Here is a 287,097-nt window from a genome sequence, read left to right as displayed (position 1 = left end):
AAAACAAGTCTCAGGAAATTCAAAGCATTGCATGCAGAGCATAATCTCTGACCATGATGGAAATAAATGAAAAATTATTAACAAAAGACATCTAGAATATTCTCCAAAGTCTGGAATTATGCCACATACTTGGAAATAATTTATGGGTCAAAGAAGAAGTCACAGCAAGAAATTAGAAAATGTTTCTAACAGAATAATAATAAAAACAATACATATTAAATTGTGTGGGATGCGGCTAAAGTAGTTGTTAGAAGGAAATTTACAGGTTTAAATGCTTATACAAAAAAGAAGTTTAACATCTATAATTTAAGCTTCTACCTTAAGAAGTTGAGAAAAGAAGAGCAAATTAAACCCAAAATAAGTGGAAGAAATAGTGAAGATAACAGCAGAAGTCAATGAAATGGAAAAAAACAATAGATAAAATTAACAAAACCAAATCTAGTTCTTTGAAAAGATTAATAAAACTGATAAACCCTAGCAAGATTGATCAAGGGAAAACAGAAAGAAGACTCAAATTATAGGGGAAATATCACTACAGAGCCTACAAACATTAAATGCACATTAACAGGGTATTGTGAATAAGTTTATGCCAATACAATTTCACAACTCAGATCAAATTCCTTAAAAAAAAAACTTAGTGAAGTCAACATAAGAAGAAATAGAAAATCTCAAAGATTCTACTCTAGTCTATGAATGTAAAGTTTTATAGAAGAGAAACTTATTAAATCGGGGATCAAATTCACTAACACTTGCTAAAGTGAGATGTGATCACATAAAAAGACTTTAGGGAATTGTTGACTCTACCTAATTTTTAATTGACTCTACCTAATTTTTACTTGCAATCTACTGCAAGGAGTGAAGTTAGTGGACAGCTTTCAATCCAAGTCCTTGCTCTTCCTGGGTAGCCCAGGCCAATGACAGAGCACAGCAAGGGTCCTAGGGCCTGATAGTTTCTGCCTGATGTGGGTCTATTCCAAAGAGCAATCTTTGCTCAAGGACCCCCTGTTAGGTTGCCTGAGACTTTGTCAGATCTGCAAACTCTACCTGCTGAATCCTGCTTCCTCTCCCTTTTATCTTTCACAGGCATTACCTCCAATAAACCTCTTTCACTTACGTCTCAGAATCTACTTCTAAGGAGAACCAGCTGACACACATGCTGAGTTTAGAACTCAACCCTGTTTAAGATGTGGCTCCTCCAATGTATATAAAATGACTGACCCAATCATTTGCCTTTCTTTTTGCATCACTTAGGAAATGTATTTGACTGCTAGTTAAGAGAGAGAAAATAACACTGACATGGGACTTCCCAGGCGGTCCAGTGGTTAAGACTCTGCTTCCACTTCAGGGGGCATGGGTTCAACCCCTGCTGGGAACTAAGATGCCTCATGCTGTGCGGCGTATATATATATATATATATATATATATATATATATATATATATATATATAAAACACTGACACAAGTAAGATAGTTGACAGTCCAATTGGTAAGGTGGCTTCACAGTGTCATAAAAGTCCCAGCCTTCTATCCTGCCAGACATGTGAATGAAGCCATCTTGGACCTGCTAGACCAGGCAAGTGGCCACCCAATGATCCCAGATGATGCTGCATGAAATAGAATTACTTAGTCATGCCTTGCTCTAAATATTATGAAATATAACAAAATGGTAATTGTTCTAAATTATTGAATTTTAGGGACTTCCCTGGTAGCGCAGTAATTGAGAGTCCACCTTCCAATGCAGGGGACGCAGGTTCGATCCCTTGTCAGGGAACTAGATCCCACATGCACACCACAACTAAGAGTTCACATGCCACAACTAAGGAGCACACATGCTGCAACTAAAGGAGCCAGCAAGCCGCAACTAAGGAGTCCGCCTGCTGCAACTAAGACCCGGCACAACCAAAATAAATAAATAAAATAAATAAATAAAGATATTAATAATAAATAAATAAATAATTGAATTTTAGGGTGGTTTGTTATACAGCAATAGATAACCAGACCACGTCTCCTAACTAATACAGAAAGAAAAAATTAACATAAAATCTTATATCTAATACCTTGATACAATAGCATTTTGAAGTTATTACTTTCCTGCTTTATTTTCATATGCTGCCTGTTTTTTCCTTTAAAAAAGTCTTTATACTCATACAATTTTGTATTTAGCTTTTTAACTTAAATATTCTCTTATGTATAACTGATTCACTTTACTGTACACCTAAAACTAACACAATATTGTAAATCAACTATACTGCAATAAAAAAAAATTATTCTCTTTTAAGCATGTGTCCGTTCGGCTATGTAACCTTAGTGTAATAGAATGATAATATGAGGAGACTTTTTTTTTTTTTTTTTGCGGTATGTGGGCCTCTTACTGTTGTGGCCTCTCCCCTTGCAGAGCACAGGCTCCGGACGCACAGGCTCAACGGCCATGGCTCACGGGCCTAGCCACTCCGCGGCATGTGGGATCTTCCCAGACCGGGGCACGAACCTGTGTCCCCTGCATTGTTAGGCGGGCTCTCAACCACTGCGCCACCAGGGAAGCCCTTGTTTTTCTTTTTCAATCAATTTGTTTATTTATTTATTTTGGCTGCGTTGGGTCTTTGTTTCTGCGCAAGGGCTTTCTCTGGTTGCGCAAGCGGGGGCTACTCTTTGTTGCGGTGCGCAGGCTTCCCTTATCGCAGAGCACAGGCTCTAGGCGTGCAGGCTTCAGTAGTTGTGGCGCACGGGCTTAGTTGCTCCGCGGCATGTGGTATCTTGCCAGACCAGGGCTCGAACCCGTGTCTCCTGCATTGGCAGGCAGATTCTTAACCACTGCGCCACTAGGGAAGCCCAATTTACTGGTTTTTAGAGTCTTTGTAATGTAGTGTAACAATCACCACTATCTAATTCCAGACATTTTCATCACCTGAAAGAGAAATCCTGCACCCATTAGCAGTCACTCCCCATTCCTACTCCCAGCCATACCCCTCAGCCCCTGGTAACCACTAATCTACTAATCTATTCTGAACATTTCATATCAATGGAATCATACAATATGTGTCTTTCCTGGTGATTTCTTTCACTTAGCATAACATTTTTAAGGTTCATCCATGTTGTAGCATGTACCAGTACTTCATTTCTTTTTATGGCTAAATAATATCCCATTCCATAGATATACTATATTTTGTTTATCCATTCATCAGTTAATGGATATTTGGGTTGTTTCCACTCTATTATAAATAATGCTGCTATAAACATCTATGCACAAGTTTTTTGTGGGGACATTATTTTCAATTATTGTGGGTATATACCTAGGAATGGAACAGTTGTGTAACATGGTAACTCTATGTTTGACTTTTTGAGGAACTGTCAAACTATTTTCCAGCCTGCACTATTTTACATTCCCATCAGCAATGTATGAGGGTTCCAATTTTTCCACATCCTTACTAACACGTGTTCTTGACCATCTTTTTCATTACTAGCCATCCTAGTAGGTATGAAGTGGCATCTCATTGTGGTTTTGATTTGCATTTCCCTAATGATTAATGATGTTCAGCATCTTTTTTGGTGCTTCTTTGGCCATTTGTATATCTTCTTTGGAGAAAAGTCTATACAAATCCCTCACACATTTTTAAATTTTTTTTAATTGAAGTATAGCAGATTTACAATGTTGTGTTGATTTCTGCTGTACAGCAAAGTGGTTCAGCTATACATAATATATACATTCTTTTCTATATTCTTTTCCATTATGGTTTACACATTTTTTAATTGGGCAACTTAATTTGTGTTTTTTAATTTAATGTTTTAATTTCTGTTAGTTTTAAGAATTCTTTATATCAATATATTCTTTATATATTCTGAATCTCTTATCAGATCTATGATTTGCAAATAGTCTCTCCCATTCTGTGAGTTGTCTCTTCACTTTCTTGATAATGTCCTTTGAAGCACAGAAGTTTTTAATTTTTATGAAATCTAAGTTAACTATTTTTTCTTTGGTTGTTTGAGCTTTTTGTGGCATAGCCAAGAAACTACTGCCTAATCCAGGTCGAGAAGATTTACCCCAATGTTTTTCTCTAAGAGCTTTATAATTTTAGCTCTTACATTTAGATCTTTGATCTATTCTGAGCTAATTTTTATCTATACTGTGAGGGTGACTTTGAATCTTGCCTGTCAAGAGGAGATGGAATAGAGAGTCTTTCATATCAAACAGGAGATGAAAGAATGGTTAGAAGTGGGAGAGTGATACATATGTTCTGATAAGCAGTGAATTCAGTGTGGCCAGAGCCTAAGGCATGCAGAGAGTATGTTGGGAGTTACAGTGAATAACTGTGGCCACACCAAAAGACGGTGAGTGGCAGGAGTCTATTTCCCCCATATTCTCCATCAGCCACTCCCCAGCCTCACCAAGCAAACACAAATGTAAAAAAAAAAAACAGTGTACCAGCTAGAAACATAGCTTTGGACAAGCCTCCCATCCTTTTCATTTCCTCTTTCAACTTGATTGCCTCTCCTTTAAGCCCTCCAATGTAGAAATTCTAGAGTTTCTATTGCTGAAAACATTCAATGGAGAAGTAGTTTTGTTTGTTTGTTTGTTTCTGTAGGCTACCAGAAATCACTGATGGTCTTAAGCAGGGGAGCAACACGAGATTTCGGTTTTCAGAAGCAATGGTAGCGAAAGTTGTCACCTTCTCAACCTTTTTCTAGCACCTAAGTTAGAGATTCACATGCATAATACACTATGGACTACCACACTGATCAGCTGCATTTATGCACAGTTCCTGGTGCCCTAGGGTGCAGGAAACTATGAATTGAAAAACATAAACTGGAATCACCAAGATTGGTGATTGATTACATGTAGCCAGATAAGGACTCTGGTTTCAAGACTGGACACCTGAGTGAGTCCTGGGGCCAGTGATAGGGCCAGGGAGCATGGATAAAGGGCAGGTTTATTTTGGGGATGGAGGGGAGTAGATGCAGATAATTTTGAACATGTTGAACTGGAAGTGCCTGAGGGACACCCAAGCAACTGCATCTAGTAAGTACGTAGTTAGTGCGACCCTGGAAATCAGGAGATCTGGCATGAAGATGTAAATTTGGGAATCAGCTTATATATGGAACAGCATGAGCTCACTGAAGAAGCATGAGAAGATAAGCTGGGTTCCAGGCCTGGAAGGGGGAGGAAAGAACAGAAATAAGAGTTCAACTCCCTGGCAGGGACTTTGTACTGAAGCAGGTATTTCACAGCCTTCCTTTGAAGCTATTGTGCGCCAGACCCAACACAGCCTCTAGTCTTCTCTCCTGCTTCCCTCTCTTTATTGCCAGGCTTCTCACCATTTGTTCACTCAGCTCACCAGACATCCTGCCTGTGCTCTGCCTTTATCCAACTTCATCCAATTTACTGAAAAGCTCCTCTGTTCCAGGCTTTGTACTAGGTTCTGATCATATAGCAGTGACCAAAGTCACATCCCTGTCTCAAAACGTTTACATTCTAGTGAAGGAGAAAGACACAAATAATTAGAGATATTGGAGGGAGATATGAAGAAAAAGCAAGCAGAGTAAGGGTATGTAAAGTGATGACGGTGGTATTATTTTAGCTTTTTTTTTTTTTTGGCCACACCATGCGGCATATGGGATCATGCAGGATCTTAGTTCCACAGCCAGGGATCAAACCCGTGCCCCCTGCAGTGGAAGTGCAGAGTCTTAACCACTGGACCGCCACGGAAGTCCTAGGTGGTATTATTTTAAACAAAACAGTAAGGAAAGTCATCTCTAGAGGTTACACTTGAGTAGAGATCTGAATAAAGTGGGAAAGTTCTGGGTGAAAAAGGAGTGGCTAGAACAGAATGGTAAAGTGAGGTAACAAGGGACTAAATCATGTACGTCCTTATAGGCCAAAGTAAGGAGTCTGGCTTTCATTTTGTGTGATATGAGATCACTGGGGAGAGGAGTATTGAATAGAGGAGGGATATGATCTGACTTAGATTTTTCAACAAGATCCCTCTGGCTGCTGTGTTGAGAATAAACTATTGGGGACACGGGCAAAGGTAGAAGGACCTTTTAGGAGGCTACTGCAATAATTCTGACCAGAGTAAGGGTGGCTTATTGTAGGGTAGGGGTGAAGATGGTGAGAAGTGCTCAGATTCAGGATATATTCTATATGTGAAATGAACATGATTTTGCAGTCAGAACAGATGTGGGCGTGAACAGTTGAGTGGAAAGGTTGGGTTTACAGGGGAAATCGGGATTATGGCTTCGGACACACAAAGTTGCCAATCAGACATTCAACTGGAGATGCTGATGCTGAAGAGGCTGTGGACGTCCCCTGCCGTATAAGTAAACATAAGGATTTTACAGCTATCAAGCCGTCAGTCACAGTAGCCACCCCCAACTGTGCACCCTGAGGGGGTTCAGGACGGAGAAAAACAGTTTACTAACCTTAGATAGTTAAGGTGCATATCAAAAGAATGATTTCAATGAGCCCAGACTCTTACATCTTCCCGCACATAGAAAAGTGGTAAATTCATTAACTTGAGATGTCTGGTTTTTCTTCAGTTAAGAGTAATCTTTTGATGTTAGGCTACCTGGGTTGTTATTTTGTTTTCGTTTTTTCAAAAACTCCTATATATCCTGGCTCCTCCCTTACCTCTTCCCAGTAGGCCCTCAGAGCTATCTCAGAGGCTGTCTCCAAGCTTAAATCCTCAGCAAAATCCCGAAATAAAACACAATTCTCAACCTTTAGGTTGTGCTTTTTTTTTTTTTTTTTAGTTAACAAGGCTATGGCTTATATGAATCCAGAGTTCACAGGACTGAACAAAATTGCAGACAAACACTTGGGATTGGTCTGTGTGCAACGGCATTGAAAGCAATGAGCCTGGATGAGGCAATCTGAAAGTGCTGGACAGAATCCCACCTCCAGGAGCAGCGAAGGGGAGAAGAGGGGAGACTCGCTGGGTAACATGCTGTAATGGGGCCATGAGGGTTCCACGAGGGGCGCAGCTGCCTCAAAGACGAAGTGCCTGGGTCTTAAAGGGGCTCACCAGGAACTTGGAGGCGGGTTGGAAACTTTCCAGGTAGAGGGATCCTCTTTTGCAATGACACCGGACTCAGGACAAGATACAATGGGTCTGGAAATGGCGGAGGCCGCAGCTGAGGTCAAGAGGATCGCGCGCGCCGCCACTCCAGCCCACAGTGTCCTCGCGTCTCGAGGAACTTGGCCTCTCCGTGAATCTCCTCTCAGGCCGCGCGGGCACGGTGCCCACAGACCAGATCAAGCGGCGAAGCTAGAATTACTGAGGCTGCCGAGGCGTCCGAAGCCGCCCACAGCCGGCCGAGTCTCGCGAGAGCGCGGCCTCCCCGGCCCAGCATGCCTCGCGCCGCCGCCGCTGGTGCTGCCGCCGCAGCCGCCGCCGCCGCAGCCGCCGCTGCAGCCGCCGCGCCGCGGCTTGAGGGCGGGAGGCTGGGGGAGGGTAGCGGAGCCGGCGCTGCCGCCATGTTGGGTCTGAGGCGGCTGCTGTAGGCGCCTACGGAGCAAGCGGGCGTGCTGAGCGGCCACAGCGGCGCGGGATCTGCCTCTCTGCGAGCGGCCGGGAGCGGCGGCGGCGGCGGCGCCATGAGCGGGGGCACCCCTTACATCGGCAGCAAGATCAGCCTTATCTCCAAGGCGGAGATCCGCTACGAGGGCATCCTCTACACTATCGACACCGAGAACTCTACCGTAGCTCTCGCCAAAGGTACGCCGGGGCGGGCCTCTGGGTGTGGAGCCGGGCCGGGCGCTCGGGGTTGCGCCCGGCTCTCGGCCCGCGACCTCCTCGCTCCCTCCCTACTCCCTCCGCCGTCCTCCCGAGCGGGGCCGCCCCCTTCCCTCCTTCCGGGCCCAGGCGTCGCGGGCTGGGCCGGGCCGCGGCCTTCCCCGGGCTCCCAGGCTTCTGCCCCAAGGTCCGCGCCTTCAATCCGGGGACTAAGGACCGGGAGCTGGGCGGGCACGGCGGCCCTGAAGTCCGAGGACGGGCCGAAGAACACGGAGGTACGCGTCTTCCAACTCCGAAATTCGGTCTTAGCATCAAACAAAGCCTGAGTAGTCAAAGAATTTTTCCGCCTAGTCTTAAAGTGCTGATTTGTTGATTCTCCGGCACCCATTTTCTCGCGTTCTTAATTTCAATTCGCTGCATATCCCTCAGGTGAACTGTGTAAGTGATGTGCCCAAACTTTGGATTTCCTCTGCGACGCAGACGGTCTCGAAATGCCATTGGTACCATGGAGCAGATCACATCCCACTTGTCTTCTGTGTGGTATTTACCTGTTAGACCGGAATCCTTCTCCAAACCTGTTGTGCAACCATCTCTTTAAAAGTGTTTGCTGCTCTCGTTTCGGCCTTGTTTCTGGAAGCCCGGAGGGAAGAAGTGTTTAAGCTTTTTCCGGGACCCTTGTTCACAAGGCAGATCTGAGTGGTCAGTGGGCGCTGACCGACCCCCATGCAGGCTCCCTGGGACAGAGTTCTGGGGTCGGGGAGGAAGTTGTTCTCCCCCAAATATTTAGCATCGCCACAGTCTTGTGGGTTTTGTTTCCGTTTACACGTCTGGGCTTTAGCTCCGCCGGGAAACCAGGAAGAAAATAAACTTTAGCTCCTGATCTTGAAAGAAACCTCACAAGTTTTTGGAACACTTAGGAGAGGGAAGCAAGATAACTAAGGTATTGATAATTTTCGCAGCACATGGTAGAGTTATAGAATGAATAGCATGGTAAGGAGAGAGGTACGGCGATAGGAAAAAAATTTTCTAAATCTATTTTTTTAAAAAAGATTAATCTTTGACCCAGGAGAGTCATTTCGCGGTATCACGCAAGTATTTAGTGACATTTTTTTTGGATTCTCTGGTACATCCTTTTTAATAGCACTCGTGTTGGGACAAATCTTATATCTGGGTAGGGAGCCTTAAATTATTTTATCTTAATTTTCTTTCCTCTCCCCTCCCACCGACCCCCCCGCGTGCATATTTAGCTGTATAATGTTTTAATTTTTATGATTTTGTGAAATTGTGAAAAAGGTCCTCTAAAGTTCTTGGTGAGAGCCACATACAAGCTGAAAACAGTATTTCTCTTTAAAGTGGTTTAATAGCTTTTTAAAAAGGCATTGTTTTACCTAATCTGAATTTTAAGGTGTCTTGCCAGTTCCTTCACTCCTCACAAAGAAAAAAATCTGTACATTGTAAAGATTTCTAATGTATTCATTTCAGTCTTTAAAAAAAATCTGTATACTCTTTTATGCAAGAACCTAAAAAGTCTGTATTTTAGTAACGATCCACATTTTTACAAATTATCCTTTCAACAGCTTCTAGGGTCAGTGAACATTTTGTTAGTCTGTAATAGTTAAAATCATATGCAAAACATAATTTGTCTTTTTTATCATGACTTGATAAATATGTTATATAAGTACAGCAATGAAAAGATTTTTTTTAAACATTGAATTTATGTCTCTACTTATGGCTTTGATATTTAACCCCACATACATAATATATTCTTTTTTCTTAAGAAATATGAGTTATTTAATGTGTAACAGAGGTTTGGGAATTTGTGTTTGCAAAAAATTGGAGTTATCAAATCTTGATATTATTCTACCTAGCGGTATCTAATCTAAAACTACTTTATAACTGTCCAGTCAACAACCGGACACTTATTTCAAATTTCAAAATTAGAAGTGGGGTGTTTGGTCTTAAAATTTTAGAATTTACATGACTTGTTGAGTAATTTGATATCTGAAATTCCACCTTTTTCAAAATTTGGATGAAGAGTGGCAGTATAACAGATTGAAGCCAGAAGTTTATTCATGGATTTTAGAATACTGTATGTTTAGAATACAGTGTGTATTTGGATTTAGAGATCCTTGTTAACTCTTTTTAAACTATGGAGTGAGTTAATCTCTTTAACATTCTTAGAATTCTTTTTAGGATGTTAATTTTTTTCCCCTCTAGGGAGCTGTTTTTTTTTTTTTTCTTATTGTGAAATATAACCACACATGTTGAAAAGATAAGTAGATAAACAAAGATCTTTAAACAAAGATCCTTGTAACTACCATCCAGGGTAAGACAGGCATTGCCAACATCCCACAAGCCTTCCACCCCCTGCATCTTCCCATCAACTACTACCCTCTTAAGCTAGATATAAATGTTATTCTGACATTCATAGTTTTATCACTTAAGTTTACATCTCTGAATGATAGAGTTTTGTCCGTGTTTGAACTTTATATAAATGGAATCATCTTGTATATATTTATTTTGGCTTTTGTTGGGAGATAGTATTCCTTCATGCATATGATATGTTTATTAATGCAGTTGTTTTGGATATTCTGCAGTTGTTTAAATTGTTTACAGTTTTTGGCAATTATGAACAATGCCTTTGTGAACATTTGTGTTTGAGTTTGCTGATGCATGTTTACATAATTTTCTTTATGGTGTATACTTTGAATTGCAGGATCATGGGGATTGTGTGTCTTTATTAGATAATGACAAACAGTTTTCCAAAGTAGTTGTTTACTAGTTTTTATTTCAGTTATTAGTACAGTATATGAAAGTTATAGTTGTTCCACATCCTTCAACAATAATGTTTAGTATAAGGTATTTTATGTTTTAGTTCTGTCCAATCTGGTGGGTATGTATTTGTACCTGGTTTTAATCTCCCTGATTACTAATGAGGTGAACACCTTTTCATATCTTGGTCATTTGGATTTCATCTTTTCGTGAAGTGCCTTTGAAATCTTTTGCCCATTTTCCTATTGAATTGCATGTTTTTTTCTAGAGTTCAATATTTAGAATATGAATCCTTTGCTGGATGTATCTGTTACAAGTATCTTTTCCCATTTAATGGTTTCTTTTGGTGAATAGAAGTTCTTTTAATGTAGACTTGTTTATCACTCTTTTCCATTATGGCTAGTGTTTCTTTTCCTTTTTTTTTTAAGGAGTTTTTCCCTATCCCAAGTCATGGAGTTACTTTGATTATCTTTTCAAAACTTTTTTATTTTGCCTTTTTGCATTTAGGTCTATAATACGCCTGTAATTAATTTTGTATATGTTGTGAGGTATTTAAATCTTTAAATTTAGTAAGGGCATCACTTGGCTTATGTGATCCAGATTATAATTTAGATTCTTTACTTGGATGTTACTTACAATTTAAATCCACCTGGAACTATAAAATAGTCCTGAAATTTTGGACTATTTCTGTTTGATGTAGTATGTAATTAGGGTGACCATATGGCCTGGTTTGCCCTCGTGGAAAGTCCTTGTTTGTGCCTGTTATTCTGGCATAATCGTTAAAACATCCCTTTTCTCTCTTGAAAATGTTGCAGTTTGGATAATAAGTTGTATGGTCACACAGTATATAATCAAAAGCCCAATCCCAGAGGTACTGCTGAATGGGTGATGTCTTTTATTTTCTGCTAGAGATTTCACTGACTAGCTCTAGTTCTATAAAGTGAAATTGAGGTAAGTTTGATGAACTTTAATACTCAGTCTTCTGAATCAATGTCAGGAAGTTTTAAAGGCAACTAGGAAGACTTTAATGTAGGTCTAAGTATGTTAGTAGATAACCTGGGCTGTAGTTTGTTTCTTATAGTCTTTGTCATAGCTCTGCATTTTTTTCTTCCTAATACTGATCATGACCTACACATAATCATCTTTGTTTATTTGCATGTGTTTATTGTCTCCACCTTCGCTCCACACGTAGAGTCTGAGCTCCTGGGATGAACGAATATTTATTAAATGAATGAATAAATGGAAGTTAATTAGCATTTTAGTTTATTAATCTTATAGAAGTCTCTTGGGGATATCTCCAAATTCCATGTTCACAATTGTATCTCTCTTTAAAATTAAAATACATAGGTATGTTCCCTCCCCCAACAGTAAGAAATTTTGGAGAATAGGGATATAAGAGGAAAAAATCTTATGACATGATTTAAATGACATTGTTGGGGAGACAGAGTTTCACCTTATGACTCAAGCTCAATTATAGTTTTCATTTAAAATTTAAGAGAAGCATCAGTTCAGGACGTTTGAGGGAATTGCAAAGTGATGACATGCATCAGTAGTTTGTGGGATACTTCCAATTGTATTTGCACCTGTGTTTGTGAATATGACGCCCAGACACATACTAGATCCTGGATACTAAGAGATTTCGCACAGAATGGAAGCTTCGTGAAGGCAGAGAGTTTTGTCTCATTCATTGCTCTATCCTCAGTACCTGGAATAGTGCCTGGCACATAGCAGACCCTTGGTAAATATTTGAATAAATGAAAAGGATACTTGTAGTTATTGAAGGTTTCTAATTATGGGAATCTCAAAGTTGGAGGAAGTTTACATTTCCTATAAGCGTTATATATGTAGATTTTAAAAGTATTTAAATAAAATTAAATGAAATTCTTATGTAACATATATTTAGTTAGCTGTACCTGGATAATATACCCTCAAGTGAAAACCAGGTTGCCACTGAATTAGGAAAAGAGACTTTGTGAAGAAGAATGATTATATAAGCCAGCTGCTTTTAAAATGATTTGTTGTTAAAATCAGGTGACTGGTGGAGGAATATAAAAGTGGGTAAATTGGTAATGGGTTATTTCCTTACTCATCTGCTAAGTCTTGCCCATTGGCATAGCTTACCTACTTCTTGACTGTTGATTAGCCACATAGTCATAAACTTCAGAGAGTGGGAGAGTTTTGTATGATGGATGAAATGCCTGTGAAGTGCTTTATTGATTTCTTGCATTCTCGCATGAGTTGGGGATCCAAATCTAGCAATTCACAAAATCGCTACCTAGAACAGCAAAGATCCAGTGAAACTTAATGCTGCAATTTCTTTTGGTCGCCCTATTTAGTGGGGTTGCCAGAACTTGGAGCCTTGGAAACAGTTTGTTGTTGTTGCATACATAGTCCGCAGAAATTCTTGGTAATTCTGGGAGTCTCGGGTCAAGTGCCAAAAACTAACTGTACATTTTCCAGTGGAGTAAAATAAGCCATGACTTTCTGAATCAGAAGTAAAGAAAACAATGTAAAGCCTGAAGAAAATAATAGTAGAAGGAAGGAAATATTAAGAGTAAAGAGATCTTACCTGTGCATGACACATAGCAAGAATTTTATATTTAACTCAGTGCCAAAGTAATAATAGCAGTAACTGTAGATAGTTTAACTTAAATTTATTACTCCATGATAGAAGGCGTTTTCTATAGAAACAATTTACTGTTTATTTTCTCTGTGATGCTTTAAAGTAATACTTCAGTTAGCCATTTTAAAAACTGGATATCCTTGAAGTAAGTTTTTTTAATGGATAAAGTGTGAGTTAGTCTGTAAAATATTTTATTCACAAGGATTTTATTCTAGTTTTGTGAGGTGTTTGTTTCTGAAAGAAAATGTGACCCAAAAAGCCAGTTGGAATATTTAGTAGCTCTTTGACCTTGGACAAGTAATTTAACGTTAGCTTTAACTTCATCTTTTAAATAAGGATAATAACGCCCATCTTTCAGAGTCATTCTCAGAATTAAATGGGATAATATCAAAAGTTAACTGTTGGGCTTCCCTGCTGGCGCAGTGGTTGAGAGTCCACCTGCTGATGCAGGGGACACGGGTTCGTGTCCCGGTCCAGGAAGATCCCACATGCTGCGGAGCGGCTGGGCCCATGAGCCATGGCCGCTGAGCCTGCACGTCCGGAGCCTCTGCTCCGCAACGGGAGAGGCCACAGCAGTGAGAGGCCCGCGTACCGCAAAAAAAAAAAAAAGTTAACTGTTTTATTGTAGGTGCTTAACAGAGAGTAGCTATCTTAGTGTTATTTCCAACCACTGTCTCCATCTTTGTCTAGGCACCCCAACTCCATCAGTCATTCAGATCTATTGTAGTCTATAGTCTGTTGATCTTACTACCTTTCACTGCCCCACACTCCCCTCATAACTTTACTTCCTGCTTTAATTCCACAAGGAGTTGTTACAGTCAGTACAGAGCATATACTGTCAATCCCCCTTTCCCTCTCCCACTTTCTTGTACAAGTGTCAACACAGACATGCTGGCCAATTTCACTGTACATTTATGTTCACTAAGCCCAGCGGTCATGGCTACTTCCCATATATATATACTGTATTTCCATAGTCCATTCGTTCCATTTTTCTGCATGACTATTCCATTCCTTGTTTTCCTTAGACTTCCACCACCTCTTGCCCCATCTTCACTTTCAGCCTGTGAACGTTGCTTCCTATTTAATTGAGAAGAGAACAGCAAACAGAAGAGAATTTTTATCAACTCATCCCACATGTACCTAGTTACCTGCATCTGCCCCAAACCTGTCCTTTTCTCTGGTCAATATAGATAAACTGTTCTCTCTAAGGCCACCCTTCCACTTGTGCAAGATTTCATCCCTTCTTGATGATTCAAGGACATTGCTCTAGCAGTTCTCTACTCTCTCTCTCCTATGTATTCAGTTTTTCTTTCTCTACCAGATCCTTCCTGTCTACTCACAGATATGCTGTTATTTCACCCATCTTAAAAACAGCAACAACAAAAAAGCACTACTACTCTTAATGCAGTTCTTCTTTGTTATCTACTGCCCCATTTCTCCCCTTCCCTTTGCACCAGAACTCCTTGAAGGAGTTGTCTACATTAAGGTTACCGAAGACTTCCATGTTGCTAAATTCAGTGGTTGGTTCCTATTCTCAGTCTACTTGACTGATCAGCAATATATGGCACAATTGATCTCTTCTTGTAACAGTTTTTTCACTTGATATCATCCTAGTTTTCTCTAATACCTCACTGGTTGCATCTCAGTCTCCTTTGCTGATTCTTCAACTCCTAAACCTCCAAATGTTGGAGCATGCCAGGGCTTAGTTCGTAACTTCACTCTCTTGTTCTCTCTCTCCTCTCTCTTTTTTCTTTTCTGTTGTTTACAAATTATTTCCTTATTTTATCATCTGCACTCTTCTCTTGATGACTCTTCTCTTCATGACTTCAAATACTATCTATAGATTACTGTTATTTCCAACCTGTACCCCTCCTCTGAACTCCTGACTTGTATATCCATCTGCCTCCTTAACATCTCCACCTGGAAGGATGTCTACTAGGCATCTCCCATTCAGCATGTCCCAAACCTGTTTCTCCATCTAATCGAATGACAACTTATTCTTTTAGTTGGTAAGATCAAAAACCTTTGAGTCATCCTTAATTTCTCTGCCTCTCACAGCTCATACGTGTTTCTGATCCTGTCAGCTCTAATTTCAAAATATATGCAGAATTTTACTTCTTACGACCTCTACTGCTTTACTCTGTTCCATTATCTCTCACCAGTCTATTCAGAGACATTCAGGGATTCCTGTTTCTTGTTTACAAGTTGACCTCTTAGTTGACTCTCTTTTTCCCCTAGTATTGCAGGGCAGGGGTGGGGGGATGTGTGGGTGGAAAATTTTCTTAGTGAACCTATCTTTTTGTTGATTACTTGGTTGGCTGGCTATATTGTTACAAATTCAGAATTTTTTTTCTATGAAACTTTGAAGTTATTGGAATGTTGTTCTCACATGCTGGTGTTGCTGATACCAGTCTGATTCTCAGTCACTTTTCTCTCTGGAAGCTTTATTCTTGAGTTAAGAAATGTTGCCACACTGGCATGTTTTTCTCCTGAGTGATTCTCTGTGGATCTTGTAAATCTTGAAAAAAAAATCTTTTTTTTTTTTTAATTGGGGTATAGTTGTTTTACAATGCTGTGTTAGTTTCTACTGTACAGCGAAGTGGAGTTCAGCAGGTTCTTATTAGTATATCTAATAAGAATAAGTATACAGCAGGTTCTTATTAGTTATCTATTTTATACATATTAGTGTATGTATGTCAATCCCAATCTCCCAATTTATCCCACCCCTCCAACTGCCGCTTTTCCCCCTTGGTGTCCATACATTTGTTCTCTACATCTGTGTCTCTATTTCTGCCTTGCAAACCGGTTCATCTGTACCATAATAAATTTACTGTAACCTAATAAATTTACTCTCTCTGTCTGACTCTCAGATTAGTTTCTCTTCCACCCCAGTGTTTTTTGTTTTGTTTTTTAATTCCTATTGGATACATTTATTTTTAATTAATTTGCTCTTAGAAATATTTTTATATCTCTGTCTGTGGCTTATATGTTTGGAAGATTAAAATAGAAAAACCAACCACAAGGAAGAATGCCCAACAGAGCAAGCTTAGAGAGTCAAGATTAAATTTAGACTGCAGATTGGACATGCTTCTACTTTTTCTTCCTGTTTATAAGTCCTACTAAAACTACATGAGAAGGCCTTTTTTTAAAGACATAAACCCATAAAGGACAAAGTAGATTTGGAAAGGAGACAACAGCCACAAAATTTTGGAGGCTGAAAACAAATGGATGAGTTTAAATGTCTTCTTAGCAGTATTTAGAAAGCTGCAGACTAAGTAGGCAGTGGGTAAAGCCACGAAGTAAACCTGATTTGCACCCAAACTCCTAAAAGTCTCAGGAATTGGCATCATTATGTGCAATGGAAACAAGGACTATAGTAATTAGGTAAGATAGCGGTAAAAACTGGAAGATTAACTTGAAATTTGTTTCAACAGTGGTCAGATTTCCAAAGCCCCTTTTGCATTTTACACAACTGGATAGCCATTCCTTTCCAACCCTGGTGCTCTCTGGTGAGGGTAAACTAGAGTTTCTGGAGAAACCTTAGCACATATGGGAGCAGAGTTAGCTACCACACTAAAGACAGCATGGAGCACATGGGGCATAAGGGAAGCTTGTATCTGCCTGGTGCTTATTATATCCATTCAAGAGAATTACTGAGCGCCTACTATGACTATATGTTAAACACTATGCTAGGTGCTAGTAAACAAAAGAGAGCAACAGAGACAAGGTTCTTGAGGACCCAACAGCTAAGTTAGGGCCTGACAGATAGTCACAATTAGCCACATGAAGAGGATATCTAGGAAGAAGTGTCCAATCCTTGGTCACAGGGAGTTTGCAGTCTGTCAGAGAAGTGAACAGAGACAACTACAACACAAAGTCCAAGACTTATCCTTACCCACAACACCTTGCAACTCACCTAAGGTAGGACCACACTAGTTGTCAATTAGGTCTTCAGATCAGTCAAGTTCCTTCAGATTTGTGGCCTTTTCACAAGGTTCTCTTGACTGGAATGTTCTTCCTTCTTACATGACTGTTGAAGAAATGGAACAAAGCAACAGATTGATAATGAAATCACAAACGAAAGAGAAGGCCTGACTGCTCTGGGAGGCTCAAGTCCCAAGGAAAATGTGTCAGATGACAGATTCAAGCACTCCCTTCCCTTTTATTTTGCTTCCACTGCTACATTTATCTTTGTTTATTCCGTTTGTCATTTGAATGACATGCGAACGAGTCTGAGTTTTCTTGGTGGATTGTAAGGAGCCACGGAAAGTTTCTGGCCAATAAAGTGATGTGTCAGAGTCCAGGTTTAGGAAGTTTATGCTGACAGCATTGTGCAAAAATTGAGGATGAGGGACAATATGAGCGGAAAATATTGAGTTCAGTTGGAATATTTTAAGAGTTTGGGAAAGAAGAAATACAGACCTAAACTAGTTAAAATAGAGAAGAAAGAGCAGATGCATGAGAAATTAGGAGAATGGGTTGGCCTTTAAAGAATTGAACAAGGAACAGGGAGGAATCGAATGATGGTACCTATAATGGTTCCTATTGACCAAAATTGGGAATGGATCAGGAGGGAATCAGGTTTATACTCCTAGATTCTGCTGCAGTATCACCACCCCTGCAAAGCCTTCCTTGATTACCCTAGTCAGGAAGTGTTCATTGCATCTTCTGTGTTCGTGTTTTACCTTCTATTTTCTTTTTGTGCTTATCAAGCTTTTCTTATTTTTCATTACTAGACCTCAGCATCTTTCCCCCCGCTTGTGTCCCTTGTGCATAGCAAATTAACTGTTGATCACATAAAGAATTATTATTTCTGAAAATTCTCCTCGGTCAGAAAATGTGTGGTTGAACTTGACATTTAATAGGAAAAGACAGTATGATAAATTAAGACAGTATTGAGAATATTTTATTCTCTCAGATTAGTAATAATAAGTATAAACAAATTTTCTTTTGCCATCCTGTGCTTTATAGAAATGTTTCAGGATCTACAATTTCAAAGAGGTCCTTATTTATGTGTTTTGCATTATTACTGTTGTTTTGCATCACCATCTAAATTTTCAAATTGCTTTCTGGTTTTACAATTCTCTCTTCATGGCACTCTTTCTAAATTCTTATTCTCACTAGTCGTTATTCCCTTAAGCTCAGTCTGAAATTCTCATGGTTGAGCAAAGATATGTCTGAGTAAATCTGCATGTATTAGTAATCCAACAGGAGGAAGCAAGTGAAGTTGCAAGTAAGACTGAGCAAGGTCTCAAACCTATAATCGTGGAAGATGACATTGGGTTAAAAGAAATGTATGGGTCTTACTTCCCCCAAGACTGCAAGGAAGAGGGGAGAAGATGAGTGAAGATAATGAAATGTATTAATGAAAAAGACAAGACCATTTGGAGTCTTTTTAGTCAAACAGGAGTTTACTTTTAGAATTGAGTGATAAGGAGTTGGTTTTAAGAATATGTTTGAATAGGTGAGAGGAAAGTCATCTGGGCTGTGAACTCTGTTATCTTAGAGTCGCCAGTGACTGGCATGCGACAGCGCTGAGGAGATTGAGAATATTGCGGAGAGGTCAGTAGTAATGTCTCTATTAGGGATGACAAGTATATAGTGGGTACAGGAAGAGATTACAGAGGCTGGGGACAGATGTTTTTATTCAGCGCAGTAATATTCCCTAATAGAAGGAAAGTAGTGTGAAGAATGGACCAAAGGAGAAAGTGCAGGTGTGCAGAAAGCGGAGGTTTGTGGTGACAGGCTGTGGTGTGATTCAAAGTCCAGGCCTGTGGAATCTTATTTTTTAAAGCTCCCCGCCCAAGTAAAAAAAATCTCCAGAGCCTGCTTACTACTGTCCTGCTGTCAGGGTCTGTGCAGGGTAGTACGTTGTAGAAGAGATAGCTTGATGGGTGAAGATCTTTTAATATTTAAATAATTAAACCTTGTATTAAACCCTTAAATAACAGCTATTCCAAATATATAGTATCTCAAATAGTTTCAGCAAAAGTTTATATATGATATTGGATTTGCACCAAGCACTGTACTTAAGGATAAATATCAGAAGGAGAATAAAAATACCAAGTGCAGCTTTTAAATCCATGTGCTGTTTTTTCTGTTTGCCCATCCTCTTGATGTCCAGCTATTTCTTTTTGCTGTAAATAGTCATTTTCCCATTTTATTCTAAGTAGATTTATTGTGTAACTTAATTCAATTCCTTTGGTATTAAACAATGCTCAGCAATTTTGGAAATAGCTTATTTAGTAGCTTTTTCCACTCTGGAATTTATTCAAGAAGTATTCAAAATCAAAACTACCATGAGGTATCACCTCACACCAGTCAGAACGGCCATCATCAAAAAATCTACAAACAATAAATGCTGGAGAGGGTGTGGAGAACAGGGAACCCTCCTGCACTGTTGGTGGGAATGTAAATTGATACAGCCACTATGGAGAACAGTATGGAGGTTCCTTAAACTAATAATAGAACTACCATACAAACCAGCAATCCCAGTACTGAGCATATACCCTGAGAAAACCATAATTCAAAAAGAGTCATGTACAACAATGTTCATTGCAGCTCTATTTACAATAGCCAGGACATGGAAGCAACCTAAGTGTCCATCGACAGATGAATGGCTAAAGAAGATGTGGCACATATATACAATGGAATATTACTCAGCCACAAAAAGAAACAAAATTGAGTTATTTGTAGTGAGGTGGATGGACCTAGAGTCTGTCCTACAGAGTGAAGTAAGTCAGAAAGAGAAAAACAAATACCGTATGCTAACACATATATATGGAATCTAAAAAAAAAAAAGTTATGAAGAACCTAGGGGCAGGAAATAAAGACGCAGACATAGAGAATGGACTTGAGGACACAGGGAGGGGGAAGGGTAAGCTGGGAGGAAGTGAGAGAGTGTCATTGACATATATACACTACCAAATGTAAAATAGATAGCTAGTGGGAAGCAGCCGCATAGCACAGGGAGATCAGCTAGGTGCTTTGTGTCCACCTAGAGGGGTGGGATAGGGAGGGTGGGAGGGAGACGCAAGAGGGAGATTTGGGAATATATGTACACATATAGCCGATTCACTTTGTTATACAGCAGAAACTAACACACCGTTGTAAAGCAATTATACTCCAATAAAGATGTTTAAAAAAAAAAGAAATATTCAAATGTCAGCAATATGTAGGGCACTGTGTTAGTTACTGTGGTAGTTACAAAGATACAGATCTTTGTCCTGAAGATCTTTCACTTTTAGAAGAGGTAGGTATATCCAATGGTAGAATACTGTGTGATTTTTAGAGGAAGAATGTGTTACTTCCATCTGGGAATATCACTGGTGGAGTTGTGTGATGGCTAGTGTTGTGTCAATTTGGCTGGGCCACAGTGCCCAGATATTTGGTCGGATATTCTGGACCTTTCTGAAGGTGTTTTTTAAACCAGATTAATATTTAAATTACTGGACTTTAAAGTAAAGCATATTTACTCTCCATGATGTGGGACGTGGGTGGGCCTCATCCAGTCAAGTTGAAAGCCTTAATAGAACAAAGACTGACCTCCTCTGAGCAAGAAGGAATTCTGCCAGCAGACCACCTTTGGACTCAAACACAACTCTTCTCCATGTCTCCAGCCTGCTGGCCTACTCTGCACATTTGGGATTTTCACATGAGCCCAATTTCTTAAAATAAATCTCTCTGTGTCTGTGTGTGTATACGTGCATCCTGTTGGTTCTGTTTCTCTGGAGAACCATGATGAATACAAGTAGTATCCAAGCTGAAATTTAGGATAGGTCAGATGTGGGGAGGAGTTTTGGTAGAGGATGGAAAACCTGCTCCGTGTATGGAGAATAATGAGCTTGGTTGGAACTTAAGTTTGGGTAAGTGTCTGGGACCAGGTCTTACAACTGATACTTGACAGGAGTTTTAACTTTAAGACTACATCATGGGGATTCCCTGGTGGTGCAGTGGTTAAGAATCCACGTGCCAGTGCAGGGAACACGGGTTCGAGCCCTGATCTGGGGAGATCGCACATGCCGCGGAGCAACTAAGCCCATGTGCCACAGCTGCTGAGCGTGCACTCTAGAGCCTGTGAGCCACAACTACTGAAGCCCATGTGCCTAGAGCCCGTGCTCTGCAACAAGAGAAGCCACCGCAGTGAGAAGCCCATGCACTGCAACAAAGAGTAGCCCCTGCTCACCGCAACTAGAGAAAGCCTGCGCGCAGCAATGAAGACCTAACGCAGCCAAAAATAAATTAATTAATTAAAAAATAATATATATTTTTTAAAACTACACTATAAATGTTATTCTAGATTTCCATTTGAACTTAGCCTTAGTTTCACAACTAACTTTTGGACATTTCTTGAATAATTCAAACTTTTGTTTATTGCTCTCCCATTTTAGTATTCAACAGACTTATTTTTCTTCTTCATCAGTCAGTATTAGAGCCTAATTTATAATTTTTAGTTTGTGTCCAAAAGTTAAGCCTTGGGACTTCCCTGGTGGTCCAGTGGTTAAGACTGCGCCTTCCATTGCAGGGGGTGCAGGTTCAATCCCTGGTCAGGGAGCTAAGATCCCACATGCCTCAGGGGGGCTGAAAACCCAAAACATAAAGCAGAAGCAATATTGTAACAAATTCAGTAAAGACTTAAAAAAAAAAAAAAGTTAAGGCTTTTGGAAAATATTAATGTTATTTTGAGGATGGTAACCATACTTAACTATGGACATATTTATCATTTAAACTTAGAAAGCTTTGGTATTTTATAATGGACGTATTGTATTGGGAATTTGGTCACTATAGCTCTTCCCTGTAGTCATGTACTATGACTATGGGTATGGGTGTTAATATACTGTTAACCAGGTTTGACAATGTGATATTTGAGCTTGCCTTGATTTAGAGATAGAGATATTTTAGATAAATGATTTTGCCAGAACTTTGACCCTATCTCTTTTTTTAAAAAAGAGTATCATGGTATACATTTTTATTAATAAATCTTTGCTATTTGTAGCCAGAGTGGGGAATTGATTATATTCTTTTAAGACTAATAGAAAAAAAAAAAGTATTTTCCCTACTTCCCCCTCTTTTGAACACTGGCCTAAAATTTGGGCTTTTCTAGTTTGGGGAGTAAGAAAAACTAGAATACTTACTAAAGCAATGTAACAACATGATGAAGTTGAGAATATAGAGGACAACCACACCTAGTTTTAACATTCTCATCCAACTATTATTATCATTTTGTGTATTCTCTTACCAGCTATATTTGTAGGGATGTGTGTGTGTGTGTTTTTTTGTTTTTGTTTTGTCTCACCATGTGGCATGTGGGATCTTAGTTTCTGTACCAGGAAGACCAGGGCTTGAACCTGTGCCCCCTGCAGTGGAAGTGCAGAGTCTTAACCACTGGACTGCCAGTGAAGTCCCTGTGTATGTTATTGATGTGAAATTCATATAACATACAATTAACCATTATAAAGTGTATGATTCAGTGGCATTTAGTTTAGTCACAGTGTTGTGTAACCGCTACCTCTCCTTAATTTCAAAACTTTTTCATCACCTTGGGAAAATACCCCTTATCCATTAAGTAATTCCCTCCCCATTTCCCCGCCTTTCCTCAATAACCACTAATCTGCTTTCTGTCTCTCTGGCTTTTCCTATTCTGGATATATTATATAAAAGGGATTGTATAATAGGTGACTTTTGTGTCTGTCTTCTTTCACTTAGCATAATGCTTTGGAGCTTCTTTCTAGCTGTAACATGTATCAGCATTTTGTTTTTTGGGTTTTTTTTTTTTTTGCGGTACACAGGCCTCTCACTGCCGTGGCCTCTCCTGCTGCGGAGCACAGGCTCTGGACGCGCAGGCTCAGCGGCCATGGCTCACGGGCCCAGCCGCCCCGCGGCATGTGGGATCCTCCCGGACCGGGGCACGAACCCGTGTCCCTGTGTCCCCTGCATCAGCAGGCGTACTCCCAACCACTGCGCCACCATCCCTGTATCAGAATTTTGTTCCTTTTTATGGCTGGATAATACTCATTTGTGTGTGTGTGTGTGTGTGTGTGTGTGTGTGTGTTTAAAAAACACAATTTGTTCATCTGTTGATGGGCATTTGGGTTGTTTCCAACTTTTGACTATTATGAATAATACTACTTGAAACATTCATTTCTGTGTGGACATAGGCTTTTTATATATGAGTGAAATTGCTGAGTCATTTGGTCATTATATGTTTAGTTTTTTGAGGAACCACCAAGCTATTTTCCACAGCAGCTGCACCATTTCACATTTCTACCAGCAGTGTGCAAGGATTCCTATTTCTCCACATCCTCGTCAATATTTGTTATTTTCTGATTTTATTACTAAGGCCATCCTGGTAGTTGTGAAGTGGTATTTCATGTTGGTTTTGATTTGCATTTCCATAATGACTTATGATATTAAACATCTCTTCATGATCTTGTTGGCTATTTGTATATCTTCTTTTGAGAAGTGTCTCCAAGTTTTTGCTCATTTTTAATTGGATTGTTTGTCTTTAACAATTTGTTGAGTTCTTTATATATTCTACATATTAAACGCTTATATATGACTTACAAACATTTCTCTTATTTCATAGCTTGTCTTTTAATATTCTTAATACTGTTTAAGAAGGGGTTTAATTTTTATGAAGGGTTTAATTTTTATGAAGTCCAATTCATCTGTTTTTTTCTTCTGTTGCTGTTGCTTTTAGTGTCAAATCTAAGAATCCGTTGTCAAATTCAGGGTCATAAAGATTACTCCTATGTTCTCTTAATATTTTTATAGTTTTGGCTCTTATATTTAGGTCATTGACCCACTAAAAGAAAAATTCTGTGTTTCTCTTCCATTCTAGCTTCCAAATTGTGGGTGGGTGGGGGGGTTTCCCACATCAATCAATTCTCCAACTCCTTGGGCACCAACTGGGTGTCCTACAATTTAACTCAATTCTGACACTGTCTATCTGAAGTTAGTGTCAGATACCACAGGTTAAGGGCTCAGTTCCATAAGACTTCCCCCCACTCACTTCCCACACCAGTCTCAAGGCCTAGCTTGTGACCTGTAGTTTTAACCAACTGGTTATAAATTGGGGGTTGCCACAACCCCTTCCTTGGTTTGATCATTTGCTAGAATAGCACACAGAACTCAGGAAAACAGTTTACTTGTTAGATTACTGGTTTATTATAAAAGGATACAACTCAGGAACAGTCGGATGAAAGAGATGTAGAGGGCAAAATGTGGGAAGTGGTGCCGAGCTTCCGTGCCTTCTGTAGGCACATCACCCTCCCAGCACCTCCACATCTTTACCAACCAGGGAGCTCTCCAAACCCCATAGTTTACAGATTTTTATGGAGGCTTCATCACATAGGCGTGATCAATTATTAACTCAATCTCAAGTCCCTCTCCCTCCTTAGAGGGTGGGAGGTGAGGCTGAAAGTTTCAAGCTCCTTATCATAGCCTCGTCTTTCTGATGTCCAGCCCCCTTCCTGAAGCTATCCAGGAGTTCACCAAGAGTCTCCTCATTAGAGCAAAAGATGCTCTGATATCACCCGGGAAATTCCAAGAGATTTAGGAGCTCTATGTCAGAAGCCAGGGTCAAAGACCAAACATTAGAGCAAAAGATGCTCTTAGTACCTTTATCTATTAGGAAATTACAGAAGTTTTAGGCACTCTGGCCAGGAGCTAGAGATAAAGACATATATATATATATGTATGTATTTCTTATGATATCTTAATATCACACCCATTTAGGGATAATTTTTGTATATGGAGTAAGGTACGATTTCACCCTCATTCTTTCACATTTATCCAGTTGTCCCAGAACTTTTTTATTATTTTATTATTATTATTATTATTTTAATTTTTTTTTTTGCTGTACACGGGCCTCTCACTGTTGTGGCCTCTCCTGTTGTGGAGCACAGGCTCCAGACGTGCAGGCTCAACAGCCATGGCTCAGGCTCCGGACACGCAGGCTCAACAGCCATGGCTCACGGGCCCAGCCACTCCGTGGCATGTGGGATCTTCCCGGACCGGGGCACGAACCCGTGTCCTCTGCATCAGCAGGCGGACTCTCAACCACTGTGCCACCAGGGAAGCCCAGAACATTTTTTGAAGAGACTGTTCTATTATCCCTGTTGAACAGTCTTGGACCCTTGTCTAAAATTAATTGGTCATAGATGTTTGGGTTTATTTCTGGACTCTGTATTCCATCCCATAAATCTATATGTCTGTCATTATGCCAATACCACACTATTTTGACTACTGTAGCTTTGTAGTAGATTTTGAAATCAGGAAGTATGAGTCCTCCAATGTTTTCAAAATTCTTTTGTCTATTCAGGCTCCCTTGAAGTTCCATATAAATTTGAGAGTTAGCTTTTCCATTTCTGGGGGAAGGGGGAAGGCCATTGTAATTTTGATAGAGACTGCACTGAATCTGTAGATCACTTTGGGGAGCATTGTAATCTTAAGTCTTCCAATCCATGAACCTGCGATGACTTTCCATTTATTTAGGTCTTCAGTTTCTTTCAGCAACATTTTGTAATTGTTAGTGTACAAGTTTTTTACCTCCTTGGTTAAATTTATTCTTAGATATTTTATTCCTTTGGATGCTGTTGTAAGTGAGATTGTTTTCTTAGTTTCTTTTTTGGATTGGTCATTGTTGGTAGGTAGAAACACGGCTGATTTTTGTGCTGATGTTGTACCTGTAACTTTGCTGACTTCAATTATTAGCTCTAGTAGTTTTTTAAAAAATAGATTTTATGGACTTTTCTATATATGGAATCGTGTCATCTGCAAAAAGAGTTTTACTTCTTTCTTATTTTGATGCCTTTTATTTCTTTTTCTTGCCTAATTGTGCTGGCTAAGACTTCTAGTACGTTGTTGAATAGCAGTGGTGAAAGTGGACATCCTTGTCTTGTTTCTGTTCTTAGGGGAATGTTTTCTGTCTTTCACCATTGAATGTGATGTTAACTGTGGGTTTTTCATATATGCCCTTTATCATGTAAAGTAAGTTTTCTTCCTTTCCTAGTTTGCTAAGTATTTTTACCATGAAAGGGTGTTAAATTTAACAACCACTTTTCCTGCATCTATTGCAGTAAACCTTTGGGGTTCCCCCCTACCTTGGTTTATTAATGTGGCATATTACATTGAATTTTTTTGTGTGTTAAACCACCCTTGCATTCTTAGAATAAAATCCCAGTTGGTCATGGTTTATAGTCCTTTTAATGTACTGTTGGGTTCAGTCTGCCAGTATTTTGTTGAGGGTTTTTGTGTCTGTATTCATAAGAGATATTTGTCTGTAGTTTTCTTACAGTATCTTTGTCTGACCTTGGTGTCAGGGGTAATGCTGGCCTAATAGAATGTGTTAGGAAGTGTTCCCTTTTCTTCTTTTTTTTGGAGAGGTTTGAGTAGGATTGATGTTAAAATGTTTAGTAAAATTCACCAGTGAAACTGGACCTGGTTCTTTGGAGGTTTTTGATTACTGGTCCAGTCTCTTGTTGGACCTGTTAAAGATCTGTTGAGATTTTCTATTTCTTCTTGAGTCAGTTTTGGTAATTTGTATGTTTCTGGGAATTTTTCTTTTTTGTCTAGTTTATCTATTTTGTTGGCATACGTTGTCTGTAGTATTCTCCTGAGTCTTTTAATCTCTATAAGGTTGGTAGTAATGTCCTTGCTTTCATCTGATTTTAGTTATTTACATCTGCTCATCTTTTTCTTTAGTCAGTCTGGTCTAGCTAAAGGTTTGTCTATTTTGTTGATCTTTTCAAAGAACCAATTTTTGGCTTTGATGACTCTGTTTTTCTGTTCTCTGTGTTGTTCATCTCAGCCCTAATCCAGTATAATTTCCTTCGTTCCTTCTGCTGGATTTGGGCTTAGTTTGTTCTTTTTCTAGTTTCTTAATAAAGATCATTTGAGATTCTTTTAGTATAGCATTTATAAATTTCCTGCTTGAGTATGGCATTCTCTACATCCCCTGATTTTGGCAGGTGGTATTTTCTTTTCCAATTGTCTTCAGATTTTTCTTAATTTCCCTAGTGATTTCTTCTTTGACTTATTGGTTCTTTAAGAGTCAGTTTAATTTACACGTACTTGTGAATTTTCCAGTTACCCTTCTATTATTAATTTCTAGCTTCATTCCACTGTGGTCAGAGAATACTTCTTAAAATTCAATCCTTTTCAATTTATTGAGAGTTGGTTTTGGCCTAAAATTTGGTCTGTCCTGAAAAATGTTCCATGTGCAATTCAGAATAATGTACATTCTGCTGTTGCTGAGGGGGGAAAGGATATGCCAACTCTTCTAAATGCCTTCACCAGCACTACTAGGGAAGCCGCTTGTGCCCTGCCCTTGAGGGTTGAAACAATGGCCAGCCTCTGTGCTGGCCCCTCAGTGAATTTTCAGGCAGATCATGTCATACAACCCTAATTTTTTGGAGGACAGGATCCCTGTTGCCCACCTGGCATCAGCAAGCTGCACCAGAAACATGGGCCACTGTCCCCATAGCTGCCCTTGACAGAGATGGGAGATGATGAATGGTAATAGCCAGCCACTCTGCAAAATGCCAAAATTCACCAAAGGTTACTGGCGTCTTTCTTCATTAGGTGCTCCCTTGGATGCTACAGGCATTTGACTAGATTCCATAGTTCCACAAAGGTTAATTCAGACTGTTTGCCAGCCCAATAGTTGCTTGGGTGGAGGGACCAATTCCTGGATCTTCCTACTCTACCATCTTCCATGATGTCACTCACATATATGTTTTTATTTTAGATAGTTGTAATCTTTTGAAAATAATAGTTTTATAATCTGCCTCATACATAGCATGTTTAATGTTATTGTATATTTACCTAATATACAATATATTATTGTATATCAAATATATTATTTGATGTAACAAATAATATAGCAGTCTATTTTGAAAAAAAGTGGACACAGTTGTAGAACTCTAAGTAAGAAATTACATTTGATAAATAATGTTATATTTTGACCTCCTTCTTTAGGTACCTTTTCACCAGCACTTGCCCAGTAATTTCCAAACTGGCCCTCTGCTTCCTTTTTGATTTTATTTTCCAAGTCACAGAAGAAAATATACTGGAGGATAGTGGTTTCCAGGGGCTACGGGTAGGGGGAAATGATACACTGTGGTTCAATGGGTATAAAGTTTCAGTTAAGCAAGGTGGTAAAGTTGTAGAGCTCTGTTTATAATTAACAATACTGTGATGTACACTAAAAATTTTGTTAAGAGGGTAGATCTCATGTTATGTATTCTTACCACAATTAAGAAAAATAGGGAATTCCCTGGCAGTCCAGTGGTTAGTTAGGACTTGGCGCTTTCACTGCTGGGGCCCAGGTTCAATCCCTGGTCCGGGAACTAAGATCCTGCAAGCCAAGTGGTGTGGCCAAAAAAAAGAAAAGAAGAAAAAGAAAATGAATGGAAATGATAGCATTAACAAAAATGCCGGTGAAGTATACCTAACAATGAAGTCGTCTGCCAGCTTGAAAGAAAAAAATGTAAGGTAGCCTGATGGAAGAAAGTATAAAAAAGAGTTGAATCTGCTGTTGGAGACAATGAAAGAGTGCATCAGGATCAGGGAGAACCATGCAATAAGCACTTATAAGACTGATTACATAGCCAAATTGAGCTAAGAGGAAACTTGGGGTGATTGGGCATCATATACTGTTACTCTGTGGCTTTCTGTGTTTAGCTGCTGCTCCCTAAAGTGCAATAAATAAATAAAAATTACAGGTTAAAAAACTTAGGGAGGAAACAATGTGATTTTTGACTGTACTGACATAATTCCCTTACTAACCAGTTGCACATGAGCTAATTCATGTATTGAAATGTTTTGTAGCAGAATAGTACTAGTAATTTTCTACCTTTTCTGTGTTTGTCCGGCCTCCTCTCTTTTTACTCTCAATGTCCAGGTTTCAACCTTCACCACCTCTCATTTGTTCTGTTATCTTCCAGACATGTGTTCCCTTCTGGTTGCTCTTCTAATTAACTTATTCTTTATAATGCTACAAGAACTGTCTGTTGAAAACATTAAATCTGATCAAATCGGTTTCCATCATTAGAGCCTGTTTCTCAAACTCTTAGTGTGTGCAAATCATTCTTCATGGTCTCTGTTTTCATACTTTTTCATTTTCCCTCTTTTGCTGTATGGTAGCTTTTTTTTTTTAAGGGAACTTTTATTTTTATTTATTTATTTTTGGCTGCATTGATCTTTGTTGCTGCGCTGGCTTTCTCTAGTTGCGTTGAGCGGGGGCTACTCTTCATTGTGGTGTGTGGGCTTCTCATAGCAGTGGATTCTCTTGTTGAGGAGCACGGACTCTAGGCACGCTGGCTGCAGTTGTTGTGGCACGAGGGCTCAGTAGTTGTGGCTTGCGGGCTCTAGAGCTCAGGCTCAGTAGTTGTGGCTCATGGGTTTAGTTGCTCCGCGGCATGTGGGATCTTCCTGGACCAGGGCTCGAACCCGTGTCCCCTGCATTGGCAGGCAGATTCTTAACCACTGCACCACCAGGGAAGCCCGGTAACGGTTTTCTTCATACCATATTTTGGAAAGTATGCCTTTAGTTTTCAACTCTATTTTTGGTTACCTTTAGGACTGCGAATAACAAATTTTTAAGCCTACATATGTTAATTTATCAACTTCCCCCCAAATTTTATGAGGTGACTCCTACTATAAAAGATGAGTATTAATTTATGAATTTCCTTTTGTGTTTCCTCTGCTTCTTGTCATTTTCATCTCCCAATTTTTGTTAGAATACTGTGGAAATAGGTACCATCCTAATTTTTGCAACACTTTGTAACTTTGTAGTCTTTTTCAGAACTATTAAATTTACATTCTATTCTAGCACCTTAGTAAATTGTCACATATATTTATGTGCTTAAATGGATTTGTTGTCCATCTCTTATTTTTTGATGGCACTGTTCCTGTGAGTTCTTTATTTTGATGTAGCAAAGGATAAGTCTGTATGGCTTATAGTGCACTAATTTTTTTTTTCCTGGAAGTACAATGAAACCTGATCAAATTTAGGTCTTTATGTCAGGATACTTGTTATATCTTTAGCTATATTTTCTCTTATTTGTTCTGTTGTCTTTCTCAGAGACTGTTCTGCTTATTGTTGATATGTTTTATTAGTTCTGCTGTTGTAGTTGCCTTGTCTATTTTTTCTTTCCTTAACTATGCTACCTTTTCTTTTCAGTATCATTTTGATCATAAGAGTTTTATTTTTCTTGAGAATGTAAAGCAGTTCTTTCTGAAATTTTCTTCTGTTTCCTGTGATAAATATTAATCCTGAATGGATTTTTCATCTTTCTTTTGACTACATGGGTATAGTTTGAATGGTTTTGTTATGCCTTAGAAAGCCTAGTAGAGCTTCTCTTTGGTTTTGTAAATAGATGGAAGACCTTTAACCCCACCCCACCTGCCTGCAGCTTCAGGATGAGCTAATCTGTTACTTTGGAGGTCTGGGACTTTATAAAGCCTTGTATGGTGGCGATAGTGGTGGTGCTAAGTTTAGGAGTGAGATTGACCTACTTGTAATTTTATTAGTCTTGCTTTTTCTAATTCTTTTTGGCCTTCCTTTTGGTTAAAGGACAAGATGTAGGACCTTGTCCCTTGCTCCCGCCCTGATAAAGTATTGGTCGGCCACCAGAGGAAGGGATGCTTCAGCTAGGACGTCCTACATCTTTTCCTTTATCACATCTGTGTCCCCGTCCACCAGGTTGGAGGGTGCCTGGGAAAATTGCTCAGCATGCTACATGTGGATTCTGGAGTTGGTCTTCTGGTTTGTACTAACTTATTCAGTGTCTGAATGATAGTTTTTAATAAAGCTTTATGGTATAGGTTTGAGGTATTTTCCTGGTTTAAGGATATTTTAACTTTTTAATTTTCTTTAGTTTTTGGGGAGGCATATTCTGCAAACCTACAACCATGCCATCATCTTTCCTGGAAGTCTCATAAGTACTAGAAAGAATTTTTAGGATTTAAAAAAAGGCATTATTTAAACTGAAATCTTTATTTTCTATCTAGCTGTGGATCAATTCTGCAGAAAAATGCATACATTCAAAACTTTGCACAATGTTAAGGTGTTTACTTCCTCTAGGACACTCTTTAAATGAATAATATCTGATATTGAAAACTTTCTTATTTGGAGTTTCTATAGGAATGTCAACATCAGAAGTCTCCTAAGATAGTGAACCTGAAACTTTAGTATTCATAAGAAACTCTTGAGGAATTGGTTTAAAATGCAGATTTCTATACCCTCTTCCCAGAAGATTTGAGTCAGTGGATTTGAGAATCTTTCTAGCTTACCCTCATGCAGGTGGTCCACAGTTCACCTTTGAGTAATGTTAAAATAATCAGATTTAATTATGAGATAGATATTTCAGGTAACTAGGGCATTTCAGGCTATCCCATGGAGCTGAATAGTTTGACAGCTGCTTTCCTTGGCTTCTAGAGGACGTACTATTCACCAAGATGGATATTCTTTCCATTTTCTTCTCTTAAACCCGAAGCTCAGTTTCCAAAACTTTGGGATTTTTGTAGATTGGGAAAATCTTCACATCTTCACTTACTACACACACACACACACACACACACACACACACACACACACACACACACGAAATGCTGCCAGTTTTTTATTTTGCTGAATGAGGGCATTAAAAATAAATAACAATGAAGGACATCTTTAACACCTCCTCTTACCACAACCACCAAAGATATAAGTAAATAAAAATGTAGGAAGAACACAACCTCATAATACCGATAGTCTTGTTTGTTTTTTTAAAGATAACTTTTTTTTTTTTTTGCTGTGTTGGGTCTTTGTCGCTGCGCGCGGTCTCCCTCTAGTTGCAGTGAGCGGGGGCTACTCTTCGTTGCCGTGCGTGGGCTTCTCATTGCGGTGGCTTCTCTTGTGGAGCACGGGCTCTAGGCATGCGGGCTTCAGTAGTTGTGGCTCACGGGCTGTAGAGCACAGGCTCGGTAGTTGTGGTGCACGGGCTTAGTTGCTGTGCAGCATGTGGGATCTTCCTGGACCAGGGCTCGAACCCGTGTCCCCTGCATTGGCAGGCAGATTCTTTTTTTTTTTAATATATAAATTTATTTATTTGCTTTTGGCCGCATTAGGTCTTCATTGCTCTGCACAGACTTTCTAGTAGCGGCGAGCGGGGGCTACTCTTTGTTGCGGTGCACAGGCTTCTCATTGCAGTGGCTTCTCTTGTGGAGCATGGGCTCTAGATGTGCAGGCTTCAGTAGTTGTGGCATGTGGGCTCAGTAGTTGTGACTCGCAGGCTCTAGAGCGCAGGCTCAGTAGTTATGGCGCGCAGACTTAGTTGCTCTGCAGCGTGTGGGATCTTCCCGGACCAGGGCTCAAACCCGTGTCCCTTGTATTGGCAGGCGGATTCTTGACCACTGCGCCACCAGGGAAGCCCCGCCGCCCCGCCAATAGTCTTTTAAATTGAACACATTTAGCTCTATGCAAAACCCACTCTGTTTTCCACTTAAGAAAAGAAATTTACTTAGCTACAAATTAATGAATACTATCTTATGGATGGCATTTAAGAACTGCTCTTTAGTACTTGAAACAGTGCATTGTAAGAGGCACTACCTGAATACAGTGAGTAGACATGTATCTCATATCCTCTGTTTTCTCACCAGTTCGGTCCTTTGGTACAGAAGACAGACCAACAGATCGTCCAATACCACCTCGAGATGAAGTCTTTGAATACATTATATTCCGTGGGAGTGATATTAAAGACCTCACTGTTTGTGAGCCACCAAAACCACAATGTTCTTTGCCTCAGGACCCAGCTATCGTTCAGGTAACATAGTAAATTTGTCTTGCAGTTCAAGTAAATTTCATGCACATAACTAGCCCTGGATTTTGCCTCTCCTTGTTTTTTAAATTTTCTCGATTAAATGTTCATATAAGCTTATTACTGTTTTCTAGTTACCTGGATACCCAAAATAACTGGATAATGTTCTCACCCAGGTTTTTCTCTTCAGATAATAAGTTGGAACTAAATAGATTAAGAAATAGCTGAGGAATTAATTTTTATCATAAGATACTTTCTGATTTCAACAGTGGTTAAAATAGCTAACATTTATTGAGATCTGACTTTATGAGAAGTACTATTCAAAGCACTGCACATATAATAGGGCAATCCTCACAGCACCCTCTCAGCTTGGTGCTAGAGTTATTCTCATTTTTATAATCCTCATTTTCATAAGTGAGGAAATTGAAGTAGACCCATAATTTGAACAGACCCAGGAATTCTGGCTCTAGAATCCAGGATCCATGCCACTATACTATTCACACGTGGATCATATTACAAACCAGGGTGGTGATGGCTACTCTTAGGTAAGATGACTAAGTTTAACGAAAAAAATGCTAAATCACATTATATATTATATGTTTGTAACATAGTATACATGCAATGCAAAAACATAAAAGGATTTTAACATGTACAGATACGTTGTTCAATTCCCAAATAAAGTATTAAAGACGACGATCCTAAGTATTCTCATTAAGAGAAGTTTTTTTTAAATCAGTTAATTTATTTATTTGTTTTTATTTTTGTCTGTCTTGGGTCTCCGTTGCTGTGCACGGGCTTTCTCTAGTTGTGGCGAGCGGGAGCTACTCTTCGTTACGGTGCACGGGCTTCTCATTGTTGTGGCTTCTCTTATTGCAGAGCACGGGCTGTAGGTGCACGGGCTTCAGTAGTTGTGGCGCATGAGCTTAGTTGCTCCATGGCATGTGGGATCTTCCCGGACCAGGGATTGAACCCATGTGCCCTGCATTGGCAGGCAGATTCTTAACGACTGTGCCACCAGGGAAGCCCGAGGAATTATAAAATTTGTGTATTTTATTTAAAACAGAAACACATGATGTCTAAAAGGTTGTAAATTATGAATTAAAGAAGATGTTCATTATAGTACCTGTTTATATGTTAATTGGAAGCACATAGAAGCTCTGAATTTCTACTAGAGCAGCAGAGGAAGCAGGTTAACATGAGTGTTTTTAGTTACTGGCATAGATTAAAAACTTTGTGGCCCCCATATGGTTTTCCTGCTGAATCCATTTTCTTCTCAAGTTTTTTTCTTGTCAAAAGTCTTTGGTCATTTGCAGTAAAATATGCTTGTTGGGTTTTTTTTAACTTCCTCTTTTTTATGCTGTGAGTGATAAAAATCTTAGGTTTTCACAAAACTGACTATTAAAATATATATTATCTTGCATAGAATGTGCCTTCCAGCTATTAAAAGGAAATACCTAATGAACTCTTCTAAAGAAAATATTAAGTACTATATAAAATTAAAATGGGGGAAAAAAAGAGAAAGTACCTTTTAACATTTACTTACTATTTTTCTGAGTATAAGATAAGCTTTTTAAGAAATAATAAATTTGGTTCTTGCAACATAAACTGGAGAAATTCTCTACTCTTACCTATCCCCTGCTTTTTAAGTCTTACTTTTGAGGAATTAAGTCTGAAAGAATCCTGAGAAAGTGCGAACTTCTTAAATGGAGGGAGAGGAGACACATTCTCATAGAAATAGCTGCCTACACCGAAGAGCGATGTTATCGGACTCTCATATCTTTTGATAACTCTCCAGAGAACAACTTATTTAATCTGTCAGTTTTATGGAATGACAGTAACCTAGAGAGCACAATTCAAAATGATTTTTAAAAACTTCTTCCAACCACTGTAAATTTTGGCTTTTGATCTTTTGATTCATTCGTTCAGTAGTATTTATTGAATACCTGCCTTGTGTCTGATACTAGCAGCAAACATACAGACAGGGTTCTGCCATCAGTGAACTTGTATCCTGGTGGCTGTTAGTACACTTCATATTTATATTATCAAACATTTTATGTTAAGATAAATTAATGTATATATATACATATTAATATATATGTATTTTAGGTTTAGTAAGAAGCTTTTTATAAAGTGCTCTTTAACGTAATAATAACTGTATTTAAAAGTGTAAGTAGCAAGTGGTTTCGTACAGGATAGTTTGTTTCTGCATTTCTTTCCCATAAATTTAATAGTATACCTCAAGTGATTGAAAATAAGAGTAAAATCAAAAGTGAGATGTCTTACTTATGTCACCACCAGACTGAAACTTAGTACTGTAACGAAATTTGATTGTTCTCATATTTTTTCTTTAAGCAAAGTTAGTTTACTTATTCGGGTAACTTTTCTTCGGTTCTTTCCTAAATCTGTTGTAAAACTGAACTCAGAGGAGGAGTTCATTGTAGAAAAAAGCATTTATAAATCACATTGCGTACAATTGACACATGTATATAAATACTGCAATCAGGTTATTCAGCTGTTTTAACATTAAATGCATGTTGCAAGTTGTTATAATTGCTTTTGTGTCTAGTAGTTGTAATTTAATAGTTTTCTTTAAAAAGTAAATATCCAAATTTCTTTCCATTATGTACATATTGTTTAGAGCCTGGAAAATTAACCCATGATCTTTTCTCAGTCTTCACTAGGCTCATCTACTTCTTCATTCCAGTCAGTGGGCTCCTATGGACCTTTCGGCAGGATGCCAACATACAGTCAATTCAGTCCAAGTTCATTAGTCGGGCAGCAGTTTGGGGCTGTTGGTGTTGGTATGTTGTGCTTTTTTCCTTTTTTTCTTTCTTTTTTGTATATTTCCCTGTCTTTACCACAAAGATACATAAAACCACAAATTTTCAGACATATTGTTTGGTGTTCCTTTTGTAGCCTATTATTTTAAAGACTTTATTTTAATGTCCTTAATGATTAGTGGTTCTATAAAGGCCATCTCTTAGAATGCTAACATTTTTTAAAAATCTAGATATATCCAATTACCAAATGTTATTGAATGTTATTTTAAATTTTCATAAGATATATCCATTTAAAATAAGCATTTTTTCCAACATTGTGGGTTTTCAAAAAGGGAAGTAGAGATAATGCCATTATTAGGGAACAATATCAATATATAACACTATAAGGAGAAAATATAGGAGGGCTAGGCTAATAACAGTCCTGTTTATGATTGGAGGACAAAGGTTATCATGTACAAAAGCTAGGTATAATCAGATCAGATTTTTTTGTGTTTATTTTTATAGTTGTGCATTTTAACTCTTAAGTACACCTTTATTGAAATTTCCACAATAAAGAAGAGTTTTAAATCTCAAACTCTAACCCTTAATCTTTTTTAATTCCATTGAAATAATCACTTATCAGTTTATCTCACTGATCACAAATCCAGTTTCAGGTTTATCTTGAAACTCATTAGTATGTTAACAGGTTTTGTTAAAATTAATTCCTTTCTATGAATATTTTTTATATAGTTGTGACTTTCCAAGTATGTAAATGTTTTACTTATTCACAAAATAAAAAACAATGGGAAAAAAAAAATCCAAAAATTGAATGAATACAAACAGAAACAACTATATCAGATAACATAACCACACAGAAATAAGAATTCAAGTAAATTTTTACACTCTTAGTAAGATATATTGTAGGAATAAATACAACTATTAAAAAAAAACTTGACTTAGGGTTTATTATTGGTAGTGGTATTGGTGGCGTTAATTTTGAAACTATTTTGTATGTATTATAGGATAGGGCAAATGAGTAATATATTGATGTTGTTGAGAAATGGTATTCTTACCTTGGAGAAGGGAGATATAAATATGGAATGGGGAAAGGTAAAGAAGAATGCTATGGTGGTGAATGTGAATTGGAGGTATGGGTGTGAACTCATTTTTTAAAAACTGGTTGTTTCCTGACTCTGTTCATAGAAAGGGCCTGGAAGCAATGATACCCAGCAGCAAAGAACATGTATAAACCCAGTTCTTGCTTTCTAAATACCTCTCCCCGCTAAAAGGGATCTAGGCCCCTTTTAAAAAGAAGAGGAAAAAGAGGAAACGATGCTTTTAGAATAACACTAGCTAATAAATAGAAAGAGTGGTGGACATAGAAAATCATCATTTTGTAATCTCTAGTGAAATAATTAACAAGGATTATCAGTGGATGCTAAAATCATTGGGTGAATGGTGTTGGAACAGGATATTTAAACGATCTTAAAAGTATCATCCCCCAGTTTACTTATTAATTCCAAAGGGAGAAAATGTGCCTTTATAATGGAGAGATCTGATGGTCACCATCTTAATTAAGTCGTCAAGTTTGGCATTGCCATAATTAATGATTATATGTCTGCTGATGTGATGATATGGGGGAAGGAGGGTAAACAACTTCACTTCTGTGGTATTCTTGCTGAAAATGCAGGCTCTAATCATGAAGAAATTGAGATATATATTCAGAATGCCAGGCTCTTCAAAGGATTCAATGTTGTAAAGAACAGAGGCAGCGGGACTGTTTATTTTTTAATTGCATTCGATCTTTATTTTAATTAATTAATTTATTATTTATTTTTGGCTGTGTTGGGTCTTTGTTGCTGTGCGTGGGCTTTCTTTAGTTGCGGCGAGCGGGGGCTGCTCTTCCGTTGTGGTGCGCAGGCTTCTCATTGCGGTAGCTTCTCTTGTTGAGGAGCACAGGCTCTAGGCGAGTGGGCTTTAGAGCGCAGGCTCAGTAGTTGTGGCGCACGGGCTTAGTTGCTCCACGGTATGTGGGATCTTCCCGGACCAGGGCTCGAACCCATATTCCCTGTGTTGGCAGGCGGATTCTTAACCTCTGCGCCACCAGGGAAGTCCTGGGACTGTTTTAGACTTGGGAAGACTGGAGAGACATAGCATCCAAATATAACATGTGATTGGATCGCAAGTTTTAGGAGAAGTTGATACAAAGAATGTTTTAGGACTACTGAGGAACTTTGAGTAAGGACTAAATGTTGGATGGTGTTATTGTTTATTTTCTTAGATGTGGTAATGGTATTGTGGTTAACCATATAAGAGAATGTCTGTTTTGGGGAGATGATTTTGAAGTATTTAAGGGTGAAGAGGCAAACTGATTGTAGTCTATATAGGAAAAAGAGAATTGTGTATATCACAACATGAAGAAATGGAATAGGCGTGGCAAGATGTTAGTAGTTGGTGAGCTAGATGGAGGAATATATTGATATTCAGTGTACTCCTCTTTCAATTTTGACACAGGTTTGACATTTTTCAAATTTATTTTTGTTGGGGGGTGGGTTGTAACCCAGACATTCATCCCTAATCAAAATTTAAATATTTAATTACTTTCAGATTTGTTGTTGGATTGGTGAAATAGGGTAGCTTTGGTCCACGTACCTTCTAATCCTGGTCAAGTGAAGATCAATGTTGCTTATACACGTTAATCAAGATATACTCTACGTTAGTTATAACTGTTAGAATCCTATTCTGAGGATTCAGATAAGGGACAATCGCAAATTATATTATCCTTTTGAGACTCCTTTCACTAAGTTGAATAGTTAGCTAACATTTGGATTATTGTACTTACCTTCTACATTACTGTGAAGTTTGCATAACTTAATATGTATAAAGCATTTGAACAGGGTCTAGCACAAAGTATCTACATAATAAATACTGCGTCTGCTATTCTTCACATCCTGCTCCTCTAATCAAAGTATTTTGTGGTGGTGAAATATATATTCCTTATAAATGCTGCTATCTAATTTTGACATTGGAGGTTGCTGGTTTAGTGTTCTTTGGGTGTCAAAAAGGTAGAAGGTTTTGCTTGTGCTTTCCATGTGGGTAGACTTAATTTTTGCAGTGACAGATTATTTTTTTTTGTTTTTTTGTTTTTTTGCGGTACGCGGGCCTCTCACTGTTGTGGCCTCTCCCGTTGCGGAGCACAGGCTCCGGACGCGCGGGCTCAGCGGCCATGGCTCACGGGCCCAGGCGCTCCGCAGCATGTGGGATCTTCCCAGACCGGGGCACGAACCCGTGTCCCCTGCATCGGCAAGCAGACTCTCAACCACTGCGCCACCAGGGAAGCCCTGACAGATTATTTTTGATTGTTTGATTTTCATACTGGCAGAACAATTTTTGGAGTCGCTAATTAGAGAACTATATATAGTATTTAGAAGTAGTTAAACGAGGAGGAGGAAAACTGTAGCATTGATTAAGGTGGCAGATGTATTTTAGAAACGGAATTAACTTAGATATAATTTGTGTTGGTAAAATTAAGCCAGATTTTAATTTAAGCCTCTTGTTTTCATTTTCTGTGCCTAATATTCTGATGTAAAGAGAAAGTTTAAATAAATCAAGATTACACTATTGCTGTTTGGGGGGAATTTCTTCTATTTTAATTTTCATAGTTTTATTTGCAATTTATATTATGAAGGGTTAATATCCTGAATATCTAAAGAGCTTCTAAAAATAAAGCTCCACAATCCAACAGAAAAATTTGTAAAGATTAGACACTGACTTTGCCTTTTTCAGAAAAAAATAAATACAAATGGCGCTTAAACATGGAAAGATGCTTAAATCTTGCTCATGATAAGAGATATACAACTTAAGTCATCACCAAGACGCCATTTCTCACTATCAATTTGACAAAAACACAGAAGTTTGAATATATTCTGTTTTGGCAAGATTGTGAAGAAAGAGATACTCTCATACTTTGTTTTTTTAAGCTGATGCACAAATAATTTTTATGTGCAAAGATTAGGTCATTACTGATGTTAATTAGGAAAAATTAATTATCTCACAATAAACTGAAGCATCAAAATAGCCATGACATGCTAAGTCTCATACTACTCTTGTGGGCAAGATGGAGGCATATTGGCTGAACATGGGTTCAGCCAGTGGGTACATTTTAGCTGCTTAAATAGCAGAACCATATTGGACAGTGATTCTCTTAGGTCTCTAGTGTTTTGTACACATTAATTTTTAATCACTGAGTTTAATGAATACTTAACATGCTTATGAACTTTAAAGTTAGCATAGGGACTTCCCTGGTTGTCTAGTGGTTAAGAATCTGCCTTCCAATGCAGGGGATACGGGTTCGATCCCTGGTTGGGGACCTAAGATCTCACATGCCGCAGGACAACTAAGCCCACACACTGCAACTACTGAGCACACGGGCCACAGCTAGAGAGCCCGCATGCCACAACTACAGAGCCCACATGCTCTGGAGCCCATGTGCTGCAACAAGGAGCCCACGCTGCAGCGGAGGATCCCTTGTGTTGCACCTGAGACCTGACACAGCCAAAAATAAAATAAAGTTAGCATAAACCAGGAGGGTGTTTCATGCATTAAGGATGACAGACAAAGGATTGTTAAAGATATACTTGGGGGCAATTCCCTGGCAGTCCATTGGTCAGGACTCCCTGCCTCCACTGCAGAGGGCACAGGTTTGATCCCTGGTCAGGGAACTAAAATCCCTCATGCCACGTGGTACAGCCTAAATAAATAAATAAATAAATCTACTTTGGTAATGTATAAAGGAATTAAACATTCCAGTTAAAAAGCAGAGATCATCAAACTGAATTTTTTTTAAAAAGACCCTGCTATGTGATGTTTATAAGAGATGAATTAAAAGAAAGTTAAAGAACAGAAAAAGGCATGACATACCATACAAACACTGATAAGAAAACTATGTTAGGAAAATTAACATCAGACAAAGCAGCTTAAAGATCAGGAGTACTGCCAAAGATAAAGAAGGATTCTTCATAACAGTACATCAGGAAGCTGTAACAATCCTAGATGTGTATGTAACTTTTATAAAATAGTACACCAACACCAACAATTGCAGAAAGTAGATTCTTTTAAGTAAATATTGATCAATCAATGGGATAGATCAAATCCTGGTCCATAAAATGAGTTACATTAAATTCAGAAGGATTGAAATCATACGTGGTATCTTCTCAAACCACAAAGAAATTAAATTTGGAATTAATAAAGATAAATTGGGGCTTCCCTGGTGGCGCAGTGGTTGAGAAGTCCACCTGCCGACGCAGGGGACACGGGTTCGTGCCCCGGTCCGGGAAGGTCCCACATGCCGCGGAGCGGCTGGGCCCGTGAGCCATGGCCGCTGAGCCTGCGTGTCCGGAGCCTGTACTCCGCGACGGGAGAGGCCCCAATAGTGAGAGGCCCGTGTACCGCAAAAAAAAAAAAAAAAAAGATAAATTGAAAAATATACAAATAGTATCTTTCTGTTTGCTCAATACAGAAATTGAGCAAACTTACAAGAATCACTAATGAATTGAAGAAATCATAGGGGAAATAAGATATTTTTAAATATAATGATCATAAAGTACAACATATCAAAATTTGTGAGTGGAGCTTAAGCATTGCTTAGGGGAAATTTCATACCTTTAAATACATATATAAGAAAACAAGAATTTTTTTTTTTTTTGCGGTACGCGGGCCTCTCACTGTTGTGGCCTCTCCCGTTGCGGAGCACAGGCTCAGCGGCCATGGCTCACGGGCCCAGCCGCTCCACGGCATGTGGGATCTTCCCGGACCGGGGCACGAACCCGTGTCCCCTGCATCGGCAGGCGGGCTCTCAACCACTGTACCACCAGGGAAGCCCCCAAAACAAGAATATTTTAAAATCAGTGCTCTAAGCTGCCAGCTTATTAAGAAGCTAAGAAAAAGGAAAGAAAATTAGCCCAAAAGTACTAGAAGGAAGAAAAAATTTAAAGCAGAAATCAAGGAAATAGAAACAAGTCAAAAATATGTATATAATATCATCAAGCCAGGAGCTGGTTCTTGGAAAAATTTCATAAAATTAATGAGCCCCTAGCAAGACTAAACAAGGAAAAAAAGAAGACTCAAATAGGGCTTCCCTGGTGGTGCAGTGGTTGAGAATCTGCCTGCCAACGTAGGGGACACGGGTTCGAGCCCTGGTCTGGGAAGATCCCACATGCTGCGGAGCAACTAGGCCCGTGAGCCACAACTGCTGAGCCTGCACGTTTGGAGCCTGTGTTCCGCAACAAGAGAGGCCCGCGCACCGTGATGAAAAGTGGCCCCCGCTCGCCGCAACTAGAGAAAGCCCTGGCACGGAAACGAAGACCCAATACAGCCAAAAATAAATTAATTAATTTTTTAAAAAATAAAAAAAAAAAAAGAAAGTGTAGGCATCACTATAGATCCTAAAAGGATAATATGAAGATATTGTGAACAACTTTATGTCAACAGATTTGACATCTCAGATGAAACAGACAAGTTCCTTGAAAATACAACTTTCCTAAACCAACACAGGAGGAAGTACAGTCTCAGTATCACCCTTTTAAAGAAGTTGAAAAAAAAAAAATAAAAAAATAAAGAAGTTGAAACTAATTTAAAATCTTCTGTAAAGAAAATTCTAGACTATTTGCTTTACTGATAAATTCTACCATTTAGGGAAGAAATAATTTTACCCATCTTACACAAACTCTTTGAGAGAATAAAAGAAGAACACTTCCTAACCAGATAACCAAGGCAAGCTGAGATACTAAATGGTATCTAAATGAAATCAATACAAGAAAATAAAATTACAGCTAATTTCCCTGAACATATATGTAAAAATCCTTAACATAGTATTAGCAGTGGAAGCCAGCGGTTCATAAAAAGGATATTACATAATGACATCTCAGGAATGCAAAGATGTTTTAACATTTGAAAATCATTAGTAATTTACCACATTAACAGAATAAAGGAGAAAAACTGCAATCCCAAGAGATACAGAACAGGCATTTGGTAAAATTCAAACCCCTTTATCAACAACTAAGGAATAGGAGGGAATTTCCTAACCTGATCAGTGAAGTGAAAAGCTTACACACAGGGTTTCCCTGGTGGCGCAGTGGTTAAGAATCCGCCTGCCAATGCAGGGGACACGGGTTCAAACCCTGGCCCGGGAAGATCCCACATGCTGCGGAGCAACTAAGCCGGTGCACCACTAGTGAGCCTGAGCTCTAGAGCCCGCAAGCCACAACTACTGAGCCCACGTGCCACAACTACTGAAGCCCGTGCGCCTAGAGCCCATGCTCTGCAACAAGATAAGCCACGACGATGAGAAGTCTGCGCACCACAACGAACAGTAGCCCCCCCGCTCACTGCAACTAGAGAAAGCCTGCGCACAGCAACGACGACCCAACAGAGCCAAAAATAAATAAATAAATAAATTTATTTATTAAAAAAAAAAAAACTTACACACATAATGGTGGGATAATGAATGCTTTTCCCTTGAGGTAAGGAATAAAGCGAAAGAATTGTCTTATTTCATGTAGTGTTGTTCTAGAGGTCCTAGTCAGTCCAGTGAGGCAAGAAAAAAATAAATAAAAGATTTAGAGATTGGAAAGGCAAAGCTAAAAATGTTATTATTTGAAGGTGACATGATTGTGTATGTAGAAAATGCAAAGGAATATTCAGCCTACTGGAATGAATAAGTGAATTTAGCATAGTAAAGGAATACATGGTAAATATACAAAAATCAACTGTATTTTTGTATTCAGAACAGACAGTTTGGCAAACTGTGTGGCCTGTGGACCAAATCCCACCAGCCTCCTGTTTTACTGGAATACAGCCATACCCATTTATTTACATGTGGTCTGTGGCTACTTTTACACTACAAGGGCAGAGTTGTATAGTTATAACAGAGAGCATATGGCCTGAAAAACCTAGAATATTTTATTTACCATCTGGCTACTTGTAGATAAAGTTTGCTGATCTAGAACAAATTATTGGTAAATGAAATATAAAGTGCAACAAAGCTTACAATAGCACCAATAACATCAGATACCCGGGAATGAATGTAACAAAAGATAGTATTTGAAAATCTCTATGTGGTTCTCAGTGGAGGGGAGTTCATTTTACCCCCCTCCCTCAGGGGACATTTGGTAATGCCTGGAGACATTTTTGTTTGTCACAACTGGGTGATACTACTAGCATCTAATGGGTAGAGGCCAGGGATGCTACTTAACATCCTACAATGCATGGGACAACCCCTCTCAACAAAAAATTATCTGGCCCAACACGTCAGTAGTGCTGAAGTTGAGAAAACTCTGCTCTACAATAAAAATCACAAAACACTGCTGAGAGAATTTAGAGATCTAAATAAATGGAGAGTTAATCCATGCTTATGGGTTAGAATATTCAATATTATTTTTATGATGACACTTTCCCCAGAATTGGTTTACAGGTTGAACACAATCCTGATCAAAATCCCATCACACTTTAAAACTAGAAATTGACATGCTGATTCTAATATTTGTATGGAAATACAAAATCTATAATAGCCAAACTACTCTTGAAGAAAGAGGAAGTTTGAGGTATACACCCAATTTCAAGATTCAGAACAGGGAATTATTGATATAAGAATACACAGATATACCAGGGTAAAGAATAGAGAGTACAGAAATAGACCTACTTAAATGCTGATTTAAGACAGAGATGCCAGTGCAGTTCAGTGGAGAAGGGGAAATCTTTTTTGTTTTGTTTTGGTTTTTTTTGTGAATGATGATTATAAATTTCACTTTTATTTTCCTGTGGATAGAAGGGGAAATCCTTTTAACAAATGATCTTGCAGCAGCTAGATATCTATTTGGAAAAAATTAACAGTGACCCCTGCCTCACACTCTACATGAAAAATAACTTGAGATAAATCAATAGCAGCAATGGCACGAGGGAGGTGGGTGTAGTATGACTGGGAAGTCAGAAAAGAGACGGAGGATGTAGAAGAGTTTGCTCATGGGGCTAGGTGGTGGTGGGGAGGCAGGCGCAAGCAGTGAGTGGGAGGTTGAGTCAGAGCAGGATGGAGGTTGAATACACATCATCAGAGTGGTTTATGTCTTGGTCATTACCCAGAAATACTAGGGATAATGGGATAGATTCAGCATCCCACAGAATTATTGAGAGCAGTAGCCTCAACATTTCTGGGGATGTTGTGGGAGGTTATGTTAGGCCTCTCCTTAGCTGGCTGGGACTGCAGCCTGAATGGATTACACCTCTAAAGGAGTCCCATTCATTCTTATTGTCTGAGGTACTTTGCTGAGTTCTGATGCCCCGTTTTAAGAGAGATATGAACAACTAGAATTCATTAAATTAGGAGAAGTCAAAAGAGGCAAGGCTTAAAGAGCATGTGAAGGTGAGTCATTGTTGAAGGAACTAGAGTTGCTTAGCTTGGAAATTAGAAGATGTGAGGAACATGATCATAATCTTCAAGTAATTTTAAAGCAGGTAGTTAAACTTCTGTTGTGGAACAAAGAGGTATAAATGAGTAATGAGAAAAGAGGTAGGCAGATAAGGGGGAGGACCCTATAAACTAAGGTAAATAGTTTGAACTTTTTTCGTGAGGGCAGTGGAAAGCCATCAGAGAGTCCTAAGCACTGTAGTGATGTGATTATTTTTCTGTTTCATAAAAGATTATTCTCAGTACCACTTTTATATTGGATTTAGAGGTGGGGGAAGAGGGGCTATTGAAACAGTTCCTGCTAGAGAAAGCCTATGTAGATTAAATATTAAGAAGAGAGCACAGTATATGGAAAGTGATTGATCCATAAGTTCTGAAGAAATGTAGAAAAGAAGATTGACATAACCTAGTATAGCAAAGGTCCTTTCCTCATATTTTGTTCCTCATATTACCAGAACTTTTTGTGGTTGCTTTAGGCAGAATGCAGCCCACAATACTGTACTGAGGGGAGGCATTAGAATGGACTGGAGTCCATTGTCCACTGCCTTGGAAATGCTGGAAAAGCTCTTCATAGACCTGTCTGCTGATTTGACTATTTGTGCAGATACTTGGTGTTAAGATAATTGAACCTTAATGATGGTATTGAATGTACCATTTCTGCTACTTCTCTATCTGATGTACATCCTTGCTGTCCCATCTGTATAACTGTCCAGGAGAGTATTGCATATGTTAAAAAAATTGTTTGCATCCAAAGATGCTGGAGTATATATGGGCTTGCTTTTTATATATTGTCAAAAATTTCTCAAAGTATTTTTTGATTCAGTTTCATTAATTTCCAGTATTATTAATTTACACAAGTGCTATAGGGAGAGACAATTATCATTAAAATGCTGTGCTACTTTATATAATTGAAAGGTTTAAAATTTTTTGTCATTCAAAAAAATTTTCTTAAAGCTGGAAGCTCCTTGACATCCTTTGGAACAGAAGCATCAAACAGCGGTGCCCTATCCCAAAGTAGTGCAGTTGGTTCTGCCTTTACACAGGATACAAGATCTCTGAAAACACAGTTATCTCAAGGTAAGCTGTTTTTTCCTTCAAAATTTTCCATTCTAAATTTCTATAGATAGTAGTCTTTCTCTGAATGTAAGAGCTTTTGCAGGTTGTAACTCACATGTATAATTTCTACTTAGTTCTTTAAAAAAAAATTTTAATTGTTGTTCAATAAGTACATTATTGAATGACTTCTACTGTTCAGACTTTTTATAACTCTTAGATCATAAAACTGAAATGGTGAACATTGTCTAAGTTTGACCTTTTTTTTTTTACAAAACAATTATATTACTTGTATATAATACTTACTGGTCAATCTCAGACACCACTGAGGATGAACTATCCTTGATGAATTTGAAATAGTAGCTGAGGAAACAAACTATTCATTATGCTGTTGCATCTTTCCTAGCATCCTCATAGAATCTAGAGCAGTGGCTCTCAGTGTGGGCCACTCACAATCAAATCATCTGATCTGGAATGCTTCTTAAAAATGTAGGTCCTGAGAACTGCTACATCAGAATCCCTGGAGCTTGGAGATCTGCATTTTAATAAGCTTAAAGGATCCTGTTTCATTTCTTTTTAATTCTGTCTTTCCACCAACCAGTCTCATAACCTTCAGTGGTCCCAGGATTCTTTATCTGCTGCTAAAGTGGGTGAAACTGGCCCATTGCTTTATATGGATGTTTACTTTTAAATAAAACAATGTAAATCATTTCAGAAAGATGCTATTATGATCAGGACAGTATTTTTTAAAGCACTTGAGGGTAAAATCAAGCCAATGCTAAACATAATCCTGTGTATCTCACTTTAGATATTTTGAAATAGTTGTAGTTACTTTTATTCATATTGATTTTTTTAAAACTTAATTTTTAATTTTTTAACATTCTAAAGATTTTTTGTAGGTAAATTAGAAATACACTAAGCGCACTGTATAGCACGGGAAGCTATATTCAATATCCTGTGATAAACCATAATGGAAAAGAATGTATATATATATAAAATATATGTGTGTATATATATATGTATAACTGAATCACTTTGCTGTACAGTAGAAATTAACACAACTTTGTAAATGAACTATACTTCAATAAATTTTTTAAAAAAGAAATACACTAAGCATAGGAAGAAAATAAAAATACCTATAATCTCACCACCCAGAAATAACAAATATTTACATCCAGACTTTCATCTAGGTTAACATAAGTGTATATTTGTGTGTGTTTGTTATTGGTTTGTTAATTTTTTTAAGATTTCCTTCTTAGAGAAGATATTTAATCTTTTTAAGCTTTAGTGTTCCATACTATAAAACAGGACTTTACTGATAAAACAACAGACTTATTGTAAGGGTTAAATTTTTTTGAAATGTATCAGTGTCCTTAACATAATGCCTGACACATAGAACGTGCTCAGTAGATGTTAGCTATCTTAATTAATAACCAACATTAACCTTAATATTGAAGCACCAGAAGGATTCTTATTAAAATCATAAGTGAGGATTCCCTTTCTCATTGCTAGTCAGCATTGTTCTGGAATTTTTAGCTATGTCAGGAATACATGAAAAAGAAATAAGAAGTATTAATATTAGAATAGCATTATTTGCCAATGCTGACTTCCTACTTGGAGTTGAGAATTCACTGAAAAACTAGAACTAATATGAGACTTAAATTAGATAGAGGTAAAATGTAGAGAATAAGTATAAAAATCAGTAGATGTCCTAGGGCTTCCCCCATGGCTCAGTGGTTTAAGGATCCGCCTGCCAGTGCAGGGGACACGGGTTCGAGCCCTGGTCGAGGAAGATCCCACATGGCCGCAGAGCAGCGAAGCCCGTGAGCTACAACTACTGAGCCTGTGCTGTAGAGCCCGTGAGCCACAACTGCTGAGCCCGCATGCTACAACTATTGAAGCCCACATGCCTAGAGCCCATGCTCAGCAGTAAGAGAAGCCACAACAATGAGAAGCCTGTGCGCCACAGCGAAGAGTAGCTCCTGCTCACTGCAACTAGAGAAAGCCTTTGCACAGCAGTGAAGACCCAATGCAGCCAAAAATTAAATAAATTAAAAAAAAAAAATAGATGTCCTAAAACCTAACCCACTGATTATTAATGGGGATGAAAGAAGATGTTCACAATGATGAGAAATAGAAATTATATATAAAATACATAATAAGAAATATGGCCAGTCTCTATGATGAAAGATGCAAAATATAATAGAGGGACATAAAAGAAGTTACATGTAATCAAAGAAAGATATCTTATTCCTAGATAAAAAGATTTAGTATTAGGAAGACTTTATTTCTCATAATAATTAAATTTACTGTACTTTCAATAAATCTACATGGAATAGTAAGAGAACCTAATAAAATAGATACACAGACTATCTTAAAAATAAGCATGCAAGTATACCTAGATATGTTTTAAAAATACAAGTAATGAGGACTTCCCTGGTGGCACAGTAGTTGAGAGTCCGCCTGCCGATGCAGGGGACACGGGTTCATGCCCCGGTCTGGGAAGATGCCACATGCCGTGGAGCGGCTAGGCCCGTGAGCCATGGCCACTGAGCCTGCACGTCTGGAGCCTGTGCTCCGCAACCGGAGAGGCCACAACAGTGAGAGGCCCGCGTACTGCAAAAAAAAAAAAAAAAAAAAAAAAAAAGTAATGAGATAGGGCTTACCTCCTTAATAAAGTATACATAAAATAAAGCAGTACAGGAATAAATTTAGAGATGAATAGAGCAAAAGTCAGAAATAGATCCAAGTATAAATAAATAATTAGTATATGATAAAGATATTATTTTTAAATTAGTAGAGAAAGACTACTAAATGATCCATCCAGTAAATGATTTTGTGAACAGACAACTGCCTGATCACTTGGAAAAGTAACTCTAGAATCCTTCCCTCATACTTAAGGCTAAAATAAGTTTTGAATAGATTAAAATGTTTTTCTAAATTTAATTACATATTTATTAGAAGAAAGAGGTATGTTTAAATAAAACAATGGGAGAGGTGGCCTGAGAATCTGCATTTTGATTTCACCAACTAAAATTTTTGAAATTTATAAAATTTTAACACCTAGAATTTTCTTGTAACTGTAAGAATAAGAATGTGAAGATAACTCGGGGGTGTGTTTATTATAAAAGAGCTTTTGAGTTTATCCCTAATATGTCCAGTATCACCTGTATTTCCCTATTTATAACAAAATTGCCATCATGATGTAGTACCAGACTTTAATTACGAAGGTTTTCAAAATACAGGCACTTACCTGTGGCTAAGACTCCGTGCTCCCAATTCAGAGGGCCCAGGTTTGATCCCTGGTCAGGGAACTAGATCCCACATATTGCAACTAAAAGATCCCGCATACCATAACTAAGACCCAGTGCAGCCAAATAAATAAATATTAAAAAGAAAAACACACAGCAGTGAGTTATTACTTACTGTGATTGCCCTATCACTTGCAGTTCTGTAATATTGTGAGTCACAGGATCTTAAAGAAAAGCCTTAATGAAGTAAAGTTTTGTAAGTTTATAAGACCATTTAATGTACTACTATAAAATTACCTAAACAATAGGCTTTTCCAAAAACTTAACACTTGTTTGACAAATAAATCTGTTTATAAGGTGATAAGTGATTACAAAATGTTTTCTCTTAGACCAAAACTTGTATAAACCACTATGATTTCCCATTATAATCAGTAGGAAAATTACAGTGTTTCTATTAATGACAGAGTAAACTTTGTCATTAATGCTGGAAATGGTGACACACATTTGTAATTGCATACTTTAGTTAACCGTATATTTGGGGAGTATTACTAATAAGCAGTCCCTGAAGCACCTGGTGCACAACCAATGTGCTGTCAGTACTCACCAGTTCCCCAGTTTGGAGCCTGTGCAGATAGCACAGGTGGGTAGTAACATTTGCAGCATATTTGGGAATATTTTTTTTTACATAAAATGAGGACAATTTTATAAAGCAAAACCTATTTTGGTGCAATATCATGGGATGTGAGAGCATCTTGAGCGGAGATTTATGGCAAACATTAGAGACAAAAAGCATGATGGGAGTGCCCAGTGTTACATTCTTCTGTTCATACTGTGACCAGGCTCTGACCTCATGGAAGAAAAAATGGAATTTGTAAGTACAAAACCCATATTAAGCAAAAATTTGCCAAGTGATCATTCAAACAGCAAAGGGTGAGTATGGCTACTGTGTAATTATCTGAAGGGTTTATTTGTTGCTGGCCTTTTAGTATTGATGTTTAATTACCCAAGACTCCAAGGAATCGAAGAATTTCACCTGACTTTCTAGTTCTTTACTTCCTTTATAATAGAAATTTAATTCAGATAATACTTTATAGATATAAGGGTATCACTTTAGACATATCTTCAGAAAGTACTAAAAAAGTTAGGACTTCCCTGGTGGCACAGTGGTTAAGAACCCGCCTGCCAAAGCAGGGGACACGGGTTCAATCCCTGGTCTGAGAAGATCCCACATGCCGCGGAGCAACTAAGCCCGTGCGCCACAACTACAGAGCCTGCGCTCTAGATCCCGGAGCCACAGTTACTGAAGCCCGCGCGCCTAGAGCCTGTGCTCCGCAGCAAGAGAAGCCACTGCAATGAGAAGACCGTGCACCACAAGGAAGAGTAGCCCCCGCTGTCCGCAACTAGAGAAAGCCCGCACACAGCAAGGAAGACCCAAAGCACCCAAAAATAAATTTTAAAAGAAGTTAAAGCCTCTAGAAATAATGGCTAAAGTCTCAGTGTAATCTGGTGGTTGTGGTTATTGGGGAAAGCCTACATCTGACCTGCCTAAATTATCTTTGATAATACTCCTGGGGGATTTTGTACCAGATTTTGTTTGTTTGTTTTGGGGTTTATTTTATTTTATTTTATTTTTTTTACTGATCAAGTGACCAGCCCAGTAAAGATAAACAGTTTTAAACTCTGGTCTAATGAGTAGATGGATTCAGATTGTGCTGAGGATTTGAATTGGTAGAAGTAAAACTCTAGACCTAGTTTTAGGATCTAGGTGATTTTGAAACCCCCAGAGGATAGGGATAGTTTCATATCTTTTGGTTACGTTTCAGGTCGTTCAAGCCCTCAGTTAGACCCTTTGAGAAAAAGCCCAACCATGGAACAAGCAGTGCAGACAGCCTCGGCCCACTTACCTGCTCCGGCACCTGTTGGGAGAAGGAGCCCTGTATCATCAACCAGGCCTTTACAATCAACCAGCCAAAAAGCAATAGAGAATCAAGAGCACAGGCGAGGTAGAACTTTAGCTATTTACTATTTTTTAATTGACTGGTCAACATCTTCCATTCAACTTACTTTCATTAAAAACATTTACTCTATGTAAATGATCCTAGAAAGTTTAAACTGAACTTGATAGAATGTTCAGTCTTTCAAATTTGACTCAAAGTAGTGATGGTGGTGGGGATATATAGATTTTTGGTTTTGTTCTGGGTTTGTTTGTTTTTCCATTTCTAACTTTCCAGAAGTTTTTGATTATGTGTCCTAAGTTAACTGTCACTTTCTGTGTGTTCTATAGCTGAAGTACACAAGGTTTCAAGACCAGAAAATGAGCAACTCAGAAATGATAGCAAGAGACAAATTGGTAAGTTGTTACTTGGATCTGAAAGCCTTATCCTATGCTTTTCAATAGAGGGAACATTTGAAATGTATGATGCATAATTACTATAAAGAAAGAATAGCAAGGGTTGGTGACTATAAAGGAGTAGCACAGGGGAGTTTCATTGTGGTAACAGACAGTTTTTTATCTTATGGTGGGGGTACTGTGGATCTGTATACGTAGCAAAATGTCATAGAACTGTACATAAAGACATACAAAAAAATGAGAACATCCAAAACTGTTGAAATCTGAATATGAGATCTATAGTATAGTTAATTATATTGTGCCAGTGTCCTGGTTTTTCCCAGTTTTTGATAATGTACAATAGATAATCAAGATGTAACTATTGGAGGGGAAGCTGGGTGATAGGCATATAGAACCACTCTACTTTTATTTCAATTTTTTTTAACCTAATTATTTCAAAAGATTTTTTTTTTTTTTAATCACGTGTCTGGAATAAACCCTACTTGATGGTAGGCAGTTGTCTATTGATATATTCTTGAATGTTATCTGCAAGTAGGACTTGTATATTTATATTTACATTGTTTTATGGCTTTCTCTTTTGTACTGTCTTTTGTATTTTTTTATGTTTTTGTGTCAGTTTCATGTTAGCATTATAAAATTGTTTTCTATGCTTTTAAGAATGGAATTGGGAGTTCCCTGGTGGCCTAATGGTTAGGACTCAGTGCTTTCACTGCCATGGCCTGCGTTCAATCCCTGATCAGGGAACTAAAATCCTGCAAGCCGCGTGGCATGGCCAAAAGAAAAAAAAGAATGGAATTATCGGGAACTATATTCAATATCCTGTAATATACTGTAATGGAAAAGAATATGAAAAAGAATATATATAACTGACTCACTTTGCTGTACAACAGAAGTTAACACAGCATTGTAAATCAACTATGCTTCAATAAAATAAATGTTTTAAAAAAGAATTGAATTATCTGTACCTTTAAAATTGAGAAGTTTTCTCATTAAAATTAAGCTCTGGGCTCCTTTTTTTTTTGAAGTAGTTATTCAAGGACTTTAACTTTCTTTCATTATTATTGATTTAATATGATTGTATACTTTCTTTACCTGTTTTGTAATCTATGACATTTACCCCAAATCCATCCATTTTATTCTTCTCAAATTTATTAGCAGAGAATAAATTATAATTATAAACTCTTCCAAATTAAAAAATAAAAGCAGTGTGTGATCTCTTTAATTACATAATAATTGGAAGATGCTCTTTCACTTAATTTTAGAAAGCTAGATACAATTTTAAATGTATAAACACTATTTCTTCTGTACATTTTTATATGTTTATGTTTTTATTTGTTGTTTTTTGATGTGGACCATTTTTTTTTTAAGCCTTTATTGAATTTGTTACAGTATTGCTTCTGAGTTATGTCTTGGTTTTTTTGGCTATGAGGCATGTGGGATCTTAGCTCCCCAACCAGGGATTGAACCCGAACCCCCTGCACTGGAAGGCAAAGTCTTAACCACTGGACCGCCAGGGAAGTCCCTATATGTATTTTATTTGTGCTGTGTGCCATAGAATTACAGAGGTTTTGGTTTGGTTTACTATGTTTCACTTTTTTTAATTTGGAAAAAGAATCCCTCTCTTCTCAAGGTAAAATAATTGCCATGCTTCCATCATTCAAAAATCGTGTAAAGTAGTGCACACTTTGGCAGCACATATACTAAAATTGGAACGATACGGAGAAGGTTAGCATGGCTCCTGCACAAGGATAACATGCAAATTCATGAAGCACTGCATATTTTAATATAAAAAGAATATGTGTATATGTGTGTGGTGTGTGTGTGTGTGTGTGTGTGTCTATCTGATTCACTTTGCTGTATACCAGAAACTAATACAACATTGTAAATCAACTATACTTCAATTTAAAAAATAAAATATAAATCATGTAAAGCAATAAATAAAAGTATCTCTCACTGCCCTTCAAAATTTAAGACAGAAATACTGTGCTGTAATTTCTGGCTTTTGGCCAAGACATTTTCAGTAGTAGAGCTGAATATTTAAACATCCTGCTTGTCTAGATTTAAGTGTCTGGATATACTGCTGTGGGTTTTTGAGGTTTGTTTTCTCAAACTTAGACAATTTGCCAAATTTTAGTGAACAGTGAGCACAAACCTGTCTATTACTCTGTAGTCGCTTCTGATCTTTATCAGTATGTGTTAAACATTTCACATAATTATAATCATTGAATTCATAGTGCTTTGTGCTCTATATTTTTCTGTTAACCAACATCAAATACTATTCCATGTTTCTCTTTTAATTTTTTTCTTCTTAACTGTTCTTCTTGTGTTGGATATTTGGGTTCTCAAGTTTTCACTATAATTTATGCTACTTTGGTATTGCTTTATCATACCTCATAAATCTTGTTATTGTATTAAATTGTAGAGAAAAATAGATACAGGAAGACTTGAAAAATATGGAGCCATTTAGAGGGAGACAGTAAAGGTGAAGCAGGAAGTGGTTGGAGTGGTTGAGACCATGTACGTCTTTTCTTTTTTTAAAAAAATATAAATTTATTTATTTATTTTTGGCTGCGTTGGGTCTTCATTGCTGCACGCGGGCTTTCTCTAGTTGCAGTGAGTGGGGGCTGCTCTTCATTGCTGTTCACGGGTTTCTTATTGCAGTGGCTTCTCTTGTTGTGGAGCACGGGCTCGAGGCGCGTGGGCTTCAGTAGTTGTGGCACACGGGCTCAGTAATTGTGGCTCGTTGGCTCTAGAGCACAGGCTCAGTAGTTGTGGCTCACAGGCTTGGTTCTCTGCGGCATGTGGGATCTTCCCGGACCAGGGATAGAACCCGCGTCCCCTGCATTGGCAGGCAGATTCTTAACCACTGCGCCACCAGGGAAATCCGAGACCATGTACTTCTTGTCTTTTGTGTTATCTTGCAATTTGTGCTGCTAAATGTTCATCTATTTTTCTCACTATAAATCTTGATTTCTATGATCCTTTCCATAAAAGTCTTCCTGAATTTTGAGAACCCAATATATATTTGACATTTTGTAGGTATTAGGGATATAAGAAGAACAAAGTAATTTAGTACAGAAGTCTCCCAAATTGTTTGGTTGTATACTGTATCAGTAGCATGTATGAGTGTAAACCCCATAGATATAAATTTCACGTGTGCCATTTATAAATTTCATGTTTATAAATTTTATATGTGCTCTTCTCAGTCTATTATGTATTAAATGTTTGTGAAACTTCATCTTTTTTATATTAAAAAATACAAATATCGTCATGTGTATAGAGACTTGTAAGCATTTCTCTTGTTGACCATAAAGACCACAATAATAGCTTCTGCTCTAAACCAGCTTGTTCTTTCTTTATTAATATAGTTCCAGGTGCTCCTTCAGCTCCAAGGAGAGGGCGTGGGGGTCATCGAGGTGGCAGGGGAAGATTTGGTATTCGACGAGATGGTCCAATGAAATTTGAGAAAGACTTTGACTTTGAAAGTGCAAATGCACAATTTAACAAGGAGGAAATCGACAGAGAGTTTCATAATAAACTTAAATTGAAAGGTGAGTTTTTATTTTTCTATTCAAAAAATACTCTTATTTGACTTGTGAATTATGGATGTTTAGTACAAGTCTTGACTTTTATGGTATGTGCTTGTTTTTCATTAGAAGATAAACTTGAGAAACAGGAGAAGCCTGTAAATGGTGAAGATAAAGGAGACTCAGGAGTTGATACCCAAAACAGTGAAGGAAATGCAGATGAAGAAGATCCACTTGGACCTAACTGCTATTATGACAAAACTAAATCTTTCTTTGATAATATTTCTTGTGATGATAACAGGTAGTCTTTTAAGCTGCTCTTATGCTCTTAGGAGGTTGAAGTGTGAAATGAATTCTTATAAATTCACAAAGTTTAATGAATACTTAAAAATATCTAGGGACTGCCCTGGCAGTCCAGTGGTTAAAAATCCGCACTTCCAATGCACGGGTTCAATCCCTGGGTGGGGGGGCCACGGGTTCAATCCCTGGTCGGGGAACCAAGATCCCGTATGCTGCAATGTGTGGCAAAAAAAAAAAAAAAATCTAATGACTACAATTGTTTAATGTTTATTTTGCTAAAAGAAGATAATCTATACTAAAATTTTAAATGATATTGCTCTTTGAGAAAAATAAATAATCATATACTTTTGTTTGGGGATGCATTCACATTTGAAAATTAGTAAATAAAAATAGAGGCATTCATCTAACACCTAAACACCTTTTACTTTACCCCTCTACAATGTAGTTCAGATGAAGTTTGCTGATACAGTAAAGCTCTGCTATATTGCAGTAAATGTGGATCCAGAAAACTGGTTAATTAAAGGATCCAACATAACAAACTAAGAGTTCCAGGGTTTCTGCTGCCTGATCCTAATTGTCCTCCAGGCTGCAGTTTGGTGCCACCTGGTGGCAGTTTTCTACTTCACTTTAAACGTGGATGGGGATGATTCTGAATCCTCTGATTATCTGGGCTGTGGGCCAGCAGCAGCAATTCAGACGCTTCAGGCGTCAGGTTCAGAGGTTGGGCCAGGAGCGTACTAGGAACTCAGGGATCTATCCTCCATCTCTTCACATCCTGAGACAAGGTTTCCTTTCCTGGCTTTGCCCTTTCTTCCTTTGGGGCTGATTGGAGGGTAGAGTGAATTGCCAATCCCATTTATTGGGGCTGTTGTCAGTTTCTTTGTATTATCAACTGCATTTGCAAGAAGCTTAATACCAGTCATATTTTCACATGAATTATAGGAACATATTGCCATGGACAGCTTGTGATGACTTAGATAAGGTGCTTATTTTTGATTCTTAGGAATTACTTAGCCTTAATTTGGGAATCAGTGCTGCATAGTTTTGCTGGAAAATGTTCTTTAAAACTTGATACACTAAAGATTATTTGTTCTCATAATAGAGAACGGAGACCAACCTGGGCTGAAGAAAGAAGATTAAATGCAGAAACATTTGGAATCCCACTTCGTCCAAACCGTGGCCGTGGAGGGTACAGAGGCAGGGGAGGTCTTGGTTTCCGTGGTGGCCGAGGACGTGGTAGCGGCCGAGGTGGTAACTTTGCCACTCCTCGAGGATTTCGTGGTGGATTCAGAGGAGGTCGTGGGGGCAGGGAGTTTGCAGATTTCGAATATAGGGTAAGTATTATTATGTGCTTTGGGGTTGGCTTGCAGTTGTATGAAATTCAAAATGTTTTAAACTCTTATCTATTAGAGGTGAATATTTTTAGGGCATTTGTATAACTTCCATTTGACTTTTCAGTGGAGGATGTACCTGATTAGGATATTTATATAATTTTAAGGAGCAGTAACTTCTTGGTTAATGAATCTAATTCTTTTTTAACTATTTTCTTTTCAGTTGGAGGAAGTAAAGAGATAGAAATGTGATATTCTTTTTTATCTTTCTGTTATAAAGCCATGGTTTCAGATTTAATGGACTGGTAAAATTTCTTCCAAAAACCTGTTAAGAGACTGACTTAGGATTAATTTCTTTTCCTTAAAAAAATTTTGTTGTTGTTGTTGGAGGCACAGGGGCTCACTAAAAGATATTATATGGTACAGAAAAGAGCCATATTGTATCACCTTTATTTCATATTACAAAGTATGCTTCAATACCAAGAGAATCTAGGAAGAACATATTTAAAGGGGTCTTTAAGTCAGTGTTACTATCCTAGTCATCGATTTTAGGGATAGTGGAGAGGAAAGTATATAATCAAAGAAACGATCAAAATCCTATCATAAAGAAGTCTACTAGGAATTACATAGGGCAGCTAGAGACAAAAAGACCGGGACTTCCCTGGTGGTGCAGTGGTTAAGAATCCGCCTGCCAGCACAGGGGACATGGGTTCGAGCCCTGGTCTGGGAAGATCCCACATGCTGCGGAGCAACTAAGCCCGTGCCCCACAACTACTGAGCCTGCATACCACAACTACTGAAGCCCGCACACCCTAGAGCCCTGCTCTGCAGCAAGAGAAGCCACCGCAGTGAGAAACCCATGCACTGCAATAAAGAGTAGACCCCGCTCACTGCAACTAGAGAAAGCCTGCGCACAGCAACGGAGACCCAAAGCAGCCAAAAATAAATTTTAAAAAAAAAATTTAAAAAAAAAAAGAAAAGGAAAAGAAACAAAAAGACCTACTAGCAGGAATTTCATTATTCAATATTTAAAACTGGTCATTGTTGAGATCCCTTTTGAAGGGTCATTGTTAGTGGCTTTTGGATCTGTTCTGTTAATTTTGATGCCTTTAGTATTGTGTCATCACAGCCAAGGCTGCTGAAAATTAGCCTCAAGTCGTTAGCTCAGGATACCCAGCCATGGTAGATGCAGCCTGATGTAGCTTCAGCACTTCTAACTTGCAAAATGGCCATTTCAGCTAGGGGACTGTGTCTTAGGAACTACAGAACTCCTCTTCCTTGCCACTATTACTCCTCTTGAGGTTGCCAGTGACCTTTGCTTATAGAATTCAGTAGCCTTTTCACAAATATTTGCCCTTAACTACTCTGCAATATTTGACACTGATAACTGCCCACCCAACGTGGAGTCTTTCTTCCTGCTTTTTGTTTTTTTTAACACTTTTTGATATTTCTCTCTTTATAAAAATAACGTATGTTCCTTAACACAGCCTGTAAGGTGCTTCATGATCTGCCTGTTTCTCCAGATGAGAGGTCTAGTACTTGCTCTAGATCTTGTTGCCAGTGGGACTGCCCTTTTCTTCATTCATTCTGCTACACATATGTGGGTCTTCTTGCTCTTGTTTAGTGCCAAGCTTATTCCTATCTCATGACATTTTTACCCATTCCTTCTGCCTGCAATGTTCAGTTTGCTCCATTGTGTTCATGTTTGCACTTTAGCATAGGCTCGAGCTTTCCCTCTCTCCTCTCCTGCAGCAATTTCCCCCTCCCCTTTCTGAGCTTGTCTATTCATAGCTTCTAATCAGTTTTTCAACTTGGACCTTGTATGCTTTCACTTACATTTTTCTATATTTACTTGCATTGTGTCCTGTGATTAACTTAAACTTAACCTTCCTCAGAATGTCCTCATCATCTTCTCACTTTCCCATCATCTCAGTTTGGTATTCTTTTGTCTACCAGGCTGTGGAGGTATCCATGATCATGGGCCATTTCCACATCACCACATTCATTCCTTTGAGGCGTTTCTGCCAACTACCATAATAACCCACTGATTGGTGTTTAGACCTTCAGTTTCTCTTTACCTCACTTCAGGCATATCAGCTACCTGTTGAAGAACCTATGGCAACTCCTGTTGAAGACCACATTGAGTCAGCTTGGTTTGAGAAAAAGTACGTTTAAATTAGACCTTGATCCTGATGAGAATTTTAGTAATTTTTGCTAGTATGACCTCAGTTGAGTTGTTAAACCTTTCTGGCTCTCAGTTTTGCACAGTTTTATTTCAGACACACCATTAAAGTCTCAGAGTTGGAAAGCATCTGAGAGTTGTGACCTCCTGGCCAAACCAAAAACCTCTTCTGTTGGTATCCTTTATGAGGGCTGGGAACTTATTACACTTTCTAAGAGCATCCATCCCACCCCAGGTGTGCTCTAATTATTAGGATTTCACAGACACACACATAATTTGAACAAAATCTTTTTCCCTCTACCTTCTAAACTTATTAGTTTAACTCTACCCTTGTCTATACACAGAATATATACTCTTCTTCATAATGATTTTTCATATATTTGAAAAAGTTAGCTGTCATGTTGTGTAAGACTGGATCATTAATTCCCTTTATCTGAGCAGTCATCAGTAAACCTTTGAATAACCACTGTGTGCATAGAATATGCACTTATTAACGCAAACCTTCGTTTTCAGGCCGTGTCTCACTGTTCAGCCATTTTGAGCCTTTAGTTAAAACTCCTATCATATATATTGTAGAATTAGAATGCATTGTAGAGGTTGTCTGCATGAGTCTTTATCCGCACTAATGTATCCCTGACAGATAGTTCAACCTCTGCTTGGGTGTTTCAAGGAGTGGTAGATTCACTAGACCTCAGGCTGATGGCTAGAAGGTTCTAATGTGACATTGCACTGCCTGCTCGTTTTACTCTGTAAGGGTCCCACTGGATATATCCAGCCCCATTTATTATTACCCTTTAACCTGTCCGATTCAAGCAGTTGACTCATGGTCATCTCTTATACACACTGCTTGATTCCAACTCTGACTTCATTCATTGACCAAATATATTGAATTCTTCGTATATGCCAAGCTCTATGCTGGACATTGGTGGTAACAAAACACATGCAGTCCCAGCCTTCTTGATGTTTATGGTCCAGTGGGAAGACAGACCCAGCTGAAAGACAGGGGCTTCCTTTCAGTCTTGCCTAAGGTTTGCTCTATCCTTAGAAACTTCTCTTCCTTCCTCCACTGATTTCTTCCTTTTCTGACCTCCTGTGGTATCTGCTCTCATCACCACACATTTTACATATACTTATATTCCCTATTTCATGTGTTTTGTTTTGTTCTGCATTGCTAACTAGGTGGGAGCCTCTTGGCATTAGTGAATATGTATTTTACTTTTCTTTCCACCAGAACACCTATCTCAGCATGGAGCCATAGTGGGCTTGAAGTAAGTACTTAGCATGTTGATTAGGAATAAGTTACTTCAGTGAGGCTGAAGGTCCATCAGTATGGCTAGCCATTGCTTGTCCATTCCAAAGTTGCATGATCCTTCTGTCTGCCACTAGATCCCAGACCTTCTCAGCAGCCTGTTCCTTCTAAATCATAGCATCTGGCACCTTTAAAGGTGGAAGTAGTGATTGACCACTATTACATAAAGGAAATTTACCTTCTAAGATTATACTTGTTTCTGAAGCATCTAATACTTCTCAGAGATGAAGTACAGTGGCATTTGCAGCAGCCTTCATGTAATGGGTTAGCTTTGTTCTTTATGCTCCACTGACATGAACATTATAAGCAGATCTGGTTGTTTAATGAAAACATGGGTAAAGATAGGATCATATATTTTTTTTTAGAACTCCTTAGAAGTATCAGTCAAACTAGAACTTCTCTCCCACCCTACTTCAATAGATAGTTAGGAAACCAAGGACCCAGAGGAGTTAACTCTCTTGATCTAGGTATAAGCTTAGCCAAAATTTAGTCTTCGGCTTCTGAGTTTTCCTTAGGATAATGTTAGAAACATAAACTTGTGGTGAGTTTGGTCCTATGGTGCTTTTTCTTTTCTTTCTTTTTTGGGGGCTGGGAGATCAGGCTGGGGCTAATGAGAGAGTGGCCCACTCCTATTTTATACGCTGCTGCTAAGGAGGTTAAGCTGCCATGGTGGGTGAGACAGGTTGCCTTTCATTTGAGTCTGTGTTTATTCAGAGAGGGTCCAGAGACAACAAGGTATCTGAAATGACTCAGCATGGTACTCTCTCCCTTTCCCCTTTTATTTTCTCCTTTCCTTCCTGCTACTTCTCTGTTTCCTTCTCCCCTTTCCCTCCCTCTTTCCCTTTCTATCTCGCTTTCTTTTTTTACCTTTCAGAAAATCACAGCTTTTGAACCCTAAAAGGTCTGGATTGATCATACAGCTTTCTGAAAGGTAAAAAAAAAACACAGGGCATGTGAAGGTTGGCACTGGTGGGGGACAGACATCAGGATCATCTTCAGCTTATTTCTTTCTGTATCAACTTACACCATGCCGTTTGTATTCTAATTTAATAACATTGTACAAATGGTTTGGTGTTGTATACACAGATAAAATTAAGTTTTTAACGTAGGCAGTGTGTATTTCTAACAGTCAGGGTGAGAATCAGCAGTAAAAATCAGGTAGCAACTAGTAGCAGCTAGCTGGTAGCAACTAGTCCTGAGGAAAAGAGAAGCCCTTGGCTCTGTGTACAGGCATTTGGTTTAGGATTAATCTCACTGGAAAGCTAGAGGCTCCTTGAGATTTTTATTGCTTTCTCCCTGGTTGCTTTTAAAAACATTTCCCAGGCAGCGCTCTGATTTTCAGAACTTATTTCAGATTTAAAAGTTGTCCTTTTAAAATGAATTTCCAAATCCTTGCTTTCTCCTGACATGAAACTGTGGAGAAGAGAAATGTTATTTTACCACCTGGATATTTTATTGCTTAGTAAAGATATCAAAGACTCGGGAATTTTATTTATCTTCTTCCACAAAATGTTGTCAGTTGTATTTGATGAGTTTGACTACTATGATGAAGGCTTAATTTTTTTTTTAATTATTAGGACGGCACCAAAGGTAGTAGGGTGTGCCTATATCTTCGTAGGGGGCCTTCTTGCTAGGACAAGCCCACAGCACCACTGCTTTAACCTCTACTAACTGGAAAATACACTTAACAGATAATGAGCTACTGCTGGGTGTGTAAGTTATAAAAAGTGTTTCCTGGAAATCAGTGAAACGAGTTTATATGTGAAAGTAAGAGGAGGATATATTTAAAGGTTATGAAAAATATACTTAAAATAAAGCAGATTTAAAAGAAATACTTATTAATAAACCCCAATAGTTTGAAACATGAGCTAATTTTTTTTTTCCTTTTTAGAAAGACAACAAAGTTGCTGCATAGTCTGCAAACAAGTCTTTGAAAATAGATGGATTTTTAGCTCTTCGTGGTCCTGAGAATTGGTTTCAGTCTTTGAGAAGAATGAAAAAGTGAATTTGCTGTATATTTGTCACCAGCACTGGGTTTTTGTTTGTTTGTTTGTTTGTTTTTCTGCTTAATTTCAAAGATACAATACAGTTCATTTTGGGGGTGGGAGGGAAGGCTCATCTTAATAAATGAGCATTAAATATATTTGGAATAGCAGAAGGTTAAGTAATTTCTTATGTATAGTTAAACTAAAGCAGTACTCCAGTGGAACTTATAAGTATTTTTTCATCACTGAAAGGATTTTTCTTATCACTAAATTGTATTTGGCAGTTATTGTGAGTTGCCTGCAGATAGGGCCGTGATACTGTTTTGAGCCACAGAAGGAAGGGTCTGTGTGTCTATGTGTCTGTGTGTCTGTCTATATCTTTCTTTTTCTTTCTTTCTTTCTTTCTTTTTTTGGAAATCCTGTAATAACCCTTCTGAGGTAGCTTATTTCGTCAATTAATTAGGGTGCTGGATGGTAGAGAATTTTGTCAGTCAACTATGTACACACAGTAAATACTGTTTCTTAGGCAAAGGTAACTTTTTTATATAGTTGTAAAATTCCATTATATTCCATTGCCAAAGAAACATTAAGAACTTTGTATAGCTGTATAAAAAGCAACTAATTTTTTAAAGAATAAACATTTTAAAGTCAGCAAACATACTGTGTCCTTGCAGAAGTTGATGTGCTGAGGAGCAGAAGTATGGGTGGGTCTTTTTTTCATAGCTTTTCAGGCTTAAGATTGTTTATTTTGATTTTTTTTTTAAATGTTTGGAACGTAAATGAAGATTTGATACATTCTTTCATTATCTAAAAAGGGTAAATTACTTATGCTCATTGTAAGAACTTTATTTTGTAGCAAATGGCATATCACAGGATTTATCCACATAATAGATATTTTCAGTATACAAATGTAAATAATCATAGATAAGAATGTACTTAGCTGTATTTTCAAATAAGTAACCCCCCCCCTTTTTTAAGACAATAAAACTAGGTGTCAATTAACCTGTTCTTCCTGATATGCCTGGAGTTTTGTTGTGATACCTTGACTCTTTCCATTATATTTCAAGATGATTCAGAGTGTTAGAAATTATTTTGGCAACCTATAAGATATCAAAACACTGGTCCTTAGACCTGTGACCCACAAATGACTCAGTATAGAGTTAATTGCTAAAATTATTAGTAAATCTTTTTGACATTTTAAGCTATAGTGGGAAAAAAAATCTGGCCACTTTGTGTTTTTATGAAGGCCATGGAATAAAGGGATCCAAAGATTAAATATTTTTATCTATTTTGATTTTTGTTAACTTTCTCCTTAAAATATTCAGTAGTGATAAAGATATGGAAAATTGCACTGTAGGAGAATTGGAGTATATAAAAGTGGTTGATAGTTTAAATTTTAATTTTATATCTTTTGTGTAGCTCCAGAAGAAAATGTTTTGTAATTTGGTTTCATTATTAAGGTCCAGTACTTGGCAGCCATAGTTTAGATAATATTGTTTAATACTGTTTGCTCGCATGTTAACAACAAAATCTTTTGGAGGACCCATAAATCATGGCATTGAACACATTTCTGAGGCATTCTGAACATCAAAGCAAGTGCTATGGCAGTACCTGTGTAGACTATTAGAGATGTCCTGGGGCTGATTTGAAAAAAACAAAAACAAAAAAAAACTGTAAATAACAGTTCTACACGCTCTGAAAATATGAATTCATGCATTTTCCAAGCCCTCTGCATCATTGACTAGGGCATTTGGTACCCCAGTAATAACCGGCAGCGTGACATACCTGCAGTGCACCTTACAATATTAAAAAGGTTTTTATTCTAAGACAGAATAAAACTGTTCAATAAAAAATGTTCGTCAAAGTTCTTTCTCTTTAAACGCTAATATTTTCTTACAGTAGAAAGAAGTATAGTGAAGGGCATCTTTAACATGTAAGAATGGAATTATGGTCATGTTTATATTCCCTAAAATAGCTAAATTAATTTCTGTTTTCCTAGGATTTATACAGTGTTGTGTTTAAAGCTGGAAGCCCTTTCTCCCCCTCCTAGACTACAGACAGCTCCTGAGTTACAATCCATGACATGAGGAGACTAAGCCAACCAGGCACAGGCCAAGCTGGAAACCTTAGGCTAGAATGCACCCTCTGTGGGCAAGCACATGCAAAAGGCAAAAAAGGGAAGGGCTGATTCCGCTGAAACTTGTCTTTGGATAGACCATTTCTCCTTCCAAAAGCACGACTTAATGTGAGGGGTAGGGAGAGTGGTCAGGAATGTTAATTCAGCTCAGTGGATCTTAATCAGGGGTGAACTGCCGTCCAGGGAGCATTTAGGAGTGAGAAAGCAGGTGTTTTGGTTATCACAGTGACTCGGGGACCACCACTGGCCTTTAATAGTAAGGGCCAGGATGGTAAATGTTCTGTACTATGCTAGACAGTGCCATAATTGATTATCCAGCCCAAGTGCAGCAGTGACCCTTCCACTTTGAGAAATACTGACTAAAGTCCCTCTACATGGAAAGACAATGAGTGGGGAATTAATTTTTCCCCAAAAATTTTTAATAAAACTTTACTAAAGTATCTTTACATGGTAAAGGAAAAGGACCTTACTTGCAGGAGTACTGTCAACATTTTGGAAACTCATTTATCATCACATAGGAATTACCATTTCATCCTGTTCTCTGTCAGTAGTTCATAACTCTCATACCAGAAGCACCTGAGGAGCATTTTTTAAAGTACAAATTCCCATGCCCTACACTTGGAGAGTCTGATTCTGAAGTTCTGCAGTGAAACCTGGGAATCTGCCTAAGTCCCACCTGTAGTTCTGATCAGCCAGGTTTAGAAAGCCAGTTTTAAAACATCACAGCTGACTCATCTAATCTAGCCCCCCCTCCTTGTAAGGGTCTTGGATGTTTCCATGTAGAACTATTTTATCATTTCTCTGTCCTTCCAAATTCAGTATATCTAAGTTGTGACTCTAGCACGAAGAGTGGGAAAGAACTAAATGGAGCAGGGGTGCATTTCTGCAGGATAGAATCTAAGGGGAAACAGGAAAATTGAGACTTGTTTCCTCTAGGGTTTGGCTGCTTTGAGTACCGAGGCTCCGTTCCTAGCATGTAGGAAATGAGTGTGTGTTGTTTCTGTGTCTCAGTTTTACGTAGTTTTTGTCCCTGTCTCCATGGGTTGTCAGTCTGAAAGAAAAGGTGCTCTTTCTGCACAGCCCTGTGGTAATAGCTCACATCTGATCGTGTCTGGATTCATTGTTACAGGATCCCCCTGCCCTATTAGTTCAGAGACTAAAAGCTGGTTTAAGTAGTGACAGTGGGGAGAGTGTCACTGAATAAAGTAATGAAGGCAAGTAAGCTCTTAGAGGAGCTCAGATGTCAACCAGTTTGCTTAGTTTACCTCCTTTGACTGTGATTTTCTTTTTTTTTTTTTTTTTTTTTTTGTGGTACGTGGGCCTCTCACTGTTGTGGCCTCTCCCGTTGCGGAGCACAGGCTCCGGACGCACAGGCTCAGTGGCCATGGCTCATGGGCCTAGCCGCTCCGCGGCATGTGGGATCTTCCCGGACCGGGGCATGAACCCATATCCCCTGCATCGGCAGGCGGACTCTCAACCACTGCACCACCAGGGAAGCCCTGACTGTGATTTTAAAAGATGACAAGTATGAGTACAATCGGAATCAAACTTAAGGAAGTAAAGTAGCACCGTTAATCTCTGAATCTGGGTGTGCTTAATGGGGATTTGCTCAGAGCAGGCTGCCTTTGCTTCTCCCAGTATAGAGACACTGGGACAACTTCTTGGCATAGGAGCTAGTCAGGTGAGGGAAGTAGGGAGAGTATAGCTTTGAGCAGCAGAGCCCTGGAGGCCAGCAGCAGTCTTTCGGCCAGCTAGCGTGTACACTGGGAAGCTGAAGACGCAGGCCCCCGGCCCTGCTGTTGTGGGGGTCAAACCAACCTCCTGAGGAGGAGTGACGCAGAAGTTTTTATCCTGTTTTTCAAAGCCACAGTTAGTAAAAGCGAGCTTGTGGTTTTTGAGACAGTTTGAAATCTGGCTCCAAGAGCACATGATGAGACTATGAATCTAATGTGGTTTCTGTTCTCAGTGATGGTGCCAAGCTGTGCCCGTTATATGGGTGTTCTTTAAATTCCAGTTCGGTTCGTGTTTTAACAGACTTGGCTGACTGATAAAAGTGTTTTCACGTTTAGCTCCTAAACATATCAAAATCAACCTGAATCTGACTCTAGTTCATAATGAATGTTGATTTTTAGGGAAATGCTTTAAAATGCACTGGTGTCTGTATTGTGGTTTATAAAGAAACAAAGCAGCTCTGTGAGGCCAAAGCATATTTCAGTTTAATAATAAGGCTTTCATAGAGTGACTCATAGTTTAGGTGCACAGAAACAACTGAGAGCGGCCAGCAAGGAGCTCATGGCCCAGAAAGTCTTGCCTTTGCCTCTAAACTTGAAGAGCAGCCTGGGAGTGGAAGAGCAGAGAGCCAAGAATGCCAGTTTGAGGAAGTGTGAGAAGCCCGGGCCAAGACGAGATTGTAATGAATTCCAGTGAATGGTTTACAGTCATCCCAGCACAGAGAACAGGAACATGTTTACTAGATGTCTGGAGTGTGCTTCTGTTATCCTGGTACTCACTTAATCCTTATAATCCTCGGGTGCTGGCCTCACACAGGATTGTTGATGAGAATGCAAATCCCAACATTGCAGTTCAGGATTTTGCTTGTGCTGAAATTGTTTTGTAAATTTCTTTTACTGGGTTAGTTGGGTGACAGTTATCCCTTACTCCATTCCCCAGTGTTTAATAGCATTTCTTTTGTACCAGAATGGGTTTTGGAGCTTTGCAGATTTCAGTTTACAGAGGAATGAGGTATAGTTTCATTTTTGTATAAGTAATACACTGTAAAAAGGATATGGGCAGTATGGAAGATGGTTTTTAAAAATAGATAAATAAAAGAAGAAAGAAAATCTACCATCCCACCATTCAGGGCTAACCATTGGTAACACTATTTGGCTATATATTCAACCTGGCATTGTTCTGTACCGGCATGTGCTTTTCAGCAAAAATAGATTCATAGTATACGTACTATTGTGAAGCTTGCTTTTTTCACTTCGTGTATTGAGTAGCACTGTTTTGTTTTAAAGTATGATTATGCACACAGAAAAGCACACATGTCATGATTACTTATGTAAACAGTACCCAGAAGCCCCCTTAAAACTCCCTTCCAGGGGCTTCCCTGGTGGCGCAGTGGTTGAGAGTCCGCCTGCCGATGCAGGGGACACGGGTTCGTGCCCCGGTCCGGGAGGATCCCACATGCCGCAGAGTGGCTGGGCCCGTGAGCCATGGCCGCCGAGCCTGTGCGCCATGGCCGCCGAGCCTGTGCATCCGGAGCCTGTGCTCCGCAACGGGAGAGGCCACAACAGTTGAGAGACCCGCGTACCGCAAAAAAAAAAAAAAACTCCCGGTAGCCCCCACCCCCTCAAGGGTAACCACTATCCTGACTTCTAACAGCTTAGATTGCTTTTGCTTGTGTGTGTTCTTTACATAAATGGAATTAAACAGCATATATGCTTTTGTACTTAGCTTCTCTGCTCAACCTTGTGTTTGTGAGATTCATCCATATTGTTGCATTTGGCTGCAGACCGTTCGTTTTCGTTGCAGTATAGTATTCCACTGTGTTAACAGACCATGATTTATCCATTCTGCTGTTGATAACCGCATTTGCATCATTTCTAGCTTTTGGCTGTTAAAAAAATGCTGGCACAGTTTTTTCCTCCACAAGAGAAGCTGAAGTTAGAGTGGGTAAGAGGAACGCGGACTTTGAATATTGTGAAAGATAGTAGTGCCCGGCTATGGAGCTGTTCCACACTGGCGTGCTGCTGCAAGGAATTTGTAACGAAGCAAAAAGTACCAGCAAACCATGGTGTGCTGTAGATGTAGACATAGGTGTGTGTATTAGAGCAGATGCAGGGTTAATCCTCCTCTGTGGGCCTAGCCTTTTCCCGAAGGACGCTGCTCCACCCACCACCCTTCCCAGGGGCAGCACTGGAGTATTTCTTGCCCTGCAAACTATGTTCAGGATGTAGACTTGGTGTCCTTGCTCCCTCCCTTTCTGGTAAAACCCCCACTTAACTCCATTCAGGCTTATGTGATCCTCTCACTCTCCTGGTTACCTGATTACTCCCATCTTAAAACAATTATTCCTGCCTTTCTCTTCCTCTGTACCTCCATCCTTCCATATGACTTCATCTGTGTGGCTTACCCATCTGTGTTGGGAGTCCCGAAGATAATCACACTGATGGCGATGATTCTTACAGCACAAAGATGCAAAGCAAAATTGAGCAAAGGAAAGGGTGTATGGGCGAAGTCTAGAGTGAACCAGGCTCAGACTTTCAGAGGGGACTTTGAAAGTGGTGTCACAGAGTATGTCCTTCGTTCCCCCAGCAAAGAATTGTTCCAACATGTGTGGAATGTTGTCTCCCAGGGAAGCTCACCAGCAGCTGAGGGCCCAGGGTTTTGATCGGGGTCTGGTTATTCAGGCATCTTCTGCGTGGCACATACTAAAATCCCAGACTCCCAGAAGTAAAGCACAAATACACATCATTGACTGTACAGTTTAGGCACAGTGAGCCACTCTTATCAGTTCTGGGAATGATGGAAACCCTCCTCAAATCCTAGTTCCCAGATGTCAGCCAAGGGCCAAACTTGTAAGCAGTCTTTATAAAGGATAGGAGTCAGGCCTGCTGTGTTAACTTTCCTGGACCCATCCTACACCCTGGCCCCTGTTCCTTTCCCTGTGACCTTTTCTTCTCACCTCCTCCCACCCAAACCTGTAGACACACCTGGACCTTGTCTATCAACCTCAACTGCATCATCTCTGAATCATGGATTTAGACACCCTACGCTTTGATCTTCCAACTGGCTTGCTCAAGAAATAATAAGTACCTACACACATAGAGTGACCTAACCACTCCTTTGCTCAGTAACTGCTTTTAGCTTGGTGCTGACCCCCAGGTCAGGAATCTTTCTACTTTGGATTCGTTAGCTTCCATCTTCTACTTTCCCTACCACCATCTCCAACCAGCCTAGACTCCTTGAACTATCATTATCTTACAAATAACCTTAAACTCCCTTGCAACTCTTTTGAGCTTTTTGTGCTCTTGTTTAGAGAAACTTCAACCCTGAAAGCATCCAGCCACCCACATGGTCAGTATTCACTCAGAGGGTTGTGTCCTGCAGAAGAGAATCACAATTGAATACATTAGTACCACTGTAAATCTGATCACTGCTCTCTCCTGGCCCTCAACATTGCCAGCAAAACTTAGTACTTTTCTGTAATCACCTCTCTCTAGTCAGCAAATGGCCCTGCTATCCATTTCAAAGAGAACTAGAAGACATTGGATGGAAACTGCCTCAGGCACTTAGCACACTCTAACATATTCATCCAGCCTTTTCCTGGCTGTCCTTTAAAAACAGAAAATACCGCGTATCAAAAAACTGCTTGTGCTCTGGCTCCCTAGTTCCCACCGTTCCCGTTACTGGATTACCTCTTTCTCTGTGTCTTCAACTTCTTCCTTGATAAAGGATCCTTTCCATTCGCATTTAATTATAATGCTAGCATATTATATCGCATATTAATGTGTTAGTATTCATATATTTATATATACAGGCGTAACTTGGAGATACTGCGGGTTTAGATCGAGACCCCAGTAAAGCAAATATCACAAAGTGAGTCACACGAATTTTTTTCTTTCCTAGTATATGTAAAGTTAGATTTACACTGTACTTTTGTCTATTAAATGTGCAATAATAGCATTATGCCTACAAAACAGTGTACGTACCTTTATTTTAAAATAATGCTGTTGGGAAAATGGTGCCGATAGACTTGCTTGATGCAGGGTTGCCACAGAACTTCCCATTTGTAAAAAATGCAATATTTGCAAAGCACAATAAAACGAAGTATGCCTATAATTGTAACTATGTAGCATTTATTATGTTAGACTTCTTTTTTAAGAAAATTATCCTAGAATCCTACATCCTACCGGTTCCTCCTTAGCTCTTGAACTATCTAGATGCCTGATCTCCCTTTCACTTCTTAACCCACTTGTTCTACTTCATACACCGCTAAAACAGTTCTTGGTAAGGTCACTAATGATCTCCAGTGAGCCTTTCAAAGTTTTCCTCTCTTACTTGTTTCACAGAAGCATTCCATGCAGTCTGCCTCTCCCTTCTCAAAATACTCTTGTCTTCCTGGCTGCCAGATCCTCGGTCTGCCCAATTCTAATTCGTCAGTCACCCCATTTTGAAATAATAATGTTCCTCAGGGTTCAACTTTAGCTTTTTTTCCTTCTCCCCGCTGCTCCCCACACACAACACTACCACAAATTATGCAGTGGAGTTTCCCACATTCTTGTTATCTCTCCTGCCAGATAAGTTTGCTTTTTTTCCCCCCTCTTTTTAAGCTGCATACTCTCTCTGGCCTTAACTACATGGAGTTATTCTCACATTCACTTATCTAGCACAGATCTTTTCTGAGTCTGGATCTGACTTTTCCTTTGGCTGAGCCGCAAGGCTTGCGGAATCTTAGTTCCCCGACCAGGGATTGAACCTGGGGCCACAGCAGTGAAAGCGCTGAGTCCTAACCACTGGACCGCCAGGGAAGTCCCTGGATCTGACTTCTCGATACCTGTGCTTGAAGGTCTTATAGTAGCCTCTCAAATGTAATGTTCCCCAAACTGAAGTGATGATCTTCCCTCTGCTTTTCTTCCAGTGTGCTTGATCCAGTTACGTAGCAACACCATCTACTAACCCGACTGTGCTGGAAATGTGGAAGTCACCTTTGACACTCCATTTATCTTCAGTTCTGCACCAGCTTCATGCCTGTTACCAACTTCTATCAATTCTTTCTCTTTTTTTTTAACTTTTATTTTTGCCTGCGTCAGGTCTTAATTGTGGCACGTGGGATCTTTCGTTGTGGCACGCAGGCTTCTTCCTAGTTGTAGCACACAGGCTCCAGAGCGCGCGGGCTCAGTAGTTGCGGCGTGCGGGCTTAGTTGCCCGACCAGGGATCAAACCTGCGTCCCTTGCATTGGAAGCCCCTGGGAAGTCCCAAGTTCTACTTTCTCAGTATATCTAATACCTCTTTTATTTTTAAAACGTTTATTTTGGTAAGAGATGTGTATGCATGTATTCTAATCTAAATGCTTCACAAAGGCTTATAATGAAAGCCCTCAATCATGCTAGCAATCAATCATCTCTTGCTACCCCTAGTCTTTTGTTTTTAGTTTTACTGATTTTCTGTGGAAAAGGGGAAACTATTTATTCAACAAATCTTTATTGAGCCCTTATGTAGAAGAGATATAGTTCATTTGCAGGGTAAGCAACAGTGAACAAAATAAACCTTGGAGCTTGTATTCTGGGAGGAGAGAAATGAGTAAAATGTATATAAAGTATGTTAAGAAGATGCTTTAAGGGAATTCCCTGAAGGTCTAGTGGTTAGGACTCTGCGCTTTCACTGCAGGGGCCCTGGTTCAGTCCCTGGTCGGGGAACTAGGATCCTGCAAACTGTGTAGTGTGGCCAAAAAAAAGATGCTTAAGTTCTATGGAGAAAAAGCCAAGAAGCGGGGGACAAGAAAGGGTGTGTGGGCTGGAGGGTGAATTGCTGCGTGAATTTAAAATAGGTTAGGAAGCTGACATTTGAGAAATGACTCAAGAAGCTGATTGGATGTTCAAGCAGAAGAAATTTTAGCTGCAAAGACCCTGAAGCAGGAGTGAACCTAGTATTGCTGGAGTGGAGTGAGGGAGGAGAGGCTTGTAGAATGTGAGGTTAGAGTGTCAGTGGAGACTGGACAGGGAAGGAATAGTGGAGTCCACTGTAATGACTGTCATTTGTTCCGAGATGGGAAGCAATTGTAGGGTTTTGAATGGAAGAGTGACAATCGGACTTACATTTTAAAAGATTCCCTGGGACTTCCCTGGTGGTCCGGTGGGTAAGACTCCGCACTCCCAATGCAGGGGGCCCAGGTTTGATCTCTGGTTGAGGAACTAGATCCCGCATGCATGCCGCAACTAAGAAGCCCGCATGCCGCAACTAAGAAGCCTGCGTGCCGCAACTAAGAGTCTGCATGCTGCAACGAAGATCCTGTGTGCTGCAACTAAGACCTGGTGCAGCCAAAATAAATAAATAAATATTTTTAAAAATCATCATCATCTCTGGGGAATTCCCTGGTGGTCCAATGGTTAGGTCTCAGCACTTTCACTGCTGTAGGTCTGGGTTCAGTCCCTGGGTGAGGAACTAAGATCCCGCAATCCTCGAGGTGCAGCCCCCACAAAAAATTGGCACTTCTGCTACAACTGTCAGTGAATCTCTTCCAAATGCACATCTTTGGATTTAAAATAAATAAATTTAAAAAAATAAAAAGAATCTCTGGCTGCTGTGTTGAGAATAAATTAGTAGGAAGGCCAGTTAGGAAGCCAGTGCAGTAACCCGGAGTGGTTCTCCCTGCTCCCTGATAGTTAGAGCATAATAGCCTAGCCTTCCAGTACTGAATCTGCTGCAGAGGCCTTTGTGGTTTGGTCTCCTCAGTGGATTGTTCCTCTGGCTGAGGCTTTAATGTATGCATTCAAACAGTTAAAAAATAATAGGATTTCCAATGAAAAGCTGCTTCCCTTTTCTCACTGTCCCTCAGACCTACAGTTACCCTCTTCACGTGGAGCCAGGTTGTTTCCAAATTTTGCTAGTCCAAGCAGTGCTGGAATGACCCTTCATGAGTCATTTCACAAATAGATGAACGTATCTGTAAGATAAACTAATAACTGGAGATTCTGGATAACTGGAGACATAACTTCATAATTCTAATAAATATTCCTCTGTCCCTTTTGATAGAGATTATAGCAATTTACACTTCACCTGGTTTTTCAGGGTGCTTATTACCCTATATGGTCACCAGTACAGCATTAGCAAACTTTTGAGTACGTTTGCCAGTCTGATGAACGAAAAGTATTATTTCAGTACCCCGCGCATTTCACTTTGAGGGAAGTTGAACATTGTTAAATGAGTTTGGTATTAATATTTCCTTTTCTGTGAACTTTGTATAAATATTCTTTATTTGTCTCCTCTGATGTTAGTGTTCTTGGTTATTTACAGGAGCTCTTTTTTTTATTAAGGTAAAAAGGTTTTTCTTTAATTCAATAATACCTGTGCATAGTTACTACAAATGAAACAAAATAGTATAGAGTTTGTCTACTTCTCTTCCTTAAAGACAAATACTATTAACAGTTTATCTGTATTCTTCCAGAAAGTGTTCCTCTCCAGATCGTGTGTGTATATATGTGTGTGCACCATACCCACGTCCCCCCTTTTGTTAATGTGTCAGTAAGAAGAGCCTGTGTAAACTGTTCTTTACTTTGTTATTTTCATGTGTTTATCAACTACGGACCTCCTGATATATAGATTTACTCTCTTAATTCCCCCCATACACACACACAGAAATTCACACATCCTTGCTCTGTATCCTCTTAATATACTTACTATAACAATTGCGGCTAGGAATACTCATTACAACTAAGTAAATATTTTTTATGGATGAGCCAAGTAGCACAAACCCTGTCTGTGTTTCCTTTTTACAGAATGTTTTATTCTTCCTGCCACCAAAAATTGCCTTTTTTTTCACATGTTGATTGACTTTAAAAGCTGAAAACCAATAATATTCTGATATGATTTTATAAGAATTCTTCTGCACAGAGCCAAGTGATGTGCCTTCTCTACAGTTCTAGAACCATAAATACTGTACCTTTCAAAAATATATATTACTATGATCAAGATTAAATAGATTGTCTTTTTCTGGATTCCATCAGTTTCTTAAGATCATCTACATTTTAATTTGCTTCGTGACTGGACCTTGCCTTTTTTCAATTTTTAGATTGTTTTTCCTTTATCTTTTTCCTTTTTCACATTTAATACATGCAAAAGGATGTGTGACCCATAATATGAGTAACTGAACCTGTCACTTAACCCAAAAACTAGAGCATTACCAACAACCTGTATCTATGTATTACCACTCCCCTATTCCATTTCTGCTTCACCCAAAAGGAAACCACTATCCTGAAGTTTGTATTTTATCTTGGTTTTGTTTTTGTTTACAATATTTTTCCATAGAATTTTCTTTTTCTTTTGACTGCACCTAGCGGCATGCGGGATCTTAATTCCCCGACCGGGGATTAAACCCATGCCCCTTCACTGGGAGCGTGGAGCCTTAACCACTGGACCACCAGGGAAGCCCATCTGTAGAATTTCTGATTGGCTCTTGCACGTGTGTATTTGTTCTCTTGTGCTCTCTCTCATATCCTCTATTAATTGGAATCTACTCCATTCTTCTTGAGCTCACCAATTTTCAAATCTCATTTAGACCACTTTTTCCCTGGACCATTATTTTCCCTACAGCTTTTCGATTTTCCTGGAGTTTCTGAATGTTCTTTTTTGCTTGTATTTGTTGCCTTCATCATATAATAAAGTTTTTCCAAACTGTTAACATTTGATTCTGTCTATGAAGTCTCCTTTTTTCCTAGAGACTATTGTACTATAAACTTTCGCCATTCTGCGAAAGGTTATACAAACATGTTGCTTTCGAGATCTTCAGGAAACTTAGGATCCTGGGATTTCTCTTCATTGCTCTCCTGGGTTAGAGTCACAGTTTCCTGGATGCCATGTTTTCCGTTTTCTTGTTAGAATTCTTACTTAGGGAGCTTTCTTAAAAAGTATACAGGGCCAGATAGTAAGTTCTCTGTCACATCTTCCTCTTTTTTTTTTTTTTTTATTTAACAACCTTCTAAAAATATAAAAATCATTCTTAGCTCAATTGCTGACTGTTCATCTTACATGCAGTGGTGCCAAGTCTGATGCCAATTAGATTTTTTCCCCATGACAGATGATGTGTTTTTTCCTCTTTTTTGTGGGGGGGGGGGGTGCGGCATGGATTGTGGGAGTTCCCTGACCAGGAATTGAACCTGGGCCACAGCAGTGAAATCGCTAAATCCTAACCACTGGACCACCAGGGAACTCCCATGTAGACCCTTTTGACTTAAAGATTCGTATCTTTCCTTTAGCTCTTTCTCTTACTACTTAGATAACTTCTTTGATGTTACTCACCCTGTTCTTTCACTAGATCTCCCTCTTACTCAAATGTTAAAGCTGTCCAATTAAGAAGGACTTCTCTGGTGGTCCAGTGGTTAAGACTCTGCGCTTCCACTGCAGGGGGCACGGGTTCGATCCCTCGTCAGGGAACTAAGATCCTGCATGCCGCACAGTGCAGCCAGAAAAAATTTTTTTAATAAATAAGGTTAAAAAAAAGAAAAGCTGTTGAATCGAAGCTTTGTGTTTCTTAGTTTTTTTTACCAAGGTTGTTAATCTTGGTAGTAGACTTCCTGTAGTAGACTTTATTCAAATATCTGACAATTCTTGGTTATCTCTTATTGGAAGGAAGCAGAAGAGTTGCCCTGGAGCTCTGGGTGTGGCCAGGATTTGTCATCTGACAAATGCTGTAAGTTGTGATCTTTATCTTTGAGGTCTCTGAGGACTTGTTCAGAGGTGCCAATGTTTCCAGATCCACAGAAACACTGTACCTGCAGGAAAGAGTCTTCCTTGTGCTTGTTTGTTTTTCCCAGGAGTGTGTTGTCTAATTATAGGTCATTCTAACTGCAGTGAGAAACAAGATTGTTCACTGCTTGTTGTGCAGACAGACCTGAGATTAGTTTTCCTGTTTTCAAGCCCCCTTCTCACGCTTGCCCTCTGTCGGGTGTGGTCCAGGTGGCAGCACCCTCTGTTCTGCCCCGGGTCACCGTACTTCTTTCATCTGCTCTAATCAGTCTAGAAATTGGTTGAAAAAATACCTCACAGATTCCTCCCTGCCCAATTCTATTTATATTATAAATATCATCTTAGTCATTTACTGACAATTTAATGTAGTCTTAAAGGAAAAGGTGAACATTTGTAGTTGGTTTACTGTCTTTTTTTTTTTTTTTTTTTTGCGGTGTGCGGGCCTCTCACTGTTGTGGCCTCTCCCGTTGCGCAGGCTCAGCTGCCATGGCTCACGGGCCCAGCCGCTCCGCGGCATGTGGGATCTTCCCGGACCGGGGCACAAACCCGTGTCCCCTGCATCGGCAGGCGGACTCTCAACCACTGCACCACCAGGGAAGTCCAGCACCATCAACTCTTGCCTGTACTACTGTAATAACGTCTTCGTTGGTCACCCTCCACCCATACTACACTCTTCCAATTCATTTTCTATGCAGTAGCCAGAATGAATTTTTGGGAATACAAATCTGACTGCCAGGTTATATCACGTGTCTTAGAGGAGGCATGTAATATGGAGGCCTCAAGAGATTGTGTCCTCCTGGAAATGGTATCACTGCAACTACGGTCTGAAATGGATGTGATCATGGTGTCAAACAGCCAGACCCATGCTGCTCGCAAGAGCCAACCCCTAAGCAGGGCCTCTCTCTCCCCAAGGCCTTAGTCCTGGTCTAGACCTCTGAGTCACAGATGTAAAAATAAGTCGCAGGGCTGTGAGCTAGCAGGGCAGCAGCGCACCTCTGGTTCTGTGGCTAGCTGGTGTTTAGCAGCAGTGAATTTGTGTCCAGCACTGCTACTGCTCCAGACAGGCTGGAGATCCAGCTCAGCTCCCACAGAGACTAGGCCTTGGAGCTGCTTGTAACCTGGCACTGGGTTTATCTGTAGTTGTGAATGATCAGAACCTCAGGCCTATTCTCTGCAAGTATCTAAAGGGCTTCTTGACAAAGCAAGAAAGGCCAAGCCTGTCCATACTTCTTATCTCCTCTCCCTGGATGTGTTCCTGGTCAGATGCCTCTCTATGTCTGGTTTCCAGACTGTCAATGGATTTTCTCTGCGGCTTTCATCATCCCAGGTCATGACTTATGCTCAAAACATACCTAGTGTCTAAGCCAGCTTACTTTTTTCTTTCAGCTGCTACTTGGTTTAAATCTGGAAATCCTGCAGTCTTCAGACTTCCATTGAACGGAGATAGGCCACTGTCCTGGTGTCTATTCCTAGCACAGTCAGAAGATAGCTGCTTTTTCTTTTCCCAGGAATAGAAAGGAACTGTCAGACATGCTCATTTTTGCATTATCCCAACTTAAACTTCCCTTGTTCTCACTTAAGGAGGCAGGGAAGTATAGAACCAATACTAGTGGGTGCAAGTAATGTCTGTAACAGCCAGCTACAGATGACCTGGCAATGATGAGCCACAGAGACTGTTGGTGGAAAGGCTGGCAGTATCCCAAAAATTGCTGGCATGAGTCCCAGGGCACCTAATGGAGCAGGCTGACATCTTTTCACATTGGATCCTCTCTACACACCCCATCAACAAACTGGGTGTGCACACAGTCTTCAGCCTTTCAAAAAGAGATTTTAAAAACTCAGGAAATTGGGAATAGATGAGAACTTCCTAATCTAATAAAAGACATTTACAAAAAATGTAATGTACATTACACGTAATGGTGAAATGTTGAACACTCCTCTTGTGACTGGTTTCAATTAGCATCACTTATATTCAGCATTGTATTGGCTGTCCTAGCTAGTGCAATAAGGAATGAAAAAGAAATAAAGGTATAAAGATTGGGAAAAAGAAAACTATCATTTTTAACGTGACACAGTGGGGTATGTATAAAATCCAAACCTATCTACAAACTGCTGCAATTAATAGGTGAATTATCAACAGCTACAAAAGTTGCTTGCTTCTATGCACAAGCAACAAGTAATTAGAAAATGAAAAGTTAAAATATTACCATTTATAATAGAACCCCGCCAAAAACTCAAATATCTAGCAATCTAATGAAAGATGTGCAAGACGTCTACACTGGAAACTACAAAGCTACAAAACATTTCTGAGAAAAAATAAGGACATGTATGCAAAGCCTTGGAGTAGGCAAAGAAGACACAAAAAGTGATAACAATGAAAAAAGTGATAACCATGAAAGAGAAATTGGACTTCATTAAGACTAAAAATTTGTTTTATCAGAAGATATCAAGAGAGTGAAAATGGGAGCCACAGCCTGGGAGAAGATACTTGCATTATGGAATATTAGCCATCAAAGGGCTCATAATCCAGAATATATAAAGAATTACAAGTCAGTATTTTTAAAGGACCAACAATTCAATTTTAAAAATCTTGAACAGACAATAAGTTCTGTCTAATAAATATCTAATAAACGTAGGAAAAGGTGTTTAATACTTTTTGTCATCAAAAAATGCAAATTAAAACCACAAGGAGGGAATTCCCTGGCAGTCCAGTGGTTAGGACTCTGCACTTTTACTGCTGGGGCCCAGGTTCCATCCCTAGTTGGGGAACTAATATTCCCAAGCTGAGGGGTGCCACCAAAAAAAAAAAAACCACAATGAGATGCCATAAAAGACCCATGATGTTGGGACTTCCCTGGCGGTCCAGTGGTTAAGACACCATGCTTCCACTGCAGGGGGCACGGGTTCGATCCCTGGTTAAGGAACTAAGAGCCCACAAGCGGCACAGCCAAAAAAAAGACCATAATGTGAAGTGTTGGTGAGGACATGGATGAACTGAGCGTTCCACACTTTAATGGTAGGAGTGTAAATCGGTATAACCATTTTGGAAAACTAATGGGCAGGATCTACTAAAGCTAAATATGTATATTTATGACCCAGCAGTTTCATTGTTGGGTACATACTCAGTAGAAGTGATTGGCTTATGTCCACCAAAAGACATGTAAGAATGCTCACAGTGTAAGTCATAATAGCCAAAACCTGGAAATAAATGTCCAACAACAGTAGAATGAATAAATAGTGGTATATTTATCAATGGAATACAGTAAAAAAAAAAAAAAACTTGCTCTACACGACATTAATAAATCTCACAGACATCATATAAGTGAAAGAAACCAGACACAGAAGAGTATATACTGTATGATTACATTTACATGAAACTCAAAAACAGGCAAAACTAACCTTGGTGATGGAGATTAGTAGTTATATTTGGAGGAGGCAGGGCCTGCTGAAGTATTTATATCTTGACTGGGGGGGTGGGCACAGTACGTAAGTGAAAATTTGAACTGTGCACTTAAGACCTGTGTATTTTATGTAAATTAAACATCAAGATAAAAGATATATGGAAGGGGACCTTAGATTCTCTCCATTGCTCTGCCCTCTGAGACCACACAGAGACCCCTGAGTGTCTTGATAACTCCCTCTGCCTCTGCCCTCCCCACCCCAGCGCTATGGAAACACAAATTTTTGCCTCAAACTCTCCAGTGATTTCCTGTTTCTCTTAAGAAAGAGTTTCATCCTTCCCAGCCTGCCTTATATGATCTAGTCCCTGGGGAACTACCCTTAGCTTTCCCTTAGTTCCAAATTCCAAAATGAGTCAAATTCCAAAGGCCTTTGCAATTCCTTTCACCTGGAGGTCTCTTCCCCAACTAATTGCTTCTCATTCTTCAAATGTCAGTTTAAACATTACATTTTCAGGACCTTCCAGAATGTGTTAAGTTCTCCTTGACTATTTTTCTTCAATGCAACATGTCCTCACTATGCTTGCATGTCTATGTTTTACCTTTGTCATTTTTGTTTGGGGAAGGATCACTTTTGTCTTATTCACCACTCCATTCCCAGTACCTGGCACCATGCCTGGCCCCTGGTGGGTGCTTAGAAACTTGTTGAATAAGTGAGCAAGTTACTTTATGAATGCCTGCTGTTTGCTATATGCAGTGCCAAGTGCTGGAGATACAGTTGGGTATGAGATGAATATCATAGAAGTTCACAGTCCAGGAGGGGCAAAACTTAACTGTTTTGTGAGATAAATACGATGACTGGGAAAATATAGCGTTGGGGATTTCAGAGAAGACTTCCTGGAAGAGGAGGTCCATGACCCATGCTTTCAAACAACTTAAAGAGCCCCACAACCAGAGACCTGTCCTGAGAGGGGACCAAGCTTGTGACAGCTTCTGGACTCATGGTTCTCTTGGATTTGCCTGTGACTATGCCTGTGCAGATGTGGAAACTGCTAATTTGATGAGATCACAGGATTTTTGAGAAGTAATCTCATTTCTTCTTACTGATCTGACAGGCTTTATGTGAGATAGAGTTTCACTTTCAGGGTTCTCCATATATGTTTAAGGCAACCTAGCTCCCTTTCAATAAGCCCAATCTCCTTTTTTTTTTTTTTTTTTTCTGGCCCCAGCAGTGAAAGCGCCAAGTCCTAACCACTGGAATCACCAGGGAATTCCCTCCTTGGTGATTCTTATAAGTGTTGGCTTATAAGTCAAAGGTGGCTTTTAGTGTCATCAGCTCCTTCTGAGAGCCTCATTGTCGTCTCAGAACCGGATAGAGCTGCCCAGACTCATTTGTCGCAGTGCAGAGTGAGCATCGTTCATTATTTCGCACTTTAACAGCAATGTTTCATGGCAATGAAATCATTGTAGGTTAAGAGCCAAATTTTAGTTTATAAACTCAGCCTTTTCTCAAATATTTCTAGTAACTTGGCTTTAAAATGTTATTTGGTTCTGCCCAGTTTTGCCCCTAAATGGAAAGCATGAATATTTGGCAGCTGTGTGGTTTAGGGTTAAGGTTAGGCACAGCATTGCTGAGCAGTGAGAAAACTAGAGGTCTGGGCCCCGAGCCCATTTCTCCCTGTGGAGTGAGTGGGGAGAAACCCCTTTCACTGTTCACCACTCACACACATGGCTCTCCTACCTGGCTGGAACACCAGGTGCCCCAAATTCCACATGGGAGGCAGCCAGCTGTCTGAGAACAGGAGTCTGATCTGTGTGGTCCTACCATCCAGCACCTACATCAAACATGAGCTGAGGGGACTTCCCTGGTGGTGCAATGGTTGAGACTCTGTGCTCCCAACGCAGGGGGCCCGGGTTCAATCCCTGGTCCGGGAACTAGATCCCACATGTATGCCACAACTAAGCGTTTGCATGCCACAACTAAGGAGCCGGAGAGCCTCAACTAAGTAGCCCGCCTGCTGCAACTAAGACCCGACGTAACCAAATAAATAAATAAATAACGTGAGCTGAGTATCCCAGATCTCTTGGGAGGGAGTCCAGGCTCTGTGACCAGTGCCCAAGGTTGTCAAGTCAACATTGACACCGGAAAGTCAACCAGTGGCAGCTTTACTGTCCCTGCTTGCTACAAATTGAAGACCCAATTGAGATGCCCTAAATGAACCGCAACTAGGGACAACCACGTGTAAAAGTCTCTGGAGGCCTAAACAAGTTCAAAGTCGTAGGGTCGGAGGACTCTGACATGGTGTGTTGAAGAAATGGAAGAAACAACACAGCCCCTGAGGAGCTTCTTCCCACTGAGCCTGGTGGGAGCAGACAAGCTACAGGGTGGCAGTCTGTAAGTTACTCCCAGGCATCAGGACTGCTGCCAAGGACAGCCATTCTAGTGGCTACAGTGCTCTTTTTGTTTGGGCTAATAAATCTGCTCTTGTTTCAGTGACAATGAGTTGGGGTTATTACATTTTGATAACCAAAAGGAGAGTCCACCCACATTCAGGAAAGGGGACAGAGTTCTGGTTTCTTCAGCGAGATGGACCCATCTGGGGGACTCATGCCCCTCAGTCTTGGCCCCCTTGTAGATTTATAAATCTGAGGGAATGCTGGTAAATTTAATTGTTCAGAACTCCAAGTGTTGAAGTTTGAACTCTTTACAAGGCCACAGAATCAACTCTGCAAACTACCCTCCCGCAGTTCTTGGGAGACACCTCTTTCTGGACCAAGACCACAGCATAGACCTTCTGAGCTAGGGTGGTACCCATCACCAGGTCGACATACTGGAACCTGAGGAGAGCCGGACCTTGGCTCTCTGTCAGCTATAGAATGGACTGGAGCTCCCTCTGGTTTTCAGGATAACTTGACCTCAAGCTGTGCAGCCCTTCTGGCTCCACCAGCACCAGAACCTTGCCTGGTTCCCTCCCCAGTACACCTTTCTTTCCTTTCCTGGTCATAAGTCCTTGGATCCCTGACAGTGTGTGAATCCTGGAAAATATCCATCTCCATTGTGTAGAACTTCACAGCTGATAACTGGTATGCACAGCCTCTAGGGTGGTCCCTACTGCATCCAGCAGCTCCCCCTCCCCCACCCCACACACATCCAGCCCCTTCTGCTTCACCTCACCCTGGAGAGCCCTCAGGGAGTCCCCCAGCAGCTCCCCCTGCCTGCACATATCTTACATGTTCCCTAAGGTGGTACCAGGCAACCTGTCCTCGTTGCAGGGGAAGGGGCCTGGAATCCTGGGGTCCAGCCCACCCATCAGGGATCTCCCAGGCCCCTGGCCAACCCCAGACCCTCAGAAGTGTCAAAGGCAACCTGGGATCTGAGAGGTGGGGGTGAGACAGAAGCAGACGGCTCAGCCTGGCAAGGGCTTCTTGGCCACAGCACAGCCATTTCCAGCCAGTGGAGGGTGGAAATGGAGAAAGAACAACAGGATACTCAGATGGTTACGGGGAAAGGGAGGGGTGAGGAGCGACTTCCTCAGGGAGATGACCTGGACACCGGGGCAGAAGTTTCCCCTTTGGCACATGACCCATGCTGCCCTCACCCCCTTTCCTGCCTGGGGCACACCACCCAATAGACTAGACTGGCCTTGCCCCAGGTCTCTCCGTACTCAGCAGCCAGCCAGTTGCTCTGTGCCCAGAATGTCTGGCCAGCCCTCTCCAGACTGGCTCCCAAATCCTGTGGATTCTGGAATGCAGCTACCCTTTCTGGGGCTCACAGCCCATCTTGCAGCTTTCACATTCTGCCCAAGCGAGACCAGTGAGGTAAAGGAGAAAAGTTACTCTCCAAACTCAACCCCATTGCCCCTGCCCACCCGCTCCCCACAACCATCACCACCAAGAACACTCGGCTGGCTGTGAAAACCTCTTCCCTGAACACTCTTCTTTCAGACATGCCCACTAAAAGCCCAGGTAAAAGCCCAGCCTGGAAGCCCTGGCTTTGACTGCATAGAGAGCACACAAGCCAACAGTAATAACTTCGGCTGTTTAAGAAAATCATTTCTCTAATCCCTTATGAGCCCCTCTCTGTGGGATGCTCCTATTCTGCTGCTCTGCTGATGTTAGGAATGTGGAGCCCTCATAAAAGCTAGCCGTATAAAACCAGCTTTGTTTTCCTCGACAAGGGGAGGCACCTCAGTTCAAGGCCAAGGTGCACCTCTGGCCCATCTCACTAACGCAGTGCTCTTGGGTCACTGAGGAGCTCCTGAAACCCTGTTCTCACTCCTGCCAGAGAACAACCTCCGAGGCTCCCATCGCTTCCATGGGGTCTGGCTCCAACTTTGCCTTTAACCAATACACAGGAGGGCAGGTGGATTCAGGGAGAGGCCTTTGTTTCCTGGCCTGGGCCTTCTTGGCTTCCTGAGGGGCAAGTTGAGGTGTCTGTCTGGTGGTCTCTGAGGCACCATCCCAATCCCCCTGTGCATGCCGAGTCTCCAACCGTAGACCTCCCTGCAGAGCTGAATCAAAGCTTCTGTACCTGAGGACATGGGGGCTCCAGGAAGGTCCAGCCTCCACCTCTAGACCTGTGGGCTCCATCCTCTTTTTGGGCACTTTGGTGTCAGGGAGCTTGGAATAAAGAGGTGATATGAAGTGACAAATGTCTCAAACCTGCGTGGTGGGTACATGGATGTTTTTTCCCTTCCTCTCCATATGTATGTGCGTTTGATGAATGAAAATAGTTCCAAGCCTTAGGAGGTGGGTATGATAGTTATAGATGTGCTCACAAACCGGACTTGATATATCCACAATACAAGATGTCCTCGGGTAAGTCTGAGAGGTCCAAGACAGCCTGGTGCTCAGAGCACCACAGACGCCACCAAAGGGGCCCCAAGGTTGGCAATGTCCATACTGAGTTCCAATAGGAAGCGCACACGGGACTTCCCTGGCGGTGCAGGGGTTAAGAATCCGTGCTGTCAGTGCAGGGGGTGCGGGTTCAATCCCTGGTCAGGGAACTAAGATCCCTCATGCCATGCAGCACGGTCAAAAAAATTTAAAAAAAACAAACTGCACGCATGGCTGAATAGGTCTCTGGAACCTCCTGGTCCTGGACTGAAGTCTAGAGAAGGGCCCAGATGGTGCCAGGCACGAGGTTTCCTGCACATTACTCTGGGACCATGAAGCTTGGAGTGAAGTGAGCAACGGTGGTTGGGTGTGCAGGTCAGAGCCTGCCAGGGGGCCCTTTTAAAGCCCCCATCCAGTGTTTATCAGGTACCTCTAGGCATGGCCACCAGAGGCTTGGAGGGGCCTGTATTAGGAGCTAGGAGAACCTCCGAACAAGAGATAGGCTTGTCCTGGGACTTCCCTGGTGGTCCAGTGGCTAAGACTCGGTGCTTCCACTTCAGGGGCGGCGGGTTCGATCCCTGGTCAGGGAACCAAGATCCCGCATGCCAAAAAGAAAAAAAGAGATGGGCTTGTCCTGAGACTGCAGGAGCCACACTTGGCCCACTCAGAAGCCGGGCACCATCATCTCTGATCCCTTTTCCAGCCTACATAGGTACGATGACACCAGTACCCGGGGACACTTCCTCCAACCCAGCTGTCCTCTTCCACGTCACATCCCTTCTCCTGTAGCTTGGGTTCCACAGCTTGTTATGTCAGTAACACTCACCCCTCTCTCTGTTATTCAACCCCCAGGTGAAGCCTTTCTCCATCTTCTTACTTTTACCTGAAAGCTGCTGGGGCAAGGCAGTTAATATGAGAGAAGGCTCTATCAACCTGAAATAGATCCTCAGGTACAATTTGGAAATTCTACCACATTTTTCCTTTCCGCATTCAGACCTTTCTCACTCTCCTCACACCTCTGTCTGCAAGTTCCCCTCACTCTTTACTGCAGCGTCAGGTAAACCCATGGCCAAGCATTTTAGACCCCTCCAGCCTTTTCAGAACCTCACAAGATGAATCACATCATCTTTCTTCTGTATATTCAGTCTCTTTTTGTCAACTGGATCTTCCTCTCTGACATTGAAACATGTTTAAGTTTCTTCCACCTTAAAAAACCAACCACAAAAAAGCCTTCCCTCAATCTACACCCACCTTCAGCTCCTACCCACAGCTTCAACAGCCCCCTAAGCCCCAGTGACATCTCCCAGTGACAGCTTCAACAGCCCCCTAAGCCCAAGCTCCAGACCTCCAGCCCCAACTGCCTACTTGGTGCCTCTTCTTTGATGTCATGTTCACCACGGCACTCATGGCCTCCTTCCTGTCTTCCTCCCTTCCAAATGTGGTCCTCAGGAGCTTCCCAGCACTGAGTGTCACCACTCCAGTGGCTCATCCCAGAGACCCAGGAGAGATTTAGGATTCCCTCCTCTTTCCAACGCTCCATGTCTAGTTCAACCACTGACTTTATTCCCCACTGCCACTACCATAGTCTGTGAATGGCTTTCAAAATGAGATTCACACAGCTACTAATGTAAGAAGGCAATCTATTGGGGTAGAGGAAGAAAATATTAGAATTTAAGACTTATCTTTTAAAATTCTTTTAATGTATGTTCCATTATGTAAATAGTATATTAGTAGTGTAGTGCATATAATTTATAAGTAAAATAAATCTGGACGATATTCAAACATTTTTCCTGATAGATGTTCAAGAACAAAAAAATGTGGAGGTCCTGGTTTACATCGGGATCATTTTTTGCTTGGACAACTGAAATAGACTACTAACCGATCTCTACATCCATCTATCTATCTATCATGGTAAAATATACATATAATTTACCATTTTAACCAATTTCTTTTTTTGGCGGCATTAGGTCCTCATTGCTGCTCGGGGGCTTTCTCTAGTTGCGGCAAGCAGGGGCTACTCTTCGTTGCGGTGCGCGGGCTTCTCATCGCGGTGGCTTCTCTTGTTGCAGAGCACAGGCTCTAGGCGCACGGGCTTCAGTAGTTGTGGCGCACGGGCTCAATAGTTGTGACGCACGGGCTGTAGAGCGCAGGCTCAGTAGTCGTGGTCCACGGGCTTAGTTGCTCCACGGCATGTGGGATCTTCCCGGACCAATGTCCCCTGCATTGGCAGGCGGATTCTTAACCACTGCGCCACCGGGGAAGTCCCCCATTTTAACCATTTTTAAGTGTACAGTTTTGTGGCATTAAGTACATTCACATTGTTGTGCAATCATCACCACATCCATCTCCAGAACTTTTTCATCATTCCAACCCACTACCTTACAAACTCCCCATGCGCCCCTCCTTCCAGTCCCTGGAAACTACCATTCTACTTTGTCTCTGTGAACTTGACTACTCTAGGTACTTCATATAAGTGGAATTATAGAATATATCTTTCTGTGACTGGCTTCTTTCACTTAGTGTAATGTCTTCACGGTTCATCCATTTGTAGCATGTGTCAGAATTCCCTTCCTTTTTAAGGCTGAATATGTTCCTTTGTATGGATATACCACATTTTGTTTATCCATTCATACATCGATGGACACTTGGGTTGCTTCCATCTTTTTGACTTTTATGCATAATGCTGCTATGAACATGGGCATACAAGTCTACATCCACTCTTGCCTCTCCTCTGTAGTCCTTCTCCACAATGTAGCCCAAGTAATCTCTTTAAACCCACAAGTATGGTAAAATCACCCCTTGCTCTCAGGTAAGACTTTCTCACTACCTTCGTTTCTTAAACACAAAGCCACCAAAGACACCTGCTGTTACTTCTGCCATAATGTCCTTTCCTCCCTGCTTCTTCAACTTTTTCTTTTCCCCACTCCCCTCCCTCTTAGGACCTCAACTCCCGCTCTTTTCCTGAGAGAAGAATTCCCTGATAACCCTCCTTCACTAGGTCAAGGGACGCTCTCCCTCCCTCTTCCACTTTCCCCTCCTACCGCTTGTCGCAATTGGCACTATATCATCAAGCGCATTTATAACAATGATTGTTTCCACCACTAGAGAATAAACGTATGAGGGAGAGGGCATTATCCAGTTCCTACAGCTCCTGCGAGGACCTGGCATCTAGTAAGTGCTCAATTCTTCAGTAATTAATTTTCATAAGTCTGTGAGGACACAGCTGACCCCTCCCGCCCGGAGGCTAAGTCACAGTGGAGAACCAGGGTGGCCCTGCGGACTCTGGCCACCGGTCCTCAACCCCCCACCCTGGCAGTCCCATTTGGAGGTCCTCCGTCCCTAGGCAAGGGGGTGCAGGGCCCTCCCCGCCCCCCTCGCGCAGGGAATGGTCGGGGACCGCTCCTAGCCGCTTGGTCTGCAGCCACCCGGCGTCCGCCTGGGGCGGGGGCGGGGCCTGCCCCGGAGACGTCACTTCCGGTGTACACAGCCGGTTCGGGCGGTGAGCTGGGGGCCGGGGCGCGTTGCAGGTGAGGAGCGGGCGCGAGCGGGTGCCGCCTGGCGCAGGCGGGCGGGCTCAGGGGGTGGTGGGTGGGTGGTGGGGTGCGGCCGGGGCTGGCGACTGGACGAGCTCGCGGGGCGCCGCTCCGCTTGGGGCCGCAGGGCTCAGGGCCGTCGGCTCCCGCCCCTTGCCCGTCCGCTGTGGAGGACGCCGGGCTCTGGGAGCGCTGGCTGGCTGACCGGACGGAAGCCTGGAGGGGCCTCCTGGCTCGTGCCTGAGACCGGGGGCGCGGCGGGGACCCCGCGGACGCGGGGCAGGAAGGGCGGGGGGCGCTCCTTGGGCCGCCGGAGCCGGGGAGGTCGGGCTGGCGCCGGGACCCGCTCCCGGAAGCCCGCCGAGCAGTTAGCGGAGGGACGGCGGCCTGTGGGTCCCGGGGTCTACCGGGACTGCCTAGGGACGCGGCCCTCACGCCGCCCCGCGGCTGCCGGTCGGCTGCGCGCACCTTTCCCGCCGGGCCGGGCCCCGAGGAACACGATTTTCCGGCCCCGCTGAGCCCCCTGGCGCAGTCGGGCCAGGGGAGGTTCCGCGGGGACCGACGGAGGGCCGGGGCTGAGGATGAAGGACCCACGGCTGAGGGGCGAGCGTAGGGTCAGGGGTGTGTCTTCCTGCTCCGCGCGGTGCGAGGAAAGAAGCATGCCTGGTTGGCATGATAAGAATTTTGTTTATTCTCCTCACAAATTTTGCCAGATAAATACTCAGCTTGGAGGGGGGGGGTTAATTTGAAAATAGCTTGTTTCCGCTCCTCGCCCCCATTATAAAAGCAACTCATTCTCCTTTCTTCACATTCAAGACAGCACAAAAAGTGTTGTGACAATACTTTTTAAAGTGACAGTCATCCACCAACCTACCGCTCAGTGACAGCCATTGCTAACATTTTGGTGATATCAATAAATACAGATATTATCACTTCTATGGACTTCATAATGTATATCATATATACATAATATATACATATATACATATATCATATATACATAATATATACATATATCATAAGTTAACCAAGCCAACATATACCAAGTTAACATGTAGATTGTTTCTAATTCGTCACAAGATAGACAGTTCTGCCAAAAGGATTTGTCTGATTGTTGTTTTGGGTTAAATTTACAAATGAGGTCAAAGGTAACATTCATTTAAAAAATATAGTATTATTTTTCCTTTGTTGACACTTCAAAAATTATTCTCCATCCCAATATTCATAACATCCATCCATATTTGTTTCTCATTTCATGGTTTTATTTTTACTTTTAGTTGTTTTAAATTTACTTAAAATTTGGTTTTGGTTGAAAATATGTATTTTCCAAATAGGTTAATTTTCCCAACTTTACTGAAAAAACTATAATTGCTGTTTTATCATATTTTAGACCTAAAGTTCTAAGTTTGTGTTTGTAAAGGACTACTTACAGATTTGATATTTAGATTTTGTGTATACTGTTTTATAATTCCATTCACAATATCTTTTTTTTAAATTATTTTCCTTTGCAAGTCCAGGATGTATTTCATGTTTGAGACTTTTTTCTTTTGAAGTAAAAAAAAAAGTTTAGTTATTGCTGTTTCACTTGCTATCTTGCTGACAAGATAACAAACTCCATATGAAGAGTTCAGGTTTGTTGTGGCAACTTTTCAGTCTGGCATTTGAGATTCTAATCTTCCTCTATTTTTGCACACGAATACGTAGGTTAGCATTGGAGACCAAGATAGAAGAGTTCTCAGATTCCCTTGGCAAGCCTAGATTTTTCAATCTAAAATTATCTCTGGATTTTTGGAAGACAACATGTTTTAAGCATCCTCTTTAAAAATTTTTAAACAAGTTGCACATGATTCTGCTGAAAATTTTACTAAGTGTTTATTCTGTTGAAAACCCAAAGCCTAATACACCAGCAGCTTTTTGTCAAGCGGGTCTAACAAGTCTATAGGAAAATGTTTCTGAGAGCTAGTGGACTGGGGCATCACATGAGTTGAGTGTCCACTCTCTCCTTTTCCCTCCTGTGACTTTATGCTTAGTGGAAAATGATGACCTTCCAAGGTGGAGAGAGAATGTTGGTTTGAATAAGGAATTGCTTTTTTGGAGTTACAGAAAAAGCAGGATGCCATTTTCTCTTAGTTCTAAGTTCACCAAGAACCTGAATGTTTCAGGGGTTGTGCTTCAAATGTCTTTATCCATAATGGAACTGTCCTCCTGAGGGTCCTCTGATTGATAGATGCAGTGGCTGCTGCTTTCTCATTTCCCTTGACCTTGACCATAAGTATTTGGCATGGTGAGCCACACTTTCTTGCTGTTGTGCATCTCCTCTTGGTTGGCCTTCTTGACTTAAGCTATTGTGATCATTAGCTTAACTTTGTGACTGTGCTTTTTCACTTGTCTTTGCTGCTTCTCTTCTTCCCACATCTGCCTGGAAGCATTTTCTAAGGCCCAGCTTAATATCTCTACCTCTTTCCCCCAATGCATGCTCCTTCCCACTTGTCCAGCATGTGACTTCTAGGTAGAGACCCATTTCACGCCCTCATCCTCTTTCCAGTCGGTGACCCCAGCTCAGACTTTGATGCAAGTGATTTCTTCCTTCTTGATTTGGGTTCTATTGCCATTTGCTTTCTATTCCTACAATTTGATTTAAACTTGTACCTTTGCTCTGAGGGACTTCAGACATAATTTGATCCCACCCTGGATTAGAAAAATGAGACCCAATGAATTTAGTCATGAATTTAGTTATCTCACATTTATGCAGTATTTACCGTATAGGCCAGTTACTGTACTGGAGGATTGGAATACAGAGCTGGAAGGCACAGCCTAGGAAAGAAAACCAAATAAGCAGTTGCCATCAAGTATCATAAGTGCCTAGAAGCAGGAGACAGGTTTTAGAGATCTTGCCTGTCTTGTTCACTGCTGCTATCTCCAGGGCCTAGAACACAGTGTTTGGGGAACAATTAAGTATTTGTTGAATGAATCAATGATCATCTGAGAATGAAATCAGAATAAATGTCAAATCAGCTATCTGTAGAAAAGATACAAGCCAAGAGACATTTTGTAAATGTAGTTTTGAGAATTTCAGGGAAAACTTTTAAGTTCAACCAAAATGACCCAGCTATAACCCTAGGAAGGCATGATTGGAATGTGTTTGTGGCCAGATGCTTAATTTTATATCCTCAGAAGAAAGATTTTGATTCTAGAAGGAGAGGGTTGGGATGATGTCTATGGAAATTGGGGTGGTGGGTCCAAGAGAAGAATTGGGTGATGTGTCTGTAGTACCTTCTGGGGACCTCGGCCAGAGGAGCTCTGTGCAGTCCTCCACTGGGCCTTTGCTCTTCCAGACAGATGGGTGCATCTCTGTTGATGCCTCTAGTGGAGAGAATCTTTCCTTTGCTTTGCTTCCATGATCCTAATGCCCTTTGATTAGAACATGGCTTCACATGGAGATTTCCTGTTGAGTCCTGCATCCTGCATCCAGACTCCTGGGTCAGATCCTGGACTTGAGTTGCTGGCTAACCTCTCTGGTTCCCCATCCGAGGAATGGGGATAATAGTAGCACCTTCCTCTTTGCTGCCTGGCCCCCGGTAAGAGCTCAGTAGGTGTTAGCTCTCATCATTATTTATAAACTTTGTGACTGGCCTTCTGGTTAATACATCATTCACCTTTTGAGCTTAGATAGCCTGAATCAGTCCCCCTGAACCGACTTGCCCCTGGGTGCACTGGGAGCCAGAGCTGAGAACCAGAAGGTGGGAAGTCATGACAGATAGGCTCTTCCCAAACTGCTTGTTCAGAGAATCCAGCTGCAGTTGTTAGGGAAGACTGTCAGGTGAAGGCTGTGCTTGAGCTGAGTACTGTGGGAAATAGTGAGTCCAGCACCACAGGAAGGGGAGAGGACTTAGGCAGGGCCACGACGGCTGTAAAGGTATAGAGCTGAGCAAGTTTGAGGTATGTGAGTTGCAGGAGATTTAGGCTGAAGTGTGGATAGATATGAATAGGGGAGTAGAGGGAAATGAGATTGGAAAGTGGAGCCAGCTTTTGAAGATATAATTAATAACAGTCTCTAACTTATTGGGCATAACAGTGTGTCAGGTGCTATGTTCATCCCTTGGACTCACTGTGCTAGCCAGGTTTGGTGTGAAGTGCTTTGTGTATAATACCTTGTTTGGTCCTCATAACAACCCTCTGATGTAGCTATTTACTATTATAAGAGAAATGACATGTTGGATGTCTCCTCGATTCAGCCTGCACATTGCTACAGGGCTAACCCTTGACATCTGCTGTACGTTTAAAAGCCTTTTGTGACTTCTGTTTCCTGATGAAGTCCAAGCCCACCAAGATTCTGACTTCATGAAATCATCTTTAAAGTGTGAAAATATGTGTCTTACAACTGAATAAAAGCAGCCTAGGTGCAGATATGCATCAAACTCAGAGAAATATTTCAATGAAAAAGGCAAGATGCAAGACAATGTGTATATGTGCCCATTTGTGTAAAAAAAAAAGAGAGGGGGGATACACATGAAGTAGGTTTCTAAGTGCAGAAAAACAATTCTCGAATCATAGAAAAGAAAGAGTGATTGCCTTTGGGATTAGGCCCCAGAAATCTAGGCTGTTAGACTGACCTGGCTTTTTCTTGCATACTCTTTTGTACAATACGAATTTTTTCCACTGTGTATGTGTATTTTCAATGAAAAAGTAATAGGAATTAAAATCTAAATGTCTGCTATATACATAGCAGTCACTTAGAGAGGGAATGTAGCATAGAGTTTAAGGGCAAGGACTATATCCAGACTGCTTGGGCTCAAGTCCTGCCTCTACCACTTAACTAGTCACTAACCTCTAAATCATATAGCCTCTCTTTACCTCAATTTACCCTGTCTGAAAATGGGTGAAGTAATAGTACCTACCTCCTGGGGTTATAGTGAGGCTTAAAGGAGTTAATATTTGTGAAGTCCTTAGAACAGTTCCTGACAGGTGTGGGTTTTTGTTGGTGGTGGTAGTGTTATGACCCTGTGTTTTACACCAAAGTGAATGTGAAGATGTGTCCAGTCTCTCTCTCTGTGTGCTTACAATTCATCTGGAAAGGGAAGACACCCAGAGCTAATGATGAGTAATGGCAGTGGAGGCTGCAGGAGCTCAGGAAAGGCGCCATAGGAACTAAAGGAGCCTAAGATCGTGTCATTGAAACAGTGGATCTTAAATATGGGTAACTTCTAGAAAAAGTGAAAGGAGAGAAAAGGATGCAAAGAGGCTTGTTCCAGGTGTGATGTGTGTTCCAGATGGACTGAGGCAGAGAAATGAGACGGGAAAGCGCCCTGAGGGAGCCTGAAAGTGGGATATGTCGTGCCATGGCAGGTCATCGTTAGCTGGCAGAGTTTTTCTTAGCATATATAAAATGATGGGATTTATAGCGATGAGAGTTTAGGCTTGATGAAATGTGCTAGCTCTACCTTGAACTTTCAAGTGATTGTGAGATGTTCCTTGTAATTCTTTTTTCTTTTTTTGTGTGTGTGTGTGTGTGTTTGTTTTTTTTTGTGGTACGCAGGCCTCTCACTGTTGTGGCCTCTCCTATTACAGAGCATAGGCTCCGGACGCGCAGGCTCAGTGGCCATGGCTCATGGGCCCAGCCACTCCACGGCATGTGGGATCTTCCCGGACCATGGCACGAACGCGTGTCCCCTGCGTCGGCAGGCAGACTCTCAACCACTGCGCCACCAGGGAAGCCCCCTGTGTAATTTTTTTAATGAACCCCTTCATACAGGACATGTGGGTTACTTACAGGTTGGTGCTTATAGTCAGTGCTGCCAGTGGGCATCCTGGATGCAGGCCTCTACATTTACTGAATCTGTTTCTAGGGTTCATTCCTAGATGGTATTGCTTTTTTTTTTTTTAAGCCATTTTGACTATATTCCTTGTGTCTAGGCCACTGTCAGATATGTGCTTTTCCAAACTGGTAGTTGGAAAGAATCATAATGTGAAAGTTTTTGAGTGTGGAATTAGAGCTAGATATTACCTGAAAAAAAAATCAAATTTTCTTATTGAAAATGATTTTGGGATTAGGTGCTAGTGAGATGGTCGTGTGACTGGGGAACCTGGGAATACCTGAGTCTTCCCCTACCCCACTCCCAGGTCCCAGAGGGGGATGTATGTGCCTGAGAACAGGTAAAGGAAGGCTGGCTTGGCTCCCAGACTTGAGTGCTGTAGGCTGGTAACCTAGGCAGGGAGAGGTGAAAGTGGTTCCTCTCACCAGCTCACAAGGACCTATCTTGTCTGTGGGTCTCCAGGTAGGAAAGGATGTACCGTGCCTGTCCTTGTCCTTAAGTCACTTTGTAATGTGCTTTGTAAAGCAAGGTGATTCATTCCTTAGCACTGTCCGTGTTCTTTTTCTAGTTTGGGGCTGCAAGAGGGAGTGGTAGGCAGGGAAATAGGAGGAGCCATGACCTCCTTCCCGTCTTGAGAACACAGGGCAGCACTCCTTTTAGTTTGTTGCCAGGACTTTGGGAGTTGGGGCCAGGGCTGCAAGAAGGTAAGAAGTATTTTTGAAAGTTGTTGTAACTGTGTGGTATTTGGGGTGGGGGTGGGGAGAGGGAGTTAGTATTTTTACTGCTAGTAGGCCAGAATGAAGAATTTTAAAAAAAGATAAAATGCCGCCTTCTGACTGTTTCCTGGCCTGTTTCAGAGCAGTAGTTCCATTTATTGAGTGCTATCCTTTATGGATTTAATCCTCACTACAGTACTGAAGAAACTGAGGCACAAGAGTTCAGGTAACTTGCCTGAGGTCATAGAGTGATTAAGTGCTGTTCATTCAACTGATGGTTACTGAGAGCAGGATTTCACATCTAGGGTCAATCTGTCTCCCAAACCCATACCCATAACTTCTGCATAATCTCTCAGCATTGAGAGATTTCATCTTACCCACTAGGTAGGAACATGAGCCACTGCAGGCCTGCTCTCTAGGGCTGTCTTCCCTGCCTCAGGAAGCGGTGGGAGGTGGGGGTGAGATGGGCAGGAGGCTCCTTGAATGTCCTCATTGCTAAATATTTGACCTGCTGAAATGTTTGTGGAGAAGAATGAGCTCCCTAGCTGTAACTCGGATTTGCTGTTCTTTTTGAGAGATGGAAAGGCTTGCTGGGTGTGCAAAATTGGAGTCAGTGTTCCCAGCCTGGAGGAAGGAGCTTCTATAATATCCATTGATGAAATTTTTCATGGGTACCTTAAATTTTCAGAAATGGTCCTGAATCTGAAGTGTATTTATCTAAAGTTTATATAGTTCCTCTCTGTAGTAAGAGAAATAATTTCCATATTATGGTTTGATTTACCTGTTTGTATATAAGCTTCTTGATAAATACTTGTTTTTCCCCATTTGAGGTTAGTTTTGGATAGGTTCCACAGTGCAAGTTGTTAAGAATGAGTAACACTATACAACTTTGAGTTCTTAAATAACTTTCTAATGGATACATTAGTCTTCACTAGTTCAACATGCTTTTTTTTACAAGTTTGGAAACTTTTTGGATAATTGAGCTAAAACTAGGCTTAAACAGAGCTGAGTAGATCAAGGCCTTATGCTGTAATAAACTGCAAAAACAAAAAAATAAATAAAAAATAAACTGCAGGTTTTTAATAGGTGTAGATTAAAAAAATTTTTTTTAACGAATTGGATTTGAAAAATTAATCAATGTTTTGTGATTTTTACTTTAAAGTAATGATTTACTTTAAAGTAAGTTATTCTAACTCCTTGATTTATACTCGAATTTCCTTCAGCAGCACAGTTTATCACAAACATTTTCGTAGTGCTTGGGTGCATTTTGATATGCAAATTTTTCTGTTATCATTGTTATTACTTTTGGCTGTGCCACTCGCGTGTGGGGTCTTAGTTCCCTGATCAGAGATCCAGCCCACGTCCCCTGCATTGGAAGCAAGGAGTCTTAACCACCAGGGAAGGCCCTGATATGCAAATTTTTATTGGTCTGAGACCATTTTAATTTACAGATGAAAACTTTGTTTCACCTGAGTAAACTTTTTCAGATGTTTAGGAGCCAACTTTGTTCACCTTTTGGTGGTGTATGGTAGTTGCTTGTAAATAAACCTTTTCTTGGCAAGGCTCTGACCACCACCACCCCACTTTTTCCTTTTCTTTTGAAGATTTCTGTTTAACAAATATTTTTTTGGCTTAGAGTGTTTCTCAAATAAAATTCAAAAGTTCTTATATTTAATTTGTTGTTATTTTTTGTTTTGTTTTTGTTGTTTTTTTTTGGCCACACTGCTCAGCTTGCAGGATCTTAGTTCCCTGACCAGGAATCGAACTGGCACCCTTGGCAATGAAAGCGCAGAGTCCTAACCACTGGACCGCCAAGGAATTCCCTGGCCTATTTTGTTTTTAAGTGTTATTTTGAAACTAAATTTCAACTCTGTTGACTTTGTGGTTAGAAAATTTATTTCTTCTGCTTAACTGAACTTATCAGTTATTTGTAGATTACCAGATATAAAAGCTCTTCAGATCTGGTGATGACAACTTGCTTTGTTTTTATAGAGGAGTGTCATATTTTGTGATGATAAATTGTTTTAGAGCAAGTGTCAGTACAAGGGGCAGTCAGGTGTCACCACGTGGGAGCACTTGGTTCCTCCATTAGACCAGAAGCTCCTTGACGTCAGCACTGTTAATCTCTGCATCCTGGGTGCCTGGAGCATTCAGGCACGACTTACAGGGTTGAGCCATGCCTGTGGGCACAGGTGTAGAAGCATCTTTATTTTAACTATGATAGATTCCAGCTATGATTAGAATTTTTTAGAATTCTATGAATAGAATTTTTATTTAGTAGGGTTTTTTCTATCTACTTGAGTTTTCATACCTCAGTATAGGAAAGCATGGGCTTCAGATTTTGTCAACCAGTCAGTTATTTAGTAATTTTCCTTTTGTTTTGTTTTAATAGCAGTTTTAGTAGCCACTTCTTGACTAGGAAAAATGTAGTTTAATCTTGACTTCCTTAAAACTTTTTCATTGACATTTTTTTACTCTGATAGAACTTTAATGTTTCAGGAATTGTTGCATGATTCTTTAAATTAAAATGTGTTAGTGTTCCTTGAAAACTTTCTATATAAACTAGTGTCCAGTTTTGAACATAGTTTTCTTTGGGAGCAGTCTCCTGGGCACAGAAGTAGTCTGGGCTCGGTGGACCCAGAAGTGTCACTTCCTTTCCTCTGGCCTTGGCTCTCCATGCCTCCCTTTCCGTTTTGATGTTTTAATGATACCCTCCCTGCTCAGTGATTTGTGTTCAGGAAGCTAGGCAGTGATTACTTTTGTTTCTGCTTTGTGAATTTCTCCCCCCACTTCCTATTTTTACTGAGCAACTACAGGAAGTGAGGCGGCTCCTGGCTGGCTGCTGCTAAGCTCTGATGTTAGGCGGCAGAGGACAAGGCCTTAGGGCCTAAGCCATTCAAAGCATTTTACACCTTTGTCTTTGCACTGCCTCCTTCTTCAGGAATCGTAGGAACACGCTCTTATGATTGGGTGATTGGGTTGAGATGACCACATGTCCTTGTCAGCCTGGGGTTGGGGGGAATTGGGTGCCGCTCAGCTGGAGGGCAGAGCTTTTGTGAGGTAGATGAGAGGTTGTTCCAGCAGTAACAATAGAACATAGTGGCGCTGTGGAGAAGTAGCTGTTGTGGGTGGACAGTGTGGCAGGAACAAAAGGTGGGTTGAAGAGACCTGTTGCAAGTAAGGCTGGAGAGGTGATTCTGGATTTGGGCGGGCCTGGACTGGCAGGCTTGGCGTGTGAAGTGAGCAGCCCATCTGCTCTGAGGTCTTTGACGAGGCCTCGGCCTCTATGGTGCTCTCCTTCCTCCCAACTCACGGCATTTGTTTTTTCAACCAGGTATTTAGCATTTACCTGCCTCTTTTCCAGTGATACCTCAAATGGACCTGTTGTAGCTTAACTTACAGGGAAAGTTTGTATCATCTTCCCAGAAAGAAGTCACTTTTTTATGTATTAGGTACTTGAATATAGAAGGAACTTGTTTAGCAGAGTTGCTCGGTAGCATTACTATCGGCATTTTGGGTGGATAATTGTCTTTAGGTGGACAGGGGGGTTGTCCTGTGCATTGCAGGATATTTAGCAGCATTCCTGGCCTTACCCACTAGCACTCTCCCAGTTGTGACAACCAAAAAATGTTTCCAGGCATTGCTAAATGTCCCCTGGGCAGATGTGTGTGTGTGTGTGTGTGTGTGTGTGTGTGTGTGTGTGTAATCATCTTCACTTGTTGAGAGCCACTGTGTTAAAAGATTGAATGCTGACTTACTAATTTTGTGAAATGGAATAAAATAGAATGGTTTCTTGGGATTGGAGCTATTTATAAGTTTCTATTCCAGTATCTGACATTCTCATACATTTTTAGCATGCTACTTAGATTTTGCTATTGTCTATCTATTATGCTTTCATTGAAAGATCTGGGACCTGAGCATCTGGAAGCTTGGCTTTTGGTCCTCATAGAAGATATTCTCTCTTGGCCTTACATGCTTGCTCCTGAAGGCTAGTTCTTTGGAAGCTGAACAGTGCTGGCATAAAGGAGAGAGCAAGAGGCATTTAGGATGTAACAGTAACAATAGCCAACATTTATGCAGCAGTTGCAATAGCCCAGGTGAGACCAGGTGAACAGGATTGAACCATGAATTGTGGTCAACAGGATTAGCAGGACTGAATGTAAGGGATTGTAAGGAAAGGGAACAGGATAGGGACCATCTGGGATAATACCTTACGTTGTTTAGGTGCAGGGTTGGTAGTGCCTTTAACCAAGGCAGTAAATGCAGGAGGAAGACCGGGGAATGGAAGGATGACTAACATTTGAAGTCCCAGGAGAGAGGGGTCTTGACTGGAGAGGTGAATTTGGGTCATTAGCAATGCATATGGCTATGATCTCCTAAAGAGAGACCACTTTCCTTTCTTTTCATTGCTTCAGCTCAACTTCTGCCAATTCCTGCCAAGAATCCTACAGCTTGAAACCATCTCCTAAGGGTAATAAACAGAATGTCCTGGTCTAGATCATTGACGGAGGTGGAATAATGCAGTGATGGAGACCTCCGCTGCTAGTGGCAGACTCCCAGGCCCCAAACCCAGCTCTGTTGGGGACTGCTACCTTACCCATGTGGCAGGAACTTGAAGAACTCACTCAAGCTCTTTAACTGCCTCACAGGATCCTTGTGAGCATTAAATTAGGTAACAGATGCAAGGTGCATAGCACAGTGCCTGGCACTCAGTACCCGCTCAGTTAATGTCAGTTGTTTTTATTTTACAGTTCTAGTGAGCATTAAATGAGATTATGTATCCAAAGCTCCAGGTATAATGCTTGACACATTGTAGTCACTTAATGAATGGTAGTTTTGTTGAGGAGTACTTGCGTGAACATGTCATGTCATCAGCTTTTTTTTTTTTTTTTTTTCAAAGCAGAACCTTTTATCTAGCACTTAGCTACTGCCTCTGTGGATAGCAAGACTGACCGTGTGAATGCTGTATAGAAATAACCATTAAATAAATACTGAGGATGAACTAATCATTCAACAGACATCTGTGCTTGGCACTCTCTGATATCTTGAATGAGCTCGGTGATCTTGGTGGTTGGAGGTGGCTTAGAAGCACAGGGGAAACTGGCAGTTGTGATGCAGTACGTTACAATACAACAAAGACAGTGCTAAGATAGGGCTAAAGACAGGCTGTTATGGTTGCACACAGAGGCGCTTCTACCTCAGTCTTTGTCAAGGTGGCTTCCCAGAGGAGCTGACATCTCAGTTAGACATCCAGGAGGAGTGAGAGTAAGCCAGGAGAGCTTTCCATGCAGAGGGAGCTGAATGTGTAGATGGTGAGAAGAAAGATGGCACAAGCAAGAACTAGGCAGAAATGGGGTGAGGGAGGTGGGGGGAAGTTGGGAGAAAGTTGGGAAGGTAATGGAGAGCCATAATCGATTTTAAGCAGGAGAGTGGCGTGATTAATCACACAGCAACCAGAGAGGAGCAGTCCAGGCATTTAGAAGATAACTCAGGAGGCTCCTCTGTAATTCAGACAGGAGGTAAAGAAGGTTTGAACTTCGGATTGCCAGTGAAAATAGAAGGAAAAAGACTTGCAAGATGTTAAGGAGGCAGAAAGGATATGACTGAATGATTAATTGGATATAAAGAAGAGTAAGGAGTAGAGGATAACTCCAGGTGTCTGGCTTGTTCAGGTAGGTTAATGGTGATGCCATTCACCAAGACAGGGAAGGAATATGGAAAGACTGGGGAGAGTTGGTTTTGGACATTTGATTTGGGGACCTGTCCATTAGGTAGTTGAATATTTGGGATCTGGAGTACAAGAGAAAGATCTGGGCTAGAGAGATGGATTTGGGGATCATCCCAGTGAGAATATGTTGATCTTAGAAACAGGGCACAGCATAGAGCTCTGAGGAACCACAGCACTTCAGGTCTGTCAGATGGGGAGTGGCTCAAAGAGGCAACTAAGAATGGCCAGAGGGACAGGAAGAAAGGAAGGAGAACTAGCATCTTTTCATATCACTCTTTTTAATGTGGTAACACAAGGGGAGCCAAAAAAGTAGAGCCCTAATGAGAGAGAGAACTAAGAACTGAATCAGGCATTTTCTCTTGTCTGGATAGATACTTTAAACTCGTGAATGTTGAGAATAAAAATCTTCAAAGCATTTTTTTGGAGTGCATTTCTAAATATGGCTTGTGTCATTCTGAACTGACCGAAAAAGCACCATGGAAGTGGTTGGGCTTTGAACTTCATGGGCAATAACTTTACTAACCTCCCTAATTTCCTGTAGTGTCTCCAGATTATTAAGGGTGGGTATTTAAATTTACATTGTTGTTGTCTAGAGAGGACAGAGAATTTTCTGTATTTTTTTCCTCTGAAGAAGGAGTTGTTTATGGAGTGGTTCACCTTTATTTTTTAAATAACAGCTTTATTAAAATGTAAGTCACACACCGTACAGTTCACCCATTTAAAGTGTATAATTCAGTGATTTTTAATGTATTCGTAGAGTTACGTAACTACCACCAGAATTTCAGAACATTTTCATCACTCCAAAAAGAAACCCTGTACCCATTAGCAGTCATTCCTCATTCTTCCCATTTGCCCCAGCCATAGGCAACCATTAATTTTTCTGTTTCAGTGGATTTGCCTATTCTGGACATCGCATGTTAATGGGATCATACAATATGTGAACTTTGTGTCTGGCTTCTTTTTTTTTTTTTTGCGGTACGCAGGCCTCTCACTGTTGTGGCCTCTCCCGTTGCGGAGCACAGGGCTCCAGACGCACAGGCTCAGCGGCCATGGCTCACGGGCCTAGCCGCTCCGCGGCACATGGGATGTTCCGGGACCGGGACACGAACCCATGTCCCCTGCATCGGCAGGCGGACTCGCAGCCACTGCGCCACCGGGGAAGCCCTCCACTTTTTTACTATTATGAATAGTATTGCTCTGGACTTTCATGTACAGGTTTTTGTGTAGACATGTCTTTTATTTTTCTTGGATATATACATAATTGTGGAATCGTTTGGTCATATGGTAATTGTACATTTAACCTTTTTAAAATTTTATTTTATTTTTTTATTTTTGACTGCGTTGGGTCTTTGTTGCTGCGCGCGGACTTTCTCTAGTTGTGGAGAGTGGTAGCTACTCTTGCTGTGGAGCATGGGCTCTAGGCGTGCGGGCTTCAGTAGTTGTGGCTCGTGGGCTCTAGAGCACATGCTCAGTAGTTGTGGTGCAGGGGCTTAGTTGCTCTGCGGCATGTGGGATCCTCCCGGACCAGGGCTCGAACCCGTGTCCCCTGCGTGGGCAGGCACATTTTTAACCACTGTGCCACCAGGGAAGCCCTACATTTAACCTTTTGAGGTACTGCCAGACTGTTTTCCAAAGTATTTGCACCCTTTTACATTCCCACAGATTCTAATTTCTCCACATTCTTGCCAACACTTGTTATTGTCTGTCTTTTTTTTTTTTTTTTTTCCCCCCCCGGTACGCGGGCCTCTCACTGCTGTGGCCTCTCCCGTTGCGGAGCACAGGCTCCGGACGCGCATGCTCAGCGGCCATGTCTCACGGGCCCAGCAGCTCTGCGGCATGTGGGATCTTCCCGGACCGGGGCACGAACCCGCGTCCCCTACATCGGCAGGCGGACTCCCAACCACTGTGCCACCAGGGAAGCCCTATTGTCTGTCTTTTTATTATAGTCATCCTAGTAGTTGTGAAGTGGTATCTCATGGCTTTGATTTGCATTTCCCTGATAGCTAATGATGTTGAGCATCTTTTCATGTGCTTATTGGCCATTTGTATATCTTCTTCAAAGGGTTCAACTACATTTGATCATCAGTTTGGGCAAGGTAGATTAACTTGTAAAACTTGACACTGTGAAAGAACAGATGAACATATTTGACTAGAGAAATGAGAGAAAAACGTGTGTGTGTGTGTGTGTGTGTGTGTGTGTGTGTGTTGAAAGATGCTGTAAACAGAAGGTAAAAGATAAAGGACAGGCTCCCCAGAAAAATAACCAGACTCTTCCCCCATATCAGGCCTGTGCTTAAGAGACAGGGTGCTTGATGATCCTGTTATTTAGCTGTGACTTTGGAAGTAGAGACCATGGTCTCCACCTTCTTCCCCACAGCACCTGTCTTAAGGCCACAGATATTGCAACTACTGCCAGGTTTCTGCAGATCTATGGCCTGACAAGTAGAGAGGTCACTTGCCACATGGATAAATATAGTTTCATCTATATTGAAGCATATATCAGAATTTCCATCCTTTTAAGGCTGGATAATATTCCATTATGTGGTTATACCACATTTTGTTTATCCATTGATGGATATTTAGCTTGTTTCGGCTTTCTTGGTATTATGAATAATGCTGCTGTGAACATAGGTGTACAAATATCTGTTTGAGTCCCTGCTTTCAGTTCTTTTGTGTATATACCCAGGAGTAGAATTGCTGGATCATATGGTAATTAGCTATATGTTTAATTTTTTGAGGAACTGCCATGCTGTTTTCCATAGTGACCATACCATTTTACATTTCCACCAGCAATGAACAGGGTTTCAGTTTCTCCACATCCTTGCCAACATGTTGTTTTTGTGTGTTGGTTTTTTCTTTTTGTAATAGTCATATATGCATATGAAGTGGTATCTCATTGTGGTTTTGCTTTGCATTTCCCTAATGGTTGGTGATGTTGAGCATTCTTTCATGTTTGTTGGCCATTAGTCTATTTCTTTGGACAAATGTCTATTCAAGTCCTTTGCCCATTTGATAATTGGATTGTTTGGTTATATATTTTTGAGTTATATGAGTTCTTTATATATTCTGGATATTAATTCCTTTTCAGATATATGGCTTACAGATATTTTCTCCCATTCTTTGGTTGTCCTTTCACTCTATCAGTTGTGTCCTTTGATGTACAGAAGTTTTAATTTTGATGAAGTAAAATTTGTCTGTTTTTTCTTTTATTGCCTTTGCTTTTGGTATCATATGCAAGAAATCATTGCCAAGTCCAAACTCATTAATTTTTATATACTTAATGAATTTTGCTCCAGAAGAGTTATTGTTTGGATTCTGAAATTCTACCATTATTGGCCATTAATATAAGAACTTATTCTTGGGCTTCCCTGGTGGCGCAGTGGTTGAGAGCCTGCCTGCTAATGCAGGGACACGGGTTTGAGCCCTGGTCTGGGAAGATCCCACATACCGTGGAGCAACTAGGCCCGTGAGCCACAACTACTGAGCCTGTGCGTCTGGAGCCTGTGCCCCGCAAAAAGAGAGGCCGCGATAGTGAGAGGCCCGCGCAATGCGATGAAGAGTAGCCCCCACTTGCCACAACTAGAGAAAGCCCTCGCACAGAAACGAAGACCCAATACAGCAAAATAAATAAATAAATTAATAAAAAAAAAAAAAAAAAAAAAGAACTTATTCTTCAGGTTTACCCTGGGTCCTATGACATGGGCTGGGTAGTATTAGATGGGTTCCCTTATTTCTGGCCTGATAAGAATTCCTGGGCTTATCTTTTTGTTTTTGACCCCATATCTAGAATCAGCCATTTCTATAAGGAATTCTCATCCTATTTGGTGGGAGGAAGTAGTATTAAGGGCATTAATTGCAACTGGGATGTGAATTTAGATCTTTTCAGTAAAGTAAATGTGTACTTTTTAGAAAGAAAAAGATAACTCATGATTCAAATTCAATAGAAGGATTACAGGATTTTTATTTCTTTGATTTTATATTTGTGTCTCTTCTCCTTTATTGACAATAACACCAGAGAGGTACAGTCAAGACACTGTTTTAACTTGAAAAATCCTTCTCTGTGTGGTTATGCCACCAATTCGATAAATAGTTTAGGTTCACTTGTCTGTTTTTTATTTTTAGGATTGTTTTATTTTTTATTTACTTTTTTTTTATAATTATATAATATAGTTACATGGTTCTAAAGATAAAACTATATAAAGCCAGTTATACTGAGAGAAGTATGGCTTCCTTCTTTGCCTTTGTTCTTCTCTGTACCTCATAGATAAACATTTTTATTGGTTTTTGGTTTATTCTTCCATTGCTTATTTTAAAAAATATAAGCAAGTGTGGGGGGTGTGTGTGTGTGTATCCCCTACATGCTACTCCACTCCTATTTTATTTATTCCCTTGTTTTTCATTTTGGCAATCATCTTTCTTATTTCCAAGAGTTCTTCCTTGATTTCTGCTTCATTTATGTTTTGCTTGCTTTTGTTTTAAGGTTGCATTATCTTCTCATATCTCTCTGAGGATACCAGTTAGAATTTCTTTAGATACCAGTTTTTCTGGGACCTAAAATATATGTTTCTCCTGGAGTCTGATCTGCTTTTCATCTTAGTTTTCCTTTATGTCCTCTTGGTTTTCTTTCACTATCTGGTGATGCTTATCGATGAAGAACCAGGTTGATTATATAGGTTATTGACAAGAGGTTCCTGTTTTTCCAACAGTCCTCTTGGCTTAATAGGAGTTGGCTGATTCAGTGACCAGGGGTGAGAAGTATGGAGGAGATCAGGTAGATGAACCTATTTCCCACTCCTGACTGTACCTGCTGACTCAAAGCTGGGCATTTATCCAGCTCCTCCAGGAAAAGGGCTCTGCTTCTCTGCCCGCCTTTGGCTTTACATGTTCTGAGAAGTGTCTAGCTCTGCTCTGGTCTATCTTGTCATACAATTTCCTCCACTTCCTTTCTGTCTTCTAGAAAGTGGCCAGCATTCAAATAGACTATATCTCTTGGCCATTTTAATTACCGTTATGTTGTGATTCCCTTGTGAATATCTTTTTGTTGTCTTTGGGATTTGAGGAAGGTGGGGAGGTAAGTATATGTGCCTGTTTATTTAGCCTGTCATCTTGAAATGAAGCTACTTTGTGCCATACCATTTCTGACAACAGGAGTGCTTTTCACTCCTTTTTCTCTATTGGCTTAATGACTGAAATGGATTTAAAATTGTTCTCTGTGTTCACAAATAATAACTATCACATTACTGAAACACGTGATGCCACCCACCCTAGAATACGTAGATATCTACTCAGTTTAGGGATTGGGTGACTTTACAAGACCTTTCTTGTTTGTCAGTAACTTTTTTCCAGACAAGCAAGATAATAAGGCCTGGTTACTTTCACTTACTGGAATGATAATAATAATAAGATCATCAGACAAGTAGTGCTTAATATGTGCCAGACATTATTCTACATGCTTTGTATGTATAAACTCATTTAACTCAATAACAGTAGTTACTGTTATTATCCCTATTTTACAGACGATGAAACTGAGGCACACAGAGGTTAAAGAACTTGCCCAAGTCACATAGCTGGTAAGTGGCAGAGCCAGGATCTCAACCAGTTAGTTAGCCACCAGGGCCACTTTCTTTTCCACTGCATCTCTGAAGGGAAGCTCTTCAAATTTTCTCAGGATGACCACTTTTTAAAAATTTTATCAGTTATGGGTATAAGAAAACCCTTTTATACTTAACTTTTGTCTAGTTTCAAGCATGTTCTTTGTTATTGTTTGAAATACAAATTCCTGTTGACTTTGATGCAGAAAGGAATGCTTTAAATGATGTAATCAGGTCTGAGTTCAATTTTAATCTATTGAGAATTTTTGCAAATTATTGTAATGTTGAAAAGATGTGATATCTACTAAAATGTCCTTTTCTGCCATGTGTTTGAGAATCTTAGGCAGCATTAAAACTTATGAATACCGTACTTAAATCTTACAAGCCTTGGCTACAACTGACTTCTGAGATCTTTCACAATGCATATTTATTTCCATGTAGCATGAATAGTGGATTCATAAATGGTGAATATTTTCCCAGTGAAAATTCTTTTTAAGAAAATACACAGCAGAAATGTCCTTAAATGGATTGAACATATTTTAGCCCTTCAGGGAGATAAATATGGAGGAAAAGCTTTCAAAAAACAATAAGACAAGTATTGAGAATAATTTTATTTAAAAAAGTAAAAGAGATATATCCACGTGCTTATATACATGTTTGTGAGCATTTTAAACTTTTCATTACAGAACTGTTTGATCATATACAACAGTAGAGCAGATAATGTGATCAATCTCATGTGTACCCATCACCGAGCTTCCATCAGTATTTTGTCAGGGGATATTATGATCACTGCCATGAAGATGACTCCTTAGATGGATGTCACCACCTTCTTTGCGTATTGTTTCTTGGCAAAAGCCTATTTGAAAATGATAGAACTTGAATGGTATTTCAATTCCATGATATTTCCTTGAATTCAACACTATCTAGTTTTGATTACAGCAAAGGTCAGCACAGGAACACCGGATCCATTAAGAATAAGTAAAAACCAATTTTTGTTTTCTTCAGGGGCTTGTTTGTTCTTTCTGCCTGGAGAAGAACCCCAGGCTTGACTGTTGGACCGGAGTGGTCTTGTTAGAAGCAATTATGATACAAACAGAAGTTTTCATTGAATTTTCCAACCAGCCCCTTGGTTCTAAGAAGTAGAGTCATTTATCACATGGAGGTGGAAGTCCCTTTCTGGATTCTTGATGAATAGGAATATTGGTGAAATACCTGAGTTGCCTTAAGTGGTGTTTATATAGTCAGCAACTTCAGATGTCCATGCTCAGGTGTCGTCATCCTTGTGGCTTTCAGCAGGTTTTTAGCTGACCAGTTTGACTCTCAAATTATAGCATGCATCTAGAATTACCTGAGGATCTTGTAAAAAATGCATATTCTCTGCTCCTGCCTCCAAAGATTGATTCGTTAGATTTGGATTGTATTCCAGGAATCAGCATTTTAATAGTCATTCCATTAAAGGGATGTTCTGATTCTAATGTCAGGGAAGGAAGTCCTTAAGCTTTGGTTGGCTTCTTTCTTTTCATCCTAGTCTTAACAAGGTTAATGTTAATATGGCATCTCATAAAAAATTGCTTAAAAATTTTCCATTCTTAATAACATGTTCAGTGGGCATTATAACCACGCCCTGTACACTGATATGGCCTATAGACAGACTTATCCTAATACAGGTGCACCTTTGGTGTTTAGCAATTCAATTCTGATGCTCACAGCCTGAGGACCACACCTTGAGGATACAGGTGCACAGGTAATAAGTGATATGGATACAAAGGGTTCAATATGGGAATTCCCTGGGAGTCCAGTGGTTAGGACTGTGTGCTGCCACTTCAGGGGGCATGGGTTCAATCCCTGGTCGGGGAACTAAGATCCCACAAGTAACATGGCGCAGCCAAAAAACAAACAAACAAAACACAAATAAACAAAAAATTAAGCTAAAAAATAAAGCAAAAAACCCCCACAGAGGATCCAGTATATATTTCTCTTTGGTGCCCCCTGACTGCGTTAGCTTGAGCCTTTGGCCTCCCCTATTTGGTTATTGCTGGACCAACACTAAGTGCAGGAAGAGAGGCTCAGTTTGGATGAAGTCACCTGCTGCCTCCAGCTCAGTGCAGCGTTCCTCTGTAGGGAAGGGAAACATGGTGAATGTGGATGGCAGGTGGTTCTTCACCTGGGGCTCTAAATCCAAAACTGAATGAAAACTTTGGTGTTTTGGATAGTGTTAAGACTATGGAGTGTTTTGTCATCAGTCTCTCAAAGGACTCTGTGACCTTTCCTTCTCTACCTCCTTCCACTCCCCCACCCTGCATACATAAACACAGCAAAGAACCATGTCCTGGAGCAGCCTATGTGAGCATCACCTGGCCTCTGGAAAGCAACTGTAGGGACTCCACATTGCAAAGCAGCCTCTCCTGGGTGGAATCAGAATTGCTCTCGCCATCTTGTAAAAACTGTACAACCCACAGCTGGGCTGGATGGGCAGCTGTGGCCGACTGTATTGCTTACCCAGTATTCCATGTGTTCCCCTACATTTCCCAGTTTACCTTGTGGTTACATTAGCACAAGTGACTAATTCTGGCCAAAGGGCTGTGATGGGAAGTGATGTGTGTCACTTACAGTGGGAAGCAGTAAAGAGTTGATATGAGTTTGTTGTGCTAAGGTGACTGTGGAAAACAAAAGTTCCAATGATGTCCCTACAAGTTGAAGGGCTGCCTTGAACTTTATGTGAGCAAAAAATAAATCTTAGGTTAGGCCACTCCTTTCAGGATTTATTCCTGTAGTGTAGCTTAATGTGTCAGTCTGGATAGTGCTGAACAGAATATTTATGTACACATTTAGAGTTCTGAGGGTCAAGATACAGGCGCTATGTGGTCTAGTGCAAGACATTTAGTATCCTGAGATTTTTTTTCCCTCATCTGTAAATTGAAGGGCTTAAATTAGATGATCTTTAAGGGCCTTTTCAGTACTCACATTCCCAGATTTGGGATAGCAGCATTTAAATCCAGATTTCTAATTGAAGTATGAAGAGGAAACTAAGTCTGCATTAAAGGTATCTCTGGAAAACTTATTATTTTTTAAATTAATTATTTTATTTATTTATTTATTTTTGGCTGCGTTGGGTCTGCACTGCTGCGCACGGGCTTTCTCTAGTTGCGGCGAGTGGGGACTACTCTTCGTTGCTATGAGCAGGCTTCTCCTTGCGGTGGCTTCTCTTGTTGTGGAGCATGGGCTCCAGGCGCACGGGCTTCAGTAGTTGTGGCACGTGGATTCAGTAGTTGTGGCTCATGGGCTCTAGAGTGCAGGCTCAGTAGTTGTGGCACACGGACTTAGTTGCTCCACGGCATGTGGGATCTTCCTACACCAGAGCTCAAACCCGTGTCCCCTGCATTGGCAGGCGGATTCTTAACCACTGCACCACCAGGGAAGTCCCGAAAACTTATTTTTTATTATGTACCTTTTGCTATTAAATGAGAAGTTACATAAGGAAAATGGCAATGAAGTTACATAGGGAAAATAACAGCTTTATTGAGATGTAATTCACATACCATATGTGTTTTAGTATATTTAGAGTTGTGCAACAGTCACCATTATCTAACTTCAGAACCTTGTCATTGCCGCAAAAAGAAACCCTGTACCCATTAGCAGTGATTCTCCATTCCACAAATCTACCTTCTGTTTCTGTGGATCTGCCTATTCTGGGTATTACATATCAGTGGGAGCATATAATATGTGGCTTCTTGTGTCTGGCTTCTTTCACACTTAGCACAATGTTTTCAAAGTTCATCCATGTTTTAGCATGTATCAGTACTTCATTCCTTTATATGTACATAATATATATATTTAATGTTCCATTGTATAGCTGTACCACATTTTGTTTATTCATTCGTCAGTTGAGAGACATTTGGGTTGTTTCTATTTTTTGACTATTTTGAGTAATGCTGCTGTGAATGTTGATGTATAGATTTTTGTGTGGATTTATATTTTTCATTTCTCTTGAATATATTCATTAGAGTGGAATTGCTGGGTCATGTGCTAACACTATACTTATTTTAAGGAGCTGCCAAACTGTTTTCCAAAGTGCTGTACTATTTTAACATCCTACTAGCAATGTATGAGGGTTCCAATTTTTCCACATTCTCACCAATACTTGTTATTGTTTGTCTTTTTGATTGAAGTAATCATCTTTGATGAAGCAGCTATATGCAAGCTAGTCAGTGAAGAGATATTAATATATATTTTACCTTGTTAAGTTTTTCTTTAAGCATTTGTAATATCCATTGGCATTTTTATAAAAAATTTCACCATGAGCTTAGCACTAAAATAGTTTAATGAATAATAATATAACTCCTCAACTTGTTTAGCTTTTACAAATGTTATTTTTTATTTTTAAAATAATGCATTCTAGAAGGGGAAAAAAAGGAGTGAATGTGATTCACCAAATGTAATTGTTCTCTTAAAGCATAAATTTGTCTTTATAAATTATATACTTCTAAATTGGCAGATAGATTGTACCTTAAATATATAGGCTTGAGCCTTTAAAAATCACAGTGAAATCCTGAAAGGTTGTACATAATAGAATTGCTGAATTGTTACATTAAATATACCATGGGTTCAGTACTTAAAGAAACCTCTGTATCTTGTAAGATGGTCAGTAACCCTCTGGTTACTTGTTTCATAGATTGATGTTTTTGTATATTATATTTTTAAAAAGAGGAGTACCCCATTATGTTGGGAGCACAAGTGTTTCAAGTAGTGTTATATATAGTTGATCCTCACGATTCTCAGATCCTGTATTTGCAGATAAGCTTACTGGCTAAAATTTATTTGCAACACAGAATCAATACTTGTAGAACTCTTGTGGTCAGTTGTAGACATGTGCAGAGTGGCAAAAAATTTGAATTGCACAACGGATGAACAGGGTGACGCTCTGCCTTCTCATTTCAGCTCTCAGACTATAAACAAGTATTCTTTTCATAGTCTGTTTAGTGCCACATTTTTTGCATTTTTATACTTTTTGTTGGCAGTTTCACTGTTTAAAATGGCCCCTAAGTGTATTGCTGAAGTGCTGTTCAGTGTTCATAAGCCCAAGAAGGCTGTGATGTACCTAACAGAGAAAAGACCTGTTAGATGAGTGTCATTCAGGCATGAGTTATAGTGCCATTACCTGTGAGTTCAGTGTTAATGAATCAACAGTGAATATTAACTAAGGTGTCTTTAAACAGAAACACACGTAAAACAAGGTTATATATTGATTGGTTGGTGAAAATGTTTTGACTAGAGGCTCACAGGATCTAGGAGTACTGGTTCAGTATTTGCTAATTCAGTGTACATGGCAACTTTTTATAACTGCCTGTAAATAATGAGAATCAACTATACATGATGAATTGCTTTTCTCTTGTTGCTTTCAAGATTCTTGCTTTGGCTTTAGGCAATTTGATTATAATATGCCTAGGTTGATTTTTTTGAGTTTATCCTACTTGGAGTTTATTGAGCTTCATAGATGTGTAGATTCATGTGCTTTTTATCAAATTTGAGAAATTTGGGGCCTTTATTTCTTCAAATATTTTTTTTCTGTGCCTTTCTCCGTCTCCTCTTCTGAGAATCCTATTATATGATGCTGGTATGCTTGATGGTGTCCCACAGGTCTCTGAGACTCTTTTCTTTTTTCTTCCTGTTCCCCAGACTGGATAATCTCAGTTGGTTAATCTTCAGTTTCACTGATTCCTGTTCAAATCTGCTGTTGAGCCTTTAGTTAATTTTTTTATGTTAGTTGTATTTTTCAACTCCAGAATTTCTATTTGGTTCTGTTTTAAAAATATTTCTCTCTTTTAGTAGTATTCTGGATTTGCTGAGACATCATTCTCATATGTTCCTTTAGTTCTTTTTTTTTTCTTTTTAATGATTTTACTTAAAAAAAAATAGAAGTATAGTTGACTTCCTTTAGTTCTTTAGATATGGTTTCCTTTAGTTCTTTGAACATATTGAAAATAGCCGATTTTAGTCTCTGTCTAGTAAGTCCAACATCTGGGCTTCTTCATCAGTTGTTTCTCTTGTTTGTTTATTTGTTTGCTTTCCTGTATAAGGGCCATACTTTCTTGTTTCTTTGCATGTCTTGTTAAGTTTTAATTGAAAACTGAACATTTTTTATGATATAATGTGGCAACTGGAAATCAGATTCTCTTCCCTCTCCAAGTGAGTTCCAAGTCAGATCAAATAGAGATCCTTGCAAGTGGGATCTTCCAGGGAACCTGCAGATAAGTCAGATAATGATAATTTTCTAGGAATGAAACTCTGAAGGAGCTCTAGCCTAGTTCTGCTCCCTCCAGTTCTGCTGCCTGCCTTCTGGTTTTCACTGCAAATGCAGCTGTTATTTTTCAAGGTTACCATAGAGTTCGAGAGCAGGGAATGGAACTAGATCAAGTTAAAATGCTACAAAGCTGACTATAGTAGTCCCCCCACCCTTATCCACAGTTTCACTTTCAGCCATTTCAGTTACCTGCAGTTAAGTGCAGCCTGAAAACATTAAGTGGAAAATTCCAGAAATAAGTTTTAAATTGCACGCCATTCCGAGTTGCATGATAAAATATCATGCTGTCCCGTTCCATCCCGCCTGGAACATGTATCATCTCTTTGTCCAGTGTATTCATGCTGTATATGCTGCCTGAGGTTTCAGGCATCCACTGGGGGTCTTGGAACATATCCCCCCATGGATGGGGGTACTACTGTATTCTTACTGAGATTCAGCCATTTTTCTTGAATAAATGCTCCCCAGTTTGCTTCAATCCTGTTAATTTCTAGTCTTTAAAAAGTTGACTCTGAGTCATGTACCATGATGTTCATTGCAGCACTATTTACAATAGCCATGACATGGAAGCAACCTAAGTGTCCATCAACAGATGAATGGATAAAGAAGATATGGCACATATATACAACGGAATATTACTCAGCCATAAAAAGAAACGAAATTGAGTTGTTTGTAGTGAGGTGGGTGGACCTAGAGTCTGTCATACAGAGTGAAGTAAGTCAGAAAGAGAAAAACAAATACCGTATGCTAACACATATATATGGAATCTAAAAAAAAAAGGTCATGAAGAATCTAGGGGCAGGATGGGAATAAAGACGCAGACCTACTAGAGAATGGACTTGACACGGGGAGGGGGAAGGGTAAGCTGGGACAAAGTGAGAGTGGCATAGACATATATACACTACCAAATGTAAAATAGACAGCTAGTGGGAAGCAGCCGCATAGCACAGGGAGATCAGCTCGCTGCTTTGTGACCACCTAGAGGGGTGGGATAGGGAGGGTGGGAGGGAGGGAGACGCAAGAGGGAAGAGATATGGGGATATATGTATATGTATAGCTGATTCACTTTGTTATAAAGCAGAAACTAACACACCGTTGTAAAGCAATTATACTCCAATAAAGATGTTTTTTAAAAAAGTTGATTCTGACCAATTAGGCCAGTTTTATCACTGTTTTTATGGAGGAGAGAATTTTTGGAGGTTCTTACTCTGCCATTTTTTATGACATTACTTCCCTCCCCTTTTTTTTAGGTTTTTATTTTCATGAACCTGCTGCTTTCTTCTTAGTACTGAAATTATAGTTTGGATTAGATCTGAATCTTAAAGTTTGCCAAGGCTTTTCATCTAGAACTTTTTATTATACCCCAGTTAGTCATGTAAGCATGTACATTTCAGAGTAGTGCGGTGCACATATTCTTGGCCTCGCTGGCTTATTGTAAAGGAGGAAGGAGATTTGATTGAAACCAGCCATTTGGTAGTCTCTGCGGTACTGCCTTCTGGGTTTCCCCTCCCTCATGCTGTTCCACTTGGAATGAAACTTTCCTTACCGAAGCTTCCCTCCTTTTTGTTCTAGTTAATCCTTTGTTTCTTCCTTAAACTTTCACTGAAGAATAACACATAGGAAAGTACAGAAATTATAGTAACTATGCTTGATTTTATTATCTCCGAGTAAATACCTAGATAATCACCACCCTGGTTAGTGGGTAGCCACCCACAAAGCTGACCATCTACCCAGTAAATCATTTTTCAGATGGAGCAGATGCTCATCTATTCTAAATAGACATTTCTGGAGGCCAGTAGTATATATTTTTCCCTATTTCTCTCCTTTTTAATTGATATATAATTCTCATACCATAAAATTCACCATTTTAAAGTGTGAAATTCAGTGAGTCTTAGTACATTAACAAAATTGTGCAACCATCATCACCATCTAACTGTAGAATGGCTTCATCACCTCAGAAAGAAACTCTGTATTAATTGATAGTCACTCCCTATTCCCTTCCTCTCCTCAACTCCTGGCAACCACTGATCTACTTTTATCTGTCTCTACGGATTTGCTTTATCTGGATGTTTCATATCAATGGAATCTCACAGTATATGACCTTCTGTTTCTGGCTTCTTTCTCTTACCATAATGTCTTCAAGGTTCAGCCACACTGTAGCATTTATCAATACTTCATTCTTTTTTTCTTTTTTTTTTTAAAATAAATTTATTTATTTTTGGCTGCGTTGGGTATTTGTCACTGCGCTCGGGCTTTCTCTAGTTGTGGCGAGCAGGGGCCACTCTTTGTTGCAGTGCATGGGCCTCTCATTGCGGTGGCCTCTCCCATTGCAGAGCGCAGGCTCTAGGTGCGCGGGCTTCAGTAGTTGTGGCACGCCGGCTTAGTTGCTCTGCGGCATGTGGGATCCTCCTGGACTAGGGCTCGAACCCGTGTCCCCTGCATTGGCAGGTGGATTCTTAACCACTGTGCCACCAGGGAAGTCCCACTTCATTCTTTTTTATGGCTGAATAATATGCCATTGTATGGCTATACCACATTTTGTTTATTCATTCAGCAGTTGATAGACTTGGGTTGTTCCACTTTGGGGCTATTATGAATAATGATGCTGTGGACATTCATGTGCAAGTTTTTATATAAATACATGTTTTCAGTTTTCTTGGGTATATGCTTAAGAGTGGAATTGCTTGGTCTTAATGGCGACTCTGTTTAACATTTTTTGGAACTGCCAAACTGCTTTTCACAGTAGCAGCATCATTTCATGTTCTCACCAGCAATTTATGAGAGTTCCAGTTTCTCCACATTCTCACCCACACTTATTTTCTGTTTTGTTTTTTGTTTGTTTTTACTGTAGCTATGCCAGCATGTATGAAGTAGTATCTTACTGTGGTTTATTTGTGTTTCCCTAGTGACTATCCATGTTGAGCATCCTTTCATTTGCTTATTAACCAGTTGTATATCTTTCAAGAAATGTCTTTTAGTATCATTTGCCCACCTTTTAATAGATTATTTGTCATTTTATTGTTGAATTCTAAGAGTTCTTTTTGTATTCTGGATACTAGATTTTTAACAAGATACATGATTTTCCAGCATTTTTGCCCGTACTGTGGGTTTTCTTTTCACCTTTATAGTGACCTTTGATGCACCAACGTTTTTAGCTTTGATGAAGTCCAGTTTATCTATTTTTTCTTTTGTTGTTTGTGCTTTAAGATGTCATATCTGGCTCCCCTCCCCCTCCCTCCTCCCTCCTCCCTCCTCCCTCCTCCTCTAGCACAGGGCCCGGGCGGGCGGGGCATTCTGCAGCCAGCAAGCCGGGCACGCAGCTGCCCACTTGCGCTGTGCCTGCTGCAGCCAAACCCGGCCCAACGGGAGCCGAGCAGAGAGTGGGGATCACGAGCCCTGGCCAGAGCGAGTGCGTTCAGCCACCACCGAGTTGGCACCTGGAGGACGTGGAGGAAAGGCCGGCAGAGACCAATGCCAGTGTGGACGACTCGGCGGCCCCCTCGGTGGCCCAGCTGGCAGCCGCTGCAAAGGAGACACCAGCCAGTAAACCAACAAGAAGGAAACTGCCCTGCTCCCTCTCTCTATTCCTCCCCAGGGTAGAACTGGGCCAGAATGGTGAAGAGAAGTCACCGCCCAATGCAAACCACCCTCCTAAAGTCAAGGTGAAGAGCTCGCCTCTGATCAAGAAGCTCCAGGCCAGTTTAGCCTTTGATCCAGCGACCCTGCTGCCTGGGGCCTCACCCAAGAGTCCCCAACTCAAGGCCATGGTATCACCGTTTCACAGCCAGCTTTCTACCCCCAGCAGCCCTGGCGTGTGGTCTCGGGCCAGCAAGCCAGAGGAGGTGCCCATCAGCTTTGACCAGCCTCCTGAAGGCAGTCATCTGCCCTCTTACAGTAAGGTGCAGACGAGGGCCTCCATAAAAAGGTGCCCTCCTTCCAGGCTATTCAGAAGGTCCCAATCGGATTGTGAGGACCTGGGGAAGCTCAGGGCCATGGAGTCCTCCCAGGAGAATGGCGCCAAGGAAGAGAATGGCAACAAGGTGTTCCCAGCCAAGAGCAAGACTCCAGGATCCCCTCCTCTGAGGAGGACACCCAGCAGGACAGAGAAGCAGGAGGAGAAGGGAAGGGCCTCGGGGGTAGCCCAGCAGCACGAAACGGCCATGGGGAACACCGAGGAGGGGGCCAGCCAGCGTCCAGCCCGAGCCTCCAGCCCAGAGGCAGAGGACGGGTGTGGGAGCCCCATGGAGGAGAAACCGGCTGAAGAGTAGATGGAAGAGCCTACAGAGGTGAAGGAGAGGGTGGCCAGTGAAGAAGAGGAGCCCAGACAGAGGAGCCAAGACACAGAGGGGCTAAAGGAGGGAGCTGTCGGGGAGGAGACCCCCCAAAGCCCATCCTGGAGGAGGGGAGGGCGACCACAGTCCTGAGCAGGGGACCGGCAAGGAAAAGCAAGATGGAGGGGGCCGTCCTCGAGCCAGGCTGTGACCCTGGCACTGGCCATGCCCAGCCGGACACTAGCAGTGAGGTCCCCAAGACAGAGGATAACACCCCTGTCCAGGACACTAAAAGGTGAAGAAGATCTCATTGTGCCTAGTGATGAAGCTGCTGGAGCTGTGTCCTTGAAGTAGCAGCAATGATCGTAGTGGCAGCAAAGGAAGCCATCTCAGGAGCAGGATGGCGTGAGGGTCTGGAGTCAGCCTGAGGACACAGGGTGCAATTCCCCGATGTCTGCACCATCGGAGACAGAGATTGGATCTGAGGGCCAAGACTTCTATCAACTTGAGTTTGTGTCACCTGATGGACTTGGTTTAAAACAAAAAAAAAGAAACTCATTTAAAACAATTTACTATGGTGACAACTCCCTAGGGATACTGGTCAAACTGTGGGGCCCAGATACTGTCCACACCCACCTAACCCTATAGCTGACCTCAGAACTGGACTGGGATTTACCTAATCAGATTGTGTTTGTGTAAGGTGACAGCCTTTTTATTGTTCTTAAGTTTTCATGGTTCTCAAATGTAAGTAAAGACTCATTTCAGGTAGCTAGAAACAAAGTAGTATCACTGGAAATATAAATCCTGTAAGTTACAGAAGAGCTTAAATTGTATAGAGACCCTGAGACAACCTTTCAGCTTCGTCAAAATTTGACTGGCCAACCAATTTTGAAAACACTAGGCGAGAAGAGATAATTATTGAAACATTAAAAAATATGTGTCTGTTCCAACAAAAACAAAAAAAAAAGATATGTCCAAGAAACCATTGCCTAATCTAAGATCACAAAGATTTACACCTATATTTTCTTTCTTTTTTTAAAAAGTTTATTTATTTTATTTATTTATTTTTGGCTGTGTTGGGTCTTTGTTGCTGTGCGCTGGGTTTCTCTAGTTGCAGCGAGCGGGGGCTGCTCTTCGTTGCCGTGCGCGTGCTTCTCATTGCAGTGGCTTCTCTTGTTGTGGAGCACAGGCTCTAGTTGCACGGGCTTCAGTACTTGTGGCACAAGGTCTCAATAGTTGTGGCTCACGAGTCTAGAACGCAGGCTCAGTAGTTGTGGCACATGGGCTTAGTTGCTCCATGGCATGTGGGATCTTCCCGGACCAGGGCTCGAACCTGTGTCCCCTGCACTGGCAGGCGGATTCTTAACTACTGCGCCACCAGGGAAGTCCCTGTATTTTCTTATAAAAGCTTTATAGTTTTAGCTCTTATTGAGGTCTTTGATCCATTTTGAGTTAATTTTTGTTTATGATATAAGATAGGGGTTCATATTCTTTTTTTTTTTTTTGCATGTACGTATCTAGTTGTCCCATCACCATTTATTGAAAAGACTATTCTTTCCCAACTGAATGGTTTTGGCACCCTTGTCTAAAATCAGTTGACCATAGAGGTATGGGTTTATTCTAAACTCTCACCTGCATTCCACTGATACATATATGTCATTTCTTGTGCCAGTGCTCTGCTGTCTTTATTACTATAGCTTTACAGTACGTTTTCAAGTTAGGAAGTGTGAGTCCTCCATATTTTTTTCAATATTCATTTGGTCGTCTTGGGTCCCTTGCATTTCCATATGCATTTTAGGATCAGCTTGCCTATTTCTGTAAAAAAGGTAGTTCAAGTTTTGCTAGAGATTGCATTAAATTTGTAGATGAATTTGGTGAAGTAGTATATTTTTAAGTATTACAAGTTTCATTTACATAAACTTTGGAAGCATGTAAAGCAGAAAAAAGTTTAATGTTTATGGTGACTTTTAAAAAATTAGTGAGTAGGGGGCTTCCCTGGTGGCGCAGTGGCTGAGAGTCCGCCTGCTGTTGCAGGGGACACGGGTTCGTGCCCTGGTCCAGGAAGATCGCACATGCTGCGGAGCGGCTGGGCCCGTGAGCCATGGCCACTGAGCCTGTGCGTCCGGAGCCTATGCTCCACAACGGGAGAGGCCACAACAGTGAGAGGCCCGCGTACCGCAAAAAAAAAAAAAAAAATTAGTAAGTATATGGGTCTTACTTGACCTTCTAGGATCATCTGGCAGAGGAATGAGGGTGAACTCTCAGAGCCAGGGGCACCAGTGTACAACACAGAACAAAGAAAGGTTCTCCTCAGGGTTGCTCAAGACACTCACTGTGGCCAATTCAAGGTGATGGTTTTCCTTCACAGACCACACAGTTTCTGTGTGAGCAGCCTTCCATCCTTCAGCACTCCTGCTGAGTGCTTCTTTTGTACATCGGAATTTGTACAGCCACATTGATAACAATGGAGCACTTGGCTAGGAATAGATATGATTGCCTTATTGTAATGAATCTGAAAAATGAACATTTGGGAACAGATTTCTTACATATAGCTGTTTGATATCTTGTTTCTTGAAAAGGTTATGAGAGTTTTTAGAGAGTCAAGATTCTCTTGAACACAGAGCTACAAATGGTGGCTGGTTTAGTTGGATTTATATGCTAGCTGGGTTAGGATTGCTATATACTTTTAGAGTATGTGTTTGTATCCATAGCACTTTCCTCATCTCTTGCTCTTATAACCTGCCTGCCTTCCTGTGTTCCTAATGCAGTTGTAGAACTGTAAAGGAGGCATGGTATTTGGCCATGATGAGTGATAAGGTATGATTTATATTTATTTTTATCTATCAAAAAAGGAAAATGGAGGGCTTCCCTGGTGGTGCAGTGGTTGAGAGTCCGCCTGCTGATACAGGGGACACGGGTTCGTGCCCCGGTCCGGGAAGATCCCACATGCCGCGGAGCATCTGGGCCCATGAGCCATGGCCGCTGAGCCTGCGCGTCCGGAGCCTGTGCTCCGCAACGGGAGAGGCCACAACAGTGAGAGGCCCGCGTACCGCAAAAAAAAAAAAAAAAAGGAAAATGGAAAGAAAGCCTAGTTATCAATAAGTAGACCAAACTATATACAGACATCATATACATTGAAGTTTAGTATAGACTACATGTATCATTCAGTAAAACATATTTGAACTGTTGTTATGTTTGGAAGAATAGATAGTTTCAGGCAAGTGTAAACCTAGTTGTAGCTGTGTAGGAAGAATCACATTACTATTGTAGCGTAGTTCAGAAACTGCAACCAGAGGTGTTCAGACCTTGCTCTTTGCACCTATCCAGAGCCAGGGGTTCTATAGAAGCTTCCCCAGGGTGTAAGAACCTGCACACCCTCCGAGGCTTCCTTTCGAACATCTGGAGGGGAAATTGGTACCTGGGTGAGGATGAGTAGCATCCTGTCTACAAACCTGCCAGCCACTTACCTCTCCAGGCTCTGTCTTTCTGTATGCTGCACTTCAGCCCAGCTGGGTATCCTGAACAGACTTTAAGCCATCCTGCTTCAGGGCCTTTGCTGTGGTGGTCCTTTCATCTGGTGAGCCCCAGCCATCCCTTTTGTGCTTATCAAAACCTATCCTACAATCAAGGCCTACCTCCGAGTAACATTTTCTTCATAACAGCCTTCCTGATTTCTCTCAGTCTTTGCTCATCACTCCATTTCCAAATCCCCCTTAAGGTTTTGTGAGTGCTCTACTTGTCAACAGCCCTCACCTAATCTGTGTACTCTTCTAATCCTCTTATGGATTTGTGAGCTCTTTGAGGAGGAAACACAAACATGAGTCCAGGCTCTGCTTTATGTGTCAGTTGTCAGCCTGAGTTTTGGAGTGGTTAGTGGGGAATCAAACTTTTTGTTACATTATTTTTGTACTACAACTTGAGGAATTTTCTAACAGTCATCATCTCTTGTTGCACTCTCACTGTTGTACCTGCTTTTATAAGGTTTTTATATAGTTTCTTAATCATTTGGAGCCCACCTTTGTGGATAATAGCATTTCAGGAGTTAATGTTCCAGAATTACTCACTGTCTTGTAACTTTCCTAACTCTATCTTATTTTTCCCCCTTACAGGAAATGACTTAGAAGCCTTACAAATACATCTGTGCATTCTTGCTTCAGACTTTACAATTGAGGGCCAACCCAGTCTGGAAGCACCTCTTATTAATGTTATACGGAAACTGCTACCTCAGCAAACAAAAGAAAAGAAGGAGAGGACTTCTAATAAATGCCATTTTTTAAAAAAAAAAAAACTTGCTTTCAGAAAATATTAAAGGAAATTTTCCGCGTTGAGAAGACCTTTTACAGGTAGATCGCTTTGGCAGGCAGGCTCTGTCAAGATTCTGCAGAGGTCTGATCTTCCTTACTGAGGACTTAGTGTGAAGTAATTCTGTACTGCTTTTTAAATTGCTGTTGATCAGCTTGTGGGTTTTTGGGTTCTAACTTCTCTGGTATATTGAAGATACATTATATTACATTATATTACATTTTTTTAAGTTAAGTTATTTTTCTGCCATTGTAAATACAAGTATCAAAATATTCTTGCAAAGCAATTCTAGGTAAACATTTTTCTCAGCAAGCATATCTTTTTATTAAGAGAGTAGAATGCTAACATTTCTTATATAGCATTTTGGGCACACTTTTATTTTTTGTCAGAGGTCCTGCCTGCACTGAAAATATTAATTATATAAACCTGTTGTCCTTTTCACAACTACATTGGATCACATGGTCACCTGCCTCATGGAAATGCCTTTTTTAAAACTTAGATTTGCAGAACTCCACTATTTTTATACCTAGCTACAGTTTTAGGGGGGAGAAAAAGGAATCAGGACCCTGACCCTCTCACGGTCACTGGGACAGTTCCCCTTCCCGCATGTATTGCTGCAGTGCCCAGGACAGTAAAATGGACTACAAGCGGCGCTTCCTGCTTGGCGGGTCCAAGCAGAAGGTGCAGCAGCACCAGCAGTACCCAATGCCTGAGCTCGGCCGAGCACTGAGTGCTCCCCTGGCATCTACGGCCACCACCGCCCCCCTGGGCAGTCTGACTGCCGCAGGCAGCTGCCACCATGCCATGCCCCACTCCACTCCCATTGCTGACATCCAGCAGGGCATCTCCAAATACCTGGACGCCCTCAACGTCTTCTGCCGTGCCAGTACTTTCCTCACAGATCTCTTCAGCACTGTGTTCAGGAACTCTCACTATTCCAAGGCAGCCATGCAACTCAAAGATGTGCAGGAGCACGTCATGGAAGCAGCCAGTCGGCTGACTTCAGCCATAAAGCCTGAGATCGCCAAGATGCTGATGGAACTTAGTGCCGGGGCTGCAAACTTTACAGATCAGAAGGAATTCAGTCTCCAGGACATTGAGGTAGAGTATCTTCTGTGTCATACTTGGGTAGGAAAATGTATTCCAGAGGTAAGTGAGAATGTTTGTCTTAGTTTTTTCTCAAATCGCTGAAATGATGGTCTTCGTCCTCTTTCCATTGATACCCTGTCCTTGTAAAAAATTTTTGCATGCCAGGTTCTGAATTGCTTTCATTTCAAATTAAGTAGGATAGAAGATTATTAAACAAATCAGCCTATGTTTTATGTTCTTTAAATTTTCAAGTTGGAACTTAATTTCCAAATAACATACTGTTAAAGTACATAGTAGGGACTGAGAATTCTAAATACGATTATGAAGATTTCTTTGTGAATTGTCATTATATAGAACCATTGGTTTAATGTAGAAAGTTCTACACATGTTTACAGGATAAGTTATTTTTTCAGTTCTAAATTTACATCTATTTACATTTGGATGCATTTGATTCTTATTCAGTATGTTTCTTAGGGTCTTTGGTAGTCAAAATGAAATATTCTCCCTTTTTCAGGGCTCTACAGTAGAGTGTAAGATTGGAATACAAATTTCATTCAGAATAAACATGACGTTTTTCCTTCCTTCGTTTAGGAAATAATTTATTAAACTGTCATCTGTTAAATTAGCTTCACTGCTAGATGTTTAAAATTATTTTTACCTGCTCAGAGAGTTCTTCTGAGTTTGATTTTTCCATGTGTCCTTGTACGTTTTAGCAGCACATTAGAGGTTAGGTTTCTGGATGCTAGGAGGGAGAATGTTCCTTTCCCCATCCTGGGGTTGTGTTTGATTTTAGGAAATCACTAGTCTTCTGAACTAAATCTGGTGATTGTGGTAGCTGAATAAGCTAACTTATACTGTTGTGGTTTTAGGGGAAAAAAAAGTTAGGCTATTAAGTATTATGACTCATTTTTTATTGTGTTTAAAAGGCATATCGTGATTTTGAAGGCATTTCCAAGAGGAATTTAAAACTATGTTTGTTTTTATTTATTTATTTTTGGCTGCATTGGGTCTTCATTGCTGCGCGCGGGCTTTCTCTGGTTGCGGTGAGCGGGAGCTACTCTTCGTTGCGGTGCTCAGGCTTCTCGTTGTGGTGGCTTCTCTTGTTGTGGAGCACGGGCTCTAGGCGCGCGGGCTCAGTAGTTGTGGCTCGCAGGCTCTAGAGTGCAGGCTCGGTAGTTGTGGCACATGGGCTTAGTTGCTCCGCGGCATGGGGGATCTTCCTCGACCAGTGCTCGAACCTGTGTCGCCTGAATTGGCAGGCGGATTCTTAACCACTGTGCCACCAGGGAAGCCCAGAAACTATTTTTGAAAAGACACAATAGTCTTGATGTAAATCAGGCATTAGGCATCATCAGACTTTTTCTGTAGAGGGCAAATAGTAAGTAAATTTTAAGCTTCGTGGACCACATGCGTCTCTTTCACATTCTTCTTTGTTTTTTTTTAAATAACCCTTTAAGAATGAGAAAACCAGTTTTACCTTGTAGACCTGTCTGTTGGACTGGATTTGACCCATGAGTTATAGTTTGCTGAATCTGCTGGTATAAATGTATAATTTCCTTCTTGGCTCATTCTGTTTTGAACCTATCCAAGTTTATTTTTATTTTCTGATTTTTTTTCTGTGATCACATCATATATTCAGAGAAATTATGATTTTGAAGTATTTTTAAAATGGCTTGTCATAGTTTAGTTTTTAAATTACACATGTAAATCATATATAAAGCGTATTTTTCAGAAACGTACTTCTCAAAAGAAATTCAAGCAGTGAAACTTAAAACTACTACTCTACTCTCCCATCCCATTCCTTTTCCCAGAGGAGACCACTGTTAACTGGTTGGTTTGTGCCATTCCAGATTCCTATGTGTATAGGCACAGATGTACAGCTTTGACTTCTCTTTGTTTTATGTGAAGAACCATGTTTAGCCCTCAGGATGCCTGGTCACTGCTGTGCAGAGATGTGGCAGGAGAGCAGTTAGGGCCTCTGCCCTCTCAGAATGTGCTGAACAGTATTAGACCCAGACTGTTTCAGTTCCCATCCTGCAATGACACAAACACCTTTAGCTTTATTTAGAATTTCAGGCAAGAATGGTTTGAAAATGAGGCCAGAGCCTATTATTTTAACCTGAACATTATTGGGCTCTTCTTCAGTCCATGCCTCCAGGTGCTGGAGGAGACAGAGCTAGGCCTCCAGGGCTGTTTGCCCTCCAACCCTGTGGGGCAAGTGCCCTTGTTCCCCAGGTCAGGACAGCTAGAGAAGGATGAACCAACCCTGAGGAGTTGGGTTTAGTAAAGCCACTGGGTGCAATAGCACCTACCTTGTCCCTTCTGCTTTCCTGGGACCAGCATGGACCATTTGAGCTGAGAAGGGGAAATATTTCTTATTGCTGTGTTTTGGAATTTTGGCTTGACTTCCCCCATTGAAATGCGATTAGGATAGCTGGAATACTACCATGTTTTTGTATATAATGGGCTAAACAGGCTCTCAGAGGCTAAACTGGAAACTAAGTACTGTTGATGTGTTTTAGAATATATGCGTGTATTCTAGGTTTCAAACTGCTGACTTATAATTAAATCCTAAAATGTGATTGTGAAATGTAGGCCTGCAAACTTAACATTTTGCTCTTTCCACAGAATAGTATTTGTTGTTTCTGGAATTTATGTACTGACGTGGTCTCTCTCTCAGGATATTCACCAACTCAGATGACATAGCTGGGCATTTGTTTTTTTTTTTTTTTCCTGTTGGTTTTTTAAAGATTTTATCAGCAAGGGCCAGAGAAGCTCTTTAGCATTCATCCTTAGGGAAAGAAGTCTGGCCTAACCTTGATGAACTTGACTGGCTAGACAAGGACCTCTGCTCAAGAGCTTAGCCCAGGACTGCGGTTGAGAAAAGCCCTGAATTCAATATTCAAACGCTTGACCATTTGAAACCTAAGACAAAGTACCAGTTCCACTGTCCCACCCCTGAAGGTAGCCAAAACATGCTTCTAATGCTCCCTTACTTGCAGCCAGGTTTCGGATATGCTCGTTGATTGACAGATCCTGGTGCCTGTGTCTAGGAACTGCAGTTGCCAACTGTGTGCTCTGGGGCAGGCAGGGTGTACATGAGTCCTGTCCTGTCTGTACTCATCAGTGACTTTGCCCCTTACCCCAGGTGATTCAACCTCATAATCTCTCTGTTAGAGAAATAAGTTTTGAGTAGAAAGTGACTCTGCTTTTTATTTTATAAAGGTGTTGTATTTATTTTTTAATTATCTACATTTTTAAATATTTATTTTATTTATTTATTTTGGCTGCGACGGGTCTTAGCTGCAGCATGCGGGATCTTTCTTTGCGGCGTGTGGGTTTCTCTCTAGTTGTGGCGTGCAGGTTTTCTCTTTCTAGTTGTGGCGTGCGGGCTCCAGGGAACGTGGGCTCTAGTTTGCAGCATGTGGCTCTCTTGTTGAGGCGCGCGAGCTCAGTAGTTGTGACACACAGGCTTAGTTGCCCCGCAGCATGTGGGATCTTAGTTCCCCAAGCAGGGATCGAACCCGTGTCCCCTGCATTGGAAGGCAGATTCTTTACCACTGGACCACCAGCAAAGCCCCAACTCTGCTTCTTATTGTCTGTATGGCCTTGAGCAAATCTTCTAACATCTCTAAGCCTCAGTCTGTCCATCTATAAAATGGAATTACCACCCACCTTCCAGAGCTCTTGTGACGATCAGAAGCGATTAGCGTGTGTGAAACACTGTACCCAGCTAGTTGTCATCATCATCACTTATTATTGCTTCCAACATGGCTTGAAAAGTGTTATTAGTCCTTCTCTGCAGTACAGAACACAATTATGTACAGAGCCAACAAAAGAGAGAAATATACAGCAGATAAGTCTCACTGGAACCCTTTTAGGTGGAAAAAGTTGCCACTCCTAGAACATTTGCTCTACTCATTTCTTTCCTGGTTCTTGAGGTGAGCACCTCCCTTTCTCTTCTGTGTTACTTTCTCTTTTGGTGTTGTAAGGTGGCAGCAGTATTACCTTGCCTGATGTAGAAACTGCCAGAACGTTTCCAGCATAAAAGCCCTAGGAGACCTCTTCTAATAGTCACTGCTCTATTTCCCTTGCACCTAGAATGGGGGTACATAGGGAAGGAAGTGGAGTGGGGAATGTCTTGGAGTCCACTTGCTGTAGCTTGGTATCTTTGAGCAAGCCAATTGATAGTTTAGGTAGGATTTTCCCCGCTTTGGATTTATAGAAAATGTATAGTTTACATTGTATATATGAACTGGGATGTTGTCTAAAATGAGAAATATGATCTTAATCAGGTGCTTCATGGGGGATTCCTTTATGTAAGTCTTGAACTGCCGGTCCAGCCAAAATGTGAACTCAGGAAAAATATGGTTTCCCATATTGAATTTGTTCATTATACAAAGCTTTGACACCCCACAACATTTTTTAGAGGTAGACCATATGGAACCTGCTGTTTCTATCTTTTCTTTTCAAGTCTAGGGGCTTCTCCGCTGGTGTGTTACTTCTAATGTTCCTGTAAAATGCCGGGCTACATGAATTGAGTGGCTATGAGTTCTCTTTGATTTTATCTACTTCAATTTTATTTGTCCTAGAAATCTGGTATCCTAACTAAGGATCATTTGCAAGTAAAACATGTAGTTCATATTAAAGAAGTATAGACAACCCCATAATTTGGTTTTCTATTTATTAGAAAGTCAAAGATGTCAACTTCTTTTTATAAACATCTATCACGTGTCTTAAATAAAATTACTTTTCAGTGCAAATGTAAATAAAAGAATCAAATTGACTTGTGGTTCATGCGTTTATTCCACAGATATTTATTGCACACTTTGTGCCAGGGACTGTTCCAGGCACAGAGGATACAGCGGTGAGCAAGACAGAAATGCCTCCCTTCATGTAGATAGATGAGGGCTGTGATCTTAGATAAGATAGTTAGAAAAGGCATCACTGAGAACATGATATGTGAGTAAAGAACTGAAGGAGATGAAGGAGTAGGCCCCAATAATAACCAGGAAAAGAGGATTCCAGGCAGAGGGGACAGCTAGTGCAAAGTTCCTGAGGCAGGAGCAAACTTGAGTGTTTGAAGAGCAGTGAGGGCCTATTGTGGCTGAAACAGCAAAACAAAGACACTAGGGGTGAGGTCAGACAGGTAAAGAGGTCATCCTCTGACGGGAAGGTAAAGGGAGGGCAACAAGATGAAGTGATGACACTTCTCCCCTTGCTTTCTTCACCCCGTGGCAGCTCTGGGGCTCCAGTTTCACCTCGAGCCCTCAGTGTTGGTACAGGGTTCCCAAGAGTTGTATAGCTGATTCACTTTGCTGTATAGTAGAAACTAACATAACATTATAAAGCAACTATACTCCAATAAAAATTAATTTAAAAAATGATAAATTGGGAACTTTGAACATGTACTGGGTCCTGGTCGATTGGGATTTGCTTCAAAACATTCCAGCAGAAAAAGGTGGAGTAGGGGAAAAGGATGAAAAAACATGGCAAAATGTTGATAGTTACTGAAGTTTTTTGATGGGTTCACAGGGGGTTGTTATATTCTGTTTTTGTGTATATTTGGACATTTTCCAAGTTTAAAAAAAGGGAGAGAGAAACTTTCGACCACATGATAGAAGTAATGTATCAGGAACACACAATAAATGATTCCATTTCATAAGTGTTTTATGCATGTGAAGTGGTCTTCTAACAGAAAGGGAAGTATTTAGGAAAACTCCTCTGTTTTCTGTCTACTCACAAAATACTGCACCTCTGGCGCTGTGGTCATAAGTTTGTTGGTGGGGGTTTTTCCCATACCAAGCAATTCTGCATCAGTTCTGACATTTTTTACCTGGAGTTAGCATCGGATTACACAGTTAAGGGCTCAGTCCCACTAGACTGCCCCCCAACCCTGCCCCCTTAGACAGCAGTTACAAGTCCAGGGTGTTACCTATGTTTCTTACCAACTGGCTACAAATCAGAGGTCCCCATGACCACCCCACAGGTTTGATTACTTTATTAGAGCAGCTCACAGAACTCAGAAAAACATTCTACTTACTAGATTATAAAAGGATGTAACTCAGCAACAGCCAGATGAAAGATATACATAAAGCAAGGTATGTGGGAAGTGGTGTGGGCTTCCATGCCCTCTCCAGGCGTGCCACCCTCCCAGCACCTCCACCTGTTCTTTAACCCAGAAGCTCTCTGAACCCCGTCCTTTGGGTTTTTTCCGAGCCTTCATTAAACAGGTGTGGTTGATTAAATCTTTGGCCATTGGTGGTAGATTCTGTCTCCAGCCTCTTCCCCTCTCCAGAGGGGTTGGTCTGAAAGTTTCAAACTTGGTTCCCCTGGCAACCAGCCCGCATCCTTAGGGGCTTTCCAAAAGTGACATAAACTCAGGTATGGTTGAAAGAGGCTTGTCATGAATAAAAGATACTTTCTCTCTCTTATCACTTAGAAAATTCCAAGGGTTTTTAGGAGCTGTGTGCCAGGAACCTTGGAAGAAGACCAAAATATATATTTGTTATAAATCACAATATCACAGAGAGTGTCATTGAGTAAGGTATAGTGATGAGAAGAAAGGCAGGTGCTTTTCAGAAAAATGAAAATAAAAGTGAATCAAGGAAGAAAATGAGAATAGAGAAAAGAAACCTCTGAAGGCAGGACTCCAGCAGCAGGTAGGAGCCAGGGAAAGAATGCTGTCCTTGTAATTTTGGTGACTGAAATGGCAATGTTGCTTTCTTTTAGGAGAATGTGATTTAACATTTCATAGTTACTAAAAAGTCTTGAGTGAATGTAAGGAAAAATGAGGTTTGATGGGCAAATTAGAATGAAACAGAAATAAAACAGTTCATGGAATGTAATTTAACATAGGACTACCCTTCCTGAACTACTTCCTATTCTAAATTTTTATGGTTACTAGTCAGCTTCTGAGATTTCACAGAATTGGATAATAGCCTGTTTTGGCAGCCTCCTCATCTTTACAGATCAGGAATCTGAGTGTCTGTAAAGATGACATTTGCCTGAGATCTTTCTGGGCCCAACATATACAGGGGTTGTGTCCTTTACCTCTCCACTGTTCCAGGCCAGTGCAGTCTTTGTGCCAAGGGATTTGTTTGCAGTGTCCATCCCTCCAAGAGACTTGCCTTTCTGACCTAGCTAATGCCGAGGTGTCCAGACATGGGAAAGTAAAGGAACCGCTGTGAGTCCTTGCTCACTCCCAATCCCTTCTGAGGCCCCACTAGCTCCTGGAGGAGGCCCCAGTCACCTGGCCTGCTTTCTTCTTCACCTAGCTGCTACCACCCACCCTCCAAGGTAAAATACAGATGAGCAGGCTGCAAGCTGGCAAAGATGAGTGAGGACCATCAAAAGCATTTGCAGAGACGTGGATGACCTAGAGTCTGTCATACAGAGTAAAGTAAGTCAGAAAGAGAAAAACAAATATCGTATATTAACGCATGTATGTGGAACCTAGAAAAATGGTACAGATGAACCGGTTTGCAAGGCGGAAATAGAGACAGATGTAGAAAACAAACATGGACACCAGAGGGGGAAAGCAGGGGGTGGGGGTGGGGGGATGGTGGGGGGATGAACTGGGAGATTGGGATTGACATATATACACTAATATGTATAAAATAGATAATAAGAACCTGCTGTATAAAAAATAATTAATTAGAAAAAGAGGACTTCCCTGGTGGCACAGTGGTTAAGAATCCACCTGCCAATGCAGGGGACACAGGTTTGAGCCCTGGTCTGGGAAGATCCCACATGCCGCAGAGCAGCTAAGCCCGTGCGCCCCAACTACTGAGCCTGTGCTCTAGACCCCATGAGCCACGACTACTGAGCCCACATGCCACAACTACTGAAGCCCGCGTGCCTAGAGCCCGTGCTCCACGACAAGAGAAGCCACAGCAATGAGAAGCCCACGCACCACAACAAAGAGTAGCACCCGCTCGCTGCAACTAGAGAAAGCCTGTGCGCAGCAACAAAGACCCAACACAGCCAAAAATAATAAAACAAATGAAAAAAAAAAAGAACCTTCTATATAGTTCAGGGAACTCTATCTACTCAGTACTCTGTAATGACCTATATGGGAATAGAATCTAAAAAAGAGCAGATATGTGTATATGTATAACTGATTCACTTTGCTGTACAGCAGAAACTAACACAACATTGTAAATCAACTATACTCCAATAAAAATTAATTTAAAAAAAAAGAAAAAGTGCTCTAGGCCTGGTGGGCAAGACTGATAAGTAGATTGTGACCATAGGTGTGAGCAGTGCTGTGACGCAGATGGAAAATAGCCTAAAGCCTTGCCTGTGGGCTCAGTGTCCCCCCCACCCAGCTCACCGTGAGGGGACCTAGCCCCCACACTAGAACCACCTGCCTAACCTGTGAGAGAACCTGGTAGGCCCTGGTAAGAGTTTAAATTTTATACGGAGTGAGTGAGATAGGATTTTTTTCGGGGGGATCTTTTTTAAATTTATTTTTGTCTGCATTGAGTCTTTGTTGCTGCACGTGGGCTTCCTCTACTTACGGCGAGCGGGGGCTACTCTTGGTTGTGGTGCGCGGGCTTGTCATTGCAGTGGCTTCTGTTGTTGTGGAGCACGGGCTCTAGATGCGCGGGCTTCAGTAGTTGCGGTGTGTGGGCTCAGTAGTTGTGGCACGCAGGCTCTAGAGCGCAGGCTTCGTAGTTGTGGCAGATAGGCTTAGTTGCTTCACGGCCTGTGGGGTCTTCCCAGACCATGGCTCAAACCCGTGTCCCCTGCATTGGCAGGCGGATTCTTAACCACTGCGCTACCAGGGAAGTCCTAAAGGGGGATTTTGACTGATATGATTTGTTATGTATTTTTTAAAAAAATACAATGGCTACAAGTGACAGAAACCAAACTCAAAACAGCTTAGACAGCAATAAAAGCAAAAAGAAGCTGGTAGTTACATAGTACTTATGCTATGCGCTCTTCTGAGAGTGTACACATTAACTCACTGAATTCTGTTAATAACCTTGTAAGTTAGGTACTATTCATATTCCCATTTTATTGACGAAGAAACAGGTGTGGAGAGGTTAAACAGCTTATCAAGAAGCCTCATGGCAGATCCAGACTTTAGACCGAGGCAGTCTGACTCTATAATGGAGTACCAGTTCTTGGCTGTACTGCCTCTCAACAAAACAATGTATTGACTCCATGAAACCGAAGAAAGTTAGCTCTTTGGGCATGGCTGGATCCAGGGGCTCACACAGTGCTGAACAGACTCAGACTGTGTCCATGCCAGAGTTGCCAACAGCTCAGCAGAAAGAGCACCTCTGCTTTCCCCCAGGTTCTGACAAAAGTTCTAGAACTGAGTCTGGTTGGCTTGGCTTGGGTCACTTGCCTGTCCTTGGATCTTGTGGCCAGAAAGGTTAAACTAACGCACCGACTGGTCAGGCCTGACTTGCGTGCCCACTCCTGGGGCTGGGGTACCACCAGACTGAGAGTGCAGGGGGAGTGGTTCCCTGAGGGCTGCTTCCAAAGCCACGGGACTAGATGTTGGGGAGGCCACACTGCAGATGCCAGCTGGTGCGTGTCAAAGGATGTGATGGGGAACATATTTATGATCCTGGATACACCTGTTAAATTGTTTTTAGGATCTTAGCAGTTTATTATGTCTTCTATGAGGCCTTTTGTTATGTCTCTTAGTAAAGTTGCATAATTTCCTTTCTAGTGGCTATGTATATTCTTACCATTCTTACGTAATCTTTATTTTAGTTGCTATCATGAATGAAATTATATTTAAAAGTTTTTTCTATAACATAGACGCACCACTGATTTTTATATTTTTGTCTTGTCTCCTGCTATGCGACTGGATTCAATAATTCTAATGTTTCAGTGGTTTATTTTTGTATATGTGGTCATGTCATCTACATGTATCTCCTCCCTTCCAGTAGTTATATATCTTATTGTGTTGACCATAGGTTTTATTTTTAATTTTAATTTTTAAAAAATTTTTTGGCTGCACCTTGCAGGACCTTCCCCAACCAGGGATTGAACCTGGGCCATGGCAGTGAAAGATCAGAATCCTAACCACTAGGCCACCAGGGAACTCCCTGATCATAGATTTTAATGTATAAAACAATCAGTGTTAAGAATGAGCATCTTGGGCTTCCCTGGTGGCGCAGTGGTTGGGAGTCCGCCTGCCGATTCAGGGGACACAGGTTCGTGCCCCGGTCCGGGAAGATCCCACATGCCGCGGGGCGGCTGGGCCCGTGAGCCATGGCTGCTGAGCCTGCGCGTCCGGAGCCTGTGCTCCGTAACGGGAGAGGCCACAACAGTAAGAGGCCCGCGTACCGCAAAAAAAAAAAGAATGAGCATCTTTGTTTTGGTCCCCATTTTAATGGGAACACTTTGGATGTATTACTGTTGATTATTAATTTTAACAAATTAGTTTTTCTTATGTTTGATGAATGCTTAGGTAAAAAATTCAAACACTTCTGAATGGCATAAGTCCCTTCTCCAAAGGTAATGCTTCTCTCTTCCAACTCCATCCCAGTTCCAGACAGAACCACTATTAATTGTTTTATGTATCTGTGCAGATAGCAGCAGACATGCATATGCAAACATATCCAGAAAATACATCTTTTTACTCCATTATATATACCCTTTATTGCCTCAACAGCATACCCGTTAATTATTATATTGGTTCTCGCTTTGACAGAATAAGCATACAGTTCCAAGGCATAACAAATGTTATACCTGATTCTTCATTCAATGGATGAGTGTGTCACTTGCAGGAAAGCCTTGCGTGGTTTATGGACTTTCTCTCTCCAGAAGAGTCGTGATCTCCCCCATACCTGTTGGTGATATCACCCTCAAAGTAAGCTCAAGGTTGCAGCTGGTGTCTGTGGGCAGGCTGCAGAAGAGCTGTCCAGGGAAAGAAATCAGGAAGTGTTTGGGGGGGGGTGGAGAATGAGTTGTCATTTGCGCATAAATGCTGGCATCATGATGTCCTGCCCTCAGCTCTGCAGTCACCATGCTGCTCTTGGCCTAGTTTGGTGCTTTCATGTGGAGAGTAGCAACTGCTTTCTTTTCTTCTTTCAACAAATATGTGTAGAAGGATTGTCTACTGTGTGCCAGGCAATGAGAATGCAACAGAGAGCAAAACAAAGACCCTATCCACATCCAACTCAACTCCTAGGTAGGGAAACAGAGAAAAAATAAATGGCACATACAAACATAATGTCAGGTAGTGAGAGGTGCTATGAAGAGAAATAAAAGAATGATGAAGAAAGAGAGGTAGAAGAAAGGCCTCTCTGAGGATGGGACATTTGAGCAATGCCTGTCAGAGCGATAGTTGTACAATTCCAGGGGGAAGGATGCTCCAGGTAGGGTAGTGGTTCATTTGCAAATGGGGTCAGGGTGGGCTCTCCCTCAGAGGGCACTTGGCAATGTCTGGAAGTATCTTTGATTGTCAGAAAAATGGCATTTTTTTTTTTCATGCTAGGGCTAGAGTGAGAGGAATCTTACTCATTTAGAAGAACTCGAGTGTTACACCAGAGGACCCGCAGTGGTTTGAAGGAGGAGGTACGCTGGAGTAAAAGATACTGGACTTGGATGTTAGGGAATCAGAAATTCCGTGACTATGTATTTAGGGGACAATTTTTGTCATCTTTTAGGATCTCAGTTTCTCTTTCTGCCTCTGACCAATGTCCCATCTCCCCTACCCCGCACATAAACACCCATGGCCAGATGGTGTTTCTGCATGAAGTATAGAACATTAGGTGACCAGACTCAGACCCCAGATCATGAAAGGCAGAAGTTTGCAGGAGCACAAAGCTCTTAGATTTCTGATTTTTACTTCAAATTGATTTGGAGAAGGTAGAGTCTTGATGTATCTCTTCCTTGTAGCCCTTCAGGTTATGTTTTAGTCCTGCAGCAAAACAGATGCCTGGATACTCAAAAGTTCCTGTCGACTGCCACGTTTGAGCTCTGTTGCAGCTCTTTTGCAGCTCAAAAGTCACCCTAGGAGGAAGAGATTTCTCTACTGTTTTTTAACTTTAATTTTTTGTCTGTTTGTTTACCAGTAAGGATTTGACATTTTATTCAAAACAGTATGATCTGAGGGGTTGTCGTGGCTGCATCTCCCAACCAGTGCTGCTGGAATCTAGTGAGTAGAGAGCAGGGATGCTGCTAACAACATCCTACGCTGCAAAGGACAGCCCTCCACAGCAGAGAATTCTCTGGCCCCCAATGTCAGTAGTCATGATGTTGAGAAACCCTGAGGTAGTGGGAACTGGCTGGTGCAAAAACTTGAGACCGGAGCTGTGCTCACAGTTTTTGAGGAATAGCAAGAAGGTCGGTGTGGCAAGAGTAGAGAGAGGTGGGATAGGAAATAATAAGTTCAGAGACTAGTCAGGGGCCAGATCATGTAAGGTATTGTAGGACAGATGAGGAGTTTGGATTTTCTTCTGATTGTAATGGAAAGCCATTGGAAGACTTTGAGCAGGGGAGTGAAATAATCTGAGTTTTGTTTTATAAGACTTCTTGTGTGGAAAGTAGCCTCTAGGGGAGAGAGGACACTGCTAGTTGCCTCCCAACATCTAGTGTCACCTTCTTCCTTAATAACAAAACTCTGGGGAATTCCCTGGCTGTCCAGTGGTTAGGACTCGGTGCTTTCACTGCCGGGGCCCTGGGTTCAGTCCCTGGTCGAGGAACTAAGATCGCACAAGCTGCCATGGCGCAGCCAGAAAACAAAAACAACAAAAACTCTGGAGGGTTTTTTGTTTGTTTGTTTTTGTTTTTTCAGGAATATTATGCATGGAAAAGGGACTATACTTCCCAGCTTCCCTTACAGCTAGGAGTGGTCACTTGAATTAAGTTTTGGTTCATGAAGATGTAACTAGAGGTCTTGGATGAGACTGCTGGGAAGTTTCCTTAGAGGGAAAAAGGCTGCTACCTTCTTCCCCACCCCCACCCCCATTTTTTACTATCTAGAATGCAGGCAGAATGGCTGAAGGTCATTTAACCATTTAGAACTATGAGGTAGTTCCAGTATGTAAGCCTTGTGTGAGGATGAAGAGCAGAAAGATGGGAACTGGGCTCCTTGTGATACCCAGGAGCCTCCATCCCAGCTCTGGACTGCCTAACCCTAGATTTATTTTTACCTTAGAAAGAAGTAAACGTTGCTCTTATTTAAAACACTGCATTTGTTGTTGTCTTCGTTGTTATGTGTAGATAAAACTAATCCTAATTGAAAGGAAGCAGGAAGGTCAGTTAAGAGGGTGTTATAGTAATCCAAGCAAGAGATGATTGTAGCTTGGAATAGAATGGTAGCAGAGGGGGTGACTAGAAGCACTTGTACTTTTTTGTGTGTGTGGTAAATTATACATAACATAAATTTTGCCACCTTAACTATTTATTTTTTTTTTACCTTAACTATTTTTAAGTGTACAGTTCAGTGGCATTAAGTACATTCTTATTTTTTGCAACCATCAACCACTAGCCATCTACAGAACTTTTTTATCTTCCCAAACTGAAACTCTGTACCTATTGAACAATAACAACCATTCCTCTTGTGTCTACCATAGACTTAGTTCCCCTCACTGGCCTTTCACTTTTTCATGTCCTGGATGATAGTTTATAATTATCCTGTTAGTTACTAAGATTGATAGCAATGTAGCTGAAATATACAACTTCCTGGGAATTCCCTGGCAGTCCAGTTGTTAGGACTCTGTGCTTCCACTGAAGGGGCACAGGTTTAGATCCCTGTACGGGGAACTAAGATCTTGCAAGCTGAGCAGTGCAGTGATAAATAAATAAATAAATAAATAAATAAATAAATAAATAAATAAATAAATAACTTCCTATGTGTGTTGCATGTAATAAATTTTTGATATATTTTATTTTGGAAAGCAGGCTATAAAATAACATACAACATGATCTAGTTTTACAAAAAAAATCTATAGGTGCAAATGTAGGCTGTATCAGAAACATGTAATCAGTGGTTATGTCTATTTAGTAATATTTGATACTGTTTATTTCTTTATTTAGCTGATCTTTTCCCCGTAATTTATTTGCAATGAATATGTATTACTGGTGTAAAAGGTTTTGTGCACCACAGTGTTTGGCCCATGAAGTAGGAGTTCAGAAACTGTGTCTGTTGATATTTTTACCAGCATTAAAGCAGCATGTCCAGGGGCAGAATGTAATCTTGTCTGAATGATTAACATTTGGTGATGGCTCATCTACCCTTGGGGATGTGTTAGCTTTCTCTCCTCACTAGTTCTTTCTTCTGTACATAGCATGGCAGCTTCTTTGTGCTCTAGGTTAATACTGACTGCAAAGAGATTATTGTTTTGTTACTTGCTTTTTTTTTTTTTTTTAATATTTAAGCGCTCACTGTTCATCAGTTTTTAGGTCAGACTGTACATGTTAGTTTCAGTAAGCTTGTTTTTTACATTTTTATGCCATAATTTAATCTCCATAAGGTACTTTCCATAGTCCAGGCATGGTCTACTGCATTCTGTATTTCTCTGGAGGCACATTTAGGTCTTTGTATCACATTCTGGTCTGTTAGTTAGGTCATTATGTAATAACTCTGGAATTATCATAAGAATAAAAGACTGGGAACACGTGGAACCAACGGTAATGTTTAAGGTACAAGTAAGTTTTGAAGAGAGAGAAATGACTGAATGAGTTTGGAATTTCTAGTAAAAGCAGCCAGTCCGGATCAACTTCATTTCATTCATTCTTGACTTTTAAACTGATCAGAAGTAAATGCTAGAACCCCTGGAAATGTTTGACAGTATGTGGTATATGTGACACTTTTACTTGTTCTTCACTCTGCAGGGATGTGAGAAAGACGAATTGTTCAGTGAGATTGAGCAAAAAATGAACTTAGACATTGTGTATATTGATATGAAAATCACAAGGTGTGTGGCAGGTGGGGTGGAGTTGGGCACTTCGTGATTTCAGCACGTGCAGATATAGTAGGGGCTAAGTCAGGCCCTGGCCCTAGAAGAGGAGTAACTAAAATTGTGAAAAAAAAATTGTGAAAATATTCTAGGAAGGTAGAGTTGACTATGCTGGTGTAGAAAGAGTGGTCTTTTAGGCTTCAAAATAGGATGACCTTAAACTAAAGTTGGTTTTAATTAATAAAATATAAAAATCACCAAAAAGAAAAGGTTTCCTGGTTATATTCATGAACATAACCCCCTTAGCAGCACACGTGGTACGTTTATAGGGCAATGAGAAAGTGAACGAGTACCCTTTTCCTCTGCCATCAGGGATTCCCAGAAAACAAGGTTTCATTTCAGTAGATCCTCAATGGCTGTTTATAGTAATCCAGAATGCTCCATGGATATTTGGAGGCAGAAGTGGCAAGGTCGCTTATTGTCTATATTCAGAAATTGGGCCTTTATGAGGAATTTAAGTCACACCAAAATGTTTCTCTTAATGCAAGTCTGATAACAGCCTCTTATTGCCCCAGATTCCATCAACTTGGGATGCCTTGGGATGAATGGATATTTTTTTTTACTAATGCAAACGTCAAGGGTAAGATTAAATCTGATTGCTTTCTTCATAATTATTGAATGGGACTGATGTGCTGAAGGCCTGAACAGATGTTTTGGGGTTTGCGATTCCTCTAGAGGTAAGAGAAGCTGCTTCTTTTCCCAAGCCCTGTGTGTCCTCTCCCAGTTTATCATTGCTGTTTGCAGCCAGTCTTAGCAGTCTGCTGTGCAGATCATGAGCTTTGAGACTCATACCACACTGAAGTGCCACAGGCTACCCCACTTTTTACTCTTGTCGCAGTACCTTTCCCACAGTTAGAGAAGACTGAGCCATGCCTCTCAGTCTCCGTTTCCAGCCCAGGGAACTGAGCTGACACTAGGGCCTGACACTGTATGGGAGACATCAGGGTTCCTGCACAGGGTTCCTCTCCCCTTCTTGGTATCCTTAGTCACTGTCGTGACTACATCCTGGATCTTGTCATATGAAGATAGCATAGCCTGATGGTTAGAACACAGTTTTTGGAGTCAGACAGACTTGACATCAGATCTGTACTGCACCACTTATTACCTGCTTGACACTGGAGCAAGTTTCTTTCTTTCTCTAAGCCTCGGTGTTGTCATCTATAAAATGGATCAATTGCTATCACCCCCCCGAGTCACTTCACTGCACGTCAAGTGCTTGGTATGGGTTAAGCACTCAGTAAATAATAGCTGGAAGTTCCAGGTTGATAGACGTGGAACTCTATAGCTCCACTGACAGTTTAAACTCACTGACATTTAAAATGTCTCTCTCTTTGACCACTCCACTCATTTGTCCACTAGCTTGCCACATCTGTTCTGCAGCTTCACTGGATCCTGCAGTCCAGGAAACGTTCTCCCTGTGAAAGAGAAAGTAGCTGTCCTCAGCCCTTGGGTCACATGCTTCCAAATTCATAACTTTAGAGTCTCTATTTCTTTCCAGGTTTCTCAGGAAGACCCCAAGGACTGGCTCATCCCTGTGATGGAGAGGATGGAGTCTGTTACAGGAGGGAAGCTGGGCTAAGACAGGAGATATTGTAGAGAAAAGGGGGGCAGAGGCAGGCTGGAGATTGAGCTTTGTCCTCTATCTGGAAAAGGTGGTGTTTATACACCTGTTAGTTTAGGTAAACTTGTAGAATAGATATTTTTTATATAGCTTTTCCAGGGACTTCCCTGTTGGTCCAGTGGTTAAGACTCCATGCATCCACTGCAGGGGGCACGGGTTCGATCCCTAGTTGGGGAACTAAGATCATGTATGCCGCGCATGGCACAGCCAAAAAATAAATAAAAAAACTTTTCCAAGGTCCAGGGTGTAACCATTGGTTTGATTGGCTTTTAATGAATTGTTTAAAACACAAATATTTTGTCACAACCCAAATGTGTGCTACATACCTCATGGGTGGGGGAGGGAAATGCTGAGCTCTTGTTCACATCATTTCTTCTATACACGGAAGAAATGTAGATTGAATGACTCATCCAAGGTCAAGCATGTAATAAGTGGTGGAGACAATATTCTGAATGTCTGCCTTTTAAAACTGTCCACCATCTCTCCCCCCATTTACTCCTGCAACAGAAGCATCCTCCTTCCAGCATTCTACCCCTAACAACAAGAGGACCCTCCCCAACCCCCAGCCTAGCATCGACCAGCATTATCAGAGAATGTCCTGTTCTGGGCCCAGGACACTGCATCAGGCCTTCAGAGGCCTTTCTCAGAATTTTCCTTTCGAAGGGAGAGGGGTTACTCCATATGTTCCCTTGGTCTTTTCCTCAGAGAGCCTTTTCCTTCCCACCTCACTCCTTATTGTTCATTCTCCAGTAGCCCCTGACTTTGCATATCTACTTAACTGTTCCCCACCATTAGAAGGTAACCCTCACAAGGACAGTGACTTGTTTGCTTTCTTGTAGTAACTTCTGGTTTTTTGTGCTTTGTACATATCAGGCATTCACAAATTACACATCTGTTGAAAGAATGAATGACTCAGTTGTATGTCAGAAGCTGGAAGAACATGAGCCTAGAGCAAATGGCACATGGCATCTCCACTTCTCCCTCCTGCTCCCTCAGCCACAGCCTGCCAAGAGGCTAAGGAAGGAGGAGGAGGGAGAGTTTGTGTGCCTGAGGACCCAGCTCCGCTCCTCCTCCTGGGTTTGCTCTGTGTGGAGCATCAGGACACCATATCATTCTGGCCTAAGCCAATTAAGGTTGAGCTGCTGTCTTGTGTCTGGTCTCAGTGCTGCCAGCCCACAGCTGTCTCCAGGTGTGTAGAGCCTGTTGAAGGCAGGGGAGCACAGTGGCTAAGGGCATAGACACTTGAGTCAAGTGACCCCTCTGCCACATCCAGTTGTGTCCCCTTGACAAAGTTTCATAACCTTTCTGTGCCTTAGTCTTATTGTTTGTGAAATGGAAATGACCTCATATGGTTGTTCCTAGGATTAAATGAGATAATCAGTGTGAAATCTTTAGCATAGGTGAAATACATGCTGAGTGTTTCATTCAGGCTGGCTGATATTATGTACAGTGCTAATTAAATACTCTTTTTTCTGTTTGTGGCACAAGTCCCTAGGTTGCTAGGTCTGCTTATTCTGTGTGGCTCACTCTGCCCCATCTTTGATGGGGAGGAGCTTTGAGGGAGATGTGAGTGGAGATCCAGGAGGTTTGTTTGAGTGGGAATTCAGCCTGTATTTCTGATGGTTCCCTATAGAAGGAGGGTGCTTTGGTGTGAGTTTTGTGTGTTTGCTTTAGTTTTGTCCTGGTGATTTCCACAGGGGAAAATAATTCAAGAGGGAGTAAGTGTCACCACTGGGAGCTTGCCTGACTCTTTCTCCAGGAAGAAGAGCTCTGCCCAGTGGGGGTGGAAAAGGGCAGCATCTGAAATGTGTGCTGGGAGGTGATAGGTCCAAGGTTGAGTCTTATTTTTGGCTTCTCCAAGGGACAGGACTGGGCCAAAGTATGGGCAGTGGGGTTGGATTTTAGTTCCTTGTAAAAGGCAGTGGAAACCTTCACCACCTCCCCAAGGCAGCACCCTAAGAGCTGGCAGCTAGTGGGCCCTCTCAGCTATGCTCCAGTTGGATTACAAACTCAATAAAATAAGTAATTTTTTGTTAGTAAGTAATCCACTGTATAGGCCAATGAAATATGAAATACCTTCCATTAAAAATGTTTTGAGGGGCTTCCCTGGTGGCGCAGTGGTTGAGAGTCCACCTGCCGATGCAGGGGACACGGGTTCATGCCCCGGTCCAGGAAGATCCCACATGCCGCGGAGCGGCTGGGCCCGTGAGCCATGGCTGCTAAGCCTGCGCGTCCAGAGGCTGTGCTCCGCAACGGGAGAGGCCACAACAGTGAGAGGCCCGCGTACCACAAAAAAAAAAAAAAAAGTTTTGAATGTTATGGAACATGATAAAGGAGTTACAAAAAGGTTTTGTTGTTGTTGAATTTGGTATGGCTAAAACAACTGTAAAAGATTAGGGGGACATGTCAATAATCTGGAAAGTGTCTGCTCAGGTTGCTTTGCAAGCAGCAAATTCTTGCTGTCTTTTAAAGAAAATGAAGTAGGAAATCATAGAGAACACCTTGTAGCTGGAGTTAACACAAGAAAGCAAACGGGGAACGACAATGTCAGAGAACAGCTTTAGCCAATGCCAGAGGTTGGCAGATAAAGGCATATTTGTATCTTAAAATGTTTATGGTATGTAGTATATTTTTAGTACATATATTATAATTACATATTAATAGTATATATTAACATAGCATGTATATGGTAGTTTTTAAAATGAATTTTCTACTTTAATGGACTACTGCATCAACCAACCAACTACTAATACGTATCAGGTGAGTGGGTTTCTACTGTTCTGACAAATGGACTTACCAGTATGTTTTGTTGGCTCCTAGAAGACAGATCTGTGAGCTTTGTTTTGTAAGAATGGAAATATGACATACAGCTATGTTAATAACTATGTAATAACTATGTTAATAACACTGTTACCAAAATAACCTGTATCTTTGGATTCCATTTCCAGTGGAATGTCTTCTTACAGTCAAACTGACCTTTTGGATTTTTAATCACCTGGCTTTTACTCTGCCCTCTGAATACTGTGTGGACAGAATTGGAATTGTGGGTTGCTCTGGTTCAGCAGGAGCTCAGAGACAGCCAGGGTTGGTGTGAGCCAGAGTCCAGATGAGGGGAGTGGAGAACAGGAGTGGAGGGAGGCTAGATGGGAAGGGGAAGGCCCATTCGAACCTTGGTTCAAACATCTTGATTTCTAGGTTTCAGGCCACCCAGGTCCAAACGTGAGAACAAAGGCTGATCCTTCTAAAGCATGGTGACTTTTTAACTTCATATGATTTCACATTTCCAGTTAATTGTTACCTCTACTCAAATTGATAGTTGAGAATTGATTGCGGTCATGCAGTAGCAACCCACAGCCTTAAAATCCTTGGCTCTCTTCTTTTCACAGGTGTTGGGGCGATGCTTCTTGACAGTGGTGCAGGTCCATTTCCAGTTTTTGACCCAGGCGTTACAGAAGGTCCAGCCAGTGGCTCACTCTTGCTTTGCCGAGGTTGTTGTGCCAGAAAAAAAGAACAGCAGCAGTGGCAGCAGCTTATCTGGCATGGGCCACACACCAGAACTGGAGGATGCTGTGCGGTCCTGGCGGGGGGCTGCTGAGGTAACCCTGACTTTGGGGAGATTGATGCCCTTTGTTCAGATAGCAGAGGCTCCAGAGGGCCTTTACCTGTTGGTTCTTAAAAGAGCCATTTTATGTAGAAGTGTGAGTTTTCACCTGCTGTCATTAGCTTGTTCATTCATTTAACAGTGAATATCTTTGTAAATGCCCACTTCATGCCAGGCATGTGCAGGCACTGAGGTAGTAGCCTCCACTCACAGCCTCCTAGGAGAAAAGTCTTTCAAAAACAGGTTTGAGGGGCCGTGATGGAGGTGTGCAGGAGCCCAGGGGAAGGGCCTGGCCTCCAACAAGAAGTGCAACAAAGCTTCTAGGAAGAGGGACCAGGGAGAAGAAGCTGTAGGGTATATGGAGGGTAAGTGGTCAGCCAGGTAGCTAGGTGGGGATGTAGCAGGCGATGACACATTTCTTGTTGGCATTTTTTTTTTTTTAATAAATTTATTTATTTTATTTATTATTTTTGGCTGCATTGGGTCTTCGTTGCTGCGCGTGGGCTTTCTCTAGTTGCGGCGCGTGGGCTTTCTCCAGTAGCGGCGAGCTGGCTCTACTCTTCCTTGCGGTGCGGGGGCTTCTCTTGTTGCGGAGCACGGGCTCTAGGCGCGCGGGCTTCAGTAATTGTGGCTTGTGGGCTTCGGTAGTTGTGGCTCGCGGGCTCTAGAGCGCAGGCGCAGTAGTTCTGGCGCATGGGCTTAGTTGCTCCGCAGCATGTGGGATCTTCCTGGACCAGGGCTCGAACCTGTGTCCCCTGCATTGGCAGGCGGATTCTTAACCACTGTGCCACCAGGGAAGCCCTCATACCTTTTATTTTTAACAGGAAAATATTATTACAAATGCACTTGAATTCCCTTTGTACTTCTCCACTATCTTATTCATATTCCTTTCTCTCTAGAGATAACCTCTTTTGATTTTGGAGTTTGTGATTCCTATGCATATTTTTATATTTTTATTTTATATGTATGTATCCATAAATATATTGTTTTGCACAATATGAAACTTTATATAAATGGTGTCATTCAGTTCACTAAAATCTGGCTTCCACACCTACACAAGAACATACCTTGTCTTGTCAAGGTCATTGGTGCCTTCCATGTTGCCAAAAATAATTGGCAGAAATCCAAGGATCCCGATGACTCCATTCAGCAGCTCACAGCGACATGAGCCCTGGAAATCCTCTCTCCTTGTGGAGAACCAGGTCTTCTTAGGTACCCTCTTAGCTCTTGGGCTAGCCTCTCCATCCACTTTGCCAGCTTCTCTTCAACATAACTTATGAATATGAGTTTCTCAAGGCTCAGTTCTACATGCCCTCTCCGCTAGAGGGTCTCCGTCTAGTCTTGGAACTTTAAAAACTGCTTGTGGGCTGGGGCCACAAGCACACAAATGTGTGTGCCCGGTTCACATCCCCCGTGGGCTCAGGCCCCTATATTCAGCTGCTGCCCTCCTCAGGTCTTCAGGTGGCTCAGCCCTTAGCCTTTCTGCACACACTGTTCCTCCTCAAATCTTCCATGTGCTAGCATGTAGTACCATCCCACACTGGGTCCTTTGTGCAAGAAACCTGAGATTTATCCTCCAGCTTTTCTGTCACATCTACATCCAATCCATAAGAAAGCCCTGCATATCCTACATCCAAAATATGACTGCAAATCTGTCCCTTTCTTTCTGTGTCCACTATCACTAACGTAGTTCAGGGAATCATTACTCTCCCCTGACAGCTTCAGTGGCTGGACTTGCTTCTCCCCTTTCTGTCTTGCCGTCCTTCATGTCTCTCCATTTCCTTAAGGTAAAGTGTGTACCCATCCCCATGACCTGCCTAGTCCCACATAGTCTGGCCCCTGCCTCCTCACCAGCCTCATCTGTGGCCACTCTCCCCTGCTCACTGGGTTCTAGTTCCTTTGCTGACATCTCTGCCTGTCCTACCCCCACCCCACACTTCTGTTTACTGCCTCCTCTGCCTTAAACTCAGCCTAAATGGTGATTTCTCAGTTTCTTGGGCGCTCCCTGTTACAGTTTTCTATTTCCCTTGGGATGTTTTTCTCCATTTTATATTTTTTAAATGTTTTATTTGTTTGCCTTTTCGACCCATGAAGCTGTCAGCTCCAAGATGGTAGGGACCAGGTTTTGTGCTCCACTGTCTATCCAGAGACACCTAACATAAGACCTTGTGGGCTACATATTTGACTAAATGGAAGAGTTCTAGAAAGAGAGTCAAGTGGTTTTAAACTGTGTGACTGTTAGGGTTCAGGGAATGGTTGGTATTCATACAGAATTTGTGGAGCTTTGGAAATGTATGGCATTATAGCTGCTAGTTAACTTCCTTTAGTCCTACAATTTTGGTAAATATGACAACTCCTACCTTGGCCTAGAAGAACAAAAATTAACTGTTAAAAAACGTTATTTGTTGCACAAATGTTATTGCAATAAAAACAGACATTGAAAAATTGAAAGACAGTTCATCCTGAATCCTTCCTTCCATCTAGTAAATCAAATATATATTTTTCTGTATTCTCTAGTCCTGACCCATATGTATAGATAACATTTCATCACAAGACACAGATTAATTTCTTCTTGTTTTTCTTATGTACTCTTCATAAACATATTTAGTGACTAAACAATAATTATTTCATTTTTCTGTGCAGATTTCAAAAGTTCTGTTTTTCCTTTAATGTTGCAGTGTATGTTTTTTTCCTATTCTTTTCCTATTGGTGAGGTTTTTTACTTTGGTGTATAGGACCACCCAACCATATATATATTGTTTAATTCTGGAAACTCCAAGGGCCAATATACTAGGGTATCTGTCTTTTTAAAGCAGGGAAATTTAAAATGTGAATGTTTTTAATGTGTATGTAATTTATATGTAATGTAGATATAAAATGAATAACAGGTAGGTAAGTCTTTTTTCCAGGGTTTCTTTTTTTTGGTCATACCGCATGGTTTGTGGGATCTTAGTTCCCTGACCAGGGATTGAATCCAGGCCCTCAGCAGTGAGAGTGCGGAGTCCTAACCACTGGACCGCCAGGGAATTCCCAGGGGTTTCTTAAATAAGGCAGTTCTATTGTCAGGTTTGCTTTCTCTTCAATGCTTGATTCAGTCTTTCAGAACTTCTGGCTGCTTGCTCACTTCGTAATACAGACGATCCGGAATGTCTGGTTTATATCTAATTCTTAGATAGTTTCTAGCTTTACTATAGTTGTTTTCTGGTTTTTTAATTTTGCTAGTATCTGTAAAATCCTCTTTTACCTACCAGTCACCATTTCTGTTGCAGGCAACATCTAGACTAAGAGAAAGAGGCTGTGATGGCCGCCTGGCAGGAATTGAAGTTCAACAGCTCTTCTGTTCTCAAAGTGCAGCAATTCCTGAGCACCAGCTAAAAGAACTGAACATAAAGATTGACAGTGCTCTGCAAGTACGTTTTTCAGAACTGGCACATTAATATCTAAGGGATGAAAACAAGGGAGGGAGTTAAAGTCATGATGCTGAACCAGTTGGAAAGAGTAATAAGATGGTAGTTCGCCTCATGTCTTTTAATAACTATAGAAATTTAAAATTTCTGTTTTCATTGAACCTAGTCAGTTTATAATCTGCTATGTAATCTTCATTCTTGAAAACAATTTCTTTGCAGGCATATAAAATAGCTCTGGAAAGCTTAGGTCACTGTGAATATGCAATGAAAGCCGGTTTCCACCTGAATCCAAAGGCAATTGAAGCGAGTTTGCAGGTACACTTTTCTTTCTGGTAGCTCCTGGGAGCTGTGGTGTGGCATTCATGCCATCCACATGAGGCAAATGTCTTGAGAGGTGAGCTGTGGGTCACCTCTCTTCTCCTATCCAACCCTTTTCCAGGGCTGCTGCAGCGAGGCAGAAGCACAGCAGACAGGGCGGAGGCAGACCCCGCCGCAGCCCATGCAGTGTGAGCTTCCCACCGTCCCCGTGCAGATAGGATCGAACTTCCTGAAGGGTGTCTCCTTCAACGAGTCGGCCGCCGACAATCTGAAACTTAAGACGGTAGCTTTCCTTGGCGTTCCAACAACCGGGTGTGAACTTGAAAACAGAGTTCTTAAGGAAACCTGAGGGCTTGTAAAGAATCAAGACTAAAAAGCAAAACTTAAGTGAAGACGGGAGGCATTGACCTTCCTCAGTAAACTGGTGTCTAAAAGCAGACTGGGGTGACTTTTGTTGTTGTTTTTTTCTCCATTTGGTAGGTCTTTATTGAGCATCCATTGGTGCCAGGCTAGGAGATTTGACAGCCCACTAGGTTGTGATAGGAACACAGAACGAGGGGGCCTCACCTGGAGGATTAAGAGATGTGACTCTTGAGAAGAGGACTTTAAGCAGAGAATGACCTGAATAATAAGTATGGGGGTGGGGCTGAGGCTGTGAGATGGCCAGGAAGTGAGAGCCCATCCCAAGAGCTGAAGATCTTCCTTAGAGCTGTAGCTGGGGCCCCCCTGGCCATCCAGGACAGTCACTAATGAGACTCAGATTTAATTGTCCTGAAGTAAGGCTTGGGCTCTGGTATTTTGTAAAAGTTGTCCAGGGGATTCTAATATGTAGTCAGACCTGAGGGCCACCGTCTAGAACAAGGGGAGACATGGTAGGAGCCAGGGCTGGAAAAGCAGCCCAGAGAGGCCAGAAAACCCTCAGTGTGAGGGCTGGGCTCCATCCCCAGGTGGCTGGCATCCCGCCAAGACAGGTCGTGTAATGAGGTTTGCATTTCGGAAAGATCCCCCTGACTTCAGGATGGACTGTGGCTGGGAGGGGAGCAGCACTGAAGGGTTTTGGCCATGGCCCCATCAAGTGATAATGGGAGGCGAGTGGAAGCGTTCACGAGCAGTCTAGAGGTTACAATAAGCAGGACTCAGTGATTAACTGGCTGTGAGAGGGAGGGGAAAGGAGATGAGGCCCAGGTTTCTGGCTTGGACAGCTGCTTTGGTGCTGTTTATTGAGGCTCGGGGATAGTCGTCATAAAATATATTTTTGGACGTGATTTTAAGGTTGCTTTTGAAATGTCCAAGTGGAGCTGTTCAGCAGGCAATTGGATGTATGGGTCTGGAGCCCCGAAGGGGGATCAGGGCCAGGGTCCTCAGAGGCAGATGGTCGCTGGAGCCAGAAGAGAGGCCGGGGGATCCAGGAAGTGTGTGGAGAGGGTCCAAGGAAACTTTGGCATTTAAGGCAGTGGCTGTGACCATTTTATAGTTATACGGCCATAACTGAACTTCTTCAATAATGTGCTATGTCTGCCTCAGCATACTCTCCTTACAGTATCTTGATCTGAGTACATTGATGCTGTGAATCCCAACTTGTTGGGAGCGTTCCGGATCACCAGTTTATTATGAGAGGACGTAACTCCGGAACAGCCAGACGGGGAAGGGGCTTGGAGGTTCCATGTTCTCTCCAGTCACTGCTGTCCCAGCACCTCCATGTGTTCACCAAATCAGAAGCTCCTAGGGTGACTTTTTTTTTTTTTGTGGTACGCGGGCCTCTCTCTGTTGAGGCCTCTCCCGTTGCGGAGCACAGGCTCCGGATGCGCAGGCTCAGCGGCCATGGCTCACGGGCCAAGCCGCGCCGCGGCACGTGGGATCTTCCCAGACCGGGGCACGAACCCGTGTCCCCTGCATCGGCAGACGGACCCTCAACCACTGCACCACCAGGGAAGCCCCTAGGGTGACTTTTTTAATGAGACATTTGCCAAGTTAGTTTTATTCATAATTTTGTTTAAAATGTATAAAATACAGGGTTTTGAAAGTACACTATAAAATGCTGTTTATGATTAATGTTTCAGTGGACTTTCATAAATTAAATAAGAGGAGAAATATTGTCCTAATACTGAAGTAATTAGGACTATTTGCAGAGCATCATGTGTGCCAGGCATTGTGTCAAATGCTTCCCATGCATTGTCTGGTTAATGCTCACCCATGAAGTGGGTACTGCCCTTTTCCCCATTTGACAGATAGAGGAACTGAGGTCCAAGGCCACACAGCTAGAAAGTTGTAGGCTGGAATTGGAGCTTATACAGTCTGTTTCCAGAGTCTGCATACCTGACCACTTGTTCATCCAAAATAGAGATGAGGTTTTCATTGGTATTTACTTTTGCTAGATGATTTTGTTTCCTTATTCAGAATTTCAAAATTCCTCAACCAGTTTGCATTAGCACATTGCTAAATAATGCTATATTTTGTGCTAGAATAGAAATCACATATGTGTATTAACGCACATGTATTCATATCTAGCCAGTCACGCTACAGGGTTGAGAAAAATCTTTGAAGGTAATTAACGATAATTACTTAAGAAATTAAAATGACATGATATCGGAGTAGGTAAAATGCTCTTTTCTTGAGGACTATTGTGTACCTGTAAATGCATTTCTACAAGTCTTAGAACCTGGTATGGCTTTATTTTGAGGTGCGAACTCTCTTTTTATCAATCTGTAGCATACAATGTTACAGCTGATCAAGGAGGCAGGCTGCTATAATGGAATCACACCCAGGGACGATTTTCCTGTGACTGAAGTCCTGAACCAGGTGTGCCCATCCACGTGGCGGGGTGCCTGCAAGACCGCCGTGCAGCTGCTGTTTGGCCAAGCTGGACTGGTGAGTGAGCACATGTGATGGATGGGGGAGAGGATAGAGAAGGACGTTTCAGGCATGTGAGGATGTGGTGTGGGCACATGTGCGAAACATTGGAGAATTTAAAAAGCACTTTGCTTGCTGCAGGTTTTAGACCAGATAGAAAAGGTAAAGGAAGAACAGCATTAAAAAGTCTTTTTTCTTCTTTAATAGATTGATAATAGTATTAGCAGGGTACCTAGTTGCAAAATGATGTCTCAGGCTTTCCTGATTTTAAGGAAACCATTACATTAGTAACGATTTGATAGGACCCTTCACCTGGCCTGATTACTCTGGAGCCACAGTGGGTGTCTTTCTGTTGCTCAAGCACATGAAGCTTCTTCCTGTCTCAGGCCTTTGCCCCTGATGCTCCTTCTTCCTGAGAATACTCCTCTCAGATCTTCATGTGACTCACTCATTCTCATTTTCCTGATGTCAGCTCAAGTATCACCTCCTCCAGTGGTATAAGTAGTGCCCCCATGCAGTCACTTTGTATCCCAGTTCTCTGTTTATGCAATAAAATAACAACATCAACTCAGGTAAGTTTGGTCTTTTCACCTCTGGTGAGAAGAATAACTTTTGCCAAAGTTGGGTGGGGTCAGGAAATCAACATCTAGGTTTTTGTTAGGTACCTTTGACCCGTATACCTTATGTTCTTATCCCACTTTCTAGAATTAAATGACTGCTTTTTGAAGAGTTACAGCATTTCAGAGATTAAAGGAAGCTAATTAGAGATTTAGAAAATTAAAGAACTGTTTCTTACTCTAATTCCTACTTTATTCATAAAAGAAGCTGTTGGGAGGATGCAGTGCTTTTGTTTGGTGTGAGTGTGTGCTCAGGTGGCCCAGCTCAGGGTGGTACTGCCTTGTAGAGGGCCAGGTGGGGGGCCTGTCCACAGTGGTGAGTTACGTTTCACTTAAGATCTGTTCCTTAGTATAGGAACCCCTAAGAAAAAGAGTAAACTGGAGACCCCCTGCTGAAGTATGGAGGTTCCCAAAGATCATTTTAGCTGAAACTAGGAGAACCATGGCGATAAGCTCTCCAGAAAGGAGTGTGTAAAATAAGGCAGGAGGACCCAAAGGCTTTTGTTTTTGTTTTTGTTTTTAAGATTTTAGCTTAGTTTTTAAAATATTTATTTATTTGGCTGTGCCAGGTCTTAGTTGCCACATGCGGGATCCTTAGTTGAGACATTCAGACTCTTAGTTGCAGCATGCATGTGGGATCCTAGTTCCCTGACCAGAGATTGAACCCAGGCCCCCTGCATTGGGAGCACAGAGTCTTAACCACTGGGCCACCAGGGAAGTCCCCAAAAGGCTATTTGGAGAAAACATCGTTTAAAAAAAAGTCCCATGTTATTCAGAGAGCAAAAACTTCTTCCTAATTCCCTCCGCCTTGATCCCAGGGCACCGTTGTTTGTGACTGATAAAGAACCTTTAGATTATTGTTCTGGGGATGGGAGGAGAGAGGAAACACCTGCCTGTTGCAACAATGGCTATTACTTGGACAGGAAGTCTTTTCCAAAGGACATTGCAGACCAGCTGTGAGAACTCTCTTTACAGCCATGGAAATCAACTCCATTAGAGGCTGAATTTGGAATCCTAATAAGCAACTCTGCATGGCTTTGCCTTTTCTGAACTGTTACAGATTTGGTTTTATGACTATTTTCTTAAAATTCTTTTAGTTATTTGAAAATATATTCATCACTTTGTCAGACGCTTTAAATTACAAAGCATACTGTATCATCTGTGTAGTATTAAAGACTCCTCCAGGGAGTTCCCTGGTTGTCTAGTGGTTAGGACTCCATGCTTTCACTGCTGTGGCCTGGATTCAGTCCCTAGTCGGGGAACTGAGGCCCCGCAAGCTGCACGGCGTGACCAAAAAATATGAAAAATAAAAACTCTCCTCCAAATAAGAGGAAATCATTGAGAAAAGGGTTGGTTCTTCATTTTCCTGAAGTAATTTTGTTTTTATTGATGGTTGAGGATAAAATGGTCTTTACAAAAAGCTTCATCGACTTCTGGCTTGGATTCAGTCATTACAGATGGGCTTTTCTAAAGCATTGGTTTTATTTTTAATGACATTTTTACTTCTTTCAAGTGCATAAAGTGAAAAAATACTTAGGAATGAGACAAAAGAAACAAAGTAATTCCTAATTAACATATTTACAATTTGGAAGAAGTACTGAAAATGATTGCAGAGTTCGCTACCTCCTGCACCTCGAATGTGTTTCTGTTTATTGAAGTATTACTGTTTTCAGTCATCTTTATTACTTGTTTTTGTCTCCGTGGGGCTCCTGACTGGCCTCTGAGTATCTGTCTTGCTGGGGAATAGTTCTTACCAGAGACCAGAGTCACTCAGCATTGATAGGCTCATGCATTTGATTTGTTTATGATCCGTTTTCCTCTCTGAAAGCTGATTTTTGTTTCTGTTTCTCTGTTAGGTGGTGGTTGATACGGCGCAGATTGAAAATAAAGAAGCCTATGCCCCACAAATCAGTTTAGAAGGCTCCAGAATTGTGGTTCAAGTCCCATCCACATGGTAACGTGACTCTTACATTAACACAAGCCTAAGCTCTGATTGATGTTTGCACATCTTTGAAAAGATTGCATTGTTTTGGACAGACCTTACGCTAGCTCACACAACAGGTCTTACTACTTGTGCGGGTTTGTGGTCAGTGGAGGTATGTTAACGCCATGTGTCATGATCATCGGTACACGATAAGGAAGCCAAGATGTCTGAAAAATAGTCTCATTGACCAGTAATGCATCTAAAATGTTATATACTCATGGGTCATAATGAGCAATATTATCTTTTTGCGTTACTGAGTCCACAGCTTTTGAACAGAGTATATCATTTTCTCTAAGTCACCCAGCATTTCTTTAAAGCTGAGTGCAGAACATGGAACTTCTTCTCTTCTTCCATTTCTTCTCCTTCCAGCGACAACCCTGCTGATCTGGAGCTCATGTCATTCCACACCCAGTGTCACTGCAAATCTGGAGGCAGACTGAGCTGTCCTTATTTTTAATTATTTGATTATATTTGTAAACTTAAAGTATTCTTCTTAATCTATTCAAACAAAAGCTCCTACAGAGGGCTTCCCTGGTGGCGCAGTGGTTGAGAGTCCGCCTGCCGATGCAGGAGACACGGGTTCATGTCCCGGTCCGGGAAGATCCCACATGCCACGGAGTGGCTAGGCCCGTGAGCCGTGGCCGCTGGGCCTGCGGGTCCGGAGCCTGTGCTCCTCAATGGGAGAGGCCACAACAGTGAGAGTCCCGCATACCACAAAAAAAAAAAAAAAACTATAGATCAGTAAGAAATGGGCAAGGCACATGGACAGGTAAATCAGAAGAGACATAGTCAACAAAGAGATGAAGAACATGTGTAACTTCACCTAACAAAGAAAGGAAGGCAAAGTAGAAAAATAATACAATGTCATTTTGCCCATCATGTTGTTGAATTGTTTTAGAATAACAGTACTAGATTTGGGCCAGGCTGTACAAAAACAGGCACAGATGTTGTTGAATAAATCACACAGCCTTTCTGGAGGGCAGTTTCATTTGTCAGACGCCTAAAATAAGGGCTCTGACCTCAGCAGTTCCACCTCTAGGGATTTAGCCATGTGATGTGCACACAGATTCAGATGAAGGATCGGCATCACAGCTTTACTAGTAAACAAGAAAAATTAAGCCTATATTGCAAGACTTTTGCAATTAAAATTATGATTAGAATGAATATTTAACTATATAGAAAATGTATAAAGCATTTAGGTAGGAAGAGATAGAGTTAGTAAGGAACAGTGGCACTATTGGTGCCCATGTGGACTAAAGTGGTAGCTGGGTAATACATTCGAATTGTATTTAACTCATTTCTTCTTGAAATGTGAGGGGGGGGTCCAGTGGAGATTCTGCCGAAAGTTTTAGAATTTGTTGATATATATCAAGTAAGGGTTGGCAGTTTACTTCATGTCTCAAAATCTCCCTTTTATGAATTTCTTCCCCAAATTTCTAAATTTGATTATTAATATGGCATAATGTTAATTTATATACATATCTTCATTCCTGTCAAACAGTAGTTGTGTTTTTTTGTTTGGTTTTTTTTTGTTTTGGCTGTGCTGTGTACCTTGTAAGATCTTAGTTCCCAGGCCAGGCCCTCGGTAGTGAGAGCGTGGAGTCCTAACCACTGACTGCCAGGGAATTCCCCAAGCAGTAGATTAAAAGCTCACTTTTTTGTAAGGTTTTTGTGTTCCTGAATTCTTAATTTATTTTCTAATTCACGTTCTTATTGAAAAATATTAAACTTAACCAGGATTCTCATTTTAAAGAAAACATTTTCGGGCTTCCCTGGTGGCGCAGTGGTTGAGAATCTGCCTGCTAATGCAGGGGACATGGGTTCGAGCCCTGGTCTGGGAAGATCCCACATGCCACAGAGCAGCTGGGCCCGTGAGCCACAACTGCTGAGCCTGCACGTCTGGAGCCTGTGCTCCGCAACAAGAGAGGCCGTGATAGTGGGAGGCCTGCGCACCGCAGTGAAGAGTGGCCCCTGCTCGCCACAACTAGAGAAAGCCCTCGCACAGAAACGAAGACCCAACACAGCCAAAAATAAATAAATTAATTAATAAACTCCTACCCCCAACATCCTCTTAAAAAAAAAAAAAAGAAAACATTTTCAACTCTTGGATAATTGGATGAATATAAACAGTTAGTACTAAAATGGTTAACCCTGCAGTTTACTTCCACAACTCTCCCTGTATGATTGATTTCCTTTGTAATTCATTGCACCTCCTTGAAAGACCTCATAGACTGCAGTTACTTGGAGAGGCTCCCTCTGCTGGCTACTTTTGGTAAAAATGCAAAGTTTTATGTTTTTGTTTCAAGTTACAGAATATGTGCTTGTTGAGAAGAATACAAAAAGAAGTGATTGGGCTTCCCTAGTGGCGCAGTGGTTGAGGGTCCGCCTGCCGATGCAGGGGACATGGGTTCGTGCCCCGGTCCGGGAGAATCCCACGTGCTGCGGAGCGGCTGGGCCTGTGAGCCATGGCCGCTGGGCCTGCGTGTCTGGAGCCTGTGCTCCTCAGCGGGAGAGGCCACAGCAGTGAGAGGCCCAAGAACCAAAAAAAAAGAAGTGATTGCTTTATTCCACCTTTGGAAAAAATGAAATTATTAGCAAAACTAGTCAAGAATTTATTATATGCTTTGATTTTAATAAAACGAAGTGTCTAGGTGCCAGATACATTTTTTTCCCCAAAGAAAGTAAAACCTTACTTAGATTTTTTTAACTTGTCATATTTAAGCTATTCACCCATTCTTTCTTTCAACAAATATTTTCTGAGTACCTAATATGTGACAGACACTGTTCTAGGCTCTGGGAATTTAATCATGAGCAAGACAGACAGGGTCCCTGCCCCTAATAGAGCTGGCTTTGTTATGGCATGGGGTTGGGGAGGGGACAGCTAATAAGCATAGGAGTTAACTTCAAGCACTGGCAAGCGTATGAGGGGAATAAGAGTAGAGTGACATCATCTGATAGAGAATAACAGGTAGAGATGGCAGGAGGAGGCTATTTTGGATGAGGAGGTCAGTCATGAAGGGTCTCTTTAAGGATGTGACATTTGAGAGGAGCCTGCCATGCAGAGAGCAGATGGAGAAAGCATCCCAGGCAGAAGGAACAGCAAATGCAAAGGCCTGAGGAATGAGCTGGCATGGCTGGAATTATGCTAGGTGGTGTTGACGATGGGGATTCATAGAAGCCAGGACTTGCAGGGTCCCTGAGGGACTTGGATTTTATCTAAAAACAGGTAGAAGGTTATAAGCCAGTCTGGGTGATTTGTCAAAAGAATGGATTTAGTCTCTTCAGGGGGTTTTATTGATCAACTCTCAAGACTGATGAATAAAATAAAAATGCCAATTTGTTGATTTTTAGAAAGAGAAATTATTGTTATCACCAGGAACTCCTTTCTGCATGACCAAAAAATGTTCATCTAGTGGGCAGACATGCGACCAGCCAGATCACAAGTAGAAGTTGGCTGGGGAACATAGAACAAGTGTGTCCTGGTAATCAGCGATTCCAGGCTGAGAGAATCAGGTGCATGAACCTCGGCCAGGTCCACTGGCCAAGATTCTCTCCCAGGAGCCCAGAGTCTGACTGGACACTGGCAGAGCTTGCCTTATTGCTCACTTTTTCCAGTGTTTCTGAGGCTGGCCGGCTTACATCCTCACAGATATATTTCTTCTCAAGCCAAAGACATGTTGGGGTGTGCTGCTGCCTCCTTAGGATGGCTTTGCAAGTGTTGATTTCACCATTTAACTCCCAGAGAGCCTAGGAACAGACAGATAGCATCTTCCTGGTTCTCCCTCTCAGAAAAGGCCTTTTGGTGGAGGTGCCCTGGGTGGGCAGTGGGGACCTGAATGGTGGGAGGCAGCTCTCAGCGGGGAATAGTCCAGGCAAAGGTCCTGAGATGTGGGAACACCCAACTTACTCAGGGCGTGTGAGAAGGCCTCATAGCTGAGACAGGGTGAGGAGAGGTGACAGCAAAGAGAGGTGTGGCCAGAGAGGCAGGAGGGCCAGGTCACAAAGAGCTGTGGTGAGGGGTTTGGATTTTATTTCAGTCATGATAGGATGCCACTGGAGGGTTTTGCACAGGGGAGTGGTGTGTTCTGATTTGTGCTACAGGAGGCTCTGTTGCTATGTGGAGGGTGGGCCTTGGAGGGACAGGACTGGAGAAAAGGAGACCACGTGGGAGGCTGGTCCTAAGACGCAGGTGCTGGTGGTGTCTTGGAGTAGAGCAGTAACGAGAGAGGTGGTGGCAGTGCCTAGATTCGGATCGTGTTATGGGAGAGCCGGCAGGATTTGCTGATAGACTGGATGTAGGAAGTGGGGAAAACTAGCAATGACTCTTAGGTAGACAGCTGTGCTGCGTACTTACTGAGGAGGTCATAGGATTCAGAGTGGTTTTGGCGGGAGGAGAGGGATCAAGAGTTGTACTGACCAGGCTCCCTTTGAGCTGCCTGGTAGGTGTGCAGGGAGAGCTGTCAAAGGTGCATTTAGATATGTGAGGGTAGCAATCAGGAGTAAGGTCTAGACTGGCAAAGACAACTTGAGAGTCTTTATTGTAGGGATGGTCTGTAAAACCACAGGACCACGTGCAGTCCTCTTAGAAGAAGGGACGAAGCCTGGAACGTGCCACGATGCAGAGGGAGGGGAAGGAGGAGGAGGACGAGACCAAGAAGGAACTGCCAGCCAGGTAGGAGGAAAATGGAGCAAGGTTGGGGTCGCCAGGGCTGCAGGAGACAGTGATCCAGGAGGAAGGAGACGTTGCATGATGTTGCCGAGAGACCGAGTAAAGTGGAGACAGGTAACTGACCCTTGACTGTGGCAAGATCTGAGTTGTCTGATAAAAGCTGTTTTAGTGGAGTTATAGGGATGAACACCTGGTCAGAGTGTGATGAAAGGAGAATAGGAGGTAAGGAAGAGGAGGAGACTGTGATTTTGTTAAAATGGGGAGCAGAGAAGTGGGGCAGTATCTGGAGTGGTTGTGGGGCTAAGAGCAGGTGGTTGGCAATGCTGGTTTGTTTGCCAAAGGGAATATCACAGGGGAGAAACGGGGTGATTACTCGAGTGAGGTCCTTGGGGGAAAAAAGCAAGGCTGTATGGCGCATGTGGTGCTCAGGTGGAGGGTCAGCCTGTGGCAAGAGCAGGTCTTGTGCTCTGACAGCAGGGCAGGCAGGGTGTGTGGGCACAGACACTGGTGAACTGGAGGGATTAGTGGTGAGGGTGTTTGAAATAGATCTCATCTGCTTATGTGTTTTCTCAATTAAGTGAGAGTTGAGATAGCAAAGAATGGGAGATGGTAGGGATAGCAGAGCTTTGAGGAGGGGGAAGGTAAAACAGTCATCTTGGAAAGGGAAAAAATTAATTTATGGGAAAACCGTGTTTATTGTTTATCTGAAGTTTGCCAGGCTGGCAGACAGATTTTTTTCCCTCCACTGACCCTTGGTTTCTTAGGTACAGGTGTGAAGTGCTGTAACAGGAGGGAGGGGTGGGACGTTATATAAAAAGTTTGTAAAGGAGTACATACTGTGCCAGAGCACAGAATCTCAGCAGGGCAGAGAGGAAAATAAGGGCCAAAGCCAATGTTGGACAGTGAGAGGGCATTAGGGCCCTTGGAAGGCAAACCCTCCACTGAACTCTTCTCTTCCTACTAAACAGACTCTAGATAGTTAGAAATCTGTGGAGACCCCAAGCCCTATTGCTTCCTCCTCCTTTTGTGGAGCAACAAGTACAAGTGTTAGCCCTGTCATCCTCTCAGTGTTCTTACAATTACCAAATTTTTATTTGGTACCAAAAGGTGTGGCCTTTTGTATAAGGCCTGCTTGAAACCCCTTTGCGGACAAGTGCAGCCCAGACTCACGCAGCCCGGTTCATGCCTAGGTGCCTGAAAGAAGACCCCGCTACCATGTCCCTGCTGCAGAGAAGCCTCGATCCCGAGAAGACCCTGGGTCTGGTGGATGTGCTCTACACGGCTGTGCTGGACCTCACCCGCTGGAGGGCAGGAAGGTTGGTGTCCCCACCCAGCACTTGAATTGGTTCACGTTCAGGTCCACACCTAGGGACAGTGTGACCACTTACAGGGTCATGTGAGAGTACGTCACTGATAGTATGTTAGTAAATAAGGCAAGAAAGGGAACTATTCGGCAACTTTTTTTTGGAATAATTTCAAACTTACAGAAAAGTTGCAGGAATAGTACAAAGAATTGCCCTTTACCCAGATTCCCCAGTGTTAACATTTTTGCCTTCATTTGTTTTATGATTTCAGAGTTAAGTACCTCAAGAGGATTTTAACCCAACTCACATTCTCCTTATGAACTAAGAGCAGAAAAATATTTAGAAAATTTACTTATATCTTGCATGACATTTATTTATATCTGAAAGTAGCTGACAGTTGCAAGATTATCTCTTTGTGAATTAAATTTAGAACCAGTAGAGACCTTAAACATCTAGCTGTGGGCCCTCCCCATGTCTTCATTCATGAGCCCAGAACAGTGAGGTGACTAATGCAGGGTCACACCAGCCATGACCTGCCCAGCTCCTACCCATGCCCTTTCTATCTCTAGGGCTTTCTTTCAGTACTGGAAAAAAGTACTTGGAAGACTTCGGAAGTAACAGCCATCTGTTCTTGGCACTGTCTGTGAATTACTTCCAAGGACAACAGTGCTGCATGGTGTCCCTGGGTCCCGCCCACTCACCCCTCTCTGCTGTGTGCATTTGTCCGTTGACCCTCTGCTGGATCTGCCGGGCTCCCAGTCCCCATCATCCAGGCACAGAGCCGGCCTCTGCCAGTTGCGTATCCCACTCTAGCCATGTTTTGCTCTCCTGTGTTGTGGTCAGAGAGTTTCACTCAAAATCCTCAGGCCAGAAATGTAGTGTAGTTTTCACAGCCCTGCGTTAGACATGGTAGATTTTTTATAGTAAATATAGATAGTAAGTGCTTAAATTATGTACTTTTAAAACTCTTGAGTGTTTTAAATAAATGAACCTGATAGCAAACAAAGAGGTCTTTTTATTCTTAAAGTCTTTCTTAAATACCAAAGAGATCCATTTCATTGTCCAATTTGTATATTTGTCCTTTTGTAAAATGCATTTCTCTTTAAATAGGGAACAAGCTTTACCCTGCATACAAATCCAGCTTCAAAGGGAGATCTGTGATTTTGGAAATCAGGCTGACTTGCCTTCTGGGAATGGAAACAAATCTTCAGGTGGCCTACAGAAGACCTTCTCCAAACTGACATCCCGGTTCACCAAGAAAGCTTCATGTACCAGCTCTAGCAGCAGCACAAATTATTCCATTCCAAATACCCCTTCCAAAAATATCTTCATAGCTGGGTGTTCAGAAGAGAAGGCCAAAATGCCCAGTAATACTGATTCAAGATTACAAAGCATTTTGAACATTGGTAGTTTCCCTAGGACTGCAGACCCTTCACAGTCAGCTCAGAATTCCAGTAATCAAATGGCCAATGGTTTTCTCATGGAGAGGCCTGACAGCTTCGTGCAAGGGGATGATGGCAAGGACGAGAAGGGTATGAACTTACCAACCGATCAGGAAATGCAGGAGGTGATAGATTTTCTCTCGGGCTTTAACATGGGCCAGTCACATCAGGGCTCCCCACTGGTGACAAGGCGTAATTCTGCTGCCATAGCCATGGTGACTGAGCAGAAGGCAGGAGCTATGCAGCCACAGCAGCCGTCACTGCCAGTGCCCCCTCCGCCGCGGCCTCCCCAGGCTAGGGCACACACACCTCTGACACCCCAGCCAGGCCTGGCACCTCAGCAGCAGTCCCCAAAGCAACAACAACCCCAGGTCCAGTACTACCAACACCTGCTCCAACCCGTTGGACCGCAGCAGCCCCTGCCCCAGCATCGGGCTCCTGGGAAATGGGTACACGGCTCATCCCAGCAGCCAACACAACCCATTGGAGCCGGTCTGTCTCCCCTTGGCCAGTGGCCTGGCATATCTGATCTCAGTTCTGACTTGTACAGCTTGGGTCTGGTGAGCAGTTATATGGATAATATGATGTCGGAGGTTTTGGGACAGAAGCCACAGGGACCTAGAAATAACACCTGGCCAAACCGTGACCAAAGCGATGGAGTCTTTGGGATGTTGGGAGAGATTCTGCCTTTTGATCCTGCAGGTATGTGAGCCCCCACCTCTCCACCTTGCGGTTTTAACTTAAATATTATCACCAAAGACTTCATAGGGCCCATCTACCACATCCTTACTTATATGAGGCAGTGACTTAATCCCCCTTTAAAGACCCTTTCTCACTGTCTGATGGCAAGTATTGGACAGTTCCAGCAAAGGTAGGAAGCAGTGGTTGGAATGAGTCTGATAAGGTAAGTGGAACTAATTTTCTCACTTTATAGAGGGCAGAATTGAGGCTAAGAGAAGTTGAATGGCTCAAAGTCCCATAGTTCAAGAGGGCTCCCATTCATGGGAGCTAAAATGGCTGGCCCTTCGTGGGCTGCTTTTTTCCTGATTACGTAACCTGTTCTGTGATTCGTTTTTGCCTAAACTCTAGAACCAGTGAAAGGTAGTAAGGCACCCTCCTCCCTTCATAGAATATAGCTTTTCCTGGCCTAGACAGTGTGAAGATTCACCAGAGTTATCTTAGGAAATTAGAAAAAGAATTTAGAAACAAAACAAAGATAAACTAGGAGGAGGAATTAGTTAAGGATAAAAGTTGTTGTACACCTGAAACTAACATAATATTGTAAATCAACTATACTTCAATTTAAAAAAAAGGGTAAAAGCCAAAGCTAATTAAATTTAAAAGAAAAATATAATAGACATTGTAAATAAATCTAAAGGGTCTTTAGAAGACCAATAAAATAGAGAAACCAATTTATTATAATGCTGATTAAGAGAGAGCAACGAGAAACAAGATTAGGAAAGAGAAAGGACACATAACTACAGGTATAGGAGAGATTAAAAGAACTTTAAGACATTATCACATATGACGTGATGACAACATACATAAAAACTGAATGGAAAATGGATTTTTTCCTAATAAAACATACATTACCAAAATTGCACCAAGAAGTGGAAAACCTGCCCGGTTCTATTCCAGGAGAAGAGATTGGAAAGGGAGTTATGAAGCCAACATGATTTTACCATAAAAACTTTTTATGAGTGTAGATAGATGCAAGAAAATCTAGCAGTGTATCAAAGGAGTTATATCTGGTTTACTTCAGCAGTGTAAGGTAGGTCAGTGTAAGGATCTGCTCCTGCACAGTAATCTGTCATTTCAACCACTATGAGAAAAACTCATACAGCAACAGACGCCGTAAAGACATTTGGTAAAAGACAATCCTTAAGCAGCAATTCTTAAGTAGACCCCTCAAAGTAAAACATAAATAGAAGAAAATGTCTTGAATATGAAAGACTTATCTACCAAAAACCAGTAGCAAGCAGTACTTTGTATAGTGAGACAAAAGCGTTCCAGTTAAAATCAAGACCCAGGCAGGGTGGCAATTGCTCCTACCAATAGCGTGTAACTTTGTCTTGAACTTTCTGACAAATGTAGCAAGACAAAAACTAAGGAGATAAGTGGTATAAGCTTTAGAAAAGAGTAGATTAAAGAGCACATCTCTTTGCTGGAAATAGAATTTAAAAAAACAAGACTCCTTAATAAAAAATTTCCAGAATTAGTAAGTGAATCTGGTAAGGTGGGTAGATGCAAGGTAAATATATAGAAATCGATTACTTTTTTTCTCTAATTTAGCAAATGGTACATGGAAGTGGAAAATATATTTCATTCACAAGGGCTGTGAAATAGTGTAAGTAAATATGGCACATATTTATATAAATAACCACCAGAAGAGGAGAATCCCTCCTAAATGAACCCAGCATTAACTATTAAAGGAAAGAAATGTTTTCGTATGTCTTCTCAGAATTCCTCCTACTGCTGCTCATGCTCTCCTTGGGTGAGTGGGTGTGGGGAACCCCTGGGGATGTGGGGAAGGGCAGACAGTTCCACCCTGCTATGGAAGAGCAAGCCCACCTGCCTGCCACCAGCTGGGTGGGTGTGGCACATTTTCTCAATTGCTGATAAACAGTGTGTACATTTTTTGATAGTCCTGTAATTAAATCCAGAGTATAAATGGTGTTTGGCAGAATTTTATCATCTTTGATCTCTATTGAGGCCTGAACAGCCTTTATGTCTTTAGCCTAGGAATCCTACTAGCTTTTCCTTCTGGATGTGCCTTTCTGATCTTCAAGTTCTTAATGTAGCTTCCACTCCAAGGGCATAAGGTCTACATAGCCCTTTTTTCAAATTAAGAAAGGGCATTCTGGATGGATGAATTACAGAAGGCACCCTCTCAGGCAGGGGCAGCTAGAACAGAGTGCCCCCTCTGGACAGGCACACACAGCCCCTGCTCTACCCAGTGTGGGCATCTTTGCAGTGCACACATGGCAGCTCCTTGAGAGAAAAAGCTAAGAGTGGGATTGAGCCCTAGTGTCTTTCCCAACTTGAAGCTAAAAAGTATACACTGCTGAGTCCTATTCAGTTTGTGACCTATAGATGTTTTCCTACCATATCTTTTTGTTTGACTTTCTCTGAATTTCTCCTATGCTGTTTTTCCTCCTACTTGTACTGCCCTGCACTTCCTTACTCAGTTCTGTCCAGTACGTTTCCATCTACCTCTTAATGCATTTTTAAATTTTATCTTCTTCGTTACCACTCTTATTATCTTCAAACTGAATTAGCAGGTCTGCCTTCAATAGCCAGGAAAATACTGGATCAGAGTTGAGCCCAAGGGGGAAGGGCAGATATTCTCCATCTGACCCTGATGCTTTTATAACCTTCAGCTTATTTCTTGGCTGAAGTCATCATCTGATTTTCTTAGTTTTTAAGTATGTAGCACCACACACTGGAAAGTTTTTTTGTTTTGTTTTGGGTTTTTTTTTTGATGTGGACCATTTTTAAAGTCTTTATTGAATTTGTTACAATATTGCTTCTGTTTTATGTTTTGGTTTTTTTGGCCCCAAGGCATGTGGGATTTTAACTCCCTGACCAGGGATTGAACCCTCACCCCCTGCATTGGAAGGCGAAGTCTTAACCACTGGACTGCCAGGGAAGTCCTTGGGAAGTTTTAAAGTAACTAGCATTTGTCTTTAAAATTTAGTCATGGCTAAAGCAGACCTTTTTGTTCTCTCTTTGTTTTGTCTTTGTGCACGTTCAGCCTGCCCCAGTCCTAGGCATACCCCTTCCTGACAGTCCCTATGCACACACCATACCCCATCTTCAGACCCATGTACTGAAATCCCCATCTCACCGCAGCAGACTGCAGGGCAAATCCTGCAGCCCTCTCTGGGCCACAAGCCTGGTAGCCCGTCACCACTTTTCACTGTGTGTGTCACCAAGACATCCTCAGAAGGTAGGGAAGAAAACAAGAGGCCAGTTTGGCCCCAAATCTTGTTTATCCCTTTGTCTTAACACAGTGGGTTCAGACCCCGAGTTTGCACGCTATGTGGCAGGAGTGAGCCAAGCAATGCAGCAGAAGCGGCAAGTCCAACACGGTCGCCGCCCCGGCAACCCTCGGGGCCATTGGCCACCCATGGATGATGCCCATCGGACCTGGCCTTTCCCAGAGTTCTTTGCAGAAGGGTGAGTGCTGGATGTGGGAGGGAAGCTGAGTTTGGGACCTGGGTGTTCCCCATGGGGCCTTTGTGCACCCTTATCAGGCAGTTCATTTCTAGGCCCCCACGTGAGAGAGTGGCACATGGTCAAATTCTCAGGGGGTCAGAGTTTTATGACTGACTGTAGGATGCCAAGTGGCATGTTGTGTCCCTGTGAACACACCATTGGTATAAATTGGTGATTTTTGAGACAGGCTCTTCTGCTCTAGACAAGGATCTTATTTGGTGGTGTTTGTGAAGTAATTGCATGTTTAACACGGTCTTTAGCTGAAACGAGCATGGCTATGAAACCTGTATCATTTATGGAATGTGATCCTTGTAGCCTGTAAAAACCAAAGGTTTTCAGTTCAGTGTATTGAGAGAACTGTGGATTTTCATCATAAAGACATCTGAGGACTGATTTTTTTTTACATCTCTTATTGCTACCTGGTTAATAACTGCACAACTAAAGACCATCTCAGCTTTTTGTTTGGTCTAAAATGAATTTCATCTATAAACCACAGGCTTCTGAGGAGTTTTTAGAAGAAGGAGAGAGACAAGAGACCACTCTTGGGTTGTGAGATGAGTACAGGGAAAAGACTGTTGTTTTAGGGCCGGGGCGGGGGTGAGGGCTGGCCTCGGGCTGTCCAGCCAGTGTCCAGGCTGGCTTCAGGAGGCCCAGAACCAGCTTCTCTCTTTGGCTTTCAGGGATGGCCTGCACAGCGGCTGGTCGGGTGCTCAGGGAGACTCGGCCAGCTCGAGTGACGAGACGTCCTCCGCCAATGGGGACAGCTTGTTCTCCATGTTTTCAGGGCCTGACCTCGTTGCTGCTGTCAAGCAGAGAAGGTATGAAGAAACTTTAAACCAAAGAACAGAGGGGTCTGTAAATGTGAACCACAGCTATTCCTCTTACAAAGTTCAGTAGCCCCATCACTCCCAGTCAGCCGTGCGTGAAAGAGGCAGAGGGCCTCTTCCAGTACTGTCTTGCCGAAGCTTGTGTGGTGACTTAAGTTGGGTTGAGTTTTTGCTGGTAGAACAGCCTCATGCAAGTGGTAGCCCACAATACCAGTATGACAGGCAGGGAGTATTGTGGAGAACCAGGTCTGCTGATGCTGGTCTGTGCCTTACCGGAGGCAGCCCTTTCCGTGGGAGGAGCAGGACCAGGACAACCAAGTTCTAACTGGGCTCTCCAACAGGCTTTGCACCTCCGAACATGGGCCTGGCCCTCTCTGACCCTCTATTTCTTTCTCAAAGGTGGAACTGGATAAAATGACCCCCGAATGGTATTTCAAAGTTGAAAAAAAATAGTTACATAGTATATTCAGATCTGAAGTTTTCACAAGTAGTCACAAAACTTTAAATGGGCCCTGAAATAAGAGAAGAATTTGTTTAGAAAGAAATGCAGAGACTGTTGTGGGTGTGATGAAGCAGAGGCCCAGAGGTGGCGTTCTAAAGGACATGGGCAGGAATAGAGAGCATGCACGGTCGCCAGGGCATCAGAAGTCATGCTGTGGAGGGGACAGGGAGGCCACGTAGCATGGCCCTCGTGTCACAGGGTCAGGCTTCATTGGATAAGCAGTGGGGAGCAGGTAGATAAAGATGGAAGGGTACCTGAGTCACACAGAGTAGGATGCACAGAGCAGTTACGGTGGTGATGACAGTGATTGCTGATACAAGCTAGGGTGCATTCTTTGTGCCAGGCCCTGGGTTAAGCATTCATGTACATTTTCTCACTTAATTCTCACAAACACTGTATTTGTTTGCTAGGGCAACCGTATCAAAGAAACACAGACTGGGGACTTAACGACAAGAATTTATTTTCTCGTAGTTCTGGAGGCTAGAAGTCTTGAGATCAAGGTGTCAGCAGGGTTGATTTCTTCTGAGGCCTCTCTCCTTTGCTTGCAGGTGGCCGTCTTTTCCCTGTATCCTCACATGGTCTTCTCTCTGTGTGTCTGTGTCCTAATCTTCTCTTATTATAAGGACACTAGTCATACTGGGTTGGAGCTCACCCTAATGACTTCATTTAAACTTAATTAGTTGTTTAAACAGCTTATCTCTAAATACAGTCACATTCTGGGGTACTGGAAGTTAGGGCTTTAGCATTTGAATTTGGGCGGGGGAGGGACACCTTCATTTATTCAGTAGCACCCATCACGTACCAGGCACTGGTGATACAGCAGCAAACAAATCAAAGTCCCCTTCCTGATGAAACTGATATTCTATTGAAGGAAGGCAGATAAAAAAATCCCAAATATGTCAGTTTGGATTAGGTGCTATGAAGAAAAATAAAGTAGGGTATGAGGGCAGAGAATGAGGGGAAAGGTGGATTTTCTGTGTTCTGAATGGCAGTCAGGGAGGCCTCTGATGAGCAGAAAGCTGAACAAAATGATAGAGCAACTGGTGAGAAATTGTCAGTGGGGTATGTGAGAGAGAGAAGAATCAAGGGTGAGATGCAAGTTTTTGGCCTGAGCATCTGTGTGAAAGAGGGTGCCGTGGACTGAGACGTGGAGGACTGTAGGAAGAGCAGGACTGAGCCTTGGAAAGATCTGAAGACTTCTGTTTTAGGCACAGGAAATTAGAGAGGCTGACTAGACGTTTAGAAAGGCACTTGTAGCACCACCTCTGCAGAGGCTGCTGTCTGCACGTAGCTGCACTGATAGACTGGTTTACTTGGCTCTCTGCCTGCTATGCCTGCCTTTTTCATTCAACATAATAACAGAAATTTTTTCATGTTAGTAGTAAAATTAACAGCCTTTTGTTTTGTTTTTGTCACCTATCCCCAGTGCATGGTAAACAGTCAGTCTGTATGTGTTGAATAAATTAACAGAAGGCTGGAGCTGGTGGACTCAGCAGCTGGAACAGCCAGTGCCAGTCTTCATGCCCGCCACCTCTGCCCCAGCCCACCCTGTGACGGCCTGCCGAGTGCACCACTCCATGGTGGCCCACCTTAGTCCCCTGCATGCGGTGGACCCAAGGCCTCCCCACCTAGAACCAGTGCCTGAAGACACCTGAGCCAAGTGGCTAGGGTGTCCTCTAGAGAGAAGCTGGGCGGGAAGCCAGGTGACCACTGCACTGAGCTCTTGGTTCTTTCAGGAAGCACAGCAGTGGAGAGCAGGAGACCAGCACGCTGCCCTCACCGCCTCTTCTTACCACAGTGGAGGACGTGAACCAGGTATTGTGGGCCCTGCTTTCTCCACAGAGGGCTGGCTTTATGGGTGCAGACCATGAGTAAGGTTCCAAAGCTTAACTTTTAAGAGGGCCTCAAAGAAACGAGGGGTTCTTTGTGGTGAACAACTTTCTTCCTGTGATTTTTGTCTAAATGATGAGCCATCTCAGCTGACTCAGAGCCACATGTAGAGGAAGTTCTGGGGCTGTGCTGTCTAATATGACAGCCATTAGCCACATGTAGCTACTTAAATGGAAATTACTTAAATATAAAGAAAGATCGAGTTCTTCAGCTGCACTGGCCATGTGCGGTGAGCAGCTACTGTACTAGATGGCGCAGACATAGAACATTTCTGTCTGAAATGTTGCGAGTTGTGTTAGATGTGCTGCTCCAGAACTGTGGGGAGGGCTGGGGCTCTCGCCCTGTTTTCTCAGTGGGTATAAGGACCAGAGATCTGGGGAGGTGGGAAAAGATGATCAGTTGCCAGAAATGCCACTAAGAACCCTCTTCTGTCTCTCAGGATAACAAAACCAAAACGTGGCCACCCAAAGCCCCCTGGCAACACCCTTCCCCGCTGCCCAGCACCCTGCCTGGCCCGAGTGCACCAGTTTATGCAGTTGCCAGCCCTGGCAGCCAGTGGAGTGACACCATGCAGATGCTGCAGTCCCCAGTGTGGGCCGCCACCAGCGACTGCAGCGCCGCCGCCTTCACCTACGTGCAGACCCCGCCGCAGCCCGCACCCCCACCAGCACACAAGGCAGCGCCCAAGGGCTTCAAGGCCTTCCCCGGGAAGGCTGAGCGCAGGCCAGCCTACTTGCCCCAGTACTGACCCAGGACCAGCCTGCCTGCCTGCTCAGAGCTGTTGGGGCCAGTGTCCCCACCCCAGGGCTAACTAGCTGGCACCAGCCCTTCAGAGGACCAGTGCACCCCTGTCCCAGGCAGGGATCCTTGGGGATGGGGGTGGTTGGCAACTCCAAGCCTTTAAGGCCTGGCTTCTCAAAACTTTGGAGGCATCAGACGCCTGGAGGGCCAGCTGAAGATGGAGTTTTCTGACCCTCCTCAGGGAGATGCTGGGGGATCTTCGAGTTTAATAAGCACCTCTGGTGATTCTGATGCAGGTGGGCCACAGGCCACACTTTGAGAAACACAGCTCTCTTAAGTTTGTAGTCCCACTGTGTGTGTTGGGGAGGCCTCAGGCCTGAAGGCTGAGAGCAAAACTGACCATTCTTCTGAAACCCTCCCCTTCCCCCTCCTTAACACACTGAGTGATGACTGACCACACACCAATCACTGTATTTTATAGCTATTTTTCATATAGGTTTTTAGTTAAAACATCTCCTGCCTAAAATGCATTGAATATTTTAAGATAACAAATAGAGTGGCTGGAGGTTTGTTCAACACTATCTTTATTTAAGCTTATACGAACTGGGCAAAGTATAGAATATTTGTGATCAGAAGCAATCACCTGGGTTTTCTGTAGGTGGACAGCCCCTTGCCACCCCACAGCAGCACCCAGGGGGTGCAGCCTCTACCGGACTTACAAAAGCAGGATCATAAAACATGTCGGAGACATAGCCCTTATGGTGCGTGGAGATGAGCCAGCTGGGTGCTGTCCGCGTGCAGGATGAAGCTACACCTTCGGCCCTCAGGTCCTTCCACACGTGGCCAGAGGCTTCGACACAGTCTCAAACGTGGAGGTGTGGTCAGGGGCTGCAGAGAGACACTTGAAATTGCAGTAACATTGTGAGCTGGCTCAAGACAAACCAGTTAGGATGTTGATAGGAATTAATTTAAAAGCTTTTTCTTTTAAAAAAAAAAAAAAAAAAACCTCATTTTCAGTTAACGTGCTATTAAATAGATACCATCCTGTGGATTTAGGGATATTTTTCCAGCCAGAATGGATCCAGAAGAATTGAATGGTGCTTAAATTGAGAAATAATAAATATATCTATATAGACTAGGCATACCCCACTGTACATTAATTGAGGTTACAGAAGTTCTTTATATAAAACTTATTTAAAATTTTCATATTTCATCTTTGAAAAAGTCTAATTGAGAAAAATCCATAATATTTTCTGGTATGAAAGTTTGACAGTATTAATATTTTTTTTATATTTTCTTAAATCATTAAACCATTTTAATATATGTTAACTACTAATAAATGGTTTATTCTTTCTAACTCCATATAAGCTTTTCCAGCAAAGATTGTAATAACACAGTTATGTTCTCATTTTTCTATGGATATAAGTAAATTTATATTTAAAAATACCAAAAAGAATATATATATATGTCGTATACACACTAATTATAGAGGACCCTGAGGGTGTCTGAGCCCAGCCATCTGGATTTTTAGTACTGAGTTGCCAGGCTGTTTCCAGGCCTCGGGTGTTGTCCTTTGTGCTGTGTGCGGATGCCATTGCTGCCTGTACTCATGATCCTTTCACCGTGGGTTCTGAACAGTCACCTCACCATGTTTACAGAGAACTATTTTGTACATAGACTTTTCAGGCACGTGCTTTGCGCCAACCCTGCGTGGCTCTTGTCTGTGTTAGCTGTCACAGTGTGTGCACTAATCTCTGTTGAAGTTGTCCGTGGCTGTTTTACTTGTTAGATAGTTTTCTATTTCCTTCAGGAATGTGTCTACAGTACCCTGTGTTTCAAGTTCTGTTATACTGAAGTACTCTTGTTTTAATAGTGCCTCCCCAAAGACCTCATCCTGGACAGAGGTCAGTCCTTGATGCTCCAGCGCAGGTGACATCAACATTGCCAGTTGTCACTTTCCAGTGTGTTTTTCTCAAGTAAGGAAGACATTTTGCGATTGCATCTCCATGGGCTATGAGACTGTGTGAAGCTGTCTGTGTGGTCTCCTTGTAGGTGCTGTGTTCTCAGCACTGCCTTGCTCTGAATACTGGTAATTCCAGGTGCTGCGCTCGGCAGAGGGGTCTCGCCAAAGCGCATGTGTGTGCGTATGTGTGTGTGTGTGTGTGTGTCCTTTGTGTGGCCGGGCGTGGCTGCGTTGCTCGTGTGACTAGTTAACAGTGCTTCCAAACTGGAACTCTACATTTTGTATCTTACTTTTAAAGCTCCTATAAGTAAAATAACTATTGGCTTTATTAAAATATACATTTAATAATTTTTGTATCTCTGTTGAAAATGAACTGCAGCAGATACCATGTCAGCAGCCCTGTCTGGTTCATTACTTTGAAAAGCTGCACCCGAGTAGGTTTAGGTCGGCCTGTCCTCTGATTCTGAGCCCTTGCAAGGGTAATACCACTGGGGGTATTAGGATGAGCTGGGGTGGGTGGGCAGAAAGCAGGACAACCTACCACACCTCTCCTGTTAGCCTCCTGAAGGCCAAAGCTGGAAGAGGCCTCTGTGTGGGCAGAGCCAATGTCGTGGTGAAGGAGGTCACCTGGAAAGATGCAGACTCTCTCCTTGGGTTGTGATCTGCCAACACACACATTCCACCAAACATGGGCGCTTGTGAGCTGCCCAGCCAGCCTTTCCAAGGAGCAGATGCAGGGATGATCTCCCCCAGTTCTGCCAGGGACCCACTGTGTGGCAGACAGACCCTACCTCACAGGGGCAAGAAGGACTAGTGTCACTGGATGATGCCATCCTGCTAATGGAGAAGGAAAGATTGCAAAATGGGAACCACAAAAGGTGGGTGGGTTACAGGGGCATTTCAGCTCATTTTCATTTACAGCAAGACAGCATTTGATTGAAACTTTTTTCATGAACTTAGGGTAATGGAGTAAGTGAGCATTAATATATAACCTACCCGTACAAGTACCACTCAGGCTTCTTTCTGCTGAGATGCCTAAAAGCTGAGCATGAGGACTTAGTCCTAGAGCCTTCTAAGTGCACCTCAGGACAAGGCTGCTTAGGAACAGCCATGTTGCGTGGGTATGCTAAGGAAGACACTGGAAGTTCCCATTAAAATGCTAGACAGAAAAACATTTTATTCAAACGTGTTCCTATTTAACACTAGTACCTGGTGCCGTTCCCTGACTTCTGATTCACAACAGTGGTGGAGACAGGAGTCCCGTAGCCCCAGCTCCATGCCAGGTGGGTGGGGATGGAAGCAGGACAGATGTTCACCGGAGCCCCAAGAAGGTCCTTGGAGGCTTTGGCTCAGCTGAGAAATGGAGGACGACACACAGGTAGGTGAGGTCCTTATGAGGACGGTGCCCCTCTTTTTCCACCAGGGGATGCTGGGAGACTGGGGCATCCAGCTCTAGGAGCGTAGCTGAAACACTGCATTCCAACCATGGTGCTGTGAAAGGACGTTCCTCCGTGCTCTGTGTGACCCCTCTTGTGATCTGCTTCCTGATCTGGAGACAGCTCTTCAATTACCAAAAAGCCATGTATGTGGACAACATGACTGTCAGGCTGCCAACCATATGTGCATGGGAGTCTGAGGAACCTCCAGGGACAGGCTCCTGGAAGTAACACAAACAGCTGGCCTTTTGATTCCACAGGGGTCTGCTGGCTGGGCACAGGCCTCTGCTTGTCTTGTGAGGCGGACTGGATGTGGCTTATATTGGGACTGAGTTGGGGATGTGGACCTAGGTGAGGAGGAAGGATTGCTTCAGGAGTGTCATTCATTTCAACACTTACTATTGTCACCTAGGGGCGAGGCCCTTGCTAGGATGGGAGCCAGGGCTGCACAGAAGATGCAGTCTGTGACCATAAAACTCAGTCTTTGAGGGAAGACAACCCCTTCTTTCCCAATCTTGGTAAGAGATGCCACTATTCATCCACCCAGTGCACAGGCAGAAATCCTAGAAGACATTCTTGATCGTCTTTACTCTCCTCATTCACTTAAGCAGCAAGTCCTACAAGTGCATCTGCAAGCACATTTAATTTCCACCATGTTCTTACATCTCCACTGCCGTCAACCTGGTCCTCCCCTAGCTGCTGCCTTTCCTTCTCAGGCCCCAGGATGTCCCATACACCCCTGCTACCTCAAAGAGGCCTCCCACCCCCACCCCCTACCCAGTGCCCACCTGCCTGGGCCTCTCCAGTTCTGTTGGGCCAGAGCCCAGCCTCCCCCCAGCTTTGCTTTTCACGACAGCACTTAGCACTCCGCTGGAATGTGTGTTTGTATGTTTCTCTCTCACCTGAGCCAAGGCCTCAGTAGAGCAAGGAGCGAGTCTCCTTCATGGCCACATGTGCACGGTGCAGAACAGCTCGAAGCAACTCAAGACAAGCCAGACGAAACGAGGTGTTGCTAAGGCCAGAGGCAAATTCTAATACAGGGCAAAAAATAGAACTAGCCTTAAAATAAACCGGTTCTCACGTCGGGCTGAAAGAATACACCATGATCAGTGTTTGTACTAGAGCTGCAAGGAGGGACCGACGCTAGGAGCTGCGGGTAGGGCTCTGTAGCTCAACTAGGTACAGAGTTTTCTCTTCTGCTGGAAACTCATGCCCATGTGCGGTGGGGAAATTCTTTTTAAAAACCTAACAGTGGATTCAAAGGGAAAAGTCTGTGGCGACATCCCGAAGCGATAATACTCGGCCGAATAGGCGAACGGCACGAAGCACGCAGCACGAGCTCCGAGCCTCCTGGGGGCGCTGGCTCCCCTGTCCTCGGGTCTCCTAGTCTGCGCACGCGCAGTCCGCCCCAACCCGGAGTATGCGCACTTGTGCGCACACGTCCATCTCAGACGTGCGGGCAGAGGCGTCTGCGACTTCCGCGGTCTGCCCCCCTCTCCCGTCTCGGCGCGGGGACATGCGCACACTTGCACCCCCGGACGTGCGAGCCCACACGCAGACGTGTGCGTACCCCCTCACTACCTGACCTGATCCCGCTTTCCCTGCGCGTAGACGCATGCGCGCCGCACCTCCGGAGAGTGGGCCCAGTGCCAGGAGATCCCCGTATCTCCGGCGAACCGCGATTTCTTGCCCTTTCCTGGTCAGCGTGATTCAGCACCCTCGGTAGGTGCGCCTCCCCGGAGCAGCTCGCGAAAATCCATCGGCGTGTATCGCCCCACACCCGACCTCCTTCAGACTCCGGCCGTCGCCCTGTCCCCGAACCTCCCTTTGCCCTTGTCCTGGTGATCCCCTGGTCTCCAGGTCCTGCCTGACCCCTTGTCCAGCGGCCCTGAATTGAGGCCTGACTTAAGTCTACCCTTCAACCCACTCCTCTGCCGGCTCATACTATTTTGCTGAGGGCACTTGAAGGTGCCTGACTGACTGGAGCAGTCTGTTGAACTTTCTGAGCCAGGTTTTCTTTCGGTTGTGATTGTCAGCCCTTGGCCTGGGTGCAGATAACCCTCCGAGAGCTTCAGTTCCCCTGGATTCTGAACCCTATACCGTGCGGTTTGCAGACGGGGCTTAGCACAGCATGTGGTGCCGGTTGTGGTGACGGTGGTAGAAAACACGTTTAACGTTTGTCAACATAAAATTACCCTAAGTTACTGTTTTTCCAAATTACAGGCCCCACTCCACTCCCCCAAGATTTGGTTAGAGAGGCCACCCCACACTCCAATGTCTGATCCCTTCCACACACTGCACCTTTCCTGGTGAGTTTCTCTCTACTGCCCTACACAGATCCTTAGATACCCTCCGAGGGGACCAGTGTTAATCCAGTGGTTGTATTCTCCTACCTCTGTCTTTGCCCATGCTGCTGTCCTTTCCGTTGGAGATGTCATTCTTGGCCATTTCCACTTGTAAAATTCTACCCTGTCAATCAGATTTAATACCACAAAGGCCTACTTGATGTTAGAACTGGGATAATGGGGAGGGCAGGAGGGGATTGCCTGCTCCTCCACTTTCCCTGTACCTTCTTCCCAAGGCTGAAGAGTCAGGAAGTGGCAGGCAGGACAGGGTTGTGATTAAGAACTGGGCTCAGGAATGGGGCAACCTTGAGTTAATTCTCTACTTAGTAGCAGAACGGCTATTTTCAGATTTCTTAACCTGTCTTCAGTGGGGAGGACAACGGGATATCCCTCATGGGGCTGCTATGAAGGTTATGTGGGAGACAATTTAGCACAGAGCTCTGCACACAGTAAACTGGTGGGAGCAGTAAAGTATCCATGTTAGTAGTTGGATGATGAATGGCTTTCAATTAGTAACGGCTTGCCTTTGAGCTACTCCTTTTTTGCATTTTCTCTCCTTAGCTACTGTGAGTTATGGTCCTCCAGATAGGAACCTAGTTTTCTGCTAACAGAAAATCCACATAACTGGAATTTCTTTTTTTTTGAATTGGAAAACTCTATAGTTTTTTTTTAAATTAATTTATCTACTTATTTATTTTTGGCTGCATTGGATCTTCGTTGCTGCAGGCAGGCCTTCTCTAGTTGTGGTGAGCGGGGGCTACTCTTTGTTGCGGTGCACGGGCTTCTCATTGCAGTGGCTTCTCTTGTTGCGGAGCACAGGCTCTAGGCGCGTGAGCTTCAGTAGTTGTGGCACGTGGGCTCAGTAGTTGTGGCTTGCGGGCTCTAGAGTGCAGGCTCAGTAGTTGTGGTGTACGGGTTTAGTTGCTCTGTGGCATGTGGTATCTTCCCGGACCAGGGATCGAACCCGTGTCCCTTGCATTGGCAGGCGGATTCTTAACCACTGCGCCACCAGGGAAGCCCAAGTCCCTGGAATTTCAGAGTACAACGTTAAACTTAAAATATTATGGGGAGGGCTTCCCTGGTGGCGCAGTGGTTGAAAGTCCGCCTGCCGATGCAGGGGACGTGGGTTCGTGCCCCGGTCTGGGAAGATCCCACATGGCGCGGAGCGGCTGGGACCGTGAGCCATGGCCGCTGAGCCTGCGCATCCGCAAAAATATATATATATATATTATGGGGAAATCTGAGAATATCTGGGAAATCTGGAATAGTTGAAGCTACTGGGAATAAGAGAGGCCAAACTGCTGGAGGTGTACATTATAGAATGTTAAAAAGAAGATGAAACCTTCAAAAAGGTAATCATCGGAGGACTCGCCTCCTGCCTCTTCAGTACCCCAGCTGCTCCTATGGGTTTTGGGTGGATGAGAGAGGACATTGGGGAGGACAGTGTGGCAGTGGGCAGGTGAACACCCATAACATTTTTGGAAACACTTGGAGTTGTAAATGACAGCTCAGCTCAGAACAACACTAAGGGAAATAACTGATTCGATTTGTGTTCCAGCTGCAGACAGAGGTGACCTGGCCCCAGGAACTTGGGCCCTATGAGGTTCACCCTGACATCTCTCTGGAGGTCACACTCTCCATTGTTTTCCATGAGACCAGGGACTGAACCTCGGGTCTGTCCTTTCTGAAAGGCAGCTTAACACTACAGAAAACTGAGTTTCTCCTGCTGGCTTTGGGCCCCAGGAAAGAACCCTGTTTGGCGGGCTTAGGTCATGTGTTCATCTCTGATGCAATCGGGGAGGCAGAGGAAGAAACCTAAGGGTGAGAGGTAGTGGTTTCAGACAAAGACAACAGATGAACAGATGTCCACTGTGATCGCCAAAAAGAGCCTACTAGAAAAAGGGAGTCAGTGGCTACTGCTGGGTTAGAGTCACCTGAGGAGCCATAGGGCAAGTGGATGATGGGGTAATGGCTACTGAGACTGGCCTTCCTATTGGATGAAGTTCTGTTCTGAAACACAGGATCGAGGGGTGGGAGTGCTGTTCTGTGCAGTCAACTGCTTGGCTGGGAAACTCTGGAGTGTTTCTCAGAAACTCTAGTAGACCAGATGTTGTTCAGCAACTGTCAGGGTTGTGCTGGGTACGGGAAGCCGAGTTAAATCTCAGAGTTGACAGTTGACCCAAAACTCTGGCTAAATAAGGGCTTTGTGGACAGGGCTGTTCCCTGCAAAGTCCTGTGACCATTCATTTCTTCCATCTTTGGCCGCTCTCTTTTTTCCTTCGTCTCAAATAATTCTGGGCTGAGACAGAAAAGCCATTTGCAGAGGCCAGAGGTGGCAGCGGCTGCATGGAACTGGGAGGTGGGCCAGAGGAAGACCTAGGCCTGGGTCTGCAGCAGGACAGGGCACACTCCTGGACGGCTGGCATTTCTGGGGGAACTGGGCGATGGAGAAGCTCAATTTGAGTGCCCAGTTCTTGGACCTCTTCTCTCTGACTATATTTACTCTGTCTTACCCAAACTCTCATCTAGGCTCATGACTTCAAGTGCTACCTATTCACTCATGACTCCCAAGTTTTTCCTCTTGCTTGAACCGTCTCTCTTCATACTCCAGACGCGAACACCGAACTTAACACTTCCACTTAGATGTCTAATAGGCTTGGAAAGCTTAACATGTCAAAAAACAAGATCATGATCTTCCCCCTACAACGTGTATTTCTCCGAGATACAATGGCAATTCCATTTTTCCAGGAACTCGGGTAAAAAACTGGATGTCATCATTGACTGTTATTTTTCTTTCTCTTAACTCTTCACTCAATATATCTAGATCACCACAGCCCACTCCTCCTACCTTGACACCTTCACTCCTGGCCTGCATTACTGCTGTAGCGTCCTGTCTGTTGTCCTCACTTTCATGCCTACTGAACTGTTGGTCTGATCCTTTGTAAAACACGTCCGATGATGTCCCTCCTTTGCTTAAGCCTTTCAATGGCTTCCCATCTCTCTCGGAATAAAAACCAAAGCCCTCACGATGACTTACTGCCTTCCTTCCCTCTGTGACCTCATCTTCTATCACTCTCCCCTCATTCACTCCCCTCCGGCCACACTTGCCTCTTGCTGTTGCCGAAACATCTAAGCATGCTCTCCTCGGGAGTTTTGCAGTTGCTCTTCCCTTTGCCTGAACACTTCTCCCCCAGATAGCCAACTGGCTTGCTTCCTCACCTTCTTCAGGCTTTTGCTCAAATGTCACCTGAGTGAGTTTTGCCTTGACCATTCTATTCAGAATTGCAACCCCTATTCCCAGCACCCTTTCCAGCGTTCCTTATCTCACTAGCACCTACCAGCATTTGATATGCCATATATTTCACTTGTCACCTACATAGCCGCAGCACCTGTAACACTGAAGTGTTGGAAGGAGTTGGGTTAAGTGGGTGAATGAACGAACTAATGAAGCAGGCCGGGGCTCTGCCTCTGTTCCTCAGTCACTTCCAGGCAGAGGTCGGCAGAGCAGCAGCCCAAGAGGCCGCTGGTGGCAGGGCGAGAAGAGCTGAGGCCCCCGAGCCTCGGCTGCGGACCAGGTTGCCTCTCGGGCGCGGGCCTCAGAGAGGAGGGCGAGGGCGGGGGCGGGGACGGGGCGGAGCGGAACCGGGGGCCTGCGCCTTAAAGCTCGCTGCGCTCGCCGGTCCTCCGCCTGCCGCGCGCCACCCGCCCAGCTTCCTCCTCTGTGCTTGTCCCAGTCCGTGTGTTCTGCCGCTCTCGCCATGGCCGCGCTCACCCAGAACCCGCAGTTCAAGAAGCTGCAGGCATGGTACCACGAGCACGGCTCTGACCTCAACTTGCGCCGCCTTTTCGAAGGAGACAAGGACCGCTTTAACCACTTCAGGTGCGTGCGCGGGACCAGGGGCGGGGCGCGGACGTGCCGGACCCGGAGGCGGCGCGCGGGGTCCGGCTGTGCAGGGCCTGGGCCGGGAGGGCTGGGCGGCGGTCCCCGGGGGCCCCTGGCTACGGATCTGGACGCAGGCCCAGGCCGCGCTTCGTCCTTGACGCCTCCTTGAAGCAGGTTTCCGGGTGCTCGCCGGAGGTCTCGGCGCCCCGGCAGCTTCGTCATGGATTGGGCCTCTCTGCCGCTTCCCCTCCACGGGGACATTTCTCTCCCCTCCCCCTCCACCTCCACCAGCCCCTGCCGCTTGAAGCAGGCCATCCCTCCGCGGTTGTGAGCAAGGGCCCTCGCCGACGCAGCAGGCTCAGAAGGGCTGCCCCCTTGCACTCGGTCCTGGCCGAGAGTGTGCTCGGGACCTTCTGCAGGGTGCGGTCAGGGTGGGACCGGCCCGGGGGATTTGCGGGGAGCCGCGATGGGAGGGGTGGAGAGATGGGGCCGTGATTCCTGCCCAGGAGGCTAGGTCCGGAGACCCATGAACGACCAGGAAAGGAGAAAATCTTGGGGGTCGGGAATGGTCACTGGCACAGGGGTTTGGGAGGGGAGGTCTGTGGCTCCAGACTGGAAGTCCCTGATGGTCAGCCCTTGTCATTTGGGTCCTTCCCTGAGTAAGTTGAGTCGCAGAGTGGAAGCTCTGGGGGGGAATTGTCACTCTCTGGCCTAGGCAGGGGCAGCGCACCCAGCTCTGTCTTCTCATCCCCCAGCTCAGTTTTAGCAGAGGAAAGGCTCCTCACCAGGGGTCTGCATCTTGCCCTGTGCTGCTGCTGCAGGTCGGCTTGGGGGGGCGGACAGGTGACAGACGACACCACTGTGCTGGCCAGCTGAGGCTTGTTTGGATTTGGCACAGGGAGGATTTTTTTTTGGAAGCATCTCTGATCGGGGATCAGGCTGGGGTGTGGTCAGCCGCTTCTGCCATCTTTCTGCAGCTTGAACCTCAGCACCAGCCACGGGCGTATTCTGTTGGATTACTCCAAGAACCTTGTGACTGAGGCCGTGATGCAGATGCTGGTAGACCTGGTAATGTTCTGCACGGGGAGGCTTGACCCGTGACCCATGGTGTTGTGGACGAGCTGGGCTACCGGCGTCCTCAGGTCCTTGAGCATCTTTACTTCCCCCTCTTAGTGGATCTCAGTAGTTGCCCCTGTGCCCCTGCCCCTGGCTCAGGTTCTGGCCGGCATCCCAGGGGACTCAGTGCCTGATGTCTGAGCAGACCCTTCCCAGGCAGTGGGGGAGGGCACCAGTCTGCAGCCATTTGTCAGCCCCACCGGGGGCTGCACCAAGCCTTGTGCTTGGGGCCTTGGACTCCTGGTGGCCAGCGTGGGTGGGACCAGGCCTCAGTGTATTCTCTTCTCAGGCCAAGTCCAGGGGTGTGGAGGCTGCTCGGGAACGCATGTTCAATGGTGAGAAGATCAACTTCACCGAGGTGAGCAGACAGACTCCGTATACCCTCCACAGCCTCTTCCTTCCCTTTGGGGTTCGTCTGACTGTTAGCAGCATCACCCTGTGTCCGTACCCCTCCTCTTAGGCAATGCTTTTGCTTAACCAGGGGCCTGAAGGCCTATTTCCTCAAGCAAGTTGCACAGCCTTGGGGTGTGTCTTCCCCAAGACTGCAGTCTAGGTCTGGTGAGCATGGAATGGCTCCCGGTGTCTGCCTGGGGACAGCATCTCTCAAGGCTGCAGGGAGAGGGCTTCTCAAGGCATGCTCAGAGAAGTTAACTCTGATCCTTGCTACAGGTTTTGTCAGTGAAAAGAAGACTCGTGTCAAAATCAACCTCCTCGGTGGGAGGAGTCAACAGGAAGCTGTGGCAAGGCCAGGCCTTGGCCACCCTGTGCCTGCATTGCCGTGGAACCCTGTAGGCATAAGAATCACTGAGCACTCAGAGTGTCATCCTCATGATGTTATCCTTGTTTTACACATGAGGAACCTGTAACTCAGAGGTCAAGTCACTTATCCAGTGTCATTCTGTAAGTGGCAGAGCCACTATTCAAACACCCCTGTCTTTCACTGCTGGGCTAGGCTGAGAGACGGCAATCAAGGAGGGCTTCCTGGAGTGGTGCATTTGTCTACAGAATGTGGCACAGGAGTGAGGTTGGGCGGGGTGAAGGCAGTGTGGCATGAAGCCCTCCACCTTAGTGAGCCTCTCCCTGCGTTGGAGTCCTGAGATCATCCCTTCCTGTCCCCCTGGAGTCTCAGACCTGTTTCTTTCAAGGACTCATCTGCTGCCTCCAGCTTGATGGGACTGTTGCTCTCACTTGATAAGGCCAGCCGCCTGGAACCTATCACAGACTTAGGGTCCGGTTTGGTTTCCAGTAGTGGGTGTGATGGGATGCTTGGTGAGGGAAGCTTGAGTTGCCTGATTTGCTCCACTTCCAAAGGGCCAAGGACACTTTTCAAAAGGTGCCAACAAACACCGTGTACTTTCACCAGAAAGATGAGACTGGGCTTCATGAGCCTTGGTCCTCTGTAGCCAGTCATTGCTTGTCTCTGACCTGTGTTGTCACCAGTGTGCCTTTTCTCATGCTGTTCAGCTTTCCTTGACTTTTCACGCCCTGAACATCTGTGGGTCATTGGGGCCTGTCCCAGGCCTGTTCTGGTCTCCCTCCCCTTGCGACTGTCTGCAGCACGTAAGGGAGCGGCACACGCCTTGCCTTCCCTCTAGGACCTGGAGTGGCCCCTATTTGCATGAGCACACAGTAGGTTTTGAGTATGAGGCCATGGTACTAGCAGACCTTAGGGCCTGCGTGTCCAGTGGATAAAGGGCTGAGCTGACTCTTGGGGCCACACTGCATCGTGCCCAGCTGGGAGTGTGGCTGCCCTGGGGTGGAGGCCTTCACGCGCTGACTCTCGTCCCCAGGATCGGGCAGTGCTGCATGTGGCCCTTCGGAACCGGTCAAACACACCCATTTTGGTGGATGGCAAGGATGTGATGCCAGAGGTCAACAGGGTCCTGGAGAAGATAAAGTCTTTCTGCCACGTAAGCAGCTGCTGGGCTGGACTTCCCCTTGGCCGTGTGTGTGTGTGCTTGTATTTGGGAATCTGGGGATCCTGATGGGCCACCCTTCCACGCTCCTTGGAGAGGACCCCAGCCCTCAATGCAGCCTGAGGTGGCGGTGGTCTCTGTGACAGCTAGCCATGGAGCCTCTGCTAAGGCAGGAATTTCCCTGACCCTGTTCTCAGGGAACCCACCACTGACAGCAGTAGAGCAGCCTCCTTCCTGAGCTCTAACGCCTGTGGGCTCACGGTGACAATCTGGCCAGGACAGAGTTCTGAAAAGAAAAGTGAGGCCCCTGAGGGATGGGATAGTCGGGGAGAGACTTGCTTTTTCAAACCTCTTTAGTCATGTGCCCTTATTGCCTAGTCTAGAACTAGATGAGATTTAAAATGGAAAATTTTCTTGACCACACCCCAGCCAACTCTCCAGAGGCAGCTTTTATAATGTTTACTGTAAATCTTCCAAAAGTTTCCTATGCTTGTGCTAGCATGTCTGTCGTCTCTTCTTTGAAACACGGGCACACACGTACACACACATGCAGCTTGTCCCTGTGTCAGCATTAATGCACACAACTGTGCTTCCTTCTCCTGTGTGGGGGTGTAGGGGTTGCCCCAGAGACCAGCTAGAGATGTCCCCACATCACCTGCCATTGCCTCAGTGTCTACCGCACGGTGATTCTGCAAGAGTTGGTGGATGTCCTCAAGCCTGGAGTACAAGGGTGATGTCTGTGGGCTGGACGGTTTGTGTGGCCGTGTGCATGTCTGTACGTGTGGGTTACGCATGTCTGTACGCGTACTCTGAGAGTGATAATCTAGGCTCTAGTCAGCTGGTCCCTGAGAGCAGTGTCCCCCACGTGTGGCTGGTCATCTTCAGACCCGAAACGGCAGGAGGTGATCTGGGCATCCATCCTAGAGGCTAGGCAGGCAAGTGAGTGGGACTTTGCAGGGTGAGGAAGGCTTGGGATCCTGATGAGAATCTGGATTCCAGAATGTCCCTTAAGAGTGGTTGGTGTTTGTGATGGGCTTTGGGTGGGATGTAGGGTTGGGCATTTCCAGACATCTGCTGTGAGTGGCAGAACTGATGTGTCTCGGAAGCATGGTGCTCTGTTTGGTCAGCCCTTGTGTGCTCGGGCATGCCATGTGGAGAGTGTGTGGCACTGGTCGTCTGGGAAGCTGTTTCCAGGAAAGCCCTCCCTTATAGCTGGCTGCTGGATACCTGACTCAGACTGATGGGCTATTTATAGTTCAGAATAGCTGCTGAATAGCAGCAATTCCATGGTAAGGAACACTCCCCATGGCTGTGCTCTCAGGAGTTCGCCAAGATTGGGTGAGGATGTCACCATGACCTTGATTGTCACGGCAAAAACCGAAAACAGCCTCACCTCATTTATCAGAGGATTGACCAGTAAAGTCAGTGTATGTTCATAAACCGTAGTCCTGGGCGCCATTAGGAATTAGGGAGCTACAGTTGCATTGACCTGCTATGCTGTTCAGGACATACTGTGAAGTTGAAAAAGGAAGTTGCAGAACGGGTGTGTTTTGTAAGACTCCCTATCTGGTTAAATAAAGGGTATATGTAGTAATAGTAAAGATACACAAAGTTTCCCCTCTAGGATGCTTTATTATAACAAAACTCATGGTGAGATTGATTGTTGAAAAGCTGAGCAACTTACTTTCTTTCTGTATTGATGGAAAATTGCTCATGGCAGGTGATTATTATCTAAAAGAAATAAAGTTGCTGGGTCTTACTGGTTTGGGGAAAGCCACGTATACTAGTTTCCTATCGGTGCGTAACAAATAACTCCAGAATTGAGCAGCTGGAAACAGCAGTCAGCGTTTCTGTTGACTGGTTCTGGCTCAGGTCTCATAAGGTTGTAGTCAAGATGTTGGCCCAAGGTTACATTCATCTGAAGGCTTGATGGGGGATGGAGGATCTGCACTCAAGATGGCTCACTACCAATTAGTGCTGACATTTGGGAGGCTTTAGTTCCTTACCTGTGGACCTCTCTACAGGTTGAATGCCCTCATGACAAGGGCATGCACTCTGATTTTTCCCAGAGTGACTGATCCAAGAGAGAGGAAGGCAGAGTGCCTCAACATCTCTTAATACCTTGAAGTAGCATCAGAAGTTACTCTTTCATTTCTGTAATAGCCTGTTGGTTGTACAGGTCAATTCTGATCAAAGTGGGAAGGGACTACACAAGAACATGAATGCAGTGCCAGGAGGTGAGGATAGCTGGGAACCATCTTAGAATTTGGTTATCATAGTCTGCCTACTAGCTCCCAGTGATTCATCATGTTCCTTCCACATGCAAAATACCCTGTTCTCTTTCTCTTAAGGCCATATGCCATTACCATATCAGCTAGAAGTGAAGAACCTCATAATCTAAATTAGATACAGATATATCTGTATTTTCTTTAATACAGCTTAAATACAGTTCCTTTTGATCTGAAGATACGTGAATTAAGTAGACAAGTTATTTATCCCCTACACACCCAACATACAATGGTGAGATAGGCATAGGATAATTCCTTTTCAAAAAGGAAGGAAAGTGGAAGGCACACAGGAAACATTGGTCCAAAGCAGTTCTGAAATTGAGCAGGACACGTGTTGGCAATTGCTTGGTTAGGACTCAAGGCCTGGGGATTGTTCCTCAAGGCTTTTGGCTTTGCCCTTAGTCATCCTTTTTACATGAAAGGTAGTCTGTGTTTGTAATTGCCTAGTGTTTTCAGCCTGCTTACTGCCTATAGAAATGTAGGTTTTTAAAGATCTCTTTTCTGGGACTTCCCTGGCGGTTCAGCGGTTAAGACTCTGCACTTCCAACGCAGGAGTGCGCAGGCAGGTTCGATCCCTGGTTGGGGAACTAAGATCACACATATACACGCCACGGCCTAAAACATAAAAAATATTAAAGATCTCTTTTCCTTTTTTATTTTTATTATTATTATTTTTTTGGCCATGCTGCGTGTCATGTGGAATCTTAGTTCCCAGACCAGGGCTCAAACCTGCGCCCTCCTGCATTGGAAGTGCAAATCTTAACCACTGGACCACCAGGGAAGTCCCAGAGATCTCTTTTCCTTTTGTAATATCTCTGTCACTTTCAATCCAAGCTGGTAGTGTTTCTGACAATTCAGTTATCTTAAAAACTTTGTGGGTCTCCTGTGAAGCTTACTGGGGGTGGGGGGTTCACTCCATTAGACAAAAGCTATACCCACAAATATTTTCAAGGTAAGTCCTTTCCTACAATTGCTTCTAAGACCACAGAGATAGTACTTTTAAGCTTTTTGGAAACCTTACCTTCAGCCAAAATATTCTCTGTGTTAGCACCTTAGTTCTTTCTGAGGTCTTAACAAAGGATTTTACAGCTATATTCTCTGCTTTACCTCTTGAAGCTTTTCTTACAGTGCCTTGGATTTGAACTTTGCCAAGGATCCATCTCCTAATTTCAGCATCAGTTATTTTCTGGAGAGGCTGGGAATTTTCAAATCCAACGATTCCTGGCTTCTTTTTGTTTAAAAGTTCTTCATTAAGCTTATTTCTCTCCTCTTGTATTTTATTGTAAGCAGTAAGAAGCCAGGTAGTTCCTATAACACAGCCTGAAAATCTCTATAGCTAGATCATCCAGATCATAATAGATACATCTTTTACTTTCCCCATTAATGCAGGCAACAGTGTTATTAAATTTTCTTTCACTACATAACAAGGATTCTTTTTCCTACCATTTTCAGTAGTGTTTTCGTCCCACTTCTTGAAATCTATACCAGCAGCCCCCTCGAGGACCATTAAACCTCTGCTAACAGTCTCTTCCAATGTTTTTTAGGCTTTCACTAACTCTCCTCAAGGCTCTTTTAGCTTTTACCTATATTTTTATTTTTTTATTTAAAAAAAATATTTATTTATTTATTTTGGCTCTGCCGGATCTTAGTTGCGGCACATGGGATCTTTTTAGTTGCGGCTTGCGGGATCTTAGTTGTGGCATGTGGACTTCTTAGTTGTGACATGCGGACTCTTAGTTGCAGCATGCATGTGGGATCTAGTTCACCAACCAGGGATTGAATCCGGGCCCCCTGCACTGGGAGCACGGAGTCTTACCCATTGGACCAGGGAAGTCCCTACCCATATTTTTAGATTTTTGTTATGGTAGTATTCTACTTGTGGCACCAAAGTCTGCATTAGTTATTTATCATTATATAACAAATTCCACCCAAACTTGGCTTAAAATAGCAGTAAACATTTACTATCTCACATGGTTTCTGTGGATCAGAAATTGAGGCTTGACTGGTTGGTCTTGGTTTGGGGGTCTCTCTTGAGGTTGTACTCAAGATGTTGGCCAGGGCTGTAGTTACCTGAAGGTTTGCTGGGTTCTCGAGGATTCTCTTCCAAGGCAGTTCCTATTCATGGTTGGTGAGTTGGCATTGGCTCTTGGAAGAAGGCCTCTGTTCCTCACCACACTGGCTTCTTCATACAACTGAGTCTTCTCATAACATAGCAGATGGCTTCCCCAAGAGTGGAGCTATCCAAGAGAGCAAGGCAGAAGCTGCATGGTCTTTCCTGACCCAGCTTCTGAAGTCACACTCCATCATCTTTGCAGTGTCCTAATGGGTGCATAGTGAGCCCTGTATGGCGTGGGGGACCCTGTAGGGATGTGAATACTGGGAGGCAAGAATCCCTGGGGTCCATGTGGAGCTTGGCTGCATGTATGTCATTTCTGTCCCTGGCACGGACCAGTCACAGTAGTTGACACTCCACATCTCTTGGCCTCTGTCACGTTAGGTTCTGCTGGAAGTTCGCTCTTGTTTTGCAGATTCTGACAATGTTGCTGTGAGGTGGGGATGTCACCCCGTTTACTAATATGAGAAAAAGGGTCTAGTTGGGGCTGAGTGTGGCAAGGATGTGACACTGTGTCTCAGTAGGCCTCTGATAGGGCCTGGAAGTCGGGACTGAGGTGTAAGGATACAGCAGTAATGACGCATTTGAGCAGCAGTTTATACTCAGGGGTCTGGGCTGATTACATCTCCCTGCTCTGTGCCAGCGTGTCCGGAGTGGTGAATGGAAGGGGTACTCAGGCAAGTCCATCACGGATGTCATCAACATCGGCATCGGCGGCTCTGACCTGGTAAGGAGGGGGCTGCCTTGGGATGGGGGAGGAGGGGTTCCATCCAGGGCCTTGGTTTCTCCAGAGATGGGACCTGGCTGTTCTCACCTCTCGTGGGATTTCTGATGCTGCGTCTCCCCACAGGGACCCCTCATGGTGACTGAAGCCCTCAAGCCATACTCTTCAGAAGGTCCCCGGGTCTGGTTTGTCTCCAACATCGATGGGACCCACATTGCCAAAACACTGGCCGCTCTGAAGCCTGAGTCCTCCCTGTTCATCATCGCCTCCAAGGTACGGCCCTCAGACCCGGCCTGACTCCCAACCCTGTGTGTGTTGGGGTGTGAGGGGGGGTGGATGCTTTGCCACTGCCCTGGACTCTGGACCCTCCCAGCTGCTCTGAATGAGCCGTGCTTTGTGGATCAGGTGGGCACAGCTGCCCTCAGACTGTTCCTTATCTGGTGGCAAAAACAGTTTACCTGATGAAAGCCTGAACTGGTCCGTATGAGCCTTCATCTTAGGCCCACCCACTCACTTCACTGAATGTGCACTCAGCCTGGGACCGTTCCCATCTTTCTCAGAGATCTGTCTCTAACGTCTGCTCCTTTCTGATCCCAGAGCCATGCCCAGATAATGTAAGCATTTTGTTTTTTGCCATCCATGCCCTGTTTACTCGTATCCATGCACATTAAATATTAAGAATTTCATCTGAGTTCTGAGATACAGCCTAGTCTGGGCTGAAGGGAGCCCCAGGTGTGTCCACAGCTGCTCTCCTGGAGGATGCTCTGGCCTTTGACCTGTGGTGGGGTGGCGGGGGCGGAGGGTGGGCTCTGGGCAGGTGGAGGTGTAGCTCTTACTAGCGTTTCCCCTTTCTCTGTCTGTGAAGTCCTGGAATTACAGGATGATGTTGCTACTTCCAGGCCCCTGCCCCAGACGCAGTCACTGATCGTGGCTTTGTGGACACGTGGGTGGGGGTGATGGGGAGTGACTCACACCTGCATGCGCTGCTCCGTGTGGTAACTGGGCACCCACACGGCCTCCGCTGCTGAGTTCTGGCTCTGGGCCGTACCGACCTTGGCTGGGGACCGACTCCTTTACTCTCTGCTTGCAGACCTTCACCACCCAGGAGACCATCACCAACGCAGAGACAGCAAAGGAGTGGTTTCTCCTGTCGGCCAAGGATGTGAGTGCTGGGTGGGCAGTGGGCAGTGTGCAGGCTGGGAAGGACAGGGTGGGCCTGCCCGTCAGCCTGCGTGGCCACGCTTAGCCCTGTAGCCCTATTTCCCCTGAAGTTGGCAGCAGGAGGCATCCTCTCTGGTTAAGATATTTGGCTTTGGGACTTCCCTGATGGTCCAGTGGGTAAGGCTCTGTGCTCCCAATGCGTGGGGCCCCAGTTCGATCCCTGGTCAGGGAACTAGATCCCGCATGCATGCCGCAACGAAGATCCTGCATGTTGCAACTAAGACCCCGTGCAGCCAAAATAAATAAATATTTAGAAAAGAAAAAAAAAAATAAAGATATTTGGCTTTGCCAGCCCAGACAAGCCAAATGTGGCAGACCCTGCTCTAACTGCTGAGGGCCGTTTCCTTAAGGCCACTGGCCCTATGGAATCCTCTCTACCCCTGGCCCCTCCAGCTTTACAGGGGAGACACCCTGGGCCTTGTGTGCCTGTGAGGTAGGCTGGGCTGCCTGGCCTCTGACCCCTCTGTCCTCTCCATCTTGACATGGGGCTCCTCCGACAGCCTCCGAACCGAGGACTGGGAGCAGTGGGTCCCCGCCGGGGCCTTGGTTTCTCCAGAGATGGCAGGGTTACTGCCCCTGGGGGGCCCCTGGATGGGTGTGGTATAACTTGACTCATCTCTTGCAGCCTTCCGCAGTCTCGAAGCACTTTGTTGCCCTGTCTACCAACACTGTAAGTGCCCACGAGGGTTCCCATACTACCTCCCTGAGAGGGCCCAGGCCAGGTCAGGGTCATGGCCTTTCCGAATACATCAGCTGAGGTGTGTTTCACAGGTTCAGGGGTCTTGGCTCAGCTGGTTGGGTAGAAGGGTTGGTTGCCTGTGAGGGATGTGAGTTGCAAACCGTCCTTACCTTTTCTGCAAGGCAGACAAACCTCTGCTGCTCCAGCAAGGGGTTTGCAGTCAGTGGGATCACATTAACCCCACCCATCTCCCGGGCCTGGCTGATGGCCACAACATTCCACACATGTGACCTCCCCTGGCCTCTGCCACTGGCCTCTCCCCAGATGGGATATGCTGGGTACGGGGGATGCATCCCATTTCTCACATAAGGACGTTAAGCCCCAATGAAGGGATGTGACTTGTCACCCAGTGATTGCATGAGTCAGTGATGCCGGGATTAGAACATGGTTACCCACCTGCCAGTTCCTCCTGGCCCCGGGTTGTGCAAGGTAGGGTCAGGGGCGTGTCAGCGGGCAGGGCGGGGCTGTGCTGCAGGGGTGGCCAGGAAGGCAGACCTGGCTGAGCACTTGCCGTGTGGTGGGCTTTGTGCTGGGCAGTCTGAGCCGGAACCACACCCGGGTCCTCCTGACTCCACTCCTTCCATGTCACCCCCACCCCCACCCATGCCTGCAGTGCTGACTTGCCTGTGGGGGGAGACAGAAGGACATCTTAAGGCTGGCCAACCACAGTGCCACTGTCCACCTTCTGGGGGTAGAGCTCAGCCTGGTCAGTGGGGCGTCTCCTGTGGGGTCTAGGCAAGGGTTGCTGACCCTGTCTGCCCGGGGGATAGACTAGGATCGCTCATTCCCTGAAGGCTTCCTGGGGTGCGGTCACCATCCCAGTATTGGAAGGGCTGGGCAGGTGTCCGGGCTGTATGTTTCCTGGCCTGGGAGGTTGCCCCTGCCCGTGCTCAGTTGTTTCCCAGAGGTCCCAGGGGGTCTGGTCCAGGAGGTGGTCTTGCAGAACAGTGTGTGGGCCAGGTCCTCAGGGTGGGTGTGCAGCCCCTCTCAGCAGGAGGGGTTTGTAAGCACTGGGCCACGGGTGTGCTGGCCGTGAGCTGGCCTGGCATCTGGCTCTGGACTCGCAGGTGGCTCCAGCGCAGCCCCAGTGGTGGCACGACTCTTCATGCCCTGGAGCTCCTGTTCCTGTACCGCTAACCCAGGCTTCCTTCCTTCTCTTTCCCTTTGCCCTTTTTAGGCCAAAGTGAAGGAGTTTGGAATTGACCCTCAAAACATGTTCGAGTTCTGGGACGTAAGTAAAGGCACTTCCCCGTGGTGGGTGAATCATGTGTCCTTTGCCAAGTCAAGCCGCAGATGAGGGGCCCATAAGGTCAGGTCAATATTTATTGAGCACCTGCTGCATGCCTGCAGCAGGCAGGAGGCCCTCAGAGAGGCGTGTGGGGCAGGAACAGCTTTGCTCAGTCAGGATGAGGGCTCCACTCCCACCGAGGGCGGGCTTGCAAGGCCAGGGTGACAGTCCCCTGGGTGGGGTAACCGGAGCCACCCCTGTCCCCCTCGCTAAGCTGAGGTTGTGAGTTATTCTCAGTGATGACCTTTCTCTGAACTACAGCCGCAACCTGTAAAGACCAAAGGGCAGGGTGAGGCGGGAGGTGTGACTGGGCAGGCCTGGAAAGGAGCCGCAGGGGCAGCTGGAGGGTGGCAGAGAGGAGGTGCCTGGGTGGGGCCCCGCTGGGCAGCTCGCGAAGCCAGCGTTGCTGAGTGGCAGAGCTGCGGGCCACTCTAGTGACAGGCGGTCACGCAGACTCATCTCTGCTAGAGCCACAGCTGGTGCCAAGGCGTGAGCAGGAGCTCTCCTTGCAGCTTGCCTGAGTGCAGCCGTGGTGTGAGAAGGGCTCGGGTCGCAGAATGCAGGGAAGGCTCGCGGGGCAGAGATGCGGTGCAGGGAGTGGCGTGGGTGCCTTGAATGCAGTGGGTGTGGCTCTAACACGTGACTTCGGCAGGCGTACCTAAGAGGGCATCGTCCGGTTGGGAATTTTCCCAGTGGGGCTGCTTCCAGGCCTTTATACTGGAAGCTCTCTGCTTGGGGGCAGCATCTGAAGATGTAACTTCCTTTGAAAGCTCTAAAGGCCTGGAGTCTGGGAGAGAATTACGCCCTCACGCCCTAAGGCATCTTTTGTGCGTAATGAGTTAACCTCTTTCTAGAATGGGACTAGTTATGTACCATCCTTGGAAGAATTGAGAAGAGTCACTCAAATCCTTTCTGCGTCCTGTGGCTCAGATGAGGATCCCTGGTCGAGAGAGACTGTGCAGCTTCTAACAAATGTTGCGTGCCTGTTAAACGAGGGGAGGCACCACCCTCCTCCTCTCCGGGATCTGGAGCCTGAGTAGGTGGTGGTCAGGGACACGTGGGGGCTCCTGCTAGCCAAGGAGCCCAGCACAGCGGGGCTGTGTCGCAGCCTGGCTCGTCATTGCCTGTAACCACCCGGCCTGCAGAGATGAGCTGGGGTGTGGCCTAGAGACAGACCTGGGTCTCCCAGGTAAGGCCTAGGAATGACAGTTGGGCACAAAAACATGGGGCTGGGGCTGGCTAGTGAGGCCCAAGCGGCCAGGGTGGGCACAGTGGAGGCCTCTGCGGCCAGTCCAGACATACCTGGAAGGACCTGCCTGGGTCGCTAAGGATGTATATTGGTGAGTTGAGAAGGTGACATCTGAGGAGCCAGGGACAGGAACAGGTGAAATTTCTGGACCCAGGGTCTCTCAGGTGAGAGAGAGGAGTCACAGTAGATACAGGGATGTTGCTCTGGCTCTGAGGTAAGATCTGAAGAGTCCAGTCTGGCGTAGGTATGTGTAAGCGGTGAGGCCTGGTCAGCTGTGGCCAGCCACGGGGCAGCCTTGTGTGTCGGGATCAGGCAGTCAGCACGCATTACCGGAGAGCTAATTTTGGCCGGTGATGTCTGAAGAGGAGCCAGGACAGGTACAGGTGGTATCTGAAGAGGAGGCACCAGGACAGGTAAAGGTACAGGTGAGGTCTGTGAATTCTGGAAGAATTCAAATATTCTATCAAGTGGAGTCTGAGGAGCCAAAATTAGGTACATGTTCTTTTTTTTTTTAATTTATTTTTGGCTGCGTTGGGTCTTCGGTGCTGCACACGGGCTTTCTCTAGTTGTGGCGAGCGGGGGCTACTCTTCGTTGCGGTGCGCGGGCTTCTCATTGCGGTGGCTTCTCTTGTGGAGCACGGTTTCTAGGCGCGTGGACTTCGGTAGTTGTGGCACGCGGGCTCAGTAGTTGCATCTCGCGGGCTTTAGATCGCAGGCTTAGTAGTTGTGGCGCACGGGCTTAGTTGCTCTGCAGCACGTGGGATCTTCCCAGACCAGGGCTCGAACCCGTGTCCCCTGCATTGGCAGGCGGATTCTTAACCACTGCGCCACCAGGGAAGCCCAGGTACATGTTCTTAAACCTGGATCTGTGGGTTCAGGATAGGTGTATACATTGGGATCTCTGACTGGCTCTGAATAGTGAGCATCAGGTAGTGAGTGGGCGTTTAGAAGTGAGGATTAGGCAAACGTAGGTAAGTCCCCTGTGTAGGTCTCAGCATCCTGACCAGGTGTGACGGCCAGAGCTCAGGGTGTTGTAGAGGCCCCTGAGGTTCCATAATCAGCCCAAGACGTGGTCGGTGGCATTGGGGTCTGGCTGGGTTGGGGTATGAGGTGCCCAGATGAGGAAGAGTTAGGAATGTACCTGGTTATAAAAGGTAAGGACTGGGGAGTTGGGACAGGTGAAGAACAGACAGGTGAACCAACCCAGGAGCCACATCGCTAAGGTGCATTGTGAGAGGCTTATGGTAGACAAAGGTCTAGAGACAGGTCTCTAGAAGTGTCAGAGGCCCAAGTCACTCAGACACTGTTTGGCACCAGTGGACTCTCGCCAGGCTTCCCTCAGGCTGAGATGAGCAGCCAGGGATCTGTCAGGTCTCTGGGAAGAGTCTGTTCAGGTTAGGTTTGTATAGTGGGGTCTGCCGGCATGGTCTGTAAAGCCACGTCTGCTTGAGGTCTCAGAAGCTGGAATCAGACAAGGTGTGTATAACTAGGTGTTTCAGGGGAGGCCTGAGGAGCCAAGATCAGGCACATCTGGACAGAAGTGTGTTGGTCGGGTAAGGACACTAAAACCAAAGGTAGGCAGAGACAGAGCTGAGTCTGACAGGTGGGACTAGAAATCCAGGATCGGGTCCAGGTCAGAACTGTGTCCTCAGGTGTTGTCCAAGCAGTTCTGGTGATGCTCAGGGTGATGGTCCTGGAGATGGTCCTGCGTCCCCTGGGAAAGGACTGAAAAGCTGGAGTCGGGCAAAGAGATGGAGCGCTGCTTCCATCCATCTGGAAGGTTCATGAATTCTGGGTCTGTCTCAGGTACACAGAGCAGGTCTGTCAGGTAAGGCTTGAGGAGTTGAGGTGAGATACAGGTTTGTACTTTTGGTTCTTGAACAGGTAAGGTCTGAGCTGCTGAGGCCAGTCCCTGGTTTGTATTCCAGATTTGAGGAGCTGAGGTTCAGCACTGGTAGATAGAACTGAGTTTTTCAGGTAAAATCTGTAAAGCCAAAGGTAAGCCAGAAGTAGGTTGAAAAGCCATGTTTAGGTTCATTAAACTCTGTCCCACAGTTGAGGTCAGGCACAGGTAGGTAGAACAGATCTGTCAGGTGAGCCCTGAGGAGCCAGGGTTGGGTTCATCTAGAAGGACCTGGATCTCTTAGATGATCTCTGAGAATATGAAGTGAAGACAGGTGGATAGAGGTAGGTGTCTCAGGTGAGATCTTGGGAGCTGGGACTGGGCACAGGTGAGTAGACCTGCATCTCCCAGGTAAGGTCAGGATAGGTAGGTAGAACTGCATCTCTGCCTGTCTTGTAGAGATGTCTTATGAAGTTGAAGAGTTGTGGCCAGGCACAGGTATGTGCACTTGAGTTTCTCATGTAAGGTCTGTGGAGTCTGCATCTGGTACAGGTTTTATCCTTGGGTCTGTCAGGGTGAGTTAAGCACAGGTGGGTAGAGCACGGTCTGTCAGGTAAAGTCTGTGGAGCAAGTTCAGGAAACTGGGTCTGTCCAGTGAAATCTCGGAAGTCACAGCCAAGTCCAGGTAAGAAGAACCAAATGTCTTAGATGACGTTTGGCGAGCTGAGGTGAGGTACATGTAAACAGAGCTAGCCTGCCGGGGCAGTCTCAGGAGCCAGGAACAAGCACAGGTAGGCAGAGGTGGCTCACCATGTGCAGTTTGAGGATCCAAGGTCGTGCACAGGTAGGCAGAGCTGGCCGTCCAGCTGCAATCTCAGAAGCCAGGCTCAGTCACAAGTAGGTAGGACTGACTTGCCACATGTGGTCTTAGGTAAGCAGAGCTGGTCCACTAGGTACAGTGTAAGGTGCCAGGTTGGTAGAACTGGTCTTCTGGGTATCGTCTGAGGAGCCAGGGTCAAGCACAGGTAAGCAGAGCTGGTCTGCTAGATATGGTCTGAGGAGTCAGGGTCATGTACAGGCGGGTAGAGCTGGTCCGCTAGGTATGGTCTGAGGACCCAGGGTCAAGTACAGGTAGGTAGAGCTGTTTGGCTAGGTATGGTCTAAGGACCCAGAGTCAAGTACACGTAGGTAGAGCTGGCCCACTAGGTGCAGTCTCAGGACCCAGGGTCATGTACAGGTAGGCAGAGCTGGTCTGCTAGGTATGGTCTGAGGAGCCAGGGTCATGTACAGGTGGGTAGAGCTGGTCCGCTAGGTATGGTCTGAGGATCCAGGGTCGTGCACAGGTAGGCAGAGCTGGTCTGTCAGGTATGGTCTGAGGGTCCAGAGTTGTGTACAGGTAGGCAGAGCTGGTCCGCTAGCTATGGTCTGAGGATCCAGGGTCATGTACAGGTAGGCAAAACTGGTCTTTCAGGTATGGTCTGAGGGTCCAGAGTCGTGTACAGGTAGGAAGAGCTGGTCTACTAGCTATGGTCTGAGGATCCAGGGTCAAGCACAGGTAGGCAGAGTGGGTCCACTAAGTATGTTTTAAGGATGCAGGGTCATGTACAGGTAGTCAGAGCTGTTTGGCTAGGTATGGTCTGAGGATCCAGGGTCAAGCACAGGTAGGCAGAGCTGGTCCACTAGGTATGATCCGAGGATCCAGGGTCATGTACAGGTAGGCAGAGCTGGTTCACTGGGTATGGACTGAGGATCCAGGGTCAAGCACAGGTAGGCAGAGCTGGTCCACTAGGTATGATCCGAGGATCCAGGGTCATGTACAGGTAGGCAGAGCTGGTCCACTGGGTATGGACTGAGGACCCAGGGTCAAGCACAGGTAGGCAGAGCTATTCTGCTAGTTAGGTTCTAAGGATCCAGGGTCATGTACAGGTAAGCAGAGCTGGCTGGGTAGGTATGGTCCGAGGACACAGGGTCACATAAAGGTAGATAGAGCTGGTCTGTTAGGTACAGCATAAGAAGCCAGGGTCATGTACAGGTAGGCAGAGCTGGTCTGCTAGGTATGGTCTGAGGACCCAGAGTCAAGCACAGGGAGGCAGAGCTCGTCCACTAGTTACAGTCAGAGGAGACAGAGTCATGCACAGGTAAGCAGAGCTGGTCCACCAGGTACAGTCTCAGGACCCAGGGTCAAGTACAGGTAGGCAGAGCTGGTCCATAAGGTATGGTCTGGGATCTGGAGTCAAATACAGGTAGGCAGAGCTGTCTGACTAGGTATGGTCCAAGGATCCAGGTTCAAGCACAGGTAGGCAGAGCTGGTCCACTAGGTGTAGTCCGAGGACCCAGGGTCAAGCACAGGTAGGCAGAGCTGGTCCGCTAGGTATGGTCCAAGGATCCAGGGTCATGTACAGGTAGGCAGAGCTGTCTGATGAGGTATGGTCTGAGGATCCAGGGTCAAGTACAGGTAGGCAGAGCTGTTTGGCTAGGTATGGTCCAAGGATCCAGGCTCAAGCACTGGTAGGCAGAGTTGGTCCACTAGGTGTGGTCCGAGGATCCAGGGTTAAGTACAGGTAGGCAGAGTGGGTCCACTAAGTATGGTCTGAGGATCCAGGGTCATGTACAGGTAGGCAGAGCTGCTCTGGCAGGTGTGGACTGAGGGCCCAGGGTCATGTACAGGTAGGCAGAGTTGGTCCACTAAGTATGGTCTGAAGAGCCAGGGTCATGTACAGGTAGGCAGAGCTGGTCTGCCAGGTATGGACTGAGGGTCCAGGGTCATGTACGCGTAGGCAGAGCTGTCCACTAGGTATGGTCGGAGGAACCAGGGTCATGTCCAAGTAGGCAGAGCTGGCCCAGCAAATGTGGTCTGAGCAGCCTGGGTCAGAGGCAGGTAGGCAAAGCCTGTCTGCCAGGTATAGTCTTGAGGAGACCTAAGGAGTTACGGTTGAACACAGGTAGGTAGACTTGGCTCTTTCAGGTGTTGGATTCAGGCAAAGGTATGTACCCTTGGTCTTTTGGTGATGCCTGAAAGACCAGGGTTAAGCCTGGGTTGGTAGAGCAACCTCAATTCAGGCCCACAGCACTGGGGTCTTCTGCAGGTAGGCGGGACTCTGCGGGGCTCATAGCAGATATGCAGCCTCTAAGTTAGACATGAGTAGGTGGATGTGGCTCCTCTCAAGCAAGGACTTTGGGGCCAGCTGTATGTATGCTTGGGTCTTGCAGGTGAAATCCTTGGAGCACGATTCCGGCTCAGGTACATTGACCCAGGTCCTAGAAGTTAGATCTGGGGTTAATCCCAAGTAGGTAACCACATCTCTCGGTGGGGTCTGCTGAGCACAGATACGCAGAGATGTTTGCATCTGATGAGGTCTGAGGCTCCTTACTGAGGTGTTGGTGCCCAGACTAAGCAGGGGTTGATAGTGTTGGATCTGTTTGTGAGATGTGGAAAGCCGAGTCAGACACAGACGGTAGACCTGGCTCTCTCATGTTAGGCCTGGGAGCCGAGATCAGGCCCATGGAGAGAGAGCTGGATCCCTTGGGAAGGTGTGAGGCGTCTGAGTGTTGGGCTCTGGGAGGTGGGCCTGGGTCTGTCAGTTGAGATGTGAGGGGTCAAGGTTAGGCACAGACAGATGTGTGAAGCCCGGGTCATTAGCTGAGCTGTCTGGAGCCTGCCTCTGACAGGTGTATAACCCTGTGGTCTGAGGTACTGGAGTTGAACACAAGTAGGTAGAGTTAACCTCCCAGGTGAAGCCATTGCATCCATACCCAGGGCTGCTACGTGGACCTGGCTTTGTCAGTGAGTCCGTGGATCAGGGTCACACGGGCAGAGGTATAAACACGATCTTAGGTGGGTTTTTGTCCCCCGGTTCAGGTACAAATTGGCATCCCCGGGCTTGTTAGATGCAATGAATGGGGGCAGGATCTAGCCTAGAAATACGTAATTGGTATGATTGGTAAGGCCTGAGAAGGTGGGTCAGACACAGGTGGGACCCTCAGTGGTAGGATCAGGCACGGTCAGGTGGGTAGAGTGGACTCTCATCGAGGGAAAGGCAGTGTCATCGTAGGTGTGTGTACCTGGGTCTACCTGGGGAGGTGTGCGGAGCCCTTGGGTTCAGGTAGGAGAGGTAGAACGAGCTGAGCCATGTCAGCCAGCTGTTCTTAGCACGCTGGTCAAGTGTGATGGGCAGAGCTCAGGGTGTTGTAGAGGCTTGAGGATCTGTAACCAGTCCAAGGTGTGGTGTGTCACATTGGCATCTAGCGGGCAGGTTCTGAATTAATCAAGTGGGGAAAGAGATTGGATTACACCTGGTTGGAGAAGGTGAGGTCTGAGGCTCTGGGGCAGGTGAAGCACAGAATGTAGAACTGACGGCAGAGCTACATCTCTAAGGTGTGGTGTGAAAGACCCACTGCAGGTGAAGGTGAGGTCTAAGGACCTGTGTCCACAGCTTGAGGTCTCAGAGGCTCAAATCAGACACTAGCTTTGCTGGGCTCTCCCAAAACAAAAGTGAAGTCTGAGAACCTGACCTCAGTCAAAGTCAGCAGCCTGGAATCTGTTGGTCTGAGTGCTGGCTGTCTGCTCAGGCCAGTTTCTGGGTTTGAGTCTATTGGGTGAGATCTGAGAGCCAGTGCCAGGCATGGTGTGGTCTGTGGGACTGTGACAGTCAGGTAAGGTTTCCCCAAACCCAGACCCTTTCTAGGTAAAGAGCCCCATCATTCATCTTATTATCCAAGCCAGAAACATCTGGACCACATTTAACTCTGTCATTCTTCCAATTCATCCTTTTTAATGGAACCTCCTGAATCAGTGGTCTGCATCCCTGCCGCCCCCATTCAGGGTAGCGTCATTCTGTGGACGACCACTGGGGCTCCTAGGTGGTTTCCTGCTTCCATTCGCTCCTCACCCACAGACTTCTTGGTTCTCCAGCCTTGCCTCTCCGCTTCTACCCTCCAGTTCTCACTCCTTCCTTCATCTTCTAGATTGTGCTACACTTCTTCCTGCCCAGCCTGTCTCGTCAGGCTTTCAGGATAGAATTAAGCCTTAATGCCCCAAGGCATCCATTGGATGTAATGAATTAGCATCTCTCTTTTGCCTCTAGAAGGGTGCCAGCCTTGGACCAACTGTGGTAGTACTGAGAAATTGAGTCACTCAAAGCATCTTCCGTGGGGCTTAATTCTCTCACTGTTGAGAAAGCCTGCTCTGGCTGCAGGACCTTTGCATATGCTATTCTGGCTGCTGGAATCCTTCTCCTCCCTCTGTGCTTCCCTGGGTAACACTTACTCATTCTTCATATCCAGGCTCAAGCACCCTCAGAGTCCTTTTACTCTTGGTTTCCTTTCTCCCAAGCACTTTATCTCATTTTCACATTTATCGGCATGATTGTTTCATTTATATCTTTCTCCCCCGTGGATTGTTTGTATTGCTTATGCTAGGAACATGGTAGGTGTTCCATAAGTAGTTGTCAGGAAGACGTGACTGGAGATCTGAGGATTCTGAAGGTAAAACGGAGTCTGCAGTGTGGCATGAGAAGATCCTGGCTCATATCCAGGCTCAAGCCTAGGTATGAGCCACTGGGCCTGTCAGTGTCCCAGGAGGCAGGGCTAGGCACAGCTAGGAGGTGCTGGGTCTGTCAGTACAGCCTGAGGAATCGGGAATGGGCACAGGTATGAGGCACTGGATCTCTCATTGTCAGAAGTGGCAAGGCGAGGCCCAGGTATGAGACCCTGGGTTTATCAGTATCTGAGGAGCAGGGGCCAAGGCCAGGTAGGAGGTGCTGGGTCTTTCATTGTTCAAGGAAGTATGCGTGGGCACAGGTATGAGGTGCTGGGTCTCTTAGTGTTTAAAGAGGCTGGACACAGATACGAGTCATTGGGTCTGTCGGTGTCCTTGGAGGCACAACCAGACACAGGTATGGGATTCTGACTTGTCAGTGTCCAAGGAGGTGGTCTAGGCGCTGGGTCTGTTGGTGCCTGGGGAGGCCGGACCTGGCACAGGTATGAGGCGCCGGGTCTGTCGGTGTCTGAGGAGGTGGGGTCAGCCACGGTAAGGTCTTCGGTTGAGTCTCGTGGCTCTGGTCAGTCCCTCGTGTAGTCTCTGCCCTGTTGGTCGGCCCAGCAGTTGCCGGCGCCTGGCCTGCTGTCTTGCTTCCCAGAGGTGGGTTGGCCCCAGGGCCGCAGAGCCTCACCTGTAGCAGAGCATGGTTCTCAGGGGGCAAGTTCCGTGGCAGGAGGGAGGGGGGTGGGGTGTGCCAGCCCTTCCTCAGCGCCTTTTCCTGTCTCTCCTAGTGGGTGGGAGGCCGCTACTCGCTGTGGTCAGCCATCGGACTCTCCATTGCCCTGCACGTGGGTGAGTGTGCATGTTTGTGTTTCTGTCTCGGGAGACCGTGTTGCCGTCTGAAATCGGGCTGGGGGCTCATGTCCCTGAATACCTTCCCGTTCCCACAGGCCGCGGGCCTCTCTGCCCTTGGCTGGAACATTTCTTTCAGGTCAGGTGGGAAGGGCCGAGTTTCCTTGCGGGTTTGCAGGTTGGCCTTTCTCCCCGCCCCTCACAACTGCGGTCCTGCTCGCTCCTCCATGCCAGGTGGCGCTAGAGCTGCCTCTGTGCTCAGGGCTGACTCTGATTAGAGGGGCTTTCTACAGGCCCAAGTCCTCCCAGATCCTGTTTCTTCTGGCTCCCCCTCCAGCCTTTCCCCGCTTCCAGAAGAAGCTGTGTCCACGTCCAGGAGGCATAGGGCATGACCATTTCTGTTGACGCTGCTTTTGTGTTGCAGGATTTGACAACTTCGAGCAGCTGCTCTCAGGGGCTCACTGGATGGTAAGTGCTGAGGCTTGTGTTCTCTGCCAGACGCTGGCCAGAAGCTTGTGGTTGGTCCAGCTCCCTCCCCCTCGCCCTCTCTCCTTCCCTCCTGGGAAGCTGCTCAGCCCCCACGCACCCTGCTCTCATTTCAGGACCAGCACTTCCGCACGACGCCCCTGGAGAAGAATGCCCCCGTCCTGCTGGCTCTGCTGGGCGTCTGGTACATCAACTGCTTTGGGTGTGAGACGCATGCCATGCTGCCCTACGACCAGTACCTGCACCGCTTTGCTGCCTACTTCCAGCAGGTACCAGCTGCCAGGCCACGCCTTGGGTTGGGGGGCCTGTGAGCCTGGGTGCCCAGGTTCCTGCTCCTCCAGCGGCCTTTTCCTCCATTACCCTTGGGCATGTCCAAGGCCCACCTGTGCTCCCCATCTCATGGAGAATCTTCGTAACCAGGATCTGTGTCAGTTGAGTTTGGCTACCGTGGGAGGGGCATGAGTGGCCATCATGGTGCCCTGGCCAGCCAGGCTCTGGCTTGGCTCAAGGCATGTGCCTCAGCCAGGTCACTTCTTTCTTGGACATCACCTGACAGGGTGGGCCACAGCCTGGGACCCCCATGGTTTGCACTGCCTTTGTCCCTCCAGAAAAGCAAGTTTACACCCAGTCTGTGGTGCCTCTTTGGGCTACTCACAGCCCTCTGCCCCTGGAATCTCCACAGCCCCCCTAGAGGAGCCCCTCTCCCAGTGGATCCTGTGACTGGAGGAGGGGCTGAGGCTCCCCAAGGCCCAGAGTCTAGTTGGGGTGACGGCCCTCAAAGGCTATACAGTCTGGATTCCAGCCTGCCTCTCCATTAAGAAATCAACTGAAGATTTTGTGACCCGTTTCTGCTCTTAGGGAGGTCCTCCCTGGACCTGGTCCTGGGTCCTTCAGAGCGGTCGAAGCCAAAAAGCTTGTGAGCTGTGCCCTCCCAGGTGAGGGGACATAAAAGAATCATGCCTGCCCATATCTCACAGAGCCAGGGCAGGGCAGGCGTGCCTGGTGCATCCCAGGCTGGTTTTGGGCACGTGCATGAAGGAGCAAGACTTGCAGATCGACGACTGGGTTTCTGGCCCCATTCCAGGGTGACATGGAGTCCAATGGGAAGTACATCACCAAGTCCGGCACCCGTGTGGACCACCAGACGGGCCCCATTGTGTGGGGGGAGCCAGGGACCAATGGCCAGCATGCCTTCTACCAGCTCATCCACCAAGGTAGGGCCCATCTGGCCTGGGCAGGAGTGCAGCTGGGGACGGGGAGGGCACGCCAGCAAAGACTCCTCCGTGAGGTCAGCGTTCTCCTGTAGGCCACATGGGTGGTTCCCGTGGGTGGGGATAGGCGCCTGGGTGACCACAGTGCCCTTCGCAGGTACCAAGATGATACCCTGTGACTTCCTCATCCCTGTTCAGACGCAGCACCCGATAAGGAAGGGTTTGCATCACAAGGTAAAAGCCCTCGTCCCGACCCTCTTCATGCTGTCTTAGGCTCACGTTACACCTAGACCTCTTAAGACTGATGCATTAGTCAGCAGTACTAGTTTTCTGTTCCTGCTACCACAAACTTAGTGGCTTAAAGACAACACCCATTTATTAACGTGGTTTCTGTGGGTCCCAAGCCCATCATGGTCTGCTGGGTCTCTGCTCAGGTTCTCACAGGCTGAAGTCAAGGTGTCGGCAGGACCGTGTTCCCTTCCGGAGACTCTGGGGGGAAATCCTTTTCATCATTCATTCAGATTGTTGGCAGAATCCATTTCTATATGGTTGTAGGACCAAGACCTGGCTTCTTTGCTGGCAGCTGGGGGTCGTTCTCAGCTTCTAGAAACCCCCTTGACTCGGTCTCAGAACCAGCAAGGCTGGGTTGAGTCCATCTGAAGCTTCGATTCTCTCCTGCATCTTCTTCTGTTGCATCTCTGTGGCTGACTCACTTGCCGCCCTCTTCTGTGATTTTTAAGGGCTATGTGATTACAGTGGGCCCACCTGGATAATCTCCCTATCTTAAGGTCTGTAACCTTAGCTCTGTCTGCAAAATCCCTCTGTGCCATGCGGTATAATATACACAGGCGTTAACAGCAGGGGGGCAAAGGTCAGGGAGCCAAGATCTTGCCTACCACAGCAGCAAAGGGGAAAACCACCCAACTCCTGACCTGGCAGAGTCCTTGAAGGGGACCGATCCTGCCTTTTCTTGGGTGTGCAGAGTAGCATGGGTTACTGTGGGCGCAAGCTTTGGACTCGGGGGTCCTGGGTTTGGATTCTAATTCTTTCCTTCTGTCCTTCTGGGATTCAGTGCTGCTGACTTGAGGAAACTGAGGCTCAACTAGAAAAGAGATGATGCCTCTACCCCCTCAGGACCTTACAAAATAGGTCTTGGTAAAGTTCTTAACAGGGCCCTCGGCAAGTAGTACATAGTCCTTGAAGGGTAGTTATCATCGTTGCCTACTTTCCAGTGTCAACAGATGTGCTCTGGTGTCCCCCCCTTGCTCCAAGTAAGCTCCAGAGTTGGGGCAAGCAGCCTGACCCCGACTGCTGAGACTAAACCCTGACTGGGCAGTGCCAGGCAGCCTTGTCCATCTGCCTGAAGCTCAGACAGTGCTTCAAAATGGTACTCGATGTCTCTCTCGTCAGATCCTCCTGGCCAACTTCTTGGCCCAGACTGAGGCCCTGATGCGGGGGAAGTCGACAGAGGAGGCCCGGAAGGAGCTACAGGCTGCAGGGAAGAGTCCAGAGGACTCTGAGAAGCTGTTGCCCCACAAGGTCAGCACTTCTCCTGAAGTGGGCTTTGGGTGGCATCCTGGAATTGGAAGGATAAAGTTGTGTGGCCAGGGCAGGGGCTCGTGGAGTGCCTTGCCTGCCTTGCACGGTAGGAGGGGCTGTCCTCGCAGAGCTGCCCATCCCAGCCGCTGGCGCAGCATGTGCTTCCCTTATGAGGAGTTAGGAATCACGACTAACTGGGGGACATTTCTGGGTGTTTTCTGAAGGTCTTTGAAGGAAATCGCCCAACCAACTCTATTGTGTTCACTAAACTCACGCCATTCATTCTTGGAGCCTTGATTGGTAAGTGAGTGGGGAAGTCCCAGCTTCGGGTAGGTCGGACTGGGCTGGTAGAGCCCTAACGTGCTCCCTCCACAGCCATGTACGAGCACAAGATCTTCGTTCAGGGCATCATCTGGGACATCAACAGCTTTGACCAGTGGGGGTGAGTTGCTGGCTAAAGGGGAGGGTGGGGAATGCCTGTGAGCCGGCTGGTGGATTTCACTAGCAACGTTGGAAGCTTCCTCATACCATTCTTTCTCCTCGCCCTGGCAGAGTGGAGCTGGGAAAGCAGCTGGCTAAGAAAATTGAACCTGAGCTTGATGGCAGCAGCCCAGTGACTTCTCACGATTCTTCCACCAATGGGCTGATCAACTTCATCAAGCAGGAGCGTGAGGCCAGAAGCCAATAAACTCGTGCCTGGCAGTAGTCCCCGTTGTGACTGGTCCTTCTTGTCCCTCCTGCCCAGAGTCTGCACCGCATGGTCCTGCCCAGAGCACCCTCTGGTTTCGGGCTTGGACCACAAGCCCTTTGGCGGAAGCTGGTCTGGAATTGCCAGCCTCACCCTCTCCATGTCCAGGCCCCCTCTGTCTTACAGTCGGCTGAAGTGTTTCAGTGCAGCTGATTTTTCTGACCTGTGTTCATTGTTCATATACCAGGTAGAAAATAAAGATGCCACAAAGGAGATTGTAGGCTGAGACTCTTCTCTGTCCTGAGATGGAGCTCTCTGCAGGAGTTAGGGTGCCCAGTAGGAGGAGTGTTTGCCTTGTGTGAGGCTTTGCTGTAATTGGTGAGCAGATCCAGAATGGAGGACGGTCCCTTGAGAAAAGAGTGGGTGGAGTGGGGCATAATCCAAGTCGCGAGGGCAACTTGGCCTCTGTAGTCAAATCTTTTCTACATCTTCTTACACTCCTCACCCCTGTGGCTTTGGAAGGATTGTATACTTCTGTTCACTGGATAGTTTTTTTGTTGTTTTTTTTGTGTGTGTGTGTTTGTGGTATGCGGGCCTCTCACTGTTGTGGCCTCTCCCGTTGCGGAGCACAGGCTCCGGACGCGGAGGCTCAGCGGCCATGGCTCACGGGCCCAGCCGCTCCGCGGCATGTGGGATCCTCCCGGACCGGGGCACGAACCCGTGTCCCCTGCATCGGCAGGCGGACTCTCTACCACTGTGCCACCTGGGAAGCCCCACTGGATAGTTTTTTAAACCATATTGAGATTTTGTCTGTTTTGGGTGAATTCCTGGCCCAGATCAAGGGTGACCACTAACTCCTGGCCAAATGCTTGGGTAATTCTTTCCTTTTATAAGACAGACAGTTGAAAAAAAGGATTTTTGAAGAAACTGTCCTTTTATCTTCTATTAAGGTACTTCCATTCAAGATACTAAATAATATTTCTGGCCAATTTAGCAGAAAAGGAATTTTATTTAAAGAGTTGATGGGCAGACTACAGGCTGAGCTTTCCAGACCTACACCCTAGACCGTGACAGAATGATCTGGACTGGGAAACTGCTGCCCCTTTCACAAAGCCCTGCTGCCCTCAACCCTGTCTGTCATCAGGCGGCCTTCACCCCATCTTCTCCTGGGCTGCCTGCATTTGAGTTGTCCTCTAGCTTGGTCACATGCCTTCCTCAAAACAGGGAAAAGTCAGGACTTGTATTTTTGTTGTTGTTGTTGTTTTTGCGGTACGTGGGCCTCTCACTGTTGTGGCCTCTCCCATTGCGGAGCACAGGCTCCGGACGCGCAGGCTCAGCGGCCATGGCTCACGGGCCCAGCCGCTCCGCGGCATGTGGGATCTTCCTGGACCGGGGCACGAACCCGTGTCCCCTGCATCGGCAGGCGGACTCTCAACCACTGCGCCACCAGGGAAGCCCAGGACTTGTATTTTTTATTCCTATAAAGAGAAGACAAACTGCACCCATGAATGCTCAAAGAAAGGAATACCCTGACTGTAGAAAGTGACCATACAGGTGCAAACGTCCACTTAAAATAAATAATAGAAATTGTCAGCACTTCTCATCTTCCTATTGGTGAAGTGGAAATTGTTTATTTTTTAATTCCAAAAGTGAATGCCCACTTCTCTCCCACTTTTGTAGAGGTGATAGAAAGATGCTCTTCAACAGTCAAGCTCTGTTGAAGCCCCTGCTGCCTCACCTCCTTTCTTATTTTTTTTGCGGGGGGGCGCCTCACGGCATATGGGATCTCAGTTCCCCGACCAGGAATCAAACCTGTACCCGCTTCAGTGGAAGCATGGAGTCCTAACCACTGGACTGCCAGGGAATTCCCCCACCTCCTTTCTTAATATAGCTGACGGAAAGTGAGCTATATTCCCATCAGAGGCACTTCCTCTATTACAAAAGAGCAAGCACACTAGTCTGTAGAGAGGAAAATTCTAGGTGGCAGACCCTCTCAGGCTAGCTTGTCTTCACGTGAATGATCTTTTAGCAGTGGGCCCACTGAGTTCCTCTTGGCCAGCTGCCAAGTCTCATGTCTTCCCTTAGGCGGGAGCACCTGACATATGTCAGTTGGCCATGTGTCCCTTGGCCCTGACTTGCTCTGCTCATCACTGCCACTGTCATCACTTACAGCTTCCACTTATCCTGTGGCTGCCAGTTGTTGCAAGTCTTGAGCAGTACATTAGAGTTCTGCAGAGGAACAGAACCAATAGGATATGTCTATGTATCTCTATACAGATATATGAGGAGATTTATTATGGGAGCTGGCACACATCATTATGGAGGCTGAGAAATCCCACGATATGCTGTCTGCAAGCTGGAGACTCAGGAAAGCCAGGGCTATAATTCAGTTTGAGTCTGAAGGCCTGAAAACTAAGAGGCCACTGGTGGGAGGCCCAGAGTCTAAAGGCTTGAGAGCCAGGAGCTCTGATGTCCAAGGGCAGGAGAAGATGGATGTCCCAGCTCAAGAAGAGAAAAAATTCACCCTTTCTCCACCTTTTTGTTCTCTTCAAGCTCTCATCAGATTGGATGATACCCACCCACATTGTTGAGGGCAGATCTTTACTCAGTTTACTGATTCAAATGCTATTCTCTTCTGAAGCACCCTCACAGATAATCCTAGAAAAAATGTTTTACCAGCTGTCTGGGCATCCCTTAGCCCGGTTAAGTTGACACGTAAAATTAACCATCACAAGCAGCCCTTCAGGTGAGACTGAAGCAGCTTTCAACATCCTCATTCTGTACTTCCTCAAATACAAACTGTTTCACAATTTGATGATTCGTGTGAGTTTGTCAGGAGGTCCAAACCCAACGAAATCATGAATTAAGTCAGACACTTCAAGTCTCACACATGCAAGCACTCCTTACGTTGTTCCAAGGACTCCACGATAATGTCAGTGTCAAATTTGTTGCTAAATTGCTTCTGAAATTCCAGAATGGGGCAGCAGTTAACATCTTGAACATTCCTCTTAAGTAATAAGGCTTCATGCTGCAATCACACTTTGATCAAGAGCCTGTAATAGGTTATATTAGGATGTAAACAGATGACACGGTGGAGAGAGCTCAGTAACTGTTGGAGGAAATCTTGCTGTGTTAGCAAGAATAAGATTTGTTTTTTTTAATTTTTGGCTGCACCACGGGGCGTACAGGATTTTATTAGTTCCCTAACCAGGGATCACACCGGTGCCCCCTACAGTGGAAGCGTGGCGTCTTAACCACTGGACTGCCAGGGAAGTCCCCAAGAAGAATTTTGAAGTTTGTTTCTTCTTGCAATAATTTAGAAATGTATCCTGGGAAACATTAGCTAAAATAACAAGTATCTACCAAGTCATCCAGCCTCTTTGGCTAGACCTGAAGTGAACAGCAAGACTGGACTTCACAGCACCTTTAAAGCCATCAGATTGGCAGTGATAAACCAGAAGTAAACTGGTTTCACCTCCAGGTCCTCGCTGGGGCTGGAGCCAAACATCAGGAGGCACCTGTGTCCTCTTTCTTTTTTCCTTTTTAACTATTTATTTATTTATTTTGGCTGTGCCAGGTCTTAGTTGCTGCATGCGGGATCTTCATTGTGGCATGTGGGCTTCTTAGCTGCGGCATTCAGACTTCTTAGTTGTGGCATGCGAACTCTTTAGTTGCAGCATGCATGTGGGATCTTGTTCCCCAACCAGGGATTGAACCCAGGCCTCCTGCACTGGAAGCACAGAGTCTTACCCACTGGAACACAGGGGAAGTCACTTTCTTTTTCTTTTTTTTCTCTTTTTTTTTTACATACCATGGTATGAAGCCTGAAATAGTGCTTCTGCAACATGCTTTTTTAAGTCCGGTTTATTGAGGTATAATTTACATATAGTAAAATTCATCTTCCTTTGGTGTACAGTTCTGAGTTTTGACAAATGTATACAGTCATGTAACAAGCACAAGTGAGATATACAGCATTTTCATCACTCCAACAAGTTCCTGGCACCTTTTGTGGTCAACCTCTGCCCCCTAAACCCCTAAACCCAAACCCTGGCAACCATCCATTTGATTACTAAAAGTTCACCTTTTCCAGAATGTGGCCTTTTGTGTCTGGCTTCTTTCACTTAGCACGATGTTTTTGAAATTCACCTATGTGTGCCACAGGCATTTAAAAAACTTTATTACCGAAAATTTCGAACATATAAAAGTCAAATAGCATAAGAGACCACCCTGTGCCTGACACCAAATTTGAACAATTATCAACCCAGGGCCCATTTAATTTCATCTACAGTCCCGCCCATCATGTAGCAAATCCCAGATATATCATTTCATCTATAGGCATTTCGATGTGTCTTCTCTAAAAATTTAGGGCTTTCCTGGGGGGGAAGGGATAAACTGGGAGACTGGGATTGACATATACACACTGCTATATATAAAATAGATAACTAATAAGAACCTACTGTACAGCACAGGGAATCCTACTCAATAGTGGCCTATATGGGAAAAGCATCTTAAAAAAAAAAAAAGAGTGGATATATGTATATGTATAACTGACTCACTTTGCTGTACACTTGAAACTAACAACATGGTAAGTCACCTATACTCCAATAAAAATTTTAAAAATAATTTAGAAAATAAATAAAAATTTAGAACTTTGTGTTTTTGTTTTTTGGGGGAGGGGCTTGTTAACGACAGTACTATTATCCAACTTATTTTATTTTATTTATTTATTTTTCACGCACCGAATGGCATGCGGGATCTTAGTTCCCCCATCCGGGATCCAATCCACGCCCCCTGCAGTGGACGCGCGTAGCCCTAACCGTTGGACCGCCAGAGATGTCCCATATCCCACTTATTTTAGATAAAACTTTTTGGCAAGACTCGTTCACGGTAGAGGGTGCCAACTTCCTTTAGCAGCGCGCACTACGAGCCAAAATGCCTTGCCGCTCCGGGATCTTCACCCGGCTACAAACTGTATCCCCGGAAGCGGTCTGAAGGGGGCGGGGCCGTCTCTCAGGCGTAGGCAGTGCGCGTGCACAGAGCGGCGCACCCTCTCGGCTGCCGTAGTTCGCCTCTTCGCTTGGGCGCCTCGTCGTCATGGCGGCCGTTCGCAAGCCGGTGCTGCTCGGGCTTCGCGATACTGCAGTGCACGGCTGCCCCACGGGGCTGGGCGCCTGGACCGCGAGCAAGCTGGGCGGCATTCCGGTGAGGTGGGGCGACGGAGCCGGGGTCGACGGGTGCTGGTGAGGGCTACGGGGTGAGGGAGTGGGCGAGGTCTCGGGTAAGAGTCAGGGTCTGAGTGCCTCCCTTGCCCTCAGGACGCCCTGCCCGCCGTGGCAGCGCCGAGGCCAGTGTGTGAACTTTGCAGGCAGCCGCTTGTCCTGGTCGTGCAGGTGTACTGCCCGCTGGAAGGCTGCCCCTTTCATCGGCTCCTGCACGTGTTCGCTTGCCCCCGCCCGGGGTGCGCTAGCGGCAGGGCGCGCAGGTAGGCGGCGAAGTCCCGGATCCGCCCACTGGACTTAATACCGAGTGGGCGGGAGCGGGGGTGGGGGGCCAGCCCCCGGCGCACCCGGAGGGGACTGGTCAGTCGGCTGGCAGTCGGCGATGGACTCCTCACCGCAGTTTTTCTTTACTATGAAGTTGGAAGGTGTTCCGCTCCCAGTGCCTGCAAATGCGAGAGAAAGAGACGCAGGACGCTCAGGTAAAGCGCTTGTGACTATCATATTATATGATCTGCTGTAATTTGAGGGTATTTTCCAGAATTTCGTTTAAGACAAACTTTAAGCCATGTTCTTTGAAGTACTTTGGAATGGCTTCTGCTTTTTTTTATGTTTAGTTTTTATTACTTTTTCTTATTAGTCATCCATTTTATACACATCAGTGTATACATGTCAATCCCAATTTCCCAATTCATCACACCACAATTTGCTTTTGTTTTGAACCACAAAATGGTACTTCCTTCATGTCTTGTTAGTTGTTTTAATTATGCACTGAAGGTATGGAAGCATATAGCTTACTGACTTTTCTGTTTGAGAAAAACTATGGGTGTGTACATACATATCATTATATATGTGTGTGTTTATAGTAAATATACTTACTGTGATAAGTATACGTGTATATAACAAACATATTTAATATGACAAAACTCGAATGTATTACATTAAAAAAATCAGGCAAGTTGGTAGCTGCAGGACAAAATTCAGCTTCCCTTTGCCTGTGAATGCTGCTTTATATATACACTGAATTCTTAATGTGTGCCAAGCACAGTACTAGCAATACTGGGAATAAAAAGGTGGTGTCTGCCTATATTTGTCCGGGTTCAAATGCAGATAATAGAAAAGCACTTTGACTTTTTAAAGCTGAGACAGACTTAAAATTAGGTTTTTACTAACTTATTTGGATAGCCTGGAGGAGATGACTCCAGGAGTGACCTCCGGAACCACACCTCAGAACTGGCCTGTCAAGGAGCTGCTAACCTCTCTTGCAGTCAGGAAACTGAGATGTGTTCCGGTGAATGGAAGCTGCCCCGTTCAGAACTGTTGACTCCAGAGCCTTGCTGTCTCCATCTACAGATCAGCTACCTTTTTTCTCATGGCTCTTCTTTCTACTTCACTCTGTCTCAAGTTTGTGTCTCCCTCTAGACACAGACAGACCCCCTGATCACACCTAGGACCCCAGGTGTTTAGGAGTCTGGGAAATGTAGTTCTTTCTTACCATGTGCAATACATGAAGCACAACTGAAAGAGATGTTGAAGAAACCACTGTACTGCATTTGCCATGGGGCCCCTGAAAAGGAAACACAATATTTGTCACCTCCAACATGCTTTTGAGTAAACGGGGTCCAGGAAGTTGAATCAGAGTGTGCCAGAGTGGAGGGCGGGGGGTGCTGGTCTTAAGGCTCCCTCAGGAAGGTGAAGGGATGGGTGGCTCAGGAAGCCAAGGGAGTAGGTGAGATCACCCAAGTGTGCTTGAACCACATTCACTGGATATTTTTCCAGAAACAGGAAAATGGCCTCACAGCTGAGGACTGGTGTGAAGGTGCAGATGACTGGGGAAGTGACAGGGAGGAGGCGCCTCCACCACAGGTTATCTCAGATTTTGGAAATGATTCCAGCCGTGCCAAAGACAGAGACTGGACTGCCCAGCTCCAAGACCTCCGCCTGCAGGATACTGTCCCGGGCGCTGCTCCTCCTCTGCCTCCTGGGGAAGGGATGGCCTTGCCTTCCGTGCTGCCACAGTTCCTGCCCTACTACATCTGTGTTGTTGATGAGGATGACTACAGAGACTTTGTCAGTCTAGATCATGCTCGGAGCCTTCTGAGGGAGTATCAACAGAGAGAGGGAATTGACATGGAACACTTGCTTTCCCAAAGGTGAGAGTGTGTACTGCTGAGCGTGAGAGGTGATTTGATCAGGAAGCTGCCACAGTAGGTACCCTTCGGTTTTACCCTCGTATCTGGGGAAACTTTTTCAGGCAGCACTTGTGTGTGTAGGACCTTTCTGCTTCATGCCTCTCGGATGAGAAAGGCAGACAGACAAGGGGATCTTAACCAGCCACCCTTGAGTTAGCTTGAAAACACTTTGTTCTGTTTATAGGGACCCTCAGGAAAGTGAACAAACAGAAGTTAGGGATACCAAGTATTTACACAAGATGGGTTTACTAGCTCTTTAACTTTTCTGTTTTTAAATGTATAACAGAGACAGGTAAGTTAGAAAAATGCCATTTGTTTATTGACTCTTGCCTGTGGCTCAAGAACTGGCCTAGGACCTCAGAGACCCTCCCAGAGCCTCAATTCTCCCCTGTAAAATGGGGATGATACTGATATCTGGGTGGTGTATCTCTTCACATGGTTTTTGAAGTTAAGTGCGAGAATAGGTCTTGAAAGGCTTTATAAACCAAAACCCTCTAAAGTTTGAAGTAAGAATAATCACTCTGCTATTATAATAGAATTACAATAGGATATATGGAGAGTTGACCTGGTTCTTTACCAGAGCTGTATCATCTGTAAGCTTTTGCAGAATACTGTTAGAGTGTGTGAAGAAGTGTTGGTGTTTGAAAATAATCCATAATGGAGAAAGAAATGGAGAGAGTGAGTGGACATAATGACTTTTTAAATTGCAAATAATTATCCAGAGTTGAAAATGGCTAGGAAGCAGGGCTTGAGAGAAGGGTAGCAGGGGGGTTACTGCTATTCAGTATAATTCTAAATACTGTAATTCTCTGGATATATACAGGCAAAAGTGTTTTTTGCTTCTCTTTTTAGTCTTTCTAGTGATGGTGATGAAAAATATGAGAAGACCATAATTAAAAGTGGAGATAAGATGTTTTACAAATTCATGAAGAGAATTGCTGCTTGTCAAGAGCAGATTTTGAGGTAAAGGCACATTTTTTAAAATTGTTTTTCTTGATTGTAAAAGTAATGTATATAGGGCTCCCCCGGTGGCGCAGTGGGTGAGAGTCCGCCTGCCGATGCAGGGGACACGGGTTCGTGCCCCGGTATGGGATGGTCCCGCATGCCGCGGAGCGGCTGGGCCCGTGAGCCATGGCCGCTGAGCCTGTGCGTCCGGAGCCTGTGCTCCGCAACGGGAGAGGCCACAACAGTGAGAGGCCCGCGTACCGCAAAAAAAAAAGAAAAGAAAAGAAAATACTTTTAAAACCACCACCAGGCTAGGTCTCTCACTTCAATCACTCTTGTGCTTTAATTTCAGTTCTTATTTCACTTTGGGGAAAATTTCCTATTTCATCATTGAGTATTGTTTTTCATCCATTTGTTGAGTTCTCTATTTTGGACACCAATTATCCTTACAGTAGTTGTATTTATCAACCTTCCATAGATATCACCTTCTCTCTAATTGCTTTGTCTTTTTCTTTTGCATTCACTAGATTTTCACAACTCTTTTCACCACGTCAGTACTTCAATTTTCAGCCAAGTCTGTTGTTTCTAAATTTATTCAATATGTAATGTGTGGCTTGGTTTCTTTAGCAATTCAGTTTCCCTTGGCTTCTCATAGTTACTTCATTTTCTCAACTTTGAGCTCTTGGGTTTCACTGAATGTATTTTCTTACAAAGTTCTGCTATATCTTGAAAACTCTGCTGGGAATTATGTGTTCTCAGTTTATATTTTCTTCCAGATATGGTTCCTGGCTCATTTTTGTTTGTACTATTCATTTCTTTAATTTTACTGATTACAGGAGTGGAATGCCACTTTTCATCTAGCTCATGCCTGAAGGGGGCAACTCTGTTTAGACCACCAGTTTTCTCCAAAACGGTGTGTGGGCTTTCTTACTGATTTTCTGTCTATCTCATATCAGAGGTCTGCTCTTTTCCCTTTCTCCAAGCATATTTTTCATTTCTTCTACTTTTCTGTAGTGAAGTGGGGTGGGGATATGGTTCTGTAAGACTAGATGCAATCTACTAGAACACCTGGGTTTCACTTTGACTTCTCAGATAGTGTAAAATGTTTTACATGTTGGGGGATCCCATTTTAATGGGGAAGAAATTGCCCTTGACCTCTTTATCATTACTGTAACTAGTCAACAACTTTTGCTTCTGAGAGGCAACTCCTAATTCCCTGCATCGTCACCCCACCACACCCAGTTCTCTGGCCAACAGCCCTACAGCAGAAGATACAGACTCTTTTCCTATTTGCTTCTTTCCAGATTCAAGATTATTACTGCAATTCTCAGGATTTTGTGGGCTAATCGGTATATTTTGAAGAGGTGAAAGAAGAAGGCTGTATGGTTAGAACTCACACTAAACCATTCCAGAAATTTCTCTACCTTCCTCTGTGAAAAGTAAATTAATTACAAAAATAAATATTTAAATACATGTGAGGTACTCAGACCTGTATTAGACATTTAGTGATATTATGTCCTGAGCTGCCACTCTTGAGTTTTATGGTATTAAGTTCCTTTCCTTATTTCAATGCTGATGGAAGGGATTTTCCTTTTAATACTTGTTTTTTTTCTATTTTATTTTTGGCTGACTTTTACCTTTTACATTCATCATATCAGGTATTAGGGGAGAAAGACCATTTGATTTTACTCTGTCCACTTTATCTGGACCCATTTTTCCAAGCTTTCCCTGTGTCATTATTTTTATATACTATAACCTGCTGGGTATGTCATTTCCTCTGAGGCCTCTCTGACATCCTACTTATAATAGCTATGTTTTATTTTCCTCATTTATCACTTGTGGAAATCATACAACATGTCTATTTATTTTTAACCTCCCTCACTAGAAAGCTAAAGCTATAAAAACACGGACTTTGTGTCATTTCCTGCTGCACCTGCAGCATCTAAAATAGACCCAATAAATATTTGCTGGATGAATGAACACGTTCACTGAATCCTTCCAGACATGCTGTAAAGTAGGTATTAGGCCCATTTTACAGAAGAGAAAGTAAAGGTAAAGTCATCTGCCCAAGGCCAAGTCTTCTAAGACCTAAACCAAGGTTCTTTTCAACCATACCACATTTGAAAAGGTGTTGGCTCCACCAAATACCTACTATATGTTTTGCGTGAGAGTTATATATTGTCCTTACCACCAAAGAATTTACAGAAATTAGGTGATTCAGTAGACCCTTGTCCTAAGATGATGAAGAATAGATAAATATGCCAGTGCTATTAAGAGATCCTAGGGCTTCCCTGGTGGCACAGTGGTTGAGAGTCTGCCTGCCGATGCAGGGGACACGGGTTCGTGCCCCAGTCTGGGAAGATCCCACATGCCACAGAGCGGCTAGGCCCGTGAGCCATGGCCGCTGAGCCTGCGCGTCCGGAGCCTGTGCTCTGCAACGGGAGAGGCCACACAGTGAGAGGCCCGTGTACCACCAAAAAAAAAAAGATCCTAGGGAATTCCCTGGCGGTCCAGTGGTTAGGACTCTGCACTTTCACTGCCGAGGGCCGGGGTTCGATCCCTGGTTGGGGAATTAAGATCCCACAAGCCACGCAGCACGGCCAATTAAAAACAAAACAAAACAAAAAGATCCTAACAGATCTCTGCTTCCCCAAAACATAGCATAGTGGATTTCAAACAACAGCCAGTATTTACGTATATTTTACAGAGTATTTGCCTCATCACCTCATTTGATTCTCATAGGAATCCTATGAAATAGGTAGTTGTATCATCATCCTCACGTTAGAGATGAGGCACTGAGGATAAGAAAGGTTAAGTGACTTGCCCACGGACCCACAGGTAGAAATGGAAGACCTGGGCAATGAACTTCCAAGACGTATGATTCAATATCCTATGAGCACTTGTTACTTACTACAAAGTGTTATGTCTTCAATATATGAAACTTATAAAGTAGAACGCACAGGGGAAATAAAATCAAAACTATTATAACTAACAGAGATTTAATTACAAAGATGGAAGTCAAACTGTTAAGGACACACTCTGTAGTTCAAGAAGAATCAAGACCCCACACCCCAGATAACAGCCTCCTAAACCCCCATCTCAAGAATAGCATCAACACTCACCCAATTTCACAAGCCAGAAACTCAAAACCACTTCTGTTGCCGCCTTTTACTCTCATATCCAAGGGTCACCAAGAATTGCCATTATAAAAATATCCCACAGGAACTTCCCTGGTGGTCCAGTGGGGAAGATTCCGCACTCCCAATGCAGGGGGCCCGGGTTCCATCCCTACTCAGGGAACTAAGATCCCACATGCATGCTGCAACTAAGAGTCTGCATGCCACAACTAAGAAGGCTGCAAGCTGCAACTAAGAGCCCACATGCTGCAACTTAACATGCTGAAACTAAGACCCAGCGCAGCCTAAATAAATAAATTTTTTTTTAAAGAAAAGAGAAAAATTATAAATATTCTATGACCCCAATTATTTTTTTTTAAAAATACACAAAACCGGGCTTCCCTGGTGGCGCAGTGGTTGAGAGTCCGCCTGCCGATGCAGGGGACACGGGTTCGTGCCCCGGTCTGGGAGGATCCCACATGCCATGGAGCGGCTGGACCCGTGAGCCATGGCCGCTGAGCCTGCGCGTCCGGAGCCTGTGCTCTGGGAGAGGCCACAACAGTGAGAGGCCCGCGTACCGCAAAAAAAAAAAAAAAAAAAGCAAAACCTACTTACATGTGTGCATCCAAATGCATAAAAAATAAGTGAACTTAATAAAAATCTTAGCTTCATGGTTTGAGGAATACTGTAGATTTTGGTTTTCTTGTTATACTTTCCTGTGTTTCCCAAACTAATATACATTACTTTTATTTATTTATTTTTGTGGTACGCGGGCCTCTCACTGTTGTGGCCTCTTCCATTGCGGAGCACAGGCTCCGGACGTGCAGGCTCAGCGGCCATGGCTCACGGGCCCAGCCGCTCTGCGGCATGTGGGATCTTCCCGGACTAGGGCACGAACCCGTGTCCCCTGCATCGGCAGGCGGACTCTCAACCACTGCGCCACCAGGGAAGCCCTAAAAGTATTTTCGATTAAGGTCTTACTGTATAGCACAGGGAACTATATTCTGTATCCTGTGATAAACCATAATGGAAAAGAATATGAAAAAGAATATATGTATAACTGAGTCACTGTGCTGTACAGCAGCAGTTAAACACAACTTTGTAAATCAACTATACTTTGGTAAAATTAAAAAACATAAAGTCTGTCTGATAATTCCATCATTTTGGCTGTGGATCTCCTGGTATTCTTTCTTTATGGGTCAATTTTTTCTGCTTCTTTCAATATCTACTAACTTAAAAAAATTGTTTACTGGAAATTGTATGTTGAAGAACAGTAGATACCGAAGTTAGTATTTATTCCTTAGGGGTGTATGCCCCTTCTTCTGTAAGGCCAGTACTGTGGGGGGCTGAGTCTTTTGAATCTGCAGTTGAGCTGAGTCTGGGCTTTGTTGCAGTTTTAGTTAGATTCAGTTCAACATTAGCTTTAGTGCCTTCATCTAGACTTGGTAACCATTGATAAGAATTCAGATATCTTGCTCTAATATACAACCTTGCAGCTAGTTTTCTGGGCCTTTGGATTTTCTTTGCTCTCTGGTTTTGCTCCGGATACTCTCCAAGAAAGAAACAAAATTTGCAAAGCGTGGTCTTAGATGTTGGAATGTGACTTGTACGTGGCCTTGATTCATGGTTCTTTATTTCCTTGCTCTAGGTATTCCTGGAATGGAGAACCACTTTTCTTGACCTGCCCTACATCAGAAGTCACTGAGCTGCCAGCCTGCAGTCACTGTGGAATCCGAAGGATATTTGAGTTTCAGCTTATGCCAGCGCTGGTCAGCATGCTCAGAAGTGCTAATTTAGGTAATAAGCCGTTCATTTATTTGAGTTTGTGGGTTTCTAGCACTAATTTGGAATTATTTTAAAAATGAAGGACTATTGTTTCATTTTTGTTTCCTTATAAAATATAAGCATATTGCATAAAATTTGGGAAATTAGAATTATTATTATTTTTTAAATATTTATTTTTAAATTTTCTTTATTTTTTTTGGCTGCATTGGGTCTAAGTTGCAGCACGCGGGATCTTCGTTGAGGCGTGCGGGCTTCTCTCTAGTTTGGCATGCGGGTTTTCTCTCTCTAGTTGTGGAACATGGGGTCCAGAGCATGTGGGCTCTGTAGTTCGCGGCACGTGGGCTCTCTTGTTGAGGCGTGCGGGCTTAGTTGCCCCACAGCGAAATTAGAATTATTTTAAGGAAACTTGTGTTGCTTCCATTTGGGGCTATTATAAATAAAGTTACTATCAACATTTGTGTACAAGTCTTTATATGGACATAGGCTTTTCAGTAAGTAAGAGAAAAATGGTTGAAGTATGTGGTAGGTGTGTGTTTAACTTTTTAAGACATTGCCAAACTGTTTTCCAAAGAGGTTGTGCCACTTGTATCCCAACCAGCAATACATGAGAGTTGTACATCCTTGGCAACACTTCATATGGTCTGTCTTTTTCATTTTAGCCAGTCTCACAGGTGTGTAGTGATATCATATGGTTTTAATTTGCATTTCTCTAACAACTAATGATTTTGAGCATCTTTTCATGTGTTTATTTACCACTATATGTTTTCTTTGGTGAAGTATCTGTTCTAATCATTTTCTCTTTTTAAAAATTGGATAGTTTGTCTTCTTATTATTGAATTTTGAGAGTTTTGTATCTATTCTGGATACAAGCCCTTTAGTATATAATTTATAAATATTTTCTCCAAGTCTGTGACTTGCCTTTTTTTATTTCTGTTTTTTTGGTATGGACTTTATTCTTTAGAAGCTTTCAATTTACAGAAAAATTAAGGAATAGTACATAGAGTTCCCATATACCTCACACCCAGTTTCCCCTTTATTAACATTTTACATTAATATGGTACTTTTGTTACAATTAATGAACCAGTATTAATACATTATTAACTAAAATCCATAGTTTATTTAGATTTCCTTAATTTTTACCTGATATCCAAGAGCCTGTCCTGGATACCACAGTGCATTTAGTTGTTGTATCTCTTGCCTGTGATGGGTTTTCAGACTTCCTCATTTTTGAAGACCTCGACAATTTTGGGGAGTACTGGTCACTTACTTTGTAAGATGCCCCTATATTGGAATTTGTCTGATTTTTTTCTTATAATCAGAATGAGATTATGGGTTATTGAGAGGAAAATCACAGGGGTGAAATGCCATTTTCTTCATGTCACACATGATATCAAGGGTGCATCTTTATACATTGACTGTTGATGTTAGCCTTGATCACCTGGTGTTTCAGGTTTCTCCACTTGAAAGCAATTCCTTTTTCTCCCCCCAGTCAGAATAAAACGACTTGTCTTTATTCTCTAAACAGTGTCCTTTCAAAAAACAGTTTTTAATTTTGAAGGACAATTGATTAATTTTTTCTTATATGGATCATGTTTTTGATGTCTTCTCTAAGAAATAATTGCCTAGCCCAAGGACACTAGTTTTTTCCTAGTTTTATGTTTTACATTTAGATTTATGTCCATTTTGAGTTAACTTTTATATATGGTGTGAGGTATGGATCAAGTTCATTCTTTTCCATGTGAATATCCAGTTGTTTCAGCACCGTTTATTGATAAGGATATTCTTTCTCTGCTGAATTATCTTTTACCTTTGTTGAAAATTGGTTGTCCATATATGTATTAATTTATTTGTGTACTCTCTATTCTGCATTCTGTTCCATTAATCTGTTTTTCTGTTTTGACACCGCTGCCACACTGTCTTGACTACTGTAGCTTTGTAGGATTTCTAATCTGGTAGTGTCAGTCTTGCAGCTTTATTCTTCCTTTTCAAAGATATTTTGACTCTTCCAAGTCCTTTGCATTTCTATGTTTTTAAGAATCAGCTTGTCAGTTTCTTTAAAAAGTAAAAGGCATTCTGGGGTTTTGATTGGGATTGCATTGATTCTCTGGATCAGTGTGGGGAGAATTGATATCTTAATGTTGAGTCTTCCAACTCATGTACATAGTATATCTTTCCATCTATTTAGCTTCTCTTTAATTTCTTGCAGCAGGGTCTTATACTTTTCAATGTGTAGTCTTGCACATCTTTTTTCAGTTTTGTCTCTAAGTATTAACTGCTTTTTTATGCTATTGTAAATGGCATTTAAAAAATTCCAATTTCTGATGTTTGCTGCTAGTATATTTAAATATAATTGATTTTTTAAAAGATGTGTTGTAAAATATACATACTTAAAATTTACCATTTTGTGGTCATGAAGAATCTAGGGACAAGACGGCAGTAAAGATGCAGACCTACTAGAGAACGGACTTGAGGACATGGGGAGGGGGAAGGCTAAGCTGGGACAGAGTGAGAGAGTGGCATGGACATATATACACTACCAAATGTAAAATCGATAGCTCGTGGGAAGCAGCCGCATAGCACAGGGAGATCAGCTCGGTGCTTTGTGACCACCTTGAGGGGTGGGATAGGAAGGGTGGGAGGGAGGGAGACGCAAGAGGGAAGAGTTATGGGGATATATGTATATGTATACCTGATTCACTTTGTTATAAAGCAGAAACTAACACACCATTGTAAAGCAATTATACTCCACTAAAGATGTTAAAAAAAATTTACCATTTTAGCCATTTCTTTAAGTGTATAGTTCAGTGGCATTAAGTATATTCACAATGTTATGTAACCATCACCACTATCTATTTCCAAAACTTCGTTATCCCAAACAGAAAATCTGTACCCATTAAGAATTAACTACTCGCCCACTCCCAGAAAGGAATTAACTCCCCCATTTTCTCTTCCCTAGTTGCTGGTAACCTCTATTCTATCTCTTTCTGTCTCTGTGAATTTACCTATTCCAGATACCTCATATAAGTGGAATCATACAACATTTGTCCTTTTGTGTCTGGCTTATTTCACTTAGCATAATGTTTTCAGGGTTTGTCCATGTTGTAGCATGTATCAAAATTACCTTCCTTTTTATAGTTCATTGTATGTATATACAAATTTTTAAAATTCTTTAACTTGATGAGGTTTCCATCCTTTAGCTATTATGAGTAATGCTGCTGTGAACAGTGGTATACAAATATCTGTTTGACTCCCTGTTTTTAGTTCTTTTGGGTATATCCTAGGAATGGCATTGCTGGGTCAATTTTAGAGCTGTAAACACATACATTGAAAGCAAAGAAAAATCTCAAATCAATGACCTAACTGTTTACCTTTTAAGGAACTTGAAAAAGAAGACCAACCAACCAAAGCTCACAGAAGAAAGGAAGGAATAAAGGCTAGAGCAGAGATCTTAAAGGATAATATAAAAACAACAGAGACAAGTGTTCTAAACCAAATTTTTTGGTGTGGATTCTTTAAGATTTTCTACATATAAGATCAGATCATCTCTATTTACTAATATATATTTTATATATATACACACACACATATTAGTGTTTGCTAAATGTAATGATTTTACATGGGATGGTGGCAGATTACATTTGATCTTTATGACCATTGAGTATTCTTATGTGTATCTAAAGTACTTTTAGAACAGACATGAAAATATTCCATCTACTCATCGAATCCACAAAACATGTTTATTCATTGTACAATATTTTAAAAGGTTAGCGTGGTTTAATTTTAGAAGCAGAAATTCTGTCTCTTAAGATGATGAGTTGACCAAGGCACACGTTTGACATAATCATATACAGTTGAGGAATAATGGCTTCTATCTCTTTGCACAACTGCCATAATCACTCATGTATAATATCTGCAATGAGGGCATTTTTATGTCAGCATTATCTTCTTCTGGTTTACCAGTAATTACCTGAGGTACATCATATCCATTTCCTCTTCTATTTCAGCAATCAGTAAACCTTTCTTCTGTGGTTATGGAAGTTTTCTTAACATGAACATACGTTGTCATGTGACGTATTCGTTGACCATGGCCTACTTCTCTTTTACAATCAGAAACGAGGAAAGTTGTTTGCTTTTTGTATTCCCTACTGTATTTCAGATCTAACCTGATTTCTTAGGACCTTTATATATTTCTTTTGAATCGCTTTAAACAGATAAGAAGAGATCACTTTTTATCTTTACCTACATCATTAGGTGTATGGACATTATAATAACATGTAATTTTTTTTTTACTACACTGAAAGTCATTTCAGGCTTTGATCTTGGAGTAGTTTTTCTAAGAGGTGACTTGTTCCCGGGACAAAATATAGCAACAACTAAAATCACTTGCAGGATTGTCTACTATTTTTGTTTCTTTAAATTTGTCAGTTTTGGGGGCTTCCCTGGTGGTCCAGTGGTTAAGACTCCGGTGCTTAAGGACACGGGTTTGATCCCTCATTAGGGAAGTTCTGCAAGCTGTGGAGTGCAGCCAAAAAAAAAAAAAAATTTTTGTCACTTTCTGGTAACTATCCTAGGAACTGTTGAGTTCTAGGTATTTTTTAAACAATTCTGATTAGAAAACATCAAGATGAAACACTGAATCTTTGTGGTCAGAAATTCTGTTACCATTATTCTAATATGAATATTTGAGTTGAAGATAATTTGATTTTGATCTGTTAGTGTGGAAATGTAAGTATGGAGACAAAGACAAAATAAAAACAAGCATTCTTGGGATTTCCCTGGTGGCGCAGTGGTTAAGAATCCCCCTGCCAATGCAGGGGACACGGGTTCGAGCCCTGGTCCGGGAAGATCCCACATGCTGTGGAGTAACTAAGCCTGTGTGCCACAACTACTGAGCCTGCACTCTAGAGCCCACGTGCCACAACTACTGAAGCCTGCGTGCCCAGAGCCCATGCTCCACAACAAGAAAAGCCACCTCAATGAGAAGCCCATACACTGCAATGAAGAGTAGCCCCCTGTCAGATTTCCCTGGTGGTGCAGTGGTTAAGAATCCGCCTGTCAACACAGAGGACACGGGTTCAGTCTATGGTCTGGGAAGATCCCACATGCTGCGGAGTAACTAAGCCCATGCACCACAACTACTGAGCCTGCGTTCTGGAGCCCGCGAGCCACAACTGCTGAGCCCGTGTGCCACAACTACTGAGCCTGCACTCTAGAGCCTGTGTGCCACAACTACTGAAGCCTGCGTGCTTCAACTACTGAAGCCCGTGTGCCTAGAGCCTGTGCTCTGCAACAGGAGAAGCCACCGCAATGAGAAGCCCGCGCACTGCAATGAAGAGTAGCCCCCGCTTGCCGCAACTAGAGAAAGCCCACGTGTAACGATGAAGACCCAATGCAGCCAAAAAAATAAAAAAGAAAATTAAAAAAAAAGAAAAGAAAAAGAGTAGCCCCTACTCGCTGCAACTAGAGAAAGCCCATGCACAGCAACAAAGACCCAATGTAGCCAAAACTAAAATAATAAATTAATTAAATAAATTAAAAAGAAATAAACTTAAAAAAACAAGTATTCTTGGGAAAAAAAGATCACGTCATCTGCAAGAGAGATAATTTTATTTTTTTATTTTTAAAATATTTATTTATTTTGGCTGTGCTGGGTCTTAGCTGTAGCACACAGGATCTTTGTTGCGACATGCGGGATCTTTAGTTGCAGCATGTGGGCTTCTTAGTTGCGGCATGTGAACTCTTAGTTGTGGCATGCATGTGGGATCTAGTTCCCTGACCAGGGATTGAACCCAGGCCTCCTGCATTGGGAGCATGGAGTCTTACCCACTGGACCACCTGGGAAGTCCCCAACAGAGATAATTTTACTTCCTTCTTTCTGACTTGTATGCCTTTTATTTTTCTTGTTCAATCGCTCTATATAGAACTTCTGTATCGAATAGAAGTTACAAAAGTAAAAGTAGGCATCCTTTACTTGTTCCTGGTCTTAGGGGAATAGCTTTTAGTTTTTCACCATTAGTATTAAGTTAGCTGTGAGTTTTTCATGTGTATGGCCTTTTTCAGATTGAGGAATTTACCTTCTATTTCTAGTTTATTGAGTGATTTTTATCACTACAGAGTATTGAATTTTGTCAAATGCTTTTTTTCTGCATCAGTTGAGATGATCATGGTAATTCTGTGGATTCTGTTAATGTGGTATATTATATTGATTTTGGTATGTTTAAACATCTTTCCATTCTTGGGATAAATCCCATTGGATCATAGCATATAAACCTTTTTATAAGCTCCTGGATTTGGTTTGCTAGTATTTTGTTGAGGATTTTTGCATCCATATAAGGGACATTGGTTTGTACTTTTCTTTTAATATCTCTGTCTGGCTTTGGTATTAGGATAATACTAGCCTCAGAGAATGAGTAAGTAGTCCCTTCTATTCAATTTTTTGGGAGACTTAAATAAGGATTGGTGTTTATTCTTCTTCAAATGTTTTGTAACATTTACTAGTTATATCCTCTAGTCCTTGGCTTTTCTTTATAAATTTCTTTATTTTATTTATTTATCTTTGGCTGCGTTGGGTCTTTGTTGCTGTGCACGGGCTTTCTCTAGTTGTGGTGAGTGGGGACTACTCTTCATTGTGGTGCGCGGGCGTGGGATCTTCCTGGACCAGGGCTTGAACCTGTGTCCCCTGCATTGGCAGGTGGATTCTTAACCACTGTGCTACCAGGGAAGCCCCTTGGCTTTTCTTTACTGGAAGGGTTTTGATTACTCATTCAATTTCCTTGCTATAGGTCTATTCAAATTTTCTGTTTCTTCTTGAGTCAGTTTTGGTAGATTGCATGTTTCTAGGAGTTTATCATTTCGTTTAGGTTATTCAATTTGTTGGTATACAACTGTTCATATTATTCTCTTATAATCTTTTATTTCTATGAAATTTGTCTTAATGTTTCTACTTTTTTTTTTTAAAGTAGTTATGTATTCAGTATTTTATTTATTTATTTTTGGCTGTGTTGGGTCTTCGTTTCTGTGCGAGGGCTTTCTTTAGTTGCGGCAAGCGGGGGCCCCTCTTCATCGCGGTGCGCAGGCCTCTCACTATCGCGGCCTCTCTTGTTGCGGAGCACAGGCTCCAGATGCCCAGGCTCAGTAGTTGTGGCTCACGGGCCTAGTTGCTCCATGGCACGTGGGATCTTCCCAGACCAGGGCTTGAACCCGTGTCCTGTGCGTTGGCAGGCAGACTCTCAACCACTGTGCCACCAGGGGAGCCCTAATTTTTTTTTATTTTTGGCTGTGTTGGGTCTTCGTTGCTGCACACGGGCTTTCTCTAGTTGCAGCAAGTGGGGGCTACTCTTCATTGCGGTGTGCGGGCTTCTCATTGAGGTGGCTTCTCTTGCAGAGCACGGGCTTCAGTAGTTGTGGCATGTGGGCTCAGTAGTTGTGGCTTGAGGGCTCTAGAGTGCAGGCTCAGTAGTTGTGGCACATGGGCTTAGTTGCTCCACGGCATGTGGGATCTTCCCAGACCAGGACTCAAACCCATGTCCCTTGCATTGGCAGGTGGATTCTTAACCACTGCGCCACCAGGGAAGTCCCAATGTTTCTACTTTCATTTCTGGTTTTAGTAATTTGAGTCTTCTCTTTTTCTTAGTCATTCTAGCTAAAGATTTGTCAATTTTGTTGATCTTTACAAAGAGCAAACTTTTGGTTCTGTGGGGTTTTCTCTATTGTTTTTATATTCTCCATTTAAAAAAGAATTCTGCTCTAGTCTTTATTTTTTCCTTTCTTCTGCTGGTTTTGATAGTGTGGTCTTTTTCTAGTTCCTTAAGGTATAGACCATTTAGGTCATTGACTTGAGATCTTTCTTTGTTTTTATTGTGTGTGCTTATATCTGAAAATTTCCTCTTAGCACTGCTTTCACTGCAGTTTGGTATGTTGTGCTTTCATTTTCGTTTGTCTCAAGGTATTGTCTAATTTCCTTTTTGATTTCTTTTTTGACCTGTTGGTTGTTTAAAAATGTTCTGTTTATTTTTCACGTATTTGTGAATTTTCCAGTTTTTGTCCTGTTATTGATTTCTAGTTTCATTTCATTGTGATCAGTAAAGATACTTAGTATGAGGTAAGTCTTCTTCAATTAATTGAGACTTATGGTATATCCTAGAGATGTTCTTTGTGCACTTGAAAAGAACGTAGTGTTGAATGGTGTGTTCTTTATGTGTCTGTTAGTTCCAGTTGTCAAACTATTGCATTGTCAGACCTACTGTTTCCTTATTGATCTTCTCTCTGGTTGTTTTATTTATTATTATAAGTGAGTTAGTTTTTTGTTGTTGTTGTTGTTGCTTTTTTTGCCGTACGTGGGCCTCTCACTGTTGTGGCCTCTCCCGTTGCGGAGCACAGGCTCTGGACGCGCAGACTTAGTGGCCATGGCTCATGGACCCAGCCGCTCCACGGCATGTGGGATCCTCCTGGACTGGGGCACAAACCCATGTCCCCTGCATCGGCAGGCGAACGCTCAATCACTGCGCCACCAGGGAAGCCCATATAAGTGAGTTATTGATGTCAAGTATTATTGTAGCACTGTCTATTTCTCTCTTTAAATCTTTCAATTTTTGCTTCATATATTTAGGGTCTCTGCACATAGAAGCTTATATGTTTATAATTATTATATTTTCTTGCCCTATTGAACCTTTTATCAACACATAATGTCCCTGTTTGTCTCTTGTAACCACTTTTTATTTGAAGTTTTGTCTAACAATAAGATAGCCAGGGCTTCCCTGGTGGCGCAGTGGTTGAGAGTCCGCCTGCCGATGCAGGGAACACGGGTTCATGCCCCGGTCCGGGAAGATCCCACATGCCGTGGAGCGGCTGGGCCTGTGAGCCATGGCCGCTGAGCCTGCACGTCCGGAGCCTGTGCTCTGCAACGGGAGAGGCCACAACAGTGAGAGGCCCGTGTACCGCAAAAAAAAAAAAAAAAAAGAAAGAAAAAGATAGCCAACCTAGCTCTCTTTTAGTTACTGTTTGCCTAGAATATCTTTTTCTATCCTTTTGCTTTCATCCTCTTTGTGTCCCTATTATCTAAAGAGAGTATTTCTAATAGTATATAGATTAGTGTTATTTTATTATTTTTTTATATCCCATCTGTCAATGCTTTTTTTTAAATAGGAGAGTTTAATCCATGTACATTTAATGTCATTACTGATAAAGGATTTACTTCAGCCATTTAGCTATTTTCTGTATGTCTTATAATATTTTTGTTCCTCAGTTCTTCCATTATTGCCCTTTTTTGGTATTTAGGTGACTTTATTGTAGTATACCATTTAGATTCCCTTCTTTCATTGTCTGTATACAGTAAGTCTCCTACATATGAATGAGCTCCTTTCTGAGAGCGTGTTTGTAAGTCCAATTTGTTCGTAAGTCCAACAAAGTTAGCCTAGATACCCAACTAACACAATCTGCTATATAGTACTATACTGTAATAGGTTTGTAATACTTTTCACAAAAATAATACACAAAAAAGAAACACAAAAAATAAAGAAAACATTTAAAATCTTACAGTACAGTACCTTGAAAAGTACAGTAGTCCAGTACAACAGCTGGCGTACAGGGGCTGGCATCGAGTGAACAGGCAAGAGGAGTTACTGACTGGAGGAGGGAGAGGAGGTGGGAGATAGTAGAGCTGAAGGATCGTCAGCAATAGGAAATGGAGGGCAATGGCAATTTCACTCACGCCTGATGTTGATGGAACACACGTTTGCATCTTTGAAAGTTCGCAACTTGAAGGTTCATAGGTAGGGGACTTACTGTATTTTTTAGTATTTTACTTAGTGACTACTTTGCAATTAACGTCTTAAAATTTTAGCAACCTAGTTTGAATAATACCAGCTTTCTTTCAGTAGTATGCAAACACTTCTACTTCTATATACATCTATTCTTTTCCCTTTATATTTTTAACATCACAGATTATATCTTTATACCTTGTATGTCTCTTAACATAGATTCATAATTGCTATTTTATGCATTTGCTTGTTAAATTGTATAGGAGAAAGAAGTTACAGACTAAACCAGATGTATAATAAAGCTGTCCTTTATGAAGTTCTTTATTTTTCCTGTTTTTGAGTTACTGTCTAGTATCCTTTAATTTCAACCTGGAGAACTCCTTTTAGCATTTCTTTTTTTTTATATATATAAATTTATTTATTTATTTGTTTGTTTTTATTTTTGGCTATGTTGGGTCTTCGTTGCTGCGCATGGGCCTTCTCTAGTTGCAGCAAGCAGGGACTACCCTTCGTTGTGGTGCGCAGGCTTCTCATTGCGGTGGCTTCTCTTGTTGCAGAGCATGCACTCTACGTGTGCGGGCTTCAGTAGCTGTGGCACGCGGGCTCAGTAGTTGTGGTTCATGGGTTCTAGAGCATAGGCTCAGTAGTTGTGGCGCGTGGGCTTAGTTGCTCCGCGGCATGTAAGATCTTCCCAGGCCAGGGATAGAACCCGTGTACCTTGCATTGGCAGGTGGATTCTTAACCACTGCGCCACCAGGGAAGCCCCTAGCATTTCTTACAGGGAAAATCTACTGTTATGAACTCCCTCAGCTTTAAAAAAAAAAAAAAGAAAGAAAATCTGGTAATATCTTAATTCTCCTTCAATTTTGAAAGATAGTTTTGACAGATACATAATTCTTTATTTACAGTCTTTCAGGATGAAATGTGTCATCCTATTGCCTCCTGGCTTTCATGGTTTCTGAGAAATCAACTGTTAAATCTTATTGAGGCTATCTTGTATGCAGCTAGTCACTTCTGTCTTGCTGCTTTCAAAGTTACCCTTTTGTCTTTGAGTTTTAACAGTTTGTCAATTTAACATTTGACTACCGTGTGTCTGGTGTGGATCTCTGAGTTTTTACTGCTTGAAGTTTGTTGAGCTTCTTGGATATGGTGTTGGAGCTAGTTGCTAAATGAAAGAAGGAAAATCTCTAAAACTTACCAGTGTCTTAATCGAGCTCTAACTGGATGATGAAGTATTTCACTAGACTCCAGAGTTCCAAAATAGATAGTTTCAGACAGTTCTTCCAGCTCAGTAGCTGCCTTAGTGCGAGGTCAGATTCCTAGAGCTTCCTACTCTGCCATGTTCCTTGACATTATTTCCACAATTGATTTTTGTATTCTGATCTTGTGCCCTGCAACTGTTCTGTTGATTATTTTGTTGATTATGTCAGGTTTTGAACATAGACAGTCATGTCGTTTGGGGATGAAGATAGTTACTTCTTCCTTTCCTTAGCTGGCTGTCTTTTTTTTTCTTTTTCTTTCTCTTTTCTTCTTTATTTGATTTATTTATTTTTTGCCTACTGCACTGACTAGAACCTCAGTACAGTGTTGAATGTAAATATGAGAGCAGACATCCTTGTCATATTTCTGATCATAGGAGTAAAGCAGTCAGTCTTTAATCGTTAGGTAACTTAGTAACTTGTTAACTGTAGGATTTTTGTAAATGCTCTCATCAGGTTGAAGAAGTGCCTGTCTAATCCTATTTTTTTGCATTCTTTTTTTTTTTCTTAACAAATTTATTTAATTATTTATTTTTGGCCACGTTGGGTCTTTGTTGCTGTGTGTGGACTTTCTCTAGTTGTGGCTAGCAGGGGCTACTCTTCGTTGCGGTGTGCGGGCTTCTCATTGTGGTGGCTTGTTTTGTTGTGGAGCATGGGCTCTAGGCACACAGGCCTCGGTAGCTGTGGCATGTGGGCTCAGAAGTTATGGCTCACGGGCTCTAGAGTGCAGGCTCAGTAGTTGTGGCGCATGGGCTTAGTTGCTCCGTGGCATGTGGGGCCTTCCCAGAGTAGGGCTTGAACCCGTGAACCCTGCATTGGCAGGCAGATTCTTAACCACTGTGTCATCAGGGAAGTCCCTTTGAGTTCTTTTTAATAGCTGTGTATACAAGTATTATTTAAGTCATGTTTAGCACATTGTTGCTTGGTAGGTATCTACCAGTTTCTGTTGCCATCAGCCACATAGGAGGTTGTTGATGTCCCAGCATCTTTTGCAGCATCTGGTACAAAATTTTGGAAAAGTTTTGCAAATATTATTGTTAAAACGTCATAACCTAGCAATTCCACCCAAAAGAATTGAAAACATACGTACACCAAAACCTGTACACAAATGCCCGTATCAGCATTATTGGAAATACCCAAAAAGTGGAAGTAACTGAAATGTTCATCAACAAATCAGTATACAAACAAAATGTGGTATCTCCAGTGAGTATTATCTGCCATGAAAAGAAAGGAAGTACTACATGATAAACGTGCTACAAATAGTTGTGCCTTGAAAACATTATGCTAAGTGAAAGAAGCCAGACACAAAAGGCTACAAATTATATGATTCCTTTTATATGAAATGTCCATAATAGGCAAATCCATTGAAAGAGAAGATTAGTGGTTGCTTGTACCTGGAGGCAGGAGAGAATGGGGAGTGACTGCTAACAGGTATGGGCCTGGGGTGTCTTTCTGGGGTGATGAAAATGTTCTGGAATCTGATAGTGGAGATGTTTGTATAACTATGTGAATATGCTAAAACCCAATGAACTGTAGCTTTAGAATGGTAAATTTTATGGCATGTGAATCATGTTTTAATTAAGAAAAACACCGTGTAAGCAGCTGCACAAACTCATAATGCCTTTGGTGATCCTTGTAAGGATGACAGGGACAACAGTTATGACAGCAAAGTGACAATTATAACAGTTAGGTTTAATGGAGGAAAACCAATTTTTAAAAAATATTTATTTTTTGGCTGTGTCGGGTGTTAGTTGCGGCACTCGGGATCTTTGTTGCGGTGCGTGGGCTTCCCTCTTGTGGCACGTGGGCTCAGTAGTTGTGGTGCACGGGTTTAGTTGCCCCGCAGCATGTGGGATCTTAGTTCTCTGACCAGGGATCGAACTGGCATCCCCTGCATTGGAAGGTGGTTTCTTAACCACTGGACCATCAGGGAAGTCCCAATGGAGGTAATTAAGCCAACTTAAATAATGAACATTCATTCTTTAGGAAAAAACGTTAGTTTTATTTATCTATTTATTTATTTTTGTGGTACGCAGGCCTCTCACTGTTGTGGCCTCTCCCGTTGCAGAGCACAGGCTCTGGATGCACAGGCTCAGCGGCCATGGCTCACAGGCCCAGCCGCTCCGCGGCATGTGGGATCTTCCCGGACCAGGGCACGAACCCGTGTCCCGTGCATCGGCAGGCAGACTCTCAGCCACTGCGCTACCAGGGAAGCCCACGTTAGTTTTATTTTGCCCTTTTATGTATTGATAATATGTAGTTGAAATTTTTCCTGTTGCATGTGTTTTTTTAACCAGTATTTCTACAAATTAATGTTATTGACACCAATCCTGTGAGCCCTTAACTTTTTGAGATCTTCATATTTTTCTTGCTGAGGTATTTATTCTACCTCTTCCTTGTTTGTTACACATCTTCCTCTTTTTTGTTTTTTTAACTACTTTTGTGTTAGGTTTTCACAGTTCAAAAATGTATGGGTTTCTCTCAGTCTTTATTGTTGTTTTTTTTCTTTTCTTTTTAAAATTCTAAGTCAAAAAGTCTATCTCCTAGTTGTTTTTCTAGGAGATGGCTTTGTAAAATATTTAAATCATTACTCCATGCAATGTTAAGTTTACTTACATTGTTGTGACACGGATCTCCATAACTTTTTCATCTTTCAAATCTGAAGCTCTGTACCCATCAAACAACTCCCCACAACCCCTGGTAACCACCACTCTACTTTCTATTTCTATGAATTTGACTACTGTAGGTACTTCATATAAGTAGAATTATAGTATTTGCCCTTTTGTTATTGCCTTACTTCACTTAGCATAATGTCCTTAAGGTTCATCCATGGTAGCTAGCATGTGTCAGAATTTCCTTCCTTCTTAAGGCTGAATAAATATTCTATCATATGTATATACCGATTTTGTTTATCTGTTCGTTCGTTGATGGACACTTGCTTCTACCTCTTGGCTATTATGAATAATGCTGCAATAAACATGGGTATACAAATATCTCTTTGAGATCCTGCTTTCATTTCTTTTGGTTATATACCCAGAAGTGGAATTGCTGGATCGTATGGTAATTGTATTTCATTTTATTTTTTCGAAGAACCACCATACTGTTTTCCATAGTGGCTGCACCATTTTATATTCCCAGTCAACAGTGCACAAGAGTTCCAGTTCCTCCATATCCTCACCAACACGTATTTTCTGTGTTTTTCATAGTAGCCATCCTAATAGGTGTGAGGTGCTACCTGATGGTTTTGATTTCCATTTCCCTAATGATTAGTGATGTTGAGCATCTTTTCATATTAATGACTTATTAGTCATTTTCATATCACTTTATGTAAATGCCTATGCAAGTCCTTTGTCCATTTTTTTTTGCGGTACGCGGGCCTCTTACTGTTGTGGCCTCTCCCGTTGCGGAGCACAGGCTCCAGACGCGCAGGCTCAGCGGCCATGGCTCACGCGCCCAGCCGCTCTGCGGCATGTGGCATCTTCCCGGACTGGGGCACGAACCCATGTCCCCTGCATCGGCAGGCGGACTCTCAACCACTGCGCCACCAGGGAAGCCCCCTTTGTCCATTTTTTAATCGGCATATTTATTTTTTGTTGTTGAGTTGTAGGAGCTGCTTATATATTCTAGATGTTAACTCCTTATCAGATATGATTTGCAAATATTTTCTCCCATTCCACTGATTGTGTCCTTTGATGCACGTAAGTTTTTAATTTTGATATAGTCCAATTTCTCTGTTTTTTCTTTTGTTGCCTGTGTTTTGCTGTCATACCCAGGAAATCCTTACCATGTACTTCGTTTTAATTTATTTATTTATGTAATGGCTGCGTTGGGTCTTTGTTGCTGCGTGCGGGCTTTTTCTAGTTGTGGCAAGCCGGGGCTACTCTTCGTTACGGTGCCCGGGCTTCTCGTTGCGGTGGCTTCTCTTGTTGCGGAGCACGGGCTCTAGGCACGTGGGCTTCAGTAGTTGTGGCTCGCGGGCTCCAGAGCGTAGGCTCAGTAGTTGTGGTGCACAGGCTTAGTTGCTCTGTGGCCTGTGGGATCTTCCCAGAGCAGGGCTTGAACCTGTGTCCCCTGCATTGGCAGGCAGATTCTTAACCACTGCGCCACCAGGGAAGTTCCTAGGTAATGGGTTCTTTATTCAAGAGGCCCTAGTTTCTAAAAGATCCTCTGAAATTAAGAGAATTATATTCATTCTGTATTTCAATTTTGAATAGTATGCATTATCTTTACTATAATAGATAAGGAAATGTATACCCTACTCCATCTCCAAATATTTGAGTATCATTTTTGCTTTATCAAGGTCTTCAAGTCTGTATTCTATAGCCATAATTCTCATAGCTGTTTAGCCCATGAATTCTTTATTTTGACTGTTCTCTCCTAGCTGGAATCTATCAAGTAATAGCCTCAAAGAGGGCTCGTAGGTGTTGTTCTTACTTTAGAATGTGTGTGCTGGTCTGCCTTTATATTTGAAGGACAGCTTATGTATAAAGTTCTTAAGCCCCACTTTCTTTCTTCAAAACTTTGTAATCGCCCATGCTGTCAACAGTGAGAGCCCCGCCAGTCCCTTCATCTGGTACCTCCTGTCATCTCCCATGGCTGCGTCTCACTGAGAAGTATGTTTTGGCATTGATTGTTGCTTTGTAGAAGTCTGAGGGTGGACTGATTTCCACCCCGCCCCACCGCCGCCACCTTTGTAACTAACTTTATGCTAGGATGCCTGTAGAATTTTATTTATTTATGAAGTCCAGGCACTGAACTAACATATGTCTTGCCATCCCATTGTTCTATAATCCTTTTATTGTGGGACAGGATAGGTCTTCCGACCTATATATTTAGTTTTTCTTCCTTTTTATTTCTGAGTATCTTTTCTGTTGAATTTGTAGCTTTTCTACGGAAGCAACACCAGTTGCTTTGGTCACCTTTCTCCTCTCAAATGCATGCTTTTCCCTTTCCCTCTACATTCATTGAGATTCTCTCAAGCCTTTTTTTCTACCTGTAATTAAGTTTCACCTGTCTTTTCTGTTTCTTGTGATTTCTGATGTTTTTCACTGGATGTGTAATGGGACTGTTTTGATCTCCATATGCCGTGTCTTTCTCCTCCCGCTCCCTCATCCCCCAAATGTGGCAGGTCTCTGGGCTCATGTATAATACTCAGCTCCTTGGTATTTTATTCTTTCTGATTCCTTACACCTCCCTCTTTGATCTCCTGGTGGTTACTAGTACTGAGTGTCAGCCTTCTAATGCCCTCTGAAAACTGCCTGTTGCTCTTTCTAGTTGGGAATTATCTCAAATTCACCACGGTAGTTTTTCAAAATCAGCTCTAGTTTGGCCTTTCTTTGTACTGTCTTTGATTTTCTTTCCATTATTGCTGTCTACATTTTTAAAAAGTATTTTTCTTTTGCTGCTGCAAACCAGTTGCCCAGCTGCTCCTTTTCACTCCTGATTTCCTATTCTGATTTCAGCAGGAGTTCTTGTTGCTCATGTTCTCTTGATGACATTCTTCGTGGCTCCATCCATCAATAAACTTCTATAAATTCTTACGATTTATTTTCTCCTTTTTGCCTGTATCCTTTCTTGGAGGTAGTGTTCTGTCAGTGTGACGTATTTTAAAATGATCTTCAATGTCAGATAGTCTAGACATTTGCAATGAAGACTAATTGAGATTTTTTGTTTATTTTCAAAGTATATTTTACTGGGACTTCCCTGGTGGTCTAGTGGCTGGGACTCTGTGCTCCCAGTGCAGGGGGCCTGGGTTCGGTCCCTGGTCAGGGAAGTAGATCCCACATGCCACACCTAAGAGTTCGCATGCCACAACTAAAGATCTCACATGCCGTAACTAAGACCCAATGCAGCCAAATAAATAAATAAACATTTTTTAAAAAAAATATATTTTACTGATAAATCTGTGGGTTTTTTTTGCAATCAACAGTCACTTTTTGTAGGAATACTGCAACTGTATTGTGACTGAAAACTAGTGAGCACTGTTTTTGCTTTAAGTAATTATTTTTTCAGTGTGTAAGGTGGACTCACTGCCTGTGGCAACGCCAATTATCCTCATATTGAGCCATCTTTTCCCTTCCTTTGTATTTTCTTCTAATTGCTAACAGTTAACACTTAAGATGTGCCAGGCTCTGTTCTAAGTATCTTACATGTATTGGCTTGTTTACTCCTCCTTACAGCAATCTTGTCATCATGATAAATATAGTCATTATAACATAGAGATGAAATCACTTGCTCAGGGTGGTAGAGCTGGGGTTTAAGCTCCAGCAATCTTGTTCCAGAGTCTGGGCTCTATCCACTAAGCAAACTTTGAAAAAAAATTTTTTTTGATGGGTATACTATTCTATTAACATTTAAATTTCACCAAGAGTTCAAGTATATGCTAGCCATTTGTTCAGATTTTTGAAATAAAGACAAAATGGGCAAACGGCTTTGAGGGTGCGATGTATTTAACACTGCACAACATATTCACCAACTAGACAATCGAAGGGGTGGTATGACTATACACTTAGGAGCACCAAGTACAGGAACAAGCCCTGGAACTGGAAGAAGAACCTGCCATTCAGGACTGAACAGAGGTCTTTGGTTGCTGACAGAATCTCCCCTTGACTTCAGACATGAGACAAACCGAGGGAGTCTGTCAGTATACAAAAACCACTGCCTTTAGTAACAGGATGGACTTGCCAGAACCAATTCAGATTGTGGGGACCAGTCTGAAGTGAGCAGGGTTGGCTGGAGGCTGGAAATGTTGCAGCTGAAGGCCGGCATCGGCAGATGACAGCAGCCATGTTCTAAAAATCGCTGATTTCTACACAAGTTCCTAAGATGCTTTCCCCAAACAGGGCAAACTTTGAATATTGAGTGTATCTCACAAGTCTTCTCCTTGTTGGAATCCTGAATATGTTGTATTTTTCAGGTCTTTCTGTGGAATTCGGAACCATTCTAATATACACATGTGAGAAGAGTTGCTGGCCTCAAAATCATCAGACTCCCGTGGAAGAATTTTGTATTATCCAAGAGGACCCAGATGAATTATTATTTAAGTAGTGCATTTCCTTTTGTGTTTTTTTTGTTTGTTTGTTTGTTTTCATTTTTGGCTGCGTTAGGTCTTTGTTGCTGCATGTGGGCTTTCTCTAGTTGCGGAGAGTGGGGGCTACTCTTCATTGCAGTGCATGGGCTTCTCATTGTGGTGGCTTCTCTTGTTGTGGAGCACGGGCTCTAGAGCACAGGCTCAGTAGTTGTGGCCCATGGGCTTAGTTGCTCTGTGGCATGTGGGATCTTCCTGGACCAGGGCGTATTCTTAATCACTGTGCCACCTGGGAAGCCCTTTCCTTTTGTTTATATAAATTAAAGCAAATTTTAATGTTTAAATTGTGTTTTTACCTCATTTTGACTCACAATTTATTAGCTCTTGTTTCTTTTTGCTTTTTTTTTTTTTTTTTTTTTTGAAAAGCACTTGTTATCATTTAATGAATCTCCCACCACGTGGCTTCAAGCTACCAGGACACAAGCCCCACCGACACCCTTAATCTTCTCCTCAGCTCTTCTGCTGAAGAATTTGGCCTTCACGATGACAGGCTGCTTTGGGAGCTTTCCCTTCCCCAGAACTCTGTAGTAACCCGATCGCACCACATCAATGATAGGAGCAGCTCCAGTCTTGTTCTTGGCAGCATTTACCCGTGTCTGCTCACTGACCAAGGTCCACAATTTATCAAGGTTGACAGTTGGGCAGAAGCTCTGGTTCCTCTTTAAGTGGTAATGCCTCATACCAACTTTCCCAAAGTATCCTGGGTGATATTTGTCGAAGTTGATCCTGTGGTGATGCATGCCACCAGCATTACCGCGGCCTCCCGGGTGCTTCCGGTGTTTGCCGATGCGGCCGTGGCCGTGGCTCACGTGCCCCCTAAGTTTCCGGGTCTTCCTTAGTCTGGATGGCATGTCAGCGACCGAGACGAAAAAGCTCTTTTTGCTTTTTGACACCCCTGATGGGTCTGGAGCCAGGACTAGAACCTCGCAGCTGTGGGCTGGTTAACCCTTCCAGGGTCAGTGGCCTGTGTCCACAGTGGCAGCTCAGAATGTGGCTCCTCTGTAGCCCAGAGGGCAGGTGATCCTATGTAAGCAGACTGGTGGGTTCTAGGAGGGAGAGCAGCTGGAGAGCCATGAGCGCAGCCAGCCACGTACTACCCCTGCAGCCTTGGCACTTTTGCTGTCCCTGGGTGCTGACAGAGCAAACTACTGGAACTGCTCCGGCTGCTTGAGGCTCCTGTCCTGTGACATGAGCTGTTTATACCCGCCTGGTATTCCCCCACCCCAGGCTCTCCGCCCTCACCTCCTGCCCCTAAAGCATCACAGGAAGGGGGCCCTTTCTCTCTTCCAGACATTGTCCTTCCATCAAGCTGTCTACCTCTCCAATCTCCCCTTTCTCCATTTAGTTTTTATGTTTTCAGCTGCTTCCATTCTGCTACCCCTTGACAGCAGCATGAAAACACCTCCACCAGCTGTGTACAGACCTACTGTTTGCCTGCATAGATGAGGAAACTGGGTATTAACATAAACAATTTGGTTGATTTATGTTAATAAACTTTGGTAAATAACACATTAGGCCCATATTATCATGAGATGTGGTTCTCTTGGGCAGTGTGTGACTGGTGAGAACCCTACCTGATGCTGCCCTGCCCTCTCCCCCTTTCCTGGGAGGGTGGGAGGCACCTCGGGGAAAGTGGCTGGCTGTGTAGAAGAAAGCGAAGGTGTTGGTCAGTGATATTTCAGGATCACTGGGTTTGCAGGGCTGAGGCTGAGTGTGGACCTGCAGAGAGAGGTTTTGATTCCTCCTCTGTCATGCTGGAGACGTTACTACCGGTTCCCCTGTGGCACTTCTGTTGTGGGTGGAGAATCCCTCAGACTGTCAGACCACTCACTCCAACTGGAGCAGAAAACATACTGCTTATATTTGCAGGTATATCACTTTGGATTTATTTAAATGGCCAGAGAGTACCCTCTTTTGATGAGAGGATGGGGTAGGATTGTTGCTTTAAACTGTTGATACAGACATTTGCAGATATCTGAGCTAGGTGTAATGTGGCTGACTTTTAGGTGGAGACAACTTGTGCTTCCAACCAAACATGTTCTTGAATCTAGTTATACATGTTTGTATGAGGTCTTACCAAAATAGAGTACAGATTAGCAGGGGCGTTTCCCATGATCCCATAGAAATAATGTTTGTGACATATTGTTAAGGAAGCAAGATATGAGAAAACAAGCTTAGTGTGGACCCACTTAAATGTAAAACTCTTCATAGTGCTGTGTAAAAGATCTAGATCTGGAAATACAAACACCAGCAAGGCCCTGAGGAGTAGGATTAGGTGTGCAGTTTTGTGAGTGGTGCTTTTCAGTGTTGACTTCCTGCACTTGCATCCTGTTTGAATTTGTTAAGGTGGGCAAGCATTTTACACTTTATACACACTGTTCAAAGATAAACTGAGGCATAAGAATTTATTTGAGCAAAACTCAATTGGAACCATGCAGCACCCAATCTAGCAGAAAGGAAGGAGCTTCAAGGAGCTAAACAAAATGACTTTTACAGGCAGAAAGGGACAGGAACAAGAAAGTTTTATCAGCAAAAAAGGGGGTTGGTTACTGCCAAGTTACTTTCCTTTAGGGGACGGCAGGGGTCTCTCAGGTAGATTACCTAACCAGTGCTGATCCGGTGATTCCTGATTGATGGTTTAAGATTCTATTTCTGGGAGAGCCGAAACTGTAATTAAGTCTCAGTTTGGTGACATGGGGCTTAGCATAAGCGACTCCGTTCTGAGCTTGTATCTTGTTTTTAACAACACACCAACCCACGAAGAAAAGCAAAGCCTCAGGGTTAGGTGTCCAGCCCAGGCAAAGGGAAGAGGGAGGCAGGAAAGAAGCAAAGGAAGGTGGCTCTATCCACTGTGAGTCTAGTGGGAGAAGGAAGGTCAGCCTTTTGTTGAAGACCTCTGTTAGCTTTAGCTGCCACAGGGGGCCTTTATGAGAGCCAGTAGTAGGGAAGGAACATCAGCATGTGCAAGGGTGCCTCCCACCCCAACCATGGTTGGGTGCCCTGGCCCTTCCTTCGTCTCATGGATCAGGGCAACAGACTGAGTACTCCTCACAGATCAGGCTTGGTGTGTGGTTCGTGAACCAAGCAACTGATGAGGAAGACCACAGAAGTCAAAAGCATTTTCCTCTGTTTTCCACTGTCAACCAACAAAACGAAGAAAGAAGATAAGAAAAGAGTATATTTGGCGTCTTAAGAATTGCAATTCGGAAGACACAGATTTGATTAAAAGGGAAGGAGTGTTCCAGGGAAGAGAAAAAGTCAGGGGCTTATAAAGGCAAAAGCCACGAGACTGTACTCTGACACAAGAAAAGAAATACTCGTCCTTAGGGATGGCGGTCACGAGTTGTTTTAGGTTAAGGATCTGATAAATAGATAGGCTGTCATGAGTTATATTAGGGTAAGGGTAAGTATCAAGTTTCTGGCAGATGTTCTGGATGCCTTCCTTAGGACAGTAAGTGGTCAAAACATCAGATTTCATCCAGGCTGAGCCATGCATAAATTACTTTGTCAGTGGCCTTCCAGCTCTATTTTGGAGAGCTCTCTTGGCAGTACTCTATTTTGATTTTCCTTTCACACCATCTTTTCCTTTTTTCTTCTAATAATTTTTTCTGATTTTAAAATTCACATTTTCTTTGAGGAGAATGAGCATCTGGGAAATACAGTAAAGTTTAGAGGAGAAATAAAAATTATCCGTAATTTCATCACACACAGATACACAAAAATATTAACCATGGTTATTTTCTTCCTGTTTAAAAAAAGTTTTTTTTAACAAAATTTAATCATATGTGTGGTTTTGTATCTTTGTCTTTTCTTTTTCTTTTTTTTTTTTGCCTGCCGGGCCCTTCATTGTGGCTCGTAGGCTCCAGAGTGCATGTGCTCAGTAGTTGCAGGTGCTGGCTTAGTTTCCCCGTGGCATGTGGGATCTTAGTTCCCTGATCAGTGATGGAACCCGCGTCCCCTGCATTTGCAGGCAGATTCTTAACCACTGGACCAACAGGGAAGTCCTTGTATCTTTTTCATTCAATATTATGAGTGTTTCCACCATCAATATTTTCCCAGGACGTACTTTGTAACTGAAACTGAGTCCCTTGGAAATCGAGTTCCTTTACTGAGTTTATGATAAATCTCTCTCCAAAACTTTATTCCCTTTCTTATCCCCTCTGATCTCAATCCTGTGCTAACTGAACACTAATCACCCAGAGTCAGATGGCTAAAATTACTGTTGTTGATAACATCGTTAATGTACTAACCTTGCTATTACAGATGTCATCATTAAGGTATAAACTCACGTTGTTTCTCCAGAGGAAGATGAGCTAACAGACTCCTGAACCATGGGCCACGTGGCCAGAAAACTGTAAACCAGAGACATCCTAACTCCCAAAACTACAATTAAGAAATGTCACAGAAATGTCACAAGATGATGATTAATCCCAGCCTCTTTGTTCTTCCCCTTGTGGACTTAAAAAATTCACAACCTAAAAGTTGAGAGTTATGTTTTATTTGGCGGGAATTTTTAGGACTTCAAGCCCGGGAGGCAGCATCTCAAGTAACCCTGAGAAAACTGCTCTGAGGAGGTGGTGGGGTGGGGAGAGCCAGGTTATATAGAAGTTTTGCAACAAAGGGCAGGTAGTTGGAGCATCAAAGGGTTATTCTAAATTAAAGAAAACCAGATACCCCAAATTAAGGAATTTAGCGCTTTTCTATATATGGGAAGATGCAAGAGTCTGGGCTCACTGAAATCATTCCTTTGATATGCACCTCAGCTATCTGGGGCCAGTATCCTGTGTTTTCACATCCTCAGTTCCCTCAGGGCTCACGGTAGGGAGTGGCTGCAGTCTGATGGCTGCTAGATGGCAGGTATTCTTTCCTTCCTGAGTTTCCTTGGGGCTCACCAGCTCACGGATGGAGGGCTGCAATTGCTGATGACTGACATCCTTTGTTTACTGATGTGGCAGGAAATATTCCATTCCTCACCCTTAAAAAAAACCCCTAGGGCTTCCCTGGTGGCGCAGTGGTTGAGAGTCCGCCTGCCGATGCAGGGGACACGGGGTTCCTGCCCCGGTGCGGGAAGATCCCACATGCCGCGGAGCAGCTGGGCCCGTGAGCCATGGCCGCTGGGCCTGCGCGTCCGGAGCCTGTGCTCTGCAACGGGAGAGGCCACAACAGTGAGAGGCCCGCGTACTGAAAAACAAAAAAGAAAAAAAACCCTCTAACTCAGAGACCAAGGTGAAGTGGATCTGAGGCTTGCTTCACACTCCCTTGCTTGGCACCCTGCAGTAAGTCCTTACTTTGCTGCAAACTCCCCTTGTCAAAGTTTGGCTTTTTTCACTTGGGGCATAAGAGGCCTTTGCTCGGTTACATATATGCTGCAAAGTATTTTTTTTAAATACACATCAAAAATCTAATAAATCTTAAGCCGGATAGCAGAACTACGGGCCTCCGTGCGAAGCACTACCAGCCTGGAGTACAGCCGGAGGTGTGAAGAGTCTTCCGCTCACAGTCCAGCCCAGTCCGGGCCGCTCGCGGACTGGCCAGGTCCCCAGGCCCCGCCCATTCAGCGCCGACAGGCGGCCGCAGTGCGCAGGAACGGAAGCTAGGCCGCCCCTCCCCCACTCACTTCCGGCCGCGGCTCAGTTCTCCCGCCTCCGCCTGCGCCGAGGCTCGTGGTTGTCCCGCCATGGCACTGTCGCGGGGGCTTCCGCGGGAGCTGGCCGAGGCCGTGGCCGGGGGCCGGGTCCTGGTGGTGGGCGCGGGCGGCATCGGCTGCGAGCTCCTCAAAAACCTCGTGCTCACCGGCTTCTCCCACATCGACCTGGTGAGGGCCAGGCGTGCGCGCGGGCTGAATGGCGGGCCGTGGAGCCGGGGCCGGGGGATCGGGGCCCGGAGGTCCGGACCTGAGCTGTGGGTGCGGGGGCGGACCAAGAGGCCCTGGGGTCGTCGCTGCCCACCTAGGGGGAGCTCTTCGGAGGCTGCGGGGCGGGCGCCGCTGCACGCCGGGCCCGCTCCGCACGCTGAGGAGGCCAAGGGCCCGGGTCTTCCGGGCGTCCCGCGAAGAGCCGTCCCCCGCCTCCCAGGCAGCGCCAATTTGTGGCGGCTCTGGGGTGTGGAAGAGTCCTCGTGTCTTCGCTTCAGAGCAGTTCCCCAGCTTTAACCGGAGGCAGGAGAGGATTGTCTCGAGTCCCTTGGGGATGTTGTGAGTGTTCAATTCGAAGTCCCCCTTAACTCAAATAATATGCAGAGCAGAGGATGGCGGTGGTAACAACCAGGACCTACTGAGCGCTTGTCCCGAGCCCGGCGCTGTCCTGCGCGGTTTACTCGCCTTAACGCACTTAATCTTCACTACCATCATAGGCTTGTAAACGCTGTCTTCACCCCATTTTATTTTTAACAGATAAGAGGAAAAGTGAGGTACTGTGGGGTTTAGTGACTTACCTAGGACTCGTTTGTGGTTCGCGCTCCTCTCTTCTGGGTGCAATCTGCGTGACATTGTTATCACCGTAGATTATTTCGTTAAAGGTATTGGTTAGGATTTTAACTTTTGCATTGTTGAACAGTGACGGGAAGCTACTGTAATTCTGAGTCAAGTCATTTCTGTTAATGTAAAACTTTTTAGAGATTGGAGTTGTAGCCTGAAATTTGGATGTGAGTTTATAGAATCTTAAGGTGTAGTGGAAACAGGGAATTAAAAAAAAAAAAAAGTAGAGGTGGCCGACTGAACTAATAAATGAGTGACTGGGGGGGAAAAGCATTTACGCATTTTCCATTGGTTTTTATAGGGTTAGTCTTTCCATTCAGTTCTGTATCCCAAATATGAATGTGGCATAGCTAATACCTACTAATACTTCTTCAAAATGATCATTGGGGCACCTGAAAAATAAATGCTGATCCTTTTTTATTTGGTTTAATTTTTGTAGTAAATTTAGAAAGCACAGATAAAAAATGTTAGGTGATTATATGTTTTGGTGATTTTCACCAAAACCATTAGGGTGTTTCACAGTTAGAACATTTGATTACTCTTCATGTAACTTTATTGAAATGGAGTGAAAATGGTTTTAGTTATAATTATTTCTTCTCTTATATTTACTTTGAAGCAGTAATTAGATAAGACTTAAAACGTGAGACTTCTAACCTTGTGTAGAAGTTTCCCTCCACAGCCCTCAAGTAATGATTGTAAATGAAATTGTGTGTGGGTAAAGACTTTTGAATTAAAGAAAGCAGCAAAAATTCAGTAAATCTATTTGCCAAGTATCATTTAAGAAAAAGAACAGGGCACAGTTAGATCTATTATGTTGGATTTGAAAGTAATCAGATTGATAGAGAAATGATGGAAATATAATGCATTTTTAGCATCATTTTGTCATCTAAGGAATTTCCTAACATATTTGCCAGTATGATTAAACAAATGAACAAAAAAAGCATCCTTTCTAAAATATTTTTGAGAAAGTTGTATCTGAAATTAAATTTTGTTTTAATACGCATTAAATTATTTTTATCAATTTAACAACTTTAGTATATTGGTCAAAAAGCATTTTCTCCCCTAATGTAGCAGATATCAAAACTTCTGGGTTATGGGTGCTGAGGATAGTGATACGTATTGCTCAGACATACCAGGAAATTTGTGATTTATCTGGGGTTTATGCATTTGTAGATTGATCTGGATACTATTGATGTCAGCAACCTCAACAGGCAGTTTTTGTTTCAAAAGAAACATGTTGGAAGATCAAAGGCTCAGGTAACTTTGTATTTCTCATATCATTTCTATTTATTCACTTATATTTCTGCCCTTTGGTGGATCTTCTATTTATGGTATTAGGTTAATTTGGACTCTCTAGTAGGAGGGAGAATATGGGGGAAGCCGTCTCTTTTTAGCTGAGGGATTATGAAGAATAAGAAGATGTCTAGAAAAGGACAGAAGACTGTGCCATCCTTTCTTATCTACAGAGGAAATAAAAGTGCTCTACCCAATCCTGTAAATGGTGTCCCCTTCTTAAATTTCTGATTGTTTACTTAGAATGAGCCTTGTGTTCCTACATTGCCTAGAGCTTGGCTGCTCCTGTGTTTGTGGGCAAGAGAAGCTACAGCTTGTCATTGTCCCCTTTAGAAGAAAACCGCCTCCCCTGAGGTTCTAGCCATCCTGATCTTTCTTTAGTTCCTTGAATGTTCCATCTTGATTCAGGGTTTTAAAACATCTTTCTCTTTGCTTTTCTCCCAGCTTTTGGGGCAAACTTTCACTCTTTTCTCCTTTTCATTTTTCAGATTTTCTCTAGGCGTGCTTTCCTAAATCTCTTAGACTAAATCATATCTTCCACTCATTACAGCCTCTAGTTTTTCTATGTGTCATTTATCATAGTTTGTAGTTAAATTTATCTGGATGGTTATTTGATTAATGTCACTTTTGCACACCAAGTGCCTTATACAGTTTCTGATATATGGAAGATGCTTAGTAAATATTTGTTGAATGGATGAATGACACTTGGTTACTGCATTTGATATTTTTGCTGAAGCTTGCCATTCATGTACAAGTGTATATAAGTAGGTGAAATAACTATTGTCTGCCATAGATAGATTTCATATTCAGATAGAAACGTTGTAGTAATTTAGTAAATTAGTAATTTAGTGTTGTTTGTTTTTCCAGGTTGCCAAAGAAAGTGTACTGCAGTTTTACCCGAAAGCTAGTATCATAGCCTACCATGACAGCATCATGAAGTATGCTCTAATTATTATGTTGCAAAATTGTGCTTGCTGTGAATTTTTAATTAAACCTTTAAAGTATAATACTTTTATTAGCTAAATATATGAACTCAGAGTCATTCTGCTTATTTAAAAATTTTTCTAGAATAATTAAAATGTAGTAGGTTGTGTCCACATAAGTGACATTCTTTTAACAGTTCATATATATATGTGTGTGTATATATATGTATGTGTATATATATATAATTTGAATGATTTAGATAAGAGGTCATTTACTCTAATACTTTCAATAAATAAGTTACTTGGAAACCTAAAAGGACCTTATATTCTTGTTTTAAATAAAGAGATATTCTAAACTATAAGAAATCAATATACATGATGATTCAGACTTTTCTAAATATATTGCTCTCATTCTGATCGATTTCAGCTGTGGCCTTTTTCAGTTTAAAAGGTTCCCTCTCAAAATAATTTGTTTGTTAGGACTGTGACTTCTGTAATATTAACACTGGGAATTGTGATGGGGCAGTAGTTTTGATGGTACATAAATATACTCTGATCTCGGTAAAGATAGAGTAAAAATATAATTTTGGAGGCGTTGGGGCAAAGGAACCCTGCGTCTAAAATGTCCTTTATCTATAGTTGTTGTCCACAAGTAAGTGGTTTTAAAAATAATGAGTTCTTGTTTGAGGCCTGGATTAGAGAAAGTCTTACGCTTTCTCAGGGAATTTGTGTTTCCAGCTTCCTTTTCATTCTCTGGATGTTTGCTCTACAAGCTTGCCTGTAGCCCTACAACCTCCTTACCCTGTGTTGCTTTCCCAGTGCTGCTAAAAGCAGGGACCCTAGGGGCCTGAACCCTGCCTGATCCTGACCATGTGAGGTGAAGCTGCAGGCCAGGCAGATCCTGGGAATGTATTCTTTGTATGTTCCCAGGCATTTGCTGCCCCAAGAAGGCCTGGTGGGACTCGAAGTCATGCCAGTTTGAGATTCTGCTCTGTGCCCGAGGTAGCTGGCCAAAACAGATGTGTGGTTTAAATCTGTTTCTGGTGTTTGGGGAAAAATCAAACCTATCTATATTGTAGAGACCCCTAATATCAGTTATTTTTGTACTTTTATTACTTTAATGTGCTTTTTAGGACCCTGTATTATACTGTGAAGCTCATGTGTAAGGCCGGTTGTTTTGGTGACCTTTTTTTTTTGTTGTTGTTTTACTTTGTAGCCCTGACTATAATGTGGAATTTTTTCGACAATTTATATTGGTTATGAATGCTTTAGATAACAGAGGTGAGATTATTTTAATACTTTTAATTCTAAGTATTTCCCTTCCTCCATAACAAGGTTGTTTACAAAATTAGTGTTAATTAAAATATGTCCTTATGAGTTAGAACTTAAAAGACCTAAAGGGAAGTAAGATCAGGTTTAAAGCTTGCCAATTGATTGTAATTTTAACTAGAACTAATGTGAATATAGGGGAAGTTAAAATCATTAAAGAGGATGATGCATAGGTTGCGTGCATGTATATTTGTTTCAGATTATCCCAGCACTTAAGCACAGTGTGACTTCCTTCGCGAATGTGGAGATCTAAGAAATATCAGTGCCCAAATTTCACCCAAAACCAATTGAGTCAAACTCTGTAAATGGGACCTAAAGATCATATTTTTTCACAGTTCCCCAGATGATCTAAAGGGCAATGAAGACTGAAAACCACTGTTTTGAGAGTAAGGCAATAGGATGTCAAAGTTAGCATAGAAGTCATGGCTCTTGAATTATTTTGGGTATATCTGGTGCTGAAATATATCAGACTGGATCCTATTACGTGTACACATTTTGGACCATTTAAACTTTACACAAGTTGGTGATATTTCATATAATCAAGTATCATATAGCCAGTTATTGTTTACAAATCTTTGTGTCTGGAATGTGGGGTGAAAATAACTTAAAATACTCTTTCTGTAACTACTTCCACATGTAAAAGTACATCTGTCAAATGAGTTTGTAACAATTTGGGGCCAGAAATATCAAAAGAAAAAACATACAAAGTAGCATTAGAAAGAGGATAACTCTTAACCAGACTCATCTTTTTCCCCCTCACCTTAAACTGCCTTAATAGTTCCAAGTTGGGACTTCCCTGGTGGTCCAGTGGTTGAGACTCTGAGTTTCTACTGCAGGTGTCGGGGAACTAATACCCTGCATGCCGTGAGGCAAAAAAAAAAAAAAAAAAGATAAATAGTTCCAAAGTTGATATTCCACATTCTCCATTTACTTCCATGTATTACCTGATAATTTTATTGGAATAAGAGCAAGTTAAGGGGTTGGAAAATGTTGAAACAATGTTTTAGCCATATGTAATAGAAGTAGGTACAGCAATAGAAGAGGAAGATGGCACTTTGGTATTAAAAAGTAATATATAGGGGTGCTTCTCCTACAGTAAATTTGTGATATAAATTTCTTACCTTTGAAATTTTGTTGAATGTCTCTTAAATGTCTATAACACTTGTATTGCTCTGGTCATAGCTATAAGAAAGTTGTACATGAAATTAAAACAATAAAAAATGGTTTGGGTAAATTTCATCCTAATTAAAGGTAACTACATAATTTCTTTTTTCTTTTTTTCTTTTTTTTTGGTAAACTCCTGTTAACTAGTATTTTTCTTCCAGCTGCCCGAAACCATGTTAATAGAATGTGTCTAGCAGCTGATGTCCCTCTTATTGAGAGTGGAACTGCTGGTTATCTTGGGCAAGTAACCACTATCAAAAAGGTAAAGTACTTTTTTTGGTTTGGTTTGGTTTGGTTTGTTTTTTGCTTCCCAAACATTTATTTGGGACCTTAAGGAGGGAAGAAGTAAACTTTGGATATATGGGCAAAGATCTTTTAGCTCTGTGCTATTTTGTTTCATGTAGCTTATATATTAAAATCCTTAGGCTGGCAAGCATAATAAACTTGCCTTTTTAAATTCTTTGTAGCCGTGAGACTACATGTCATGTTGTAGTTGATATGTGGTAAACCAGCCTTCTGAAAAGTTACTTGTCTAAAGTCTGGATTTATAGATCTGAAGAGTACTTTGAAAAAAATTTTTGGAGTATTTGTGAGTACTGATATTTCAAATATTTAGATAAAACTAGAGAATAAGAACAAACGTGTGTTCATAAACCCAGTTTTATACAATCTCAGCATTGTTATTCATTTGCTGCTCAAATCTTTTTTCTTTGAATTCTTTTAAGAAATTAAACATAGATACATTTGAAGAATCATTTTGCAGGTTTTGAAAATAAAAGGAATTAAACTCTACTTGAAATTTGGTATTTTTCTCTGCTCTTTGGCAGTTTTTCCATATTGAAAATTGTGGCTGTGCTTCAGTTGTTTTTACTGTTTAATATTACTCTTCGAAAGCTTAATTTATATCATTCTACAAAGACTTATAAATATCAGTTTATGAGGGGTGACTGCTTGCCATATCACTGCCCCCAAGAAAGCATATTGGAAGGACACCAGAAATGGCATTAAGGAGAAAACACTTCATCTGCTGCAGTTTATATTAAAATATTATTTGCAGGTTTGGGGTCTTTACCGTGATCCTGAGACACTAGTATGTGTTAAGACTGAGATTGAGAATTGCCAAGATAAAGAATATTCATTCTAAATTTTAGAAAATTATCTCAGGTGCCGTGGACTTCTTTCAAGGATTCCTTACAGTATAACTTTAAACATAACCCTTTAGCAACGAAATGAAGAGTATTTGGTTTGGTAATGCTTAGGATTTTTCCATGTATCTGGATAGATCTGGAAATTAATGCTTTAAATTCACTTAATCTTCAGGAGCTTATAAGGTAAATCTATAAATAATATTTAAATAACTGAGTTTCACAACTTTGAGAGATAATTGGTTGGAAAGTTATTTGTCTTTCCCTGTCTGTTTAGTGTGATCAAGGTAAACTTGTATTTTCTCCTCACCAGGCCAGGAATCAGAGAAGTCCTGGCTTAGTCTTAGCTGTGACTATGGTAGATTCAATTAACTTTTATGTTGTAGTTCCTTATCTGTAAAGTAAGGATTTTGGAGTCACTAATATTTTAAAATTTTCTTGACAGTTGGAATATAGATGAATGAAATGTTTATGATTATATTACAATATTGAGAAGCCACCATGATGGGATAAATGTTTTTCTCATGTCCTGACTTTGCAGGGTGTGACTGAGTGTTACGAATGTCATCCCAAACCAACCCAGAGAACTTTTCCTGGCTGTACAATTCGTAACACACCTTCAGAACCTATTCATTGCATCGTTTGGGCAAAATATTTGTTCAAGTAAGAGTATATATATTTCTGGGCATATTTTTAGTACTGATAATGGACAGTGGGGTCATTCTTATTTAAATACCTTGGAGAAATTGTACTTATGATGATGAAGCTTAGTCTGACTGGAGACAGGCATGTAACTAAATGAATACAAATCTATGTATTTGGAAATACTAAAACATACTTAGAAGTAACTCATTGGTTAAAAAAGAAATAATGGAAGTTGAAAATACTTCGTAATAATACTGAAAATACTACATGTGGAACTTGTAGGATACATTGAATGTGGTAGTTGGAAGAAAAGATACAGGCTTACACACATGAAGAGAGGTGAACATTAATGAGCAAAGCATCCAACTTATGTTAGAAAAAGAACAACATAAAGTCAAAAAAATTAGAAGGAACGATATAATTGAGGTAAGAGCAAAAAATAAGTTGGCAAGTTTGATCATAAAAAGGAGAGGGGGATAGATAACTAAGTGGGGAATATAATCTCAACACAGATTAGAATAATAAGGGGGAAAAAAGGGATGATAATAAAAGATTATGCCACTACATATTCCCCCCACCCCCACCCCCAGCTGCGGTAGGTCTTTGTTGCGGCATGCAGGATCCTCTGCTGTGGCATGCAGGCTCTCTAGTTGTGGCCCTCATACTCAGGCTGCGTGTGGGCTTAGTTCCCTGACCAAGGGTGGAACCCGCATCCCCTGCATTGGAAGGTGGATTCTTAAGCACTAGACCACCAGGGAAGTCCCTATGTCAGTACATTTAAAAAACTTAATGATTGGATAAATTCATTTTAAAAACTTAGAAAACTGACTCAAAAAGAAATAAAAGGGAAATTTAATCAGTGGTTTAAATTTCTCTGATGCACCAAACCTATGTGAATTTATAGGTGATTTCCACTAAATTTGCAAGGAATATATCATTCTAATCTTATATAAAGTCTCAGAGAAACTTTTTTAAAAAATGGAATACTTCATGTTTTGGGGCTATCATATCTTTTTTTGTGTGTGTGGTACGCAGGCCTCTCACTGTTGTGGCCTCTCCCGTTGGCAGAGCACAGGCTCCGGATGCGCAGGCTCAGCGGCCATGGCTCATGGGCCTAGCCACTCCGCGTCATGTGGGCTCTTCCCGGACCGCACGAACCTGTGTCCCCTGCATCGGCAGGCCGACTCTCAACCACTGGGCCACCAGGGAAGCCCCCAGGGGCTATCATATCTTTGATAGCAAAACCAGTTAAGGCTGGGGACTTCTCTGGTGGTCCACTGGGTAAGACTACGTGCTCCTAATGCAGGGGGCCCAGGTTCGATCCTGGGTCAGGGAACTAGATCCTGCATGCATGCTGCAACTAAGAGTCCAGTTAAGACCAGGCACTGCGTGCATGCATGCATGAATAAATAAATAACCTTTTTTATTTTTTAAGAGAGGCCATTTTGTTATTTATTTACTTATGTATTTATTTACTTTTGGCTGCATTGGGTCTTCGTTGCCGCACGCAGGCTTTCTCTAGTTGCGGCGAGCAGGGGCTGCTGTTTGTTGTGGTGTGCGGTCTTCTCATTGTAGTGGCTTCTCTTGTTGCGGAGCATGGGCTCTAGGTGCGTGGGCTTTAGTAGTTGTGGCTTGCAGGCTCAGTAGTTGTGACTCGTGGGCTCTACAGCGCAGGCTCAGTAGTTGTGGTGCACAGGCTTCCTGGATCTGCGGCATCTTCCCAGACCAGGGCTCGAACCCGTGACCCCTGCATTGGCAGGCGGGTTCTTAACCACTGTGCCACCGGGGATGTCCTACATACATTATTTAAAGAACAAAACAAAACAGTTAAGGCTGTTATAAGAGGAACATTGTGAGACATTCTCATTCATAAATGTAGATGAAAAAATCCTATACAAAACATTAGCATACAAATCTAGAATGGTGTAAAACAAAAGTATACCATAACCAAGCTGTATTTATTCCAGGAATGCAAGCATGGTTTAACACTAGAAAAATCTATAAGTGGCATTTACTTCATTAAGAATTTAAAGAGAAACTATATAATCTTCATAGATGTCGAAAAAGCATTTGGTAAAATTTAGCAAACACCTTTTCATGACAAAAATTCTTAGTAAACTAGGAAGAGAACTTTATCAACCTGATAAAAAATATTTTCTAGAAATCTACAGCAAACATTAGTTTTCTTTATTTTTTGATTAAGGTATAATCACTCAGAAAAGTACACATATAATGGTATAACAACAAATTTTCACAAGAAATACACTTGCAAGCTTTATTTACTTGGCAAACATTTTTTTTCTTTTTTAATAGACTTTTTAGAACAGTTTCAGATTTACAGAACGGTTGAGAAGATAGCACAGAGTTCCCAAACCCAGTTTCCTGTTATTAACATCTTAGTGTGATACATACATAACAATGAGCCAATATTGATACATTATTTATTAACCTGATACGTACATAACAATGAGCCAATATTGATACATTATTTATTAACCAAAGTCCATAGTTTATTTAACTCTCCTTAGTTTTTGCCCAGTGTCTTTTTTTCTGTTCCAGGATACCCCATTATAGTTAGTTATGTCTTTAGGCCCACCTTAAGGGGGCTGTGCCAGTTTCTTAAGACTTTGCTTGTTTTTGATGACCTTGTTAGTTTTGAAGAGTACTGGTCAGGTTTTTTTTTTCGCTGCATTGGGTCTTCGTTGCTGCATGCAGGCTTTCTCTAGTTGCAGCGAGTGGGTGCTGCTCTTCATTGTGGTGCACAGGCTTCTCATTGCGGTGGCTTCTTGTTGCGGAGCATGGGCTCTAGGCACGCAGGCTCAGTAGTTGCGGTGCGCAGGCTCTAGGGTGCAGGCTCAGTAGTTGTGACGCACGGGCTTAGTTGCTCCACAGCACGTGGGATCTTCCCGGACCAGGGATTGAACCCGTGTCCCCCTGCATTGGCAGGCGGATTCTTAACCACTGCACCACCAGGGAAGTCCCTGGTCAGGTATTTTTTAGGATGCCCCACTGTCGGAATTTGTCTGATGTTTTTCTCTTGATAATACTATGGTTATGGATTTTTGGGAGAAAGATCACAGAGGTAAAGTGCCATTTTCATCATATCATATGAAGGGTACATGCTGTCAACATGTTTTATGACTATTAGTGTAGGCCTTGATTACTTTAAGGTAGTGTTTGTTTTCTCCACTGTAAAGTTACTCCCTCCCCTTTCTATATTGTCCTGTCTCTTCTCACCCATTTATTGATATCAGTGTGGACTCATTGATATTGAATATGGTTTCGGTTATAATCTAATACTGTTTTATTTTGTTGCTCAAATTGTTCCAGCTTTGGCCACTGGGAGCTCTTCAGTTGGCCTTGTGCTCTTTGATATACTGCCATCAATGTGTCGGGGTTTTTTGGAGCAATTCCTTACTTTCTGGTACTACAAGATGCTCCACGCTCATCTTTTATGTTTCCTGCTTCAGCTCTAGAATTAGACATTTCTTCAAGGAGCCCTGGTTCCTTTAATTGAAGAATGATACTAGCAACCAAGATGCAAGTGCTTAGGCATAGTTCTGGGGTGCCATTTCTTTTAGGCCCTCTTAGCTGACAGAGCAAAAAATATGTTTATACTAATTTGTATATATAAAATATTGATATGATTCAATGCAATTCTAATTAAAATCTCATCAGGGATTTTATTGGAACTTGTTCAGCTGATTCTAAAATTTATATGGAAGAATAAAGCCTAAGCGGAACCAAAACACTCTTAGAAAAGAGTAAGTTGAGGGGACTTGCTCTAACAGATTTCAAGATTTAATATAAGGTAAAAATAATTTAGTGAGTTGCTGGTGCAGGGATAGAAAAACAGACTGTAACTGAGGTTGCACAGTAGATCCCAGATGAAAGAAGGGACTAAATAGAAGGGAAGGCAGTTCACTACCAATGTGGAAAAAAATTGTATTCTCTACTTCAAACGATATATGTAAATTAACAATATATAGAAATTAAGTCCAAGTGGATTAATTATTCAGATGTGAAAGACAAAACTTTAAATTTTTCTAATATAGAAGAAAATCTTTATCTTTGGGGTTAAGGAACAATTTCTCAAGATACAAAAGTGTTAATTATAAAATAAAGGATTGATACATTCAAATTCATTTAGTGTTTCATCATCAAGAGACATTAAATGATGTATAGATTATAAGCTGTTATATGGGATGAAATAGCTGTAACATATAAGCAACTAAAACTGTGATCTGGAATATATTCCTGTAATCAATAGGAAAAAGACAAACTGACAAAATAATACTAACAGACATTTTTTCACTTAAAGGGAAACCCAAATAGGCAATAAGCAAATGAAGATAGTGTTTAACTTTATGATTGACTTGCAAAATCATGAATAAACCCACAGTAACATACTATTTTATACTTGCTAGTTTGGCGCAGAACATTAGGTCCGGAGAGGAAGTAAGTCGATAGAAACTCTCATATGCTGTTGTGGGGCTGTATTTTGGGGCACAACCAGTGTGGGAAACAAATGGCCATTTTCTTGTGAAGTGTATCAGGATCTTTGAGATTTTTACTGTGCAAAGGATTTCTTTAAGATAGCTTTATTATCAGACTTCCCTGGTGGTCCAGTGGTTAAGACTCCGTACTTCCCATGCAGGGGGCACAGGTTCGATCCTTGGTCGGGGAAGTTCCGCGTGTTGCAGCCAAAAAAAAAAAAACAACATAGCTTTTTAAGATAGCTTTATTATAAGTTATAAGTTATGTGCTTGAAGAATGGTTGGAAAGTTATTAAACAGTTCTTAGGATAACTTGCTTAACGAAAGAGAATTTCAGCTTAATACTTTTCTGTTATTTCTTATAAAAGAAAACCATCTTATTCACTGCTGAGTTTCTTGCACCTAGACCAGTGCCTCGCACATAATAGGTGGGTCAGTATTTGTTTAACAGCTAGCTGCAGGTATACTTCACAATTATTATTCTGGCAGTGGAATATTATCCATGTTGGAATGTAAAAGCTGCTCACGTGTCTCTTGATCAAAGATTTTTAACATAGGAATTTGCAGAGCCTAGCTGGCAGAAATGAACTAATAATTCATTAGAAATAAAATTAGAATTTTATAGAATAAATAGAATAAAATTAGAAATAAACTAAAATTTAGCCTTGCCTGTGTTGTGGTTGAAATGAGAATGGAAGCAGTTTTGTTTTGTTTTTTTTATTTAGTTAGTTTTGGCTACGTTGGGTCTTCGTTGCTGCGTGCAGGCTTTCTCTAGTTGTGGCGAGCGGGGCTACTCTTTGTTGTGGTGCGTGGGCTTCTCATTGCGGTAGCTTCTCTTCTGGCGGAGCATGGGCTCTAGGCGTGTGGGCTTCAGTAGTTGTGGCACATGGGCTCAGTACTTGTGGCTCGTGGGCTCTAGAGCACAGGCTCAGTATGGGCGCATGAGCTTAGTTGCTCTGCGGCATGTGGGATCTTCCCAGACCAAGGCTCAAACCCGTGTCCCCTGCATTGGCAGGCAGATTCTTAACCACTGTGCCACCAGGGAAGTCCCTGCAAGCTGTTTTAAACAGATTGTTTTAATACGTTTATGGAACATAATTTGTCAGTTGTTTATTTTTCATCCCTACTAAAGATTTGAGATAACTAAATTAGTTGTTTTTGAGAAAAGTAGGAAAAGTTAACCTTTGTTCAGAGTATTTTGTTGTACATAAATATTTACTATTCTTAAATTATAGCCAGTTGTTTGGGGAAGAAGATGCTGATCAAGAAGTGTCTCCTGACAGAGCTGACCCTGAAGCTTCCTGTGAGTAAACTAGTTGGAGTATATTTTCTTATTAGTGAGCACTATCTTTATTTTGCTAATTTAATATTGATAGCTTAATGCAGGGGGAAATAATTGCTGTTATGTGCTAGATAATATGTATTTAAGATGTGTTTTTAAAAATGGGTACTGCCATTTTACTTGTGAGGAAACACTGTGCAAGGAGGTTTTACAAATCTAGTAAATAGAGCCAGGAGTTGTTCCCAGATCTGATTATAGGTCTGTACTTGGAACTGCTCTACATATGGCCTTCAGAAACTGAGGCAGAAAAAGATGGTGATGAGCATATTATAATTCTGTCTCCTTGAACTCAGAATGTGTCAGATGCTGGAGACCTCCATGAGTGACTCTCTTTTCCCCTAAGGGTAGATGAGAGCTTAGTACTATACTAACTACAGTTGAATATAAAATGGTGTTTGTTTTGTAGGGGAACCAATGGAAGCTGAAGCCAGAGCCAGAGCATCTAATGAAGATGGTGACATTAAACGCATTTCCACCAAGGAATGGGCTAAATCAACTGGATATGATCCAGTTAAACTTTTTACCAAGGTTAGGTTTACTTTTTTTTATAATTGTAGATAGATTTTTGTTACTCTGTTTTAAACTAGTACATGATTGAATTACACTTCTTTTTATGCCTACTGCTGTCTTAGTGAATTCATTGATGCAGGTGGGATAAACAGGTTTGAAATTTTAACATCAATACTAAATCAGTATAGCATCTTTATAGAAGGTAAAATACAGAGGCTTGCTTATTCACTCTTGGTTGTCTTTCCTTCCCTCAATTTCACTGAACTTCTTGATTTTCTTTATATAACTGACATTTGGTTCCTGCTGTTTCTCGTCTTATATCCCTTTGCTGCTCAGATCTTCTATTGAGAGTTTGGGTAACATGTTCTAAATTGCTCTTGAATCCCTAAGCCTGTGTTCTTGGGTGAATTCCTCTTCATTTTATATATTGTTTGCTCAGTATTTTTAGAGAAATCTGTACGATTGCTTTAATTAGGTCTACCTAATTATGGCTCAGCTAGGCCCTCAGATCTGTGTTTTTAAAAGTCTTTTCTCTTTTCCCTGCTTCTTGTTTTTTTTTTAATTAAAAAAATTTTTTTTGGCGGGGCGTGGGTGCTTCCCTGGTGGCGCAGTGGTTGAGAGTCCGCCTGCCGATGCAGGGGACACGGGCTCGTGCCCCGGTCCGGGAAGATCCCACATGCCGTGGAGCGGCTGGGCCCGTGAGCCATGGCCGCTGAGCCTGCGCGTCCGGAGCCTGTGCTCCGCAATGGGAGAGGCCACAACAGTGAGAGGCCCGCATACCGCAAAAAAAAAAAAAATTGTTTTTAATTGGAATATCATTGATTCACAGTGTTGTGTTAGTTTCAGGTGTACAGCAAAGCGAGTCAGTTATACATGTACGTGTACTCACTTTTTTAAGATTCTTTTCCCATATAAGTCATTACAGAGTACTGAATTCCCTGTGCTATACAGTAGGTTCTTACTAGCTCTTTCCTGTTTGAGAGAAATCCCTTTGAGTAAAGGCTAGCGCTTCCACCTGCTATTTTTCCATCTTGTACCTTTTTCTTCAAATAGTATTTTCTCTCTCCCCTGCATCTTGAGTCTCCTGGTTCCGCCTGTCTGCTTTCTGACATGCACACGTCCTGTTGTCCTAAGCAAATGGCCTACTGTTCCCTCCAGCTTCTATTTCATCTTTCCTCAGTGACAATACATGTCACAGGTTGACTTTCTTAAACCTACTGCATTTATTTCCTCACTACAGCCTTTACCTTAGAAAATGGTTTTTATTTTGATTATACTTAAAATCAAATGCACTTAACTCTGATACGGATATCGACAGTGTTTTCCAAACTAGTATCCATATACCTATTTCCATTCCAACCTGAGCAGCAGTTGAATGCCAGAATAATCTGAAGTACCTCTCCAATCCATTGTTCAGCAGGTAACTTTAAGCATCTGCTGTGTGCCAGGGGCCACTTTAAGTACAGAGGATTTAGTGGTGAAAGACAGAAAATAGGGTCCCAGCTCTTTTTAGGGAGGGAACTCAGCATCTAGAAGGGAAGTCAAACATCGAACAAGGAATTTCAAGTTCAGGGTGTTAAGACGTTAAGTTCTGATGCATTGGAACCCTCTAATAATAAGTAAACTTAACCCCACTTATTATTAAACATTATTATTAAACCTAGTATGAGGGTTCAGAAGAGGCTGTCCAGAGGCTGTCAAGACTTCTTTAAAGTCTCGACATTTCAACTCAAGACTTCAAAGAATAAGGGTGGAGATGAGTGTGCAGTATATAGAAAGAAAGTTTTAGGTTGAAGAACTGAAATAATTCCCATTAAACGGGAGAGTGGAAAGAGGACTGGAAAGGTGAGCTGAGGTTCGATCTGGCAGGACTTTCTAGGTCACGATAAGGATGTTATACCAAGACAGTGGGAATCCATTAAAGGGTAGTGTGTAAGGTATAGAAAGTATGCAGTGCACTACTGTAGGACCTGATGTTCCTCTTGTAACCAATATGGGACAGTGCCTTCTGGAGTTGTGCAATGCCAGAGTAATCTGAAGTACAGCCCATCTGCATTCCCAGTGGAGTGTGGAGGAAAAGTTAGACTCAACAGGACTTTGTATGTATAAAGTCAGGAACGAAGAATAATACTAACTGGTTTCCTGCTGGGCAGCAGGTGAACAGAGGTGCCGTTCTCTGAGATAGGTAGGGTGGGAAACAGATGTGTGCGTGGGGGTTGGGGAAGAGGGGAAGGTGATAGAATTAATTTTGAGATTCTTCTCGGATATTAGCGAGATGACAGGTGGTTCTATATGTAAATAGAGCAGTTTAGACTAGGGATTTGGTTGAGATTCATAGGTTTATAGAAGGAGCCAGGAGTGTGAAGATAGGGACTTCCCAGGTGGTTCAGTGGTTAGAATCCACCTGCCAATGCCGGGGACACGGGTTCGAGCCCTGGTCTGGGAAGATCCCACATGCTGCGGAGCAACTAAGCCCATGCGCCACAACCGCTGAGCCTGCGCTCTAGAGCCCATCAGCCACAACTGCTGAGCTCACATGTTACAACTACTGAAGCCCACATGCCTAGAGCCTGTGCTCCGCAACAAGAGAAGCCACCGCAGTGAGAACCCTGCACACCACAACGAAGAGTAGCTCCCGCTCACCGCAACTAGAGAAAGCCTGCACACAGCAATGAAGACCCAACACTGCCAAAAATAAATAAATAAATATTTTTAAAAACTTACAGTACTCAGAACTGTGTGGTTTTCACACTGAGTTGTACTCTAATTAGTTGTATATTTGGCTGGTTTTCAAAGATTAAGGATGCTTAATAAATATTTATTGAATTGAGTATATTTTGATAGAAATAGTTCTTTTAACTTAGCCACATCTAAATTCATACCCGGTACATGCAACAAACCTGTGGAATAAATCAGTCAACAATAGAAAATATAGCTAAGGAAAAGGTAAAACTATTAAAATCATCTGATATTCTGCCACATAGGAAGTGTGATTCATGTGATGGTCTCTCAGTCTACATGTGGTAATGTTTATGTTTTTATTTTCGAAATAGGAATTGTTTTGTGTGTTTGAGGTTATTTGCCGGGGCGGGAGCACATTTCAAGGATGTTGCAGATGGTTAAGAAATTCTGTTTTTGAGCCCTTTTTAAATGTGTGTGCTTTACTGGTATGTACCCACAAACTTGGAGATACTGCTACCTGGTACCTTTAGGCTCAGTTCTTATGGAGTTGGTGTGTATTCACTTAGTCTGCTTGAATGGTATGATTGTGCTTTCGACTGATCTGAGGAGCTAATTTAGGGGAGGTGACTTGGGAGGTCAGGGTCAGTCAGCACAGTTCAGAGCTCCCTTACTCTGCTTTCACCAGCGTCTCTGATTTTAACTGTTTTCACATACAGGGGTTTTGTGTAAAATTCCCTTTTACACAAAGGTTTAAGCTCCCCCTGCCCCTTTGAGAATTGTTAACCTACCGGTATATAACATGTGTTCTTTAAATCAGATTTTATAGTGTAATGTTTAAAGTAAATCAGCAGGGGAATTTTGTTATATTTTATCAGCATAGGGACTGTAGGGTTCATGGAATTTACCTTTCTTCCTTTCCTTCTTTCCTTCTTCCCTTCTTTCTATCTTAGCTTTTTAAAGATGATATCAGGTATCTGTTGACAATGGACAAACTGTGGCGGAAAAGGAAACCTCCAGTTCCATTGGATTGGGCCGAAGTGCAAAGTCAAGGTAAAGGATACATTTTTGTTTTGGGGATACCTAAATTGGAAATTCTCTAACCTAAAGTCTTTAAATAGCCCTGTCATTTCTTGATATACAGTGGTATACACCCATGGTAAGAAATTCAGACAGTTCAGCAAAGTATGAAGAAGGAAAATCACTGGAAATCTCATCACCTAGGGAAATAGTGACTATTAATGTTTTAGGGAATGTCTTGGTGATAACTCCGTGCACGTAGACGCAGGCAGTTGTATATGCACTTTCCGTAAATGGAATCATACTATTTATATACTCTGACTTGCTCTTTTCAGTCAGTATTATTTAACTAGTCCCTTATCAGTTAACATTTAGTTGTTTCATATTTTCCCTGACATAAAGTGTTGTTCCTTTAACTTATTTATAACTTTAAGTGCAAGAAAAACTATTGTAGTAGTGACTGCTTCCTTACCCACTCTCCTTCAACACATTGTGTCTCAGCTTGTTTTGCACAGCAGTGTTCAGCATAGTGGAACTTAAAAGGTACCAGGAGACTTAGGATGTCAGTTTGGAGCAGTCTTCTCCAGTTATCTACAGTAACGGATACGTCACTTTATGGCCCAATTCAATTATTGCTCTAATAGCTTCCGCTTACTGAATGCTAACTATGTTCTGGGCATAGTGATTATTATCTTATCTACATTATATTCTTGAGTCCTCTAGTAATCTCCTTATGAAGTTCTGAGACAGTCTTGCACCTTTCCCATATCAATATTAGCGATTTTCTTGTACACGTAAGTGTATCATAGTGATAATTACTTTAATGGAATTTGTTTCATATTATTTGATTTTCTTATCGTCGGGTATTGAATTGTTAAACAGAGTAGAGGAATGATGTTAATAGTGAAATTTCTAATATTTTTTTCTTTAGGAGAAGAAACCAATGCATCAGATCAACAAAATGAACCACAGTTAGGTCTGAGAGACCAGCAAGTTCTAGATGTGAAGAGCTATGCACGTCTTTTTTCAAAGAGCATTGAGACTTTGAGAGTTCATTTAGCAGAAAAGGGAGATGGAGCTGAGCTTATATGGGACAAGGTTTGTTTTGAAAATGTGGGGCAATTACTTGTATATCAAATGTATATTTTAGTTCTTGAGCTGTACCAGAACCTAGTAATTTGGGGGTATTGTTTATTCTACCAGATTTTGAGGACATGTTGATTTTTGTTTGGATGTTTTCATCTCTAATTACTACATTGAACTATGAATTTTCTATATGTGAATTTAAGCAATATCATAAAACCTCATTTTAGATTCTCACGTGTTCATGGTTTATAAATGTGACTTTAATGGAGTAAAATGTTTATCTGACTTAAGCAGATAGGCTTAAGAGAACTTCTTACGTAATAGAGATTTGTTAATAGAAGTCATAATATCTTTTTGGAGACAACAGCTCATAGGCCTAATTTGGCCTTGAAAGTAATAAAATTGCCTTTTAACTCTTAAAAGTCTGAGAAACTTCTCAATTGAAAAATGAGATGTAGTTTTTCTTACAAGTTAAAACAATATTTAAAAGTATTTTGCAGTTAAATGTTACATTTTGAAATTTGGTGAGTTTACTTATTTTTAATTGTAGTTAATATTTTCTGTGGCTGTAAATGATTTATCTGATAAAGTTTATATGTTCATATATTGGTAAAGATTTGCTGTGAGTTTTAAAGTAAGGAGAAAAGTTTGATCAGTTTAAGAAAACTAAGGTAACTTTATGTGCAAATTTTGAGATGGGTTGAATCAGTCATCTGAAATAAAGCTGGTAAATTTAGATTGGGTGAGTCTTGTAAACATTAGTCTTTAGGGTTTGTGTGCTATAAGGAGTAACTTAAAAAATTTTTTTTTCATTGTTACTGTTACACTAGTGGTTTGGGAGGTTTTCATCTATACACAGGGGCTACATAACAAAACTTGGAACTGTGAATTGTTAGCCTCTGTGAGTAAACTCTGAAACTAATGGGTGTGATAAGCCAATTGCCTGGGGAAGTACCTGATGGACACTGTGTTGGGTACTCTTAAATAATCATATTTAATCCTCACCACAACCTTACAAGATGTTTATATAATTTTCCCTATTTAACAGATTAATGAATATTGGGTCAGGGAGGTTTATTTGCCTGTGGTTACATAGCCAGCCAAATAAGTATGTAAAGAACCCACATCCTATCAATGCTTTTTCTTTTATACTTTGATGTTTCTGAATTATGGGCTACGATAGTTTCTTCTCAGTTCAAAGCCGGAAACCTTGCTGAAATCTAATTAGAGAGACTAGGATATAGGCTCAGGAAGAACAGAAGTTGTAAAGGGAAAATTATTGTCCTGCCACATCTGAAAAGAAACAGTATAGGTCTGTGGAGTACATGAAGGGAGTTTGGAGAAGGAAAGCCAAAAGGAGTAGTTCAGCTGTTTCTGAGCCTTCAATGAAATAGCTTTCTCAAAACAGCTTGTGTTCCCTGGGGTCTGTACTTTCAAACAACCTTATTGTTGACTGATGGACCCAGGGAAGGATTGCCACAATCAATAAATGGAATTGGTATTCTGGTCTATACCCTTAGTCTCCAGTGCATTTGTTTAAGCAGGAGTGAATTCCTAGAACCTGCTGGCTCTTGGTAAGACCACATTCCTGGATCACAGGAGCTGATGATGAGCCCCTGCCCCCTTCTCATCCAGAGAGGCCATCTCTTGTTCTAGTTGACTTGTTATAAATGTGTGAAACTGCTGTTCTGAAAGAAATACTAGCCAAATGAGTAAATTTGTGGGGAGACTTGTTAAATTGTTTAAATTATTGGCAGGATGACCCATCTGCAATGGATTTCGTCACCTCTGCTGCAAACCTCAGGATGCATATTTTCAGTATGAATATGAAGAGCAGATTTGATATCAAATGTAAGTTTTTTTGTACTTCAGTTGTATCATCTAAAATTCTAAGGTTTTTTTTTTTAACAGCTAAACTTTTTTTTTTTTTTCCAGCAATGGCAGGGAACATTATTCCTGCTATCGCTACTACTAATGCAGTGATTGCTGGGTTGATAGTATTGGAAGGATTGAAGATTTTATCAGGAAAAATAGACCAGTGTAGAACAGTGAGTGTTTCTATTTGCAATTTTTAAATTAAAACAATAAAATTGGTTTAAAGCAATGGAAAAGTAATTATTCAAGTTACCTTGTGAGTTGCATGTTTAAGTAAGCTTCCTGGAAATTATAACAAAAAGGAAAACACATTTGCTTCTCTTATTTTTGTCACATTTGCAGAAGCTAGTTTGCTTCTAACATTTCTAGTTTTATTAATTCCTTGGAAGAACTCATTGTGTGAGTCCTTATATTAACTTTTCTCAATTGTTTTTCAGTTCTAAGAGTTCTCTGGTTTAAAATTCTATTTGGTTATTTTATAGTCCCCTGTTCTTCAGTCATTTTTTGTCACTTTTTTATTTTAAACTTATATTTGATCATGTTTATGTCTGAAATCTTTATGGATGAGTTTACAGTCATCTGCTAGATCTCTCATAGTGTTTTGTTTGCTTATGTGATACATGATTTTTTAAAAAAAACAATTAGTATTTGTTAAAACTATATCTGTGATAATTCTTTAAGGACCTATTGAAGGTGTGTTTCTTCAGAGAGGATTTTGTGTTTAATTTTATTTATTTAGTCTAAAATTTTATTTATTCATTTATTTATGGCTGCATTGGGTCTTCGTTGCTGTGTGCACGGGCTTTCTCTAGTTGCGGCGAGCGGGGGGCTCACTCCTCATTGCAGTGCACGGGCCTCTCATTGCGGTGGTTTCTCTCTTGTTGCGGAGCATGGGCTCTAGGATCAGGGCTTGAACCCATGTCCCCTGCATTGACAGGCAGATTCTTAACCACTGCGCCACCAGGGAAGCCACCCAGTGCCATTATTAATGCACTCTTAATTAAAATACCTTTTATTGTTTCCATGAAATTTCAGGGTGAGGGAATGTAGACTCATATGATCAGTGAACCTGCCATCTAGGTTCAGTTTTCTATTTAAATTTTTATTTTGGTTGTCATGTTTTTAATTTATAAGAACTATATATTTTTTGATTTCTACCTTTTTATAGCAGCCTGAACAAGTGTCTACTTTGTTCTGTAACATCCTTTCCATTTCTTTGCTTTCTTATCTCTCTTCTTCTCTTGGGCTAATAATACCTGTATGTCCGGGCTTCATTTGTTCACATTTATAAATGAATGCCAGGATAGATTAATAATAGTGTTAGCCTGAGTATTAGTAGTGTTAGCAGTTGTTTTTATTACTGTTCATTTCTACCTTCCCAGTGAAGATCAAGATCAAATAAGTCTGTTCTCTCATTGTACCCTGCTTCCAGCCCTGACAGTACAAATGTATATGCCTAGTATTTATTGTGGGGAGAGGCTACAGTAGGGCTTTTCCTAGCACTTAATGCCTGTCAAGGGATTTACTTCTTTAAGCTTTGGGGAATTGATGGGGTTCTTCTTTAGAGTTAATTCATCTTAGCAGATACCATACTACATGATAATTCCACGATGAGAATTTGTGTATCAGTTTCCAATGTTCTGACATTTGTAACTTCAGTGCAGTTTTGTTTTTTTTCTTCCCTTGGTTCTTATTATTTTTTTGTTTGCGTATTAGGGAAATAGTAATAGGGCCAGACATACATTATTTGTCCTTTAATTATGTAAATGTTAATATCATAGTCATCTGAAAATTTGAAAAGAAGGCAGCACATTTGTTCCATATATCTACGAAAGCATTATCATTAATTAGAGAAATTAGTGTATTGGTCTTGTTAGAAGTTGGCTTAAAGTTGATAAGAATAACCACTAGGAAGGAACCCCAAAACTGATTTAATGATGGTACCAGAGACAAGTATGGTTAGGCCCTTATTCATGCTAAATTAGTTTGCAGAATAGTCTATATAGAGTCTTCAGTACACGGAGATTTCTTTTCAGTAAGCCCAACCTTATTTACAAGGTAGCTAATTTAAAAAGAAGGTTGGAAAAATCAGTCTCTTAAGAAGGTTTTGGGACTTCCCTGGTGGCGCATGAGTTAAGAATCTGCCTGCCAATGCAGGGAACGCGGGTTCAAGCCCTGGTCTGGGAAGATCCCACATGCCATGGAGCAGCTAAGCCCATGTGCTACAACTGCTGAGCCTATGCTCTAGAACTCGCAAGCCACAACTACTGAGCCCATGTTCCACCACTGCTGAAGCCCACATGCCTAGAGCCCATGCTCCGCAACAAGAGAAGCCACCACAATGAAGAGTAGCCCCCGCTCGCCACAACTAGAGGAAACCCGCACGCAGCAATGAAGACCCAACACAGCCATAAATAAATAAATAAATAAACAAATAAATAAATAAGTACATACTCAAACTTTTTTTTTTTTTTTTTTTTAAAAATGTCTTGATTTTCCTTCTGGAAGGGAGTATTTAAGTGAACACTGTATGGTATATAAATTATGACTCAAATTTCTGATTTTTGCTTGTGTTTTTTTTTCCCAAAGATTTTTTTGAATAAACAACCAAACCCAAGAAAGAAGCTCCTTGTGCCTTGTGCACTGGATCCTCCCAACCCTAATTGTTATGTATGTGCCAGCAAGCCAGAGGTGACTGTGCGGCTGAACGTCCATAAAGTGACTGTTCTCACCTTACAAGATAAGGTAAGTGCAGGACCTAGTTCTCTTCCTGGTTGTTCATTTTTCTTTTTATAAGAAAGGTTGTTCATTTTTCTTTTTACGAGAAAAAACAAGTCCCCTTTTGCCTTTTACAGTGTTACTGTGATAACAAACTAAAAGCCAGGTAATTACCCTAATTACTGAGGTGTGTTGCTCTGGTATCCTGGGTTGTTTTACCATCTGGGTCCTGTTGTCTTTCCTGTCTGTGGTTCCAGAATATGTGCTTCACATTCCAGAAGGGAATAGGTGTTTTTGGCTAGAATATGGAGCACAGGTGGTACATTGGTGGCACAGTATCTTAGTAAGCAAGTTCTTTGTTTCTCAGGCAGTGTGTAAATTCTGTATTTTTTTGGCAGATAGGAGGTATCCTTATGTGATCTAGTGACGGTCCTGATTCTGGTATGTTAAGTTAGTCCCTGAGAAGGTGCATCGTTTGTACACTTGGATTCACCTGTAGAGCTCTGGAGTGAGAAATGGAGGGTTAGGATATGGTCTGGTTCTATAGCTTGGTCCTTCAGTTCCTCCTAGTTTTTTTTAAATTAGGAAAGATTTTAAAAATGGCCTGAATGGGTTCCACTTCCCACTTTGGGGATCATTTCAGATAGTTCCTCTGATTATGTCCATCATAGTGTTACATATTTATATATCTCCTGACATGGGGGAGTAGACCTTCGTGGCCCTAATGGCTGCTTGAGAATGAATGGCCTTTCTCCCAGAAATGGTTACACAGGGCGGGTTGATTTGAGCTTATGTTTTGGATGGGGAAGCAGCAGGACTTGATATACTGGAGGGTGGTTGCCCCATCTTCTTTCTTAGGAAAGAAACGATTATAGTTGCTATCTACTCATTCTTGAGCTAAAGGTAATTCCACTATTGGACCTTTAGAGAGTTCCTCCATTGTTTGGTTTTTCTGTTTATTTGTTTGTTTTATAGGATCAGGTAGGATTTAACAGTATTATCACTCCTGATCCGTCTTGGAATTTAGAGATGGAACTTGGGAAGGGGAAGACTGTTTATCTGAGAATCAGATTGATGAGAAATATTTCATCTATAAAACATCTGTCAGTACGGGTTTGGAATAGAGACTGAGATAAAATATGTCAAGTGTCTAGCTTAGTACCTAATCTGCTGGGAACGACAAAATACCAAGAGCCAGCCAAGGAGTTCTCAGTCCCCACCTGGAGGAAGTTTTACCTGATCTTTATCAGTGGTCAAACATGGGGATGGAACATGGGCATGAGATAATTGGGTACATTGCCATTGTTTTCCTGGTGCCCTAAGGTACCTTGAAGAGCAACTTGGCTCATTTCCAATGGAAGGGGAAAGTTAAGAGCCTTTATGAAAAAAAAGGTCTAGGCTTTTTATGGTCTTTAATTCCATATGTTAATATTTTGAATCCCTTTTTTTCTTATAGATAGTGAAAGAAAAATTTGCTATGGTAGCACCAGATGTCCAAATTGAAGATGGAAAAGGAACAATCCTAATATCTTCAGAAGAGGGAGAGACAGAAGGTATTTATTACACATTGCCTGTGTTCACTCCCCCTCATTTGGATGCAGACTGCCTGTGTGAAGGAGTGCATGTTAGTTTATCCATTCACTACATACGGTACTCAGTACCTCAGCTGACAGGGGTGATGTTTGTCCAAGAGTGGGGAAGCCTTGATAGCCTGCTCGTGATATAGAGCAGAGAGTATTGCTGAAATCAGTGCCCAGTTTTGGTTTTCTTGGCTTTCCTTTTCGGAAGTTTAAGCAGTTCATCCCTTTTGTTAATGTATTTGTTATATAAGGTGTAATGCATTAGTTTCTGTTTAAGCTTTCTAAGTGAGAATTGTGTTGTGGTTATGCCTCCTTCAGACCACACTGGTCAATCTGATTGGACTTAGAAGTTCCCACACCTCATTTGTCCTGACGGGGAGTGTCAGGATTCTTTTCGGCTATAGCTCCTTGTTAAGAAATTTGGGGATATTAGGTCATGAGTAATTGGAGGTTGCGTTTTGGCTGGGTCATAATCTGTTTTAAGAGTCTAGTTAAATATTTAAGCCCCATTCTAGCCATCTGTCTCTTTTAAAGGCTAGGACCTTAAAAATGGAAGCTGGTCAAGAATCTCAGTGGCTTAAATGTGGTCCTTTTCCACAAAATACTGGTGCTACTGAGGGTGAGAGAGCATTTATTCAAATATGTTTGGAGTCCTTCTGTATTGCAGGCATAGTCATAGATATTCGTAATTCAAAGATGAATAAGATAATTGTCCCTGGCTTGAAGTGCTTACAGCCTAGAAGGAGAGGAGGGATTATCAACAATAGATTTAGTGCCGTCTAAGAAATACTATAGAGAGAAAGTGTACAAAGTTTGAATTGAAGCTTTGTAAAAGGAGGGTCGGGGAGGGTGGGGTGTCACAGGAGAAAGAGGACTCATGGGCCAGTTCTTGAAGAAGAGCTGAGAGGGGAGAGTCTGCATTTGGGCAGAATGAACAGCATCTACAAAGGCATAAACGTATGAAGCAATGTAAAAGCTTTAGGAATGGCCAGGTATTTTGTTTCACTGGAAGGTGGGGTGCTGTGGGGTTGGCAGTGACTGTGCAGCTGGAGGATTCGCTGTGTCATATGTGTAATGTCTGTCTTCCTCCTCCCCCAGTATCCTGCTCCCACCAGGGTTTAAGCAGGGAAGTAATAGTTACCTTGTGGTATAATCTGCAGGGGGGTGAGATAAGGATGTAAGAGTAGAGGCAGGGAGTCAGAAAAAAATGGAGGGAAGTGAGGGATTTTTACTAAGGCAGAAGCAAATGGCAGATTTGAGATTTTCAGGGGCAGAATTTAGAGCACAGGTGAAGAAGAGTAACATTGTTAGGCTTGGACAGAACTGTTGCCAAGACTCTGGCTTCAGAGGTGATGCTAATTCACCAGGATAGAATGCTCAGTGACTGGGTTCCCTTTTGAACATGTTGGGCTGAGGAGTTTTAGTGAGTGTGAAAGGGCTTGGGGATGGAAGTCTGGATAGAAACTATTTTCCAGAGACATTCCAGGGAGATTTTCTAAAAAGGTAAAATAAGAAATAAAAACTAAGAAAGCAAAAGATTGTTAGATTATGTAAAAAATTATGTAAATTTAAACGTAAGTAGAATTTAAAATACAGTTTACTTAGTATGTGCCAGGCGTGGTGGCTGTAGGTCAATAGGTTATACACAGTCTGTAGACACAGAGCAGATACTCAGTAAAGCTGACTGAGTGTTGTGAGGGGAGAGTGTAAATTGGCAGCTAAATGAGGAAGCAGTTTGTAAATGAAACTTGAGTGCTTTTACAGGTCAGGAGAGAGGAGCATTTGAACATGCAGGAGAGAAAGGATAGTTAAGGCAGGATGGCCCTAGAATAGGTAGGAGGAGGTGGTGACACCAAAAGTTTGGTTGGAGAGATTGTTCTTCATTGGAGTATTTCTAATCCATGTAGCAAAGGCTTATTGAGTGCTAGTAGATGCTAAGCATGGTGTGCTACATGCTGGGGATTTTCAGATGAAGCAGAAATGACATGTGGAAGAGAGAACTAAGTTGGAATTATTAGTTTTTGGAGACCCTGCTGTCTGTCCATTGAGAAATGTTGAAAATTTATGTTGAAAAATTCATTGAAATAAAGTTTCCTCATACTTCTGAATTGTAAAATTTGCTAAAAGTAGTTTGTTGGCATTTCTGTGGATAACCTCTTTAGAAATAGAGTATATTTTGAACAGTTCTAAAAGTTGTCACTGACTCCTGTAGGATTCCAGATTAATTTGGTTTCAAGGGGAGAAGGTTCTCAGAACTTCTCACAGTTTGGTTCCCTTGAAGTAATTTTGGTAGTTAAGTTTTCAGGGCTGAGTACCTAAGTGAGTAATACGTTAGTGGACTGGTTTACTAGGGCTGCCATATCAAAATACACAGACAAGGACTTAAATAACATTTATTTTCTCCCATTTCTGTAGGCTAGAACTCTTAAGATCAAAGTGTTGGGAGGGTGGGGGGAGTCGATGGGTTTGGTTTCTCCTGAGGCCTCCCTCCTTGGCTTCTTCTAAGGATACCAATTAGATTGGATTAGGGTCCACTCCAACAGCCTCATTTTAACTTAATCACCTCTTTTAAAAGCACTGTCTCGAAGTATAGCCACATTCTGAGGCACTGGTGTTAGAGCTTCAGTGTACGAATTTTCGGGAGATAGAGTTCAGCTTATAGCAGGGGGTTTACCTTTTAAAAATTAAAGTGACTGCTCCACGGACATATAACTAAAGCATCTAAATTTCTTTCAAATTTTCTAGCTAATAATCACAAGAAGTTATCAGAATTTGGAATTAGAAATGGGAGCCGGCTTCAAGCAGACGACTTCCTTCAGGACTACACTTTATTGATCAACATCCTTCATAGGTAGGAACTATTAATATTTTAAGTGTAAGAAGTTATTTGAATATACAAACTTAAGATAAAGTGGAGAGAAAATGTTTTCTTACCTTTAAACCTTACTGTTCATTTGAAGCTGCACCATGTATATGCTCAAGTTGGCCGCTAAGTTCCCTGAGGTTTGACCTACAGAAAAATCTGAGAATCCAGAAAGAAAAGGGATAAGCAAGAAATGTTTAAGGGTTAACTAATTCATCAGTGGTGGCTGATCAGAAAGACCTAGAGAGGGTAGAAATTCAGGTGTTTGAATAGTTATAATCAAGGGTGCGTTCATTTTGATAATTGAACTAGAATAAAGAATTTTAATTAGTTCTAAAGATGATTTGAAAGAAAGAAATATTTCTCCCACAAGACAAGTATTTCATTGTGATCTGGAACAGTAACAAGAGAGCATTAAAATTTATCCTATATAGATTCCTGAGTCATGTATTTTTTTCTTTTCATTTGATTTTATATCCTGCCCGCTTTATAAAAAAGCATCCAAAGTGCTTGCATTACAGGGTATTTGCACATATGTAACACAATTTAAATACAGATGGTCCTCCACTTTGGTGTGTTTATCTGCTGAATGAGGTAACATGCTCGTTGATACCCTTAAACTGCACCCTGACTCATTACTTTAGGCAGCATCTAACAAAATGCAAAGGCTGCCACCTGCATCCACATGTTTTTTGCCAATGTTGCTATCTATATATCCAAACATTTAGAACTTGTGTAGTTGTTTGGAGAGTATTATATATATACTTAGTTTATAAAAAGCATAAAATGACAGGAAAAACTGAATGTGGGTTATTAGTATAAAATGAGACAATTGAGTGAAAGGTAGATATCGCTAGGGAGTGATATCTGGCCTCGATTAGACACCAGTTGGATGTTAGTGGTGTGCTTGTGTTCAGTTGTGAAAGGACATGTACAATAAAATGGAAATATATCACATGGTGTCTAAAAAAGGAGGCATAATTAGGGTTTTTTTTATCATATTTTTTAGCTCTCTGGGAACAGAACCCCCCTTATAACATGTAAGTCTTTTGTTTGACTTTCATGCATTAAACTTTTATACATGTTTTTGGGAACTCATTACAAAAGCAGGGTGCTGCCTGTAAAGATGGGGAGAAAACCGAGAATCCATGTAACTCTACCCCCAAACACTAAATTACTCTGGTCAAGATCAGAGTAGAGTGTATAGAATCTTTTCACCTAGTAGCTGAAGAAATAATGCCTAAGAATTACATCAGGCCTCACAGTTTTCAACTCATTTTCTGCTTTAGCAATAAAAGTTACTTAACATTTTTTTAAAAAACCCTTTCCCTGAATTGAAAGTGCGATGTTATTGACCATTTGAATTAGAGTTTTGAATTATCATAAAAATCTGTTATAGTCTTTTTTAAAACTCTTTGAAAATCAGAATCCAAATATTTGGTGTGTACATAGCATACACTTTTTGAGCTTTGAGGACAGTTCCTGTCTGGTGTGCCTTTGCTTTTGTAAGTAGTATAGCAGTGGTCCAGTGTTATAGTTCATGGTTCTCTTACAGTGAAGACCTAGGAAAGGATGTTGAATTTGAAGTTGTTGGTGATGCCCCAGAAAAAGTGGGGCCCAAGCAAGCTGAAGATGCTGCCAAAAGCATAACCAATGGCAGTGACGATGGAGCTCAGCCTTCCACATCCACAGGTGAGTCATGGCCCCCCGGCCAGCAGGTTGTTAATTTACCCACCAAGCACGACTATTTAGAACAAACTGATTATTTTATGAATGTTGACCATAAAGTAGAACTCCGTAGGACTACTAGAGGTGTGTGTTGGTTTGGCATTGTTTTAATGAAGCTTTGAATGTATGAACCATGAAGATATTTAAGACTGGGTAAAATTTTTATGGAAAACAGACAGTTTATTTTTTTGTTCGTTTGTTTTTACGACTGGAAATGTCAGTTTACTGGTGTATAAAGATGGTTCATTCTTAGTAGTAGTAGTTTTGGATTTTGTATGCCTGTTTGTAGGGGCAGTAAATCAGTGCATCTAACTATTTTGAGTGAACAGATGCTTGGTAAGTATAACATTTTAGCATTTCACAGTTTTCTCAGAACCAGTGTGACTTCGGTAAAGTGCACCAGAAGCTTTCTTTTCCTGGGTGTTCAGTGTTGGTGCTTTACTGTGCTCTAATGTAAATGTTTACTACCTGCCTCACCCCACCCCAACTCTCTCTCTCTCAATCTCTCTCTCTCAATCTCTCTCTCTCTCTCTCTCTCTCTCTCTCTCTCTCTGTCTCTCTCTCTCTCTCTCTCTCTCTCTCTCTCTCTGTCACTCTCACTCTCACTCTCTCTCGTTACTACTTTTTCACTTGTTTGTTTTCATTTCTTTGACCCTGTGTCTTTGGTGTTCTTTGGAATATGGTGGTTCCTTGGTTTTCATGTTCTCTGAGAGTTGTAAAGATGGACTTTAAGGTAGTCCAGAGTGTGTTGGCCATGGGTTCATGACCTTTTCCCCCCTCTGAAAATAGAAAGGTTCATCATCCTCCTTTAAGGAAAGGACTGGTAGTTTTTCAAAAATCATAATTCGAAATGTGCATTTATTGATGCACTGCTGTGGATAGGTTTTGGAGGCTCTAGCAATGAGTAAGGTAGGTGTTCTGCCTTTGATTTAGTGCAGTGGTGGGAGATGGGTGACACAAAACCAACCGTAGTGTAGGGTTAAGAGCATACACTGTAGAGCCCCACTCTGCAGGTTTGAATCCTGACCTCATCCTCTGCTACTGTGTGACTGTGGGCAAGCCTCTGCCTCAGTTTCCTTTTCTGGAAAATGGATAATAATGTTATCTTCTTTATACGGTGGTTGTGATGATTAAATGAGTTGTATGTGTGAAGTGCTCAGAACAGTTCCTGGCACGTTGTAAGTGCTATGTATATGTTGTCGTTTATTACTACCACTGCTGCGAATATTAGGATATTCACCCTCCTCTTTTCTGTTGGAGAAGTAGAAACAAGGAACTGTAACAATTCCCTTGAATTATATAATGCTTGTTAAAAATTTTTGTTTTGATTAAAAAAGAGAGAGGTGCTTGTAACAGAAAACATTAAAACACTACGGAAATATGTAATGTATAAAGCCAAGATCCTAAGGGTAGCCATTCTAAAGTTTGGTGTATATTAGAAGAGTTTTTCACATACGCAAAATTTTAGTGAGCTGCTAGTAACCCCCCACTTTTAACCATTTTTTCCCTTTTTTTCTGAAATAAGCACAAGAGCAAGACGATGTGCTCATAGTTGATTCGGATGAAGAAGGTCCCTCAAATAATGCCGACATCAGTGAAGAAGAAAGAAGTCGCAAGAGGAAATTAGATGAGAAAGAGAATGTCAGTGCGAAAAAGTCACGCACAGAGCAGACAGAGGAGCTTGATGATGTTATAGCATTAGATTGAACGGAAATGCCTCTGAACAGAACCCTTTCACTGCAGTAGGCCTTCTGGGCAGAACCAGGTTATTTGTTATGTCCTTTGTTCCAAAGGGAAAAAATTGGTACCAGTGACTTGAAGATGATTCTGCTCCCTTTGAAAGCATTCATTTTGCTAGAACTATTAGAAACATTGCAGTATGCTGTATTGAAAGTAGGAATATAGTTTTAAAACCCTTTGAACAAAGTGTGTGCATAACCAGTCATGAGATGGAACAACACAATGCATGTTGCCTTTTTAATGTAAATACCCTTAGGTATCATTTAACAGTTTTACAATATTGTGGTTTAGTAAAGTTGATACCTGGTTATAAATATTATGCCTTTATTTTTGGTTAGAAGAAGAATTATTTTTAGCCTAGATCTAACCATTTTCATACTCTTAATTGACTGAAACAGATTCAAAGAAGTATCGAGTGCTATGCATTGAAACTTGTTTTTAAATGTTAACTGGCACTATGTATATTAATGTAAAACAGTTGTTAATTTACTCAAGTTTTCAGCTTGTACTGCCTGGTATGTCTGTGTAAGAAGCCAATTTTGTGTATTGTTCCAGTTTCAGGTTATTTATATTTGATGTTTTGTAAAACTCAAATACGACTATACTGTACTTATGGACCAAATAAATGGCATCTGCATACTTGTTATACATGCCTGCACAGTTCACGTTTCTGCTGGGTTTATACGTTGTATTTGCTGCAGGCATGCTATATTCTTTGCTTTTAGAAAATTAACTCAGAAACGGATGTGGAGGTTATAAGACCTCTGCCGTTTACCATAGGTGAGTACGTTCTGAAAGAAAGCTTTTAATGGCATTCGGATTGTAACCAGTTGGCCTTCTGTTGAGAACATTTAAGTGATCTTTGCTCGGCCCCAGTAACTTGGAGCCTTCGATTTGAGACTCCATGGGGAAAGCCTTTCCTCCACTCGGGGTTGTCCCCAGGTCATCCAAATCCCTTCTTGCATTGTACCATTCAGGACCCAACTCTGGCCAGCAGATGTGACCACACCAGTGCTGAAGGGGCAGCACTCACATCTCTGTCTCGGACCTCGGAAGGCCTTGGCCTTTAGGTTGCTGTCACACAGATGTGCCTGGAGTTTTTGGGTAACAGAAACCCATGAAGCTGTTTGCCCAGTTCTGTACCTCTGCCTTTGGTGTTTTTGGCCACAGTCAGCCAAATTTCAAGTCGATAATTCTCTGTATTGCTCCACTTTGTGTAATTCTTACTCTGCCATCCAGCTTACTCCTCGTCTGTGTCATTTGTAAATTCATCATGTAATCAAAGCCTTCGGAAAATTCGTGGCGAATAAGACAGCCCGCAGGAGCATGCTGCTTGACGCCTCCAGGATGAACCGACTTCCGTTCTTCAGATACGACAGCTACAAGCAGGCTAGGTTCCCACCCACAACTCTATGACCCTGTGAGGTTCACTTGGCCTCTAGATTTTTTTGGAGGTTTCATTTTCCTCCAGAAAAATAAATGTCAAAATTACAGAGCTGTGTAGCAGATAAAAATGAGATATTCTGGAATACCACCTCTCAGAAGCAAGTTTTGGTTAACTGGTTGGTCCCTGACGGTCATCTCCCATTTTGAAATTTTGCATTCCGAAGAGCTCTCCAGAAAATGTGTACTTTCTGGAGAAAATCTGAAAGTCTCTCCATTCCTTAAAACCTCACCCTTCACCCTGCCTTTTTAGACACAATTGTCAACAGTGTATTTCTGGCAGGTTGTGTACGTTCTTTCGTTTTTTCTTTCCTGTTTGAATGTATGTGGCATTAAAGGCCTGTTTGATCTGTAGAGGTGCGTTTCTATCTTGGCAGAGCAGTGGTGTTCATCTTTGCAACAACTCTGTGACCACTTTTCCAGCAGTTTCTGTCCGTTTTCTACTTGTTTTTATAAAATCTGGGTTTACCAGCAAAGCAGGTCTAACTACAGTGTCTTGTTCAACTATACTAAGATTCAAGCTGCTCCCATGTCCCTGGAGAGTGGAGATACTTTATATCTGGCCTTGTATTCATGGTTTTCCCACATGGGTCTTCTTAGTGGGCGGGCTGGAAGCAAGGCTCGACAATAGTGTATCCCTGGCAGCTCCAGCCTGAAATACAGTCTGACAAACCATCTTCCAGCCTCATTGGGAGCAGTCTGGCGACTCAAGTTTACCTAGAGAGTTCATTGTCCCAAAGATCATTCCACATACTTGGCATGTACCATGAAAGGATTCAGTGTTTTAATATAGAGCCTGAACCATTAACGAAATAACTGATCAGGCAAAGATCATCAGTGGATATCAAAACCTTTAGTAAAAGGCTCCTGAGAACAGAACCTTTGCAGAGTGCTCAAATGTTGCTGTATAAAAAACTCGCGAAAGGAAAACGCTCAGTCTTGACAATGGACTGATCTGTCATCACTGTAATCAAGTGATCAGACCTAGCATCACTAATGGGACAACCTGGTATGTGCTTACTGATGAGATGTTGATTTGAAGAACACAACACCACCTAGGCACCCCCCCAAAAAAGGAACTTCTGTATAGCATCTAGACCTCCAACTGACAGGAAGTAGAAGGGGTACAGGAACAAATTAAACATTTAGAGGAAATAACTGGACAAGTATAGAATGTGTGATATTCTAGAACTCAAGTGCAAAATAAATGACTAAATTCTTGTGACAGTTGGAAATTTGAAAGTGGAATAAGTTAGGTGATAATGGAATTATTTTTGTAGCTATGGTAATGTTCTTATATAGGCCATTGTCCTTATTCTTGTGACATTAGAGATGAAGCTCAAAATACCTACAACTTTTAAATGGCTCAGCAAATAATACCGGAAGAAAAAAAAGCAAAATTAACATTGAATATAGATGGAGCCTATATACGTTGTTCACTCTGCCATCTAACTTTTCTCTGAAAACTTTCATAGTAAAAGTGGAGATATATATTCTGTATTTTTCTTTAGTGGCTGTCTCTTTTTCAGGTTTTGTATTGAGTATATCCTATGATTGAAATCAGAAAGGTAATAATGATTATTAAAAATATCTGATGGAATGAGAAAGTGTTACAGCGATTCCTGGGTTGGCATTGATGAAATCAGCTTTGCTCGTCCGTATTGCTAGGCTGAGACTTAGGAGGAAGTCTTTCATTTGAGCCTCCAGAGAACTAAGAAGAGGACCAAATTGTTCCCAGGAGATTAAAGGTCCACTTAGAAGCGGCCAGAAAACGTTTGGTTCATAGTGCATGTTCCTGTTCCTGAAAATGGCCCATTGATGGCACATATGTCTGAAGGGGACATGCCCTATGGCCAAGGACGATGGGCAAATTTAAGCCTCTTGTAGTACAGAAAGCAAAAACTATTACAAACCCAAAGAAATTAGGGAAGAAAAACCGTTGGCACATGTTTCCAGTCATCGTGGCTTGTAGGTGTCGTGAAGATCTCTCATTTCTTTTCATCTTAAAGTAGTGTTCCTGAGGACTAGGATCCATTGGATTGTTTTGCAAGATATATTTAGTGAAGTATTTCTATAGACACTTTCATACTGGGAATACATTATTTGCATTCTGCACACAGGGAACTCCTTTTGAACTGCTCTCACTAAATAAACTGCGTTGAACTATAGGGCTCTGATGCTGCTTTGTGCTTGCATATATATATATCTCTTATATATTCATTTTATTTATTTATTTAATTTTTTTTGGCCAAGCAGCATGAGGGGTCTTTGTTCCCCGAACAGGGATGGAACCCGGCCCCGGCAGTGAAAGCACAGAGTCCTAACCACTGGGCCGCCAGGGAATTCCCTATAACAGTTTTAAGGAGTTTATTTTATTTTTTAATAAATCTATTTATTATTTTTGGCTGCGTTGGGTCTTTGTTGCTGTGTGCGGGCTTTCTCTAGTTGCGGCGAGTGGGGGCTACTCTTCGTTGCAGTGCGTGGGCTTCTCATTGCGGTGGCTTCTCGTTGCGGAGCACGGGCTCTAGGCGTGCGGGCTTCAGTAGTGGCGGCATGTGGGCTCAGTAGTTGTGGCTCGAAGGCTCTAGAGCACAGGTTCAGTAGTTGGGGAGCACGGGCTTAGTTGCTCTGTGGCATGTGGGATCTTCCCGGAGCAGGATCGAACCCGTGTCCCTTGCATTGGCAGGTGGATTCTTAACCACTGCGCCACCAGGGAAGTCTCCAGGAATTTTAAATCTTGCAGCAAATGATGACTTACTACACAGGGAAAGGCTGAGCAAAAATTTTACTAGAATGTATAGTGCTCCAAGAAGGTCCTCAAGATTTACTTTATAAATCTGAAATTTACTTTCTGAGAACGTAAGCATTGTACATACCATCATTCACTCATTCTATAAACATATTGCATCCCTACTCTGCACTATGCTGCTCTTGGAAATCTTGCCAAATTTACCAGCCTGGTAGAAATCTTTGAAAGTGGTAAGAAACGAAAGGCTGGTGTGCACAAAACTTCTCATCTTAAGGCAGCAATAAGGTAGCAATGAGAGTCTGAGGACCTGCAGCCTGTGTGTTTGTTGCCAAGCTTCCCAGTTGGTCCCAGTGGCAGCTTCCAGCAGCACTGAAAGTCATGAACACCACCCTCATGCTCAAAAATGTGATTCCAAAGGCTGTAGGAATTTGGTCCTCCCCAAATAGCTCCTCCCCATGGAGATGCAGACTGGCTGTGGTCTTTGCCACGTAAAGTTTGTGCATAAATTCCCATTCCTGAGTGCAGGATAAGGTTTCAGGGCAGGAAAGTGAAGGTCCTCCCAACATGGCCACTTGCTCCCTGATGGAGGAAGCAAGCTGTAATTGTCAGATCCTAACCCTAATTCTTAGATTGGGGAACCAACCATCTATGGCTTTAGTGGTCAACGCTCTGAAACTTCTGTGCCCCCAGAGAAGCCTAAGGGATGAACTAGGACCAGGGGAAGCTGGTGGACTCAATCTGGTAGAAAGAGCTGGGCCTCAGAAAAGGGGATGAAAAAAATCCCTTTGGGCACAACTCCCAGTGGATTAGGCAGAACATGCACCTTGGGTCTGGTGCTGTGTGTTAATGGGAGGACTGGCCCCTAGGTGCTGAGCTGGGAGAGGTACGAGTGTGCTTTAGCTGAAAGATTACTTCTGCTCTCCCCAGGAAAAATTATTTTATAAAGGTAAATACTGCTGTAAGCTGAGGGGAGGGAAAGAAATGTGGATCCCAGCGATTCTTCCATATGGTGTTTGACTGCATGCCATCCCCCTTCCCTCATAACCCAAGTTACTTAGTCCATATTTGATTGACATTTGAGTGTGTCCCAAGACTGTGGGAAAACCACTGAATTTTGTCCATAATTGGGGTCCAGAAAATATGGACACTACAGACAGATAAGGGGGTCTCATTACAAGGTGAGACAATGGGCTCTCTTAAAAAAAAAAAAAAAAATCACCATTAGTGTAGACAGAGTCTGGGTAGGATCAGCATCTGGGGCCTTAGAAGGAAAAGATGGTGGTTCAGGGTTTGGTGTGAGACTAGACTGAACATGTCCTGTTCTAGCCTCCTGAGTGTTGGTCCGTTTGTCTAGACAAAGAAGATTCTGGTTGAAAGAATGATAGAACTAGAGACCCAGTTGTGAAACTTCTTTCTCCAACAGTGGGACCCAGGCAGTGGTCATTGGAGCCAGCTCATACTAGCTTTCGAGAGCTGATTATACCCATTTCTTCCCAACTCTGTGCAGTGACATCATGTTGGTAGTTTAGAATTGACCATTTGTACAAATCAGGGCTCCTGATTTGTACAAATCTCCCCCAGAGTGCTGGTTGTTCATCTTTTACGCACACCCCTGGACTCAGGAAGAAAAAGGCCAGGGAGCACCCCATTGTGCTTCTCAGGCAGAAAGCCAGCGAACTGAGATCAAAACCTACCCTTTATTGAGGATACAAAAGGAGATGGGGTCTGGGACACATTCAGGTAACATATAGATAAGAACATGTGCTTTTGAATCCTACTTTGTATCCACTTAATGGCATGATGGTAGGATTCCCCACATCATTAAATATTTTAAAGGTATTTATAAATAACTGCTTAATGAATTTCCCACTTCATGGAAGTACTTTATTCTAATGTTGAACAGCGAATATTTTTTTATTTTATTTATTTGTTTTTGGCTGCGTTGGGTCTTTGCTTCGCGGGCTTTCTCTAGTTGTGGTGAGCGGGGGCTGCTCTTTGTTGCGGTGTGCGGGCTTCTCATTGCGGTGGCTTCTCTCGTGGAGCACAGGCTCTAGGCACGCGGACTTCAGTAGTTGTGGCTCGTGGGCTTTAGAGCACAGGCTCAGTAGTTGTGGTGCACGGGCTTAGTTGCTCCGCGGTATGTGGGATCTTCCCGGACCAGGGCTCGAACCTGTGTCCCCTGCATTGGCAGGCGGATTCTTAACCACTGCACCACCAGGGAAGTCCCGAACAGCGAATATTTTATTTATTTGTTTATTTAAACGAGTTCTGGCCAATTTTATTAAAGAATAATTTTGCATGCTTTTCACCAGTCTGTTTTGGCATGCTTCTAACTGTATCAGAATCACCTAGATCAATGATAGCCAGTGTGCGAACTCTCTAGTATTTTCTATGCGTTTTGCCCAATTCAATATTATTGCCACTGTAGAGATGGACACCAGTTTTCCATTTCAGTGGAGGATGACTGGTTTTGCTCTGCCTTGTCTGATCATTTTCTGAGGTGGCTTGTACCTCAGCCGTACTTTCCACTTTTCATAGTGATTAGGAGCCTAGAGTTGATGGACTCAGGCAACTTTTTCATCTTTGCTGCCACCATTTTCCTGTCTTAGGTGTGGGACGACCCCCAGCCAAGACCAGCTGCCAAGATTGCCAGAGAGAAAGCAAACATATTTTAGGCTGTTTCTCTTCCTGTTTGTGGGTGGTTGTTATCTTATCTATCTATCTATCTATCTATCTATCTATCTATCTATCTGTCTATCTATCTACTGTTAGAGTAAGTAATGTCCTTTAGCTGACCCTGGACTCCAGTATATTATTTAAGTCTTGAAAGCTCAAGTGGTCAGGAAAGGATGGAACAGTTATTTAAGAAGTACCTTTGAGGGCAGAGAGCTCCCTCTGAGCTCCTTTTCAGAAGGCTGGAGATCCTAGGTAGGACTGTTTAGATTACATAAGTAAGGTGATAAACACTTTTGTGGGTACACTGTTGTCTGCACTGGGATTACCTGCCTAGAATAGATACTTGGAACATGACTGCTTTCAAGAGTGTTTTTGTTTGTGAGGATGTTAATAACACCAAACTGCTCTTTCTGACAGGATGTACCAACTTACACTCATAACCAGTAAAATATACACAAATATACACCACAGTCTTGCCAATATTTCCATTTACAAATGGTAGATAATGTGATCAGAGAAATAGAATACCTTGCTGTTGATTTATTTTCCTTTCTCAGCGTGGAAGACCATTTCTCACCAGATGGCTCCTCCGGATATTTGCGCCCTCCAAACCACTTGCCCCTACCTGTGCCTCCCCACCCCCCAGCCTGCGTTGTAGGGGTTGGAATTCTTCCAGCTCTGAGAGGTGGAATTAGGGAGGAGTAGTTGGGTCGGACACTCCCCTGACAGCTGAGAATGTTCCACACTGAGCTCCTCAGCAATGTTGAGGCCAGAGCCCTGGTCAGTCTTCACCGGGACCATTCCCCATCCAGGCTTCCTGTTCCCTGAGACACTGTGGGTGCCTTCCTGGAATTCTCTGAGGAGGGAGGTGCCTGGAAATGAGAACTCTTCCACTCAAGGTTGTTTTCCTGGATCCACAGGCCCTGACAGATGATGGTTTGCTTTTCTTTCCTACAAGCTGTTTGAAATGTATGACAAGGGCTTTGTAGCTTGTATTTTGGGGGACAAAGCCCTAGTCACCTCTCGTTCCCCTCCCCCACCATGTGGCCCCAAGGCCCTATCCGGTCGCAGGACTGGCGCCTCACCCAAGCCCCTGTGGGCAGGTGCTGGAAAAAGGAGGAGTCCTCACATCTCTTGGTGACTGCCCGTGGGTCACAACTGAGGCTTCCCCGCCCCCTGGCTTAGTCCGAGGCCTGTTTCCGGCCTCGCCTGGCCTTGGGCGCTTGTGAACGGCGACCAGCCTTGGGTACCAGTCTCCATCCAGCCCCAGCTCCTAGTACAAGGCGCCTTCCCCACCAGGCAGGTGGGGGCACCCGAAACCAGTGCGCAGCCACATGGCCCTGGGACGCGCTAGGATCTCTGGGGTCACGCTAGATCCTGGGGTCGCATCTGCTGGAGACGCGCAGTGGTCTCCAGTGTCCTGGGGCGGATGGGTGCAGCGCTTCTGCCCAAGGCCGAACTTGTCCGGCCCAGCGCCTGAAACCGTGGCGACGCTGGGAAGTAAGATGGGAGAGGATGTGGGAAACGTTTGTCAACTGCTCATATTTCTCTGGCCGGGACTGGGGGAGCCGCCTCCAGCTCAGCCCGCGGGGATACGGGATCTTTCCAGAGGCCCGACGGTCGGGGCGCACAACGAAGCCCGGGCCCACGGGCCCCCCCACCCCGCCCCGCGGCGCCACAGCCGGCCGCTCCGCCACTCGAGCGCCAGCTCCAAGCCGCACGCCCCGGCGGCCCAGCGCAGGCTCCGCGCCCCTCCGAGCTCGCGGCGAAGCGCGGACACCGCGGCTCCGCCGCCGCCACTCCCCCCACATTCCAGAGGCCGCAGCGCCGTCTCCTTCCTCGCATTCCTGCCCCCACAAAGGAGTCCCTCCGCCCCCCGCACAGCCGCAGGGAGGAGGGGACGCGGCCCGGCGCCTCCGAGCGCACATTCCTCCGCCGCGCGCGCCACCGAGCGGAGCGCCGCGGCCCCCGGACCGCGCGTGGCCCGCAGAGCGACCCCGGCCCGGCGCCGGCCCCGCCCCGCGCCCAGGGGTCCCGGGGCGGGCTCCGGGCTTCGGGCGGACGATGCGGCGGCGCGGCCGGAGCGGCGGCGGGAAGCGGAGGCGGAGGTGACGCGCCGGGGCCGGCGGGCCGGGCCATGCAGCGCTCCCGGGCGGCCGCGGACGAGGCGGCTCTGCTCCTGGCCGGGCTGGCCCTGCGGGAGCTGGAGCCGGGCGGCGACTCTCCGGGCCGGGGTCGGCGGGCGCCGCGGCCCGGGCCGGGAGACGAGGCGGCGCAGGCGTTGGGCCGCAGAGGGCAGGGCAGCGGCGGCGGCGGCCCCGAGGCCGGGGTGGACGGACTGAGCCGCGGGGAGCGAGGCCCGCGGCGCGCGGCGGCCCCCGAGCTCAGCGCGCAGCCGGCGGGCAGCCCGCGGGCTAGCCTGGCGGGCTCCGACGGAGGCGGCGGCGGCGGCGGCGGCAGCGGCAGCGCCCGTTCCAGCGGAATCAGCCTGGGCTACGACCAGCGCCACGGCAGCCCGCGCTCGGGCCGCTCGGACCCGCGCCCGGGCCCCGGGCCGCCGTCGGTGGGCAGCGCGCGCTCCAGCGTGTCCAGCCTCGGCTCCCGCGGCTCGGCCGGCGCCTACCCCGACCTGCTTCTGCCCGGCGCCTGCTCCGCGCCGGCTCGCTCCCCGGAGCCCGCCGGGCCTGCCCCTTTCGCTCTGCCTTCGCTCCAGCTGCCCCCGGGCCGGGAGGGCGCCCCGAGCTCGGCGGAGCGGCGACTGGAGGCGCTGACCCGAGAGCTGGAGCGGGCGCTGGAGGCGCGCACTGCGCGGGACTACTTCGGTGAGCGACCTCGGCCGCGCGGCCCGCGCGCCCCGGCCCCGGGCCTCCGCTGTCCTCGTCGGGGGTCGGGGACGACCTCCGGGTAGGCGGCCGGCTCGGCCGAGGAGAGCGCTGGTTGGGCCCAGGGCTGGGCTTCGGACGAGGGACCGGGCTGCAAAAAGCCTGTGTCCCTCCCGTGGGGCTGGGGAGCTGGCGACGTTTGTTCCCGCAGACGGAGTGTGTGTGTGAACCTCCAGGTCTGGGGCTTGTTTAGGACAGTGGCTTAGCCTCTGGGTCTCTGGGCCGGGAGTTCTGGCAAAGTCAGTGGATGCGGTGCCCCTAATTTAGAGAAAAAGTCACGTTAATAGGCAGAAAAAGCTATTTTTGAATAATTTCTTCTTAACCCTTGGCACTTGCCTCAGCTCATCGTACTCCATGCTTTGTGATCAGCCGGTCAGGCGAAGCTGTGTGTTTCCCTTCTCCCAGCAGTAAGGGCTGTGAACAGGGGCAGGGAGGTGGCGTGGCCTGGAGACCACCGGAGCCCGCCTGATCTGAGGCTTTGATAATGGTAGTGGCTGGAAGTAGAGTCTTTGAGGGAGGAGAAGCCCACGCTCTGGGGGAGGGTGGGGAGACTAAGCTGGTCATACTGGGCTGTCCTCACTCCGCTGTGCTGTGTTTATGGGATGTTTCCGAAGGGAATCCTTTCACATCATTTGCAAAGACCACCAGTCTCTGACAGCCTCCCTTTCTCAGTCTGACCTTGGCCCTTTGATCCCAAGTCTTTTGGACAACTTGAGGCTTGAGGTTCTGAGAGGAGGCCTGGGGAGGGGCTTCGCTCCCTCCTTTACTGATAAGAAGGCACCTGGCTTTGGAGGGGGTGGTGGTTATCATGTCTGAGACTGAGGCTGTCCTGGAGTTTGTATTTCATGGTTCATTCCAGTTAGCAGCTCAGGACTGCCCTGAACTGGATCTTGAGAGGGAAGGAGGTTGTATGGGACGGGCAATGGGGGCACTGCAGGCCGAGGGAAGAATGTGGGCAAAAGGAGACAAGTAAGGATATGTACGCTTCCGTTATACTCCCTGGGGTTGCAGCCCAGGAGGGGTCAGGTGGTCAAGGGAGTGTGTAGGCCAAAGGGTTGTCCTGCCTTTGGGAGGGGACCTGCTCATCTAGGAGCATCACGGTGAGAATTTGTGGTCTGGTAGGTCCTGTGGCTGCTGTCAGACCGCCTGGGAGCAGGGAGGCAGTAGGAAGCCATTGCCTCTCATGCCAGGCAGGTACCAGGAGCCGAAGCTGGGCTGCCTTCTGAAGAGAATGAGATTCCAGCGCTCTCTCCCGGGGAGACCGCCCCTTTTCCTGTCCCCACTCGCTGCAGGGCCTGGGCGGGGGTGTGTTCTCTGGGCCTCTGTAGCTACTCCTGAATCTTTGTGTGAAGACCGGGACAGGTAGTGGGAGAAGTGAAGGGGCTGGTGAGTGATCCTTTCTAATGGGACCTGCTGCTCCCATTGAAGCCACGTGGGAGTGGGAGGTGAGTGATGATAGATCTTTGGTTTTTTTTTTTTTTAAGAGAAGCCAGATCTAGGTAACATTTTCCTGATTTTTTAGAAACATGAGCAGCTGTTTGCTTGAACTGCTGTTACCTTACTGCCGATGTTCCACATTTTGGAGCTATGAAATTGGCAGTTTCATACAGATCAACCTGAATAATACAACATTTTACAAAAGGAAGTCTGCAGGGAGCATGAGCTCAAGAGATCTCTGGTAAACCTCACCCTTGGAGTGTTTTTTCCTCTCTGTCCATCCCTTCTTCTTGGCGCTGGCACCCGCTCACCTCCTGGCTGCGCTCTGTCTCTCATGGGCATCTCTCCTGACCAAGTTCTGCTGCCAGGAGCCAGCCAACAGCCTCAGGCCTCCAGAACCTCATTGACTTTGGTGACCTCTCTGCCTTCTCTTCAGCTGCCCACCCCCAAGGCCACACCCTGGACTTGCCTCTCTTCAGCTGTCTTCAGTCCTGGTTGCAGCTTGCGTCTCACCGCTACCTCTGATTGCTCTCATTGCTGTTTGCCCTGCAGAACCCTGGCTCTAAGTCAGTGCTGCGGCCCCCTTTTCTGTCGCTATATTAGGCCGCAGAGTGATGGTCTTTAACAAACTTTGTGCTCTTCTGGGCACCACCCATCACTCTTAGCCTTGGTCAGTTCCCTCTTTCAGTCCCTCAACAGCCTGCCTCTCTCTTTGGCCCTGCCCGTGCTTTCTACTTTGCTGAGAATAATGGGGTCAGCAGTCGCAGTCTTGGCTTCCTGTCCCTTCCCTGAAGGCTCTCAAGTCCATGTCCAGGTCTGAGGATGAAGGTCCTTCCATCTCCAACCTCTACCTCCTCCATCTTCAGCTTTCCTCTTTCCACTGGCCCTTTTCTTTTGTTTATAAATATGTATAAGGGTCTTTCATTAAGCAACAACAACAAAAATAAGAAAAAACAACAAACCCAAACCTATATGGCCCCAAGGTCTTATCCGCCCTTTCATCCCGTCTTCTCATCCTAGTGTCTGGTTGACATCGTCTTTGCTTATCCGCTTTCGATCTCCCCTCAGCCGTCTCTGTCTCCTCCCACTGGACTGACCCAGCCCTTGCTCAGCACCCTGGCGATGCCCCAGCCTCAGCCCCAAACATCAGAGGGCACTTGCCAGGTCTTGTTGGTCTGGATCTTACTGCATCGCAAAGGTGGAGTCAGCTCTCCTCCGAAGCAGTCTACTCCTTGGATTTTGGAGGTACCTCATGGTCCTGCTTGTCCTTTTTTTTTTTTTTTTTTTTTTTTTTTTTGCGGTACGTGGGCCTCTCACTGTTGTGGCCTCTCCCGTTGCGGAGCAGAGGCTCGGGACGCGCAGGCTCAGCGGCCACGGCTCACGGGCCCAGCCGCTCCGCGGCATGTGGGATCCTCCCGGACCGGGGCATGAACCCGTGTCCCCTGCATCGGCAGGCGGACTCTCAACCACTGCGCCACCAGGGAAGCCCCTGGTTGTCCTTCTTCAGCGTATTTTCATTAAAGTGGTGCAAGCTCATATTTAGCAAAAAATCAAGCAGAACTAAAATAATACAAGGTCATAACTTCCCCTCTGGCCCATCCTTCTGTTCTGCTTCCAATAGGCAGCTGACTTTTGCTCCTTGGCATCGTGTTTTCTGATAACTTAGTCAAATGACAAGGTCAGGTTTTCAAAGTTAATGGACAAGAGTGAAGGTGTGAGGGTGGGTCATTTTTCACTTTAGAAAGATAAGTCTGGCTGCAGTTTGGGGGATGGATTATCGGGGGCCAGGGTAGGATGCTGTGAGGAAGCTGTTGAAACAGCAAGTGGGATGAGAATTGATGACATTGAATCGGGCCAGTGGGTGTGAGGGGAGGGAATGAAGTCCAGAGTAGGGAACAGAGGAACCTGATTCAGAGCCGGAGGTGAGAAAGATAGGGTAGACCTGGATGCTTCCTGAAACCTGGCTATGCGAAAGTGCCGTTTTTTGAGCAGGAACCCAGAGCTCTCTTCTGGACCTGAGGTGGTCTGGGGCCATCTGGGAGGTGGATTAGTGGCTCAGGAGAGGGATCCAGGCTGGGCAGAGTGCCAGGAGCCTCAGCAGGGGTGAGCATTTGGGAGCAGATGGCACTGGGCCAAAGCCACGTGTGGAGACCTGTAGACGTGGTGTGTTTGGCATTCAAATTCTCAAAACATTTAAGGTAACAATTTATTTCAGTATGGAAAGATTTCATGCACAAATCTAGATTTCTAGCTTTTCTTGAAAAATCAGAATCTTTAGAAGTGCTGGCCCTGCATTCCTCCCCGGTAGCCATCAGTGGAGCTGAGGCGTGGCTGTGACCTCCGGCAGCCATGGCTCTCTTCTGCATTCACCTGGGTGCCCACCAATCACTTTTACATTCCTGCCTGGTTTGAGGGCATCTGAACTGTCTCTGCCTCCCCTGGGGAGACTGAGGCATGGGAGACCCAGGACTGAGCAGGGGAATACTCAGTAGAACTGGGAAGAGAGAAGAACTAGAAAGCCAGGTGCGGGTCATATTCTGGAGACCCGAGAGGAGGAGAGGGCCCCCTTTAGCAAGATCAGAAGAGAAAGTCCATAAATCTGCACCGTTAGGAGATGACAGGATGTGGACTAAGCTTTCTTTCTTGACTGAGGGGAGGGGGAAAATGGGGTGGCTGATGGGGGAGGGAGGTCTTTTTTTAAAGTGGAAGACGCTCAGCTATGGTAAATGTTAAGGAGGAAGATCTGATCTGGTGGGAAGCAGGAAGGAGAGGGTTGAGGGCAGCATGTCCTGAAGCGGCCAGAAGACTTAGGGTCCACGGGGCAGGTGGGGCCTGTCTCCATGCCCTTTGTGGCATGGGAGAGCTTTGGTGAGTCTGTGGGAGGACCTCTGATGTCTGGGCTGGACACCTGCAATCTCCACGGTCTCCAGGAGGGCTGGCTAGAGAGTTCCCTAAGGCTAGTGCTGGCCTTTGCCCTGGCATTGCTGGTTACCCCTCTCCTTACCACCCCTCCCCTGCCTGCCAAGCACCCCACCCTGGGGTGGTCCCCAAGTCCACTCAGCTGTTCCCTGCAGAGCAACTTCGCTGTCTTATTTCCTTTAGACCTTTGCTCAGATATTACCTTGTCACTGGGGCCTTCTCTGACCATCCTCTTTAAAAATCACACGCTCAGGCCTTTTCTTAATCAGCCTTCTTTTCCTCCATAGCACTTGTTTCTACCTGAGATGTGATTTACCTGTTGTCCATCTCTCTCCACTGGAATACATGCTCCTTGAGGGCGGGCGGGGGGGATTTGTTTGGTGCGTTGCAGAATCTCTGGCACCTAAACTATGCGGGGTGTCAGTGTCCGTGTGTTGACTAAACAAGAGAATAACTTGACCTCATTGTACAGATGAAGGAGGTGTGGCTGGGAGGGTCAGGGACTCTGCCCTGGTTGTGTCTATGTGGTCTTCATTCTTTTTGGTTCATAGACAGCAGAAAGGATTTTCCCTCTGTCCACGAGCAGATCAAGGTGAAGGGGCTTAGACCAACTTTCCAGGTATAAACATGTCATTGTAATTTTGATGGTGTGGACAGTGTCAGTTAGCTCTGACTTACCACGTGCTCTGCTAAACTCTTTGAGTCCTCAGACAACAGCAGCAAACCCTAAGTAGTGGTACCCTTCCTATCCTCATGTTAGCCATTAGTAATGGAGCGAAGGAGGCCTATGGACTTTCCTTGCGCAAGATCACGTGGCTGGGCAGCATTAGGACTGGGAGTCAGATGCGTGTCCATTCAAGTCCACAGACCTGGTGCTGATCGCTGCTCTTTCCTGCCTCCTCTTCCACAGGGATTTGCATCAAGTGTGGGCTTGGCATCTATGGAGCGAGGCAGGCGTGCCAGGCAATGGGGAGCTTGTATCACACCGATTGCTTCACCTGCAACTCCTGTGGTAGGTAACCTCTCCCCTGTCCCTCTTGCACTGTGGATCCCCTTGCACCTAAGTCCCAGGCGGATGGACCACCCAGCTCTGGCCCAGGCTGGAGTGTGGAGGAGGCTGAGTTGCGGCCCCTTTTCACCTGGCCTAGTCTGCTTGAGAGGCCCAGGCTCCTGGGGAGATCTGCTGGGCCCTGGGGAGGGAGGCGTGAGACCAGGGAGGAGGCTTTTGCTGGCCACAGGGAAAGGCTGCCCTTCTAGCCCTTGGCTTTGGAACCTCTGTCCTGGGTAGGGTACTGATGTCTCTCGGTTGCCTGGGTGGGGCTTGTGGAGCCAGAGATGTGCCTTCTGCCTGCCTGGATATGAGGCTAATATTTTTTTCCCTGCAATATATTTTTTGTCCTAATTTACACACTGTATAAAATATAAATGTTATAATTTAACCTAGACAAAGTTATAAAAAGAAAAAAGTAACTATCATCCAACCAACCTAATAAGTCTGCACTCTTCTTTACCTTCTTACTGTTCTTTCATGCTCTGCCCTGAGAAGACATCTTTTATTTATATACACAAAACATTTTAATATAAAACATTTTATTTTATAAAAGTGTAATATGACTTTGTTATAAAGCAGAAACTAACACACCAGTGTAAAGTAATTATACTCCAATAAAGATGTTGAAAGGGCTTCCCTGGTGGCGCAGTGGTTGAGAGTCCGCCTGCCGATGCAGGGGACACGGGTTCGTGCCCCGGTCTGGGAAGATCCCACATGCCGCGGAGTGGCTGGGCCGGTGAGCCATGGCTGCTGAGCCTGCGTGTCTGGAGCCTGTGCTCCACAACGGGAGAGGCCACAACAGTGAGAGGCCCACATACCGCCAAAAAAAAAAAAAAAAAAGATGTTAAAAGAAAAAAACGTCTGATATGTACACAGTGTTAAGTCAGATAATCCTCAGGAGCTATTTTTGCAATAGCAAAAAGCCGCTTGTCTTTCTACCCGGGTCTTGTTGCCCAGTGGCAGCCGCTTAGTATTTTTTAGCAACTTCGTCTAGTAGGCACCTCCATGTTCTAATAGCATACACTGCTGTTTCTTGATTATCAGTTTTGGAAATGATTTACTTAATGTTTGCTGTGGTAGGTGAGGAGTAGGTTCTTAGGCTGACTGTTCCCCCCTCTCTCCTTCCGTCTTCTCAGTGTAGTCATCATAAGTTGTGATGAAGTCAATAAACCAGGTTTATATTACTATAATATGACTATGTAAATATTATTCACTGCAAAACCAAGAATTATACTGGGGTTATATCTCCTTTTTTCTGTAGTCATTTACTTTGCCTGGAGTTTTCTTCTTTAACCTTTTTTTCTCCTTGCATTGTTTTGACTTACCATATCCTTCAGTTTCCTCTCCCCACTCCAGTTGCCCCATTTTAGTAGGCATTCTTTTGAGTTCCCCCTTGGAGCCCCTGGCCTCTCCTTAGTCTGAGCCAGTTGCTCTCTGGACCCCTGTGGAGTGTTCATTCTGTGCCTTCCCATGTATGCTGGTTGGATTGAATCCACCGTCGCCTAGAAGCTTTCAGCTGCAGATCACAGAAAAGCTGCCGAGGAGGCTTAAACTCTAAGAATATTTCGTGACTCATTGAACTGGGAGCCCGGAGATAGGGCTGGCTTCAGACTGGGATTGATCTAGTGGCTTAGGCCCTATGAATATCTTGGCTGTGTTTCCCTTGGGTTTGGTTTTATCCTTAGGGCGACTTCTCTTATGGCAGTGAAATGTCTGAGGCAGCTTGAGACTTCCATTGGGACACCACTGGTCTGGAGGAAGAGGGGCCATTTCTTCTGGTCATGTTTTTGGGGTGGGGAAACTTCTTTTCCAGAAAACATCTAGCCAACATCTTCCTGTATATCATTGGCCAGATCATCTCACACATCCATTCCTGAACCAAGCCCCCTGTGGCTGGGGGGAGTGCTGTGATTTGATTGACTTACTTGCCTGAGTCTCTGAACCATTATAAGGGAAGAAGATGGGCTTGGTTTATTTATTTATACTAACCAAGCCCATCCGTGGATAGGGGAGTGGATTCAGGTTTCCCTTAAACACACCAGGCTCTCTGAGGTAAGGTTGGTTACTGAACAGAACTTGGAGAAGTAGGGAGGAATGGAAGCTGTGAAACAACCTAAACTGTCCAGCGTTTTGCTGTAGTTGTCTCAGCAGGGCAATGTGGGAGGTAAGTTTTCTGAATTCTTTTGTGTCTAAAATGCCTTTATTCAACTCTCACAATTTGTAGTTGGACTGGGAATAGATTTTCAAATTGGAAATAATGTTCACTAAGCGTTTTGAAGTCATAGATTTATCTTCCAGAAGCCGTGGTCACTGCTCAATTCTGATGCCATTCTGATTCTCATTTTTGTGTGTGTGATCTGTTTTTTTCCTTTTGGGAGATCTCAGGAAGAGGGCTATCATGGAGCAAATCCTGTAATAGCCTCTGGAAAGGGCTGTGAACCGCACAGTTGCAGGGGTCGCCACTGAACATAGATGCAACGGGAATGGTGCTCCTGAAATTGTGCATTGCATACTTTATGTTTGGTGTAGGCTTTGTGCCATTGGTTATGCTCATACACACAGAGAGCCCTGTGCCATTGGTTATACTGCAAACACACAGAGAGCCCTGTGCCATTGGTTATACTGCAAACACACACAGAGCCCCATTAGACTGGAGACTTGCCCTTCAGTTCTGGGAATTTTTCTTGTATTCTTATTTATTCCCTTCCTCTTTCCACTGGTACTGAGTTCAGCAGAGTATGAATCAGGATGATATATTACGACCGAGTTGAGCTTACCTGAAGAGTACTAGTGGAGTCACGATAGAAAATTCGTTACTGTAACTCACCTCATTAACAAACTAAAGAAGAAAAACTCTATAATCATCTCAATAGGAGTAGAACAAGCAGTCAGTAAAATCTGACATTCAGATTTTAGCAGACTGGAAATAAAAAGGAACTTTCTCAACCCGATAAAAGTTGGTTACTAAACATCTATGCAAACATCATACTCAGTGGTGAAATATAAGAAAAATGGACCTTTAAAAGAGGAAAGGACAATGACGCCTGCAATCATGTGT

At 43.1% G+C, this 287,097-nt stretch overlaps 7 protein-coding genes, 1 non-coding gene and 2 pseudogenes across 19 annotated transcripts in view; 8 read left to right on the top strand and 2 right to left on the bottom strand.

Moving 5' to 3' along the window:
• Positions 1–7,448: 7,448 nt before the first annotated feature.
• Positions 7,449–63,087, top strand: LSM14A (LSM14A mRNA processing body assembly factor). 9 transcript variants are annotated; one of them, XM_065898505.1, is made up of 10 exons: positions 7,449–7,709; positions 32,767–32,930; positions 35,596–35,725; positions 46,098–46,220; positions 51,271–51,450; positions 51,732–51,797; positions 55,166–55,348; positions 55,454–55,625; positions 56,727–56,958; positions 62,338–63,087. In XM_065898505.1, exons 1-10 carry the CDS (start codon positions 7,589–7,591, stop codon positions 62,359–62,361), a joined length of 1,395 nt encoding a protein of 464 aa, XP_065754577.1. In that variant the 5' UTR covers positions 7,449–7,588; the 3' UTR covers positions 62,362–63,087. The 9 variants fall into 9 exon arrangements, with proteins under 9 accessions (XP_065754577.1, XP_065754576.1, XP_065754579.1 ...); XM_065898504.1 differs by having other exon boundaries at positions 7,589–7,709; positions 62,342–62,380; XM_065898507.1 differs by having other exon boundaries at positions 7,589–7,709; positions 35,629–35,725; positions 62,338–62,361.
• Positions 53,474–53,580, top strand: LOC136141602 (U6 spliceosomal RNA). Its single transcript, XR_010657774.1, has one exon. It is a non-coding gene; the product is annotated as a U6 spliceosomal RNA (small nuclear RNA).
• Positions 63,088–110,788: 47,701 nt separating the features above from the next.
• On the top strand, positions 110,789–116,518 carry LOC136140278 (capZ-interacting protein pseudogene; annotated as a pseudogene).
• A 4,609-nt stretch (positions 116,519–121,127) lies between these two features.
• GARRE1 (granule associated Rac and RHOG effector 1) lies at positions 121,128–168,851 on the top strand. The gene is made up of 13 exons (XM_065899237.1): positions 121,128–121,622; positions 141,551–141,760; positions 145,035–145,175; positions 145,392–145,487; positions 145,612–145,773; positions 148,200–148,358; positions 150,814–150,911; positions 156,801–156,926; positions 158,025–159,058; positions 162,370–162,535; positions 163,255–163,392; positions 165,640–165,718; positions 166,233–168,851. Exons 1-13 carry the CDS (start codon positions 121,128–121,130, stop codon positions 166,539–166,541), a joined length of 3,213 nt encoding a protein of 1,070 aa, XP_065755309.1. The 3' UTR covers positions 166,542–168,851.
• Positions 168,852–175,949: 7,098 nt separating this feature from the next.
• GPI (glucose-6-phosphate isomerase) lies at positions 175,950–201,188 on the top strand. 3 transcript variants are annotated; one of them, XM_065899036.1, is made up of 18 exons: positions 175,950–176,158; positions 177,139–177,229; positions 177,567–177,635; positions 179,068–179,187; positions 184,238–184,321; positions 184,445–184,591; positions 185,409–185,480; positions 186,165–186,209; positions 187,456–187,509; positions 196,929–196,989; positions 197,414–197,457; positions 197,592–197,744; positions 198,560–198,689; positions 198,844–198,920; positions 200,097–200,225; positions 200,450–200,525; positions 200,601–200,667; positions 200,778–201,188. In XM_065899036.1, the coding sequence occupies exons 1-18, from the start codon at positions 176,037–176,039 to the stop codon at positions 200,911–200,913; spliced, it is 1,677 nt and encodes a 558-aa protein (XP_065755108.1). In that variant the 5' UTR covers positions 175,950–176,036; the 3' UTR covers positions 200,914–201,188. The 3 variants fall into 3 exon arrangements, with proteins under 3 accessions (XP_065755108.1, XP_065755109.1, XP_065755110.1); XM_065899037.1 differs by having other exon boundaries at positions 176,037–176,158; positions 200,124–200,225; positions 200,778–200,913; XM_065899038.1 differs by lacking the exon at positions 184,238–184,321 and having other exon boundaries at positions 176,037–176,158.
• Positions 201,189–206,007: 4,819 nt separating this feature from the next.
• On the top strand, positions 206,008–232,231 carry PDCD2L (programmed cell death 2 like). 2 transcript variants are annotated; one of them, XM_065899611.1, is made up of 7 exons: positions 206,008–206,115; positions 206,229–206,395; positions 206,551–206,611; positions 207,915–208,282; positions 209,174–209,284; positions 214,031–214,179; positions 232,101–232,231. In XM_065899611.1, exons 1-7 carry the CDS (start codon positions 206,008–206,010, stop codon positions 232,229–232,231), a joined length of 1,095 nt encoding a protein of 364 aa, XP_065755683.1. The 2 variants fall into 2 exon arrangements, with proteins under 2 accessions (XP_065755683.1, XP_065755682.1); XM_065899610.1 differs by having other exon boundaries at positions 207,909–208,282.
• A 444-nt stretch (positions 232,232–232,675) lies between these two features.
• Positions 232,676–233,122, bottom strand: LOC136141079 (large ribosomal subunit protein uL15). The gene has a single exon (XM_065899231.1). It carries the CDS (start codon positions 233,120–233,122, stop codon positions 232,676–232,678), a length of 447 nt encoding a protein of 148 aa, XP_065755303.1.
• A 4,759-nt stretch (positions 233,123–237,881) lies between these two features.
• Positions 237,882–269,530, top strand: UBA2 (ubiquitin like modifier activating enzyme 2). Its single transcript, XM_065898692.1, has 17 exons — positions 237,882–238,086; positions 239,920–240,003; positions 240,907–240,977; positions 242,179–242,243; positions 243,617–243,717; positions 245,142–245,263; positions 250,977–251,044; positions 251,490–251,611; positions 255,226–255,325; positions 256,224–256,390; positions 258,136–258,229; positions 258,314–258,426; positions 260,843–260,998; positions 262,428–262,524; positions 265,297–265,402; positions 266,970–267,106; positions 268,668–269,530. Exons 1-17 carry the CDS (start codon positions 237,949–237,951, stop codon positions 268,847–268,849), a joined length of 1,923 nt encoding a protein of 640 aa, XP_065754764.1. The 5' UTR covers positions 237,882–237,948; the 3' UTR covers positions 268,850–269,530.
• Positions 269,531–275,327: 5,797 nt separating this feature from the next.
• On the bottom strand, positions 275,328–275,670 carry LOC136140277 (large ribosomal subunit protein eL30 pseudogene; annotated as a pseudogene).
• A 2,217-nt stretch (positions 275,671–277,887) lies between these two features.
• WTIP (WT1 interacting protein) overlaps positions 277,888–287,097 on the top strand; it is a 24,097-nt gene continuing 14,887 nt past the window's right edge. The window contains exons 1-2 of the mRNA XM_065899494.1: positions 277,888–278,572; positions 283,899–284,000. Coding sequence (XP_065755566.1) covers positions 277,888–278,572; positions 283,899–284,000 — 787 coding nt within the window. The remainder of the gene's footprint in view (positions 278,573–283,898; positions 284,001–287,097) is intronic.

The sequence above is a fragment of the Phocoena phocoena genome, chromosome 20 (assembly GCF_963924675.1).
Source record: "Phocoena phocoena chromosome 20, mPhoPho1.1, whole genome shotgun sequence".
Classification (NCBI taxonomy): domain Eukaryota; kingdom Metazoa; phylum Chordata; class Mammalia; order Artiodactyla; family Phocoenidae; genus Phocoena; species Phocoena phocoena.
Note: the sequence above shows the minus strand (reverse complement) of the source record. Positions and strands in the feature narration are given on the sequence as shown.

Bases quoted from the DNA above. Each gene is read 5' to 3' on its own strand.
- LOC136141079 (XM_065899231.1), bottom strand. From the start codon at position 233,122: ATGCCATCCAGACTAAGGAAGACCCGGAAACTTAGGGGGCACGTGAGC.
- LSM14A (XM_065898504.1), top strand. From the start codon at position 7,589: ATGAGCGGGGGCACCCCTTACATCGGCAGCAAGATCAGCCTTATCTCC. The intron at 55,349-55,453 runs GTGAGTTTTTAT...GTTTTTCATTAG, and splicing joins TAATAAACTTAAATTGAAAG to AAGATAAACTTGAGAAACAG. The intron at 56,959-62,341 runs GTAAGTATTATT...CTTTTTAGAAAG, and splicing joins TTGCAGATTTCGAATATAGG to ACAACAAAGTTGCTGCATAG.
- PDCD2L (XM_065899610.1), top strand. From the start codon at position 206,008: ATGGCGGCCGTTCGCAAGCCGGTGCTGCTCGGGCTTCGCGATACTGCA. The intron at 206,116-206,228 runs GTGAGGTGGGGC...CCTTGCCCTCAG, and splicing joins GCAAGCTGGGCGGCATTCCG to GACGCCCTGCCCGCCGTGGC. The intron at 206,612-207,908 runs GTAAAGCGCTTG...ATATTTTTCCAG, and splicing joins AAGAGACGCAGGACGCTCAG to AAACAGGAAAATGGCCTCAC.
- GPI (XM_065899036.1), top strand. From the start codon at position 176,037: ATGGCCGCGCTCACCCAGAACCCGCAGTTCAAGAAGCTGCAGGCATGG. The intron at 176,159-177,138 runs GTGCGTGCGCGG...ATCTTTCTGCAG, and splicing joins GACCGCTTTAACCACTTCAG to CTTGAACCTCAGCACCAGCC. The intron at 185,481-186,164 runs GTGAGTGCTGGG...CATCTCTTGCAG, and splicing joins TTCTCCTGTCGGCCAAGGAT to CCTTCCGCAGTCTCGAAGCA.
- UBA2 (XM_065898692.1), top strand. From the start codon at position 237,949: ATGGCACTGTCGCGGGGGCTTCCGCGGGAGCTGGCCGAGGCCGTGGCC. The intron at 251,045-251,489 runs GTGAGTAAACTA...TTTGTTTTGTAG, and splicing joins AGCTGACCCTGAAGCTTCCT to GGGAACCAATGGAAGCTGAA. The intron at 258,427-260,842 runs GTGAGTGTTTCT...TTTTTCCCAAAG, and splicing joins AAATAGACCAGTGTAGAACA to ATTTTTTTGAATAAACAACC.
- GARRE1 (XM_065899237.1), top strand. From the start codon at position 121,128: ATGTATTGCTGCAGTGCCCAGGACAGTAAAATGGACTACAAGCGGCGC. The intron at 141,761-145,034 runs GTAACCCTGACT...TTTCTGTTGCAG, and splicing joins CCTGGCGGGGGGCTGCTGAG to GCAACATCTAGACTAAGAGA. The intron at 156,927-158,024 runs GTTGGTGTCCCC...CTCTTTAAATAG, and splicing joins ACCCGCTGGAGGGCAGGAAG to GGAACAAGCTTTACCCTGCA.